Source organism: Leptopilina heterotoma, unplaced genomic scaffold (genome assembly GCF_015476425.1).
Source record: "Leptopilina heterotoma isolate Lh14 unplaced genomic scaffold, ASM1547642v1 Lhet_47, whole genome shotgun sequence".
NCBI classification, from domain to species: domain Eukaryota; kingdom Metazoa; phylum Arthropoda; class Insecta; order Hymenoptera; family Figitidae; genus Leptopilina; species Leptopilina heterotoma.
Window position 1 is genome coordinate 196662 of NW_025111098.1, and position 288358 is coordinate 485019.

The 288358-nt window shown below is 26.7% G+C and overlaps 16 protein-coding genes across 27 annotated transcripts; 9 read left to right on the forward strand and 7 right to left on the reverse strand.

Annotated features, from left to right (window-relative positions):
- Window positions 1–254: 254 nt before the first annotated feature.
- On the forward strand, window positions 255–15249 carry LOC122507517 (arrestin domain-containing protein 3-like). The gene is made up of 7 exons (XM_043620268.1): window positions 255–1076; window positions 5355–5477; window positions 5563–5789; window positions 5870–6049; window positions 9642–9839; window positions 9931–10045; window positions 14023–15249. The coding sequence occupies exons 1-7, from the start codon at window positions 965–967 to the stop codon at window positions 14184–14186; spliced, it is 1119 nt and encodes a 372-aa protein (XP_043476203.1). The 5' UTR covers window positions 255–964; the 3' UTR covers window positions 14187–15249.
- Window positions 15250–24927: 9678 nt separating this feature from the next.
- On the reverse strand, window positions 24928–31744 carry LOC122507519 (histone chaperone ASF1A). Its single transcript, XM_043620270.1, has 3 exons — window positions 31426–31744; window positions 31180–31295; window positions 24928–25701 (listed from the first exon to the last, which is right to left on the reverse strand). The coding sequence occupies exons 1-3, from the start codon at window positions 31532–31534 to the stop codon at window positions 25327–25329; spliced, it is 600 nt and encodes a 199-aa protein (XP_043476205.1). The 5' UTR covers window positions 31535–31744; the 3' UTR covers window positions 24928–25326.
- Window positions 31745–32272: 528 nt separating this feature from the next.
- On the forward strand, window positions 32273–49457 carry LOC122507520 (zinc finger protein 570-like). Of its 4 annotated transcripts, none has more exons than XM_043620271.1 (8): window positions 32273–32426; window positions 36409–36970; window positions 37048–37250; window positions 37379–37567; window positions 37644–37877; window positions 40913–41175; window positions 44741–45134; window positions 48710–49457. In XM_043620271.1, the coding sequence occupies exons 2-8, from the start codon at window positions 36481–36483 to the stop codon at window positions 48983–48985; spliced, it is 2049 nt and encodes a 682-aa protein (XP_043476206.1). In that variant the 5' UTR covers window positions 32273–32426; window positions 36409–36480; the 3' UTR covers window positions 48986–49457. The 4 variants fall into 4 exon arrangements, with proteins under 4 accessions (XP_043476206.1, XP_043476209.1, XP_043476207.1 ...); XM_043620274.1 differs by having other exon boundaries at window positions 44741–45071; XM_043620272.1 differs by lacking the exon at window positions 32273–32426 and adding an exon at window positions 32494–32514.
- Window positions 49458–52721: 3264 nt separating this feature from the next.
- LOC122507522 (U6 snRNA-associated Sm-like protein LSm8) lies at window positions 52722–57630 on the forward strand. Its single transcript, XM_043620280.1, has 6 exons — window positions 52722–52756; window positions 52838–52933; window positions 53023–53540; window positions 53618–53658; window positions 53880–54007; window positions 57224–57630. The coding sequence occupies exons 3-6, from the start codon at window positions 53510–53512 to the stop codon at window positions 57312–57314; spliced, it is 291 nt and encodes a 96-aa protein (XP_043476215.1). The 5' UTR covers window positions 52722–52756; window positions 52838–52933; window positions 53023–53509; the 3' UTR covers window positions 57315–57630.
- On the reverse strand, window positions 57551–75515 carry LOC122507521 (protein suppressor of sable). Of its 4 annotated transcripts, none has more exons than XM_043620277.1 (9): window positions 75058–75514; window positions 74201–74390; window positions 68598–69039; window positions 64993–65206; window positions 64518–64882; window positions 62134–62329; window positions 61665–62038; window positions 61356–61584; window positions 57551–60938 (listed from the first exon to the last, which is right to left on the reverse strand). In XM_043620277.1, the coding sequence occupies exons 2-9, from the start codon at window positions 74242–74244 to the stop codon at window positions 58879–58881; spliced, it is 3924 nt and encodes a 1307-aa protein (XP_043476212.1). In that variant the 5' UTR covers window positions 74245–74390; window positions 75058–75514; the 3' UTR covers window positions 57551–58878. The 4 variants fall into 4 exon arrangements, with proteins under 4 accessions (XP_043476212.1, XP_043476213.1, XP_043476214.1 ...); XM_043620278.1 differs by having other exon boundaries at window positions 74201–74412; XM_043620279.1 differs by having other exon boundaries at window positions 57551–60935; window positions 74201–75515.
- A 17467-nt stretch (window positions 75516–92982) lies between these two features.
- Window positions 92983–93885, forward strand: LOC122507473. Its single transcript, XM_043620202.1, has 3 exons — window positions 92983–93098; window positions 93199–93315; window positions 93391–93885. The coding sequence occupies exons 1-3, from the start codon at window positions 93018–93020 to the stop codon at window positions 93883–93885; spliced, it is 693 nt and encodes a 230-aa protein (XP_043476137.1). The 5' UTR covers window positions 92983–93017.
- Window positions 93342–112010, reverse strand: LOC122507472 (DNA repair and recombination protein RAD54-like). 3 transcript variants are annotated; one of them, XR_006302120.1, is made up of 12 exons: window positions 111775–112010; window positions 108906–109112; window positions 108625–108815; window positions 108352–108554; window positions 104283–104725; window positions 103947–104208; window positions 103580–103742; window positions 101119–101524; window positions 100869–101032; window positions 97924–98122; window positions 97253–97302; window positions 93342–93966 (listed from the first exon to the last, which is right to left on the reverse strand). XR_006302120.1 is itself a non-coding variant. In XM_043620201.1 (11 exons), the coding sequence occupies exons 1-10, from the start codon at window positions 111775–111777 to the stop codon at window positions 97927–97929; spliced, it is 2238 nt and encodes a 745-aa protein (XP_043476136.1). In that variant the 5' UTR covers window positions 111778–112010; the 3' UTR covers window positions 93342–93966; window positions 97924–97926. The 3 variants fall into 3 exon arrangements, 2 of the variants coding, with proteins under 2 accessions (XP_043476136.1, XP_043476135.1); XM_043620201.1 differs by lacking the exon at window positions 97253–97302; XM_043620200.1 differs by lacking the exons at window positions 93342–93966; window positions 97253–97302 and having other exon boundaries at window positions 97440–98122.
- A 668-nt stretch (window positions 112011–112678) lies between these two features.
- LOC122507475 (protein Tube) lies at window positions 112679–126129 on the forward strand. 3 transcript variants are annotated; one of them, XM_043620205.1, is made up of 8 exons: window positions 112686–112895; window positions 113027–113573; window positions 116722–116891; window positions 116980–117050; window positions 117267–117509; window positions 121785–122069; window positions 122438–122689; window positions 125483–126129. In XM_043620205.1, exons 2-8 carry the CDS (start codon window positions 113395–113397, stop codon window positions 125648–125650), a joined length of 1368 nt encoding a protein of 455 aa, XP_043476140.1. In that variant the 5' UTR covers window positions 112686–112895; window positions 113027–113394; the 3' UTR covers window positions 125651–126129. The 3 variants fall into 3 exon arrangements, with proteins under 3 accessions (XP_043476141.1, XP_043476140.1, XP_043476142.1); XM_043620207.1 differs by having other exon boundaries at window positions 112688–112895; window positions 113416–113573; XM_043620206.1 differs by lacking the exon at window positions 116980–117050 and having other exon boundaries at window positions 112679–112895; window positions 117232–117509.
- Window positions 126130–126587: 458 nt separating this feature from the next.
- On the reverse strand, window positions 126588–143897 carry LOC122507474 (rabenosyn-5). The gene is made up of 7 exons (XM_043620204.1): window positions 143328–143897; window positions 143117–143242; window positions 141532–141672; window positions 137968–138129; window positions 137523–137877; window positions 133999–134386; window positions 126588–126825 (listed from the first exon to the last, which is right to left on the reverse strand). The coding sequence occupies exons 1-7, from the start codon at window positions 143461–143463 to the stop codon at window positions 126595–126597; spliced, it is 1539 nt and encodes a 512-aa protein (XP_043476139.1). The 5' UTR covers window positions 143464–143897; the 3' UTR covers window positions 126588–126594.
- A 225-nt stretch (window positions 143898–144122) lies between these two features.
- On the forward strand, window positions 144123–164833 carry LOC122507476 (mediator of RNA polymerase II transcription subunit 28-like). The gene is made up of 4 exons (XM_043620208.1): window positions 144123–144431; window positions 147440–147782; window positions 147861–148030; window positions 163954–164833. Exons 1-4 carry the CDS (start codon window positions 144372–144374, stop codon window positions 164155–164157), a joined length of 777 nt encoding a protein of 258 aa, XP_043476143.1. The 5' UTR covers window positions 144123–144371; the 3' UTR covers window positions 164158–164833.
- Window positions 164834–167373: 2540 nt separating this feature from the next.
- Window positions 167374–199631, reverse strand: LOC122507478 (cytosol aminopeptidase-like). The gene is made up of 8 exons (XM_043620210.1): window positions 199505–199631; window positions 198699–198820; window positions 186376–186536; window positions 182170–182344; window positions 181737–182055; window positions 178407–178675; window positions 177922–178100; window positions 167374–168467 (listed from the first exon to the last, which is right to left on the reverse strand). Exons 1-8 carry the CDS (start codon window positions 199592–199594, stop codon window positions 168241–168243), a joined length of 1542 nt encoding a protein of 513 aa, XP_043476145.1. The 5' UTR covers window positions 199595–199631; the 3' UTR covers window positions 167374–168240.
- On the reverse strand, window positions 190454–192975 carry LOC122507477 (E3 ubiquitin-protein ligase COP1-like). Its single transcript, XM_043620209.1, has one exon. It carries the CDS (start codon window positions 192802–192804, stop codon window positions 190903–190905), a length of 1902 nt encoding a protein of 633 aa, XP_043476144.1. The 5' UTR covers window positions 192805–192975; the 3' UTR covers window positions 190454–190902.
- Window positions 199632–200194: 563 nt separating the features above from the next.
- On the forward strand, window positions 200195–205567 carry LOC122507479 (U1 small nuclear ribonucleoprotein A). Its single transcript, XM_043620211.1, has 3 exons — window positions 200195–200375; window positions 200766–201011; window positions 204994–205567. The coding sequence occupies exons 2-3, from the start codon at window positions 200775–200777 to the stop codon at window positions 205453–205455; spliced, it is 699 nt and encodes a 232-aa protein (XP_043476146.1). The 5' UTR covers window positions 200195–200375; window positions 200766–200774; the 3' UTR covers window positions 205456–205567.
- A 2861-nt stretch (window positions 205568–208428) lies between these two features.
- On the forward strand, window positions 208429–219446 carry LOC122507470 (serine/threonine-protein kinase Nek5-like). The gene is made up of 6 exons (XM_043620194.1): window positions 208429–208632; window positions 208703–208793; window positions 208876–209043; window positions 216045–216205; window positions 216453–216597; window positions 218989–219446. Exons 1-6 carry the CDS (start codon window positions 208580–208582, stop codon window positions 219271–219273), a joined length of 903 nt encoding a protein of 300 aa, XP_043476129.1. The 5' UTR covers window positions 208429–208579; the 3' UTR covers window positions 219274–219446.
- A 3743-nt stretch (window positions 219447–223189) lies between these two features.
- Window positions 223190–231689, forward strand: LOC122507404 (MAM and LDL-receptor class A domain-containing protein 1-like). Of its 2 annotated transcripts, XR_006302118.1 has the most exons (12): window positions 223190–223530; window positions 223619–223853; window positions 226031–226228; window positions 227239–227608; window positions 227709–227885; window positions 228222–228648; window positions 228792–229145; window positions 229389–229610; window positions 229710–230098; window positions 230353–230518; window positions 230603–231446; window positions 231549–231689. XR_006302118.1 is itself a non-coding variant. In XM_043620088.1 (11 exons), the coding sequence occupies exons 1-11, from the start codon at window positions 223356–223358 to the stop codon at window positions 230641–230643; spliced, it is 2754 nt and encodes a 917-aa protein (XP_043476023.1). In that variant the 5' UTR covers window positions 223190–223355; the 3' UTR covers window positions 230644–231517. The 2 variants fall into 2 exon arrangements, 1 of the variants encoding a protein (XP_043476023.1); XM_043620088.1 differs by lacking the exon at window positions 231549–231689 and having other exon boundaries at window positions 230603–231517.
- Window positions 231690–243225: 11536 nt separating this feature from the next.
- On the reverse strand, window positions 243226–243645 carry LOC122507493 (secreted RxLR effector protein 161-like). The gene has a single exon (XM_043620242.1). It carries the CDS (start codon window positions 243643–243645, stop codon window positions 243226–243228), a length of 420 nt encoding a protein of 139 aa, XP_043476177.1.
- Between the last annotated feature and the right edge of the window lie 44713 nt (window positions 243646–288358).

Here is a 288358-nt window from a genome sequence, read left to right on the forward strand (position 1 = left end):
TTTTAGAAAAACTTTATTATTTTAAAAAAATTCTTCAAAAGAATTTAATTGGGATTTTTAAAAAGTTTTAAAAAAATTGTTCATATGAGAATTTAATTATTTTCCTAAATAATAAAATTCTTCGAAGAAATTCAATTGTTCTCAAATTTTTTGATAAATACTTTGCAACAATTCGATGATTTTAAATATATTTTAATTTTAAAATTTAAAATATTAAAAATGTTAGAAAACAAAGAAGCAAACAATAACTAATTTCAAACTGCGAACAAATTATCGAAATACAACGAATATTATTAGTATAGATTAGGAAATAGGGATAAATTTACTTGTCGGATAATTGAATAAAAAAAATGATGGTCAATTATTATGGATATAATACATTTGTAGAGTGTGTGGTAGGCATAGATGTAAATAATATTGGATTTTATTCTTGAACCATCGGGAGATGGGAGATGGGAGATGGGAGAGGAGGCGCAGAATCAGGGAACTCTGTTTAATCTCGGGGGTGGGATTCCACCCCAACCCAATCTCTCTCGACGCGTGTGAATTGGACGTAACTGTTCCACATACGTCATACCGTCACGCTCCAGTATTGATATCATCCTGGTATGGATAAAAGTACTATTTTAATCCCAATCTTCCTCCAAAGCCTAGTGACAAATCCAAGACGACATGAACTCAACGAATTGAAACAAATTTAAAACCAACATGGCCCAAAATAGAGGACGAACCGAAACAATTCTTCAGAGGAGGATCTCGCACTGAATATGAACTTGTTAATTTTCACGACTAAACAATTCATTGTCAGGGGAATTGAGTGGATCTTTCTCTTAGTGCATCTGACATGAGATAAGATCGAATTAACGTGCCACACACATAACTATATAACTATCAACGTTGGTATTTTTATAAAAGATTATTTACTCCAAAGGGATTGTTACTCTAAAGTTTGCAATTTTCTATCATGGATAATATTAACGAATTCGACATTAGACTGGAGAAGGAATTTTATTACGCTGGCGAAACGATTCGTGGTCACGTTATTCTACACACGACTGAAAACTTCAAGCTGAGATGTGAGTATTATTATTGTTTGGGTCAATTTCTCACTGAACTGGGCCACCTAAAATCAACTTTTTAAATTTCCATTATGTCAATACAAAATTTGTTACAGCCGGGTCGTGGTACAAAAACATTCCCGAAATGCGTTTTTAAAAAATTTTTAATTTTTAATTAGTTATAAACAATTAAATGCTAAAGTACCTTTTTAGAAAATTCACTATTGCTTCGTTGTTTTTCAATAGAATTGATAGAATTTAATAACATTTGGTAGAGATGTACAAAAAAAATTGCCTCTATTAATAACAACAAGAGTTTTCAAAATTCACGATTATTTATGCAAAATAAATTGTTAATTAATTAAACAATTCAAGTTTTAAGTCACTTCTGGACTAGTTACGAAAAAAATTCAAAAACTACAAAAATTTATGATTTCTACATTTAAATTTCAAAAAGAAAAATTTTTGCACCTTTAAAATTTGAGCAAATGACATAATTTTAAAGAGCAACGTGCAAGCGCTCCACAGTGGAGAAAAAATTTACTTTTTCGTTTTGAATCATTCTACAGGTCACAATTTTTTACCTAAACGATTTTTTTTCTAAATTTTTCAAGCCCGATTTTTGAATTTTTGTTTTTAAACATTTTTGTAATTACAATAAGTATTAAAAAAAAATCATAAAATCGTAAAAAAAATATTTTTTTAGCTTCATTAATTAAGAAAATTAATCAAAACACCCTATTAAAATAATGCTTGAGTGTTCTTTTGTTGTATGAAAAAAAGTATAACAATTTGTTAAATAGTTTAAACAATTAATTGTTGTTATTTTTTACATAAATTGTACTTAGAACTAGAAATTTCTAGTCTTTTCTGAATTATTGTGCAATTTTTCAGGTGTACAGCATCTACTGATGATAAAAAATAATTTATTTATTAAATTGTTTAAACAATTAATTGTTGTTTTTTCATAAACTGTACTTAAGGCTAAGAATTTCTAGTCTTTTCTCAATTATTGTACAATTTTTCAGGTGTACAGCATCTACTGATGATAAAAAATAATTTATTTATTAAATTGTTTAAACAATTAATTGTTGTTTTTTCATAAACTGTACTTAGGGCCAGAAAAATATCTACTAATGATAAAAAATAAAAAATAAATTAATTCAATAATGTTTAAACAATTGAGGAGCAAGTTTTCAAAAGCTGATAAATCCATTTTTCAAAAAAATCGAAATAAACCATAAATTTAATAATTTAAGGACCTTACAAATCGATATGTCTTTGTTAACTTTACGAAAAAAAAATTTATTATCAACAAATTTTCAATTTAAAACTTTTTGTCATAACCAAGATGACTTATAATTTGTATGTTTTTTATTAGAAAAAATTACTAAAACCAAAATCATTGAATTGAGAAAAATTTTTGAAAATAATTGACTTTTATTACTTTTGGAAATAATTGAATTCTTGTGATGAATACTATTATTTATGAAAGTGAGTGAATTTTGCAAGGAATTTTGCTATTTATTTATACAGATAATTGAAATGTTGACAACAATTTTTTTAAAATTTTTTGAAAATAATTGAATTTCTGCAAAGAATTTTATTAATTTTGAAAGTAATTAAATTCTTGTGATGAATATTATTATTTATGAAAATAATTGAAGTTTACAATGAATTTTATTAAAACTCCTGAATATATTTAAATTTCGGCGAAGAATATAGCTTCATTAATTAAAAAAATTAATCAAAAATGATAAAAAATTGAAAATTATTTATTTAAAAATTGTTTAAACAATTAATTGTTATTATTTTTGTCATAAACTGTACTTAGGGCTAGAAATTTATAGTTTTTTCTTTATTGGGCACTTTTTTTGTAACTAAAACATTCAAGTAGAAAAGAAAAACTAAAAATTAATTATTTAAACATTCTTTAAACAATTGATTTTGTTAATTTTTCAATTTACTGTACTTAAAACTATAATTTCTTAATTTTTTTCAATTTTTGCATATGAAATAAATAAATAAATATCAATTATTCTTTAAATGAATATAATTATTTTTAATAAAATATAAACAAATTTCAATTATTTTAAAAATTTTCAATTATTTGTTTATAAAAGTTCAATTATTTTGAAACAATAGAATTGAAAAATTCCAAGAATCTTATTTTTCAGAATTTTCAAAAAAAACTTTGCGAAAATTCAATTTTATTAAAAAATTATTTTGAAATTATTTTGAAACAATAGAATTGAAAAATTTCAAAAACTCTTATTTTTCAGAATTTTCGAAAAAAATTTGCGAAAATTCAATTTTTTTAAAAAATTTTAAGTGACTGTCCGTAATTTGATTGAAAAAGGTTAGTAAAGTCCGTAAATAGTTAATAGTTAATAGTTAATAGTTAGTCCGTAAATTGTACGATATAATTTGGATAATTTTAGAAAAATTTCAAATGCGATATTGTAGAAATTCAATTACTTTCAAAAGTAATAAAAATCTAGTTGCAAAAATTCAATTATGTTAAAATTTTTTTAAAAATTCAATGATTTTTAATAGGTATTTACCATTCTAATAAAATTTTCCAAAAGAATTCAATTAATTTAATAAAATTCTACACAAACCTTTAATTATTTTCAAAAAATAATAAAAATTTCACAGGAATTTCATTATTTACAAATTTTTTTTTATAAATTTCTTCGCAATCATTCAATTATTTTCATAAATAATAAAATTTTTATTGGGAATTCAATTATTGAATTCTATAGTAGAATTTTCTTATAAAAATTGATTTAAAAATGGATTTCAGTTAAAATTTTAGATTATAATAATTGAATATTAAAAAAGCATTAGAACGTAAATTTTTAGAAATAATTGAATTTTGAAAAGGTTTCAAATTAAAATCTTTGAAAATTTGAATTTTTCCTACTTTTAACTGACAAATTTGTAGAATTAATTTTTTTGAAGAAGTTTAATTTATTAAATTTTTTTTAATTATTTCAAGTTTTTATTTTCTATAAAATTAAATAATTGAAATTTCGTAAAATTGAATATTGTAATGAAATGGATTTGAAAATTGTCAATGAACATTTTCGAAAATTATTAAAAATAATCGATTTTAAGAAGAATTTTAGTTAAAAATTCTTGAAAATAATAATTAAATTGATAACACAGGACCACAAATTTTTTTTTAAAGAAAGTATTGACCGGACTATGTTTTTTATATGTTTTTTGGGTCGTTGAATTCGAATCCGAACACAGTTTTCCGCCATCACGTCAAGTTTCTTCACAAATTAATAAAATTGAAAAAAACTTACTGTAAACGAAGATTTAAATAGAAATAAGCAAAAGATTCTATTAAAACAACAACTTTAAAACACTGAAAAAATATTATATAATGTTAAACAATCAAAGAAACTCGTAAATATTTAAAATTTAAGATGGCGGATCAAATATGGTGTCGATTTTTTTAAAATTCACCCAATTCGCCTGAAACTTGTTACTCGGGGGTTTTTGGCGTCGCTAAACACGAATTTCACCTTAGTTTTCAAAAATTCAAAATGGCGGATCCAATATGGATGACCAATTTTTAAAAAAATTATTGAATAATTCGTTAGCCATATTGGATCCGCCATTTTGAAGAAACTTGATGTGATGGCGCAAAACTGAGTTCGGTTTCGAATTAAGCGACACAAAAAACATATAAAAAACATGGTCCGGTCAATACTTTCTTTAAAAAAAATTTTGTGGTCCTGTGTAATGATTTTATCACTCGGTCATCTTTAATATATTATAAAACATGAAGAAATCGATTATCTTCATCAATGTATTCATGTTTTATATTTATGAAAAATTTAATTTATAGTTTTAAGTAAAATGTTCTTTTATTTGACTTGGACTGATGGTTACATTTTTGTCAGCATTTGGTACGTAATTTTTCATTTTTGTTCCGTAAAGTCCGTATTTTTTTACCATTTTCACTGGTTCGAGCCCTGGAAGTCACTTAAAACTTGAATTGTTTAATTAATTAGCAATTTATTTTGCATAAATAATCGTGATTTTTTTAAATTGAGATTGTTGTCATTAATAGAGGCAATATTTTTGTACATCTCTACTAAATATTATTAAATTTGATAAAAAAAACAACGAAGCAATAGTGAATTTTCTAAAATAGTACAAAATTATGTTTAAAATTTTCTTTTTAATTTTTTAAATTATGTAATTTAAAAAGTTTATTTTGGTGGCCCAGTGCAGAAATTTTGTCTCTTGTGCTATTGCAATCTTTCGATTTGGTTTCAGCTGTGAGAATATCGCTGCGGGGACAAGCGCACGCCGAGTGGAAAATTATGGTCAGCGGTGATCGAAGGAACGTTAAAGATGATCAATATTTTGTAGACGAGAGAATTATAGTTTGGGGACATGGTAAATATTTACAGAGATAGTTATTGTGGTTGGTTGAGTTGGTTGAGTTGGTTGAGTTCTAAATGGAATCTAACAATTTTTGCAGACAGTTCCGAAGGACCGATTCCGATTCTTCCGAGGGGGAAGCATCAGTTTCCGTTCACGTTCAATTTACCCGAAAGTGCTTTGCCGTGCAGTTTTGAATCGCGCACTGGCTACATTCGTTACTACATTAAGGCCACGGTCGACAGGCCGTACGCGAGTCCTCCACAAGGTCTTAAATACTTTACTCTCATCGGGCCTCATATCGACTGCATGGATGAACAGTATCTGGTAAGTTCCTTATTCTCTTCTGCTCAATTCAAATCCAAAAGTCCAAAACAAGAAAAGAATTGAAACTATCTCGATTGCAGAAACCGATGATTGGCTCTGAAGTCCACACATCCTGCTGCTTCTGCTGCAGGAGAAATCCGGTCGAATTGAGTGCACAACTGGAGAGAAGTGCTTACGTTTGCGGGGAAAGTATCAAACTTCGGGCAGCGCTCGACAACAGAGGGTTGGAGCAGGCTTGGCTCAATGTCAAATTAACACAGGTAAATAAAAGTCAAATAGTTTTTGATAATCGTTAATTGTTTAATGGCAATTTGCTTTACTTTATCTTTCATAGCAAGACTTCTTCTTGTCTCTGAATTTTTTTAGTTTAATGATAATAATTAATGAATATAAGACTCTTTTGTGATCCAATTATTATATTAGTGTAGAAATTTTGTGGTTTGTAGGATCAAATTTAAAATGAAAAAAACTAAATTTTAAAATTTTTTTAGACGTTTCGATCCTCGTTTGGATCCTAATAATTAGTATTGATATAATACACTCAATATTTTAATGATTAAAATTAATTTTGAAAATAATATTGAATTGTAAATCAAACTTGTAAAATGCAAAGATCTTTTATCAGGATTGCCACAGGTCAGGGAAAAGTTAGGGATTTTTTTATTAAAAGTACTGAAAAAAATTCAATTTTTAGAATTCACAAAAAAATTCTGAATTTTTGTGTCTTTTTTCCTTGCTTCATAAACTAGAAAATTACCACGAATTCTAATCCAAAAACCTTTAATTTTGTCTATTTCTGACAATAATTTCTCCTTAAATAACTTAATTCCATAGGAGAACTGCCATAAATTTATTACTTATAAATCATCATCATTTAATAAAGTATTTTTTTGAAAAATTTTAATTTCAATTCTGTTGAAAAATTTAAACGCAATTTATTCTTTGAAAAAATTCAACTATCTTAATAAATATTTAAATTCTTTCCAAAAATTCAATTATTTTCAAAAATTTAAAAAAAAAATCTCGTCAACATTTCAATTATTATTTTTATAAATAGCAAAGTTGTTTGGCGAAATTCAATTATATTCAGGAATTTTAAAAAAAATCCATTGCAAAATTCAATTATTTTCATAAATAATAATATTCATCTCAAGAATTCAATAATATTTTCAAAATTAATAAAGTTCTTCGCTAAAATTCAATTATTTTCAAAAAATCTCAAAAAAAATTGTCAACATTTCAATTATTTTTATAAATAAAAGGCAAAATTCTTCGACAAATTTTAACTATTTTCGGGAATTTTAATAAAATTCCTTGCAAAATTCAATTATTTTCACAAATAATAGTATTCAGCACAAGAATTTAATTATTTTCAAAAGTAATAAAATTCCATTATTTTCAAAAACTTTTTTTAATTCAATGATTTTCAATACCCTACTATTTTAATAAAATTTCCTAAAAGAATTCAATTATTAAACCAAAATTTTGATAAAATTCTACACCCACATTCAATTATTTTCCAAAAAAGTAAAAAATTTCACATGAATTCAATTATTTAAAATATAATTTACATAAATTTTTTAAAAAAAGTCAATTGTTTGAAACTTTTTTTTATAAAATTCTTCGTAATAATTCAATTATTTTTATAAATAATAAAACTCATTTGCAGAACTTCAATTATTTTCAATACAGTTTTAATCAAATGACACGAAAAATATAGTTATTCTTAAAAAATTTTATTCAAATTCGTCGAAAGAATTCAATTATTTAAAAATTTGTTAAAAAAATTCATTATGTGAATTCAATTTTAAGAAACATTCAAATATTAAATAAATTATTTACTTTTGTAATTAAATAAATAAATTCTCGTAGAATTTTCTAATAAAAATTAATTTAAAAATTAATTTTAGTTAAAGTTTAAGATAATAATTGAATTTGGGAGAAGTTACTAATAATTGCAATTTTTAGCTAAATAATTGAATTTTTTAAAAAGTTTATTATAAAAATCTTCGCAAGAATTCAATTATTAAAAAAAATGGTATCCGGACAAGAAGTCCAAAACAAAAAGTCCAAATCAAAAAAATTCAAAAATAAATGAAATCCAAAAAATTAAAAAAAAAAATAGTTTCACTTTGGACTTATTTTTTGGATTTTTTATAAATAAAAAAATATAAAAATCTAATTGGTTGCCTTGAATGAAATTGTCCTTTTTTTGAGTTGCTCATTTCGATGACTGTGAATTGAAAGTAGGTAAACTTAACATTTTAAATTTCTAAAAAAAATTAAATTAATGGAGTAGTTTAATTGGAATTGTACACAAAAAAATAATTGAATTTTTACAAAGAATTTTATCAAAATTGTTGAAAATAATTTTATTTCTTGGAATAATTGTTTTAAAAATTTTATAGAATAATTGAAATTTATGAAAATAATTGAATTTTTGTGAAGAATTTTTTTATTTGTGAAAATAATTGAATTTTTGTGTAGAATGTTATTATTTATGTGAATAATTAAAATCCTCCGACTTTGGACATTTTTATTTTGGATTTTTTGTACTTTGGACTTTTTTTCTTGGATTTTTCGGTTTGGATTTTAAGAATTTTATTTTTTGTCCTGTAATCAAAGAAAATATATCTAATAAAGCTCTTCTTGAAAATTCAATTATTTTTATAAATAATAAAATTCTTTGCAGGAATTCAATTATTTTTCAAAATTTTAATAAAATTGGTTGAAAAATTTCAATTATTTTCATAAATATCTAATATAACGTATTGCAGGATTTCAATTATTTTCTTATACATTTTAAATAAATTTCTAGAAAAATGGAACGATTTTTAAAAATTATATTAAAATTCTCCGAAAGAATTCAATTACTTTAAAAAATTTGTTCTTTATAAGAGTTCAATTTTAAGAAATGTTTCATTATTCAATAAATTATTTATTGTTGTATTTAAATAATTTAATTCTCGTAGAACTTTCTATAATGAGAATTGATTTAAAATTGAATTTCAGTTAAAATTGGATAATATGTAATTGAATGTTAGAAGCGTTATAGTACTTTGGAAATAATTAAATTTCAAACGATTCTTAATTTGAAATCTTTGAAAATTTGAATTGTTGAAAATAAGTAGATATTTAAGGAGGTTCTCTTTAATGTTACTCTTGAAAAAATTGATTTTCGTTAATTTTTTTTTCAAATTTTGAGAAAACATTTTCTCACAATTTGAAGAAAATTTAACAAAAATCGATTTTTTTAAGAGTAATAGCTCCGGAGAATCTTCTTAAATATTTATTCTAAAAAATTCTTTTCTTTTTGAATGTAATTTAATTTGAATATTATGAAAAAATTTAATCGTTAAATTTAATTTTTTGATAGCTACTTTTTCACTACTTTTTTGAGTCTTAAAGCAACTTTTTGATACTTTTTTAAAATTAATTATCGAGTACGAAGTCTCTTTTGTTACGTTTAGTTTTATTTTTGTATCTCAGAGATTTTCAGTTTTTCCTCTTTTTTCCTTGTTTATTTTGCATAATTATCTTTATATCTAGTTTATTATTGCTATTATTTTGACCGTACTATTTTATTTTTTAGTTATTTTAGTTTTAGTTTCTTGTCATCAAACTTATTGTTAGTCCAATGGAGGGCTAACTTTCTAGGAACTTAATCTCATTAACCTGAATAAATTAGTACAGGCGTTTCAACGTGGAATTATTGAGAGTCGACTGTAATTTATGTCGTCAAAAAGAAAGAAAAAATGATAGAATGAAGTTGAAGATGATTTTAGTTAATGCAAAAAGTCCTGATGCAAATAATGAATTGTAGAATGTAAATGGGAAAAATGTTTTTTCCAGTACGTGGAATTCTTCATCGACCGGGGCGTACTGGGGGCGAATAAAGAGTTGCAGAAAGTTGTTTTGGAGCACAAAGGGGAGCCAGTTTTGCCAGGAACAGCCGTCAAGTGGGACTCGGCTAAAACAATGGTTCTTCCTGTCTGTCCGCCCACGCTGGTAGGTGTTTGTCGGCTGATACAAATATACTACGTGCTGAAGGTACGAACCAACACACATCATATTACAATCAATGAATTTCCGATTTTCCGCGACACAATTAACGATTTGTGATTTGTGATTTGTGAATCAGGTCAGCGTGCAGTTGGAAAAATCCGGCGAAGATATGCAAATGCACTTTCCCATTACAGTCGCCACTGTCCCCTTCAGGATACCCAATATCACCAAGCAACCGCAAATTAAATATGGTTCGTATTCTCCACTCACCTCAAGCATGCCAAAACTATTAGTTTCATCCACTCTGCAAACTAGATTCAAACAATTTCTCAATTATTTCCATAATTTCAAATATCTCATTTTTTTTACTTTTTTTCATTTTTATCATCTATTTCGTCACTTATTTTGTCAGGTTTTCAAATATTTTTTAACCAAAGTTTAGCTTCTACAAAATATTTCATTCATTTTATTTTAATGACTTCAGGGTTGCCGCAGGTCAGAGAAATCAGGGAATTTCATCAAAAGTGCTGAAAAAATATTTTACAATTCAGGGTGGTCACAAGTTTTGGTTTATCAATTTACTGACATTAAAACTACTTTCCCTGACAACATTCTTTTTTCAGAAAAATATGAATGTTTACGGAAAATGAGTAAAATTTATGAATTTTAATAATTTCTAAAAATTACAATTATAACCTTTTCTGAATTCAATTATCTTCTACAATTTTCAACTAAACTAAACTAAACTAATCTCTGAATCAATTAATTTATATTTTAGAATTCAATTATATTTAAATACAAAAACTCAATTTTTTATAATAATTGTAACTCTCAATAGTTTTTTCTTAAGTTATTAAGATATAATATTTTCAAAAAATTATAAAGAAATTCTTACAATATTAATTTTTTAAAAATATTTTTAAATAATTTTTGAAAGATAATAGTTTTTCAATTTTGAAAAATTTCCAAACAATCAAAATTTGGTAAAATCTTTTAAAAGTAATTGAATTTTTGAAAAATATAAATAAAAATTATCAAATTTTTGAAAAATTTTAATTATTCGACTACGATTTCTCGAAAATTTTAATAAGTCCAAAAAGTAAATTTTCATAAATTTTTATTTACATTGTTTGAAGATTTAAAAAAAAACTAATTAATTTCTTGATGAATTTTAAATAAAAATTTTGAACATGATTGTTTTCTCCAGAATGTTAAAAATAATTCTAAAATGTTATTATTTTTTTCTGTATTATTTTCAACTAAATTTTACAAAATTTCAACTATTCAAAAATACTTTTATTATAGATATATTTGAAAAATTTAATTATGTTAAAAAATGATTCAGAAACAATTTTTGAAAGATTTGTTTATAGTTATTTTTCGCTTTAAAAAAATCAAAGTAAGTTGCACTTTTTTATTAAAAATTGTTGTATTTTGTTGTAATTTTTGGAAGAAAAGTCGAAAAAGTCGCAGTTTTTGAAAATAAGTCGAAAAAAGTCTCAATTTTCTTAATTTCCCTGACAAAAAATTTGTTTCCTCACATTTCTCTGACTTTACTGACTTTATGACATGTGACCACTCTGGCAGCGTACAAAAGAAAAATTCTGTACTTTTGTGTTCAGCAAAAACAAAAATTTCAAATTTACATTTTTTGAAAATTTGAATGTTGAATAATTTTAATTAAAAATTAGTTGAATTTATTATTTAATATAAATATATTTAATCGAAAAATTTCTGAATAACAGGTTTCACACTCATCTACTAAAACCAACAATTTACCACTTTTTTACGATTTACTACTATTTGGATAACTTTTTTTCAAATTGTGTCACTAAAAGCTACTTTTTTCTTTTTTTTAGAATTTGCACTACTTTAAATCAGTTAATAATTGAAATAAACAAATTATTCTCAAACATTTTGAAAAATTCTTTGAAACGTTTGAATTATTTTCCAAAATTTAAAGAAAAGTTTTCATAAGAATTCAATTATTTTCCCAAATAATGAAAATCTTCGCTAAAATTCAATTAATTTCAATGTATACTATTTTAACAAAATTTCCAAAGGAATTCAATAATTTCAAAGAATTTTAATAAAATTCTTTGCAAACATTCAATTATTTTCAAGAATCATAAAATTTTTACAGAAGTTGAGTTATTTCAAAAACAATTTTTATTTAATTTTTCCCAAAAAAATTAAATTTTAAAAGAATTTTTATTAAATTTTTCTCGGGAATTTAATTATTTTTGAAAATTTTCAAGCAACTCTTCGCAGAAATTCAATTATTTTCAAAAATTTTAATAAAATTCTATAACTATAAGAATTGAATTTTATTTTCAATAAAATTTAAACTAAATTCGTGGAAAAAAATGAATGAAATTTCAATTATTCAAATACTTAATAAAATTCTTCGGTGGAAGTCAATTAGGTATTTTCATAAATTTCAATAAAAATTTTTATAAGAATTCAATTTTAAAAATTTAGTTCATAATTAATTTTTAAAGGAATTTATGAATTTTTAGAAATATAAAATTAAATTTGAAAATATTTTTAAATTGTAATCTTTGGAAATTTTTATTGAAATACTAGAACTCCCATAAATTATACATAAAAGAGTAAATTATATTTCGAATTATTTGGAAATTTTGTTGAAATAAATTTATTGTTCATTTAAAAAATAATTTTTTTCTACATTTAAAAATTATTTTTAAATATTATCGTATTTTTGAAGAATTTACAATTCAAATTTCAAAAATTATTGAATTTTTTTAAAAATTCAGAATTGAAGTTATTAGCAGTATAAGAAAAAACATAAATATTTTTGATGAAAATTAGAAAGAAAAATGCAGTATCAAACTTTTGTGATTTTTCTGAATCATCTAAAACGAGTTGTTTTAAGCGTCAAATTTAATTTTTCTATAGCTACTTTTTGTAATTGAATTTCAGCGAAGAATTTTATTATGAATTTTTATCAATTTTTTCCACAAACTTAATTAAAATTTTATTGAAAATAATTCAATTCCTATATAGAATTTTATTAAAGTTTTTGAAAATAATTGAATTTTTGCGAAAGAGTTGCATTAAAATTTTCAAAAATAATTAAATTCCCGAGAACAATTTAATAAAAATTCTTTTAAAATTTGATTTTTTTTTTTGAAAAATTAATGGAAAATTGTTTTTTTAAATAATTCAACTTCTGCCAAAATTTTATTATTTTTGAAAATAATTGAATTTTTGCAATGAATTTTATTAAAATTCTGTTAGATAATTGTATTCTTTTGGGGAATTTTGTTAAAATAGACATTGAAATAATTAAATTTTAAAAAAAGAAAGAAAAATTAAAAAGAAAAAGAATTCTATTAAAATTTTTGACAATAATTGAATGTCTGTGTGGTATTTTGTTAAATTTTTTTGAAAAAAATTGAATTCCTAAAAATAATTTTTTTATTTCTGAAAATAATTGAATTCTTGCGAACGATTTTATTACAATTCTTTAAATAATTGAATTTCCAAGAATGCCTCAAAATAATTGAATTGAATTATTTATGTAAATAATTGAATTCTTGCGAAGAATTTTATTAAAATCTAGAAGAATAATTGAATTATTTTTAAAAAGTTTAGTTAAAATTGTATTAAAAATAATTGATTTCTTTCGAATATTTTTATTAAAATATTTGAAAATAATTGAATTCCTGGGAAAAATTCTAACATTCTTGTAAATAATTGAATTCTTCCAAAGAATTTCAAAAAAAACATTTTCTCAATTAAGTAATTGATATTTGAAATTAATTGGATTTCAGCGAAGATTTTCATTATTTGGGACGGAAAATAATTCAATTCTTACGAAAACTCTCTCCAAATAGCAGCAAATCGTGAAAAAATTAGTAAATAGTAGATTTTAGTACTTGAGTGTGAAACTTGCAATAAAAATTTCATAGTTCACACTAGAAAAATATAAATAACTTGCATTTTGCACTAAGAAATAGCATTTCATTAAATTACAGTGAAAAAGTCGACTACTCAGAAATTTTTGTCATAAAAATATTTCACATAATTTTTTTTTGACAATAATTTACAAAAAAAATATTTGCGACCAAAAAATATTGTTTTTAACAAAAAAGAAATTTGTTTTCTTCCATTCGTTAATTATAAATGTTGGGAACTTGACCTTCGTAAAAATAATAAAGTGAAAAATGTTGAAGTTAATAATATTTTTATTATTTAAATCTAGAAATAGCAGCAGAGCACGTGGAGGGTGGTTGTTACGTCGGCCCGGAGTTTCTTCTGGGACAAGTGTACGATGGCTCCGACCACTTGACCCAGCCGTCGCTGATCCTTTACAGGCCAGTTTACGTTTGCATTTCGCCCGAAACCCGAAGGTCTTTGAATCGCTAGCAATTGGCAGAAGAGACAAAAAACGACAAACTAAATTTCCAGGGTAAATCGCGTGAGAGATTTAAACGAAAGTAGACACACGAAATTTTCACAGACAATATATACAAATGTTATCATAATATAGTCGCGTACAAAAGAACCAATTATATTTCATAAAGACACAGCCGTTTCGAACTCGAGTTACATGAGGTAGATCAAGATTGTATTTTAAGACACCAAACTGTTGCCATCACAAAAAAAGGTGGCGGATTATTTATCATCTTTTCAAGGGGATTTTAAATAAAAACTGTACATTTACTAAATGGAATATTAGACGAAAAGATTGATAGGCAAATATATATATGACTCGTTGAATTATTGCTGATAATCCGAAAATATTTGTTCATGTTGCCAAATCGGTACAAGAGTACCGACCGTTTTTAGAATGTTTTACATTTTTCATACAAATACGTTTTTACAAATTAAATACCTACAATCTTCATTACTTTACTTCAATTTAATCGTCAAGTTGCATTTGAAATTTTAATTTTCACTTTTAATATTAAATACCTACAATTTAAAATTAAAGTTTTTAAATATTTAATGTTTTATAAACGAAACATTGTTTTGGAAAAGTGTATTTCTGAGACATTGAAAATGTACGAAAGAATATTGGGAAAGGTGAAGAAAACGAAAGTAATATAAAGTTTGTTATCACGGTGAGCTTGGATTCAATTCGACAAAAAATTCTTGCACTTCGAATTTTTTTCTGACATTGCTTCAGTGATGCCGATGCCAGCAATGATTTTAAGGCTAAAAATGAAAATAATTAGTCGAGGAATTTCTAAAACTGAAACTTTCAATTTTTTTTAAAGATATTTCAAATCTTTCTATTTTACTTAAAACTATAAATTAAATTTTTTCATAACTATAAAACATGAAGAAATGGATCACTCCGGGTCTTCGCCTCGAAGTGATCGACTTCCTCATGTTTTATAATAATTAAAGATGGAAAATTAATAAAATTAATTATTTTATATTATAAGAATATTCTACTTCTTAAAAATTATTTTCATCATTTCAATTCAATTATTATTTTCAAGAATTGCAACTAAAATTCTTTTTTAAATCAATTAATTTTCAAAGAAGTTCTCTGACAATTTTCAAATCCATTCTTTTACAATATTCAATTTTACGAATTTGAATTATTCGTAAATTCTCCAATTAAATATATATCTATGTTAGAAAAAAAAACAACAAATAATTTAAAAATAAAATTCAATTAATCTTTTTTCAAAAAAATTATTTTAAAAATTTAATTATTTCTAAAAATTCACGCTATGCTTTTAATATTTAATTATTATCTAAAATGAAATTTATTTCTAACTGAAATTCATTTTTAAATCTATTTTTATTAGAAAATTTTTACGAGAATTGAATTATTTAAATACAATAATAAAGAAATGATGCAATAATTGAATGTTTCTTAAAATTGAAGTCTGATAAAGAATTTTATCAAAACTTTTTTAATACCAATAGCATTTTTTGAGGAATTTAATTAAAATTTTTTTCAAAATAATTGAAATTCTGCGATGAGTTTATTATTATTATAAAAACAGATAATATTCCTAAAAAGAATTTTTAAAAAAATTTAAAAAAAAATAAAAATAAAAAAAATAAAATAAAAATAAATAAAAAAAAATAAAAAAAATAAAATAAATAAATAAATAAATAAAATTAAAATAATTCAAATCCATTTGTTTATATTTCAATTTTACGAAATTTTAATAATGCAAAAATTCTTCAATTAATATTACAAATTAAAAACTTCAAATAATTTCAAAAAAACTCATTTAAACTATTTCAAAAAAAATTAATTTTACTTAAAGGTGTAAAAATTCAAAACTTTTAAGGATTTTAATTTGAAACCTTTTCAAAATTCAATTATTTCTAAAAATCCATCCTTTTAATAGTCAATTTTAATTTAATATTCAATTATTATAATCTAAAATTTTAACTGAAATTCATTTTTAAATTAATTTTTATTAGAATATTCTACGAGAATTCAATTATTTAAATATAAAAGTAAATTATTTATTTTATAATTGAATTCTTTTGACGAATTTTAATAAAAAATTTTGAGAATAATTACATTTTTCGAGAAATTCAATTAAAATTGAATTAAAAATAATTGAAATTCTGCATGAGTTTTGATTATGAAAATAATTGAATCCCTGTAAAAATTGGATTATTTATGAAAATAATCGAATTCTTTTGGAAAATTTTATAAAAATAGTAGGTAGTTATTGAAAATAAATGAATTGAGGTATTTTTTTTTAAATAATTGAATTTCAGAGAAAAATTTAATTTCTTTTGAAAATAATTGAAATTTTTGACGAGGATATTTAAAATATTTTGAACATCTTTGAATTTCTATATGAAGAATTTTATTACTTAATGCAAATAATTGATTTTATGCAATTATTTTTAACTTTTCTAAAATTTACAATTTTTTTCAATTATTTAAATATAAAAATAAATAATTTATTAAATAATTGAATTATTTTGACGAATTTTAATAACATTTTTAGGAATAATTGAATTTTTCGAAAAATTCGATTAAAATTGTATTATTAATTTCTGCAATAATTTGTAACTTCGCCAAAACTAAAATTTTTCTATAAATCCATTGTTTTTAATAATTTTATGAAAAAGTTTTTTGAGAATTTTCAAATCCATTTGTTTTGTTAACTGAAATTCATTTTTTAAAACAATTTTTATTAGAAAATTCTACTAGAATTCAATTAATTAAAAACAAAAACAAATAGTTTATTAAATAATTTAATGTTTCTTAAAATTCAATTCTCATAAAGAATTTTATCAACAGAATTTTTAAATAATTGAATTCTATTGAGGAATTTTAATAAAATTTTTAAGAATAATACATTTTTCGATGAATTTGATTAAAATTTTATGAAAAATAATTGAAATCCTAAAAAGAATTTTATTATTTAAGAAAATAATTGAATTCCTAAAAAGAATTTTATTTTTTATGAAAATAATTGAATTATTGCGAAAAAATTTATAAAAAGTTTGTAAATAATTGAATTCCTGTGAAATTTTTATTATTTTATAAAAATAATTGAATGTTTGAGTAGAATTTTATTAAATTTTTTTGAAATCATTGAATTGTTTTGGAAAATTTTATTAAAATAGTTGATATTGAAAATCATTGAATTGAGGGAAATTTTTAAAAATAATTAAAATTTTGCCAAGAATTTTATTAAAATTTTTGAAAATAATTGAAATTCAGAGATGAATTTTATTATTTCTAAAGATAATAATTGAAATTTTGACGAGAATTTAAAAAAATTTTTGAACAAAATTAAATGTCTGTGAAGAATTTTATTACTTTTAAAAACTTTTTTAACGGCGTTTTAGACGTTTTTTTGAGAATTTTTTTGAAAGGAAAAAAATTATTTAATTAAAAATAAAACATTACTGAGACAACCAGAAAAAAATTGGTCGTGCAAGAATTTTTGGGTCGAACTTAGTGCAAGCTCCCCGTGATTACATAGAATTACGAAAATCGAAATATGTACATATGTATATGTATAAGAATATTGTTCTGTTTCACCATCATCAACTTATTGTTTTCACACGAAATCCATTTCTTAATGTTAGAGCAACGAAATGTTAATTATCAATAAATGATAATCTATATCAAATTGAGAAGAACCTAAAAACTATATGAAAAATGGTAATTAGAATATTGAGAAAGAGTGATGATGACTCTCTTGTACTCGCAGCAATGGCCTTATTTCAACTGTTTTATTCATTGCATTCTAGCATTCTAGTCTCTCGTTTCTTGCTAGAGTATATTTTAATTACCAAACAAGTGATTTTTCAAACGAATATTCATAAGATTAAAAGCACAAGTAGAATAGAAGAGATGGACGAATCCTTCATAATTTTCTATAGAATTAAATAAACATTGCATAAAGATAATTTTAAAAGAGAAAGAATAATTAAAAAGAAAATTAAACTAAAATATTGTTAATAATAATAAATGGAGTAAGTGCACGTAGTACAGTGTAAACTGTCAATTCATCGTGTTTAAATTCAAATATTAACAATTTTATGCTTAATCGAAAATTATAAAGTTGTACAATTTTGTGGATGATTATTTTTTTTTAATTTCTACTTTTCTCAAGTATGTTCTGCTGCGTTAATTCCTATTAATTTTTCTTTTAAATTTATTTGGGAAATATTTCAATTTTAACTACCTTTTCTAAAACAATATAACAGGCTTTGCACTCATCTACTAGAACCTATTATTTACCAGTTTTTTTACGTTATATGCTACTAATTGGGTACTTTTTTTAGATTTTATCCACTAAAAGCTGCTACTATTTCTGTTTTTTTTTTATAATTTCCACTACTTTAAATTCGCTAATACTAGATATCAAAAAACTATTCTTAAAAATTATAATCAAATTCTTTAAAACGATTCAATTATTTTCAAAAAATATTCCAAATTCAATTATTTTCAATATCTAGTATTCTTATAAAAATTTCGCAACAGAATTCACTTATTAAAAAAAAAATTATAAAATTCATCCAAAATTCAATTATTTCCATAAATAATAAAATTTCCACCAAATTTTTATACAAATCTTCACAATATTTCAATTACTTTCACTGATAATAATTTTTTCATGCAAATTCAATTTTTTAAAAAAAATTTTGATAAAATTCTAAGCAAGAATTCAATTATTTTCATAAATAATAAAACTCATCAAAGAATTTCAATTATTTTTAATACTATTTTAAATTAATTAATCGAAAAATTCAATTATTTTCACAAATAAAGGTTTACACAAGAATTCAATTATTTGAAATGAAAGTTTCGTAACATTTATTATATTTTGAAGAAATTAATTATTTTAAACAATGTATATAAAATTCATATAAAGAAATCAATTATTTTCAAAAATAAAAAATTTTTTTGCAGAAATTCAATTCTTTTTAAATATTTTAATAAAATTTTTCGCATTAATTCAATTATTATTTTTGAACACTTTAATAAAATTCTTTGCAACTATTCAATTATTTTCATACATAATAAAATTCATCGCAGGATTTAAATTATTTTTAATAAAATTTTATAGGAATTGCTCAAAATATGTAATTATTCGAAAAAAATTTTAATTTCAATTCCTCGAAAAAATCAATCATTTAAAAAAATGTTTTTTTTTAAATTCTTTGAAAGAATTCAACTATTTAAAAAAATAGTAGAATTTTTCACAGGAATTCAAGAATTTTCAAATATTTTAATACAATTTTTCGAAAGAAAACAATTATTTTAAATACAATTTTAATTAAATTTTGTTGAAATAATGCAATTATTCTTTTCGATTTTAATAAAATTTTTCCCTAGAATTCAATTATTTACATTAATAATTCTTCAAAAGAATTCAATTATTAAAGATAAATAACAAAATTACTCTCGAAAATTCAATTATTTTGAGGCATTTTAATAAAATTCTTTGCAAAATTTAATTGTTCTTAGAAATAACAATATTCATCGCAAGAATTCAATTATTTTGAATAGTAATAAATTTCTTCTTGGAAATTCAATTATTTTCAAAAATTAGAATTAGAATTCAATTATTTTTTAAAAAAATGTCATAAATTACCACACAGACATTCAATTATTGTCAAAAATTTTAGTAGAATTCTTTGTAAAATTTAATTATTCTTAAAAACTGTTCGCAATTCAATGATTTTCAATATCTACTATTTTCATAAAATTTCCAAACAGAATTTAATTATTTACATAAATAATTCTTCGGAAGAATTCAATTATGTCGATAAATAAAAAAATTATTCCTGAAAATTAAATTATTTTGAGGCATTTTACTAAAATTCTTTGCAAAATTCAATTATTTTCATAAATAACAATATTAATCACAAGAATTGAATTGTTTTTAAGAGTAATAAAATTCTTCTTGGTAATTAGATAAAAAATTACTTAATTAATTTTATAATCGTTTTTAGGAATTCAATTACTTTCATAAATAATAAAATGCTTTTTAGGAATTCAATTATTTTCAAAAAAATTTAATAAAATACCACACAGCTATTCAATTATTGTCAAAAATTTTAATAGAATACTTTGTAAAATTTAATTACTTTTAAAAACTTTTCGCAATTCAATGATTTTCAATATCTTCTATTTTTTTAAAATTTCCAAACAGAATTCAATTATTTAAACAATTTTTTGTAAAAATCTTTGTAAGAATTCAATTCTTTTCATGAATAATAAAAATTTCTCAGGAATTAAATTTTTTTAATTAGAATTTGCATAAAATTAGTTGAAAGAAATGAATTTTATAAAATTGTTGGCATGAATTAAATTATTTTTATAAATATTTAAATTTTTTGATAAGTATTAAAATTCGTAGCAGGAATTGAATTTATTAGCAGAATAGTAAATATTTTGATGAAAATTAGGAAAAAGTGAGGAAAATAAAATATAGAATTGAATCTTTGTCAGTTTTGTGAAGTGTCTAAAAGAGATTTTTGGGTCGTCATGATTAATTTTTCGACAGTTACTTTTTCACTACTTTTTTTGCTTGAAAGCTACTTTTTTTAAATGAATTATCGAGTGCAAAGTCTGTTATTGTTCGGAAAATCATAAAAAAAAATCGTTATTAAGTTATTAAATGGGAAACTTGAGGAAATAATTATATCAAAAATTTACCATAAAAACATTTCAAAAGCATTTCTACTAAGTACTTTTGGCTTTTGATGAAAAATATTAAAATATAATTGAAAAGTTTATTTTCATTTTCTTTTTTTCATAATTTTCATAGTTCCTGATTATTAATAGAAATATTTATTTTTCTAAATCAAAAAAGGTATAATATTTTCATTGTGCATATAAAAATAATCTTATTTATTAATTTTTCTTAAATTATTTTCAATATTTAAGAAAAAATGCTATTGAATTATTAATTTATGCTAAAAAATTATTAATAATAAAAATTAATAAAAAATTGTTTAATAAAAATCACCGATTTTCTGAAGAGAAAAATTGTGATTATGACGTTAATTTAAAAAGTGTTGTGAATTTGTAAATTATTCCCAAATTCCATAATCTGATAAATGCGAAAAGTAGAATTGGAAGAATAATCATACACGTTCCCAGAGGAATCCCACTTTAATTTGTTGACTTGTGAATTTTGAAGATTTTTACGTACATATAGAATAATGTTTTCTATTGTTACCGTGCACTGCATGTTACTGTGGTAAAATTCTTAACCGTTCGCATTTCGTAGAATTTTCGAAGTGAATTGTACGAAATGCGGCGGCCACTTTGAGAATGAAAAAATCTATTTGTAGATAGTGTTGACTTATAAATAAATACATATATATATATAAAGAAATATTATTATTTGAGAATAACTATAAGTGTGAAACACAAAGACCTATGAGTTTTGAAAGAAAAATATTTGAAAATTTGTATGAAGCGAAACAAGGGCCTTTGTGTTTAAAGAATTTAAAGAATTCCATGGTTGCCGTATGAAACAAAGAAGTGAAATGCATAATTATTTAAAGTTTCTTGCCAAGCACGGAGTTCTGAAATAATGTCTGAATTGAATAAACACATATGATTGATTCATGATAGTTAATACGCAGAAAATTCAATCGTTAAAAATCGCTGTTGCTAATCACATGCCTTTCGTTACCTTTATAAAATTGTAAATTATTCGTGTACAATAAATGTTTATATATAAATTATTCAAGCAGCTTTCAACTTTCTTCAACACTTTTTACTTCATTTAATTACAATTTACACTAAAAAAAAAATTTATTAAATAATCGATTACTTTTCCAATGAGGTTTTGTATCTAAATACTTGAATCGAGTATTTTTTTTATTAAAACCAAATAAATTGTATTTGAAGCAATAATTTCAGTATGTATTTGCAAAAAATACTATTTTACAAGTCTCGAACCAGTGAAAGTATTTAAAAATTCGGACTTTATAGAATAAAAATTAAATTAAATTGAATAATTGAATGTTTCTTAAAATTTAATTCTCATAAAAAACTTTATCAACAAATTTTTAAATAATTCAATTCTTTTGACCAATCTTCTATATTAATAATCGTTGTATTAATTGCTTTAATTGCTTTCTTGTTTCGTAAATTTTTTAATAATTTTTCTTTTTAAATATTTTTAATTTTAAAATTAATGTATTGAAAACCATCGAAGAATTTCTTTGAAATTTTTTTTAAATAATGTAATGTCTTTAAAAATTTTTTAAATAATTAAATTTTATGAACAATTTCTGTCAAGTTTTTAAAATAATCGCGTTTGTTAATCATTTAAATTAAACATTTAATTATTGAATTTTATTAAAATTTTAGAAAGTAATAATTGAATTATTTTGAAACATTTTATAAGAAATGAAGAAAAAATTGAATTCTTTCATTAAATTTTTTTGAAAATAATGAAATTTTTGCAAAAAATTTTACTATTTACAAATATAATTGAATTCTTTCGAAGAATTTATTAAAATTTTAGAAAATAATTGAATTCTTTTGAAACATTTTAAAGAAAAAAATTGAATTCTTTCGCGAAATTTTTTTTTTTTTTAATAATTTAATTTTTGCAAAAAATTTTACCATTTAAAAAAATAATTGAATTGTTTGGAAGGATTATATTAAAATTTTAGAAAATAATTGAATTCGTTTGAAATATTTTATATCGAATTAAGAAAAAAATTGTATTCTTTCGTAAATTTTTTAAAAAAATAAATGAATTCTTTTGAAAAATTTTAATAACGAATTAAGAAAAAAATGCAATTCTTTCGAGAAATTTTTCTGGAAATAATTGAATTTTTGTAAAAAATTTTACTATTTATAAAAAATATTTTAAATTCTCACGAAGAATGTTATTATGTATTTATGAAAATAATTGAATTCTTACGAAGAATTTGACTAAATTTTTTGAAATTAATAGACAAGAATAACTATTTAGTAAATTAGTTAATAATTGAAATTTTTTTAAATTTAAAATCTGAAATTATGTATTTTAAAATTCATATTTGAAAATAAAAATTTTTTTAATTTGCATAATAATAATAAAAAATCGAATATCAATTTCTGCGCGCTGGCGAGCGTAACATTTGCTAGTTTTTAAATAAACTTTTTAAGGATAATTAAGAATAATTTAAGAATAATTTTTGGAGAAATTCGATTAAATTTGTATAAAAAATAAATGAAATTCTGCAATGAGATAATTATTATTAATGAAAATAATAGAATTCATAAAAAGAATTTTATTATTTATGAAAATAATTGAATTATTGCGAAGAAATTCATAAAAAAAATTTGCAAATAATTGAAATTATTTTGAATTTTTTCGAAAATCTTTATTAAAATTAAATTTTTTTTTAAATAATTGAATCCTTTCGAGAAATTTTATTAAAGTTGTATTGAAAATAATTGAATTTCTACGAAGACTTTTACTATTTATGAAAATATTTGAATTCTTTTCAAGAATTTTATTAGAGTTTTCGAAAATAATTAAATTCTTTTGCAGAATTACTTTAAATTTTTTGAAAATAATGTAATTTTTTTAATAATGTTAATTGGAAATTTTTAAAAATATTTTGAATTCTTTCAAAAAACTTTATTGAAATTAAAATTCTCTTTAAATAATTGAATCCTTTCGAGAATTGTATTGAAAATAATTGATTTTCTGAGAAGAATTTTTTTATATGAAAAAAAAAATTGAATTCTTGCGAAGAATTTTATTTATATGGAAAAAAATAATGGAATTACTGCGAAGAATTTTATTATTTTTATAAAAACTAGCATTACTATACGCGCGTGAAATTTTCATTGCCATTGTTACTTTAAAAGATTTTCTTTTTGAAATTATTCTTTATTTCTTAAACAATATAAGTTTTTTTAACAGTTTTTCTTTAAATTTAATAAAAAATTAAGAATTATTTGAACAACTCGTGTAGAAATCGTCAAGATATTTGTAACAATAACTTGAATGTGAGATATTTTTGATTAAATAATTGCTCTTTAGATAGAGTACTACGAGAATTGAATTATTTAAAAAAATATAAAATTTATTTTTAATAAAATTTTACAAAATCTCCAATTGTTTCAATTTTTTAAAAATTATTTTCGGGAATTCAAGTACCTATCTTCAAAAAATTTTAATTACTACCTACTTTTCAAAAACTTAATTTTTCTCAGAATTTTCGAATTAAATCTTTCAAATTTCAATAATTTTTGTAAAATAAATAATTATTTAAATACTTCTTGTTATTTATTTGCTTAAAATTTAGAAATTTTCAAATTTAAAATTCTGAGAAAATAACAAAAAGATTTTTATGTTTCAAAAAACTAAAATATAATCCTTTCTCTATGAGGAAGTAATTTCTCCGAAGATTGCAAAAAGTAAAAATATTTTTCTTTAACATAACTAAAAATTTTTCTAACTTAAAAAAAATGACAATTTTTTAATTGCCTGATGTTAGGTGTTTTAGAGGATTTTATTAATTTAAGGGGATAAAAAAGGGGATTAACTACAGTTAATCCCACAGTGTGCAGCGAATTTCAAATCTCCACTAATAGAATCCTCAGGTTCTGTAAAAATTGAGAAGAAGAAATTAAATTATTCTTGAATAAAAAAACGATGCTGGCAGGAAGTAGAATAAATGAGACAATCTCTTTTATCTAAATAGAAAACATATGTAATTATCGCGTTTTAGTAACTCTATATGTTTATGTACATGTTGGAACAATATTTTGACTTATTCTAAAAAGATTCATTGAATAAAATAATAATACGATTCGAAGCACAACATTCAATGAATAAATTTGTTGTTTTGAAATTAACTAAATTCAGTGTCAAAAAAAGAGAAAAAGAAAAAAAGAAAAAAAATGACTTTTTAACAGATGTCGCAATCGACGAACAATTTTATACACATGTAATTAAATAACTTGATGACTTAAAAATGAGTTTGCTAATCGATCCCTTCGTTAAGGTGAATGTGAATACTGTCCCCACTGGAAATGAAACGTAACTCACATTTGCTGGCGGAAATCAGCGGAAATATTATCAGGGATTCACATAACTTCCATACTGTTCTGCGTGTTCTCCGTAAAACTCAGAGAAGTCGAAGGCATGTCCTCGGTGGTCTCTTCGACGGTGGTCTGGGCGTCCATCGCGTCCGCATCGGCGCTCGCGCTGGGACTTGTGCTGTCGTCCCAGTTGATTTTGAATCTCGTCACGCGGGGCTTGTCGCCGAGAATGTTCCTCTGCACCTTGTCGAACTGGGGTTGCGGGGGCGGGTTCTCCCTGAGCTCGACGTCGGTGTACTCGTTGTTGATGAAGTAGCCCACGCGCACGAACTCGTGGCCTCGGTACGAACACGTGAGGAGGACGACTGTCACACCCAGGGCATCATTTACGGGAATCCGATTCACATTTGGAGGCTCCGCCTGCAAGACAATCATTTTTAGCTCAAACATATTACAAATATTTTTTATTACTACTACTTTTTTACGTTATGCTGCTATTTGGATACTTCTTTTAGATTTCAGCCACTAAAAGCTACTATTTCTGTTTTTTTCGAGAATTTCCACTACTTTAAATTCGCTAATACTGAAAATCAATAAATCATCCAAAATTCAATTATTTACATAAATAATTTCAGGGTTGCCACGCTTTTCCTCATTTCAAATTCACTGACTTTTCCAGGTTTTCCAGGTTAAAAAACGTAATTTTTCCAGGTTTTTAAAACTACATTTATATTTTACAAAATTTAATTTTTAATTTTAATTTAATTTTTAATTTTATTCTTAATTTTACCAAACTCCCTGATTTCCAGACAAAACGACTTTTTTCCTGTTCTATTACATTTATTTACGAATTCCTTTAATTGTAAAATTACTCAAAAACATCAATAACTTCGTTTTTAAATGAATATTTAATCATTATTATTTTTTTACAGAAATTAAAATTTTCAAAAATTTTAAATATAAGAATATTATTATAAAACAAGAAGATATCGCTTTCTTTATGTTTTATAATAATTAAAACTTGATACTATCATTATTTTATATTATAAAAATATTGTTACTGTAATTTCTTCAAAATTATTTTCATTTCAATTCAATTCTTCATTTCTAGAATTTTAAACTAAAATTCTTTTTTAAAACAATTTTGTTTAATAATTTTTGAAAAAGTTCTTCTTTGAGAATTTTTAAATCCATTTGTTTACAATTCAATTTTACCTAAACTTTCGATTATTCTGACATTTTTCAAAAAAATAAATTAGAAATTAAAAACTTTAAATAATTATAAAAAAATTCCGCATTACCTAAACTTTTTGAGAAAAATTAATTCTAAATTTCCTTAAAAATCTTGTCCAGAATTTAATTATTTTTATAAATAATAAAATTATTCGCAGGAATCCAATTATTCTCAAAAAATTTGAATAAAATTCTTCCCAAGAATTCAATTATTTTCAAAATTGATAAAATTCTACACAAGAATTCAATTCATTTCAAAAATGATAAAATTCTTCGTAAATATTCAATTATTTTCAATATTAATTTTTACGTAATTTTAATTAAACTTTTTTAAAAAATAAATTCAGAATTGTTAATTAAAAGTATGAAAAGTTCAAATTCTCTAAAAGATTTTAATTTGAAACATTTTCAAAATTCAATTATTTCTAAAAATTTACGCTATATTGCTTTCAATATTCAATAATAATCTAAAATTTTAACTGAAATTCATTTTTAAATCAATATTTACTAGTAAAATCCACGAGAATTCAATTATTTAAATACAAAAACATTTTATTAAATAATTGAATGTTTCTTAAAATTGAATTTTTATAAAGACTTTTATCAACAAATTTTTAAATAATTGAATTCTCTTGATAAATTTTAATAAAATTTTTAAAAATAAGTTTATTTTTCGGAAATTTGATTAAAATTTTATTTAAAATAATTGAATTTCTCCAAAGAGAAAAGAGTTTTTGAAACTTTTTTTTTTATAAGAGTTTTTGAAAATAATTGAAATTTTGCCAAGAATTTTATTAAAGTTTTTGAAAATATTTGAATTTCGGAGAAAAATTTTTGTAAATTGTTGAACACAATTAAATTTCTGCGAAGAATCATATTACTTTTGAAAATAATTGAATTCTTGAGACGAATTTTATTAAAATGTCTTTTTAAATAATTGAATTTCTTTGATGAATTTTAATAAAATTTTTAAGAATAATTTTATTTTTCTAGGAATTTCATTGAAATTGTATTAAAAATAATTGAATGTTTGAGATGAGCTTTATTATATTTATAAAAATAATGAAATGTTTGCATAGAATTTAAGATTTTTTTTTAAATAATTGAATTTTTTGAAAAATTTTATTAAAGTAGTAGATTTATTAAAAATCATTGAATTGTGAAAAGTTTTGAAAGTAATTGGAATTTTGCGATGAATTTTATTAAAATTGTTGGAAATAATTGAATTTCTAAGAAGAATTTTACTAATTTGGAAAATAATTGAATTTCTGCAATCATTTGTAATTGCTTCAAAATTCAATTTCTTTTAGTGTTTTTTAATAAAATTTTTCTATAAATCCATTATTTTTAATAATCAATTAAATATATATATTAAAAATGACAATTTGCAACGTCCAAGAAAACAATGAAAATCTTAAAAAAACAAATTTTTATTGTCATTTTTGTGTTCCCTGATATTGAAAACATAGAAATATATTGTTGCAGTAGGTTAAAATTAAATATACTCTTTAAAAATCTAGAAAAAGTTGGAACGCCATTTCGCTGTTTTCGCCACTTTTGGCCAGGGACGTGGAACGCCAATTGGAACGCCACGCCACCGAAATGGTTAAAAAATTTAACTAATTTCAGAAGAATTGCAATAATTAAAATTTCTCAAAAATTTACGTTCTTTAAGACGATTTCTAGTTAAATTCATTAAAAATTGAAATTTTACAAAATTTCAAATTAAAATCTTTTGAAATTCATATGTACCTACTTATGAAAATTGTAAACGCAACTTTTTTAAAATTTAATTAATTTTGAAATATTTATGTAAAATTAGATTTCAAGAATAAACTTTAGAAAATAACAATTTTCCAGGATATCGATCAAAATTCCCTGACAAAAAAAATTTTCCTGACATTTCCCTGACTTTACTGACAAAATATTTTTTTCCCTGACATTTCCCTGACTTTACTGACTTTACTGACATGTGGCCACCATGACTCATCGACGAAATTTAATTATTTTTTTAATACTGTACATAAATATATCTTCGAAAGAATTCAATTATGTCGATAAATAACAAAATTATTCGCGAAAATTCGATTATTTTGAGGAATTTTAATAAAATTCTTTGAAAAATTCAATTATTTTCAAAAATAACAATATTCATCACAAGAATTCAATTATTTTCATAAATAATAAAATTCTTTGGAAGAATTCAATTATTTACAAGACTTTTAGAATTTTTTACAGGAATTCAATTATCTTCAAATATTTTAATAAAATTAATATATTAATAATAATAATAATAATAATAATAATAATAATAATAATAATAATAATAATAATAATAATAATAATAATAATAATAATAATAATAATAATAATAATAATAATTAATATATTAATCACTCGGTTTTCAACACATAATTAATTTTAATAAAATTGTTCGAAAGGAATCAATTCTTTTAAATATAATTTTAATTAAATTGTTTTGAAATAATTCAATTATTCTTTTAGATTTTAATAAAAATTTTCCCGAGAATTCAATTATTTACATAAATAATTTTTCAAAAGAATTCAATTATTAAAGATAAATAACAAAATTATTCCCGAAAATTCAATTATTTTAAGGCAATAAAATTCTTTGCAAATATTATTTTCATAAATAATAAAATGCTTTTTAGAAATTCAATTATTTTTAAAAAAAAATGTAATAAAATACTACACAGACATTCAATTATTGTCCATAATTTTAATAGAATTCTTTGTAGAATTTAACAGAATTTAATTTCGAGTCGACATGAAACTAAATTTATTTGGTTAATTAAATTTCGGGTCGACACGAAACTAAACTCAGTTTCTTAATTTAGTATTGTGGCAACTCAGAAACTAAAAGGAAACTAAACTTTCGTAACGGTCTGAGATAAATGTATTTTTATTTAAGTCAAATAAATTATATTTGGTTCAAATAAAAGTTTTCTGTAATATTTTCGATAAAGTTCTACTAAGAATTGTCAAATTTATTTGTTTACAATAATTCAATTTGACGAAATTTTGATTATTCGGAAATTCTTCAATTAAATGTACATATTAGAAAATAAGAACATGAAATAATTTTTAAAAATTTCGATAAAGCTTTTTTAAAAAAATTAGTTCTATACTATTTTTAATTAAAAGTATGAAAAATTCCGATTTTCAAAGATTTTAATTTGAAATCTTTACAAAATTCAATTATTTCTAAAAATTGCAATTATTAGTAACTTCTACAAAATTCAATTATTATCTGAAACTTTAACTAAAATTAATTTTTAAATCAATTTTTATTAGAAAATTCTACTAGAATTCAATTATTTAAATACAAAAATAAACAATTTATAGAATAACCGAATGTTTCTTAAAATTGAATTCTCATCAGGAATTTTAACAAATTTTTAAATAACTGAATTTTTCGACGACTTTTAATAAAATTTTTAAGAATAATTACATTTTTCAAGGAATTTGATTAAAATTTTCTTAAAAATAATTGAAATTCTGCAAAGAGTCTTTTTTATCATTTTTTAAAAAAGTTTCAAACAATTTACTTTTTTCGAAAAAATTTATGCAAATTCTATTTTAAATAATTGAATTCCTGTGAAATTTTCATTTTTAAAAAAAAAATAATTGAATGTTTGTATAAAATTCTATAAAAATTTTTGCTTAATATTTGAATTCTTTTGAAAAATCTTATTAAAATATAGAATATAGAAAATCATTGAATTAAGACAAATTTTTTAAAAGAATTTAAATTTTGACATGAATTTTAATTAAATTTTTGAAAATAATTGAATTCTTGTGATGAATATTGTTATTTATGAAAATAATTGAATTTTGCAATTAATTTTATAAAAAATCCTCAATATAATTTAATTTTGACGAAAAATTCTGCTATTTATAAAAATAATTAAAATGTTGACGAGAATTTAAAAAAAATTTTTGTTATGAATATTGTTATTTATGTAAATAATTGCACTTTTGAAATGAATTCTATCAAAATTCATGAAAATAATTAAATTTTGTGGAAAAATTTTACTATTCATTTATAAAGATAATTGAAATGTTGACATTTATTTAAGATTTTATGAAAATAATTGAATTTCTAGAAAGAATTTTGATATTTATTAAGATAGTTGAAGTTTTTCAAAGAATTGCGTCGAAACTTTTAAAATTGAAATTAAAATTATTCAAAAAAATACTTCATTGAATGATTTATAAGTAACAACTTTATGGCAAGTCTCCAATGGAATTAAGTTATTCGAAATAAATTAGTATGACAGAAATAGAAAAATTGAAGGTTTTTTTTTTAAATTCGTGGTAATTTCATAGTTTATGAGTCAAATAAAAAGACAAAGATATTCCAAATTTTCTTATAAATTCTAAACATTTAATTTTTTTCAGTACTTTTATTAAAAATCCCTTAATTTTTCAGAACAATTCTACTTTTTCCCTGACCTGTAGCAACCCTGTTATAATAAAGGGGAAAAGGGCTTAATTTTTAAAAATAGAAGAAAAATCGAAGTGAAGAATGAATAAAAAAATAAACCCCGTTTAACAGTCGAGAATCGCCAGGAAAATGTGTCATCAGCGCAAAATTCTCCGACTGCGACAGGAGAAAGAATAAATACCCCCATGAATACTCACTTGAAAGACAAACATGTGCCTTCCTTCAGGAATGGGACCTACGTAAATGGTGTCAAGTACTTGGTCGAATTCCTCCGACTCTGCACTGCCGACATAAATCATCTTCCATTCTAGATCTGAAAATGACGTACTTGTGAAAAATGCACGCAGACCAGATACAAATATAACCTCAAAATAGCGAAAAAAAGAAATTAATTCAAAACTCAATTTTTCATTGCTGTCACATTTCGCTTGTCACAAAATTACCTTCTTTGAGTTCCTCAATGCATTCAAAAGTAACTTCAAATTGAAAGGGATTTAAAAACGGTGACGGATTATCTAAAACAGCTACATTCGCCAACTGAACTTTAGCCATGATTTATTTTCTTGCGATTAAAATAAATATACTTTGGAATTTCAAATTTTTCTGTTCAACAGAGACTTTCTCTGTTGAAATTTTACACTAAAATAATTGTACGACCGCCGATAGTTTCTATTTTTTGCAAGTATTTACAAAGAATAAATTTACAGATAAACAATTAATTCGCGGGAGAATACTGATGGTTTGGCGGCAAATGAACTAAAAATACAAGTTTCCGGTTTTCTGACATTTGTTTTCATGAGAAAAGCTGAAGATGGCAGAATCGGAAGTTGCAGATGGCGTTGTTCAAAATTGAAATTAATTCATATAATTCAATAATCCATGAGAACTTTTATTTTAATTATTACTTTTATAATTTGAAATATGGAAAAACCGGAAGAAATTAAATTATATAAATTGTCAATTTACCCGTTAAGTCTACTTTCAACTGGTTGGAACATTAAATACGTGAACATTTATTGATTAACGAATTAAGATGTTACATAACCTCACTTTTTGGTCTTTTCGTTCACATCCGGAAAATTTGACTTTAGACCCTCTAAAAACTGCTGTTTATGTAAATCTTCGTATTACATGCAAAGAAAATAGTATTTTAATCAATTCAATGTTACTGAATTGTTAAAATATGCGACAACCATGAGAAAAAGCGAAGAGTTTTAAAATTTCCCGCGTAAAGAAACCGGAAGTTACATATGTCCCTCACATACACATATGTGTAAATTTCGTGTGGGTGAAACTAATGTGGCGTCAGTCGGTGAGGAAACACAGTGAAGAGAAAGAAGAACGCCTGATTTATATCGACCGAGTAAAAATCATTTGTTGGTCGCTGTGGCTTCTCCTTTTTCCCTATTTTCCACTAAATACACGACTCGAAAAGCAACAAAAGGTTCGTCAAGTGTTTACAATCAAAATATACACTCGATAATTATTATTTTTGCCTTGTTAATTTCCTCAAGTGAGAAAAGTGCGCGAAGGTGAAATATCTCAATTCGTAGCCATTTTGACGATCCGTTGATAAATACTCGTTATTTGCATACCGACTGTTGTATCGAAATTGAATATAAAAATATTTTTATATTGTTTTCTCGCGTACTGAGAAAAATTTGAGTTTAAATTTTTGATAGTTTTCTGCGTTTTCTGATTTTTTCGATTTTTTTATTTTTTATTTAATTGGGTAGGATTTTTATTTAAGGGGAATATTGATATTTTCTTTTGGTTTATAATAGAATTTTGTGGAGAGAGCTTGTCTCATTTTAAAGGGAATTCTGTATCTTGTCTCTATTGTTTTTACATTCATTCACTTTATCAATAATAAAAGTACAGTAAATGTCAATTGTTTAGAATTTTGCCTCTACTTGGAACAATTGTGATATTTTTGTAGTCATTGTTGCATGTTTTGACTATAGTGATGAATTGTACCTCTAGCTGTGTTGGACTGATTGATTCAGTCTGAATATTGAGATTGAAATTTTTCGGTTCATCAATTTTTTTTCCTTTAGTTTCTAACGATTTAACGAAATTATACAGTTTATACTTTAAACGACTATTCAAGACTTTCTGAAATATGGAATTAATTACTTTAGATTATTTTCCGGCTTTTTCGTGTTCTTGTGTAAATGCACATATGATCAGGCCTGCATATGATGCAGTAATAATTTTAGTGTGTGAAAGTTCTTTGGTTTGTCAAAGTTTTTAAAAGCAATTTTGTTCTTTTCTTACTAGTGCATTTGACGTTTCATGTGGAAATTTACAATAAAAAGAAAATATTTTTTAGAAAGTATTGTTGGATTGAAAATTAAAAAACAGATTCCAACATTTAGCATATGGGTGATTCTCCACGAAGTGGTAACTTTTGACTATATATATACAGTAACTATTTTTTTAAAAAATTAATTTTTTTGAAAATTTCCTACGTAGATCTTTTTAATTAATCTTGAAAATAATTATTTTTTAGATAAATAAACTTAAATGTTGTATTTTATATAAATAATTTTTTAATTTTTAATCTACAGGTTAAATAATAAGTTTAAAAAAGTCAAGTTTTGTCTATTAATAAAATAAATTAATTAATTCAAAATTTTTACAAATTTCACTTTTAAATGAATTTAATTAGAAATTTTAAAGAAGTTAGATTTATGAAATATTTTAATAATTCAAATTCTTCTGAAATTAGTTAAAATTTTTAATATATATTTAATTAATTATTAAAAATAATGGATTTATAGAAGAATTTTATTTAAAAACGTTTTAAAAAATTGAGTTTTGAAGAAGTTACAAATAATTGCAGAAATTAAATTATTCTCAAAAGTAATAAAATTCATCGCAGAAATTCAATTATGTTCAAAAATTTGTAAATATTCTCGTGAAAATTTCAATTATTTTCAAAAGAAATAAAATTCTTTTCAAAAAATTCAATTATTTTTGAAAATTTTAACAAAATTCTTGTCAAAATTTCAATTATTTTCAAAAATTTTTCTCAACTCAATGATTATCATAACCTACCATTTTAATAAAATTTTCCAAAAGAATTAAATTATTTTAAAAAATTTTAATAAAATTCTACGCAAATATTTAATTATTTTCATAAAAAATAAAAATTTTACAGGAATTCTATTGTTATTTACAAATTTTTTTTTAGAAATTTCTTCGCAATACTTCAATTATTTTCATAAAAAATACAATTTTTTACAAGGATTCAATGATTTTCATAAATAAAACTCATCCCAGAATTTCAATTATTTTTAATACAATTTTAATCGAATTTCTCGAAAAATTCGTCGAAATAATAGAATTATTCAATAAATTATTTATTTTTGTATTTAAATAATTGAATTTTCGTAGAATTTTCTAATAAAAATTAATTTAATACTTAATTTGAATTAAAATTTTAGATATAATAATTGAATATTAAAAGCATTATAGCGTAATTTTTAAAAAGAATTGAATTTTGAAAAGGTTTCAAATATAAATCTTTGAAATTTAAAATTTTTCACACTCTTAACTAACAATTCTGTAGAATTAATTTTTTTGAAAAAGTTTAATTGAATTTTTTTGAAAATTATTTCATGTTTTTATTTTCTAATTATATATTTAATTGAAGAATTTTCGCATTATTAAAATTTTGTAAAATTGAATTATAAACAAATGGATTTGAATTATTTTTAAAAGTAATAAAATTTTTCGCAGAAACAAAATTCAAAAATTTAAAAAAATGCTCTTTAAAATTTCAATTGTCTTTATAAATAATAAAATTCTTCTCCAAAATTTAGTTATTTTTAAAAATTTTAATAAAATTCTTATAAAATTTCAATTATTTACAAATTTTTTATAAATTTCTTAGCCAAAATTCAATTATTTTTATAAATAATACAACTTTTTACAAGTATTCAATTTAATATTTTGATAAAAAATAAAATTCTTTTTAGGAACTCAATTTTTTTATCAATAATAAAACTCATCGCTGAATTTTAAATATTTTTTTAACAAATTTTCACAAATTCTTAAAAATATTTTATTGTTATTAAAAATTTAACTAAAATTTGTAAGAAGAATTATTATTTAAATGTAATTATTACTTAAAAATTTGTTGATGAAATTCTTTATGGAATTCAATTTTATGAAACATTGAATTATGCAATAAATTATAATTTATTATATTAAATTTAAATTATTGAATTCTTTTAGTACCTATTTTCTAATAAAAATTCATTCAAAAATGAATTTCAGTTAAAAGTTTAGATAATAATTAAATATTGAACGTTTTATAGCCAGAATTTTTAGAAACAATTAAATATCATAAGATTTTTTAATTTAATATAATAATAATATAATAATATATAATAATAATATATAATAAATATATATAAATATAATATATATATATATATATATATATATATATATATAATATTTAATATTTTTTTAATTTTTTTTTTTTAAGATTTTTTTAAATTGAAATCTTTGAAAATTTGAATTGTTGTAAAACTGTAGTAATATTAAAATTTAATTATTTTGAAGTAAAATGATTCTAGTTTTGAATAATTTTATTTAAAAATTTAAAAAAAAAAGAATGATTTAATATTGGAAGAATTACAGTTGTAATTTTTAGAAATAGTTAAATTTCAAAAAGGCTTTACATTGAAATCATTTGAAATACTTTAATTCTCATGGAAAAATAAATAGACGTATTTAAATATCTATTTAAAAAATTATTCTATTTTTGAATGTAATTTAATTTTGAAATTATGGAAAAATTGAGTCGTCAAATTTAATATTTCGGTAGCTTCTTTTTTTACTACTTTTTTCAGTCTTAAAGACACTCTTTTGCTACTTTTTTAAAATTAATTATCGAGTACGAAGTCTGAGACGTCAAGAAAAGTGCATTTTTAAGCCTTTTCCAATTAAACTATAATTTATTTTGTTTAAAAAAATTATTTTTTATTAATTATGATATTACTAAAAGCATAGTGAAGATTAATTGTGCAAAAAATTGAAGCAGATTTGAGAATAATTTTGAGAGTTATTAAATAGGGAACAGTGGGGAACCAAGTTTAAGTCCAGAACGTTGACCAACGAAAAAAAATTGTTCACTAAGTAAATTAATTAAAAATGACGCAGCAATATTGACACAAAAATATTTAGAAAAAAAAGATTGATGTTTATATTTTCATAATAATTATTTTGCAAATTAAATTTACAATTAAATATTAAATTAAAAATAATACTTGAATGCATTAAATAAATTTTTTTCGTTGATAAACGTTGTGGACTTCAACTTCGTGTGGGAAAGCAAAAGTGACCACTGAGGGAAGAATCACCCATAAGTTTCAGCAAAATCATGAGTAGGAAATTGTCTAATTTTGTTGCAGGTTTTTTTCATTGGTAAATAATGTACCAAAATAAAATTTAGAAAATATAAGTGTTTTTAATAAAAGCAAAAAATGATGGCGGGCAATGCGGAAATAAATGGCAAGACGATGACAGAAATATTGGAGGAAGTTGTCGAGGGCGAGGAAGTGATATTCGAATCTGAAGATGTTGGAAATGGCGAGGATGGCGAAGTCGAGGAAATTGTGGAAATAATCGAAGAAATTGTTGAGGAAGTAGAGGAGGATGAAGTGGACGAGGAAGCAATTGAGTCACATCAGAAACAAATTTATTGCCAACAAGAGGAAGAGGCAGAGAATTTGGAGGAGGAATATTTAGAAGAATTTGAAGATGTGCAGAAAAGAAGAGGGACTCGAGAAGAATGTTCTGAAAAAGAGAGAGTTGACGAGTACATAAAGGACAATTTTATCGAGAACGGCCAAGCCGTTTCGATGAGACGCGTCAAGAATCGAGTTGGCAATGGTTTATCGAAAGGAGAATTTGGAAATATCGTCGCCTATCACGTTGAAGAGGATTGGGAAGACGAGGAATTGGAACAAGGAAGTAAGTAATGATTGAAAATCATCTCTGAAAAATACTAAATTTCGTGTCAATTTATTAACTTAACAAATATTTTGCAGATAATCACATCGACGCTGATAATTCCCGGACCGAAGTAGAATACGATCATCATACTTTAAGTAACGCTGACAGCGAAAGTCAGGACGAGATTGTAAAAAATGCAGAAAATAATTTAGTTTATACTGTTCTTAATCCAAAGAAATCCTCGACTGTCGTGAGGCCGAACCATAATCCCAAGTATCAGGAATCGGATTTTATAAAGGTATTCTTTTTTGCTTCTAAAACTAAATTTCAAACTGTAAAGAATGAAAAAGTTAACGAATAATCAATAGCAAATGTAAGTAAATGTAAATGTAATGTTAACGTTAATAAATGTAATTTTCTAATTAGATGGAGAGAATGGAAGATGAGCCAATCTGCTATGAAGGCGGAGATTTGGACGCCTTGTACGTGAACAATGAGACAATCGTAGAAACTCCAAATCAACAGCAATACGAATTCGCAGACGTCTCCATGGAGAACGCACAAGACTGGGAGCCGGAGCAATCTGCTGAGCCGGCCCAGGAAGACAGTAACCAGGTAAATTCTAGAAAAATAGAACCAAATTGATTACACTGTTTTTATTTTGCATTTTCACAATGTTTTCATTTTACAGGATCAAATATTTCTCCACGAAGACGAGGACGGGCAGCTTTACTTTAAAGATGACACTGGCACTTTGCAGCCCGTTTATTTAACCGAGGATGGAAACTATGCCATCGCCGGAACTGGAAACGAGGAGCCTGAGGTTCAAGAACCACAACAGGAAATAATGGAAGAAGATAAGCAAGACGAAGAAACGAATTACATTCCTCAAATGGATTTCTCTCGACAAGTGACTAGCAAAAAGGTATGAGGTTTTTAAACGTTAGAAAAGAATTTCATATTTTCATAAATATCTCGAGTTCCATAAGACAGGCTTCGTACTCATCTATTAAATCCTACTATTTATTACTTTTTTTACGTTATGCTACTAATTTGGGTTCTTTTTTAGATTTCAGCCACTAAAAGCTACTATTTCTGTTTTTTGAGAATTTCTTCTACTTCAAATTTGATAAATAATACTTGAAATCAAAAAAATAATTTTAAAAATTATAATAATTATAATAATAGCATTTTCAAAATAATCAATTGTTTAACAAAATTTTTATACAATTCTTAAGAATAATTCAACTACTTTCATTAATAATAACATTTTTTATGGAAATACAACTATTTAAAAAAATTTTTGATAAGAATTTAATTATTTAAAATAAAATTTTCATAATACTTATTATATTTCGAAACAAATTAATCATTTAAAACAATGTTTATAAAATTCTTATCAAGAATTCAATTATTTTTAAAAATAAAATTTCTCACAGAAATTCAATTCTTTTTAAACATTTTAATAAAATTTTTCTCAAGAATTCAATTATTTTCAAAAATTTTTTAAAAGTTGTTCGAAAGAAATAAATTATTTTAAATAAAATTTTGATTAATTTTTTTTTAATAAGTCAATTATTCTTTTCGATTTTAATAAAATTCTTTCCAAGAATTCATATATTTACATAAATAATTCTTCCAGGGTTGCCACAAGTCAGGGAAAAGTCAGGGATTTTTATTAAAGTAACTGGAAAAAATTGAATTTTGGAGAAATTAAAAATGATTGCAGAAATTCAATTATTTTCAAAAGTACTAAAATTCTTCGCAGAAATTCAATTATGTTCAAAAATTAAAAAAAAATTCTCATAAAAATTCAATTATCTTTAAAAATAATAAAATTCTTCTCCAAATTTCAATTACATATTTTCAAAAATTTTAATAAAATTCTTTGCAAAATTTCAATTATTTTCAAAAAATTTTTCTCAATTCAATGATTTTCAATATCTACAGTTTTAATAAAATTTTTCAAAAGAATTCAATTATTTAAAAAAAAAATGTTGATAAAATTCTAAGCAAACTTCGCAATAATTCAATTATTTTCATAAATAATAACATTTTTTACAAAAATTCAATTATTTTCATGAATAATAAAATTCATCACAAAATTTCAATTATTTTTAATACAATTTTAATTGAATTCTTCGAAAAATTTAATTATTGTTGAAAATTTTATTAAAATTTCTCGAAAATATTCAAATTTGTTGATGAAATTCTTTATGATAATTTAGTTTCATTTTTCGAAGAATTTACTTAAAATTGTATTAAAAATAATTGAAACCCTGTGAAGAATTTTATTAATTTATAAAAGTAATTGAATTCTTGCAATGAATTTTTTCAATTTTTTTTTTAATAAATTGAAATAATGTAAATAATCTTATTATTTATGAAAATAATTGAAATTCCTGCATCGAATTTTATTACATTTTTTAAAATAATTGAATTCTTTTGAGAACTTTTATTAAAAAAGTAGTTTGTGAAAATATTTGAATTTCAGCGAAGAATTTCATTATATTCGTGAAATGTAATTAAATTCTTAGAAAAAAATTAAGAGAATAATTCCATTTTGTAGGAATTTACTTTGAATTGTATTATAAATAATTGAAAATCCTCAGAAAAATGTTATAATTTATGAAAATAATGGAATTCTTACAACGAATTTTATCCATTTTTTTAAATAATTGAATTCATGTGAAAAATTTTATTACTTGTAAAAATAATTGAATTTATGCAACGAATTTTATTACATTTTATTCAATTAATTATAATATTCTTTTGAAAACTTGTATTAAAAATGTAAATTTTGAAAATTTTTGAATTTCAGCGAAGAATTTCATTCTTTGTAAAATGTACCTAATTTAATTTTTGCAAAAAATTTTGAAGATAATTTTATTTTTCGAGAAATTTATTTAAAATTGTATTAAAAATAATTGAAACCATGTGAAAAATTTTATTATTTATGGAAAATAATTGAATTCTTGCAACGAATTTTATTATAATTTTTGTAAATAATTTAATTTTTTTTGAAAAATTTTATGGAAATTAAAATTTTTATAAAACATGAAGATATCAATCACTCTGAGTCGAAGACCCGGAGTAATTTATATCTTCATATTTTATAATATAATATTCTTATAAGTTGCTTAATTTTAAAAATGTTTGAATTTGAATATTTTGAAGAATTTTAATTCCTATGGAAAAATAATAATGAAATACTTATTTAAAAATTTAGTTATTGATGTTTGCGAATAATTTTACAATTTAAGAAATTCGTAAGTAAATGTAATAGAATGATTTTTTGAGTATCTAATAATTTTTAGAGTGAATCAGAATATTCTTTATGGTCAGGGATAAAGTGAAAATTAATTTATCGATAGCTACTTTTTTTAGTTTGAAAACTACTTTTTGATACTTTGTTAAAATTAAATATTGAGTGCGAAGTCTGATAAGAGCTAAAGGGATAAATTTTTTTTTTAAATTGTAGATCTCATTTCTACTAAAACCTACTATTTACTACTTTGTTACGATTTCCTACTATTTGGATACTACTTTAAATAAGCTAATAATAATTGAAATAAAAAAATTATTCTCAAAAGTTTTTTTAAATTCTTTAAAATGATTGAACTATTTTTAAAAATGATAAGAAAATTTAAGTTTTCGTAAGATTTCAATTATTTTCCCAAATAAGGAAAATTTTCACTGAAATTCAATTTATTTCAATGTCTGTTATTTAAACAAAATTTCACAGAATAATTCAATTATTTAAAAGAATTTTAATAAAATTCTTTGCAAATATTTAATTATTTTCATAAATATAATAAAAATTTCAAAGGAATTTTATTGTTTAAAAAAACAATTTTTATTGAATTTAAAAAAAATGAATTATTTAAAAGAATTTTAATAAAATTCTTCTTGAGAATTTAGTTATTTTTGAAAATTTTAATGTTATTCTATGTATTTCAGACCTCGATAGTGACAGCTTCCAATATTCAACAAGAAATGGACAATGAAGATAGTACTGTGACGATTTCTCTAATAATTTCGGAAGATGAGCATGGCCAGAAGCGAACTCAGGTCATTATTCCAACTGCAGAGAACACAAAGTGCGAGATATGCAATAAGAACTTTAAGACGTCTTTACAATTACTTAAACATAATAGGTTGAAACACGCACGCGAGGAAGACATCACAACAAGAAATTTCCCTTGTGATTTATGTCCAAAAAGGTAAAACTCAAATTACATTTTTATTCGATTTTCACTTCTGAGGGGAAAAGGCATAACTGCATTTATTTTATTTTATTTATTCAAAAATAATTGAATATTGAAAAGCCATTTCACGTGAAACGATCAAGTAAAAGTTTTAGTTTTCTGGGATTGACTTAGAACGACTCTCAAGTTTGAACGACTCGCGTGAATAATGAAAAATATTTATTTTAAAAGATTATTAAACTTTTGAAAAATTTTAGTCAAGAATTCTTAGAAATAATTGGTTTCACTTTCCTGTGGAAAGACAAATAACAATAAATATTTAAATATCAATTTAACAAAAATACTGAACTTTCGAGAAAAATTTAATTTAGAAATTTTGAAACAGTTCGGTTTTTGAAACATTTTAATTTAAATTTTTCTGAGGTAATTGAATCATCAAAAATAATTAATTGAAAAGTTTTGAAACTTTTTTCGTCAAAAGAACCCGCAGAAAATACATAAATTTTTAGGTCCCAGTCGATTTTCCTATAAGTTTTGGAACTTAATAGTTTTCTTCAGACTGAATACAAACTTAAAATTCAAAATTTATAAAAAAATCGAGGGGATCAAAAACTAATGTATTTCCGAAATTAAATTATTTTCAAAAATTTAAATAAAATTCATGTCAAAATTTCAATTATTATTAAAAATTTCCCTAAATTCAATGATTTTCAATATCTACTATTTTAATAAAATTTTCCAAAAGAATTCAATTATTTAAATTTTAAACAAATTCTACGCAAACATTTAATTATCATAAATAATAAATATTTCACAGAAATTCAATTATTTACAAATTTTATATAAATTCAAAAATTTCAACGCAATTCTTAAAAAGAATTCAATTTCTTGATAAATATCAAAATTCTTCCAAGAAATTTAATCATTTTCATAAATAACAATATTCATCATAAAGAATTCAATTATTTCCAAAAGTAATAAAATTCTTTGTAAAAATTCAATTATTTTAAATGACAAAAAAGATCTCGTCAAGATTTCAATGATCTTTATAAACAGCAAAATTCTTCGAAGAAAATCAATTATTTTTTAAAATTCTTATCGAAATTTCAATTGATTTTAAAAGTTTTTCTTTATTCAAAGATTTTCAAAAACTACTATTTTAAGAAAACTTTCCTGAAGAATTCAATTATTTAAAAAAAAAATGTTAATAAAATTCAACGCAAACATTCAATTATTTTCATAAATAATTAAAATTTCACAGGAATTCAATTATTTTAAATAGAATTATTTTTAGACAATTTTAATCGAATTCCTCGCCTCGAAAAATGTAATTATTCTTAGAGTCAGGGAAATGTCAGGAAAAATTTTTTTGTCAGGACAATTAAAGAAATTAGGACGGTCATGCAATACATTTTTTGCTCTAAACAAACAAATTTTTGTCAGGGAAATTCGTTGTTATGTCAGTAAAATGTCAGGGAAATTGATAAAGTCAATCTTGCGGCCACCCTGAAATTGGATTTGAAAATTGTCAAAAAGAACTTTTTCAAAAATGATTAAAAATAATTGATTTAATGAAGAATTTTAGTTAAAAATTGCAGAATATAATAATTGAATTGAAATGATAAAAATAATTTTGAAGAAGTTACTCTAACAATATTCTTATAATTTAAAATAATTATTTTATCACTCGGTCATCTTTAGAATGACAAACAAAAAAACCTTTGTTTGTGCCTCATAAACCATGAAAATTATCACGAATTCTAATAATAAAACCTTCAATTTTTTATATTTTTGACTATAATTTCTTCTACTTTCAAATAACTTCATTCTTGAATAACTTGAATTTCTTCTCCAAAATTTAATTACTTTCAAAAATTTTAATAAAATTCTTGGCGAAATTTCAATTATTTTCATAAATATAATAAAAATTTCACTGAAATTAAATTTTTATAAATTTTTTTGCAAGAATTCAATTATTTTGATAATTAATAAAATCTTTTTAGAAATTTAATTATTTTCATAAATAAAAAAACTCTTTGCAGAACTAATTAAAAACAATAAAAAAGATTGAATTTTAGAAAAGTTGTAAGAATTGCAGAAATTCAATTATTTTCAAAAGTAATAAAATTTTTCGAAGAAATTCAGTTATGTTCAAAAATTTTTTTAAAAATCCTCGTCATAATTTCAATTATCTTTATAAATGATAAAATTCTTCTCCAAAATTCAATTATTTTCAAAAACTTTTATAAAATTCTTGGCAAAATATTAATTATTTTCAAAAATTTTCCTCAATTTAATGATTTTTAAAATTTTAGATAATAATAATTGAATTTTGAAATGGTTTCAAATTAAAATCTTTGCAAATCTGAATTTTTAATACTTATTTAATTATTAAAAAGAATGAATTTATAAAAGAATTTTAGTTAAAAACACTTAAAAAACTGAATTTTGAAAAAGTTACAAATGTTTGCAGAAATTCAATTATGTTTAAAACTTTTTTAAAATTCTTTTCAAAAGTTTAATTATCTTTATTAATAATATAATTCATCTCCCAAATTCAATTATTTTTAAAAATTTTAATAAAATTCTTGGCAAAATTTTACAGAGATTCAATTACTTTTATAAATAATTATATAAAAATTTCTACAGCGATTTAATTATTTTCATAAATAATAAAATTCTTTTTAGGAATTTCAATTATTTTTATAAATACTAAACTCACCGCTCAGAGTTTCAATTATTTTTTACAATTTTAATCAAATTCCTCGAAAAATGTAATAATTCTTAAAAATTTTATTAAAATTTGTCAAATCAATTCAATTGTTCAAAAATTTGTTATTAAAGTTCTTTATGAGAATTAAATTTCAAGAACCATTTAGTTATTCAATAAATTATTTTTGTATCTAAATAATTAAATTGTAAAATTTTCTAATAGAAATTCATTTAAAAATGAATTTTTGTTAAAATTTTAGATTACAAGCATTATAGCATGAATTTTTAGAAATAATCGAAATTTGAAAAGGATTTAAATTAAAATCTTTGATAATCTGAATTTTTCGTTCTTATAACTAAAAATTCTGTAGAATTAATTTTCCTGAAAAGGTTTAATTGAATTTATTTTTGAAATTATTTGTATGAAATTTCGTAAAATTGAATATTGTAAACAAATGGATTTTAAAATTTGCAAATAACGTTTTCCAAAATGATTAAAAATAATTGACTATAAGAATTTTAGTTAAAAATTGTAGAAAATAATAATTGAATTGAAATGTTGAAAATAATTATGAATAAGTTAGTCACAAAATTCTTATAAGAAAATTAAAAAATTTAAAAAATTATATTATTATTTTATCACTCGGTCATCTTTAATTATTAAAAAACATGAAGATATCGATTGCTCCGAGTCGAAGACTCGGAGTGATCGGTATCTTCATGTTTTTTTTAATAATATTTTTATGGAAAAATAATGATGATTAAATGTTTATTTAAAAAAGAAGTTATTGATGTTTTCGAATAATTTTACAATTAAAATAATTCGCATTAGAAAATTTTTTGAGTATCTAATAATTTTTTTCTGCAGGTATCCGGACCAGAATTCGCTGGCGCGTCATCGCAAGACGCACACGGGAGATCGTCCCTTCCAATGCCTCGAGTGTCACAAGTGTTTCCCAAGTGCGCCGACTCTCCGCCGGCACTTGAGCCTCCACAATCCCAATTCAAAGCCACTTCCTTGTATTTACTGCGGACGCCGATTCCTGGAGCAAGCCAACCTCGATAAACACGAATTGTCCCACCGTGCAGCGGAACAGCGACACCACGCCTGCGACGTCTGTCACAAGACATTCGTCAGCTCAGTAGACTTGAGTATTCACTTGAAAACTCACGATCCGGATAGGAAATTCGATTGCGAGGTGTGTGGTCGTGAATTTAATCGTGTTAACAATTTGCAACGTCATATGATGGTGCATCAACAAGTACGTTAAAATTACTCTTTTTTAAAAAGACAAATTTGTTCTTTGTTTTCAAGTATTTTAGTTTTCAATAGTTTTCAATTTAGTGGCGATTTTTTTCACTTCTTATTCACAAAATGATGAGTTTCAGTCTCAAAATTGAGGGTCTAAAAAGCATAACCGATTTCGCGCTCCAACTGTGCGGATATCACGATTTTCGCACACGAAATTTAGACTTTACACTTCACAGGGAAATTACAGGAAATTTTTTTCTCGATTGGGAATTTTGAAATTTTTTATTAAAAAATCCAATGTCCAATGTCAAAATTTCGTAATTCAAAAGAAAAAGACAAATTAAATTTTAAATTCGTTTTGGTGGAAAGATTGAAAGTTGCATTTGAATCAAAATTACAATTTTCTGTCAATAAGAAACATTTGTTATATTTATTTATTTATTTATAAACGGGACAATAGTAAATGACTTAAATAATTTATTATTGACAAATAATTGTAATTTTTCTTCGAATATAACTTTAAATTGTTAAAAATGCAGAAAATTAAACTTCTTACGCTTCTACAAGAAGAAATTAAAAATTTAATTTGACGTTTTCTTTTAAAATACGAAATTATTACATTGGACTAACTTTTGTTCCGATTATTTGTCAGATTCTTCCTTAAAATACATATTCAGGGTTGCCACAGGTAAGAGAAAAAAGAGAAAAAGTCAGGGAATTTCATCAAAAGTATTGGAAAATTATTTAATTTTTAGAAGTCATGAGAAAATTCTGAACTTTGTTGTTCAACACAAGAGTCTTTTAAGAAAAAGAAAACATTCAATTTAATTTTAAATTCTTTTCAATTTAGACAATAATTGAACTTTACAGATGTGAAATTGAATTTATTTTAAATTATATTGGGAGTAATTTAATTGAAAAATTCAAAAAATAATTTAATTTTTTAAAAGTTGCGCTTTTAATTTTTGTAAATAATATATGAATTACTAGGAAAACAAGCTATTTAATTTATTATAATTATGTAAATTGCAAAACTTTTTATTTTAAATAATCATCTTTAATTTTTGAATAATTTCAGATACAAAATTTTTTAATAAAATTCTGGTGAAGAATTTTATTAAAATTTTAAAAAACCCTAATTCAATTCTTTTGAACAATTTTTATGCATTTTTTTTAAATAGTGGAGTTTTTTTTAATAATTTTAAATTGAAAATTTTGTAAGTTATTGAATTTTATGAACAATTTCTTTCAAGTTTTTCAAAATAATCGTGTTTCTTAATAATTGAATTGTTTTGAAGGATTTATTAAAATTTTAGAAAAGAATTGATTACATTCGTAAAATTTCATTAGAATGGTTTTGTTTCTTCAAAAAATTTTATTATTTAAAAAAATAATTGAATTTTTCCGAAGAATTTTATAAGCATTTTTTTTAAATAATTCAATTTGTAAAAACAATTTTATTATATTTATGAAAATAATTGAAGTTTTTAGAAATATTTTTTCGAAATTTTTGAAAATATGTAATTGAATTCTTTCGAAAAACTTTATTAAAAATAAATTTTAAAAATTGAAGTCTTTCATAAAATTTTATTAAAATTATATTCAAAATAATTGAATTTTTCCAAACAATTTTACTTTTTATAAAAATAATTGCATTTTTTCGTGAAATTTCATTAAAATTTTGTTGTTTTTTCAAAGAATTATATTATTTATAAAAATAATTGATTTTTTCAGAAGAATTTTATTGTTTATGAAAATAATATAATAAACTGAATATTACGTTCCGCGCGTAACATTGGTTAATTGGTTATATATTTAAATATATATGTAATTGAATTTTTTTTTAAATATTCGAGATTTCATGAAATTGTCTTGAAAACAAGTGGATTTTGAAAATATTTTAGTTTTACGTGGAATCTTTTTTGAAATAATTGAATTTTTAAACAACTTTCTCAAAAAATATTAAAAATAATAGAATTAGAGAAGAATTTTAGTTAAAATTTCTAGAAAATAATTGAATTGAAATCTTTGAAAATAATTTTGGTAAGTTACAGTATAGGTAGCAGTTTCTAAGCTAATACTATTTTAAATTAATTAATCAAAAAATTCGTTTATTTTCACAAATAAAGTTTTCCACAAGAATTCAATTATTTAAAATAAAATTTTCATAATATTTTTTATATTTCGAAAAAATAATTATTTAAAACAATGTTTATCAATAATTAAATTAATCGCAGGATTTCAATTATTTTTAACAGAATTTTACAGGAATTGCTCAAAAAATGTAATTATTCTTAAAAATTTAATTTCAATTCCTCGAAGAAATCAATTATTTAAACAAATGTTGTTTTAAAAATCTTTGGAAGAATTTCATTATTTACAAAAATATTAGAAGTTTTCACAGGATTTTAATTATTTTCAAATATTTTAATAACATTTTTCGAAAGAAAACAATTATTCTAAATACAATTTTGATTAAATTTTTCTGAAATAATTCAATTATTCTTTTAGATTTTAATAAAATTCTTCCCAAAAATTCAATTATTTATATAAATAATTCTTCGAAAGAATTCAATTATTAAAGATAAATAACAAAATTATTCCCGAAAATTCATTTATTTTGAGGCATTTTAATAAAATTCTTTGTAAAATTCAATTATTTTCATAAATAACAATTTTCATCACAAGAAAGAAATTATTAAAAAAAATTCTAATAAAATCGTTATCAAGAATTTCAAATATTTTCATAAATAATAAAATGCTTTTTAGGAATTCAATTATTTTCAAGGAATGTAATAAATTATCACACAGACATTCAATTATTGTCAAAAATTTTAATAGAATTCTTTGTAAAATTTAATTACTTTTAAAAACTTTTCGCAATTCAATGATTTTTAATATCTACTATTTTTATAAAATTTTCAAACAGAATTCAATTATTTAAATAAATTTTTGTAAAAATCTTCGTGAGAATTCAATTCTTTTCATAAGTAATAGAAATTTCTCAGGAATTCAATTATGTAAATTTAAATTTGCATAAAATTAGTCGGAAGAAATTAATTATTTAAAAATTTTTATAAAATTCTTGGCAAGAATGTAATTATTTTTATAAATAAATTTTAATAAATAAATTTATTTAAATTCTTTGATGAATAATAAAATTCGTTGCAGAAATTGAATTTATTAGCAGGATAAGATAAAAGTAAACATTTTTTATGAAAATTAGGAAAATAAAATATAGAATGTAATTTTCGGGCAGTTTTGTGAAGTTTCTAAAACCAGTTTTTTTGGTCGTCAAGATTTTTTTAGTTCAAAAGCTTCTTTTTGCTTCTTTTTTAAAATTAATTTAAATTATCGAGTGCGAAGTCTGAAATTAGTAAATAATAAAAGATTTTCGAGCGCAGCGTCGGTTATGCTTTCCAGGCACCCAATTAACAGATTGAAAATCACTAATTTTCGTTTCTAGTCGTAATGTCTGATTTTAAATTTTAATTTTAAACATACTTGACTTGTTCCTTGCGATTATTTTCTTGTGTTCGTGCCGCAAAGATGTAACTCTACAGCGACTGATTCTTTGATTTTCAGCAAGGAGAAAGCGAGGAGGTTTTGGCCTGCGAGGTTTGCGGCATCACTTACAAATTCATGAGCTCTCTAACAAGACACATGGTGACAACGCACATGAATCCCGAGAAGCTGCGCCAGCAGGCGGAGGAGCAGAGGAAGAAGCGCGAGAACAATTACAAGCGGTATTTGGAGAACCGACGATTGTACGAAACACAGCGAGCTGGCGGCTACATTTCGAAGCGCAGCTACTACAGCTCGAGATCGGGAGACGACCAGGATGAGCACGATCAAGTTTGATTGCAAACTCGGAAGAGAAATCTGATGGTTTACTCTAGTCCTTCGCGCATGGAGATGCATCGGTACAAATGACATTCTATTTGCTGAGAATGCCGGGCGAGTAAGAGTAAGGAATTAAGGATGCATTTAAGTCGATAAGTTTCGGTAGGTTTTAGAATTGTATCTTGACTTTCATGCCAATGATAACGAGTTGAGGGAAGGAGCCATTTTTCAAATAATTGTATAGTGTGTCAATTCGAATTCAATGTAAAGCCTTCAGTGAATGTGTAAATTATCATCAGCGACTGTCAGAAAAATCATGAAACAATTTTTCTTTCTTTATATACCTTCTTTTTTTGCTTTGCCGACTTTTACTTCGGCAATTTCAATATTGCTTTACATTATATTGATATTAAAGTGTATCTCTGTTCACTAGATATAATAATATAATTTAATAAAGTACAAATGATTATTCATTTTGCAATTCCCACTAGTTTCGTATTTTCAATTGTATGTATTTTTGGTTCCCAATTTCACTTCTTTTTACAATCATCATTATTTCCGTTGTCAAATTGCTTATAATTCTATTATATATTCATCAAATGCATTTGTCTGCAAAAATATTTTCAGACTCGAGTAAATTTTAAATAATAATAGACAGCTATTCAATTATTTTCAAAAATTTTAATAAAAATTCTTCGCAAAAATTCAATTATGTTCAAAAATTAAAAAAAAAAAGTCTCATCGTTTAAAAATACTAAAATTCAATTATTTTCATAAATAAAAAAACTCATTGCAGAATTAATTAAAAACACTAAAAAAATTGAATTTTAGAAAAGTTACAAATAATTGCAGAAATTCAATTATTTTCAAAAATAATAAAAATTCTTCGCAGAAATTCAGTTATGTTCAAAATTTTTTTTTAAATTCTCGTCAAAATTCCAATTATCTTTATAAATTTAATAAAATTCTTCTCCAAAATTCAGTTATTTGAAAAAAAATTTTAATAAAATTCTACGCAAACATTTAATTATTTTCATAAATAATAAATCTCATCGCAGAATTTCAATTACTTTTAATACAATTTTAATCGATTTTCTCGAAAAATGTTATTATTCTTAAAAAGTTTATTCAAATTCGTCAAAAAAATTCAATATTGTTTAAAAATTTGTTGATAAAATTCTTTATTAGAATTCAATTTTACGAAACATTCAATTGTTTAATAATATTAAATATTATTTAATAATATTTTTTTTTGTATCTAAATAATTGCATTCTCGTAGAATTTTGTATTTAAAATTTTAATATAAATTTTAATATGAATTTTAGATAATAATTGAATATTAAAAGCCTGCATTTTTAGAAATAATTGAATTTTGAAAAGTTTTCAAATTAAAATCTTTAAAAATCTGTATTTTTGGTATTTTTAACTAAAAAATTCTGTAGAATTAATTTTTTTGAAAAACTTTAATTGAATTTTGTTTTTGAGAACTTGAAGTTTTGACAAAAATAATTGTAACAATAAAAAAAAATCCATGTTATTGATAAAAACAAAATTAATATTGAACTTAATTTCATTATAAACATTTCAAAACGGAATTTAAAAAAAAACATATTATAAGCATTTAAAAAAAAAACCAATGTAAATTTTTATCTAAACAATAATACAACTGTTTAAAAGAAAAAAACAATAGTATCCTAAAGGTAAAAATTGGAAGAAATTTTTTATCAACGTCAATTTGAGTTTTTCAACTTTTTCGAAAGAAGTTTAGCAATAAATATAAATTAATTTAATTGAATTTTAAAGTAGAAAGAATTTATTATAGATGAAATCTTGTACTCTTTTACCATTGTGTGTTGGACTTTTCGTCGTGGTGGTTAAAGGTCAGCAATGTTTACAAGATGGTGAACGGGTAAGTTATTAATTTATTTATAATTTTCCATAATTAATTTTTTAAAAACTAATATTCGTTACTGTACCTATATTAGATATAATTAATATTACTATTAATAGATTGATTATTAAATATTAATTTAAATTATTATATATTAATTAATATTATTAATTATTAGGTATTAATAATATACTATATATTTAATTAATGAATAATAACTATTAATTAATATTATTATTTACTATCAAAAATTTATGATCTGGGGGGATCGAACCACTGAACCAAACTACCACTCGCTAATTCACGTGCCTTAACGACTACGGCTATTGTCAATTATAAATTTTAATAAATAGTCTTACGTATTAATTAATATTTATTAAATATTATTTATTGTTATTAACTATTAATTAATATTATGTAGTGAACAACTATTTTACAACTCTTTTATGAACGTCTTGAGTGGAATATTTACTCAGATTTTCGGTTTTCCCTACTTTCATTTTTTTGGGTTTTTCCAGGAGTAATAAAACATCTGTTTTCTTACTCCTGGCAATTACGGACGACAAATGACCTGCGATCCCCCACCTTCGCACTTATTGGTAAGCTACCTTGCAGGTAAATCTGAAAACCTTGTAAAGGATCAAAAATGATCAGTTCCTTCATGTACTTGAAAGAATAAACCCACATAGCACAATAGTATGAGGTAAGGTTATGTTGAGTACTAATCGTAAGGCACATAAGGTTACACAATATTGCTGCGGTAGACCTGAGGTGAACTAAAAACTTCCGCCATGGAGGTAAGGTTACATGTTAGGGTGTGGTGAGTATATATGATAAGGCCATGGTAACCTTACACGTTAAGGTTAAGGTAACCTTACACGTTAAGGTTGATGTAACCTTACACGTTAAGGTTGAGGTAACGTTACATGTTAAGGTTGAGGTAAGGTTACATGTCAAGGTTGAGGTAAGGTAATTATTAAGTTGTAAGGTTGAGGTAAGGTTAAGGTAAGGTTGTGATAAATTTACCAGTTATGGAAAATATTGAAAAAATAATTAATAAATAAATATTCAATTAAAAAGTTAGTTTGTTGCTCCTCTCTATTTTGGAAACCTGACATGAAGCAGAAAATTTTGAAAACAAATTTGGGGGGACTGGGATTTGAACCCGGGATCGACGCGCATAAACCTATCATTCTAACTAACTGAGCTAAGTAGAGAACTGGTAGAAGGAAAATTAATATTGCCTTTAAGGAGTTAATCATCTTCTTGGTTCACCTTAAAGGCATCATTAATTTTCCTTCTGCCAGTTCTCTACTTAGCTCAGTTAGTTAGAATGATAGGTTTATGCGCGTCGATCCCGGGTTCGAATCCCATTCCCCCCAAATTTGTTTTCAAAATTTTCTGCTTCATGTCAGGTTTCCAAAATAGAGAAGAGCAACAAACTAACTTTTTAATTGAATATTTATTTATTAATTATTTTTTCAATATTTTCCATAACTGGTAAATTTATCACAACCTTACCTTAACCTTACCTCAACCTTACAACTTAATAATTACCTTACCTCAACCTTGACATGTAACCTTACCTCAACCTTAACATGTAACGTTACCTCAACCTTAACGTGTAAGGTTACCTTAACCTTAACGTGTAAGGTTACCATGGCCTTATCATATATACTCACCACACCCTAACATGTAACCTTACCTCCATGGCGGAAGTTTTTAGTTCACCTCAGGTCTACCGCAGCAATATTGTGTAACCTTATGTGCCTTACGATTAGTACTCAACATAACCTTACCTCATACTATGGTGCTATGTGGGAAGACTTTAGCCTGACACCTTAATATTTGTCTACTTTATTTTACGCTTTGCCCTCCTACAATTAACTAAATATAAGTTAATATTCACTTTTTAAAAATAATTTTTGTTGTAATGAATATTAAAAAATTAATAATTAAAATTGTTTTTTACTTTTAGTGTCATCTAGATCGTCAGTGCTGTGGGACTCTCAAATGTAGTACAAACGAGAATTGTGTGGAAGTAGGATCAAATTGTGGACAACATGGTCAAGTAGTACGATAAATAATTAACCTCATTATTATATGAAACGATAATTAATTAAAATTCCACTGAATATAAATTTTTTTTTCTAATCCCTATAGTGTCAGAGGCGGGAAGAATGTTGTCGAAATTTCCGCTGTAATACAGACATTGGAAAATGTGTCTCATCAAACTAATCGTTTCGAAATTGGTAAAAGTTACAGATTTTAATAAATTGATTAAAGAAATTAATTAATAATGTCTTTTCGATCAAATGCCTATTCGCTTAAATGTCTATTCGATAAAATGTCTGTTCGAGCGAATGCCGTTTGACCCAGTGACTAATTGATCAAAATTGTCTTTGGAAAAGAATTCACACATGTGCCTCATATTTTTCTTCTGCTAAATTGTAAAGTGTTATTAAAAGCATAAAATATTTTGAATTTTCGCGGCAAAACGACAAGTTGCCCTCTATGAGTAGGCAAATGAACTAAGAGTTTTTGTTTTCGCGGCTTACATCTACATAACCTACAAATACAAAATAATAACCTCCACAAAACGTTTAATACGTTTAATAATTTCTTAATATATTATTTATTAAGAATTATAATGGCCAGTAGCTTAGAGAGCTTTGTGAATCGTATCCTTTTAAAAAATTTACCATATTTTTAAGAATTAATTTATATCACACGTATTTTTCCTATATTATTTTTTTAGATACCGTTTCTATCATCACCTATGATGGTCGTAATTTTATCGTAAGTAAACATTTATATTATATATAAAAAAAATGCTTAAAAATGCAATATATAAATTTTCGTACACTTTAAATTTAATGAAATATTGTTAAATTAATTTAAAGGTATGACTAAAAATTGCAGAATTAATTTTTGTAAACAAAAGTCGCATGTTCGCTTTTATACGTGTTTGCTGTCAGTTTCGTTAGGAAAAAATAAAAATTTCAATTAAAATATTCCAGGGCACATTAAAAGGATTCGATCAGACGATTAATTTAATTTTGGACGAATCACACGAAAGAGTTTACAGCACAACGCGAGGTGTTGATCAGGTTGTTTTAGGTCTACACATAATTAGAGGCGATAATGTGTAAGTAATTCTTTTCAATTTCAACAGGATGATGACTTAAATGTCATTTAATATACAGTTGCAATTTTTCAAACATTACTTAAAATATATCAAGTCATCAAAATTATTAATTCGTATTTGTGTTTAATTCAATTTTTAACAGAATTGAAAAGAAGAGTAAAAATTTAGTCAAATTCACAACGTCTATAATCAACGATCTAGAAGAAAAAGTATATTTTTCGAAGCAAATTTTTATAAACTTTTGTATAAAAACATTTTTAAAAAGTTTCTCTTCTTTAAAAAGTAGAACATTCCCAGAAAAAAATTTTTTGTTTACGAAAAATAAAAATCTATATTTACAATCGATGTTTTCGGGTAATTAACCTTTAAAGTGCTAAGTGTTGAAAAATCACGCTCAGTGCTAACCCCGGTCTGTCAGACCGCTATTCTCTTCTGACAGTTTTTTAGTCATTTATCATTTTTAAAAGACAACTATTATAAATATTTTTTACTTTTTAACAAAAAAAGTCATTTCTGTATTATGCATTTATTTATTTTATAAATGCAGTCTATGAGAACTGTCAGTAGAACTAGCTGCGCGTCAAGTTGCGCAGACGTCACTCATGGGAATGTACTGGAATATACTTTCACTTAAAGCTAACCCCGGTCTCACAGACCGCTATACTTCAAATATTTATTTATATTACAAAATTTAACGAATAAAAATTTTTGAAAAAGTTGTCTCCTAACAGATTTTCATAAAATATGAAGCTACTAAAAAGTTCAAGTTCTTATTATACTTTGAAAAAAAGTTTCAAGCAAAGAAAATTTTAATAGCGGTCTGTCAGACCGGCATAGCACTTTAAAGGTTAATCTGTTCGTTTGAAGTTAGTTGTTTGCTTTTATGTTTTCTAACTTTTTAAATAATTGTTCTTTTTAAATATTTTCAATTTTAAAATGAATGCACTGGAAATCATTGAATTCTTACAAAGACTTTTATCAAAAAATTTGAGAATAATTAAATTCCTTCGAAGAATTTTATTATTTATGAAAATAATGGAAATCTTGCTAAAGATTTTATTAAAATTTTTGAAATTACTGATTAAATTCTTTTGAAAAATTTCTTACAATGTTTTTTACAATAATTGAGTTTTTTTTGAATATTTTAATTAATTTATTTATTTATTCAAAATGTTAACGGGTTAAAAAATGTTAATTGGAAATTTTGTGTAATTGAATTTTGTGAACAATTTCTTTAAAGTTTTTAAAATAATCGTGTTTCTTAATAATTGAAATTAAACATTTAATTATTGAATTTTATTAAAATTTTTAGAAAATAATTAAATTCTTAGAATTTTATTACAATTTTCTAAAATAATTTAATTCATTCAAGAAATTTTATTAAAATATATAGAAAATAATTAAATTCTTTCGAAGAATTATTGACGGTTTTGACAATAATTGGATTCTTTCAAAAAATTTCTTTAATTTATTGAACATATTCGATTTTGTTAATAATTGTAATTAATAATATTACTACCTATTAAAATTTTATTAAAATTATTGATGGAAAATTAAACTCCTTTAAACAATTTTATTAGAGTTTTTGTAAATCATTAAATTCTTTTGAAGAATTTCTGTAAGTTTTTTTTTTAAATATTGTAGTTTTTTGAATAATTTTAATTGGAAATTTTGAAAATAATTTAATTAAACCAAGAATTTTTTCCAACTTTTTAAAATAATTGTGTCTGTTAATAATTATAATTAAATATTTGATTTTTGAAGTCTATTAATATTCTATTAAAAATAATTTAATTCTTGCGGTGAATTTTACTATATATATATAAAAATAATTTAATTGTTTCGAAAAATTTATTAAAATTTTAGAAAATAGATCATTTGATTCTTTAGAAAAATTTTATTAAAAATTTTAAAAAATTGAATTCTTTCGAAGGATTTTCAAAAATTTTAGAAAATTATTGAATTCTTTTGAAAAATTTTATAATGAATTAATTCAGAAAAAAATTGAATTCTTTCGTGAAATTTTATTAAAAATAAATGAATTTTTGCAAAGATTTTTCTATTTAAAAAAATAATATTATCAATTTTTGATAACATTTAGAGAACAATTTATTTAAATCGGAGTTGCCACAAGTCAGGGAAATCAAAAAAAAAAAAATTTTTTAGAGAACTTTATCAAAAAAGCAGGAAAAATATTAAATTTCTAGAATCATTTAAAAAAAATTTGTTTTTTGGTCTCTAAAAAATATTTTTGAAAAACTTAAAAACCTTGTATTCATTTTTCCGAGAAATTTTAATTCACTTTTTCAAAGATATGTACTTAAATTAAAAAAAAATAATTATCAAATTAATAGGAATTTTGTGAAATTAAATTGAAAGAATTATTTTTAATATTTTGAAATTTGAAATTCGAAATTTATAATCAATTCGCTAAACACTCTGAAAGTTTAAAATAATTTTATTTAAAGTTCTGTAAAAATTTGCTTTCAGAAAAATTTTTATTCAATTTTTCAAAAATTTGTACATTAAATTTAAAAGGCAATAACCAAATTAATAGAAAATTTTTGAAATTGAATTAAAAATAATTAATTTTATTAAAGAATTTCATTAAAGATTCTGATTTAAAAAATGTATAATTTTCAAAAATTAGTAAATTTAATAATTGAATTTTACAAATAGTCTTAAGGTCATGTTATTCAGTGGTCACGTGCTCCATATACTTTACTATGGGAACACGTGACCACTGAATAACATGACCTTAAAGGGTTCAATTTGCAACTAAAATAATTTAATTTATGAATGAATTACAATTAAAATTGTTAGTACATTAATAAATAATTTTAAAAACTAAGATTTTTAGTTTTAATAAAAAATTCAAATGTCGAAGAGTTTGAAAAATTAGCTTTGTAAAATATTCCCAGTATATTTTTTTTAAAGATTATTAAATTTTGTTAAATAATAAAAATTTTCAAGAATTCTGTTAAAAATAATTGAAATTCCAAGAATTCTATTAAAAATAATTAAAATAATTGAAAATTAATTAAATAAAAAAGTTAAAATTATTACTGAAGTTTGTGATTTTTGATAGAAACACTTTTCATTGTTAAAGGATCACGAAAAAGGTTAAAATTTTCTCTGTAAATCAGGGCAATAAGAAAATAAATAAATTAAAAATCATTATCTCCTATAAAAAGTAATTGAATTGAATTTTTACAGTGCAATAGTAGGCGAATTGGACGAGGAAATGGATGCTAGACTAGATCTTGCAACGATACGTGCAGAGCCTTTATCTGCAGTAACGCATTAGAATTCAATTTCAAATGGATCGACTCATCCTCTGTTAAATATCGAATAATTTATTTCAAAAAGAGAAATCACAAACATTCATTTTCACTGCATGAGCAAATGAAATTCTTCGAAACTCCATGAAAATCGAATCTAGCAGAAGATGACTCAATACAAATTTATAGTTTTTATTCCACGGTACCTGCTTCATTGCAAGGATCTAATTTTAAATTTAAGCAAAAAATAAAGGAAACCATATTTCTTTAACTACAATCAGGTAAATTATTTATTTACTTTTTAAGTCCGATTAAATTGCACAAAAAAAATTTGTGAATAAACTTTGGAATGTTTTCGAATTCCCTTGAAATTTACAATTATTACACTAAATAATTTATTTTCATATATAGAAAGTAAAATAAAATAAAACCAAAATATCTTAAATGTAATTTGTAAACATAATATGAATAATAAATAAGTTTCGAGTTTTTACAAGCGTAAAAAAAATTATTGAAACGAACGACGAATCCTAAGAACAACTTTTTTTTCCTTCGGGACTATTGATCTATCACAGAGGTAGTCGAAGTAACAATATCTCAAGTCCATAATTTTTTTTCTCTTCTATATTTATCAAATCAGACTTTATAAGTAGACAAATATATTTTGCATTATTTAACGTATGTACATCTTATAAATTAAACGCAATTTATGTATTTATTGTATGTACACGGAAGACGTAAAAAAATAAAGTCGAAGCGAATTTAGAAAATTTCGATTTACTAATTATGCTAATTATGCACTTCTTGATCCGGAGGAATCGTCATTTTTATCCTTCAAATATTTTTCTTTTCCTATCGTCTCCTAAATGTACATTTTTATATACATTCTATAACGTAATTATAATAATAATAATAATATAATAATTGCAACTATATGACAACAATTTTCATCATGAAAAATGATCTAAATTTAAGAAAGTATTGACTTATTTATTTCTCGAGACTGTCGCAACAATTAACACAGCAACTCGAGAAAAATTAGGGCTGAGTTTTTTATTTAAAACAGAAAATCGAATTTCACAATTATTCACTTCATTATAAGAAATCACAGCTAAAACTCTCTAGAGGAAAATAAAAAAAACTTTAAATATCCTTCATCAAAATAATTCACAATTGAATAAAAAGTGAATCGTAAAAATTCAATTTCAAAATTGAAATTTCTTCAATTTTCAAAAAATTCAAACTTTCCCCCTTCAATTTCAAAATTGAAATTTATTCAATTTTCAAAAAATCTAAACTTTTCCCGAAAAAAACAGCGCCCTTTCGCACTCGATTCGCCTCCTTTTGTGTTCGAAGAATTAATAATAAATTATTTAATTAATTAATTCGCTTACTTTAGTGTTCGAAGAATTATTATATAATTAATTTATTTATTATTAATTCCTTTTTCTTTTCTATTAAATATATTATGCAAAATAATAACTGAGTCGTTAGAATAACAAATCCAGAAAATATTTTCGTCTCCTGCGAAATAACAGTAAAAATAATTGCGAACACTACGGAACATTGTTCGTATAAAAGATCTAAACCCTACGATGGTGATCGATTCATTGAAGGCCCATTTTTATTTCGATTTCTTCTCCGCACTCGTCCGCCCCTTCTGTTTTGATTCTGATTCGAATTGTTCCAATCGCCGCCATTGCCAAAGTTCGGTCCATCCGAATTCGGTCCAAAGTTGCGCGGATCACCCGGTCCGGGACCGAAGTTATTGAAATTCCCATTCGAGTAGCCGCCTCCGTTATCAAAGTTGTTCGGACCATTGTCGTTTCCATAGCCCACTAAGGGCCCCGGGCCCAAAAGGCCAACGCCGTTGTTCCGTTGCGCATTGAAACGCGGATCGAAGTTCATTTGATTCTGTCCCATGTTGGGACCCATATTCTGACCCATGTTTGGCCCCATATTCGGACCCATGTTCTGCCCCATGTTGGGACCCATATTCGGTCCCATGTTCTGACCCATATTCGGCCCCATGTTTTGATTCATATTCGGTCCCATATTCTGACCCATGTTTGGACCCATATTCGGCCCCATGTTTGGGCCCATATTCGGTCCCATATTCGGCCCCATGTTTTGATTCATATTCGGTCCCATGTTGGGACCCATATTCGGCCCCATGTTTGGACCCATATTCGGTCCCATGTTTTGATTCATATTCGGTCCCATGTTTGGTCCCATATTAGGACCCATATTCGGTCCCATGTTCGAGTTCATGTTGTGGCCCATCATGGGCATGTTGGAGCCCATCGGACCGCCCATCATGGGCCCCATCATCGCGTTGGGCATCATCATGGGCATGGGCTGCATGTACTGGCCCATGTTCATGTTCATTTCCGGAAGGCCCTGGTGATGCGAAGGGAGGGAAGCATTCATTCCTTGGGAAGTCTGTGATTCGAGAGCCTTGCGCCTGGGGTCCATGCGGACCGGAGGCGGTGACTTTGGAGTGTCGAATTTTATTGGCGGTGGCGACATTGGCGAGTCGGCAATGTCGCTCAGTGAAATGCGGAAGATCTTTTTGAGGCGAGGGTCGATTTTCACGAGGGGATCGTTCTTGCTGAGCTTGAGGCCCGTGTAGTCGGGTCGGGGGATGTCGATCACGTGGACCTTGTAGACGATGGGCGGGTGCGAGCCGATGCTGCCGTCGATCTCGGTGCAAGGCACGTGCGCGGGGACGGGCTTGAAGGGCAGAGTGAGCATTTGGCGCAGGTCGATGTCGGACTTGACGGAGGAGCTGCTGAAGGTGCCGCCGACGAGGCGCAGGTCCGTGTCGCCGAAGTCGGAGAAGCACTGCCGGAGGTCCATGTCCTTGCGGCGGTGGTCCTGGTCGGGGCGGGTGCGGAGGTCCGTGTCCATCGGGGAGTCCATGGCGGTGATGCCCGAACTGTAGATGCTGGTCTCGAGCCGGTGGGAGCGCGGGTCCTTCATCTCGTGCTTGCCGGGCGGCGCGGCCTTGGGCTCCTCGCGGCGCTGCCTGGGATCCCTGGGATCTCTCGGGTCGCGGGCCATGCGCGGATCTCTGGAGGGCGCGGAAGGTTGCGAGATTGGCGACGACGCGGGACTGAAGGACGCGCCCTCGTTCTGGTTCTTCGAGTCCTGCTCTTTGGCGCCCGTCGGCTCCTCGCTCTTGACTTTGACCTCGGCGCTCTCCGCACTGACCGTCGCCGGCGGGCTGGCGTTGCTCTTCGCCTTCAGGGAAGACAATAGTTTCGATACTTCGGCGCTGATGTCGATTTTACTCAAGTCGCCGAGTTTATCGACAAAAGGCGCCGGCTGAGGTATGCTCGGAACTGGAGGACTCTTCTCTTCGACTTTCGGTGGTTCTTCCATTTCCTGGTCCTCGTCGTTGTTGACGTCGATCGTCAAGCTGCCAGCCTCGTCCTTGTCGTCATCGTCGTCGGAGTACCAGTCGTCTTGGCGGGCAGCGTCTTCTTCGTCTTCGTTCTCGAGATTTTTAAAGCTGTCCTGAGCCTCGCGCTGCTGCTGCTGTATCCTTTTGAACAATTCTTGAGCCTTCTTTGGAAGATTCGGCGGCATCTCCTGCGTTTGCGCTTTTGGCGAACTGGGCTTTTCACTCTCCACTTGTTCCGGAACTTCTGGAAGAAGAAAGAATTGTTAAATTTTCAAACTTCGTCATTTCAAACGACTCGAATTAGGTCCGTAAAGGTCCGTAAATTTGCTTCAAGTCCGTAAAAGTCAGTTTTTTTTTAAAAACGGCCATAAAGTCCGTAATTTGTTTGAAAAAGTCAGGCAAGTTCATAAATTGTACAATATAGTTTAGAGAATTTCTAAGACGTTACAAAAGATTGAGATATTCAATTATTTTCAAAAGTAATAAAATTCTTGATAGAAATTTAATTATGTTCAACAAAAATTAAAAATTTCTCGTCAGAATCGCAACTATCTTTATAAATAATAAAAATTCTTCTCCAAAATTCAAATATTATCAAAAATTTAAATAAAATTCTTGTCAAATTGGTCCGTAATTTTATAAATAAAAAAATTTCGCTCACCTTCGGTTTGCTTCAAGTCCTTTTCCTTCTCGTGCTCCTCTTCCTCCATTGGCATTTCTATGACCAAATTGGATTCCTCCTCCTCGCTGTCCTCGTCCACTTTGGACTGAGTAATATTCGCTATCTCGTCTGCTATACTCACTACACGAGGTTTCGACGGCGCCGTGAGCATTTGCCGCAAATCCACGTCTTTTGGAGTTTCCGAAACTGTAGAATTTCTCCCCTTTGACTGTAAAATTATTCAATTATTCAAATGTAAATAACACCCTATAGAAAATCAACGAAAAAAGAAAAAAAGAGAGAAATTACCTGTGCTCGAATTTCATCTTCTTCCACATCTTTCGTGAAATCTTCCTTGGAATTCAATTTGCTTGCGGCGTCATTTTCACTTATTTCACTGTAAAAGTCCATTGAAATTGGATTTTCAATTTGCGGACGTTGATCTTGAACGGCTAAATCTAAAGCGGCATTGGGAAATTGCATTCCGAGTTGACTGACGGACTGCATAAGCATTATTTGTTCGTAAGGGACGCGATCCTCGTCGGAACCCCATCGAGTCTTCTTCCCCGACGACTTTCTCTCTTTCGATGCTGTCGTCGTCGTCGTCGTCGTTGTCGCGGTCGTTGTGGCTGTCGACAACTTTTGCTGCCCACTCGTAGGTTCTTCTTTCGTACACGAATTTTCTAATTACAAAAATTATCCACGTTAAAAATATTGTCAATTAAACTTTGAATATTAAAGAAACACGTGGGGTTTGAATGCTGGAAATGAAACTCACCTTCTTCTTTTTCATCACGATTCGCAATATTCAATTCGAAGAGACTGGGGATTTTTTGACTTCCCTCCTGACCCTGGGCCAAATTCTTCTCCGTGTTGTTGATCATGGTCAAAGCACCATCCCTGCTCAGTCTTGGGAAGTTGCCTAGAATTTCTTTCGGCGCAGTCTCCAAATGTTTGAGTAGAATGTTCTTGACCTGGAGAAGAAAAATATGGATTTGGGTAAATTTATTTGTAATTAGGGGAAAATAAAAGCAGACTTCGCACTCATCTTACTAAAACCTACTATTTACTATTTTTTTTACGTTATGCTCCTTTTTCGCTCCTTTTTTTACATTTCAGCCACTAAAAGTTACTATTTCTGTTTTTTTCGAGAATTTCCACTACTTTAAGTTCGCCAATACTAGAAATCAAAAAACTATTCTAAAAAATTATAATCAAATTCTTTAAAATGATTCAATTATTTTCAAAAAATATTCGAAATTAAATTATTTTCAATATCTAGTATTGTCATCAATTTTCGCAAAAAAATTCAATTATTTAAAAAAGAATTGATAAAATTCATCCAAAATTCAATTATTTTCATAAATAATAAATTTTCCACAGGAATTCAATTAATTTAGAATATAATTTTCAAAAAAATAAATTATTTAACAAAATTTTCTTACAATTCTTGACAATAATTCAATTACTTTCACTAATAATAACATTTTACATGGAAATTCAATTTTTTAAAAAAAATTATTGATAAAACTCTAAGCAAGAATTCAATTATTTTCATAAATAATAAAATTCATAGAAGAATTTGAATTATTTTTAATACTATTTTAAATTAATTAATCGAAAAATTATTTTATTAAATTATTATTATTATTTTATTAAACAATAAAATTCTTCTTAAGAATTTAATTATTTTCACAAATAAATAAAATTCGTCTCAGAAATTCAATTATTTTTGAACAAAAAATCATTGTAAACAAATTGGGATGCCTTTATTTCCATGTTACTTACGATATTTTTTATTCATAATGCACAAAAGTGTCATTCACTTGTTCGACTTATGTGAAAATGGCGGCCGTTTTCTCCCTTGGGGAAAAATAACGCATGGGATCAGCGGTTATGTTTGCACATGGGAGAAAATGGACGCCATTTTCATATGGTCGAACAAATGAGTGACTTTACTCCCTGTCGTCAGCTATCTAAAAGCGTCATTTTTGTGCATGTGGGATAAAAAAATATTTTTTTAAATTTCTTTGAAAGAATTCAATAATTTACAAAAATATTAGAATTTTTTACAGGAATTCAATTATTTTTAAATATTTTAATAAAATTGTTCGAAAAAAATCAATTATTTTAAATACAATTTTAATTAAAACTTTATTTTGAAATAATTGAATTATTCTTTTAGCTTTTAATAAAATTATTCCCAACAATTCAATTATTTACATAAATAATTCTTCGAAAGAATTCAATTATGTCGATAAATAACAAAATTGTTCTCGAAAATTCAATTATTTTTGGGCATTTTAATAAAATTCTTTGCAATATTCAATTATTTTCCTAAATAACAATATTCATCACAAGAATTCAATTATTTTTGAAAGTAATAAACTTCTACTTGGAAATTCAATTATTTTTAAAAATTCTTATAAAATCTTTCGCAAGAATTCAATTATTTTCATAAATAATAAAATGCTTTTTAGGAATTTAATTATTTTCAAAAAAATGTAATAAAATGCCACACAGACATTCAATTATTGTCAAAAATTTGAATAGAATTCTTTGTAAAATTTAATTATTTTTAAAAACTTTTCGCAATTCAATGATTTTCAATATCTACTATTTTCATAAAATTTCCAAACAGAATTCCATTATTTAAAAAAAATTTTGTAAAAATCTTCGTAAGAATTCAATTCTTTTCATGAATAATAAAAATTGCTCAGGAATAAAATTTTTTAAATTAGAATTTGCATAAAATTAGTCGAAAGAAATGAATTTTTAAAAAGTTTTTATTAAATTCTTATCATGAATTAAATTATTTTTATAAATATTTAAATTCTTCCCTGAATAATAAAATTCGTTGTACTAATTGTATTTATTAGCAGGATAAGAAAGAAGTAAATATTTTTGTTGAAAATTAGGAAAAAGTCAGGAAAATAAAATATAGAATGGAATTTTTGTCAGTTTTGTGAAGTGCGTCTAAAATGAGTTTTTCGGTCGTCAAGTTTAATTTTTCGACAGCTACTTTTTTACTACATTTTTTAGTTTGAAAGCTATGTACTTTTTGCTACTTTTTAAAAATTAATTATCGAGTGCGAAGTCTGTGGCTGGTAAAAAAAGGGATCATTAAGAATGAAAAAGAAAAGATAAATTTGTTGAAATTACCTGCTCGTTGAGAGGCTGATGAGAGAACTTGCAGTTCTCCCCTTGGCCGCACTTTAACCCTGTATGAAAGAATTTGCATGGAAAGTCATGATGCATATAAAGACATTTATCCCTTTTAGCACAACAATCCATGAGATAAAATTTACACAACTCCATCTTCCGCGGGGGCAGCGCATTGTGCGAGTACGGACAGTCATCTCCCCGGTGGCACTTTCCCTGCATGTAGTAGCTGCAAATCGAGTCGGGATCTTGATTGTGGTCGTTGTTCTGGTTCTGGTTCCTCCGGCCGTTGCGCTCGTTGCGGTTCTGGCTTCGCCCTTTGCTCTTGCCTCCGCCGCCGCGCTCGTTCTTCCCGCCTCTTCGACCTGAATCCAAAGAAATGCCAAACTTTAACGAAATTTCGCTAAATTCTCCAAAACTAACGCTAATTTGTCAAGGGAATTCATTTTAAAAGCACAATCTCAAGAGAAATTACCTCGGGAATTACGCTTATTGTCGTTGTCTCGGTGACGATTCGAACTCGATCGGTCGTCGTAGTCCGAACTGCTGTCATAATTGTCATGATCGTTGTTCCTCCTCAAGGGCGAGGAATTCTCGTGGGATCCTTTCCGAACGGGAGAAGCTCCCCGGACGAAAAGCATCTCATCATCGTCCTCGTTTCCATTCTCTTCGTCGCTGACCTTTCTCCTCTGAAACAGATAATAAAATCAGATTTCCGTTCGACTTTAAGGCGCAAAATTAGTCACTTTAGTAAATTAAAACTATAAAAAAATGTCGAAAACAAGGTTGCCAGAAAAATGTAATTATGTTTTTCCCTGATTTCCAGACAAAATTTTGACTTTTTCTCTGACCTTGAAGAATATTTTGATTCACTCTAAAAATTATTAGATACTCAAAAAAATGTTCTATTACATTTATTTACAAATTTCTTAAAAAGTAAAATTATTCGAAAACACCAATAACTTCATTTTTAAATAAATATTTAATCATTATTATTTTTTAAAAGAATTAACATTTTCAATTATTTCAAATTCAAACTTTTATGAAATCAAAGAACTTATAAGAATATTATTATAAAACATGAAGATATCGATCACTCCGAGTCTTCGACTTGGAGCAATCGGTATCTTCATGTTTTATAATAATTAAAGATGACCGAGTGATAAAATAATTATATAATTTTTTAATTTTATAATTTTCTTATAAGAATGTTGTGACTATAACTTATTCATAATTATTTTCAACATTTCAATTCAATTATTATTTTCTACAATTTTTAACTAAAATTCTTATAGTCAATTATTTTTAATCATTTTGGGAAACGTTATTTGCAAATTTTAAAATCCATTTGTTTACAATATTCAATTTTACGAAATTTTGATTATACGAAAATTCTTCAATTAAATTTATAATCGAAAATAAAACATACAAATAATTTCAAAAATAAATTCAATTAAACCTTTTCAGGAAAATTAATTCTACAGAATTTTTAGTTACAAGAACGAAAAATTCAGATTATCAAAGATTTTAATTTAAATCCTTTTCAAATTTCGATTATTTCTAAAAATTCATGCTATAATGCTTTTAATCTAAAATTTTAACAAAAATTAATTTTTAAATGAATTTTTATTAGAAAATTTTACGACAATTCAATTATTTAAATACAAAAATAATTTATTGAATAATTCTCATAAAGAATTTTAATAACAAATTTTTGAACTATTGAATTGATTTGACAAATTTTAATAAAATTTTTAAGAATTATTACATTTTTCGAGGAATTTGATTAAAATTGTAAAAAATAATTGAAACTCTGAGCGGTGAATTTTAGTATTTATAAAAATAATTGAAATTTCTAAAAAGAATTTTATTATTTATGAAAATAATTAAATCACAGTAAAAATTTTATATAATTATTTATAAAAGTAATTGAATCTCTGTAAAATTTTGCCAAGAATTTTATTAAAATTTTTAAAAATAATTGAATTTGGGAGATGAATTATATTATTAATAAAGATAATTAAACTTTTGAAAAGAATTTTAAAAAAGTTTTAAACATAATTGAATTTCTGCAAACATTTGTAACTTTTTCAAAATTCAGTTTTTTAAGTGTTTTTAACTAAAATTCTTTTATAAATTCATTCTTTTTAATAATTAAATAAGTATTAAAAATTCAGATTTGCAAAGATTTTAATTTGAAACCTTTTCAAAATTCAATTATTATTATCTAAAATTTTAAAAATCATTAAATTGAGGAAAATTTTTGAAAATAATTAATATTTTGCCAAGAATTTTATAAAAGTTTTTGAAAATAATTGAATTTTGGAGAAGAATTTTATCATTTATAAAGATAATTGAAATTTTGACAAGGATTTTAAAAAAATTTTTGAACATACATAATTGAATTTCTGCAGAAAATTTTATTAGTTTTGAAAATAATTGAATTTCTGCAATCATTTGTATTTTCTCTAAAATTCAATTATTTTAGTATTTTTAACTAAAATTCTTTCATAAATCCATTATTTTTAATAATTAATTAAAAATATATTAAGAAATGTAACTAATTTTTTTGAAGAATTTAAATTATTAAAATTTTTTTAAATTCTGAGTTCTTTAAAATTTTTTAATTAAATTCATTGAAAATTGAAGTTTTCTAAAATTTCAATTTAAAAGCTTTTGAAATTTTCAATTTTGAAATATTTAAGTAAAATTATTCATTAAATAATTTAATATTTTTTCTAATAATTTAATAATAATTGAGTTATTTGAAAATAAATTATTGTCATAAGTAGAAAAAATTGAAGGTTTTCTATTAAAAATCGTGTCAATTTTATAGTGTATCAGGCAAATTAAAAAGTCCAAAATTTAGAATTTTCTTATGAATTCTAAAAATTCAATTTTTTTCAGTACTTTTAATAAAAATTTCTGACTCTCTCCTAATTTCCCTGATTTGTGCCAACTTTGTATTTTTTTTTAAAGAATTTTAATTGAAACTTTTGAACATGACTGTTTTCTTCAAAGTGTTAAAAATTTTGAAAATAATTGAATTTTAAAAAATTATAATGAACAAATTTTATAAATTACTTTTTTCAAAAATATTTGTAATATAATTTTTAAAATACTTTTTTCCCTTAATTTCTATTCTTGCAGATTTTTCACTAAAATTTTAAGAATTTTATTTTTGCAAAATTTTCAATTAACCCTTAAACCGCACCCTGGGTGTGCGACACCCATATTCTAGCTTTTTACTCTAATATTTCGGTTAAGTTCGTAAAAATTGAACATGTGTCGTTATTGGACGATACATTTTGTACTTAACTTTATGTTCCGTGAGGGACATTAGTCTTCCAAGTGTCTTTGTGTATTTGATAACTTTATGAAGTTGTCGGCGAAAAATTTCTGCTTGTTTGACACCCAGTTTTTGGTTTAAGGTAATTTCAGTAGTTTTAAAAAACAATTTTTTAATTATTAAAATTAAATAAATCATTATATATATTATATATAATATATATATAATATATATTAGATGTAATGAGCTATACAAGATAATTTTTCCGAAAGATAATATCCTATTCCAGCTTGGAGAACACACTTAAAAGTCCCCGGGTGTCGCACACCCAGTGTGCGGTTTAAGGATGGATTCGGCAGTGTGCGGTTTAAGGGTTAAAATTCTTCAAAAGTTGATTTTTAAAAATTTTAATAAAATACTTGAAAAAAATCAATTATTTTCAATTAAATTCTACAAAATTCCAATTATTCAAAATCAGTTTAATTGTATATTTCGAAAATTTAATTCGAAAAATTATTCAAAAATATTCAAAAATAATTTATGAAAGATTTGTCTGTAGTTAATTTTGACACTATAAAAATCGAAATAAGTTGTTGCGATTTATACTAGAAATGTAGTATTTAGTTTCAATATTTAGAAGAAAAGTCGAGAGTCGCAAGTTTTGAAAATAAGTCAAAAAAATTGCACTTTTTGAAAATAGTGGTAAAAAGTGGAAAAATTCATAATATCCGAGGCCTGTAAAAACTTGTCCCAGAAATATTATTCAATTATTCTAAAGAAAAAAAACCCACTTTCTGTTCCTTCGCTCGCTCCTCCTCCTTATCGTCTCTCGTCCGTTTTCTGCTTTTACTCCTGCTACTTCTGCTCGATTTGGAATTGCTCTCTTGGTGTTTGGGTTTGTCCTTATCTAGAGCCGCCTTGATGGCTTTCTCGACATCTCCAGCCCAATCTTCCGTTGGGCCTTTACTGGACTTGCTCGACCTATCGTTACTCCCCGACCTTTGGGAAGATTGCTTCTTGCTCTTGCTACTTTTGCTATCGTAACTTTTCGACGAGGAGCTTTTTGAGGAGGAATCCTCCTTGCTTTTTGAGGATTTTGAAGACACCACCGGTTCGGATTTTGGTGTTGGTGTCGGCGTTGGTGCTGGAGCTGGAAGCGGCACAACTTCTTCGTCATCTTCGTCCGAAGGAATCTCACCGTCTTCCAAGTCATCATTATCATTGTCCGGAGTTCTAAAAATCATCAATTTTCATCTTAGAAAATAATTTTTATTTCTTTCGATTGATTTTTGTGAATAAACGATAAATTGAATAATAATAATTATTATTATCATAGTATTAAATTATAAATTAATAAATTATTATTATAATAATAATTTTCTGAAATTGTGTGGTACTTGGCTTTTCTTCGACTGATTATTCTAATTTATGCTAATATTCCACTAATTGCGTGAGAAAAAAACAAAATATCTATTTTTACTTTTCTTTCTATTGTTTTTGACCCTTTTGGCAAAAAAAAATAAAAAATCGCCTACTTTAAAACTATTATTTTTAATAATATTTGACAATAAATGTTGTCAAGAGTTTTAAAACTCACACTGCTTTGTGTTTGTTGGTTATCATATTTTGGTTGCGGTTATCATACAAATTGAAAATGTTAGTGGAAAAAAGTGTACGAATTACTACTGGTAATAAGATAAAATTTATCAAGTGGCTCGCAGAATTCGCTTGATAATGTAAAACTGCCTTGAAAATAAGAAGCTAATATTTTCAGCCGAGAACAAAAGTTATTCCTTTTCTTTTCTATAAATACCTAGACTACATTTTTCATTGGAACGAGACTGTCACGGCTATAGGAGAATCTTAATCCATTTCATCATTATTCTTTTGTTTCGCCTGTCACACCCAAAGGGGATTATTAGTGCGACTATTAATAAAAAATTAAATCAATATTAGTGTTCGTCTTTCGAAAAAGCGTAAATAGGATTATAATACAATAAAACTTAAAAAGTAGGATTTACTAAACTATTAGATTGAAACTGAATAAATATTTTCAATCTCTTTCAAAAAATTTTGTGTCGAAATATTTAACAATCGATTTTACAATCTTTATGTGGAAAAAAAGTTTCAACTCGTTTTGGTGATTCTCTTTTTTTCTCTTTTCCCTTTTTTTATCAACTTAAATTAATAAAATCCCCTAAATACCTAAAATCATAAATTTTCTCTCCTTTTTCCCTTTTAAAAAAAAATTTTTAAATTGTCTTTTTTTGTAAATTAGAAAATATTTTAGTTTTTTTTGAAGAAAAAAATTTTCACTTTTCGAAAAATTCGGAAAAATTTTAGTTTTTTGAAACTTAAAAATCTTTTTATATTATTTCTCAGAGGTTTTAAACTTAGAAAAATTTCCATAAAAAGTAACAAAGAGAAAATAACTTTTTTCTTCTGAGAAAAATCAAAATTGATTGAAATTTTTTGACAAATTGTATTAATTTCAGAATAAATTTTACTAAATTAAAAGTATATTGAACTAATTTTCAATAAAATTTACTACAAATATTTACTATAAAATTTAATATAATTTGAAAATAATAAATTTTGCTATTGAAAATTCTTAGTTTTAGTGTAAAAATTTCACTATTTTCAAAGGCAATTTTTTTTTCATAAAAATTAGAAATATTTATTTAAAAAATAGTAAAATTTTTACTCTAAAACTAAGAAGTTTCAATAGCAAAATGCAAAGTTTAAAAGTTAATTTTTTTAATAAAAATTATTCAAAATTTCCTCGAACATTACAATTAGCTATTAAAAATTCTTGTTTTCAGAGTAAATTTTACTATTTATAAAGTAAATATTTGTAATTTTTATAAACAAAAGAATTGTCTCTGAAAATAGTGAAAGTTATTCCAGAAATGCAAATTTTTATTTCAAGTCTCAAGTATAATTCATTAATCTTTTTCTAAACTTTACTTCGTATATATATAGTTAAATACACATAATTTTTACTTGTAATTGGAAAATTTTTTTATTTTTGAACTGAATCCCATTTTTGGAAAATAAAATTCCCTTTTTTTACCTAATATTACATGAAAAAATTACTGTGATCCCTGCATTTCATTCTTTTTAATAAATAAATAATATTTCAATCGACTAAGTCAGGGTGGTCACAAGTTTCAGTTTATCAATTCTCTGACAATTTACTGACATTAAAATTATTTTCTCTGCCAAAATTCATTTTACAAGAAAGCAGGAAAAAATTTTAAGGAAAATATTTTCAAAAAAATTATAATAAAGAAATTCTTAGATACAATTAATTTTTAAAAATATTTTTAACTAACTTTTGAATAATTGAATTTTTGAAAAATATAAATAAAAAAAATCAAATTTTTGAAGAATTTGAATTACAAATATAATTATGATTTCTCCGAAATTTTTATAAATTTTTATTTTGTTTGTTGTTGATAATTGAATCTTGAAAAATTGTGATAAAACAATTCTAAGAATTAGAATCAAAATAGAATTGAATTCTATTTTAGAATTTTGTCAAAATACACAATTCTAAGAATTAGTTTTTAAAAATATTATTTTAATGTAATTTTTCGAAAATAATTGAAGAATTTTTGTATAATTTAAAAAAGACTAATTAATTTTTTCAAGAATTTTAATTAAAAATTTTAAACATGATTTTTTCTCCAAAATAATTCTAAAATGTTATAATTGAAAATACTGAAAATATTGAATTTTAAAAAATTAGAAGCTAATTTTGATTAATTTTCATTTTTAAATTTACATTTTAAGATTTTTCATTAACATTTTTGATAATTCAATTACATATTTCCAAAATTTTCAATTAAATTTCTCCAAAAGTTGAATTTCAATTGTATAATAAAATTTATGAAAAAATCAATTATTTTCAATTAAATTTTACAAAATTTCAATTATTCAAACATATTTAAATTATAATTATATTTAAAAAATTTAATTATCTTAAAAAAATTATACAAAAATAATTTTTGAAAGATTTGTCTTTAGTTATAAATAGTTATGTATAAAATCAAAATAAGTAGCATTTTATAGTAAAAATGTTATTTTGTTACAATATTTAGAAGAAAAGTTGAAAAAAGCCTCAATTTTCTTAATATTTCTCTGCCAAAAAATTTTTTTCCTGTCATTTCCCTGACTTTACTGACATGTGGCCACCTTGTAAGTGCATTGAAAAATATTTCGACAATAGACAAGTAGTCGGTTATTTGAATCAAATAATTTTTCTTCAGTGTATAAAAAACATTATTTCAATCGACCATAAATAAATAAATCGAAGTAATAAAAACAAAAAATAAATCGTATTGAAAATATTCGAATAAATCAAAGAAATCAAATTTAATTGATTTAAATAAAAATTATTTGACTCAAATAAATATTTTTTCGATAATAGACATGTAATCGGTTATTTGAAAGAAATAATTTTTAAATAAACAATATTCCATTCGATTAAGCTCTAATGTTTATTTATGTATTTTTTCCATTACTTTTTATTTTTGAAAACTTAATATTAAGAAATATTGCAATAATTCACTTTGCTGACGAGCGAAATTTTTTCGAAAAAAGATTGCGATTGATAAAGTTTTTTTTAAATTGAAACAGCTGTAATGCTTCATTCTTTAGATGTAATAGAGGGATTCACATTTACTACCTTTTTAAAATAAGTTGACCTTATCCTCCTATACAAATTTACTTCCCACTTGGATCGATAAATGAACCAAATTAAAAATCAACTATTTTTTTTACAACTTTTTACAACAAAAGCGAATAATCAGAATTTATATTTTTTTCAAAGTTGTTTTCGTTTAAATCCCTTTTTTTCGATTGACTTCAAATTTTTTTAAAAATTTTGCTCGTGTTATTAAATATTTATTTTTTTTACTAAAATAATAAAATAGAAAGAAAATAGAAAATTTAGAGAAATGAAAAAAATTTAGAGAATTAAATTGACAAAGAGAAGAGAGAGAGAGTAAATAGAATTTTAGTAAACAAGGAGATGGAATGTTATAACTTGTCTAGTTGTTAGTAAAATATAAGCAGATACTTTGTTCATTACGCAAGATTTATTTTCGTTACTTTCAATGCACCAAAATAGAATTTTTTTCAATGAGTGCTTAATTATTGGTTAGCACTAAAATAAAGCACTTATTTATTAAAAGTCAAACTGTGAAGAAAAATTTTAAGCTCTTGAGAATAATGTATAATAATTTTTCAAGTAAAAAAAAGTTTTCCTCTTTTTTTGGAATTTAGAAGGAAAATTTAATTTCCTACGTCTCTGGTTGTGAAATATTGAATTATTGAAATGACCCACTTAAAACTAAACAGTTTTGAATGAAATAAGTCAACAACCTGTTTAAAGAGACATCGTAGTATTGAGTGCGACGCGACTGAGCAAATACGTTATAGCTGGAGGTCTGAAGGACGTTTCTCAAAACGTACTTGCAACATTCGACCTCTTTGTTTTTGGGCAGAACCCAAAACAAGCCTATATACAGTCAGCGTCATTCTCAATCGCACTAACAATAATAATAATAATAATAATAATCAATTTTTAAAAAATGCAAAAAAATCCTAATTTACTCTTATTATTTACAGAGCTTGTCCTCCGGAAAAAATTAATGAAAATTCTCTTACCGTTTATCAGGAACATTAGCATAAACATCATAATCATTATCATATCCTCATCGAGATAAAAAGCCTTGTTATTGCCAAAGCAACCACACATTTCAGAGAATGAATTTCTTGAATGGATTTTCAATCGGCATCATTATAGAATATAGAGTTGCCCTGACTGTTGTCAGTCTGTGTTAGTGTTCATGAAAACGTGTACATCTGAATAAATTTACACAGATGAACACGTTTTTTTTCGTGTGTATTCTTATCGCTCCCCCAACACCCCTAAGAATTCTCTACTTAAAAAAAATCAATATCTCCTTTACCCTCCTGACAATGAAAAAAAAGAACCAAATATGTCGCGCAACGAGAATTGCGTAACAAATTGCGTCTCCCTCCCCACCTCTTCCATTTAACTCCTCAACCAATACCAATTTATCGATCTGACGATATGTCAGATTTTAGAACAAAAATAATAAAAAAGAAAACTAGAATAAAAAATCCTAGACAAAGGCCGATTGAAAAAGGACTCAGGGACTGTTTCCCTTCCGATCGGTCTTTGCGAGTCTGTCAAGAAATGATGATTTTAGATTAAAAATAAGAAATTAAAAAAAAATCGATTTTTTGGAGAAGAAGGCGAGACCGGGGCATTAGAGGAGCACGAACATAATTTTTAAACACGGAGCTGTATAAAAGTCCGAGTTTCTTTTTTTCATTTTGATGAATAAAAAATGAGGCAAACCTTTGGATTAGAGTCTCGGCCGCGAAAACACTCTCTAGAGCCATTGTTTCCCGATCGGAGATCGATCGAGTTTTACCATGTGCCACTATACGAACTGTTTGATGATCATTCGATCGATTGGAGCAACACTCGACAGCTTTTTCTTATTTTTGAAATCATCTGACTCTGACATGAAAAATGCTCTATAGCTCTACACAAAAAACGCGTCAATTCTAATAAAAATTATTACATTTAATTATTTTGAATTATTTATTCGACGGTAATGCGAGCTATTTCTTTCTCTCTCTCTCTCTTTTTTTACAACATTAAAAGTTGCCTCTGGCTCTTTTTCCCAAAAAAAAAAAAAATGAAAAATGGAAAGCAAAATACACTAAATGTACGGAAAATTGTTCCACTTGTCTTTCTGCTGGTCAATTTAGGAAAATGGCGCAGCCTTTTTCTCAACGACGCGTCATGCGAGCTGACGTGTCAAATACCGAATACATCCGGTTTATCTTTGCAATAAATGTATCTGTGTAAATCAATGCGAGTATGTAAAAGAAAGAGCGTTAGTCTGTAGGATTGTCGACAGTCTTACGAAGAAAATGGCGTCTATTTTAAGCTATGTATTTGTGTTCGTGTGTGTGTGAAGGTAAGGTTAGTACATGCAGTGTGTATGTGTATGTGTGACGCCCACGAAACAAAACTTGTTCGTGTGCGTATGTGTGTTTATGCGTCAGCTTTCAAATTCCACAAGAAAAAATATCTTCAGAGCTGCAAAACTTGAATTTTTTCCCCGGACTTTTAAAAAAGAGAGAGAGTCTAGCAAAAAAAATGGCTCGCTATTGATCCGTCGTTAACTCGTGAAATAAACGCACGTTTTTGGCTTTTATCAAAAAAAGTTAATAGCGAGCTTGCCGCGGAGTGTCTCGTGTGTCGTAAATTTTGTAGGTGGTAAAATCAGTGCTTTTGCGTTGTTGTTTTTTTCGGTGATCAGATTGATACATGGGCGATCAATGCCACAGGTAGAGCGATGAGTACGATCGGCAGGTAGAGCGGATTTACAATGTCAGCAGTAATTATAAAAATTGTTGAATGAATTAGCGGAACTTGAAAGTTAACTAAACATGGCCACATCTGGAACTATTCTGAGCAAACGGTCGAACAACGCGAGGAGAGTTCTCTCCAGGTCACAAGGGATAGAAGGGAACACGCTCGATTTCGACCAATTGAGAGGCGAGATTTCGGCACGTGATGACCCCCACTTTCAATTTTCAACCCCTTCCCCAAGATCCTTTGGCATCCGGAGCTTTGATCCCTCTTCTAACCTCTCCCGTTGTACTGCCAGTGTGAGCATTGCGAGTGCCACACCCCTCCCCCCCCTCAAACAAGATGAAATGAGCGCTTTCTGAATTCCTGTAAAATCGCAGAACCACTCAAACCTAACGCTCATTGGTTAATGTGCGAATGTAGCGTGCGTGGAAAAAACATTGGGCTAGAAAAGAAACAACTTTGCCTTTGTCTTTATTTTCTGATCGTTAAACTTGCTTGTCATTAGTAGGTCACTGATTCACAATCATTATATATGTATTATTTACTTATTTTACCCCATTTTTTATTTACATCTGTAAAATATGTCCAGACTTCGCACTCGATTATTAATTTTAAAAAAGTAGCTTCCAAAACTAAAAAAAGTAACTAAAATAAAGTAACTAAAAAAACTCGTTTTAGACACTTCACAAAATTGCGACCAAAATTCCATTTTATATTTTATTTTCTTCACTGTTTCTTAATTTACATAAGAAATATTGACTTCTTTCTTATCCTGCTAATAAATTCAATTCCTGCAAAGAATTTTATTATTCATAAAAGAATTTAAATATTATTTATAAAAATAATAATCCAATTCTTGCCAAGAATTTTATTCAAGTAATTGAATTCCTGAGAAATTTTTATTATTCATGAAAAAAATTGAATTCTTACAAAGATTTTTACAAAATTTTTTTAAATAATTGAATTCTGTTTGGAAATTTTATGAAAATAGTAGATATTGAAAATCAATAAATTGCGAGAAGTTTTTAAAAATAAATAAATTTTATAGAGTTGTATTAAAATTTTTGACAATAATTGAATGTCTGTGTGGTATTTTATTAAATTTTTTTGAAAATAATTGAATTTCTAAAAAGCATTTTATTTTTTATGAAACTAATTGAAATTTGAAAATTCAATTTGAAATTCAAGTAATTTTTAATTACTTGAATTTCCAAGAAGAAATTTATTAAAATCTAAAAATATAATTATGGAGTATTTCAAAAAAAAAATTCAATTAAAATTGTATTTAAAATAATTGATTTCTTTAAAACAATTTTATTAAAATATTTGAAAATAATTGAATTCTTATGAAGAATTTTAAAAAACATTTTTTTCAAATAATTTATTTTTTCGAAGAATTTAAATCAAATTTTTAAGAATACATAATTACATTTTTGAGTATTCTTATAAAATATTGTATTAAAAATAATTGAATTCATACGATGAATTTTATTATTTATGAAATTCTTGTGGAAAACTTTATTTGTAAAAATAATTGAATTTTTCGATTAATTATTTGAAAATAGTATTGAAAATAATTGAAATTCTTCGATGAATTTTATTATTTATTAAAAAAATCGAATTTTGAATGAATTTTATCAATTTATTTTATTAGGAATTTTTTAAAAGAATTGAATTTTCAAGAAGAAAATTGCTTTTAAAAATAATTGAATTCTTGAGATAAATATTGTTATTTATGAAAACAATTGAATCTTGTAAAGAATTTTATTAAAATACCTCAAAATAATAAATTGAATTTTTGTGAATATTTTTGTTATTTATCGACATAACTGAATTCTTTCGAAGAATTTTATTAAAATATTTGAAAATAATTAAATTCTTCCAAAGAATTTTTAAAAAACATAATTTTTAAAAGATTACTTATTTTGAGGAATTGAAATAAAATTTTGAAAAATAGATACATTTTTGGAGCATTTTCTGTTGTGTCAAAAATAATTAAAATTCTGCGATGAATTTTATTATCTACGAAAATAATTGAATAGTCGCTAAGAATTTTATTAAAATTTTCAAAAAGAAGAAATGAATTCCTGAGTAGAATATTTTATTATTTATGTAAATAGTTGAATTATTGCGAAAAATTTTATTAAATTGTTTTAAAAAGAATTGAATTTCTGTGGAAAATTTAGTTACTTTAGAATATAATTAAATTCTTTATAAGAATTTTATAAACATTGTTTTAAATAATTAATTTTTTTGAAAAATAATATAAATATTATGAAAATTTTATTTTAAATAATTGAATTCTTGTGGAAAACTTTATTTGTGAAAATAATTGAATTTTTCGATGAATTAATTTAAAATAGTATTAAAAATAATTGAAATTCTCCTATGAGTTTTAATATTTATTAAAAAAATTGAATTCTTGATTAGAATTTTATCAGAATTTTTTTTTTTAAATTGAATTTTCATGAAAAATGTTATTATATTAGTGAAAGTAATTGAATTATTGTGAAGAATTATTGTTTAAAAATTTTGTTAAATAATTGATTTTTTCAAAATTTTTTTGAAAATGCTATTTTAAATTAATTGAATTTCTGTGGATATTTTATTATTTATGAAAATAATTTACTTCTGAATGGATTTTTTCATTTTTTTTAAATAATTGAATTCTTTTGCGAAATTTCATGAAAATACTATTGAATTTCGAATATTTTTTGAAAATAATAATTTAATAATATTGGATTGTTTTAAAGAATTTGATTTCAAATTTTTGAGAATAGTTTTTTGATTTCTATTAGCGAATTTAAAGTAGTGGAAATTTTCAAAAAAGAAAAACAGAAATAGCATAACGTAAAAGAAGTATAGTAAATAGTAGGTTTTATAGTAGATGAGTGCAAATTAAGCCTGTATGTCTTCTTTTACTCAGAAAATTCCTAAATGGGATAGAATATTTAACAATATTTAAATTAATTTTACATTTTTCAAAAACTTAATTTTTATTTTAATATATATACCAATTTACTGTATTGCGTTTATTTACACATTATATATTTATAGTAGTTTTCAGGTCATTTCTCATCGTTTCATTTCTAAAAATAATGTTCATAAATAAAAAAAAAAGGTTTTTAGATACACATCAGTTAAAATGCAATAAAATTAAATAAAAGTATTCATAAAATTCGTTATTCTTCAAAATTATCAAGAGCGATTGGTTTTACATATTAACTTGTTGAGGAGGCGCACTTTCAATTCCCCTCTCTTACCTATATACACACTACACGCGCTTATGGAATCCGGAAGTTGAATAACCGGAGATAATTTTTGTTAATGAAAACAAAATTTTCTTCTCTTTCAAATAAATTATATTATTTATAGGCACAGAAAAAAAGTAATTTTTGTCGAATAATTTAATTATTTACTTAGTTAATTTAATTAACTTTTTCTCTCACATAGATATAATTGCTACTGCGATTTCATTAAAATTTAATTATTTTCTAGAATTTGTAAGTAAAATTTTTCTGTAAATCAATCATTTTTAATAATTTTTAAAAAGTTTTAATGTATTCAATATTATTAATAAACATCTAAAAATTGAAATTTTACGAAATTTCGATTATTAGAAAATTTTTCACAATTAAATATTATATTCAAAAACTCGAATAATTTAAAAAAAATATAATTTAAATTTTTCAAAATCCCTTGAAAATTCAATTATTTTAAAAAATTTTTGCACTTCCAATATTAAAATATTTTTTAAAAATTTCAATTAATCTTCTCTAAATCAATTATTTTTCATAATTTTCAGAAAGTTGTCGAAGAATATTTAATTATTTAAATATACAAACTCAGTTTTTCTAATAAAAATTTCAAACGTTGTGCAATAAGAGCTAAAGGAAAGTCGAAAAAGTCATATTTTATGAAAATCTAAGTCTCGAACTGAATTTAGAAATGAAAAATAGTATCAAAACTCAAACAAATGTTAAATTTTTACATAAAATTTTCGCGAATTAACTACTTCAAAAAATTTTAATCAGATACAATTTTTCAAAAACTTAATTTCATTCAGAATTTAAAGATTAAACTATTCAAAGATTTAATAATTTTTTTAAAATTAATATTTAAATACTTTTGTTATTTATTTTTCAGCATGAATTAAAATTTCAAAAACCGCTGCCAAGTTGTACATTTTTATAATTTTGGTGTTCATTTCATGAACACTTTGCTTCCTCGCATAGAAATAATAATAATTGAAATATAAGAATTAATTTTTATAAAAGAGTTAAAATCATTAAATATTGGTCTAAAAAATATGTTTTTATATATTCGATAAGATGGTTGTAATAATTTAACAATTACACATAAGTTAATAAACAAAAATGTTGAAAAAAATGATATTTTCCACAATTTTTGATTTTTCAAATGCCAATAATTTGATAATTTCTGACCGAATCAGATTCAAAAATAAATCAATCGAAGCGTTTTTTAATACTCTACAAGTTGGTAATGATACTTTTAAAGTTACTTTTATATTTTTCAACAAAATCAACAAAATCTCTGGCTAATACAGACGAAAAATGTTCAATGAAGGCTCAAAAGATGCACCTGAAAAAACTCTACAAAAGTAAAGAAAAACATTTATAGTTGTCCTAACATCTTTTTTAAGTTATGGCCAAAAAACGTTTTTTTACAAAATGAAAAATGTAAAAAAAATATAGTTAAACTTTATGAATCGGGCTGAAAATACTCTAATTTTATGTCCCCCGGGGGGACCTACAATTTAAAAAAAAATTGAAGCCTTTAGCTCTTTCTCGTTCTGAGATATTGAGGCAAATGTAATGTTAATATACACACACACATCGGGACATTTTTTTAAAATCCGTTTTTTGGACTTCTGAGATAAAATTACATCAAATTTTTTTTTATTTATTTATAACATTAATACGGGCAATGCCCATTCGTGCATAAAGTACTAAAAGATTAGGTATAATGAAAAAAAGTTTATAAATATGTCAAAAAATCACAATCCAAAATTTTGCTAATACAATCCTTCCTCTATGAGGAAGCAGTAACTTCAATGTATAAAACCTTTTGAAACTTAATTATTTCTATAAAAATTATAACTGCTGTTCTTCCAAAATTAAATTATTTTTTCTAATTTTTAAATAAAATTATTCAAAACCTTAATAATTTTGTAGAAAAATAATCTATATTATATAAATAGTTGTTGCATTCTGCGGATGTATTATATTCATAGTTTGAAATTAGTTCTTTTTGTTTGCTTTTTTGTTTCCTAATTTTTTCATTAAATATTCCATTTTAAATGTTTTACATGTAATTAAAAATTTCTAATTCTTTTCAATTCCTCACTTCTTACTGGGACACTACAACGCAGTTCTTAGCAGAATCCCCTTATGAGATTTTCATAGTTTTGAAAATTTAAAGGAACAATGCAGAGAAACTTTTTATTTTAATTAATAAAATTTCTCTTATCAAATTTCCTCCAAGAGTTTTATAATTAGGTATTCATAAGTACCACACATTAAAGAAGAACTTTTATAGATTTTTACATTCTCATCAAAAATGAGAAAGTCTTGGATTTGTGCGATTTTGAGCAATGTCTAATTTTGCTAAATCTTTACGTTTCATGACCCCCTGACTCCAAAAAAATGGTTTTTAGAAAAGTGTCTGTCCGTCTGTCTGTCTGTCTGTCTGTCTGTAGAAAAATTTGTCGCCACGATAACTCGAATAAATTTTTATGAATCGTCTTGCAATTTGGCACACTTTTTTAGTCCAGAAAAATGAAGCCTGAGTTCGTTGGGCAGCCCATTTCGTCAAAAAACAACAAAAATACAAAATTTTGAAATTTTCAAAATTTTGTATTTTTTACAATTTTCAAAAAAATATTTTTTTTAAATTTTTTCCTTAAATTTGGTGCAAAAACAAACAACTTTTCCCTTAAACACTTTTCAGTACAACAAAAAACAAAAAAGTTATGAATTTTTTAATTTTTTAAAAATTTGCTATTTATTGCTTTTTTTGGACTTTTTGTCAGCCTTCTCTTCAGTAGGAAATTTGTCATATTGGGGCCGTGTTAATAAAAATTAGTTCACATTATGCCAATACACCTTTCTTAACATTAGAATCGACAATTGCATCTTTTACACAATTTAAAAAAAATTTTTTCCAAAAAAGTGCAAAAAATTGAGATTTATAGTGAGTGAAGCATTAGCCGAAACATGAGAAAACATTAAAAACATATCGAAACCTTCCTTTTTTTCTTTTAGATGCCAAAATTAGGTAAAAATACAAAATTAGGAACAAAAAAGAACTCAAAAGTTTCAAAAATTCTGCCTTTTTTTGATTTTTTTCATAAAATTTGTTTTTACATTCTCATCAAAAATGAGAAAGTCTTGGATTTGTGCGATTTTGAGCAATGTCTAATTTTGCTAAATCTTTACGTTTCATGACCCCCTGACTCCAAAAAAATGGTTTTTAGAAAAGTGTCTGTCCGTCTGTCTGTCTGTCTGTCTGTCTGTCTGTAGAAAAATTTGTCGCCACGATAACTCGAATAAATTTTTATGAATCGTCTTGCAATTTGGCACACTTTTTTAGTCCATAAAAATGAAGCCTGAGTTCGTTGGGCAGCCCATTTCGTCAAAAAACAACAAAAATACAAAATTTTGAAATTTTCAAAATTTTGTATTTTTTACAATTTTCAAAAAAATATTTTTTTTAAATTTTTTCCTTAAATTTGGTGCAAAAACAAACAACTTTTCCCTTAAACACTTTTCAGTACAACAAAAAACAAAAAAGTTATGAATTTTTTAATTTTTTTTTTTTTAAGTTCTTGGGCCAGGTATATTTTTTAAGTTTTTGGGCCAGATTTAGCCAAACGGTTTATCTAGAACTAAAAAATTTTATTTTGATATCAAAATATTTTTTTTTGTTTCTCAACATTGTTTAGAAATATTGCTTTACATATTACTCAGAAATTTTTTTTTAAAGCTATTAAAAATTTAATTTTTTAGTATTTCTAAATTAAACAAATTTTTTTTTGAGTTCTGGTTAACCGATATAAAATTCGAAATATGATTTTTTCATTTTTAATTGCACTATTTGAATATATTTTTTGTTTTTAATCATTTTTACATTATTATCACATGAGAAAGTATTAGTTTTGGTCGAAAATTGACTTTCGCTAATTTCTTAAAATCTCGACGTTTTGGGGTCCCCTGAGTCTGTTAAACATGGTCTAGAAAAAGTGTATGTCTGTCTTCGTGTCTGTCTGTAGACACAATGGTGTCCCTACGATAACTCTTGAAAAACTTATTGCATCAACTTGCAACTTTGCATGCACAAAGTTACTGTTAAAATACAGATCGAGTTCGTTAGCCAGCCATTTTCGTCGAAAACTACACAAACTACAGTAGTTTCAAAATTTTGAAAATTCAATTTTTTCAAATTTCAATATTTTTAATTTTATATTACTTTCGATTAGAAAAATACAAACAACTTTTCTCTACAACATTTTTTCATAGAAACTTAATTTTTTTTAAATTTTTGGGTCAGGCGAGGTCAACTGGGTTAAAAAAATTTTATTGGTTTTCTAAAATGTTATAACTAAAATATATTCATAAAAGATATAACATTTTAGAAAATCAATGAAATTTTTTTAATACAGTTGTGCTGGTGTGACCCCTTTTTACATTTCAATTTTTGGTCCTATCTTGTTGGAAATGGTTTTTTACATTCTCATCACATGAGAAAGTAATATACCAGAGTAACTTTTCTAGGAGATAAACACTTAATTAAAACAAAAATGTCTGAGTAAATAAACAAAGAGTGAAAAGTTAGTCATTACGCTCCGGTCTACACTATACAAAAAATTTGATACTAATTCTTCAAAAATATTTTAGCTGCTTCTGCAAATCATGTTTTTACTAAGAGAGTTAGTATAATTAAAAATAATTTTACAATTTTAATCATCAAGACCAAAATATACATTTAAATTCACTTAATATCGCAATCATCAGCAAACTAAAACATGTGATGAGAATGTAATCCTTAAAGTCGTAGTAACTTTAAGAAAAAAAAACTGTTTTATGAAACATATAATAGGAAAGAAGAACATTAATAATGCACAACAATTGCAAACCCCGGCGAGCGAAGCGAGCCATTTGCGCGCGAAGCGCGCAACAACACACGGAGCGCGAAGCGCGACGTGCGAAATAATCGCCGGAGCGCGAAGCGCGACGATCAATAATCGCGCGCCCCGAGGCGCGCTGAAACTTGCGAGCGAAGCGAGCCCCTGCGCGAAGCGCGGATGAGAATGTGTCCGCGCTTGCGCGGACAGATTTTTTTGAGCAGTTTTTAATAAATATTAGTTTTAATAACCATGGTAACAATTTTATAAACATTTATCCTTTACTTTTCCAATTTCCTCCTATGATTATAAGTATATTCATAAGTACCACACCAAATAAGAAAGTTTATAGAATTTTTGGAGTAGTTTTTCATAAATATTAGTTTTAATAACCATAGCGACAATTTCATAAACATTGACAATCGTAAATAGTTTTTTTAAGCTTTTTCACTTCAAATGGTTTATTGGAGTACTTCTCAAGAACCCTTGTACGTTATAAACCTCCATCAAAAGAAGGAAGTCATTTCAGTAGTAGGTCAAAGGCAAACTCTTTCCTTAAATAAATAAAAGAATTAGTAATTTTAGTTTAATATTTTTTCGTAATTGTCATTCGATTTCTATCGACTAAAAGTGGTGGTTGTGCATTGTTCAACAATGAATTTTAAAGACATATTTTTTGTCAGCTTAATTTTGTGGAAAGAAATTCTGGTAGTGTCTTCTGCAAGTAGTTACTATGATGGATTGATAAAGTATCTCAAAAACGATTCCAGATTGCGTCAGATAGTGTACCTTCTTGACGATGAATTAGTTCATTCGGACCCATTGATGGATTCTCTCATGTCAGCCGTGAATTCGCATTTTCCATCGTTGACGGTCAACTACAGTGATATAAATTCTAATCTTACTAAACAACGTTTACAGACACTATTGCGACCTAAAATTACTGGACTGTTCGTTTTGCAGTGGACAAAGATTACAAGATTCCATAAATTCAAGGAATTTTTTACTGATGGAAATGATTTATTAAAGGGGCCATCAAAACCAAAATGTGTAATAGTGCCGTCTTATCCTATATTTCATACAAATATCAGCAAAATTTTGCCATTTTTGAGATATAACAATTTCATGGACTTTAGTATTTTGCTGAATATGAATGAACAGACTCTAAAAATTGAACAAAACCATAACAAATTAATTCTTATTGTTGAAAAGGCTTTACGTTTCCCAGATAAGTTTGATATGTCAGAATTATATATCCCAGAGATTGATTCTGCAGAATTATCACCAAAAAGTCAGTGGTTTTCAAAGGATATTTTATCTACTAATAATTCAGTTGTGTTCGAATACTTTATAGCTATAAATTTTTTACGAATTTTGACACGAGAAATTTATTTTGAACCGGAAACACTACCTCTTGTACTGCTGAATTCTCAAATGGTTTTTAATGTATTTGATCACATATGGGCAAAAGTGGAACATTTCCAAAAAGAAAAAAAATATATGTATCCTAATGAGAGCATTTATTTTCCAATAATTTTTCAGTGTGTGGATGAGGGTTTCATTAATATACTAGTTCCAGCAATGTACCATGTTAAAGCTGTTATTCCACAAATGTCAAAAAATTCAAAGGAAATTATTGTTTCAACAGAGTTTTGGTACATGATCATTGTAACAGTTTGTACGATTTCTGTCATCCGATTAGTAGCATTTTTGATGAAATTCAACAATAGTACATGGCAGACTTTAAACATCAGCCAAATTATAATGGGAATGCCTACGAATCACGAACCTCGGAATTTAGCACAAAGAACAGTTTTCGGATCATTGATTATTACATGCATTGTCTTTACTGGTTATTTTTACTCGATAATCCTCGACATCAGTTTTCGACCATCTCCTGAAATTTCAACTCTCACAGATCTTGTCAATTCGAATTTAATACCACTTATGACTTCAAGTGTAAGGTCTATCTTAAAAATAGAAGAACATTATCTCGCTGACAATGGAAAGATAAATAATATTGGAAGACAATTAGCAGTAAAAGGACTTACATTGGAAAGTATAAAAGAAGATAGGAGATTTGCAGAAGATAGAATATTAGAAGGAGATTGTTTACTAAAGTATATTGATCACCGGAACATTTCCTGTGTTATAAGAAATGCTCCACATCATGTTAAAAATTACACGGCTAAAAACGGCAGAACAAATGTTAAAATATTGGAAGAAACTGTTTTGTATAATTACTATCCATTTCTCACAGAGTCTTTTACACCATATCTTGATGATTTCATCAAAAGAATTTTAAACGTTTTGGAATTTGGATTATCGAGAGAGTTTTACAGAACTAATGTCAATTTACGGCAAACAAATAATTCGGAATTACAAATGATTTCGAAGGAGCAAATATTTATTGCCTTGTTTTATGTAGGAACAATTGGATATTCCTTGGCTATCGTGGCTTTTATACTTGAAGTAATTACAGCAAAGATAAGAAGCAAATTTTTGCATAAGCCAAAATTTCGATTTGTAAATTAACCCGATGCACTGGTGTTGTATAAAATTATAAATATAGTATGACTTCGCCTTGTATTGATAAATTGAGTTAGGAAGAGTTAATAACAGAGGGAAAAACTGTTCTAATCGTCACTCCTACATATAAGGCAATTTTTGATTTTGTTTATACTTCAAATCATATTATAGATTCGAATAGTAAATATTAGATCATTTTTGTACGCCACACTTTTCTTTATGGCACGTGGAGGAGATATTCTAATCATCAAATCTCAATAAATTTTAGTAATAAATAAGATGTAATTTTTTTGAATGTTGATTTCGAGTTTGGATTTAAAACCAGTCCGATATCAAAGTTTTCAATTCTTAATAATCTTTCTATAATTGTGTACAAATTCTTTTCTGTTCTCCATAAAATGGAGAACAATAAGTTTTAGGTAATTCTTATTATATAAAATCGGTTAAAAGGCAAGAAAAAGACACTCTTATGTTATGTTCCTTGGATATTAGAGGAAGTATGAAAAGTACCAGATTGAAGAAAGATACAATTATAGTAATGTTACTTGAGTAGAGAGAGAGAGTACGAAGGCGTTCAGTTTTTTCTGAAGCTTTAGATTTAACAAAGATACAATTGTAGTAATGTTCTTTGATTAAAGAGAGTTTGAAGAGTGTTAAATTTTTACTATATATTTTTGTAAAGGACTATGCTATTTTTTGATAACAGAAAGACAAAATTGTACTACGAAACGAAAAGAGGGAATAAAGAGAAAGATAAAATGGATTTGGGTCCTTGCTTATATTATAAAAGAGAATCTCGACATTAAAGAGTTGTGAAATTGAGTGTGATTTAAATAAATATTGCACATAATAAATTAATAAAAAAAAAAATAATAATAAATTTAAAAAAAATAATAGTTTCTGGATCATTTTTAATATAACCCCTGTCTTGTTTAAGCCAAATAAAAGCTGTTCTCTAAAGCTATACTAAGTATGATTTTAGAAACATGTATTTCTAAATTATTCCAAAGAAAAAAGAATAAAAGATTTACAGGGTGTCTACTGGTCCTTGAAGTCCTGGAATTCCTGAAATGTCCTTAAATGTCCTGGATTTTGTACTTTTGTTCTTGAATTTTCCATATTTTACTTTTCAATATTCAATAATTTAAAAATTTTACTCAAATTTGAAAAAATAATTTTTTGATCCATCAAAAAATAATTTCAATTTGTCATTTGATTAAAGAAACTGGTATCTACAATATTGATTTTTAACTCTTTTTATAATAAAATAAATATTTTTGTTCAAGTAGGTTAATTTAAATTATGTTAATCGTAATATGAAATAATATTACACAGGGTTGCCATAAAATTTTATTTTTGTTTTTCCCTGACTTTTCCCTGATTTCCAGACAAAATTTTCACTTTTTCCCTGACCCTGAAGAACATTAATACTTCTTTTTTAAATAAATATTCAATCATTATAATTTTTCTATAGAAATTAAGATTCTCAAATTCAATTACTTATGAGAATACTATAATAAAACATTTCAAATGAGAAAATAATAAAATCATTATTTCATTTCATAAGAATATTGTAACTAAAAATTCAAATTTTTAAAGATTTTAATTTTAACTCTTTTCAAAATTCAATTATTTCTAAAAATCCATGCTATAATGTTTTTAATATTTAATTATAATTTAAAATTTTAAGTGAAATTCATTTTTTAATCAATTTTTATTAGAATATTTCCCGAGAAATTCAATTATTTAAATACAAAAATAAATAATTTATTCAGTAATTGCATGTTTTTTAAAATTGAATTTTTATGGAGAATTTTATCAAAATTTTTAATAACAATTGAATTCTTTCGGCGAATTTAAAAAAAAATTGTAAGAATAAATGCAATTTTCTATCGTTTTATTTAAAATTTTATAAAAATAATTGAAATTCTGCGATAAGTTTTGTTATTTATGAAAATAATTGAATTCTTGCAACGAATTTTATTTAAAATTTTTTAAAGAATTGAATTCCTGTGAATAATGTTATTTGTAAAAATAATTGAATTCCACAGAAAAATATTATTATTTATGAAAATAATTAATTTCTTGTGAAGAATTTTATTCAACTTTTTTTAAATAATTGAATTTTTCAGAATTTTTAAAAACTTTTTAAAAATAATTAAATTCTATCTAGAAATTTCAATAAAAAAATTGAAAATAATATTGTAATCTGACTGTGAAAATGTTTATTTTTAAAAAAATGGAATTCTTGGGAAGAATTTTATTAAAATTTCTTAAATAATTGAATTGCTTAGAAGAATTTTATTTTTTACGAAAATAATTGAATTGTTTCGAAGAGTTTTACAAACATTTTTGACAATAATTGTATTTCTAGAAAAAATGTTGTATTTTATGACCGATTTTATTATAATTTTCAAATATATAAAATATTTTATCAAAATTTTTAAAAATAATTGAATTCTCAAGAAAGAAAATAATTGATTTCTAGCGAAGAATTTTATTCAAATTCTTTTAAATAATTGAATTCCCATAAAAAATGTATTATTTGTGAAAATAATTGAATTCTTAAGAAGAAATGTATTGAAAACAATTGAATTGTATAGGAAAATTTTATTAAAATTGCAATTAAATGAACTAAATCTTGCAAAGAATTTTGTCAACATTTTCTTAAATAATAGAATTATTAAAAGAATTTTATTTAAATTTTTCGAAATAATTGAATTTCTCAGACTATTTTTTTTATTTTCTTTATATATTTGAATTGTTTCGAGAAACTTTATTAAAAAATTAAAAATAATTGAATTGATGTGAAGAAATTTATAAAAGAAATTGGTAAGTAATTGAATTCCTGTTAAATTTTTATTAAAATTTTGTTTAAATAATAGAATTCTTTTGGAAAATTTTATTAAAATAGTAGATATAAAAAAAATTGAAATAAGGAAAATTTTTAAAAATAATTTAAATTTTGACAAGAATATTATTAAATTTTTTGAAAATAATTGAATTTTGCAGAAGAGTTTTATTATTTATAAAGATAATTGAAATTTTGACGAAAATTTTTGAACAAAATTGAATTTATGCGAAATTATTTAAAAGTTATTTAAAAAGAAATTATTGTCAAAAATAGAAAAAATTGAAGGGTTTGTATTAGAATATTCTTGGCATAGTTTATAAGGCAAACAAAAAAGACACCAAAATTCAGAATTTTCCTATAAATTCTAAAACCCTGATTTAGATGGAATATTTCCAATGTTTCAATGAAATATCCCAGGAATGTGTATGGAATATTCCGTGCTATTGGGAATTATTTACGATAATATAGTTGGATTCTGTAAATCATGTTTTTATCCAATAAACTTTTACTACATAATGCTATATTTACTCGTCGCGATAGTTATTGATGAACGAGAAAATAATAATTACATATTTTATGAGCCTATAGAATTTCAGCAAGAACTTTATACGTTAAAGTTATTATTGAATCGTAAACTTTCAAAAATTCATAAGTTTTCATGTATCGATTAAAAACAGCTTCCGGGTACCTACACGACTTATCCCTTGCGCACATGCGTTTGCGTCTTATGTCTTATTCAAATAATTTTGCAACAAATCAATTGTAGAAATCTTTTTTTTTCATTTCATTTATTAATTTTTAAATGAAAAAAAAGATTTCTTTTCTTTAATAAAAACAATCGAAAATGCAACTTTCAAATGAATACATAATTGAAAATATTGTAATTACTTTTAAAATTTGAATGCAACGTTTGTCTTTGGTAAAGAATAATTTTATTGCTGCGGCTACTGAAAAGGTATTCAAATGCGTCACTGTATGTAGTAATTAACAATTCACTGAGAAAATTAAACCATTAAGTCAGAGGTCTAGATAACGAAAAACTTACAAACAGTAGGAATTAAGCAAGAGTAAAGTAAAAAAATTAGAGAATTTTATATAGGAATAATGTAGATTTTGAAAGTAAAAATAAATTGCAATCGATAAGTTGAAATCGGAGATCACAGTATCTGTTTTCCTTTAAATAGGTGAAAAGGTGAATTATTTTCTAAAAATAGATGACAAGATGATGATAAGGAAAATTGTAAAAAATAAAATAATTTGAAATTTCCCCTGTAAATTGAATTATTATCAATCGTTTAAAACTCAAATCAATTAAATTTAGGTAAATTAAAATTAAAATTAATTGATCAATATTAGACTGATATTTCTTTTATAAAAACTTTTCATCAATAAAATTAGGCATAAATAAAAATTCGTTTATAATAGAAAATTTAGATTTTTTGAAATAAGAAATAACTTGTGATTCTTATTTCTGAATGTTCAAATAAGTGTATTCATTTTTTTTTCAAAATAAATTTTCGTTATTATTATTATTATCATAACTATAGATAAAATAACGCGTGCTAAAGCGCACGTGTAGTTTACACTTTTCTTGTCAATAAATATTTAATAATAATAGGTATGTCGATTAACTTTTCAAATTTTCTTTTTTGATATTCAGGTTGTTTGGATTAACATACTATATTTCGAAAAAAATAATGATTTAAAACAATGTTTATTAAATTCTTATAGAGAATTCAATTATTTTCAAAAATAACAAAATTTTTCACAGAAATTCAATTCTTTTTAAACATTTTAATAAAATTTTTCGCAATAATTCAATTATTTTCATAAATAATAAAATTCTTCTCAGGAATTCAGTTATTTTTGAAAATTTAAATAAAATTCTTAGCAACTATTCAATTATTTTCATAGATAATAAAATTCATCGCAGGATTTCAATTTTTCTTAATACAATTTTACAGGAATTGATCAAAAAGTATAATTACTCTTAAAAATTTTATTTCAATTCCTCGAAAAAATTAATCATTTAAAATTCTTTGGATGAATTCAACTATTTTAAATACAATTTTTAAAAAAATTTTTGATATAATTCAATTATTCTTTTAGATTTTAATAAAATTCTTCCTAAGAATTCAATTTTTAACATAAATAATTTTTCGAAAGAATTCAATTATTATTAAAGATAAATAACAAAATTATTCCGGAAAATTAAATTATTTTGAGTCATTTTAATAAAATTTTTTGATAAAATTCTGAGTAATACTTCAATTTTTTTGTCATAAATAATAAAACTGATCGAAGAATTTCAATTATTGTTAATACTATTTTAAATTAATTAATCGAAAAATTCAATTATTTTCACAAATAAAGTATTCCTCAAGAATTCAAATATTTAATATAAACTTTTCATAATATTTATTATATTTCGAAAAATTTAATTATTTAAAACAATGTTTATAAAATTCTTAAAAAAAAAAAATTTTCACAGAAAATTAATTCTTTTTAAACAATTTAATAAAATTTTTTGCAATAATTCAATTATTTTCATAAATAATAAAAATCTTCTCAGGAATTCAATTATTTTGAAGCATTTTAATAAAATTCTTGACAACTATTCAAATATTTTTATAAATAATAAAATTCACCGCAGGATTTCAATTAATTTAGAATAGAATTTGCAAACAAATTTCGACAAAATCAATTATTTAACAAAATTTTCATACAATTCTTCACAATAATTTAATTACTTTCACTAATAATAACTATTTTCATGTAAATTTAATTTTTTTAAAAAAATGTTAAAAAACTTATAAACAAAGAATTCAATTATTTTCACAAATAATAAAATTATTCTAAGGAATTCAATTATTTTTAAAAATTTTAATCAAATACTCAACAACTATTCAATTATTTTCATTATTAATAAAATTCTTCTCAAGAATTTAATTATTTTTAAGACAATGTTACAGGAAGTGGTCAAAAAATTTAATTATTCTTAAAAATTTGATTTCAATTCCTCAATTTTGAGGCATTTTAATAAAATTCTTTGCAAAACTCAATTATTTTCATAAATAACAATATTCATGACAAGAATTCAATTATTTTTAAAAGTAATAAATTTCTTCTTGGAAATTAAATTATTTAAAAAAATTCTAATAAAATAGTTCGCAAGAATTCAATTATTTTCATAAATAATAAAATTCTTTACAGAATTTCAATTATTTTAAACACAATTGAATAAAATGCCACACAAACATTGAATATTATTCTCAAAAATTTGAATAGAATTCTTTGTAAAATTTAATTATTATTCAATATTAAATGATTTTCAATATCTACTATTTTCATAAAACTTTTAATCAGAGTTCAATTGTTTAAAAATTTTTTTGTAAAAATCTTCGTAAGAATTCAATTCTTTTCATGAATAATAAAAATTTCTCAAGAATTCAATTATTGAAATTAGAATTTGCATAAAATTAGTCGAAGGAAATGAATTATTTAAAGTTTTTTATAAAATTCTTCGCAGGAATTAAATTATTTTTATAAATTAAGGCAAATTAAACGAAAACATTAATTATTAACGAAAACATAATTAATTATTTTTATAAATATATTTAAATTCCTTCGTGAATAATAAAATTCGTTGCAGGAATTTAATTTATTAGCAGGATAAGAAAGAAGTAAATATTTTTTATGTAAATTAGGAAAAAGTCATTAAAATAAAAAATATGGAATGGGATTTTTGTCAGTTTTGTGAATGTATTGAATAAAATTTATAAAAATAAATTGAAATAAAAAGTATGATAAAAGCTTTAAACATTCTCATTTGATTTTGGTTTCATTGCAACAACAATCGAGTTATCAACTGCAAAGATCACTTCGTCTGAAAAAGTTTCAGTTCAAGCGCGCGAATTGTTTCACGTTATTGTGTTCTTCTAAATTCCTTTTCTAAATTTTATTAAAAAATGTAACGTTTATTATTTATAAAGACTCATTTCTTCTTTATTAGTAAACGGTCAATTTTACGTATTCCACATTTAAAAAAAATACAATAACTAAATTTCTAAACCAATTTCCGAATAAACTGTAACTAAAACATACAAAAACTGGAATTAAAAATGAAAAGTCAGCGTAAAATATTAAAAATAAAAATTCTTCTTTGTATTTTAATAATCAGCTTGTAAGTATTATTTTTCTTTGTGGATATTAATGATGACTTTCAATTAATTTTTTTTTAATGTAGAAGAGTTATAGAAATGGGAAAATTAAGTTTCAACAAAAAATGGAATTTTGCAGTCAAAAATAAAAATGCTGCTAACTCAAGATTGGATTTTTTGGTAAAGAAATTTATACAAGTAGTTTATTTTATTTTATTTTCTAATTTTTTTCTGGTAAACCTATTAAATAATTAGTTAAATAATAGAAACTAAATTAAAGAGAAAGAAGAACGAGACTACGAATTATGGAATGAATCGCAATTCTAAATCAACTCTTCGTAAGAAAGTCTGCAACGTTCCGTTTATAATTCAACTTCAAAAGTGGAAGCAGCCAAAGGTAGAGAGTATTTTTTAAATAATATAATATTTAGTAAATAATATATTTTTGCAGAACATTGAATTTTCTTTTTAGGTCTTACAAGGGGCAGAAGATTTCAATGAAAAGAGTGACGAGTTTGTTGAAATTCCAGAAGATAGTAAAAATACCATAAATAATGCGACAAATGGCAATTCTGAAAAGAAAAAATCCAGACTATCTGTCGATTTTGCCAAAATGTTTCTGGTAATTGGAAGTTTAGAAGAGCCAATTAAAGAAAATATAAACTCTACGTTATTTTCACAAGATGACAAAGAAACATTTTCAAACAACGGAACAAAATTCAAAAGTATTTCAACAAATTTAAACTTTCAATTAGAGAAAAATGATTTTGCTGATAATAAAAATAAATTGACGTACGTAAATCACATTAATGTTAATATTATGAATGATACAAGTCGAATGAACAATAGTGTGCAAATTCTTGCCTTGAATGAAACGACGGGGGAAAAAGTCCTTAATCCACATCTTGGTAAAGAAAAATCATATTTTTTGTACAAAACAACTCGAAGGGATGTCAAAGTCGATTGAATTTTTCCATGGAAGCTTTTATCGAACAGTTGGCTAGTCTTTGACACCCCCTAAAACAAGTTCATCCAAAGGAATGCAGACCTTAAAAAGAAAAATCATTTTCAATTAATATTTAGAAAATTTTTATTTTATTATTATTAGATAGTAATTTCTGGAGAACAAGTGTCAATTTTCAAGAAAACAATTTAAAACCCATAAAATTTATTTGTTTATGAGCAGGAACTGTTATGAAATTAAAATAAGATTCAAAAATATTTTTGTTTTGTTTCGGATTATGTTGCCGGAATGAAGTCAACTGTTTTTAATTTTTATTTGGATATTTAAACATAACACGGCTGTCACAGGTCAGGGAAATCAGGAAAAAGTCGGGGATTTTTATTAAAAGTACTGGAAAAAATTTAATTTTCAGAATTCATAAGAAAATTCTCAATTTTTGTATCTTTTTTGTTTGCCTCGTAAACTATAAAAATTACCACGAATTCTAATACAATCTTCAATTTTTTCTATTTCTGACAATAGTTTCTTAACTTAATTCTTGAAGAATTGTCATAAAATTATTACCTAGAAATTATTTAATGAATAATTTTACATAAACATTTCAAAATTCAATTTTAAAAGAATTGCGTTTAAAATTTTCGTAAATAGATAAACTTAAAAAGGTTTCAATTTCAGAATTTTAGAAAATTTCGATTTTGAATTAATTTAATTAAAAATTTTAAAGAACTTAATGATTTTTGAAAAAGTTTAATAATTCAAATTCTTCTGAAAAAATAGTTAAATTTTTTAATATATATTTAATTAGTTATTAAAAATAATGGATTCATAGATCAATTTTAGTTAAAAACACTAAAAAAATTGAATTTCGGAGAAATTACAAATGATTGGAGAAATTCAATTGTTTTCAAATTTAATAAAATTTTTCGCAGAAATTTAATTATATTAAAAAATTTAAAAAAATTCTCGTCAAAATTCCAATTATCTTTATACCTAAATAATAAAATTCTTTACTAAATTTCAATTATTATAAAAAATTTTACTAAAATTCATATCAAAATTTCAATTCCTTTCAAAAATTTTCCTCAATTCATTGATTTTCAATATCTACTATTTTTAAAAAAATTTTCAATTTTCAATTATATAAAAAAAATTCAATAAAATTTTATGCAAACATTTAATTATTTTTATAAATAATAAAATTTTCACAGAAATTAAATTAATTTAAAATAACATTTTCTAAAAAATTTCGAAAAAATCAATTATTTAACTAAATTTTTATACAATTCTTCACAATAATTTAATTACTTTCACTGATAATAATATTTTTCATGGAAATTCAATTTTTTAAAAAAAATTTTCATAAAATTCTAAGCAAGAATTCAATTATTTTCATAAAAAATAACTCATCGAGGAATTTAAATTATTTTTAATAGGTACTATTTTCAATCAATTATTTATCGAAAAATTCAATTACTTTCATAAATGAAGTTTTACACAAGAATTTAATTATTTAAAATAAATTTTTCATAATATTTATTATATTTCGAAAAAATTAATTATTTAAAACAATGTTTATAAAATTATTATGAAGAATTAATTTATTTTCATAAATAATAAAATTTTTCGCAATAATTCAATTATTTTCATAAATAATAAAATTTTTCGCAATAATTCAATTATTTTTATAAATAATAAAATTCTTCTCAAAAATTAAATTATTTTTGATTAAATTCAATTATTTTCGACAATTTTGATGAAATTTAAAAAAAAAATTATTATCAATTATTATCAAAAATTCAGATAAAATTCTTTGAAACAATACTAATTATTTTTATGAATTGTAAAATCCTCCGCAAGAATTCAATTATTTTCATAAATAATTAAAATCTTCTTTTAGGAATTAAATTATTTTCAAAAAATATTTCTTCTAAAAAATTCAATTATTTTTGAAAATTTTAATAAAATTGTTTAAAAGAATTCAATTGTTTTCATGAATAATAAAATTCTTCTTAGGAATTCAATTATTTTCAAAAAATAAAAAAAATTCTTCTCAAAAATTCAATTATTTTTGAAAATTTTAATAAAATTTTTCAAAAGAATTTAATTATTTTCAAATAAAATAAAAGTAATCGCAGAATTTCAATTATTTTTAATACAATTTGTAATACAATTTTTAATGAATTCTTCGAAAAATACAATTTTTCTTGAAAATTTTATAAAAATTCTTCGAAAGAGTTGAATTAATTTAAAAATTTGTTGATAAAATTCTTTATAAGAATTAAAAATTTAAAAACATTCAATTATTCAATAAATTATTTATTTTTGTATTTAAATAAGTGAATTCTCGTAGAATTTTCTAATAAAAATTGATTCAAAAATTATAGCATGAATTTTTAGAAATAATTGAATTTTGAAAAGGTTTCAAATTAAAATATTTGAAAATTTGAAAAAATTATAATAACGATTAAATATTTATTTAAAAATGAAGTTATTGATATTTTAAAAAATGATCATTTTTACAAAATTCTATTGAAGAGTAATTCCACGTGAACTGATCCAATTAAAAAAATTAGATGTTAAGGGACATTGTTAATTTTCATTTTTAATGGAAAGCTGAGATTTTTCCCAATAAATTATAATTTATTGGGAAAAATAATAATATAATAATAAATAAAAATAAAATAATAATAAAATTAAAATAATAATAAAAATACATTTAATTATGTGTCTAAATTTAAAAAATTGGACAACAATGGGTTTTCAAAAAATAAACAAAAAGTGTTTGAAAATTTTGGTTTTTTTTTGTTGAAAACCCACTGTTGACCATTTTTTAAAATTTACATAATTTACTGAAGAAAACTTCAGATTTCCAATGAAAATGATAAAAAATTAGAAAAAGGGGTAACTTTTTGTAAAAATTGAAAAATAAGGTTTATTTTTGAAAAAAGCGGGGCTAAATAATTTTTTTTCGAAAAAGGAGTTTTGTATTGAAAAGTACACAAAAAACGCTTTAAAATTCACAATAAAAAATTGAAATCTGTCAAGTTTTATTGAAATGATACGGAATCGAAATCAATAATTTCGCTTAAAACTTAAACGATATAACTGCGAACCCTATAATTTACACAATTAATTTTGAATAAAGTTAATATTTTAGTATTTTATTGCTTTTATCTAAAACAACAATTTACCAGAGTTTTAAGTAATTCCTGGAAAATAAAATTTTTTACGTGATCGTTTCAAGTGGAACCACCCAGAAGAGATATGAAAGAAATTGCATAACAAAAAAATGTTTTGGTTATAAATTTTCTTCTTGAAAATCGATATATTTAATTTTCTAGAAAATACTATTAATAATTAAATTATTTACATGTTAATTAATTATTTTTCTACCGTTCTGCGTTCTCTTGGATGAATCACCTTAAAAAGAAATTTCAACATTACGGAAAAATAAATTTAATTTAATTAAATTAATATTAATTAATTAATTGAAATTAATAATACTATTAAATTTGATAAATTTTAATAATTAATGCAGTAAATGAATAAACAAACAATTTCAGAATTTTCGAAAAATGTAAATAATATTTTCGAAGAAAAGTAGATTTACAATTATCGATTATGGCAGTTAACAATTTAAATGATTGTAATTATTATTGTTAATTTTTTCGAAAGTGAGAAATTTCTGTATTTCTTGATTGAATCAAGTCAGTATAAATTGAAACAAAATGGACTTTAAATTTGTTTCTTTTTTATATATACATATATGTATCTACATAAACTTAAGAATTTTCACGAGTAATATGTATATATATAAATCTAACAAATATCGATATATTTTTTACTAATTATAATTTATTAAATTAAATAAACGTAACTGACGAATAAACACTTTTTTTGTAGGGAAAAAATTTGAATCTTTTTCATCGAACAAAAACATAAACATACCTCATTGTATTTTTTTGTTTGTCAATAAATAGCATTTAGAAAAAATATATTTCAATCTTTCGCATGTATATAGAAGCAGAAAAAGGAACATACCAGTCACGTAGTGACTTGTTCATGAGAACGATGATGAAAGACAAAAGAAATGCCACTGGACCAACACTGTCGAAGAGGTATGTCTGGCAAATGTTTCGGAGTGTGGGAATGCCTCCAATCCGATAGATCGGATGTGCAGTCAGAATTTTCTGGAGGTCCTTTTACTTCCACTCCGTTCACACATCTCTTGCATTTAAATCTGAAATTAGTAAATTCAAATTATTCAATTTCTTCATTCGAAAATAATTCTATTTTTTCAATTTACTGAAAAACAATTATTCAAAAAATTAAATACTTTTTATGATTTTAAATTTCCGATTACTATTTTATTAGCCATTTAGCAATATCATTAAATTGTTAAAGACATTTGATTTTCATTTTAGAATTTTTTTTTTACTTTTTAAATAATCAGGGTTGCCACAAAAATTTAATTTTGATTTTCCCTGACTTTTCCCTGATTACTATAGGAGACAAAATTTTGACTATTTCCATGACCCAAAAGAATTTTCTGATTCACTCTAAAAATTATTAAATACTCAAAAACATTTTCTATTATATTCATTCACACGGAGAGAAAATATATATTAAATTTTGTAAAAATATTTTACAATTTGGGGAAAAAGTGCAACAAACCGAAATTTTGACATAGAAAATACTAAACAGTGAAAGGAATAATATGAAATTTAGTAAAGTTATATTAAAATTCTTGATATTTGATATAATTATACCAAGTTTCACATGAGTTTTTTTAAAGTTTAGTATTTTTTATATCAAAATTTCGCTTTGTTGCATTATTCGAAAACAAAAATAACTTCATTTTCAAATAAAAATTTAATCCTTATTATTTCTCCATGGCAATTAAGATTTTCAAAACTTTCAAATTCAAACCTTTTGAAAGTCAATAACTTATAATAATTAAAGATAATTTCAATTCAATCATTATCTTCTTCTACTTTAAATAAATTATTTTTAATCATTTTATTTTTTTAAAGTTCTACTTTGAGAATTTTTAAATCCATTTGCTTACAATTCAATTTCACGTGAAATTTCAATTATTCGGAAATTCTTCAATTAAATGTACATCAGAAAATAAAAACTTGAAATAATTTTTAAAAATTTTGATTAAGATTTTCGAAAAAAATTAGTTCCATAGAATTTTCAATTAAAAGAATGAAAAATTCGGATTATCAAAGATTTTAATTTGAAATCTTTACTAAATTGAATTATTTCTAACAATTGCCATTATTAGTAACTTTTCCAAAATTCAAATATTATCTATAACTTTAATTGAAATTAATTTTTAAAGAAATTTCGATTACAAAATTCTACGAGAATTCAATTATTTAAATATAAACGTAAATAATTTATTGAATAATTGAATGTTTCTCAAAATTGAATTCTCATTAAGAAATTTGGCAACAAATTTTAAAATAATTCAATTTTTTCGGCGAATATGACTGCCTCCGAATACATTTATTATTTATGAAAATAATTAAATCTCCGAAAGAAATTATAAAATTTATGAAAATAATCGAAAATTTACCATGAATTTTATTAAATTTTTTGAAAATAATTAAATTCTTGTGATGAAAATTATTGAATTTTTCAATAAATTTTAGTAAAATTCGTGAAAATAATTAAATTTTGTAGAAGAATTTTGCTGTTAATTTACGAAAATAATTGAAATATTGAGGACAATATTTTTTAGATTTTTTGAAAATAATTCAATTTCTGCGAAGAATATTATTAATTTTGAAAATAATTGAATTCTTCTGATAAATATTGTTATTTATGAAAATAATTGAATTTTGCAATTCATTTTAATAAAATTCCTGAATATAATTGAATTTTGGCGAAGAATTTTGCTATTTATAAAGATAATTGAAACATTGACAAGAATTTTTTTTTTAAATTTCTGAAAATAATTGATGTTCTGATAGTTGAATTTTTTCAATGAATTGCGTTAAAACTTTTAAAATTTAAACTAATTTCAGCAGAATTGAAATAAAAATTTTTCATTAAAAAATATTTCATTGAATGAATAAAAATACTCTTATTTTTTTGCTAAAAGCAAATAAAATTATGAAAAAATGACACTCCTTTTTATTATAGTGTAAAAAGTATTAAGCGTAGAAAAGAAAAAGAATAAAAATTTTCTCTACTTTTTTCCCTTAAAACTAGTAAAATTATGAAAAAAGTGACACCTAGTAGAAGAGATTACGTCAACTTTTCTGTTAGATATACATATATGAAAAAATATTGATTTTACATACTTTTCTAATTATTCAATTTTCTCGAAGCTAATTAACATTTTTTAACGTTCTTGGACTCATTTCAATCACTATTTAATAAAGAATTCAATTTACTTACCAGGTTCTTTATTCTTACCAGGTGCAAGCCGGGAAAGTCAAATCATAAAATTTCGGAAAATTAAGAAATACTTTTGCAACAAAAAAATAATTTTTAAAAATTAAATAAATTAGAAAGAAAATTATTTACGAAAATATCGATAAATAAATTAAATTCTATATTAAATAATTATAAAAATGAGTCCATGAAAGTTGAAAAATGTTAATTTTTTAGCTTCTAAGAAATTGAATAATTAAGACAAGCACGCAAATTAATACTTTTTTTCTATATCTAACAGAAAAATTGACGTAATCTCTGTCATTTTTTTCACAACTTTACCAGCTTTTAGAAAAATAGAGATATGTACATAAATTATTAATAACAATTGTAAACGCAATTCTTCTAAAATTCAAAAAAGTTTGTTTATAAATTATGGAACCTTCAGGGAAAAATAAAATAAAATTTTTGCAGTAACTCTGAAATTGTAATATTGAAATAAATTAAATTAGGATAATTTAAATTTTAGATTACTAGAAAATTAATTTTTTCATTCAACTCTAAGTCCGTAGATAAAATAAAAAAAAATGTCCACTTACTTGGAATGAGTATCAGAAATAGTATTTTCCTCTAATCTGAAAAGATCTCTTAAATCGCTAAGAGTAAAGTGTCGAGCTACGTCTTCGTCCTGATCGACGACAGTCGAACTCAAAGCCTTCTTGTGAGCCTGTCGCTGGAAAATCTTCTCTTCAATCGTACCAGTCTAAAAAAGACAAATAATAAAATAAACCACTTTTTTCTTGAATGACTTTGGTCTTAGATAAATGTAAAAAAATTGTAAAATCTCACGCAAAGAAAGCGATAAACGAAACAGGGCTTTTTCTGTCCGTCTCTCCAAACGCGAGCCATGGCTTGATCGTCGTTCGCCGGATTCCAGTCTGGATCGAACATGACAAGACGATTTGCGCCAATTAAATTCAAACCACAACCGCCGGCTTTTGAACTCAGCATGAAGATGAAGTCCGAACTGTTGGGATCGTTGAAGGATTCTACAATCTTCGCTCTCTTCTTTATTGTCATTGAACCGTCCAATCTCACATAGCGATAACTTCGTTTGTGGGACAGTTTTTCGAAAAGATCCAACGTCTGGGTGTAGTTGGAGACGAGGACAATTTTATCGGTGGTTGTTGATTTAATTGAAGCCAAGAGACAGTCGAGCACCATCAGCTTTCCAGATAATTCGGGCTGCACTTCTCTGAAAGACAATGTGGATTTTCCATTATTTACTTGCTTAAATTATTAATTATTAATAAATAAATAATAAATCAATCAATTATTAAGGCGGGGTTATTTCCCTCATTACTGATAAATTCGCTCACAGACTTATCTGCTTCTTTTTAACCATGAAATGAAGTTCGAAACTTTTATTAAAAAGTAAAAATTTTAAATTAGTAAAAATTTAATTTAATTCTAGTTAAAAGCTAATTTGAAGAAAATAAATCAATAAGCGAATTAACCCACAAAGAGCGAAATAGCACCGATTTCCAATATTCAGTAATGCTTGAAAAAATAATTTAAGAACTTCTAAAGAACCAAATTAACTTTTTCCAGGTCTTCTTTTGAAGAAGTAGTAGTCAGGCTTCGCAATCATCTACTAAAACCTACTATTTACTACTTCTTTCACGTTATGCTATTATTTGGGTACTTTTTTTCGATTTCTGACACTAAAAGCTACTATTTCTATTTTTTTTTTTTTTTTTTTTTTGAGAATTCCCACTACTTTAAATTCGCTAACACTAGAAATCAAAAAACTATTCTCAAAAATTATAACCAAATTCTTTAAAACGATTCAATTGTTTTCAAAAAATATTCCAAATTCAATTATTTTCAAAATCTAGTATTTTCGTCAAATTTCGCAAAAGAATTCAATTATTTAAAAAAATATTGATAAAATTCATCCAAAATTCAATTAATTTAATTAAATTAAATTAATTTTCAAAAAACTTACGAAAAAATCAATTATTTAACCAAAATTTTTATACAATTCTATACAATTCAATTGCTTTAACTAATAATAACATTTTCACGGAAATTGAATTTTTAAAAAAATTTTGTATAAAATTCTAAGCAAGAATTCAATTATTTATTATTTAATTATTATTTAATTATATTAATTTATTATTTAATTTAAAAAATTAATTATTTAATTTGTTAATAAAATTCTTTTTAAGAATTCAATTATTTTCAAAAACAGCAAAATTTTTCACTGAAAATCAATTTTATTAAAACATTTTAATAAAATTTTTAGCAAAAAATTCAATTATTTTCATATATATAATAAAAATCTTCTCAGGAATTCAATTATTTTTGAAAATTTTAATAAAATTTTAAACAATTATTAAATTATTTTCATAAATATAATCAAATTCATAGCAGGATTTCAATTATTTTTAATACAATTTTACAGGAATTGCTAAAAAAATGTAATTATTCTTAAAAATTTGATTTCAATTCCTCTAAAAAATCAATTATTTAGTAGTGTCTTTTAAAAATTTTTTGGAAGAATTCAATTATTCTTTTAGACTTTAATAAAATTCTTCCCAAGAATTCAATCATTTACATAAATAACTCTTCAAAATATTTCAATTATTTCGATAAATAACAAAATTATTCCCAGAAATTAAATTATTTTGAGGCATTTTAATAAAATTCTTTGCAAAATTCAATTATTTTCATTAATAACAATAATTATCAGAAGAATTCAATTAATTTTAAAAGTAATAGATTTCTTCTTGGAAATTCAATTATTTACAAAAATTTTAATAAAATCGTTCACAAGAATTCAATTATTTTCATAAATAATAAAATTCAATTATTTTCATAAATAATAAAATTCAATTATTTTCAGAAATTTTAATAGAATTCTTCGTAAAATTTAATTATTAAAAAAAAATTGTTTGTAAAAATCTTAGTAAGAATGGAATAATAAAAATTATGAATAATAATTTTCATGAATAATAAAAATTTCTCAGGAAAATTCAATTATTTATTTAATTAGAATTTGCATAAGACTAGTCGAAAGAAATCAATTATTTAAAATTTTTTATACAATTCTTGTCAAGAAATAAATTATTTTTATAAATATTTAAATTCTTTCATGAATAATAAAATTCATGGCATAAATTCAATTTATTAGCAAGATAAGAAAGATGTAAATATTTTGTTGTTAAATTAAAGATAATTTTAGGATAATTTCAAGGACATACCTTTCTAAAAATATTAATTTTTAGTGAAGAATAAATAATCTTACTTTGTACTGTAATTTGCCGGCAGTAATTTTGAAGCTCCTTCAAATCCTTCCGAGTTCTCTTTAATTTTCTCATAAACTAAATCGGGATGATTGCACAACTTTTTTAAGAGTGTTATTGCAGACAAAGCAGTAATGCTTTTTCCATTTTTGACGTTTTCTTTTTCTGAAAAAATCCAACATTAAATGTAAATATATTTATGTATATTTGCTTTATATTTATGTAAATCTTAAAGGGTCTTAATTGTAACCCGTTTATGTCATGAATAAATGAATAAATAAATAAATAAATAAACATTAAATTAGAGAATGGTAACAACAACTGTTCAGATTACCGCAATTGTTTGTTAACAATAAGCATAGAAATTACCTTGCATTGATCTCTTAATACTATCACTTTTGATAAAGTTCTTGTAAAGCTGATTCTGTAAAGCGCTCATTTTTATACAAACAACCAATTCATGTTTCAAAGGTAAATATTTGGAAAGCAGAGCACTAGTTCTTCTGATAAGACACTTATTGACAACTGCCACCAACTCTGCCAATCTCTCCTGAGCCAATGCCCGCTCTTTATCACTTGCCATTGCATCCTGACCGCGAAGAATTGGATTTTCGAATTTTTTTCTAAATTCCTGAAAAGAATTCAATTTTTACTCATCTCTCGTTTAGTGCGAGTCGATTTTTTCCATGACAGAATTTTGTTTACCTGCGCAGATCCAAGTAATCCTTGATTTACGAACTGAATGAGGGAGAAATACTCGAGAAGATCATTCTGAATTGGGGTTCCACTAAGAAGTACTCTTCGCTTTGCCTTTATACCCATCAGAGCTTGATACGTTTGGTTCTCGCAATTTTTGAGACGATGACCTTCGTCGCAAAGGACGAGGCCGACTTCGTCTTCATGTAGCACGTGAGCGTGCATACGAAATGTTTCGTAACTAATAATGAGAATTGGATTTGCGCATCTTCGTCCGTATGTCTTCATGAAACCTCTGAGCTTTGCGTCTATGTCGTTCTTACTGCCCCCGTCGATCGCGAGGGGTTTCACTCTGTTGTTCAGCCATTTGAAGATTTCGTTGTACCAGTTTTTCACAAGAGAACTTGGAGATACTATTATTGCTTTTTCGATTAAGGGTTTTGCTTCGGGGCCTGAAAAAGAGAAAATCATACAATTTTTTCTAAAAAAGAGTTAAGCGAAAATAGTTCAAAGCTGGTTACTCGATAAACTTAAACAGGGCTCGAACCAGTGAAAATAATTAAAAATACGGATTTTACGGACTAAAAATTAAAAATTACGGAACACTTACTGAAAAAAATAAAACCAACCCAAGTCAAATAAGAGAACATTTTTTACTTAAAAATATAAATTAAATTTCTTCATTTCTATAAAACAAGAAAATATCGATCGATAATAATAATATCGATAAGACTCGTTTTATGATAAAAAACTAAAGATGACCGAGTGATCAAATCATTATTGGATATCACAAGAATATTGTTACAATTTTTAATTAAAATTCTTTTTTAAATCAATTATATTTAAAAAGTTTTGAAAAAGTTCTCTGAAAATTTTCAAGTCCGTTTGTTTACTGTTCAATTTTAAAAAAACTCGATTATTCGGAAATTCTTCATTAAATATATATTAGAAAATAAAAACTACCAATAATTTCAAGAAAAAATACAATTAAACTTTTAAAAAAATAAATTCTGCGGTATTGTTAGTTAAAAGTATGAAAAATTAAGATTTTTAGAGATTTTAATATGAAACCTTTTAAAAATTCAATTATTTTTAAAAAATTCACACTATGACGCTTCTAATATTCAATTATTATCTAAAATTTAAAATTAAATTCATTTTTAAATCAATTTTTATTACAAAATTTTATGACAATTTAATTATTTAAATGTAAAAGTAAATAATTTATTGAATAAAATTGAATTCTCAGAAAGATTTTTATTTTATAAACAAAGTTTTAAATAATTGAATTCTTTTGACGAATTTCAATAAAATTTTTAAGAATAATTACATTTTTCGAGGAATTTGATTAAAATTGTATTAAAAATAATTGAAATCCTGCAATAAATTTTATTATTTATGAATTGAATTCTTGGGAAGAATTTTATTAAAAAATTTAAAAATAATTGAATTCCTGTGAAAAATTGTAAATAATTGAGTTCTTTCAAAGAATTTTAAAATAACATTTTTTTTAATATTTCTTTTTTAGAGGAATTGAAATAAAAAATTTAAGAATAATTAAATTTTTTGAACAATTCCTGTAACATTGTATTAGAAATAATTGATTTTCTGTGATGAATTTTATTATTTGAATTGAACTGAATTCATCACAAGAATTTTATTATTTATGAAAATAATTGAATTGTTGCGGAAAATGTTATTGAAATTTTTTAAAAAGAATTAAATTTATGTCAAAAATTTTGTTATTTTAGAAAATAATTAAATTCTTCAGAAGAATTTTATAAACATTGTTTTAAATAATTAATTATTTTGAAATATACTAAATACAGTAGAACCTCGATTATCCGAGGTAATGTGGGGAAGAGGTACCTCGGATAATCGAAAACTCGGATAACACGGAACCAATGAAAATTTAAAAATTTTAAATTATTTTTCATGTGTTTAAAGTGTTAGAATAATATTAAATGACAAAAATGGACGAAATTTTAAATGCAATGATCACAAATAGTGGTTTTGTAAAATTTATTTTCCAAATTTAGTCGCTCGATCCGTTTTATCCGAGTTATTCCGCATTATCCGAGCATGTTTAGTGCCTCGGATAATCTGGAATCTCGGATAATCGAGGCTCGGATAACCGAGGTTCTACTGTATTATGAAAATTTTCTTTTAACTAATTGAATTCTCTTGGAAAACTTTATTTTTGAAAATAATTGAATTTTTCGATTAAATAATTTAAAATAGTATTAAAAATAAATAAAATTCTTAGATGATTTTCAATTTCTATGAAAACAATTAAATTCTTGCTTTGAATTTTATCAAAAATTTTTTTAAAATATTGAATTTTCTGAAATGTTAACTAAAATTTTATTTTTAAATAAATTTTTGTTAAAAAATTCTAAGAGAATTAAATTATTTAAATACAAAAACAAATAATTCATTGAATAATTAAATTCTCATAAAAAATTTTAAAAACAAAATTTTTAAATAATTGAACTCTTTTGACGAATTTTAATAAAATTTTTAAGAATAATTACATTTTTCGAGAAATTCGATTAAAATTGTATAAAAAATAATTGAAATTCTAAAATGAGTTTTATTATTTATAAAAATAATAGAAAAATTTAAAAAAATTGTATTATTTATGAAAATAATTTAATTATTGCAAGGAAATTTATAAAAAAAATTTGTAAATAATTGGATTTCTGTAAAATTTTTATTATTTACAAAAATAATTAAATGTTTGTGTAGAATTTTATTAAACTTCTTTTTTAATTGTCTTCTTTTAAAAAATTTTATTAATATAGTAAATATTGAAAATCATTGAATTGAAGAAAATTTTCGAAAATAATTGAAATTTTTCCAAGAATTTTATTAAAATTTTCGAAAATAATTGTATTTTTGTAATCATTTGTAACTTCACCAAAATTAAATTCTTTTTTGTCTTTTTAACTAAAATTCTGCTATAAATCCATTTTTTTCAATAATTAAATAAGTAGGTATTAAAAAGTTATCTGATTTCAAAAGAATTAAAATTAAAATTTTTCAAAAAAATAATTGAATGTTTTTTTTAAATTGAATTCGCATAAAAAATTTTCTCAACAAATTTTTATTTTTATTATTTATGAAAACAATTGAATCTCTGTAAAAATTTGTATTATTTATGAAAATAATGTAATTATTGCGAAGAAAATAAAAAATTTATAAATACATAATTGAATTCCAGTAACATGTTTATTATTTACAATAATAATTAAATGTTTGCGTAGAATTTTATTAAATTTTTTTTTAATAATTGTCTTCTGTTGAATAATGTTATTAAAATAGTAAATATTGAAAATCATTGAATTGAAGAAAATTTTCGAAAATAATTGAAATTTTTCCAAGAATTTTATTAAAATTTTCGAAAATAATTGAAATTTTGCGAATAATTTTATTAATTTTAAAAATAATTGAATTTCTCCAATCATTTGTAATGTGTTAAAAATTCTCCAAATTATATTGTACAATTTACGAACTTTTTCGTTCTTTTTCTTTTTTTACGGACTTCAAGCAAATTTACGGACCTTGGCGGAATTTACGGACCTAGTTTGAGCCCTGCGTTCAAAAAACCTGAAATTAATATATCAGGCATTTTATCTGAAAACGATCCCCCTTGAAAATAATTACCAATGTAAGGCTCTTTTCAGAGAATTATTTCTCCTATTTAATAAAACCAAATTATATTTGCTATTAGCAGTTTTCCAAAAAAATTTCTTCATAGTTGCCTCAGAAATTTGATTTTGTTTTTCCCTGATTTCTAGACAGAATTTTGACTCTTTCCCTGTCCCTAAAGAATATTCTGATTCTCTCTAAAAATTATTCAAGAAATTGCGTGTCTAATTTATTTATATTACAAATATAAAAAAAAATCTTAAATCAAAATCAGATTGTAGGTACACTAGAATATTATACACTAATTCCAGGTTTTTTTTAAATTATCAAGCAGCCAACTTTAGACATTTTTGGCTGAACTGACCCCTAAATTTTATTATCAATAAAGATAATTAGAGACTAAGGAAAAATGTAATATTCCAATTACCCTGTTTCAAAAGAGTCCACAAAAGTGTTATACACTGTAACGTTTTACCGAGACCCATTTCATCGGCCATTATGCATCCGTAAGCATCCTCTATACGAACTCCAGTGACACATTCGTACATAAACTTGACGCCTTCCCTCTGATGTGGCCGCAGAATGTTGCACAGCAAAGGATCCACCACTACATGTACCAATTGCTTATTTCTGAAAATAATTTCTCCTTTGAATATGATACTTTTTTTTACAATATTAAAAAGAGAAAAAGAAAACTTACGCATCGAGTTTTATTTTATCGTGTTCGGATATTTCAGGTGGAACATAAACGACCAAAGCATTCGCCTCATCAGGATCGTGTAGAGCTCTTCTAGGACCTGATAATCGAAAACCCAGAGAACGACCCGAGAGTTCATAGCCGGGAATTGGAATTTTAAATGGTTTACTTAAAAGTTTCCGAACTCTGAGTTCCTTTAAATTATTGGAGAAATGACAAAATATTAATTAACGAATTCGACAGATTTGGTATTTGATTTGTCAAAAAAAAAACAATCGTCTTACATGTTCGGATATAACTTCTTGTGTAGCGTGGAGATCTTGATCAGAAAGAAGTAGCGGCTTGAGTTCTTTAATAACAACTTCCTTTGTTTTTCTGCTACGTTTCTCCTTCTGTACTATGATTGTCGCAGGTTTCACGAAAGGCAGCTCATTACAATTGTCCGAAACGAGTGGACGCTTGCCCCTCTGACTCGGGGCGAAGTGTCTTATCTTTAAATTACATTTTACATTTTAATTAAAGTAATTATTCTATTAAGAAAATTTTAAAATCCTTTTCAAAATACAGAATTTAAAATTTCATCTCAATATTGATATTTTAAGTTTTTGTATTATAAATGTGTATTTAAATTTCATTTTGCTTCCTCGTGGAGGAAATTTTGTAGTCGTTTGATTTATTAATTTTTTAAAAATGGTTTAAACAAATTTTTCTCTATACAGGAATGTTTATCATAGGTATATAAATATCTCAAAATAGACACAAAGATTTCTAAAAATCATCAGAAAAATTTTTTTTTGAATTTATTTTGAATTAAATTTTTAAAGATGGATATTAAATTTAACATTAATAAAATATTATTCTTTGCATCAAGATGAATCGATTGATCTATATATAAAATGTAAATTAAGTTAGAATTTAGAGAATTAATCACAATTATTAAAGCAGAAAAATTCGCATTTTTATCAAAAATTTAATTCTTTCAGACTTCGCACTCAATAAAATTTTTAAAAAAAGCAAAAAGTAGTTTTTTTAAACTAAAAAAATAGTAAAAAAAAATAGCTTTCGCAAAATTAAACTTAACGGCCAAAAAAATTGGTTTAAGACACTTTACAAAACTGACAAAAATTCCATTCTATATTTTATTTTCCTGATTTTTTACTAATTTTTTAAAAATAACGAATTTTATTATTTACGAAAGAATTTAAATATTTAGAAAAATAATTTAATACTTAAAAAGAATTTTATTTAAATAATTGATTTCTTTCGACTAATTTTATGCAAATGAAATTTTTATTATTCATGAAAAATAATTGAATTCCTACGAAGATTTTTGCAAAAAATATTTTTTAATTAATTGAATTCTGTTTGAAAATTTTATGAAAATAGTAAATAATGAAAATCATTGAATTGCGAAAAGTTTTTGAAAATAGTTAAATTTTACAAAGAATTACATTAAAATTTTTGACGTAATTGAATTTTTTCGAAGAATTATTTTTGTCAATAATTGAATTCTCGGGAAGAATTTTATTTAAATCTAAAAAAATAATTGAATAATTTCAAAAAAATTTAAGTACAACTGTATTTAAAATAATTGATTTCTTTCGAACAATTTTATTAAAATATTAATTTGAGAATAATTGAATTCCTGTGAAAAATTTTAATATTTTTGTAAATAATTGATTTTTTCCGAGGAATTGAAATCAAATTTTTAACAATAATTACATTTTTTAAGCAAGTCCTGTAAAATTGTATTAAAAATAATTGAAATCCTGCGATGATTTTTATCATTTATGAAAATAATTGAAAAAGTTGCTAAGAATTATATTAAAATTTTCAAAAATAATTGAATTCCTGAAAAGAATTTTATTATTTATAAAAATAATTGAATTATTGCGAAAACTTTTATTAAAATGTTTTAAAAAGAATTGAATTTCTGAGAAAAATTTTGGTATTTTTGAAAATAATTGAATTCTTTATAAGAATTTTATAAACATTGTTTTAAATAATTAATTTTTTCGAAAGATAATAAATATCATGAAAATTATATTTTAAATAATTGAATTTTTGTGGAAAACTATTTGTAAAAATAATTGAATTTTTCGATAATTGAAATTGTGCAAAAAAATTTATTTAAATTTTTAAAGATAATTGAAATTTTGGTGAAAAATTTCGCTACTTATTTATAAAGATAATTGAATTCTTGACGAGATATTCGTTAAAATTTTGATAAATAATTGAATTTCTTCGAAGAATTTGATTACTTTTTAAAATAAGTTAATTCTTGTAATGAACATTGTTATTTATAAAAATAATTGAATTTTTCAATAAAGTTTACTAAAATGCCTCAAAATAATAAAATTTTCGGGAATAATTTTATTAAAATATTTGATAATAATTGAATTCCTGTAAAAAATTCTAATATTTTTGTAAATAATTGAATTCTTTCAAAGAATATGAAAAAAACATTTTTTTAAATCATTGATTTTTTCGAAGAATTGGAATCAAATTTTTAAAAATAATTAAATTTTTTGAGTAACTCCTGTAAAATTGTATGAAATTTATTAAAAATAATTAAAATCCTACGATGAATTTTAATATTTATGAAAATAATCTATTGTTTTCCCATTTTCGAACTTTACATAATTTATTGGAAAAAATTACCTTTTTGCCAAGAAAAATGATTTTAAAAAAATGAAAAAGGGTACTTATTGTTTGTGAACATTGAAAAATAAAATTGATTTTTAAAAAAGAAGGAGTCAGTAAATGTTTTTAAAAATAATGTTTTAGTATTGAAAAGTACAGAAAAATATACAAAATTAATTATAGAAAAATTGAAATTCTTTAATTTTTGTAGAAATTATATTAATTCAAATATGAATTAATTAGATTAGTTTTTGATTAGATTAGTTCACGTGAAATTGTTCATTTAATAATTAATAATAAATTACATTTTTCGAAGTTTTAGTCACACATTTTTTAATATTCATAAATGAAATAGTTTTTTATTAAAGAAGATCGTATGTCATCAGAGTTAGAGAAAAAATTACTTTGTATTATATTAAATTTTCTGTTTACTATAATTAACACCACTTTTCAAAGATTAAAAATATTCAATTTTTGTTTCAATTGTAAAATAATACGAATAATACAAACCATTTTGAATTTTGAGGTTAGTAGACAAACGAAAAAGATTCCTCCATTAATTCATTGAATATCACTTCAATTTGAAGAATAAAAATATTTCCCACTCTAGGTAGTCATAATTTCATACATAAATATCATATAAACTTAAGGAAAGTGCAATTATTAGATACAAAAATAACTAACAACACAAGAACGAACACACTTTTTGTTTTGCACTGTTTTGTTTGTAATAAAAGTCGGTTGAGTGCCGTGAAGTTGGCTCCAAGTATAACGGAGCTTCTACAATGGGTGAAAAAAAGACCTCAATGCGTGTTACGTGCCAGCCTTGATGTTATGACTTCCGTAAGAGCCAGAAACAATTGTAAATAGTTGAAAAATTTTCACCATGGCAGCGTTTTGTAACTAGGCCATGAGTGTGAGAGAGATGGAGATGTCTCCATTTCTTTTGCACTTATGGCCTAGTTACAAAACGCAACGCAAAACGTTGCTATGGGACACCAGCTATTTGCTTGACCAAAACATCGTGAGAGTATAAATTGATTATCTTATTAATTAGTTAAACTAAAAATTAATGCTGAGGCTGGAGTCCCATGGCAGCGTTTTGCATTGCGTTTTGTAACTAGGCCATGAGTGCAAATACAGCCAGCCAACATATATCTCCATCTCTCTCAGGCTGGAGTCCCATGGTAGCGTTTTGCGTTGCGTTTTGTAACTAGGCAATGAGTGCAAATAGAGCAAACCTATATCTGTATCTCTCTCACACTCATGGCCTAGTTACAAAACGCAACGCAAAACGCTACCATGGGACTCCACCCTCACACTCAAGGCCTAGTTACAAAACGCAACGCAAAACGCTGCCATGGGACTCCACCCTGACATTCGAGTTCATTAAAAAAAGAAAATTGTTGTAGAAGGGGCTTTATGTTCCTACTATTTGTGACGTCACAGCATCGACAGGTGTGCAACAGTGCAACAAGTATTTGTATGCTTGTGTCAATGCTTGTTGTGTTGTCAAGCAACATAGTGTAAAACGTGTAAAATAATAAACATAAATTATATTACAACATATATTTATGTCATTTTTAAAAAATATATAGAATTGATGTGATTTCTAATAATAAGTGTTTTCAGTAAGTAAACTTTAATTATTTAAAAACATTCATTTGGGTTTTCTTTCAAGAAAAGCTGCATAACCTAAAAATTTTGATTTTTCCATTTTTTTATTAAATTTCCTAATTAAAGCTTTTTTTTTACTTTCCAGCTGCAATAATTACATTTCTAATGAGACTAACTTGTAACTAACAAGTTTAAATACTATTTTTAAAGAGAATAAATTGAAAAAAAATTAATTTTCTTTTTCCGGATATAGATAGCAGTATTTATAATTAATAAATGCAACGAAAAAGTAAAAATACATAATTTTTAAATCGTTTTTTAAAGTGACAAATATTACTGAGAGAGTAATATAATAGTAAAAGAAAATTTTATTCTAGATTACACGGGCAAATTGTAATTTAATAAAAAATAGTTTATAGCGTGAATAGATATTAAACACGTGGTTGCATTGTAATTAGGGTTATTTTTTGCTAAACTTTATTACGAGTGAATTAGTAGGAAATATCTTGCAAAATGCTTACGAACGGTTGTCAGACAGTAAACTTGGACACTGAGATTCGGAAACTGCAGCCGCTTCATTTTGATAAACTAGCGTGGCTCCTAAATATCTCTGATGGCGATTGGAAAAAATTCATGTTTATCATACCTTCGGACAATTCTGGTCAAAATAAATTTGGCATTGATCATCTAAAGTGAGTGTATTTTAACTATTGCTATACAATATTCGTTAAAATTGTCAGTAAAATTTGATTTGAGATTTCTTCATTTTATTTCTACAAAAAATGATTTATTTTCTCAAATATATTAACTTAAATTTTATTCTCCACAAGAAAATAAAACCTATTAAAATTACGCAAAAAATGAGCCCTGAAAAAATGAATTAACTTAATTATTAAGTAAGATATTAAAAAATGGTTCAATTTGCAATGTTTTGTAAAAGTACAATTTGCACTTGATAATGTATTTTAAAAAAGTAGCTTTCAAACTAAAAACAGTAGTCATCGAAAAATTAAACTTAACGACCAAAAAAATTCGTTTTAGACACTTCACAAAATTGACGAAAATTCCATTTTATATTTTATTTTCCTCACTTTTTCCTAATTTTCATCAAAAATATTTACTTTTTTTTTATCCTGCTAATAAATTCAACTCCTGCAACGAATTTTATTATTCATCAAAGAATTTAAATATATTTAGTAAAATAATTTAATTCTTGACAAGAATTTTATAAAATTATTTAAATAATTAATTTCTTTCGACTAATTTTATGCTAATTATAATTTAAATAATTGAATTCCTGAGAAATTGTTATTATTCATGAAAAGAATTGAATTCTTACGAAGACTTTTACAAACAAATTTTTTAATTGAATTCTGCATGGAAATTTTATGAAAATAGTAGATATTGAAAATTATTGAATAAATTGCGAAAAGTTTTTAAAATAATTAAATTTTACGAAGGATTCTATACAAATTCTTGAAAATAATAATTGAATGACTGTGTGGTATTTTATTAAATTTTTTGAAAATCTTTGAATTCCTAAAAAGCATTTTATTACTTATTTATGAAAATAATTAAATTCTTCCGAACAATTTCATTAGAATTTTTTTAAATAATTAAAGTTCCAAGAAGAAATTTATTTCTTTTAAAAATACTTGAATTCTCGTAATAATTGTTATTTATGAAAATAAATGAATTTTGCAAAGAATTTTATTAAAATGCCTCAAAATAATTGAATTTTTGGGAATAAATTTATGTAAATTAATACTTGTATTTAAAATAATTGATTTCTTTCGAACAAGTTTATTAGAATATTTTGAAATAATTGAATTCCTGTGAAAAATTCTAATATTCTTGTGAATAATTGAATTCTTCCAAATAGTTTAAAAGGAAACATTGATTTTACATAATTGATTATTTCGAGGAATTGAAATCAAATTTTTAAGAATAATTACGCATAAATAAAGTATTAAAAAAAATTTTAATCCTGCAATCAGTTTTATTATTTATGCAAATAAATGAATAGTTGCTAAGAATTATATTAAAATTTTCAAAAATAATTGAATTCCTGAGAAGCATTTTATTATTTATGAAAATAATTGAATTATTGCAAAAAATTTTATTAAAATGTTTAAAAAGAATTGAATTTCTGTGAAAAATTTTGTTCCTTTTGAAAATAATTTATATTCTTTATAAGAATTTTATAAGCATTGTTTTAAATCATTATTTCTTTTGAAATATAATAAATATTATGAAAATTTTATTTTAAGTAATTGAATTCTTGTGAAAATAATTGAAAATAGCATTAAAAATAATTGAATTGTTGCTTGAAATTTTATTTTATTGAACAATTTTATTAAAATATTTGATAATAATTGAATTTCATTGAAAAATTGTAATATTTTTGTAAATAATTAAATTCTTTTAAAAAAAATCTAAAAAAACATTTTTTTAAATAATTGATTTTTTTGAAGAATGGAAATTAAAGTTTTAAGAAAAATTACATTTTTGAGCAATTTCTTTAAAATTGTTTTAAAAATAATTGAAATCCTGCAATGAATTTTATTATTTATCAAAATCATTGAATAGTTGCGAAGATTTTTATTATAATGTTTAAAATTAATTGAATTCCTGAGAAGAATTTTATTATTCATGAGAATAATTGAATCATTGCAAAAAATTTATTAAAATGTTTAAAAAGAATTAAATTTCTGTGAAAAATTTTGTTACTTTTGAAAATAATTGAATTCTTTATAAGAATTTTAGAAACGTTGTTTTAAATAATTAATTTTTTTCTAAATATACCTAATAAATATTATGAAAATTTTATTTTAAGTAATTGTATTCTTGAGGAAAACTTTATTTGTAAAAATTATTGAATTTTTCGTTTAATTAATTTAAAATAGTAATTAATTAAAATTTTTCGATGAATTTTATTATTTATGAAAATATTTTAATTCTTGCTTAGAATTTTATGAAATTTTTGTTTTAAAAATTGAATTTCCTTGAAAAATGTTATTATTAGTGAAAGTAATTGAATTATTGTGAAGAATTGTATGAAAGTTTTGTAAAATAATTGACTTTTTCGAAATTTTTTTGAAAATTATATTATTAATCGAATTTCTGTGTAAATTTTATTATTTATGAAAATAATTGAATTTTGGATGAATTTTATCAATTTTTTTCTTAAATAATTGAATTCTTTTGCAAAATTTCATAAAAATACTATAGAAATTGAAAAAATTTGAATTTCGAATATTTTTTGAAAATAATTGAATCGGTATCACTTTTAGAAAAATAACTCAAGTATAATCAAGTTTCAATTAACGACAGTATCTATACTTTATTTTTAATAACTACGTAAAAAATGTTAGAAATTTTAATGTAATTTTAATCTCATAATGGAGTAGTTGTTATAATTCATTTTAGATAACCTTGGTTATCGTGAAGTAAATATTTTGAATTTTTAAAATATAAAAGTAATAAAAAACCATTTTATATTGAATACTTTAATAAACCGATAATTTATGAACAGAAAAATTTAGTATTGTGGAAGAAGGATCTAATTCGTCATTTAGATCCGTTTTCCAGTTTAAAAAATAATTTGTCAATTATTTTTTTAAATAAAGAAAATATTAAAGAAACATTTCATAGAGCAGTTTTTTTTCGCCTTTAGAAACAATTTTTTTTCTAAAATAACTTAGTTTCACTTTGTTTTCTAAAAATATATTGTCTTGTGCAGTTTAATAAAATAAGCGGTGAACTGACAATTTTGACAGTAAAAAAAATTTTCCCTCATTATAAAATAGTTTTTTAATTCTGAATTTATTATTTTTGAAGCCTCATTGAACAAGCATCTCGACAACAGAAGAGAGGATGTGCGGCGATATTTCTCGAGGAATGGAGCACGATGGGCAGAAAGAGGCCGACTTTGAAAATGCTATTAGAACTTCTTAAGAAAGCACAATTATTTAGAGCAGCGGATTATGTATCAATGAATATTTTAAATAGTTAGTAATCAATTTTTTCTCTTATTCTTAAAATTTTAATTTTATGAGTTTTTCTATATCTTTCTTTCGTATCGTTTTCTTAAAATAGTGGGGCGAACAGAAAGGCCTAATGAAGGACCAGCTGCACCAATTGACTTTTCATTTTCGGATCTAGAAAGTGTAAAAAAAAAATTGTTCATTTAATTTTTCTTTTAACCACAATTGTCTTTATTTTAACAAATTTCTTCTTCAATTTTAATTCTAATCAAATTCTGATAATGCTGAAACTTTTCTTTTTTTTCTAAATTTTTCAATGTTTATTAATGAAATATTAATTTACTAATTTGCAATTATTTTTCAGATATTTTAAATATAAAAAAGAATGTTGACTTACAGGAAAGTGACATAACGGAAAAGTCGTCAATCTTAGGGGATGTGCATGAAGAGAGGAGTGTTTCAAATGAAGGCCAAAATGTCCCAGTGCCAGAAGAAGAAAGGAAAATTGATGCTCCAATTCCTGCCTTCCTGTCGAATATGACTTTTAGTAATGTTGAAGAAGACTCAGCAAAAATTGTCGAAATTCCAAACAGAGTAGCAACTCTCTCTGACGCACCTCCGGCTGTTGACAAATCACAAAAGGTATCGACATTTTTTATCTTTGTTAATTTAACATTTGGAAATTTTGAATATTTTAGAAACTAAATGACAAGTGCCATAACCAGGGTGTCCAGCTACCTTGAAAACCTTGAAAACCTTGAAAAGTACTTGAATTTTTTTTTGCTCCTTGAAAACCTTGAAAAGTACTTGAATTTTATGACAATACCTTGAAAAATTAAAATTTATAAAAGTGAGATTTATTTCCTTGATGTTTTAAGTTGAATTCTCGTCAATATTTCCATTATCTTTATAAATATAAAAATTCTTCGCCGAAATTCAATTATATTCAGGTACTTTAATAAAATTTATTGCAAAATACAATTATTTTTATAAATAACAATATTCATCACGAGAATTCAATTATTTTAAAAATTAATTAAATTCTTCTCAGAAATTCAATTATTATTTTAAAAAAATCAAAATGAAAATTTTGGTCAACATTTCAATTATCTTTATAAATAAATAACAATAATCTTCTATAAAGTTCATTTATTTTGTGGAATTTTAATAAAATTCATTGCAAAATTCAATAATTTTAATATAAAAAATAGAATTCATCACAAGAATTCAAATACTTTTAAAAATTTTAATAAAAATCATGGCAAATTTTCAAATTATTTAAAAAAATTTTTTTTTCTTCGATGGTTTTCAATATTCTTTTATTTTAATAAAATTTCACGAAAGAATTTAATTATTAAACAAAAGTTTTTAAAAAATTCTTCACAAACTTTCAATTATTTAAAAAAAAATTTTTTACATTCATTCAATTATTTAAAATAGAATTTGCATAAATTTTTTCGCAAAAATCAATTGTTTCAAAATTTTGCATTAAATTCTTCGAAGTAATTCAATTATTTTCAAAAATTTTAATAATATTCATTTAATAAAATTCGTTTTAAAATTTGGCATTAAATTCTTCGCAGTAATTCAATTATTTTCAAAAGTAATAAAATTTAATTATTTTCAAAAATTTTAATAAACCTCATTGCAAAATTTCAATTAGTTTCAAAAATTTTTCTTAATTTAATAATTTGTGTATGAATTATTTTTAATCGAAATTTCCAAAAGAATTCAATTATTTAAAACCAATTTTGATTGATGTTTCTTAAATCTATGTTCTTTATATTTCTAATATTTTATCAATAAATTGTATTTAAAGTTGTTTATGAATAACTAATTAACTATTGTATGTATGTAGAAATTATAAAATTGTTTATAAATACTCTCTAAATTTTAATTAGTGAAAATATTTACTAATTTGAATTAGTTACTGACTTCTTGCTTTTTAATTAGTAAATTTCACTAAAAAATTAGTATAAATGATTATTTATTAGTAAAATTTACTTATTCAAAAAAAAAGTCAGTCATTAAATCAAATTAGTATTTAAACTTAGAGAGTAAGTAAAAATTTACTTGAAATAAAGTTATTGAAGAAAACTTATAAAGAGAACTTACTCTATTACACTCGATTATAAATAAAAATATTTTGAAAATTAGTACCCTAAAAATGGACCTTGAAAAAAATTATTTTGCACCTTGAAAACCTTGAAAAGTCCTTGAATTTTTTTTTAAAGAATCGCTGGACACCCTGATAACGAAAAAGGTCACAAGCGCCAATTTTTCAAAATTGAGGTTCAAAAAAAGAATCAAGTAAATTAATTCTCACATTTTTTTAAAGGCAGGCTTCGCACTCATCTACTAAAATCTACTATTTACTACTTTTTTTACGTTATGAATATTCGAAATTTAATAATTTTCAATATCTAGTATTTTCATAAAATTTCGCAAAAGGGTTCAATTATTTTTAAAAAAATTGACAAAATTCATCCAAAATTCAATTATTTTCATAAATAAATTTCCTCAGGAATTCAATTAATTTTGTGCAACACCTGTAAGGAAAGTAATACTTTGCATGCCTGTAAAGTAGGCGCAAAACAGTACTTTGCTGCACTAGTGCGGCAAAGAGCTTACTTTGCTGCACTAGTGCGGCAAAGTGGTTATTTTGCTGCACTAGTGCGGCAAAGTTCTTAAACTTTTGGGTTTTTTTGGTGATATACATAGGTATTTGTTTTCTATTTGTAGAAGACCGGTTTTTACAGTAATATACGCGTAAAAAACCATGAATATTACGTGCGGTAACATACGTACCAAACCCTGCTAAACAGTACGTATGTTGGCGTCAACTAGCGTTTCCAAACAGCTTTTTTATCAAAACCAAAAGGTGTTGCACAAAGTACTGTGTGCAACACGTACGAAAGAAGATTTTCCAACTTCGTGCAAATTGCCGCCCTCGCTTCGCTCGGGACAGCAAACTTTGCACTCGTCGGAAAACAGCTTCTTTCTGTACTTGTTGCACAATATACTATAGAATAGCATTTTCAACAAACTAGCGGAAAAATAAATTATTTAACAAAATTTTTATACAATTCTTCACAATAATTCAATTTCTTTCACTAATAATAATATTTTTCATGGAAATTCAATTTTTTAAAAAATTTTTTTGATAAAATTCACAGCAAGAATTTAATTATTTTCATATAATTAATAAAACTCTTCGAAGAATTTCAATTATTTTTAATACTATTTTAAATTATTTAATCGAAAAATTCAATTATTTAAAACAATGTTTTTAAAAATCTTATAAAGAATTCAATTATTTTAAAAAATATTTAACAAAATTTTTCACAGAGATTCAATTATTTTTAAACATTTTAATAAAATTTTTTGCCATAAGTCAATTTTTTTATGAATAACAAAATTCTTCTCAGGAAGCCAATTATTTTTGAAAATTTTAATAAAAATCTTAGCAATTATTCAATGATTTTGATGAATAATCATCGTAGGATTTCAATCTTTTTAAATAAAATTTTACAGGAATTGCTCAAAAATGTAATTTTTCTTAAAAATTTAATTTCCATTCCTAAAAAAAAATCAATTATTTACAAAAATATTAAAATTTTTCAAAGATATTCAATTATTATCAAATATTTTCATAAAATTGTTCGATAAAATAAAATTTCAAGTAACAATTCAATTATTTTCATAAATAATAAAACTCATCAAAGAATTTCAATTATTTTTAATATTATTTTCAATTAATTAATTCTTTTCTAGAATTCAATTATTTTTGCATAAGTAATACTATTTTTTGGAGGAATTTTTAATTTAATTTTGGAGGAAAAATTTTAATAAAATTTCTCGAAATAATTAAATTACATATCTTCGTAAATTAAATAATAAAATTCTTCATGAGAATTCAATTATTTTCATAAATAAAACAATTTTTCGCAGGAATTCAATTACAATTTTCAATACAATTTTAATAAAACTACTGAAAAGAATTTAATTTATTTCGATTTCAATTCCTCGAAAAAATCAGTTACATATTTAAAAGAAAGTTTTTTTTTAAATTCTTTAGAAGAATTTAATTATTAACAAAATTCTTTGCAAAATTTAATTTTTTTATAAATAACAATATTCATCGCAGGAATTCAATTATTTTTTAAATTAATAAATTTCTTCTTGTAAATTCAATTTTTTAAAATAATTCTAATAAATTCTTCGTAAGAATTTAATTCTTTTCATGAATCATAAAAATTTCTCAGGAACTGAATTATTTAAATTAGAATTTGCATAAAATTAGTCGAAAGAAATGAATTATGTAAATAAAATTCTTATCAAGAATTAAATTATTTTTATAAATATTTAAATTCTTTGATGAATAATAAAATTCGTTTGTAGGATTTTAATTTATTATCAGGATGAGAAAGAAGTAAATATTTTTAATGAAAATTAGGAAAGAGTCAGGAAAATAAAATATAGAATGGAATTATTTCTAAAAAATGCTTCTTTAACATTTGTAATTATTTTTTAAAATTTTAACTAAAATTCCACTTTAAATCATAAAATGATTAATTATTTTAAAAATTGGCAACTATTCGTCTTTATTGTGTTTTTGAGAGTTAAATTTCCTTGCAATTCACTTATTTTCTTATTTACAAATTAACTATCAAACTTTAAAAATAGGATAAAGCATAATATCTTAAAATGGATTTCAAAAAAAAAAAAAAAAAAAAATGGATTTTAAAAATGGATTTTTTGCCTATTTTAATAATCAGCAAAATTTTTAAAAATGCTTTTTCGTCTTCTGCTAAATCATGAAATTGGTGCTTGATTGTTTTATTTGTCATGTCATATTTCAAATTAAAAGTAAATAATTTTACTATATAATGAAACTCGTATCATTTCAATTTAAAGGTTCATCAAGTGGGAAATGGAGAAGCCTATAAAATCCCTGCCTTTCTGGCGAATGCAAGCTTTAGTAATTTGAGTGAAGCTGCTGAGAGTACACAGTCCGGAATAGTCAACGAAGCAAGTAATAAAGATTCCAGTGATTGTGAAATTAAAGGGACAATACCTCGCTTTCTCTGCGAGTCGTCTTCATTAATATCGCCACCATCCGCATCGCAAGACGAAATTGCTTTCATCAGTTCTGGAAATTTTTCACAAAACACATTGAAAGATGCACCTGCTCAAGGCAACGTATGTTATTACAATTATTGATAACTATTTTAATATAATGACAATTGCAATTGATTTTCATTTAAGAACTTTCATCCAAAAGAATGCAGTCTTTAAAAAAAAATCATTTGACATTCAAAAATTTAAAGTTTATATTTGAAAATAAAAAATTTTGTAAAATAATAAATTGAATATTATTTTTCGTGCACTAGCGCTAATGTCATTTGCTAGCTCATTATATAAAAATTAATTGAAGAAGTAATTATATTTGAAAAGTGCTTTACATTGGTTTACGAGAGGGTTCACCAATTGATTGATAATTTTTTAAGGTCTGCATTTTCTTGGAAAAATCACTAATTACCTTATTGACTAATCTTATTTTCAAATAGTACAGAGATGTGGGAAATGAATTACCATCTTCGAAGGAAAATCAAGAAGCTTCTCAACTTCCAATCCTTCTTAATAAAGTGAGCCTTAGTGATTTCAGTGGAGTTGTAGAATATGGAAAATTGAATACTGAAAAGAGCTCAACAAGAATTAGATTTAGTTCACAATTTGTCAAAGAAACGATTCCTAAAATTCCTCATCAAGAAATTGTTCAATCGAAGACATCACACGTTTCACATCAAGAGCCACAAGAAGTAACTATATTCATTTTGCTTAACAAATTGGGGGTCGTTCATAAATCATGTAGTTTTTTAAGGATTTATAAATATCTATCTATAATACACACTTTTTTCTTTATAAAATATAATAATAATCGAGATATTCCGTCCTAACTTAGAAATTCTGAAAAAGTGAGGCTTTTTAAAAAATCGTAATTAAAATTTTTTGAAAATAGTAATCAGGGTTGCCACAGGTCAGGGAAATCAGGGAAAAGTTAGGGATTTTTAGTAAAAGTACTGGAAAAAGTTTAATTTTTAAAATTCATGAGAAAACTCTGAATTTTGATGCTTTTTTTTTTTGTTTAACTCGTAAACTATGAAATTACCACGAATTTCAATACAAAACCTTCAATTTTTTCTATTTATGGCAATAATTTCTTTTTCAAATATTCTTTAAGAACTATCATAAAATTATTACTTAAAAATTATTTAATGAATCATTTTTACAATTTTCATAAATACTAGATTGATACAAGAATTTTTGTTAAAAACACTAAAAAAAACTTGTATTTTGGAAAAGTTACAAATAATTCCAGAAATTCAATCATTTTCAAAATTTTTAATAAATTTCTTTGAAATAATTCAATTATTTTCATAAGTAATAAAATTCTTCTCTGAAATTCAATTATTTTAGAAAAATTTTTATAAAATTCTTGGGAAAATTTGAATTATTTTCATAAATAATAAAATTCATTGCAGGATTTTAATTATTTTTGATACAATATTTTAATCAAATTCCTCGAAAAATATAATTATTCTTAAAAATTTTATTCAAATTTGTCAAAAGAATTCAATTGTTTAAAAATTTGTTGATAAAATTCTTTATGAGAATTTAATTTTAACAAACATTCAATTATTCAATAAATTATTTATTTTTTAATTTAAATAATTGTATTTTTCTATAATTTTCTACTAGAAATTGATTTAAAAATGAATTACCGAAAAATCGATTTATTATTTATGAAAATAATTGAATTATTGCAACGAATTTTATAACATTTTTTTCAAATAACTAAATTTTTGAGAAATTTTACTACTTGTAAAAATAATTGAATTCTTGCGAAGGATTTTATTAGGATTTTTGTAAATAATGTATTTTTTTTTTAATTTTATGATAATTTAAATTATTACAAAACATGAAGAAGGCTATCACTCCGAGTCTTCGACTCGGAGTGATCGCCTTCTTCAAGTTTTGTAATAATATTCTTATTAGTTGTTGAATTTCAAAAAGGTTTGAATTTGAATGTTATGAAGAATTTAAATTCCTACTGAAAAATAATAATGATTAAATATTTATTTAAAAAAGAAGTTATTGATGTTTTTGAATAATTTTACAATTAAAGAAATTTGTAAATAAATGTAATAAAGCATTTTTTTTTTTTGAGTAACTAATAATTTTTATAGTGAATCAGAATATTCTTTAGGGTCAGTGAAAAAGTGAAAATTTGGTCTGGAAATCAGGGAAAATTAAAATTAAATATTTGTGACAACCCTTTAGTTCAACTCCCGAAAATAATTTTTAAAAATTGAGAAAATAGGAAAATTTCTCAAATGTCATTAAAATACATTTTTTATTTCAAAGAATTTAATTTCCTTACTTTCAAAAATTATTTTAAAAAAAAACTTAAAACTTTGAAAAATAATTGAAATAATTGAAATAATTGAAAATTTGAATTTTTCATACTTTTAACTGACAAATTTGTAGAATTAATTTTTTTGAAGTTTTTAACTGAATTTTTTTTTTAATTATTTGAAGTTTTTATTTTCCAATTTAATTGAAGAATTACCGAATATTCTAAATTTCGTAAAATTGAATTATAAACAAGTGGGATTTGAAAATTTTCAAAGTACTTTTTCAAAAATTATTAAAAATAATTGATTTAAAGAAGAATTTTAGTTAAAAATATTCTGGAAAATAATAATTGAATTGAAATGATGAAAATAATTTTGAAAAAGTTGAAGTAATAATATTCTTATAATATAAAATAATAATTTCAAAAAGGTTTGAATTTTGCAATTTTTGAAAATCTTAATTTTTTATAGAAAAATAATAATAAAATTAAATATTTATTTAGAAAAGACTTAATTGATTCTTTTCGAATAATTTTACAATTAAAAATATTTTTCGAGTAACATTTTTTCCTTTATTTTCTAAAAATTCATAAATTTTCATTTTCATTTTCAATGAAAATTTGTAATTGATAAATAGAATTTATAAACATTTTTTTCTTTATTTTTAAAAAAAACTTTGAAAATAATGAGTTTGTGAACAATATTGTTATTGAGAAACAAAAATTATGTATAAAATGGGTATATTTTCGATTTTTTAATCATAATTTTTTAATAATTAACAATTTTCTATAAATCTAAAGGAAAAAAATTTACATTATTTAGATCAGTCAAACGAAATTTTTTTTTGAAAAAAGCATATAATAGACAAAATGGGTATAGTTCACAAATGATGTCACGTTTTTTGGGGAAGGGGGGGGGGGGGGGTCTAAAATCTCGAAAAATTGCGTGACATCATTTGTGATCGCTCCCTTATTTGTTAATCATAACTTTTTGTAAATTTTCTAATTTCAAATATTATTTTTATTATAAATCATAAAAAAGTACTTGCATATTTTTGATTTGTCAAACAATATTTTTTAAAGAAAAAAAAAGGGAAAAACAAAAACTAACTTAAAAATGTGGATAATCAGAAAAAATGAAAGAATGAATACGAAGATTATTATAGTTAATTAAAATGTATATTATTTTAATTTTCAGAGTAATAAGATAAAGGAAAACATTCATTCGTTGCCATTTCACAATGAACGAGTTTCTAAACTTCCTGCTTGTCTGAACAACATGAACTTCAGTAATTTCAGTATTATCTCCGAGGGCGATCAATTATCCTTCACGAATGGATTAAATTCCGATTCAGTTGACGTGTGAGCAGTCAAATCTGTACGATATTTATGAAAAACTACCTCTTATTCTCTTTGAATTCTGAATTGATTTCAAAAGTCGTGATTTTGAATCTCGAATTAACTTGATTAAGAAAAAAATATCAATTTTTGATCTTGACGATTACTTCCTAAAATGTGATATTAAATAATGTACGAGTACCGGACGGAATTCTTGTCAAATTATAAAGCTAAGAAGTTTTCTTAAAAGAAAATTCCACGCTCCTTAAGAATTTCGGGTTTCTTGAAACGTGTTCAATGGAGGTTTATATTTGATTACTCTTTAAATTTTAAACTTAAAAAATTTCTGTACTTCATACATTGTCGACGTGCAGAAAATATTTCGTTTTATGAAAAATGTAAGTATTATTTAAATGTACAGATGGCATTATAAAGTTTAAGTTCAATTGCAAATTTAATCGTATTTGTAAAATTAAGTTTTTCAAGTAAAAAAACAAGTACAAACAATATTCTTGTCGACACTGGAAATTAATATAATTTTTACAATTTAATATTGTAGACTTTACTTTCATAAATATGTTAAGAGTACTTTCCAAATGGATTTATTACTGAATCACATTTCGTTTAAATACTTATACAGGAAGAGTGATTAACTAGTCAGTCGATGTCGATATAATTAATTGAGGAAGCAAACTTTACTTTTAACAAATTGTCGTTTTAATGAAAAAAGTAATTCGAAAAAAATTCAAAAATAGAGTTATACGCAGTCTGACTACTAGTGAATCAATCATTTTGTATAATATATATATTATAAATACTATTTTATAACTATAAATGTATATACAGTATAAAACTGATCGTAGAATTTGATAAAAATTTCTATTAAACTTTGTATGTTTAAATACTTTTACAATTATGTAGTAAATAATAATCAGTAAGATTACGATAAAAATAGTGAATAAAAGTGAATGACTAGGTATCGCTGCTGGTTTTTTGTTGCATGTCGTAGTAAGCGCTCTGAAGTTCCTTCAAATTACTTTCTAAGGTTGCGACTTCATCGTACTTGCAGTCGTCTCTAGCTTGCTTTATGTAGGCTTTCAAATTGCTCATTTGCTCTATTATTGGATCCATATTCGCCTTATTCGACGAAATCACTATCGCAGCGCCTGAGGGTCCCCAGCCTTGTGACTTGTCCAAAATCAACTGAAACAATTAAGATTTACAATTATTTTTTCTATCAAGTCATCATGTTTATAACATTTTCGATATGTATTTGTTCAAACCCAAAATTAACTAATACTCTTAGAAACTTCTTCCACCTAAATTTTGGAGGAATCTAAAATTAAATGACTTTTTCAATTTTACTCTGCTCTTTTCTATTTAAAATTGAATTAAAGGAAAACATTTGTTAACATTATTATTTTAGAACTATTAATTCAATTATTTAATTAAAAAAGTAATAAATTTCTTCGCAAAAATTCAATTATGTTGAAAAATTTTAAAAGATTTTCGTCAAAAATTTCAATTATCTTTATAAATAATAAAATTCTTCCCTAAAATTCAATTATTTTCAAAAATTGCAGTAAAATTCTTTACACGAAATTTCAATTATTTTCAAAAATTTTCCTCAATTCAAAGTTTTTCAATATCTACTATTTTAATAAAGTATTCAAAGAAAATTCAATTATTTAAAAATAATATTGATAAAATTCTAAGCAAACATTAAATTATTCTCATAAATAATAAAAATTAAACAGGAATTCAACTATTTACAAATTATTTCATAAATTTCTTCGCAATAATTCCATTATTTTCAAAAATAATACAATTTATTACAGAGATTAAATTATTTTTGTAAATAATAAAACTCATCGTCGAAAAGATTCATTTATTTAAAAAATTGTTAATAAAATTCTTAATGAGAATTAAATTTTCAGAGACATTCATTTCTTCAATAAATTATTTATTTTTGTATTTAAATAATTTAATTCTTGTAGAATTTTCTAATAAAAATTGATTTAGAAATGAATTTCAGTTAAGTATTTAGATAATAATTAAATATTAAAATCATTGTAGCGTAGATATTTAGAAATACGTAATTAAATTTTGTGAAGGTGTCAAATTAAAAATTTTTGAAAATCTGCATTTTTCATACTTTCAACTCACAATTCTGTAAAATTAATTTTTTTTCAAAAAGTTTAATTGATTTCGAAGTTTTTTTAAAAAATCTTTGAAAATAATTACATTTTTCGAAGAATTTACTTAAAATTGTATACAAAAAAATTTTAATCCTGTGAAGAATTTTATTAATTATGAAAGTATTTGAATAGTTGCAAAAAAATTTTAAAATTAATTTGTCAAAAGAATTCATTAAAAATATTGTACTAAAAGTAATTGAAAGGTAGGGAGTTAAAAGTTCTAAAAAGAAGTTCCAGTATCAAAAGTTTTAAAAAGTTATTTTTTAAAAGGCCATTTTTTCCAAAGTACCTATTTGTTCCAAAAAATAAAACAATTAATTAAACAAAAAAAATGGAAACAAATACTCTTTTAATTTCACTTTTATAATTCAGTTTTTATAAAAAAAATATTTTTACGTCAAATTCAAAGTATGTAAATAAATAATATTTCGTGATAAATAAAATGCCTCAAGTAATAAAAAAAGGAAGGACTGTTTATTTAGAAATTGATGGATTTTTATATATTTAAATTATTGTAAGTTGTTGAACTTTATAAATGTTTAAATTTGAAATTTTTTGAAAATCTTAATTTCTAGGGAATAATACCAATGGTTAAATATTTATTTAAAAAATAATTTGTTGATATTTTCGAATATGTAATTTTACAATTGAAAAAATTCGTAAATAAATCTAATAATTTTTAGAGTAAATCAAAATATTCTTTACGGTCAGGGAAAAAGTCAAAATTTTGTTTGTCACTAAGGGAAAAGTGAGGGAAAAAGAAGATTAATTTTTTGTGCCAACCCTGATCGAGTTACTGTTACTTTGTTTAAAAAGTTAGCGTTATCAGTACTTTTTTGCAAAAGGTATTTCTTATTGTCCCTTTTTGACAGTAACAGCGTTCCTTTTGACTTTACTGTAAAAAAGTAACGTCGTTACTGAAAAAAAGTTCCATCGTTCTTTTTTCGAAATTCTTATAAAACAGTTGTGATAAAGGCTTGTCAATAAAAGTAAAAACGAAATTGTATTACCTGACAAATAATTTTTTCAGCTTTCTTTATGTGCTTAATTTATTGAAAATTAGCAACTTAAAACAACAATTCTGCAATGAATACAATAGTCGCAATAGTAAATCCAATACCAAGTATTGTGAATGGCTTGATAGTAAATGAGTTCTCATTTTTAAAGGACTGAGAAACATTTGTGATATTTTTTAAATTAACTCGTTTGTATTTGTCCTGCCACTTGTGGATTAGACCAGTTTGCAAAAGTCTATTTAAATGACGTTCTAATTCAAAAACAAAGGGAGAATTATCTTCCAGATAAAAATGTACTATCGAATGGTCTACAAGATCGTCTTCTAAAATCTTGAAAGTTGAAATTCCATTTTCTTTCAAATCCATTAGAATCAATTGTCGAGCTGATGCTTTGTGTATAGAACAAGTAACTGCTTTATTCTTGAAAAGGTCATTTAAACAATCTTCAACCACCGTATAATTAGTTGTTCTTTTCATCAACGGGAGAGTGGTATTTAATCCCACTATGTCCAATGCATAGATAAAATCAGTTACACTGAAGGACCATTTCTTGTCTGCATCCTTTGCCTTAATTACATCTTTGTAGTCCGAGAATAATTCGACTGTTGTCAAAATAGAATGTAAACTTGATGAAAATACCAAAAACCCGAAGCAAAGCGTTATTAGAGCAATTCTATCCCTGAGTTTTTCTACATCCAGAGGCACTGACATTCCCAGTAACAATTCCCAAAGATGCAGCAACTTCCAAAAGTGTCTATTAAACTTTAAGAAACGAAAAAGTGTCCAAAGAAGAACTACAAAGACACAAATGAAAACAGCTAAGTAGATGGATTTTGTAAATAAATACTGAGTGATTTTTTGTTTAGGTACTAATAGTATGTACAATTGAGGAGACACTGATAAAGCCACATTAAATGATTCTTTAGCTTGTCCTTTTGCGTGATAGGTTTTTAAAAGAATATTACAGGTTCTGTTCCTTAAATAAGTTTCCATTGCATTATAGCAATTTGTCGCGTTTGACGAATCGCATTCCGTTGGATGTATTTTTACAAGACTAAAGTTCATTACGTTTGAAATAGATTTCAGTAATTCAACATTCACTGCTTTTTTATCATCAGGGTTTTCATCAAAGCCCTTCATTTCATATCCGTTTAAATTCTTCAGTTTGTTCGGGAATAGAACGTGCCCCTTGTTATAATTCATTTTCGTATAAACTCCGGTGAAATTATTAAAGTAGTGAATTACAACATTCCTTCGGGGAATATTTAATTTCCCTCTTGACGAATTACTCTCAAGTTCGACATCGAGAATTGTCAATTGTAAGATGTTTCTGGACCATGCAGATCGGAGTAAATCTTCACGACTGCTGCTACTTTCGTTTAAGGAGATTATCATCAGGCATCTTGGAAATGTCAAAGGACCTGTTACTTGCTGCATAAAATCGAAAAACTCTTCAATTATTTCCTCAGAGTTTTCTAGAACAACTACAAAAAGGGTACTTTCATGAAAACTTCGAGAAGTAATTGCAGCTTTAAGCTCCATTGGATCTTGCTGAATGAAGTTTATTATTCTACTTGGCGTAATTTTAATTGCAGCCTGAAAGATTTCGTTTCCTGTATCCAAATTTTCTGTTTGCTCGTCGTGCATTATTATCGTTTGATACGCCTCGAATTCATGTTCCCTTATCTGTTTAAAGATGTCTCCAAATGGTAAGGATTTCACAACAGGGATTAGTAGTAATCCTTGAAGTGAAAGGATAATTGTTGCCAATTTCGACTTGTACGTAGCCATTTTAACTTTACCGAATCTTACTGATCACTTCAGAGTGAAAAACCGAAGGCGACTGACTTTTTAGTGTTTGTTTTTGGTAGCAAATTTGGTTGGTTTCTATGTCATTTCAGATTGATTATGCTAATGTACTTTCTGTCCACAATTTATTTCATAGGTATTAAATAGATTGTTTTTTAACAATGTAATCCAATATTTTGAAGCAATTGAAAATTAAATTAAGTAATTTTATACATTGAATATTTACGCGTATAAAATTTGACAACAGATCAATAACAAATTTCAGTAATGGAATTTATTCTAATAAATTACCTTCTATTGAGATGCTTGATTATCCTAGAAAAATTAAGACTGTCTACTATTTTCGTTCAACAAAATTCCCGGCTTTGTACTAATTTTTCACGGTTTTTTTTCATCAAATTTAAATTTATTTGATTTCGAACATAAATAAATCTACAAATAGCTTCTAAAATTTTATTAGAGTATTTATGAGTAATTAAATTCTTTTGACAAGTTTCTTTAAATTTTTTGAAAATAATATTTTTTTAAAAATAATTTTAATTAAAAATTTGGAAAATAATTGAATTAAACAGAGAATTTTTTCAACTTTTTAAAATAATTTTTAAAATGTATTAAATACTAATTGAATTGAATTTCTGCAAAGAATTTTACTATTTATAAAAGGGTCAGAATTCGTGAAATTTTCACAGAAAACAAAAAGTATTTTTTTTAAATCGAAATGTTGAAAAAACATTTCTATTTGACCTTAAGAATGTGTCCACCAAAAAACAGAAAAAAAATTATTTCTTATAAAAGTTATTGCAAAATTAATTTTTTAGCAACTCTTTAAACAAAATTTTATTTCTCCTAAATGAATGAACCGATTTAAATGAACCAAGCGGGAATATCAAGGGGATAAAATATACTTTCGTTTAGAATTAGAAGATTTTTAAAAAGTTTATTTTTTAATAATTATTTAAAAAAATTTTTATAAACAATTAATTTTTTTTAATGTTCTACGCCTTTTAAAAATTTGAAAAAAATATTAACGTACACTTAAAACTATAAAAAATCCAAATCCGTTGAGAAAATTTTGGAGCGACAATTATTTTAATTGTTATAAACAAATTATATTGAACGGAGATGCAATTTTGATGATTTTCAGAATTAAAACATTATTTTTAACTACGAAATGAACAAAACACTGTCAAATTAACATTTTTATTCAATTATATAACCATAAAAATTGATAAAAATGTTCAAAAACTAAGTTCAGCGTTGATGCACAACACCGCGCCAATATAATTTGTTTATAACTTTTAAAATAATTGTCGCTCCAAAATTTTCTCAACGGATTTGGATTTCTTATAGTTTTAAGTGTATGTTAATATATTTTTCAAATTTTTAAAAGGCGTAAAACATTAAAAAAAATTAATTGTTTATAAAAATTTTTTTAAATAATTATTAAAAAATAAACTTTTTAAAAAAGTTTTAATTCTAAACGAAAGTATATTTTATCCCCTTGATATTCCCGCTTGGTTCATTTAAATCGGTTCATTCATTTAGGAGAAATAAAATTTTGTTTAAAGAGTTGCTAAAAATTTAATTTTTCAATAACTTTTATAAAAATATTTTTTTTTTCTGTTTTTTGGTGGACACATTCTTAAGGTCAAATAGAAATGTTTTTTTAACATTTCGATTTAAAAAAAATACTTTTTGTTTTCTGTGAAAATTTCACGAATTCTGACCCAAAAGTAATTGAATCTTTCCAAAGAATGTTATTACATATTTAACAAAATAATTAAATGTTTGCATAGAATTTCATTAAAATTTTTTGAAAGCAATTGAATTGTGGAGAACAACTTGATTATTTATAAAGATAATTGAAATTTTGAGGAGAATTAAAAAAAAATTTTAAACATTTCTGCAAAGAATTGAATTGAAAATAATTGAATTGTTTTTTTTAGAATTTTATGGAAATTTATGAAAATAATTGAATTCTTGTGAAGAATTTTTTTTAAAACTAATATTTAAAAGAATTTAGTAAATCTGAAGAATTTTGCTATTTATGGAAATAATTGAATTCTTGAGAAGAATTTTTTTACAGTTTCTAGTAATAATTGAATTCTTTCGACGAATTTTCATAAAATTCAATTATCTTGAAACAATAGAATTGAAAAATTTCAAAAATCTTATTTTTCAGAATTTATAACAAAACTTGGCGAAAATTCAATTTTATTAAAAAATTTGAAGTGTCCCGTGTCGAAAAAGCCCCCATGAAGCCCACACGACGTGAGGGCCCCCGGCGGGGGCCGACGAGGGCTGATCCATGTGGGCAAATCCATGAGGGCCACGCCGAGGGCCCGCATGGATTGCCCACATCATTGACTTGCAAAAATTTCTAAGTCCAAACCTCAAATAATTTTTTATTACTTCAAAATTAATGTTTAGAATGATTATAAACAATGAAAAACACATATTTCACATAAAATTATTTACATTTTTTGGAAAATATTGAACTCACATGGGGGCAAATCCATGAGGGCCCACACGAGGGGCCCTCATGGATCGCCCACATCATTGACTAGCAAAAATTTCTAAGTCCAAACAACGAATATTTTTTTACAACAAAAAATTAATGTTTAGAATGATTATAAAAAATGAAAAACACGTTTTTAACAAATATTTAATGGTACTTTTAAAAAAATATAAAACTCACATGAGGGCAAATCCTTGAGGGCCCACGCGAGGGGCCCGCATGGATCGCCCACATCATTGACTTGCAAAAATTTCTAAGTCCTAACAAAAAATATTTTTTTACATAACAAAAATTAATGATTATAATGATTTTAAACAATGAAAAACATGTTTTTTGGTATGGTGTATTAGTGTCAATAATGTTTTATTGAATCATCAAAAGCAAGTCAGCAAGTCACCTACAATAAATAAATAATTTCCAAGTAGGTCCCTAGCACAGTAAAATACTTTGAAAATTCGATTTGTTAAAAAGTTTTTAATGAAATTCTTTAACAAATTTAATTATTTCCAGATGAATTTCACAAAATTTCTATTAATTCGATAATTTTTTTAAAATTTATTTACATACTATATTTTAATCAGTGACTGATTTTTTACTATCAAATTAATTAGTTTTAACTAATTAAAATTTAGAGAACAGTATAAAATATAAATATCTATAAAAATTGAAATAAAAACCGATTTTTTGAAAACAAATTAAAATAATAAAAGTTTCTTTAATTTGGTGAAAAAATTTCCGGTTTTTTTTCCGGGATTTCCCGGTTAGTATTAGACACCTTGGTATTGTCATTTTGATGGCAAGTAAAGAAAGGATAATTGAGAAAAGAATACCAAACCTGATTCGACTTGGGAGAATCCGCTGGCGAATTCCAATTATCCTTTTGTAAGTCCTTCCGCTTCTGCCTCTGTTCCTTTTCAATTTCCAACTGCAACTCGTACGCAATTCTAGAGTCAATTCTCTGCTGCCTCTTTTCCTTGAGTTCCGCGTACTCCTCTTCGGAAGGTAAGCCCGGCATGCCGACCAATTGGTCCTTGACGAAAATCACAGTGGACGTTCGAACCATTTCACGAAGTCTCCGCTCTTGCTGTTGCTGTGCGTCTTTCTCGTCAGTCAAACCCATAACCAACATCTTCTTACTAATCAAGTCTATATTCTCTCCAATTTTCGCAATTTTCATTCGTAAAACTTGTGCATCGCGTAATTCGTACGTTGTTTCGCCCTCACTGAAAACAACATTCTCTGATGCAATAACAATTCTATTAAAATTAAATAAATAACACAAGCCTACAAAATTTTAGTTCTGTCTGTTAAAAGAAAGAAAAACAATTAATTTGTAAATTTAAGAAATTATTTTATGTGTTTTTGTTGAAAATTGTGTTAATCTTTTATTATTATTATCAAGCATTTATGGCTTCACATGCAAATTTAACTAAATCAGGGTTGCCACAAAAATTTAATTTTGTTTTTTCCTGACTTTTCCCTGATTTTCAGACAAAAATTTGGACGTTTCCCCTGACCCTAAAGAATATTCTGATTCACTCTAAAAATTATTAGATATTCAAAAAATCTTGTATTACATTTATTTACGAATTTCTTCAAAAGTAAAATTATTCGAAAACATCAATAACTTCTTTTTTAAATAAATATTTAATCATCATTAAGATGTTCAACATTTTTAAATTCAAACCTTTTCAAATTGAATAACTCATAAGAATATTTATTAGAAAACATGAAGATATTAATCACTTTGAGTCTTCGACTAGGAGCAATCGATATCTTCATGTTTTATAATAATTATTAAAGATGACCGACACTCCGACTGACAAAATCATTTGTTAATTATTACAAAAATATTGTTATTGTAATTTCTTCAAAATTATTTCTATCATTTCAATTCAATTAACATTTTCTAGAATTTTTAACAAAAATTCTAGTTCAAATCAATAACAACAATTATATTATTCAATTCAACTTTTTCAAAAAAATTAATACTACAACATTTTTAGTTAAAAGTACGAAAAATAATAATTTAATTAAATTCTACGAGAAATCAATTATTTTAATACAAAAATAAATAATATTGAATGCTTTTTAAAATTTAATTTTTACGAACCTAATTGTATTAACAACTTTTGAAAATATTTAATTTCTTTTAAGGAATTTAAAATTAAAATTTTAATGAAATTTATTATATTAAAGAATTTTATAACAATTTTTGAAAATAAATGTAAATTTTTTGAAGAATTTTATTAAATTTTTTAAAAATAATTGAATTTCTGAGAAGAATTTAAATAATAATTTTTGAAAACAATTTAATTCATGAGAAAAATCTTATTAAAATTTTTGAAAATAATTTACTTCTTGGGAAGAATTTTTTTAAAAAAATTTTGACAATAATTTAATTCTTGAGAAGAATTTCCCTATCTATTTATAAAGATAATTTAATTCTTGACGAGAATTTTTTTAAAATTTTGAAAATAATTTAATTTCTGCAAAGTATTTTATTACTTTTCAAAAGAATAATTGAATTCTTGTGATGAATTTTGATATTTATCAAAATAATTGAATTTTGGAAAAGAATTTTATTAAAATTCCTTAGAGTAATTTATTTTATAGGGAGAATTAGGAAAATAATTGAATTTTAGCAATGGAAGTTTATTCAATTTTTTTTTAAATAATTGAATTTCTAAGAGGAATTATAATAAAATTTTTAAAACTAATTGAATTTCTGAGAAGATTTTTATAATTTGGAATAATAATTGAATTCTTAAGAATATTTTGATAAAGACTTTTTAAATAATTGAATTCCTTTAAAAATTTTATTATTTATGAAAATAATTGAATTTTTAAAACGAATTTTATTAAAACTTTTCAACATAATTGAATTCCTTTAAAAATTAAATTATTTATGAAAGTAATTGAATTCTTGCATTGAATTTTATCAAAATTTTTAAAAATAATTGAATTTCTGAGAATTTTATTAAATTTTTTTAAAATAATTGAATTTCTGAGATTTAAAAAAAAAATTGAAAATAATTTAATTTCTCCAAAGTATTTAATTACTTTTCAAAAGAATTGAATTCTTCTGATGAATTTTGATATTTATCAAAATAATTGAATTTCGGAAAAGAATTTTATTAAAATTCCTTAGAATAATTGATTTTATGGGAAGAATTTATGCGATCTTGTTGTTTATCAAGCTTATTGAATTCTTTTGCAAAATTACTTGAAAATGTTTGAAAATAATTGATTTTCTGCGACGAATTAAATATTATTTATGAAAATATTTGAATTATTGCAACGAATTTTATTGTTTTATTTGAATAATTGAATGTTTCTTAAAATTGAATTCTTTCCTCAAGTTTTAATAAAATTTTTAATAATATTTGCATTTTTCAATGAATTTATTTAAAATTGTATTAAAACTATTTGAAATTCTGCGATGAAAATAATTGAATTCGTAAATGAAAATAATTGAATCTTTTCGTAGAATTGTATCAAAAAGTTTTTTCTATAATTAAATCTGTTGATAAATTTTATGAAAATAGTAAATATTGAAAATTATTGAATTGCAAAAAACTTTTGAAAGTAATATTGAACTTTTGCAAAGATTATGATTAATTTTTCAAAATAATTGAATCTTTAGCGAAAAATTTTGCTATTTGTAAAGATAATTGAATTCTTGACGAGATATTCGTGAAAATTTTTAAAAATAATTGAATTTCTTCGAAGAATTTCATTACTTTTGAAAATAATTGAATTTTGTAAAGATTTTATTAAAATTCCTAAAAATTATTGAATTTCTGTGAAGAATTTTGTTATTTATCAAGATAATTGCATTAAAACTTTTGTAATATTTAAATAATATTAAAAAATTCATTCTTGTCAGAAATAGAAAAAATTTTTGAAGGTTTTGTATTAGAATTAGTGAAAGTTTCATAGTTTTCGAAGCTTAATTTGGTGTGAATTCATTATTAAAAGATAAAAGAAAAAAATAGGGGAAAATTTAGGGGAAATTTTCAAAATAGGGTACGTTTAGGGGCCAAAATTAAAAAGGGGACTTTTAGGGAAATAGGGGACAAACTGTGAAGCCTGTTCAAATGAAGACTCTTCAAATTTTATTATTAATTCAACTAACTTTGAAGTTAAAATATTGAAAATTAAAAAATTGGCACTATTTTGAAAGAAATCTTTAATCTTTTGCTTACTTTTTTTGTTAAAAAAAAAGATATCATTTTTTTCCTTCTTAGTTTAGTTCACTTAATAATAAATTTAATAACAAACATTTTGCAGGCCTGTCGAATTATTCTAAATGAAGCAAAAATGAATCTAGACTTGTATTGAAAATCAAAGAAGTACCTCAACGACTGCCACATTTTATTGTACATTTCCAGATGACGCTTCGCTTCGTTCATGTAGGTTCGCATCTTCTCATAGAGAGGATAAATAATGGGCTTATCGAACTGTCTGGCTTTGAGCTTTTCCCGGGCATCGAGAAGATTAATGCAGTGTTCGCACAGCCGAAAATTGTGCTCGTTGCCGGACGAATCGCTGATTAGAGACAAAACATTGTTCAAGCTCGAGCTGGAGGGCGATCGCACTAGTTTCGTCAAACCCAGGCTCGTCTGCACGAAACGTCCGCTTATTGACTTGTCCGGAGACACGGGAGACAGAGCCGAGTCGTCTTGGATTGAAGCTGGACTCGTCATTCTCCCTGCAAAGTTAAAAATTCGAGAATTATTCATTTGTCATTTAAAATGTTTTCATTTGTGAGAAAAAAAAATTTGTAAGAAAAATCACATACGAGCTTCAATTATTGAAAGAAACGCAGTGCAGTCGTGGCACATTATAGCACCACACAATCGACAGTGATGTTTTCTTCTCGCCATGTGGAAACTTCGAGCACAAGTTGGACACAATTTCACATCCTTCTCATCAATCCACGGAACAATGGCGCGTTCGTGAGCTGGAAAATATACAAATTCAATTCTACATTCTTTTTAGCTTTTAAAAATTTTACAATTGCAGGCCTGGGATCGACTTTAAGGAACAAAAAAAGTCGCTTTAGTCGATTAAAAATAGAAAAAAAGTCGAAAAAGTCGTTTATTTATTTTAGTGTTGTCACAAATATTTTATTTTCCATTTCCCTGATTCTTCACTGATTTCTAAATTCAATTAATCAAAACTTGTATAATTTTACTAAATAAAATATTTAAATACTTCTTATTTCTTTTTTCACCAGCAAATAAAATTTCAAAAATTTCAAATTCTGAAATTTAATAATTTCTAAAAATTAAAACTATAACCCTTACAAAAATTCAATTATTTTCTACAATTTTTAACTAAACTTCATTTCTATATCAATTATCTATATTACTTTTTAATATTTTTCCGAAAGTTCTTCAAGAATTGAATTATTTAAATACAAAAATTTAATTTTTATATTAATTAAAACCGTTCACTTTTCTTTTTAAAGATATTAAGGTAGAATATATATTCAAAAAATTTTAATAAATAAATTCGTAAAATTAACTTTTTAAAAATATTTCTAAATAATTTTTGAAAGACGTAATAATTGAATTTTGCAAAGAGTTTTATTAAAATTATAGATGAATTAGAATTTTAATAAAATTCCAGAAAAAATTGAATTTTGCAAAAAGTTTTATTAAAATTCATAAAAATTATTGAATTTTTCAATAAAATTTTTTAAAAATCCTGAAAATTGAATTTAGACACAAATTTTTATTCAAAATTCCTGAAAATAATTGAATTTTGCAATAAATTTTTTAAAAATTCCTCAAAATTGGATTTAGAGAAAAATTTTATTAAAATTCATTAAAATAATTAAATTTTGCAACAAATTTTAATAAAATTCCTAAAAATTGAATTTAGACAAAAATTTAATAAAAATTTCTGAAAATAATTGAATTTTGCAATAAATTTTTTTAAAATTCCTAAAATATGGAATTTAGACATAAATTTTATTAAAATTCATGATAATAATTGAATTTTGCAACGAATTTTAATAAAATTCCCTAAAAAATAATTAAATTTTGCAAAAAAAAATTAATAAAGCAAATAAAGAATTGAGTTTTTAAAAAATATTAAAAACATAATCAAATTTTCGATGAATTTTAATGATAAAAATAATTTCTCAAAAATTCTAAAATAGTAAATTTAAAAAAATTTTAAATTACTTTTTCAGAGAATTACTTTTTTCAAAACTATTTTAATATTTTCATTTTTTATCGAATTTACAGTTGAAAATTATTCATTAAAATTTTTAAAAATTCAATTATTTCCAAAATTTTCAATAAAAATTCTATAATAGTTAATTTTTAAAAATTATAATAAAATACTTAAAAAAAGGATTTATTTTCAATTAATTTTACTAAATTTCAATGATTCAAAATCTTTTTAATTGTATATTTCAAAAATTTTATTAGAAAAAATTTTCAAAAATAATTTTTGAAAGACTTATTTACAGCTATTTTTTATACTGCGCGTAAAAATCGAAAAAGTTGCAGCATTTTATACTAAAAATATGATATTTTGTCGCAAAATTTGGAAGAAAAGTCGAAAAAGTCGTAATTTTTTAATATAAGTCGATAAAAGTCGCATTATTAGAAAATAGTCGAAAAAATCATAATATCCGAGGCCTGCAATTGGAGAAATAAAAGGAAATTCAAATAATAAACGAAGAAAACAAACAATTTCAAATTTGCAAAATTGTTCAAATTAAAGAAAATTAAATTTATTTAAACATAAATTCTGTGAAAGAAAGGTATATTTAAACATAATCATGGTCGTATAAATTTTTAAGAAATTAATTGTTATTCAAAAAACAGTTGCTCCAAAAAAAAACATGAATTTGAAGCCAAAAGTAAAATAAATCGTCGCATTATTTTTTTTAGAATTTTCTAAAGCAGTTATGCGATTCGGTTTTTTAATATTTTCTAAATTCATTTAATTTCATTGATTTAATTAGTTTGATTTTTATCAGGAACGATTAAAAAAGTAAAGTAAAATTGAAAAACACTCTGGTTTTATTTCGGACCAATGTATCGGAAACAAAAATTAAAACTAGGTTTACTTTTATTTGAGATATCAAAATCAAAAGTAAATTTCAGAAATTCAATTATTTTCAAAAGTAATAAAATACTTCGCAAAAATTCAATTATGTTCAAAAATTTTTTTAAATTCTCGTCAAAATTTTAATTATATCTTTAGAAATAATTAAATTCTTCTCCAAAATTCAATTATTCTCAAAAATTTTAATAAAATTCTTGGCAAAATAATCTTAAAAATTTTATTCAAATTCGTCAAATTGTAAATAAATGAATTTGAAAATTTTCAAAGAAGTTTGTCAAAAATTATTAAAAATAATGCATTTTTAGAAGAATTTTAGTTAAAAACACGAAAAAAAAATTTAATTTTAGAATAGTTACAAATTATTGTAGAAATTCAATTATTTTCAAGAGTAATAATATTCTTCGCAAAAATTAAATATTGTTCAAAAATAATAAAATTCTTTTTATAAAAATTCAATTATTTTCATAAATAATAAAGCTTATCGCAGAATTTCATTTATATTTAATACAATTTTAATCGAATACCTCGCTAAAATGTAGTAATTTTTCTTAAAATTGTTATTAAAATTCGTCGAAAGAATTCAGTTATTTAAAAATTTGTTGATAAAATTCTTTATGGAAATTGAATTTTAAAAAATATTGTAAACAAATGGATTTGAAAATTGTCAAAGAACTTTTTCGAAAATTATTAAAAATAATCGATTTAAAGGAGAATTTTAATTAAAAATGCTTGAATCATCTTTAATTATTATTTCGTTAAAACATGGTCATGAAAAAAATAGAAATTTTGAAAATTTGTTTCCAAAAAAAATGACTTGAAAAAAGAAAAAAATTAAAAACTAATACATTATTATTATTATTATTATCATTCTTAATCAGAAATAAAATTTGAAATGCTTTTTATTTCAATAAAAGAAATTGAAAGTAAAGTGGAATAGACTTTAATTTCCATATCATATCAGAAATTAAATATAAATCGACTTTTCTTTTAATCAGTAGAAGTGAAAGTAATATAGTACTTGACTTTTATTTCGATTTCAAGTTAATTTCGTTTCGATACTGAATTGGAAATAAAATACATCCCTAATTTTGTTTTGCTTTCAAATATCAAACCAAAAGTAAAATTCGACTTTGGTAAACGTCCTTGGTTTTCATAAAACTTTGAAGATATTTCCTAATTTATTCTCAAAATTGCTGTTATCTCGAATATGATAAAAATATCAGTTACGCCTTTCCTCCACAGAATTTTATACAGCAAAATATAATGAATTTCAAACCTCTTCTATCATTCGGATCGGAGGGTAAATTGTTCAACAATTTATCCAATCTTATAAGCAATTTATTGGTTTCGGACGAATATCTTTCCAATCTTATGTTCCTTATTTCTTTGAAATATTGCGTGTGGTCAGTAATTAAACCTGAAACAAAGATATTTTTGTCAAGTGATTTCTTTATGTAATAATAGCTAAGAAAGGGAATTTTATTTTCCAATAAGGGTAGCTTTTGCTACTTTGTTACTGTAACCTCTTCAAAAATTATTTTCATCATTACGATTATTCATTTCTAGAATTTTCAACTAAAATTCTTTATTAAGTAAATTTTTTTTAAATAATTTTTGAAAAAATTCTTTGTGAATTTTCAAATTCTCTTGTTTACAATTTAATTTTACGAAATTTCGATTATTCTGACATTCTTCAATTAAATATATTATATTAGAAATTAAAAACATCAAATAATTTTAAAAAATTCCATTACACTTATTGGGAAAAATTAATTCTATTGAATTCTTAATTAAAAGTATGAAAAGTTCAAATCTTAAAGATTTTAATTTGAAATTCATTTTTAAATCAGTATTTATTATAGAAAATTCTACAATTCAATTATTTAACTATAAAAATAAATATTTTATTAAACAATTGAATGTTTTTTAAAATTGAATTTTTTTTGGTAAATTTTAATAAAATTTTTAAGAATAATAACTTTTTTCGAGGAATTCCATTAAAATTGTATTAAAAATAATTGAAATTCAGCATTGAGTTTTATTATTTATGAAAATAATTTGTAAATAATTGAATTTCTGTGAAATTTTCATTATTTATGAAAATAATTAAATGTTTGCGTAGAATTTTATTAAATTTTTTTTAACTAATTGAATTCTTTTAGGAATTTTTATTAAAGTTGTAGATATTAAAAATCATTGAATTGAGGAAAGTTTTTGAAAATAATTAAAATTTTGCCAAGAATTTTATTAAAATTTTCTGAAAATTATTGAATTTTTGAGAAGAATTTTACTACTTTTGAAAATAATTAAATTTCTGTAATCATTTTGTAATTGCTTCAAAATTCAATTTGTTTTAGTGTTTTTAACTAAAATTCTTTTATAAATCCATTATTTTTAATAAAACTAAGTAAATATATATTAAAATTAAATTTAACTAATTTCAGTAGAATTTTAACTTAAAAAATTTTTTTAAATCTAAGTTTTTTTATATTTTTAATAAAATTCATTTAAAATTGAAATTTTACAAAATTTTAAATCAAACTCTTTTGAAGTTCATCTACATATGAAAATTGTAAAAGCAATTCTTTTAAAATTGAATTAATTTTGAATTATGTAAGTGAAATTAGATTTCAAGAATAAACACTTTAGAAAATAACAATTTTCCAGGATCAAAATTCGATCGAAAAGTTTAAAAGTAAAAGTTAGTTTATATTTGTTACCCTTTTAAAAAAAATTTATAAATTTGTAAGACTCTGAGAAATAATATAAAAAGATTTTGAATATATTTAAGACACTAAAAAAATAATTGAATGTTAAATTGTGTAGATATTATAATTATAAAATTGAAATATTTTTCACACCAATATCTTGTTCTCCCCAATCAATTTCTTGTTTACATTTTTGATTATTTGTAAAAACTGGACCAGTATATGTTTCCGATAATTCGTTTTGTTTCAAGATCTTCTTCTTAGCTTTGCCGAAAAGATCTGAAATCAAAATGTTAATATACTGAAAAATCTGTATATAACTAGAAAAATTGCAATGAACAATTATTTGTTATTAAAAAAGTACCTTTCAGAGATTTTAAAATTTCAGTATCTTCGTTGTGGAATTCTTCAAAGTGTTTTGTCAATTGCTCCGGAGTATTTAGATCTGTCATACAAATTGGACATAAAAAGCCCTCTAATACTTCCTGAGAACTTGCCATTTTTCAAATTAATCAATTTAGTTAATTAATATTAAAAAATCAATCAACCAACTAACCAAAAAGTTTGGAAAATTTTTAGGTTAGAATTGGAGTTTTCTTTTTATTAAAATGTTATTCCTTCAAATCACCATAATTTAAAGTAATTCTTTTTAATTCTTATTTCTTATTAAACGAGTCATTTTATTGTTAAGCACAATGTTGCAAATTCTTTTTCTTTATTGTGACAATGACAATTAAATGCAATTTGACACTTGTCTGCTTACTCCTGACGAAATGGCGCCGAATTTTAAATTAAACTATACAATTTCTTCTTGTTTTTTATTTTTATTTTATCTACACTATCTACATTTAAACTATAAATATTAGAATAACAATTAACAATGATAAAGAAAAATTTGTTAATCAAACTAGTTTTTATCTTCCCTTATAATATACAAAATATAGTCATCAGTAACGTTCGAAAATATTTCGGAGCCCCTAAACTAATCGTTTTTAAATAAAATTAAAACATATAATTTATAAACAATTTCAACATTATTTTGATTCTCTCTTTCTTGAAAATACAGCTTGTGAAATAAAATACTTTTACAAATAATTACTTGAATCAATAAAGAAAAAAATTAGTTGCGGGGTGCCAAGATTTGTTTCCCAGCACTGATTTTCGTCTTCAGTAAAACCAAAATGGCGATTCACGCCAAATTATTGATACACTGGGTTTCTTATAAATGATTTATCATGTAATATTTTTAAGTAAATTTTGAAAAATTGTGTCAAATGAGTGCGTGGCAAAGTTTAGTTAACCAAAGATTACTAGAAATCCTTATTTTTGTAAAATATATAGATTTATATTTATAAAGATTTATATTTAGTGAAAAGAATATTTATGTACAAGCGCACTGACGAACAGGATGGCTACCTCTGCGAATGGGAACGGCAACTTGGTTGACGAATTCGAAGAAGCATTTCAAGTATGAAATTAATAAACGCACAATTAATTTTTTAGCATTATAATTTTAATTCATATTTAATTATAATTACCTGTAGAACAAATTTGAGGTTATGACAACCGCCTATAATATTATATCGATGTAAAAAAGGGTTATTGAATTTTGCAGTTTTAATAGGTATAAATAGTGAAATTATGTTTATGCACTTAAATAAATTACAAAGAAAAAATAGAGTAACTTATACTATTTACAAAATCAGAGATCGCAGACTATCACCTACTTAATATTTAAATAGATGGATTTTATTAAGAATAAATTTTTATTAAACGGAAATAATTTTAACGGAGTGGCTATTCGGCCAGTTAAGGGCATTTGAACCATGATGACGTCACAGATTTAAAACTAATGCTTTGCACAAACTGTGACGTCATCAAGGTTCAAATCCCCTTAACTGTCAAAATAAGGTGGTTTAAATATTCCGCCAGTGAACTGGCAGAATAAGTTGGTTTTCTTATTTGGCCAGTGTATCTAAAAAAAATACAATTAATATCTAAATCTGGCTAAATAAAAAAGGGACTCTATTTGGCCAGTCAAAATAAACAGTTTTTAATATTTCAATATACGGACAAGCTAACGTTTAGATAAATTTTAAAAAGTTTTAAAAAAACAACTAAATATGAATATGAAGTAGAGACAATTTAACAAAAAGGGTGCAAAAGGTGAAAAAGTATTATTAATATTTAATATTAATTTTTTATTATTATTGCTTATATTTATTATAATAGAGAAATGTCAGGAAAACAAAATTTTTTCAGTAAAGTCAAGGAAATGACAGAAAAAAATTTTTTGTCAAGGAAATTAAGAAAATTGAGACTTTTTTCGATTTATTCTCAAAAATTGCGACTTTTCGACTTTTCTTCCTAATATTGCAACAAAATACCACATCTTTTAGTATAAAATGCAGAAATATTCTATTATAATGCCTCTAAGTTATTCAATTTTGAAAGATTTCAAAATTTAATTATTTGACATGTTTTTCGTCCAACGAAAAAAAGACGTTGCACATCACCCCACAACACCGTACCTTAATAACTTAAGAAAAAAACTTGGACAATTGCAATTATTATAAAAAATTTACTTTTTGTTTCTAAATAATTGAATTCTAATAGAACTTGCGGAAAATTATTTAAATAATTGATGTAGAGATGAAGTTTGGTAGTAAATTATCGAAAATAATTGAATTCAGGAAGGGTTATAATTGTTATTTTTAGAAATTATTAAAATTCATAAATTATAAAAAAACTTCGTGAGACACAAATTTCAGGAAGTGTGTACAGAATAAAAACAAATTGAAGTTTTAGATAAGTTGAATTGTAAAAGATTTTAATTAAAAATTCTGAATAAGTTAGTTTTTTTAAACATTTTTATTCACATTTTTTTCAAATGTTACATTAAAATTAATTTGTTCATAAAAAATAAACATATAAATATTTTTAAACTAAACTTGGTGACTGTTTGTCTTTCTATTAAAACTTTATTTTTATAAAGTTTATTATAGAAATTTTCAAACCTTGGAAAATTCGTGTCCAACTTCACAAATTTTCATCCTAGTACAAAAGTTGAATTTTTATTATATTTTACGCATGAAAATGGAAAAAGATTCATTTATTTAATACAAATTGAAATTTATTTTAATCTAAAAATGCTTTGTTTTGATGCAAATAAATGTTGTATTTGGGTGATTCTCCTGAAAGGGACCCTTTTTTGTTTGAATTTTCAAAAAATCAAATTATTCTTATTTTTTACTTTTTTTGCTCATAAATAAGTTTAAAAGATGTTTAAAGATAAAAATATAAGTTGCACAAAATTAATTTTTAGAAATAAGTCCTCCAGGAACATTTTATCATCATGTGTTCTAGAGTTCTAACTTTTAAATTAATTATTTTGTAAAAAAAACTCGGTAGAAATTTTTTTTTAAAATAATAAATTGTTATAATTTAATTTATTAGACTTTTTACTTGTATATTTTATTTTTATTAAATAAATAATTTAATTTGAGGGTTAAATATTTCAAAACAATGATTAAAAAATTAAAAACAAAAGAAAACGCCCATCAAATATAAAAAAAGGCTTCGAAGATGAATTGATAATTTAATGGAAAAATTCTCGTTTTTTCTAATTTTAAAAAAATTACAATTTTTTAAACAATATTTTTTGTTTTAATCATCAAATATTTTTACATAGATTACACATTATGTTTAAAACGTTAAAAAATATAATGTTATTGTATAGAAAACGAGGCTTCGGAGATGAATTGAATTTTTACTCTCATTGATTTAATTTCAATAACTTTTTTTTATCTTATTTTAAACAAATTTAAGTAAAAAATAATGAGACGGACGTGACGTAGCAGTAGTCGCGCGCAAGAAGAGAACAGATGATCATTGAGCTGGAAAATAATTGTAAACAAGCGAATCATTGTTTATTTAAATTATAAGTGATTGAAAAACTCTAGCAACTTTTTTTCTTCGGAATATAAAAGTGTGAAAAACAAGGAATTTTTTGGTTCGTAAGTCATTTAATTTTGAATTCCGGCTCAAAAGTTAATATTATTTATTTAAATAACTTTTTTAATTAACAAAATAAAAAAATGTTAATAACATTTTTGAAGCATCTCGTCTTTATGAATTTTTAGCAAAAAAGTAAACTCAATTATCTTGGACCGTTTAAAAGATATGGACATTTAAACAATTTTGAGCAATTGTTGTAACTTTTAAATATTTTAAATATTTTAAATATTTGTAAGTTTGCGTTAAAAGTAAATTTTTGTTAATTCCTTCGTTTATGTTGTAATGCCGCTTATTTTACAATGTGCACATTAACATATTGAATTGTAAATTAAATGAAATTTTAAATACAACAAAAAAACTTTAGTTTTTGATTTAGTAAATGTTTTTTTCATTTGCTCATTTCATTAATAGAAGCTGAAGCTTGTACTAATTTTACTAATTTATTTTGTTTATTTACAGCAATGTTTACACATGCTAACCAAGGACGAAGGGCTGGGGAACAATTGCGCCTGTGGCTTGTCGATGGATAAAGATGAGGCAAAAGGCGAAGTGGAACAAGTTACCTTACGATTCATAGATTTGGCCCGGCAAGTGGAAGCTTTCTTTTTACAAAGAAGGTTTCTTCTCTCTGCCCTAAAACCCGAACTCATTATAAAAGAAGACATCGCTGATCTTCGAATGGAACTTGTGAGAAAAGAAGAATTAATAAAGAGACATTACGACAAAATCGCAGTTTGGCAAAATCTTCTTGCCGATTTGCAAGGCTGGGCAAAATCTCCAGTTCAAGGTCCAGCTCCAAATGGTAATTTCAACATTTCATTAAATTTCAACATTTTCTAAATTAAGAATGTGAATTAAACTGTCTTTTATAACTTTGAAGGAATCGCCAATGGGAGTTCTAGTGTTCAAGGTCAACCGGGAGGAAATGGCAGTGGAGCATCGTCCATGCAACAGCAGCAACAATTACTCCAACATCAACAACAGTTGCAACAACAGCAATTACAGCAGCTTCAGCAGCATCAAATGCAGCAGCAACAACTTCATCAACAGGTATTTAAGTAACAACGTTAAAAAAGCATTCAGGCACGAAAGTAGAAGCAAAGATGATAAGTGCATAAAATACTTGATCAACCGCATGTTGCGAGGTGACGGTTCTACCAAACGATTTGACACTAAATCATATTTATAAATCTCACGAAGGCAATCTCGATACATTGTTTATTAAGACCCAAAGAACATGAATTTTGCCAGTAGAACAAGTTTCAACTTGACTAACGTCACTCAACACTAGATTATTTGCCCTTATTAACTAAGGAAGATACTTCTCAAAAAATGAATATTTATAATTCCAGAAAACTTTGAAAATTTAAAAATTAAATAAATGCATTTTCTTCTCTTTTGGAACATGAGGTGTCTGGCGATTAGGGAAAATGTGCATGAAGAATAGGACGAAATTATTTTTCTCTAATGCAAATTAATTCAAAAAATGTACAACAAGCAACTTTTAGATTTTATTTAAGAGTAAGGAAAGTTAATAAGTTGCAGTGAAGAAAATTCTATACTCTCTGATGAAGCTGTACTTGATAAAGAAAAGTTGCTTTTCTCATTTTTAAAAATCTTAATTATATTTTGTTTTCTACTTAATTATTTATTTTCCCATCTTTTTTAATCATTAATTTTTATAGTCTGAAGTTTTATTACATACAGCATTAATATTTTATGGAAAAAAACTCAAGTTCCATCTATTTTTGATTAACTTCAATTTTTTGAATTTTTATTTGTTGAAAGTTATAGAATGTTTTATTCAAAGAAATATTTACATACATCGAGTATTCGGTAATTGATTCAAATAAAAAGTTATTTCTTTTAAGTAAATGTTTTATTGATATCCAGGAAACTAATTAGTGGAATAAAATAAATCTTGCAGTGAAAATAATTAAATTACGAAAAGATAATTTATTCCTTTTAAGGAGATGTGACTGCCAAGTTTTGTGATATCAGATAAAAATATCTTCCGTAAGTTTTCTCGCGAAATCTTGATACGAGAATGCAAGTTCCTTGGAATTTTTTATTCTTTTAATGTTCGGATGAAATATTAAAATTTCCGCACGTCATAGGCATTTGTTATTAAAATTTAAGTCTACGCTCTCTAAATTAAAATTAACTTTGATTGATTGAAGAGCATCGATTTTTTTATTAAGTAACTTTGTGTATGTGATTAATTCATTAAAATGATAGAGAAATGTGTCACACTACGCTTTTAATTTCAACTGAATTTCATAAATGGAAAGCTTGAACCAACTTTAAATTAAATAAACTAAAATAATTCGCCAAGCCGTTTTTTAAAAAAAATTAATTTTTCAATATCTGAATCATGAACTCTGAATATGGAAAATTTGAAGAGAAACATTACAGTACTGTCGCGCTAATCCGACAATGATCATCTTAGGTGGGAGGGCGCGAAGGAAAATCTTCAATAAATTAAAGTAATTTAATTTATTGTGATTATGCACATCACACACACGCTTACATTTCCTATAAACACGTTGAACGCGTTATATAGTTTATGTAATATTTAAAAATAATATAAAACATTTTGTAAATAAATAAACTTTTTATAGAAAACAAACTAAGATTTATTATCTTAGTATCTCTATATCTAGATTTAATAATATCTAATATTATTAAAAATATATATACTTTTATCTCAATTTTTACAGTTGTTCACAGCCGATTTCTTAACAGAAATCTTTCCTTGCTTTAGTGGCAGCGAGTTTTCGATTATGTTACTAAGTGATTTTCTTTTTGTAACTGTTTTTAAACATGCTTTGGATGGGTCACCCATACAAGCACTAACCGCGCTCAAATGATGCTTAACCTCCGTGATAGCAAGTCACGGGATTCCGCCAACCGAGCTATACCATCGGTCATTAAACTTGCTAGTATTTATCGACTTTTGAATCTTACTGATCTGTTTTTATTTAGTAAGAAAATTTTAGTGAGTGTAAATTGTAAATATTTCAATTGTTGTTTATATAATTTATATAAATGTGTATTTCTGAAATAAGCAAACTGAATTAAAGAATGATTATAACTAGATATGTAGATGTCTAAATGTCTGAGTACAGATTACTTGTACTCATCGTGGCACATAATTGGGTTTTATGTATAAGACCTGTGGGATCTTCCACACTTTATAATTCGATTAGTTATATCGCTATCAGAAAACTTTAAAGATTGGAGTTATAAGTTCATACTTCTTTTGAGCAATCCTGCTCTATCTATGTTTTTATTACTTTATGGCTTTTATTTAACCCGGGTTACCTTCATCATCTAAATCTGTATCATCACCTAATAATGAGTCATCCATAACTACATTTCATACCATCAACGGTAGTGGAACCTCTGGGATTATTAGAAGCAAGATTTCTACCAGAGACAAAGAAATCTTCATGAACTACTGATAAGTTTTATTGTCCCTGAGAGATCCACGAACAGTAAAGATATTATCATCAATATCCTCAATATTTGGCTTATTAGCTGTTTTAGTTCAGGTCATCAAATCGAGAATGTTCAATCCTTGTGTTTCTAGTGTTTGACGTATCTGAGCATAACTTTTAGCAATATCATCCATGCTCTGTTTCGTCATAATGCAATGGGCACTTGCATCACCTTTGTAATCATTCAAAGACTTTTCTTTGATTCTAAAACTGGCTATGTAGTTGCATATGTAAGCTAGGTTCGGATAGTCTGCAATAACTTGTGGTAACTTTATCAAGGTAACTACGCTTGGCAAATGTAGCTCTTCTAAAGGTACTCCATATTCTATTAGTACATCGATGTCAAAGTATTTCATTTTCATTACTTCAGCTCTATTTATAGTTGCAAATGTGATATTTGAAGTAGCTGCCTGATCTACCATTCAACTCATAGCTGGCATGTCATACCTATTCGCCAATGACATGAGAGAGAATAACAGGCTGTAAAAGCTTTCATCTCCAGGGATTGATCTTGGGACTAATCCCGCGTATACAGTTAACCATTCATCATTAATGATAGTATGCAGGGAGAAATCACTTCTTGTTTCTTCAAAACGTTGTAATCTAGTGCTCACCCATTTTTCTGAATCATATAATCGGCCAATATTGCTAGCATTAAATTCACTCTAGACACCAGATAGACTATTTTTTTGTATGTCTAATTATAAAACACTGGAGTTCAGCTTATCCTTATCCAAATCAACTCATAGGGTGGCCGCAAGTCAGAGTGGTAGTTCAATAGACCATGATCTATAAGTAGACGAATTACGATTCTAACTCTGATCGTATCGAGTATCAGAGAGATCACTTTCTCCTCCATTGTTGAGTACTAGCCCCAACAGAGACTTCCCTTGCCTAACCCTAATTCCTGCACGGGAAAAAATTATGCGCAAGCGCTGCGCTACACACGGAGCAGCAGTCATCTATAGACTGTGTGCTGCTGCGACTCAGGCTTGTGGGTAGGAGCTGCCCATGCTCTGGATACCGCGTGTCTATTCCAGCATGTTTACACTGATCCGGCACAGCGCTTGCGTATTACATGGGTAGCATGAGTCCCGGACTCAGTCACCAGCTACGCAAATACTATAGACAGGAGTCGCTTGAAATTTTGTGCTGCGCGTGACCGCCAGTAGGCAGCGCTTGCACAAAATTTTTTCCCGTGTGCCTAACATGATTCATCTTCCTTTCGACCTCATCATTTTATGGCTCCTTTAATCAACTACGGTATTATTGCTTCTGTTGGTTCTGGACCTATCAGTCTGTGTCGGATCGCGTTTTTGTGAAGACGTCAGCTCTTTCATTTTCCTTAATCCCCGAGTGATTCGGTATTCCCAAACAATATTATTGTGTTCAATTTATTACGTGCCTCTAGCACATCATCATCAACCATGATTAATGTCTATACTTTTCGGTTGTCATATTTGATCTGCCATTTTGAATTTGTAAAAACCGACATCGGATTTATAATTAGCGATCCATAAAACCCACGTGTATATTGAAATTGAAGTGAAAATTTTCTGTATGTTTACATAACAAAAGCTGTAACCTAAGCAATCTTTAGTTTGATTTACTAGGTTTTTTTCAAGTTATCCAAATACAGAGTTAATGATTTAAGAATTAAAAATTTTTTTTGCATCCGAGTATTGAGTATAGAAAAATAGTACACAGAGAGAAAAATCAGGTAACACTACCCAGAGTCGCACGTTAAAATTACTTGACCGACTGACCTAACATTCATATTATAGTGAAGCTTACGGGTTAACTACTCTGCTACTTGAGAATATTATAGACGTAATTCTAGAGACGCTGTCATGAGGGGGAAATCCTTCGATTCCCAAAATGTGTTTATTAGACGAGAGTCGATTTTTGCCTAAGAGCTGAGAACCACTAGCAAACTGTCTCCCCATATTTTCCTCTGTCCATAATGTAAGCATCGAAAGAAATTATTCGTTTCAAAATTAGTTTTAACGCGATATTAAGACAGATAATTTTGAAATTTTTTTATTATATTTTTATTATTAATGGCAAGATTCATAACATTGTTTTATTTTCAACTGAACAAAATTTAACTTTTTTAAGTAATTTAAGTACAATTTTTGTTAACGGAACATTTTTTAGTTGCCCAAAAATGTTTAAACAACTTTTTATTGTTCATGGACATCATGAAAACATTTATATTCCTCTAGTTTTTTCCCTCCTAGACAAAATGACAACATCATATCAAAAAGCGTTTGATATTTTGATATCTGAATGTTCCAAACTTAAATTACGATTTTCACCAACTACTGTGTTTGTAGATTTCGAGAGATCTGGATAGAGTGCGAAAGAAAATGTAGTAATTAGAAATTTTCTACTATTAATTAGTTATTTTTAATATAAAATTCGTAAAGACGGTAATCAATTTACTTAATAAAAGAATCGATACTATTGTGTTAATGACTAATTCGGATTTAGAGAGCTTCCTCAAGTATTTAGCGAGACAACCTGCGGAAAGTAGGTGAAATCACATTACCCAACAGAACCATGTCTTTATTAGGTCATTTTCATTAAAGCCCGTGGATAAATATTAAAAAGACTAGAAACTGTGTGGATTCAAAAATTTTAACAAACTACACATCCATATGGTGTGTTGTATTTATGCTTTTTTATAGTTTCTATAAAAAACAAGTTATAAATTAATTTAAATACATCACAGCTAAATATAATTGTTTTCATTTAAGAATTGAATTCTGAAAATTGTTATTACAAAAAATTATAAAGATATTTAGCAGAAAATTTCAAGTGCACGCCATTAAATCGTGCAATTTTTGTATTTCACATTATCACGTATAGTAATCATGTTTTGTATTACAATCGATTACAACGGAGATTTATTTGCTGCAGCAAGTATAATTTCAATAATAATTTGTACTTAAGCGCATGTGAGAATCCAAGAGTGAGTGCATATCGTGAAGACTTTTATAATTTAACCTTTATTACAATAACAATTAAATTTCTTTGAATCAAGATTAGTGCCTTATCGTGGAAAAAAGAAATTGTGTTACTATTGAAAACTAAATAAGTGCACTTATTTTTATTCTGGCAATCTTGGATTGTGAAGGAAAAAATTGCACCACATAAGTTGATGGAGAGATTGCTCTTTTTTTTATTGATAAATGAAGAGGTGAAGCTAATTAGAATTTAGGTTCATTCGAAAATATAGTGCCAAAATAAATCTCGAAACGTGTACAAATGCTTAGCCAAAAGAATTTAATTAAAAAGAAAGGATAAAAAGTTAAAGAAAAAAAGTATCAGACAATAAAGAACTTGATGCGAATCTTGAGCAACGATATAAATGATCTGATAATACTCGCATTTTATTTTAATAAGGTCGAATTTTTTTATGGGTTCGTTGGTGTTATACATTTTTATATCTTTGTTTTTTTGTTATCAACAACGAAGCCTGGATTTTCAAGCACACAAAATTGCTTCCTTGAGATTACTGTTATGTCGCTTTGCTTATTTTTTTATCCAAATAAAGAGATTACACACTTTTTCCTGTACCCTTGCTACTTCTTTTTCATCTTCTAAAAGCCAATTTTTTATTAATTTTTGTCTTTTTTCATCTTGTCGCTTTCTTTTGTTTTTTTAGAACACATTTACATGCTTTAATGCCTGAAAATCCAGGCTCTCATTATTTATTATCTTTTATACTATCTTCTGTATTTGCAGAGTTATTTGTTCGAAATGTTATCCCTTATGTGCGTACGTTCACGTGAAGAGGGCCCATTTCTGCACTATTAGATCAATCTTTAAGTGGGCCTTAGTTTTTCAAACATTTGGGACTTTTTTCCTCTGTGAGGATGAAAAACCGTTGATATGGTTTCAAAGACATGCTTAAAATCTGGTTTTGGAAACAATAGTACATTGTGTTGCACACGATATTTTTTCCAATTGCACGATAAATAAGACGCTAAAATATTGTACCTATGGATAAGTGATGAATATTAAAGAAAATGAAAGTATTTTATTAACTTTAAAGATTAACGGATGAGATTATGACAAAGAAAATGTGAATTTAGCTGTAAATTGAAGTGTTGTCAAGTATCTGTTATTGTACACTTGTCGATATTTTTGCAAATGTAATTGAATAATGCTTCAACGTATAAATTCAAATTCAGGGTTGCCACGCTACCTGGAAATGTCAGGGAATTTTATTAACCTTGAAAAAATCTGGAAAAGTAGGGGAATTTTGATCAAAATCCTGGAAAATTGTTGTTTTCTAAAATTGTGTTCATTTTTGAAATTCAATTTTACTTAAATATTTCATAATTAATTCAATTTTAAAAAAATTGCGTTTACAATTTTCATAAGTAGATGAACTTCAAAAGATTTTGATTTGAAATTTTGTAAAATTTCAATTTTAAATGAATTTAATTAGAAATTTTAAAAAACCTAGATTTTTAAAAAAATTCTTCTGAAATTAGTTAAATTTTTTAATATATATTTAATTGATTATTAAAAATAAATGGATTTATAGAAGAATTTTAGTTAAAAACGCTAGAAAAAAATTGAATTTTAAAGCAATTACGAATAATTGCAGAAATTATATTATTTTCAAAAGTATAGTAAAATTCTTCACAGGAATTCAATTATTTACAAATTACTTTCATAAATTATTATTCAATTATTATCATAAATAATAACATTTTTTACAGGGATTCAACTATTTTCATAAATACATAATAAAACTCATATAGCAGACTTTCAATTATTTTTAATACAATTTTAATGGAATTCCTTTAATTATTCATAAAAATTTTATTAAAATTTATCAAAGAAATTCAATTATTAAGTATTATTTTCAATACATTTTTAATAATATTTTTCGAAAGAATCCAATTATTTTCAAAAATTTTAATGAAATTCTTCGTAACAATTCAATTTTTTTTCAAAATAATTTCAATAAAATCCTTCGTAGAAATTTAATTAATTTCAAAAATTTGTCAAAATTCAATTATTTTCAATGACGTCTACTATTTCAATAAAATTTCACAAAAGAATTCAATTATAAAAAGAAATTTTAATAACATTCATCTCAAGAATTCAATTATTTTCAAAAAGTTAATATAATTCCTCGCAAAAATACAATTATGTTCAAAAATTTACAAAAATTCTAGTCAAAATTTCAATTATCTTTATAAATAATATAATTCTTCTCTAAAATTCAATTATTTATAAAAATTTTAATAAAATTCTTTAAAAAATCCAATTATTTAGATAAATAACAAAATTCTTCAAAAGTATTCAATTATTTTTATAAATAGTGAAAATCTTTGCAAAAATTCAAATATTTTTAAAACAATTTTAATAAAATTTCATGGAAGAATTTAATTTTGTTTTTTAATTTTTAATAACATTTTTCGAAAGAATCTAATTATTTTCTAAAACTTTAATAAATCATTCGAAATAATTTAATTATTTTTTTATGTAGTAAAATTAATCGTAAGAATTAAATTATTTTTCATAAATAATAAAATTCTTCTCAGGAATTCAATTATTAACAAATTCGATTGTATTTTCAATAAATTAAAGAAAGTTTTCGAAATGATTCAATTATTTTCTTAAAATTTTAATAAAATTCAAGAATTAAATGTTTAATTTCAATTATTAAGAAACACGATTATTTTAAACTTTAAAGAAATTGTTCATATAAAATTCAATTACTATGGAAAATTTTAATAAAATTCTTCCCAAAAATTCAATTAGTTTCATAAATATTAAAATTCTTCGAAGAAATTCAATTCTTATCAAATTTTTTGATAAAATTCTGTGCAAGAATTTAATGATTTGCAAACTTTTTACAAATTTTTTCGCAATAATTCAATTATTTTTATGAATAATATAAAATTTTTACAGGGATTCAATTATTTTCGTAAAATAATAAAATTCTTTTTAGGAATTCAATTATTTTCATAAATAATAAAATTTTCACAAAAATTTAATTATTTTCAAACACAATTTTTATAAAATTTATTTTTTGAAAAAAATCAATTATTTAAAATGATTTTTATAAAATTTTTCACTAGAATTCAATTACCTATTTAAAAAAATTTAATAAATTTCTGCGTAAACAGACAATTATTTTCATAAAATAATAAAAATTTCACAAGGAAATCAATTATTTACAAATTTTTTTATAAATTTCTTCGTAATAATTTCATTATTTTTCATAAATAATAAAATTTTTACAATGATTCAATTATTTTTATAAATAATAAAACTTATTGCAGAATTTCAATTATTATAATGTTAATAATTATAATTAATATTTAATTAATTATTTTCAAAAATTTTATTGCATTTTGTCGAAAGAAATCAATTATTTAAATATTTCTGTTAAAATTCTTTATGAGAATTTAGTTTCGAAAAATATTAATTTATTAAATAAATTATTTATTTTTGTATTTAAATAATTGAATTCTCGTTGAATTTTCTAATAAATATTGATTTAAAAATGAATGGCAGTTAAAATTTTAGATTAAAATTGAATAGTGAAAGCATTATACCTAACTTGAATTTTTAGAAATAATTGAATTTTCAAAAGGTTGAAAATTAAAATCTTTGAAAATTTCAAATTTTCCTACTTTTTAACTAAGAATTCTTTAGAATTAATTTTTTTCATAAAGTTGAATAGATTTTTTTTAATTATTTGAAATTTTTAATGTATTTAATTGAAGAATGTCAGAATAGTCGAAATTTCGTAAAATTAAATTGTAAACAAAAGAATGTAAAAATTCACAAAGAACTTTTTCAAAAATTATTTTAAAAAATTGACTTGAAGAAGAATTTTAGTTGAAAATTCTAGAAATGAATAATCGTAATGATGAAAATAATTTTTAATGAAGTTACAGTAACAAAGTAGTAAGTTTTAATTGTTATAAAACATGAAGAAAGCGATCGGTATCTTCATGTTTTATAATATATTATATTCTTTTATGTTATTGAATTTCAAATTTTTGAAAATCTTAATTTCTATGAAAAAAAATAATAATGATTAAATATTTATGTAAAAATGAAGTTATTGATGTTTTCGAATAATTTTCGTTTTAAAAACCAGAAAAAATTCCGTTTTTTAACCTGGATAAGTCTGGGAATTTGAAAAGAGCAGAAGCGTGGCAACCCTGTAAATTAAATTAAAAATTACAATGACAATAAATGTCATTAAATAATTAAAAAATAAATATCCATACCAATTAATTAAGAATATTTAAACTTTTAATTGCAATGGATGGAAAATGGTTTTTGTGTCTGCGTTATCGTGCACTTTGGATAAAATAGTACATTGTGCTTTGTCAAAAAGGGCCATTTTCACGTGGACGCACACATTATTAATTATACATATTTATATATATGAAATTCGATTATAAAACGACATATGTATTTTGCATGTCGAACGTATGCATGTACATTTGCATTTGCATAAGGAAATTTATTGGTCGAAAGTTATTTAATTGAAAGAACCTTTCAACGAATTGAAAGGAAAGTTGTAGAGTAATGAAAAGGTATTAATTAACTTTGACTGAATGAAAGATTCATTTTGCAAATGTCTGTTGATAATTATTCGAAAGTATAAGTAGGTGTCCCTTTTGTCATCCAGAGAGTTTAATGATAAAATGAAGCTTGTATTCAATGGAAATACTAATTATTTGTGGATAAAAGCTTAAAATTTCTACTTAAGTTGTCATTATGGTGCGAGTAGATAACTGTAGAATAAAACTCTGTTCACGGTGAACCATTGTGGCTTTCTTTCATTTACATCGCCTACCTCACATCCATTCCTCATTCCTGTAGCTTTGTAATTCACCAAAGGGTATTGCTATTCATCTATTCGACCAGAGTTTATGCATGCTTGTATAATTCTCTTTCAATTTTTGGTTATGGGCAATAATGTTTTCCTAATGGGAGTTGTTGGTGTATTCCTTCGAATATCTTTTTATTTATTCATAATGTACTTTCGTTTTCATTAATTTTTCATTCATTCACTTGCTGTTATTTTTGTTTTGTATGTAATTACCTATTTATACCTATTTATACTATTCGAAGGTTTTCTAAAACATTAGTATTTTTTATGTAGACAAAATGGTTCAAGAGTTCATGCTTTAGGTATAAATAGAAAGTATTTATTTTAACAATGATTTATTGATTCTTGGTGTCATCAGAAAGAAATTATTATTTTATTTTAAAGAGATAAAAGAATTAATGATTCATTAATTTATTATTAAATATTGTTGCTTGTGGAATTTGAAAAGTAATACATTTTTTTAATGAAAATACGCACAACTTCTTTAAATAAAAAGAAGGGTGTTTAGAGTATTTCACGATTAATTCTTCTTCTCCTGTCATGTCGCTTGTTCTAATGGGTTGTGGGCCTTATAATCGACACAAATCGACAAATAAGGGTAAGCTGAATTTTAGTTTTATCCAAAATTTGTTTCATTTGATTGATTGTGTGGTAATTAATTCTAATTAATAATAAAAAACACGAGTCGACATTTTGGTAGGTTTACGTTTCATTCAACTGTACGTGATTCACCATAAGAAAACATGTCGCAAGAATCAACAATTCCTTTTAATTCAAAAGAAATCTTTTTATAAAATAGAACCAAGTGACTTAAAGATTCAAAATTGAAACCCTTTTCTTGAAATATGAAACATGGTCATTAATTAACCAATAACTGCTAGTTTCGATTCAGTAGCTAAAAATCCAACTGTATTTGCAGAAGTTGCTTTTGATACCTAAATACAGCTCGATTTGATTACTTTTCATTAATTCTTCTCATCATGGAATCCTGAAGTAAAAAAATACATTTCTGGAACAACTATTCTTACTGAATATTAAATTTGAAAGAAGTTAACATTAACAATTCTTACTGAAGTTGCGAAATTGCATCGTCTCTTAAATACTAAAAACAATAAGAAGCAAGTAAAATTGTCACAGATATTAAATTATGAAGAATGCTGTGTTTTTAGCTATAAAAGAGTCAATGTACCAACGCAATCAGTTGATGATATTAAATTGTTTGGGATGTGGCAATGTTCATGGGCAACACCAGTAAAAAAAAGCTGACTGCTGATCCGATTTCATACAAATTCAATTTTAATTCAATGTGTACTTTATCTTCCTGAAAATTGTGTTGTTCAATGTGGACTTTGACGACAAACAAGAAGACAGCAATATTCCAGCAAGAGATTAGAGAAAGTGTAAATACTATTTATATAAAGGATTAAATTCTAGCTTGCGTTGGAGTACTGGGTAAACTAACTAAATTTACAATAATCAGCTGAATCAATTGATTTGAGTTAACGGTACATAAACTTGAATGAAATCGTAATAATTATGAACATCTGATGAAATAATTCTTACCTTCTATTCTCTGCGTTTGTATTTTTTTAATTTGATAATTAGGTTACGTAAAACTAAAGGAATTTAAAGAAAATATATGTTTAAACGTCGTAGGCTAAATCCGCCGTTTAGCTAAATGTCTAATAAAGAAAATAATTGTCATAGTGGTAAAGTCGCTTACACTAGCAAAAACCTCTAAACACAATAGATTTACGAACATAATACATGAGATAGAAAAAGATAGGGATATACATGTATCCTTTTCTATCTCATGCATCACGTTGGCGGATTTATTGTGCTTAGGGCCAAACAATTCAAATGCGAGTCTTCTTTAAAGGAGCTTTTACAATTGGCGCTAATGTCTATGCAAGTACTAGTCCACAATAGACAAATTTATCTTGAGCAATGCACAGCCTCTGTAGGGATTTACATTGTTTTTCTATTGTAAGCTCTGCAGAGGGTATGCATTGCTCAAGATATTATATTGGTCTATTGTGGACTCAAAGACATCGTTGCACATGAGTGCAGTCGAATCTCCCATAAGTTAATTTTGGTGGGGGTTAAAAAAGGAGAATCAGAGAGAATCCACAATAGGAATCGACATTCAGAAGTGTGGATCCTTCCTCAAGTCTATTGGGTGCTGGTTGTTTGTTGCCTAAGGATTTAGCTAAACGGTAGATTATTCTTAAATTGGTTAAGGACATCACAGTGGGTAATTTTGTATCAAAGTCTTAGAACTTTGAATAGAAACGACAAACATGGATAAATCTTTTTTGAGAATATAAGAAAAGAGTGGTGAGGCTTATGAACTATTTTCGGCACTCGCCCCGAGTTAATGATGATTGGTTTGGGACGCATGATTATTCCCCAAATGTCATTTTTCCGAAATGTCATTTTACCGAACTGCACTTTTGCGAATAGTCATTTTTGCGAAAAGTCATTTTTACGAATTGTCATTTTTGCAAATTGTCATTTTTGCGAAAAGCTATTTTTGCGAATTGTCATTTTTGCGAAAAATACAATAGTGAATTTATAGACCTACAAGTTTTCTATTGTATTTTTCGCAAAAATGACTTTTCGGAAATTTGACAATTTGTAAAAATGGCGATTCGCAAAAATGACAATTCGAAAAAATAACAATTCGTAAAAATAACTTTTCGCAAAAATGACTATTCGCAAAAATGACAATTCGTAAAAATAACGATTCGCAAAAGTGACAATTCGCAAAAATTACATTTATCAAAAATGACAATTCGCAAAAATGTCAATTCGCAAAAATGGCAATTCGTAAAAATTGCGATTCGCAAAAATGACTTTTCGGAAAATTGACAATTCGTAAAAATGGCGATTCGCAAAAATGACAATTCGCAAAAATAGCTTTTCGAAAAAATGACAATTCGCAAAAGTGACATTTCGCAAAATTGGCTTTACGCAAAAATGACTATTCGCAAAAGTGTAGTTCGGTAAAATGACATTTCGGAAAAATGACATTTGGGGAATAATCATGCGCCCCGATTGGTTTAACCAACAGAATGTCATTAACAATTCATTTAAAGTTATTTGGCTCGGTGGTTTTTGACTTCGTTGACTATAAATTCGACATCAGTTTTTCAAAATTCAAAATGACGGATTCAATATGGCGAAAGTCAAAAGTAAATATTGGATTGGCTTGACTGATGACTTCTAAATATGTTTTTGAAGATATAAAATGTTTTGTTTGCATTAGGCTTCGCACTCATCTACTAAAACCTATTATTTACTACTTTTTTTACGTTATGCTACTATTTGGATATTTTTTAGATTTCAGCCACTAAAAGCTACTATTTCTGTTTTTTTTTAGAATTTCCATTACTTTAAATTTGTTAATACTAGAAACCAAAAAACTATTCTCAAAAATTATAATCAAATTCTTTAAAACGATTCAATTATTTTCAAAAAATATTCAAAATTCAATTGAGGGCTCGGATCGAAGAACCGACGCTTCAGAACATTGCGAAGCGTCGGTTCTTCGATCCGAGCCCTCAATTATTTTCAATATCTACTATTTTCATGAAATTTCGCAAAAGAATTCAATAATTTTTAAAAAATTAATAAAATTCATCCAAAATTCAATTATTCTTATAAATAATAAAATTTCCCACAGGAATTTAATTAATTTAGAATAACCTTTTTTAAATAAATTTCGAAAAAATCAATTATTTAACAAAATTTTTATACAATTCTTCACAATTCAATTACTTTCACAAAAAATAAAATTTCTCATGAAAATTGAATTTAAAAAAAAAATTTTGATAAAATTCTAAATAAGAATTCAATTATTTACATAAATAATTCTTCGAAAAAATCAATTATGTCGAGAAATAGCGAAATTATTCATGAAAATTTAATTATTTTGAGGCATTTTAATCAAATTTGTTGCAAACTTCAATTGTCTTCATAAATAAGAATATTCATCATAACAATTTAATTATTTTTAAAAATAATAAATTTCATCTTAGAAATTCAATTATTTAAAAAATATTCCAATAAAATCGTTCGAAAGAATTCAATTATTTTCAAAAAACTTTAATAAAATACCAAACAGACAGTCAATTATTGTCAAAAAATTTTAATAGAATTCTTTGTAAAATCTAATTATTTTTAAAAACTTTTCGCAATTCAATGATTTTCAATATCTACTGTTTTCATAAAATTTCCAAACAGAATTCAATTATTTAAAAAAATTTTGTAAAGTTCTTCGTAACGATTCAATTACTTTCATGAATCATAAAAATTTCTCAGGAATTCAATTATTTAAATTAGAATTTGCTTAAAATTAGTCAAAGAAATTAATTGTTTAAATATTTTTATAAAATTCTTCGCAAGAATTAAATTATTTTTATAAATATTTAAATTTTTTCGCGAATAATAAAATTCGTTGCAGGAATTGAATTTATTAGCAGGATAAGAAAGAAGTAAATATTTTTGATGAAAATTAGAAAAAATTTAGGAAAATAAACAATAGAATGGAATTTTTGTCAGTTTTGTGAAGTGATTAAAACGAGTTTTTTTGGTCGTCAATTTTAATTTTTCGATGGCTACTTTTTTACTACTTTTTTTAGTTTGAAAGCTACTTTTTTGAAATTAATTATCGAGTGCGAAGTCTGATTTGCTTCTTTAAATTTTAATTGCATTCTGTAGATCCAATCTATTCTCTCGAAAAAGATTCATTTTTGATCCATTTATGTCGTTTCTATTCAGAGTTATCGGCCAACAAAAACGTCAGTGGTTTAAATGACGTTAATTTGGTAAACAATCATTTCCGAAAAGTTTTTACAAAATCTGTCCACGAACCATCGACACGTATTTTCTTAATTTTTTCAGGGATGAAAAAATCTTTTCGATTTAGCTAAGATAATTTTCCTAGATCCGGCAAGGGTCCTGGTGGCAAGTGGACTAACTAAAAAATGCCAAGAGTAAGAAATATAATGTTTGTACCTCTGTCCTTTTCTCGCTAATGGCATTTTTTAGTTAGTCCACTTGCCACCAGGATCTTTACCGGATCTAGGTGAATTATCTTAGGATTTAGGTAATTTAGAAGATATGTGTCCATTGTTAGACGGCAGATTTTGTTACTTCTGGTACTGAAAAAAAATATTCTTGTTTTAAGAGAATTCCTCTTATTTCAATGCAAATTTTCCTCTTGTATATGGCTCAAAAAACGTCCTCTTATTTTAAGAGGATTATTCTCCACTTAAGAGTAATTCCTCTTAAAACTAGAGGAATAGTCTCCAGTGAAGAGTAATATTCTTAATTCAAGAATAAAATGTAAGAGGACTTTAGAAGAGGAATTGTCGACTCTCAAAACAAGAATATTTTTTTTTCGGTGTGGAGAGAAAAACTTGTTCGGAAATGATTGTTTACCTTTTCACAACAGGGCCGTTTTTGTCGGGCGACAACTTTATGCCGCACATAACCTATAAATTTAAGAGACCACCGAACACTTAAATTATTATTTTTGATGTAATTTTTCGGAAGTTAGATATGAGAACTTGTATTTAAATTTCTAGGTGCAACAGGGACCCGGAGCACCGCCTCCGCCAGGTATGCAGGGAGTCGGCGTCCCCGTCGGTCAGCAGGGCATGTTCATGGGCCAGGCCGGCCGAGCTGCAGGCTTCCCAGTCGGAGGTGTCGGAAGCGGTTCCCTGCCGAGTCATTTAGCGTTCCTCGAGAAAACGACGAGCAATATAGGGATGCCGGAAAGGCGGAGTTGACGCGGAAGGGGGAGGGGGCGAGGCCGAGGTCGTGGAAGAGGTCGGGGGAGAGGTAGAGGCGCCGGTGGAAATCTGCCGCCTCCACCACCCCTTCTCGACCCTTCCGATCCTTCATCTTATGTCGCTGCTGCGACCTCTGTTGCAGCGCCCCTTCCCTCACAGCAGCAACAACCACCACCTTGCTCTTAATCTTTTCTCTTTCCATCGTAGGAGACAAACTCTCTCTCCTCTGTCTTCCCGAAAAAATAATCATTCCTCTTCACAAAAAAATAACCGTCCCTCTTTCCAAAAAAATAACCATTCCTCTTTCCAAAAAAATATCCGTCCCTCTTCCCAAAAAAATAACCATCCCTCTTTCCAAAAAAATAACCATCCCTCTTTCCAAAAAAATAACCGTCCCTCCTCTCTAGCTAAACAGTACAAAATTCCAATCAAAAATTGCATCTCCCAAAACACGAAAAAGACTGAAAGTGCCTTACTCCCTAAAATAAGAATGACAAGCAACAAAAAAGCACCGACCAACCTTAGAGAACCTTAGCAGGGTGTCTACTAATCGGGAAAACCGGGAAATAGCCGGGAATTTTTTCACCAAATTGAAAAAAAAAATTATTATTTTAATTTCTTTTTAAAACATCGCTTTTTATTTAAATTTTCATAGATATTTATACTGTTCTCTAAATTTGAATTAGTTAAAAATATAGTATAGTAAGTAAATAAATTAAAAAAAAAATTATCGAATTAATAAAAATTTTGTGAAATTCAACTGAAATTAATTAAATTTGTTAAAGAATTTCATTAAAAACTTTTTAACAAATCGAATTTTCAAAGTATTTTAATTTAATAATTGATAAATAATTATTGAATTTTATAAAGAGTCACATTAATGTTTTTTTGTGCGAAAATTATTAATAAAAATTTTTATTCGTTAATTTAAAAAAAATACACAATTAAATTGAATTTTCGCAAAGTTTTTTTTGAAAATTCTGAAAAATTAAGATTTTTGAAAGTTTTCAATTCTGTTGTTTCAAGATTATAAGAAAAATAAAAATTCAAAAAGAAAATAAAAAATATGAAATAATAGAATAAAAAATATGAAAAAATTATGAGAAATTTGATTTGAAATTAGTTGGAAAAAAAACAAATTAAAACTTGGAAATTTTTTTTTGTATTTTTTTCCAACTATTTTCAAATAATCTATTTTCTTATAATTTTTTCATATTTTTTAATTCCTTTTTGAATTTTTATTTTTCATGAAAATTCGTAAATTTTAAAATTCATCCGTAATTTGTAGAAAATATGTTTTTGTATTGATAAAAAAAATTGCCGAACTATTTTTGAAGCATTTTTTATTTTTGAAAAAACAGTTTTTATAATGAAAATGCTAAAAAATTTCTATTATTTAATTTTTTACATGAAAATTCATTTGTTTATTTTTCCAACTAATTTCAAATCAATTTTTTAAAATAAAAAAGATGAAAAAATTATGCCATTTAAAAATAGTTGAAAACAAAAAAATTAAAACTTTTGGAAATTTTTTTGTTAATTTTTTAGTTTCAAATCAATTTTTTCATGTTTTATTTTTAAAAAGATAGGATTTGAAATTAGTTAGAAAAATAAACAAATGAATTTCCATATAAAAAAATTGAATAAAAATAGAAATTTTTTAGCATTTTCATCATAAAAACTTTTTTTCCCAAAAAATGCTTCAAAAATAGAAAAAATCATTTTTTTCATGAAGCAAAATTTTGTTTGATAAAATTACGCATGAATTTTAAAATCTACGAACTTTTAATAAAAATAATAATTCTGAAAAATAAGATTTTAAAAATTTTTCAATTCTGTTGTTTCAAGATCATTGAATTTTTATAAATAAATAATTGAAAATTTTCGAAATAGTTGAAATTTCTTTACATTCTATTAAAAATAATTAAAATTTCTTCGCAATATATTCAATTATTTTCATAAATTGTAAAAGTCATTGCAGAATTTTAATTATTTTTGATACAATAAAATTTTAATCAAATTCCTCGAAAAATGTAATTATTTTTAAAAATTTTATTAAAATTCGTCGAAAAAATTAAATTATTTCTAAAAACTGTAAAAAAAATTCTTCTCAAGAATTCAATTATTTACATAAATAGTAAAATTCTTCACAATTACTAAATTCTTTTCAATATTATTTTTAAAAAATATTCTTTACAAGAATTCAAGTATTTTTATAAATTTCTATAAAATTCTAAAAAAAACAATTCAATTGTTTCGAATTCAATTCTTTGCAGAAATTCAATTATGTTTAAAAATTTTTTTTAAATTCTCCTCTAAATTTTAATTATCTTTATAAATAAATAAATTGTTCTCCACAATTCAATTATTTTCAAAACTTTCAATAAAATTCTTGGTAGAATTTCAATTTTTTTAAATACAATTTTCATCAAATTTCTCGAAAAATGCAATTATTCTTAAAAATTTTATTGAAATTTGTCAAGAGAATTCAATTTATAAATAGAAAAATTCTTTGCAGAAATTCAATTAGTATTAATATATTTAAAAAAATATTTTAAAAAATTGAAAAAATTCTTTGTTTAATTCAATTATTTCGTAAATTTTTAATTAAAATTATTTTTAAAAAAATATAATTTTCAAAAAATTTAAAGAAACTTGTCAAAAGAATTTAATTACTCATAAAAACTTTAATAATATTTTGGAAGCCATTTGAAGATTTATTTATGTTCGAAATCAAATAAATTTAAATTTGATGAGAAAAAAAACCGGGAAAAATTAGTACAAAGCCGGGAATTTTGTTGAACGAAAATAGTAGACACCCTGCTTAGAGAACCTTAGAGTAATCTTATTTAGTTGTAATTTTCATTTTAGTCTCCATTGCTTTTTTGGTACTTTCAGGCCTTTTTACTTGCCTCGTCAGCGCACTTGATTGTCTTCTCGATGGAAATGAAAGAGCAAGCGTGGTTTATCCGGGCAGTCCGGAAAGCTTCTTCGATTTTACAGCAGCAATTACTCTGTATATACCTATAAGTCTACAACATGTAAATTACTCCCACTTGCGAAGTACTTTTAAGTTTTAGTTTAAGTTTAAAATTAGCCGATTGTCCGTTTCTTTTTAAGCAACGAGAATTCTATTACTTAATCAATAACTTACTCTATTTATCGTATTCTTTAGCTTGATGATAATTTTATCTCGAATAAAGTGACCACTTATTATAAAGAATAATAATGTAACTGATAATTTATTACACAAAAGATACAATTGATGATGATGAGTCTTTATAAACATTATTATTACTCATCTGCTACATAATTTTTAGTTGGATTTCTTTATGTATAAAAACTCCCAAAACTATATACGTTTATTACAAAGATAATTTAATTTTAATTTAACTTATTCATTTCTCAGTTCCAATCCTCTAAACGACAACAAATTTTAAAAAAAGAGAATTTTTAAATTAAATTTAGACTAATTTTGGCTATTACAGCTAACTTCTTAAAACTGTCCATTCGAAAAATTTAATAGATATCAAATTTTGACAGTAAATTTATTCAATGAGCTAATTCATTCTTCTTCGGGACGAGAACGTGTTAACTAGTTTCAGTTTTTCGGAGTTACGGAATTATCAGGTCACTTCTTTTTGTAATTGTTAACATTTTTAACTATATCAAAAAAATTGTTTAATTCTTCCATAAAATCATTTTTATCCTTTCATAGTTTAGGCCAAAAAAACCAAATTGCTTCTTTTTTTAAAAAAAATTTTCAGGACATTTTTTAAATTTGTCATCATATTTATTATTTTAATTATTTATTAAAATTATATTTGAAGGAAATTCAATAAAATCAGTCAAAAAATATTTTGAAAAGACGTGACCTGACAATTCGAGATGGTTAAAAGTATTGTTCATTTTTAAATTATAAATTAAAACTGTAAATTATGTAAGTTATAAAGTCGGTAACGTTTCTTTCCCTTGCAGTCGCAAGTGGAGCACAAGAAGGAAAGAATCTCTGCACAGTTAGTAGATATCAGTTGCAAGATAGAAAGAGTGTAAAAGTTGCGTGGCTGAAGTTTGGTCCTATTAGGAGACTTGTTGCAAGAAGGTAATCAGAGTGCGGGTAGGACGTCCGGACATGCCGCTGGGAATGTAAGGATGACCGGAGTCACTGGCGCTCATCACTCCGGCAATGTCCAAATGCATCCAGGGCATTTTACTATCTACAAATTCCCTCAGAAATGCAGCAGCGCTGCAAGAACCAGCTTTGGTGGACTTACTTATATTATTTAAATCTGCTGTTTTCTCGGCCTCTGAAATAAGACAGATATAAATATTTTGAGTAATTTATTAATGAAAACATTTAATTCCGATAAATTAGTTTAAATACTTTTTAGTTATTTAGTCACAAAATTTAAAATTTTTTAAAACAACAATTTCAAATCTTCCAAAATTTAATTATTTCTAAAAATTACAACAGTAATTCTTCTAAACTTCAATTATTTTCTTTTAGAATTTTTAACTAATTTGAGAATTTGATTATTAAAAAAATAGAAAATTTCATTTAAAATACGTCTAAAATTAAATGTGACGCGCTCCGAAGAAAGGTAGAAGCAAAATAATTTTAAGGTTATGTTTGCATTCTTTTTACTTTAAATAAAGGTTTTTGTTTAATTCTAATTGTGTAAACCTAAAATTAGTGTTTACTAATTATTTGAGATATAATGAAGACTTAAACATCAGAAGTTTATATTGAGAATTAAAATTGGTTGGTTTTTGTTACTGCGAAACCAACCAATTTCAAATTAAAACCTTTTGAAATTAATTTATAAAATTTTAATTTTGAATGAATTTAATTCGAAATTTTAAAGTACTTAGATATTTGGAAAATTTTAATAATTTAAATTCTTCTGAATTTAGTTCAATCTTTTTAATGGGACGCATGATTATTCCCCAAATGTCATTTTACCGAACTGCACTTTTGCGAATACTCATTTTTGCGAAAAGCCAATTCTGCGAAATGTCACTTTTGCGAATTGTCATTTTTGCGAAAAGCTATTTTTGCGAATGACCATTTTTACGAATTGTCAATTTTCCGAAAAGTCATTTTGCGAATCGCCATTTTTACGATTTGTCAATTTTTCGAAAAGTCATTTTTGCGAATTGTCATTTTTACGAAAAGACATTTATGTGAAATGTCATTTTTGCGAAAAACCATTTTTGCAAAAAGTCATTTTTACGAATTGCCATTTTTCCGAATTGTCATTTTTGCGAATCGCCATTTTTATGAATTGTCAATTTTCCGAAAAGTCATTTTTGCGAATCGCCATTTTTACGAATTGTCAATTTTTCGAAAAGTCATTTTTGCAAATTGTCATTTTTGCGAAAATTCCTATAGTAAACTTGTATGCATATATAGATTGACTATAGGAATTTTCGCAAAAATGACTTTTCGGAAATTTAACAATTCGTAAAAATGTCGATTCGCAAAAATGACTTTTCGGAAAATTGACAATTCGTAAAAATGGCGATTCGCAAAAGTGACAATTCGTAAAAACGTTGATTAGCAAAACTGACATTTCGGAACAATAACTATTCGTAAAAATGACAATTCGTAAAAATGATATTTCGCAAAAGTGACATTTCGTTAAAACAACAGTTCGGATAAATGCAATTTAGTGATATTTCGGTGACAATTCAAATGACATTTGGGGAATAATCATGCGCCTCCTATCTCTCTCCTTTTGTCCCCCTACCGCGTCGCGACCGAAGTTTTACTCTCTATAGTCACTCTCTCTGGAGTCTCCAGTGTAATAATAATGATTAAATATTTATTTAAATAAGAATTTGTTGATGTTTTCGAATAATTTTACAATTAAGAAAAATTCATAAATAAATGTAATAGAACAGTTTCTTAATATCTAATAAATAATTTTTAGAGTGAACCAGAATATTCTTTAGGGTCAGGGAAAAAGACAAAATTTTGTTTGGAAATCGGGGAATATGAAAATTAATTTTTTGTGGCAACCCCTGATCAAGTTAGCGTTACTTTGTTAAAAAAGTTAGCGTTCCTTTTTGACAGTAACAGCGTTACATTTTGACTTCATTGTAAAACAGTAACGTCGTTCTTTTTTCAAAGTTCTTTTAAAATAGTTGTGATAAAGGCTTGTTAGTGAAAGAAAAAACGAAATTGTATTACCTGACAAATAATTTCTTCTGCTTTCTTTAAGTGCTTAATTTATCAAAAATTAGCAACTTAAAACGACAATTCTGCAATGAACACAATAATTGCAATAGTAAATCCAATACCAAGTATTATGAATTGATTAATAGTAAGTGAATCCTCATTTTCTAAGAACTGAGAAACATTTGTGATGTTTTTTAAGTCAACTGTACGGTATTCCACTTGCCACTTGTAGGTTAGACCAGTTTGCCAAAGTCTATTCATATGACGTTCTAATTCAAAAACAAGGGGGGAATTATCTTCAAAACAAAGATTATATGTTACAGACATTACAGCACCGTCATCTAATGTCTTGATAGTTGAAATTCCTTCTTCTTTCAAATCCATTAGAATCAATTGTCGAGCTGATATTTTGTCTACAAGACAAATAACTGCTTTATTCTTGAAAAGGTCATTTAAACAATCTTCAATCACCGTATAATTAGTTGTTCTTTTCATCAGGTGCATATAGTGGTATTTAATCCCCTTATGTCAAATGCAAACGGAAAATCCATGCCGTCTACGACCCATGTCTTGCCGTTACCCTTCATCTCAAATATATGTTCGTAGTCCGTGGATAATTCGACTGTTGTCAAAATTGAATGTAAACTTGAAGACAATACCAAAAACCCGAAGCAAAGCGTTATTAGAGCAATTCTATCCCTGAGTTTTTCAACATCCAGAGGAACTGACATTCCCAGTAACAATTCCCAAAGATGCAGCAACTTCCAAAAGCGCCTATTAAACTTTAAAAAACGAAAAAGTGTCCATAGGAGAACTATAAAGACGCAACAGCAAACAGCCAAATAAATGGATTTTGTAAATAAAGACTTAGTGATCTTCTGTTTAGGTACTAAAAATGAGTTCGGTGGATATATTATTATTAAAGCCAGATTATATGATTTTTCATCTGTGTTATCTGACTGATCGTTGATTGAAACAAAATTACAGGTTCTATTCTTTAAACAATTTTTCATTACATCTTTATAACAATTCGACGGATTGTCTAAAGAATAGCATTCCGTTGGATATATTCCTACAAGACTAAAGTTCATTACGTTTGAAATAGTTTTCATCATTTCACTATTCACGTTACTTGAATACAAAGATGTGTATTCAAAGACCTTCATCTCTGCATAAAATCGAAAAACTCTTCAATTATTTCCTCAGAGTTTTCTAGAACAACTACAAAAAGGGTACTTTCATGAAAACTTCGCGAAGTAATTGCAGCTTTAAGCTCCATTGGATCTTGCTGAATGAAGTTTATTATTCTACTTGGCGTAATTTTAATTGCAGCCTGAAAGATTTCGTTTCCTGTATCCAGATTTTCTGTTTGCTCGTCGTGCATTATTATCGTTTGATACGCCTCGAATTCATGTTCCCTTATCTGTTTAAAGATGTCTCCAAATGGTAAGGATTTCACAACACGGATTAGTAGTAATCCTTGAAGTAAAATGATAATTTTTGCCAATTTCGACTTGTACATGGCCATTTTGCCTTTACCGAATCTTAGTGATCACTTCAGAGTGAAAAACCGAAGGTGACTGATTTTTTAGTTATTTGTTTTTGGTAGAAAACTTGGTTGGTTTCTATGTCATTACAGATTCATTATGCTAATGTAATTTCTGTCCACAATTTAGTTTATAGATATTGAATAGATTGTTTTTTTTAACAATCTATTCCATTATTTTGAAGCAATTGAAAATAAAATTAAGTAAAATTATATATTGAATATTTATAATATTTTACTACAGACCAATAACATATTTAAGTAATTGAATTTTTTCTAATAAATTTTCTTCTATTGGGGTTCTTGATTATCCCAGAAAAATTACTTTACAAAATTATCTAATTTTCGAAATTTGTTATTTCGAATTAAAAAAGCCTTAATTTTTTCTACTTCTAACAATAATTTCTTTTTAAGTAACTAAATTTTTGAAGAACTATCATAAAATTATTGCTTAAAAATTAGGGGAGAGTGGGGCAAACCGGCCATACTCTTGTGACTAAACGAATCAACCGATTTCATTTTTCGATGACTTGTTTGAAAGATCATTTAATTGCGCAACTTTTTCCCAGAGGCACCTATACTTTATACCTATACCTATACTTTTTAGTTGCTGTGTTAACTTTAAAAAAATTTGCAAACGGACCGGTTTGCCCCACCCCCTGGGGTAAACCGGCCACCCCATGGGGCAAACCGGTCAGTTGGGTTTTTTATCTACAATATTGCATTTGTATAATCTACAATAACAACAAACATAAAGAATCATGTGAACAATTAACTATAATAATCGTCGTATTCATTCTGTCCAGTCTGTCCACACCTGAAGTTAGTCATGGTTATTTTTTTTTATTCGTTTTGATAGAAAATAGAAATAAAATATAAAATAACAATTTTTTAAGAAAATTTATGCTTTTGTTTTTTATATGTTTTGATAGATAATATTACATTTCTTTATTTTGTTTTTATTTTTTTAATTTAATAATATTATTTTTATTTCTCAAATAATTCAAAAATATTTTTATTAATCTAAAAAAATTATTAATATTATTATATTATTTATTATTTCCTTTGATTCTAAAAAATTAGCAGTTTGTAACAAACATTTTAGAAAATTAACAAATGTAAATCCTGTAAAATGTTTTCTTTTTTTTAATATGAAAAACTTTATTATACTTAACAAAATTTTGACTTCTTCCTTGACTCTAAAGAATATTCTGATTCTCTCTAAAAATGATTAGATACTCCAAAAAATGTTCCATTACATTTTTTACGAATTTCTTTAAACATCAATAACTTCTTTTCTAAATAAATTTTAATCATTACTATTTTCCCACAGGAATAAATTATTTTTAATAATTTTTGAAAAAAGTTCTTCGAGAATTTTAAAATCCATTTGTTTACGAAATTTAAATTATTCAGAAATTCTTCAACTAAATACGAATTAAAAAATAAATACTTCAAATAATTTCAGAAAAAAATTTAATTAAACTTTTTTAAAATAATTAATTCTACAGAATTGTTAGCTATAAGTATGAAAAATACAAATTTCTAAAGAATTTGATTTGGAACCATTTTAAAATTTATTTATTTCTTAAAATTCATGCTATAATGCTTTTAATATTCAATTATTATGTAGAACTTTAACTGAAATTCATTTTGAAATACATTTTTATTAGAGAATTCAATAATTTAAATACAAGAATAAATAATTTATTGAATAATTAAAATTTCTTAAAATTTAAGTCTGATAAAGAATTTTATCAAAACATTTTTAAATTCATTTTTTGAAGGCACAAATATGAAATTTTATGCAAAGTTAGCAAAGCAGTGATATATTTTGTAACTTTCAATTTTTAACGAAATTTTTTAAAAATTTTAAATTATTTTTTGTGATTAAGTAGTTAAGTGATTAAGTACTAGTTTTTATTGTTAATAGGCATTATTATTAATTATCTACTAATACTAGGAGAAACTACACGGGCGTTTTTTTAGCTGTCACCTGTAATAATTTCAAAAGATAACATTTTTGTAATTTTTCATAAAATTTTTCGAAGATTTTTTTATTGAAATTTTGTAAAGATAATCGAACTTCTTTTGAGTAATGATAATAATAATAATAATAAATTAAATACTTTGTTTGGCAGGCGTGATATTTACTACTTATTTATATTATTTATAAAAAAATTTTAAATACAAATTTCATAAAATTCAATTATTTTTTTAATTTTTAAATAAAAAATTATTCCAAAATAATTATTAAAAAATAATTTTTTCTCGATAGTTTTTCAAAAATTAAATTATTTAAGAAAATTAATTTTAAATCTGTAAAGACTAATTATTGTTAAAAACAGGAAGAGTTTGAAATATATAAAATCTTTTCAATGCTCAAGAATAACATTCAGAATTTTCTTATGAATTCTTGAAATTGAATATTATTCCAGCACTTTTGACAAAATTTTCTGACTTTTTCCTGATTTCCCTGAATAAATTTAGAAAAATAGTGATTTTGTGTAGAATTCTTCTGAATAATTGAATTTTTGAATGTTAATGATATGAAAATAATAATAATTAATTTTGACTAGAAAACTATTAGAAACAAAATAACAAAAAAATAATTAATTGTAATTAAATGTAATTTATTTTTGATAATTAATAAGTCAAAAATAATGTAATGAACATATTTTTCATTATCGTCTCATTGGCATTCACGCTTTCATTAATTTTCATGTGACATGTAATGTAAAAATTACATTATTGTTATATATATATATATGTTAGGCTCAAAGACCGAAAACGCTCATTGAGCGAAAATATAGTCCACAACGCGTTGTGGCTCCTTCAAATTGTCCACAACGCGAAATTCGTGTTGTGGCATGGCAAAAAGTGCTCAAAACGCGTTGTGGTAATTTGAAAAGGGCCACAACGCGAAATTCGCTTTGTGGCTGCTACAATATTCGGCCACAACGCATTGTGGTAATTAAGAAATGCCACAATGCGTTCTGGAATCTTTTATATTTGCCATTACGCGTTTTGGTAATTTAGAAATGATAAGAAATAAATAACTGTAGTATTTTTTAAGCAAATAACATATAATTTTATTTACAAATAATTTAAACTATAAATACCCGAAATTAACTTTAAACATAATCATTTGTATTTTATTATTTTGTACTTTGATCTATATTTTTTCATTGTTTTATTTTTACTTGCTTAATTTATATAAAAATAATAAATAACGTACCGTGCTATTCTTTATCAATTCACTTAATTTCTCAAAAAATATTGCCTCTTTATTATCCATTATGAGTTATTAATATTATTGTTAAAATCCTGCACAGCTTTTTAAATTATATAAATGTCACAATATAAATATTACACAAAGACTACAAAAATTTTTAATTAAATCTACTTTAGCAATTACCGATGTGGAAATTTTACTACTGTAACTATTCATTGAATAAAGAAAATTTCAAAGGTATTATAATCGTAGAGGCTAATGACATACTTATAATAGAAAATTGATTAATTAAGTATCAAATAATAAGACAGGTAATTAGTATACACCTTGTTTGCAAGCAACAAAATGTGTTATGATTTTTCTAAATTACCAAAACGCGTAATGGCAAATATAAAAGAATCCAGAACGCATTGTGGCATTTCTTAATTACCACAATGCGTTATATTGTATATTGAAATATTGAAGGGTCTAATGCTCATTGGAAGATAATTATTTTTCATTGAAAGTATATATTTTAATGAAAAAAACATTCTAATTAATAATAATTTTTTTTAAACTCTGATACAATGAAAATATCCTATGGCCGGTTTGCCCCACTGAAAACGGACCGGTTTGCCCCACAGGCTCATTTTGGGAATAAATGTTTGTCAAAAAGAAACGCTTTGCAAATTCATCAAAGTTTTTGGTGGTAAATATTCCTGAGGTGTGTACCTTCAAAACCCAAGACCTAATATTTGGAAATATTACACGATTTCCTCAAAAATTCCTTAAGAAAAAATTCGTAAAAGCGTAGAAAAAAACTAAAAAAAAACTTTTGCTCCCTTCGTCGCACAAACGCAAGCTAAAACTGTCAGATTGAAAAAATAAGGTATACTAAACATGGTTGTTTTAAATTTGTAAGCAACACTTTTTCCAATTTCGCCATTTTGGAAATATTGGGAGGGGTCCGGTTTACCCACCAGGCCGGTTTGCCCCACTCTCCCCTATTTAATGAATAATTTTACTTAAATGTTACTACATTAATTGGATTTTAAAAGAGTTGTATTTACAATTTCTATAAACAGATGCACTTCTTAATTTGAAATTAATTTTTAATATTGCAATTTTAAATGAATTTAATTAAAAATTTTCAAAAACCTAGATTTTTAAAAAAATTCTTCTAAAATTAGCTGAATTTTTTAATAGGGGAGAGTGGGGCAAACCGGACCCCTCCCAATATTTCCAAAATGACGAAATTGGAAAAAGTGTTGTTTACAAATTTAAAACAACCATGTTTAGTATACCTTATTTTTTCAATCTGACAGTTTTAGCTTGCGTTTGTGTGACGAAGGGAGCAAAAGTTTTTTTTTTAGCTTTTTTCTACACTTTTACGAATTTTTCCTTAAGGAAATTCTGAGGAAATCGAGTAATTTTTCCAAATATTAGGTCTTGGGTTTTGACACCATAAGATATTTCCATTGAATTAAAGTTTGATAAAAATTATTTTTAAATAAAATGTTTCTTTCATTAAAATATTTACTTACAATGAAAAATAATTGTCTTCCAATAAGAATTGAACCCTTTAATATTGTTTCTCTGATAATAACAAACATTTTTATTTTTTTATTAAAAAAAATATTTATTTAATTAAAATTCAATCCCGTATTATTATTTTCATTACTACAACCATTGTTTACATGATTCTTTATGTTTTTTATAATTGCAGATTATGTAAATGCAATATTATAAATAAAAAACCAAACGGTCCGGTTTACCCCAGGGGGTGGGGCAAACCGGACCGTTTGCAAAATTTTTTAAAGTTAACACAGCAACTAAACAATAAAAGATAAAGTATAGGTGCCTCTGGGAAAAAGTTGCGCAATTAAATGATCTTTCAAACAAGCCATCGAATAATGAAATCGGTTGATTCGTTTAGTCACAAGAGTCAAAAAACCGTTTTAGTTAAAAACACTAAGACAAATTAAATTTTGAAGCAATTACAAATAATTGGAGAAATTCAATTATTTACAAATTATTTTCATAAATTATTATTCAATTATTATCATAAATAATAACATTTTTTACAGGGATTCAATTATTTTCATAAATACATAATAAAACTCATATAGCAGACTTTCAATTATTTTTAATACAATTTCAATGGAATTCCTTTAATTATTCATAAAAATTTTATTAAAATTTATCAATGAAATTCAATTATTTTCAATGTCTACTCTATTTCAATAAAATTTCACAAAAGAATTCAATTATTTAAAAAGAAATTTTTTATAAAATTCTTCTCAAGAATTCAATTATATATTTTCAAAAGTAATATATGTTAAAAAATTTACAAAAAATCTCGTCAAAATTTCAATTATCTTTCTAAATAATAAAATTCTTCTCTGAAATTTAATTAATTTTAAAAATTTTAATAAAATTCTTGAAAAAAATCCAATTCTTTAGAGAAATAAAATTCTTTAAATAGGTAGGGGAGACTGGGGCGAAAGGTTAAACTGTGAAAACAGTTAAAATTCATTATCTTTCGAACGGAAATAGTTAGAGCATTGCAATTTTAATTATAGAAGGGTGTTATCACCCTAAATAAATGCCCGGAGTTATGTGACATTCTGCTAATTTTTGTGGTGTCCATATTTAATTTTTTTTCACCCTACTTTTGAAAATTTTTTCGTAAAAGAAAATATCAACTTTTAAGTATATTTTTTGCATTTATTCTCACCGCGATTTTTTTACTTCATTATTTGGGTCCCTTGAAGAGATACCTAAAGGTATTTGCTTTAATTTAATGTACGTTGTACTTACTCGCTACTTTATCAGTGAAAAATTTCCAGAGCGGTAATCTCCATGCTCTGTCCCCACTAAGAGTTCCAGAATTTTTGATTGCTTCAAATAATTCGGTATTATTTGAAAATACTCCAGTGGCTGCCGATCCCAATGCTATTTGCACAGCGCCAGTCAAAGTTGCAACATCCACAATGAATCTAAGCAGAAAATCAATTCATTAGTTATTACTCTCAAAATTTTAAGGCTTGAAATAAAATTTTTTTCAATTTTACTTTGTAAATTAATTTCAATTAATATTATATTGATTAATTAAACATTAATTGAATTAATTAATATTATATTGATTAATTAAACATTATTTGAATTAATTAATATTATATTGATTAATTAAATAATAATTGAATTAATTAATATTATATTAATTGAAATTTGGATTAATCTTGTGTATTTTTTCAAATGTGCAAAGAAAGCGAAATAATATTTTTGTAAAAAATGGCAATTACTTGGGATTGAGTTCATGAGCGTAACACAGAGCGTCAGCGAGAATAAGTCGACCCTCAGCGTCCGTGTTATCGACAATAATCGTTTTTCCATTCATGGCAACAACTAAATCTCCAGGCTTGGTAGCGTGACCCGATGGCAAGTTTTCCGTTAAGGGAATCAAACCGAGGATGTTCTTTTCGAGCTTTAATTCGGCTGCAGCTTTTATGGCAGCAACGACACAAGCTGCACCTGCCATGTCCGCTCTCATTTCTGACATTGACGCGCTAGACTGAAAAAAATCACAATATTACAAATTTTAACTGCTCAACCATTTTCATATTTTTTAAAATTATGTATATTTGTATCCAGATACTTGAAGCAAGTTTAAAAATCGAGATTCTAAAATATAAATAGTGAATAAATGTTTTTTTAAGAATTACGGGGCTCGAACCAGTGAAAGTATTTAAATTTAAAAATACGGAATTTACGGACCAAAAATTAAAAATTACGGACCAATTATTACTGACAAAAATATAAGCAGTCCGAGTTAAATAAGAGAACATTTTACTTAAAACTATAAATTAAATTTTTCCATAACTATAAAACATGAAGATATCGATTTCTTCATGTTTTATAATAATTAAAGATGACCGAGTGATAAAATCATTATTTTATATTATAAGAATATTGTTAAACTTTTTTAAACAATTATTTTAAATAATTTTCGAAAAAGTTCTTTGACAATTTTCAAATTTATTTGTTTACAACTTTACTTTTCAATTTTACCGAAAATTTCGATTATTCGTAAATTCTTCAATTAAATATATATTAAAAAATAACAACTTCAAAAAATTCAATTAAACCTTTCAAAAAAAATTAATTTCACAGAATTGTTAGATAAAATTTAAATTTTCGAAGATTTTAATTTAAAACCTTTTCAGAATTCAATTATTTCTAAAAATTCATGCTCTTATATTCAATTATTAATATTCAAATATTATCTACAAAATTTTAACTGAGATTTATTTTTAAAACAATTTTTATAAGAAAATTCACCGAGAATTCAATTATTTAAATACAAAATTTTAACTGAAATTCATTTTTAAATCAATTTTTATTAGAAAATTCAACAAGAATTTAATTATTTAAATACAAAAATTAATAACTTATTGGATAATTGAATGTTTCTTTAAATTAAATTCTCATAAAGAATTTTATAAACAAATTTTGAAATATTTATTTATTTAAATTTAAATAATTGAATTCTTTTGAAGAATTGCAATAAAATTTTTGAGAATAGTTAATTGAATATTAATTATAATTATTTTATTAAAATGCCTCAAAATAATTGGATTTTCGGAAATAATTTTGTTATTTATCGAATTGAAATTTTGCAATGAGTTCTATTATTTAAAAAAATAATTGAATCATTGTAAAAAATTTTATTATTTATAAAAATAATGAAATTATTGCGTAGAAATTTATGAAAAATTTGTAAATAATTGTGAAATTTTTATTGTTTTAGAAAAATAATTAAATGTTTGCGGAGAATTTTATTAAGATTTTTTTAAATAATTGAATTCTAGCGAAAAATTTTATAAAATTCATTTTAAAATAATTGATTTTTTTCAAAAAATTTTATGAAAACTGTGTTTGAAAATTTAATTAAATTTTTGTGAAAATTTTATTATTTATGAAAATAATTAAATTCCTAAAAAGAATTTTATTATTTTACGAAAATAATTGAATCCCTGTAAAAATTTTATATTATTCATAAAAATAGTTGAATTGTTGCAAAAAATTTTTTTAAAAAAAATTTGCAAATCATTGAATTCTTGCACAGAATTTTATCAAAAAATAAATTTGATGATAATTGAATTTCTTCGAAGAATTTTATTATTTATGAAAATAATTGGATTTTTGGGATGAATTTTATTACAATTTTTCAGAATCATAATTAAATTATTTTGAATAATTTCTTTGAATTTCTTTAAAATAATAAAGTTTCTTTAATTATAATTTTAATTGAAAATTTTGAAAGTAATTGAATTTTATATGAATAATTTCTTTCAAGTTTTTACAATAATCGTGTTTCTTAATAATTGAACCTAAACATTTCATTCTTCAATTTTATTAAAATTTTTAGAAAATAATTGAACTCTTTCGAAAACTTTCTTTAATTTATTGAAAATACAATCGAATTTGTTGATAATTGTATTGAAAATAATTGAATTCCTGAGAAGAATTTTATTATTTATGAAAAATAATTTAATTCTTACGATGAATTTTACTACTTAAAAAAATAATTAAATTGCTTCGAAGAATTTATTAAAATTTTAGAAAATAATTGGATTCTTTCGAAAAATATTATTAAAATTTTTTTAAAAAATTGAATTCTTTCATGAAATTTTTTTAAAAGTTGTATAAAAAATATTCGAATATTTGCAAAGAATTTTACTAGATAGATAGATAGATTTATTTCATTGTATACCCTATACAGAGTTTTTACAATTTATGTTTTAACACTAAATACAAATATTATATGTTTACATCTCGCCTCTGATTTTCTTTTCTACTATTTTAAAAAATTCACACAACTCTTCAACCACACTCGTTCCGACCAATGTCTCGATTAATAAATCTTTTGCAAAGAATTTTACTATTAAATTTATAAAAATAATTGAATGCCTTTGAAGAATTTTGTTATTTCTCTAAATTGAATTTTTTCAAGAATTTTATTAAAATTTTTAAAAATAATTGAATCTCAGAGAAGAATTTTATTAGGTATTTATAAAAATAATTGATACTTTGATGAGAATTTCTAAAAATTTTCGAACAGAATTGAAATTTCTTTGAAGAATTTTATTACTTTTGAAAATAATTGAAATTTTGTAATTATTTGTAACTTCTCAAAAATTCTCCAAATTATATCGTTAAATTTACGAACTTTTCTTGCTTTTTCAATCAAATTAAAATTACGAACTTTACGGAACTTTTTGTTTTAAAAACTGACTTTTACGGACTTTAAACAAATTTACGGACCTAGTTCGAGCCCTGTTTAATTATAAATATTTGTTATAAATAATTGTTATAAACAAATACTAAGTACATGGAATATTACAATAATTTTGTTCATTTTGACCGAAACATGCTTCTTGGGAATTTTTATGGTTACTAATTAGAAAGTTAAAATCAAAGTGTTAAAAATCAAAATGGCGGATCCAATATGGCAGACTAAATACAGCAATAAGTAGGGGAAAGTCGAATTTTTTGAAAATAATGGAAAAAGGTGAAAAATTAATACAATCCGAGGCTTAAATAATAAAAATTATTGAAATAATAATTGATACCTTGAGGGAAATTCCACCAGAATCGAAGGTAACGCCTTTACCAACGAAAGCAATTGGGGGATCGGAACCTCCTTTATAGGAGATTTCAAGGAACTTCGGCTCCTCACAACTTCCTCGAGCCACACTTAGGAACGAGCCCATTTTTTTATTTTCTGCCCATGCTTTGTCGTGAACCTGAACTGAAACTCCAACGCTCTTAAGAACTTTCGTCACTTCCTCCGAAAATATCGTAGGAGTCATTAAATTGGCAGGTGTATCGGAAAGTTTTCTCGCCCAATTTTGAGCTTCCGCCTTTATCTGGCCTATTTTCCATTCTTTCCTTTAATGAACAAAGAGAGAACTTATCAAAAAGTGATAATGCATTTTCTGGACTAGTCAAAAGTGATTATCAGTTTTTTTATTGTTTTTCTAATCAGCACCAGTGTGTACTTACTCCTCTTCGTTTCCGTAGAGAGAAACTTTTGGCAGTGTTTTCCTCTTGTCCTTGGCCTTGTATTCCTGGAAAGTCCAGGTAGAAATTATTGAACCTTCCGCAGCAGCTTCCGCATCTCCTAAAGTTTCTACACTAATGTCCTGAATTTCCACGGCCTCTAACGCTCGGCATCCAGCTAAACATAATTAAACACTACTTTCTATATTAGAAGAACAACAATTATTTAAGGATTAATAGTTAGATTAAGGGGAGTTTTATATTAACATACAGACTTCGCACTCGATAATTAATTTTAAAAAAGTAGCAAAAAGTAGCTTTCAAACTAAAAAAACAAGTTAAAAAGTTGCTATCGAAAAATTAAAATCGACGACCAAAAAACTTGTTATAGACACTTCACAAAACTGACAAAACAGGGTTGTCACAAATATTTAATTTTAACTTTTCCTGACTTTTCCCTGATTTCCAGTCCAAATTTTCACTTTTTCCCTGACCCTAAAGAATATTCTGATTTACTTTAAAAATTATTAGTTACTCAAAAAAAGTGCTTTATTACATTTATTTACAAATTTCTTTAATTGTAAAATTATTCAAAAACATCAATAACTTCTTTTTTAAATAAATATTTATTCATTATTATTTTTCAGTAGGAATTCAAATTCTTCATAACATTCAAATTCAAACCTTTCTGAAATTCAACAACTAATAAGAATATTATTACAAAACATGAAGAAGGCGATCACTCAGAGTTGAAGACTCGGAATGATCGCCTTCTTCATGTTTTGTAATAATTTAAATCACCATAAAATTTTTCAAAAAAAAAAAATTATTTACAAAAATCCTAATAAAATCCTTTGCAAGAATTCAATTATTTTTAAAAGTAGTAAAATTTCTCAAAAAATTCAGTTATTTAAAAAAAATGTTATAAAATTCGTTGCAATAATTCAATTATTTTCATAAATAATAAATCGATTTTTCGGTAATTCATTTTTAAATCAATTACTTTTGAAAATAATTTAATTCTTCCAACGAATTTTATTCAAGTTTATAAAAATAATTGAATTTCCGTGAAGAATTCTATTATTTATAAAAATAATTGAATTCTTGAAAAGAACTTATTGTTAAATTTTTTTAAATAATTGAATTCTTGGGACGAATTTTATAAAAATCTTTTTAAATAATTGATATTTGTCGAAAAATTTTATGAAATTTTGTATTTTAAATATAATTGAATTCCTGTGAAAGTTTTATTACTTAAGAAAATAATTGAATTGTTTCGAAGAAATTTATTAAAAATTTTGAAAATGATTGAATTTCTGGAATCATTTGTAACTTTTCCAAAATACAATTTCCCTGACCAATTTTACTTTCCCTGACTTTTCCCTGAATTCCTTGACTTCCCTGACCTGTGGCAACCCTGCAAAAAATCCATTCCATACTTTTTATTTTCCTGACTTTTTCCTAATTTTCATCAAAAATATTTACTTTTTTCTTATCCTGCTAATAAATTGAATTCGTGCAACGAATTTTATTCTTCAACAAAGAATTTAAGTATTTATAAAAATTTCTAAATAATTGATTTCTTTCGACTAATTTTATGCAAATTTTAATTTAAATAATTGAATTCCTGAAAAATTTTGATTATTCATGAAAAGAATTGAATTCTTACGATGATTTTTACAACAAATTTTTTAAATAATTGTAATCTGTTTGGAAATTTTATGAAAATAGTATAGGTACATTACAAATTATTGATTTGCTAAAAGTTTTTAAAAATAATTAAATTTTACCATCAATATATTAAAATTTTTGACAATAATTGAATGTCTCTTTGTTATTATATTAAATTTTATTGAAAATAATTGAACTCCTAAAAAGCATTTTATTATAATTATGAAAATAATTGAATACTTGGGAACAATTGTATTAGAATTTTTTAAAATAATTGAATTACCAAGAAGAAATTTATTACTTGTTAAAATAATTGAATTTTTGTGGTGAATTTTGTTATTTATGAAAACAATTGAATTTTCGGGAATAATTTTGTTATTTATCGAAATAATTGAATTCTTTCGAAATATATTATTTATGTAAATAATTGAATTCTTTCGAAATATTATTTATGTAAATAATTGAATTCTTGGAAAGAATTTTATTAAAATCTAAAAGAATGATTGAATTATTTCATTTCAAAAAAATTTTAAAAAGAATTTTAAAAAAAACTTTTTTTTAAATAATTGATTTTTTCGAGGAATTAAAATTAAAATTTTAAGAATCATTACATTTTTTGAGCAATTCCTGTAAAATTGTATTGAAATCCTGCGAAATGAATTTGATTATTTATAAAAATAATTGAATTCGTTAAATTTAAAAATTGAATTTTGATTAATTGAATTCTTGTTAAAATTGTATTATTTATAAAAATAAATGAATAATATTTGCAAAGAGTTTTACCAAAATTTTTTTTCAAAGAATTGAATTCTTTTGGGAAATTTTTCTAAAACAGTAGATAATGAAAATAATCGAATTTCAAAGGAGAAATTTAAAAATAATTAAATTTATAGCAAATAATTAAATTCTTTGCTGAAATTCAATTATTTTAGAAAATTTTTCGCAAGAATTCAATTATTTTTACAAATAATTGAGAACTTGCGAAAATTTTCGAAAATCTCATTAAAATATTGTGAAGAAATTAAAAAAAAATTGTTTAAATATAATTCAATTACTGTAAAAAAGATTTTATTGTTTTTGGAAATAATTTAATTCTTGTCGAGAATTTTGTAATAATTCTTCTAAATAATCGAATTTTTGGTAAATTTGGTAAAAATGGCAATTCAATTCTTCTTAAAATTGTGTTATTATGAAAATAATTGAATTTTTGTAAAGAGTTTTATTGAAATCTTTTTTAAATAATTAATAGCGGTGTGCAAAAAGCTCGAAACCCGAAGCTCGAGCGGGTATTTTCGAGCTTTTCATTTTTCGAGCCGAGCCGAGCCGAGCCTATTCAGTTCGAGCTCGAGCCGAGCTCGGGCCGAGCCGAGCTTTATAAAAAGCTCGAATAATTTCGAGTACTCGAATTTTTCGGGTACCCGAAACTTTCGGGTACTCGAAATTTTCGAGTACTCGATTTGATTCGAGCCCTTGAGAAAATCCAAAATTTTCTACATTAATTTTTAATTAAATTTTTTTTTTCAAAAAAAAAATTTTTTTAATTTAAAAGCTCGAATTCACTCGAGTACTCGAAAATTTCGGTTACCCGAATTCATTCGAGTACCCGAAATATTCGAGTACTCGAGTGAATTCGGGTACCCGAATGTTTCGGGTACTCGAAAATTTCGGGTACCCGATACATCGAGCCCGGCTCGGGCTCGGCTCGGCTCGACTCGAAAAAATTGCGGCCCGGCTCGGCTCGGCTTTTCGAGCTTTTTGCACACCTCTAATAATTAAATTCTTTTGGAAAATCCTTCTAAAATAGTAGATATTGAAAATAATTGAATTTCAGCAAAGAATATCATTATTTTTAAAAATAATTGAATTCTTGCGAACAATTTTATTGAAATATTTGAAAATAATTGAATTATTGCGAAAAATGTTATTAAAGTATTTAAAAAGAATTGAATTTCTGTGAAAAATTCTTTTTAGAAAATTGAATTTCCATGGAAAATGTTACTATTAGTGAAAATAATTGAATTATTGTGAAGAATTGTAAAAAAATTTTGTTAAATAATTGATTTTTTCGAAATGTTTAGATATTGAAAACAATTGAATTTGGAATATTTTTTGAAAATAATTGAATCGTTTTAAAGAATTTGATTATAATTTTTGAGAATAGTTTTTTGATTTCTAGTATAGTAGCGAATTTAATTTTAAAGTAGTGGGAAATTTCAAAAAAAAAAAAACAGAAATAGTAACTTTTAGAAATATTATACCTTTTTTGAAGCTAATTTTCATTTTGATTTTTTATTAAAATCGTTGAGAATTCAATTATTTTGAAAATTTGCAAATTAAAATTTTTCAAAATTTAATGTTGAAAATTTGTAATGAAATACTTAAAAAAATCAATTATTTGCATTTCGTGTGACAAATGAAGATAAAAAAATTTGCAGTACTTTAACCCCTTAAAAAGTAGAAAATTTTCATGTAGGTAATTATAAATGTTCAGCGAGCATTATATTTTAGTGGAAAAAATATTTTGAAAAATAAGATCACCAGCAGCAGCCACGCGAATATTCTCCTTTCCTTCGTGAATTTCCTCAAGATCATTAATGCCAGCGTTATGTTTCCCGAGACCAACAACAGCAACAGCCGTGAAAGAGTCGTCAAGGCCCCAAAAAACTCTTGTTTGTGCTTTCCTTAATTGTGGGCCAGCTCTAGAAAGAAATTTTTCGATTTTACTTATCTGGGTGTAAAATAATAAATCAAAGAACCTCAAATTATTTAAATTTATTTATTAAAAATCAAATTTTTATCTGAACCAAATTAAATAATTTAGTCGGCTCTAAGTTAAATCTATCTTTTTCTGAGTGTATCTTTATTATTTAAAATGCAATTATTGGATATTAAGAGGAAGTTTCGGATACATTTTCAATTGTATTAATTAACTTAGAAAATTTTTTTTTATTATAGCAAATTTTTGTAATGAATTCAATGATCATAAAAAAATTACTAAAAACAATTTTTTGACTATAAAAAAAGTATTTTTTAAAAAGTTTTATAAAAAGCTGAAGAAAAAAATTTGTCTCGTCTGAAATCATTCAGAAAAAAGAATTTTAAGTCTATTATGCTGATGTCTAAAATCTAAATGAAATTAGGATTAGAATTACATAAAAAAACATTTTGTTAACACTGAATCACGAATTTATTATTTATGCATACAATGAAGTCTAATGCTTCTGGACATTGAACAAATACATTATTTGCGCATTTAAAATACAATCTAAAAATATACTATTTTTTAAATTTAAGTTAGAATTTATTTTCTTTTTTGAATTTTGCTATAAATTCTTGTAGATTTATCTCTTTCTCTCTCTTTCTTTTTTTCTCTTTCGTTTCAAGAAACATTTTCCGTGAATGTGTCAAATACCTACATGTATTTATTAATTTTTTTTTAAAATTAACATTCGCAGAAATGAAGAAAGAATTTCCATGAATAATTGGAACGTATTTACAAATAAGTTTTTCAGATTACAACTGTTGTTGAAATTCTGAAAAGCTCAACGATGAAATTTTTCTTTTTTCAAGAATTCACTTTTATAAGTCTATACTTACATTGAAATTATTTTTATTTTTATTACAGAGACCACACTTTGAAATTTATATTTACATTTTGATGTTGGCTTTTTAGGTTCTATCTCTCCTCGGTTAAAATAATTATCATTTCATCCAACAACTTAATATCATTACAGTTCAGTCTGAGATTTCTTAAAAAAATAAATAAAAGAAATACAACAATGCAACAGAAGAAACGAATCATTCATTAATTATCTAACTATCTTTAAAGTTAAGCAACACTTTTCTGCGATGATAATCAATGTTTGAATTTTCATTTCTTATTCTAGATATTGTACTTTAAGAATTTACCGATACTACCGCAGAAAGAGAGTAAAAACTATATTAATTTGTATTTTAAGTCTCTTGCACAAGTCATAAAGCGACATCATCATCATCAGCAATAAATTCTCGGCATTTATTGAAGGATTTTGTGTTTCGTGACTTATAAGATTCGATTAAAGTAATTATATTGGAAAAATTAATCTTAACATTTTTTGTCGTTGTTTATCACATTGTGGCCTGCATTTCGTTCGCAGGCTTCGCACTGGATAATTCACTTTCAAAAAGTATCAAAAAGTATCTTAAAGACCGAAAAAAGTAGTGAAAAGTAGCGAAAAATTAAATTTTACGACTTAAAATACTTCTTTTAGTCAATTCACAAAAATTTGATTCAATATTTCCTTGACTTTATCCTGAATACCATCAAAATATCATCAAAATTATTCCCTTTTTTATTAACTTATTCTTTAAAATAAAAGGTTTAAGTATTTCAATTAAATTTAACAAAATTTTCAATAGGTTGAAAATTTAATTTAATCTTTTTAAATTATTTGCGGAAATTTAACTATTTTCAAAAAATTTTAATTACAATTTTTCAAAAAAATAAGTTTTTTTTCATAAATTCTAAATTAAATTATACAAAATTCGAAACAATTTTTTTAAAATAAATATTTAAATACTTATTTATTTTTCCACCAGGGAATAATATTTTAAATCATTTCCATGTAAAAACTTTGTAATTTTAAATTTAACTATTTCTAAAAATTACAACTGTAATTCTTCCAAAAATTCAATAATTTTTTTTTGAATTTTTAAATAAAATTATTCAAAACTTTTATGAAAATAATTTAACACTTGCAATGAATTTTATTAACATTTTTTTAAATAATAGAATTCCTGTAAAGAATTTTATCATTTGTAAAATTATTGAATACTTGCAAAGAATTTTATTAAAATTTCGTTAAATAATAGAATTTTTTTGAAAAATTTTTAAAATAATTGAATTTTTACGATAAATTTAAAATTGCATTAAAAATATATAAATTCTTATAAACAAATTTTATTTAAATCACTAAAATAATAGAATTCTATACGCAACATTTTTCTAAATAATTGAAGTTTTGATTGAATTTTATAAAAATTGTATTTTAAATAATTGAAATTATGAAATTAATTCAATTGTTGCCTAGAATTTTTCTAAAAGTCTTTTAAATAATTAAATTTTTACTTAAATTTTATAAAAATTATATTTTAAACAATTAAATTCCTGGTAAAATTGTATTATTTATGAAAATTATTGAATGTTTGCCAAGAGTTTTATTGAATTTTTTTTTTAATAATTGAATTTTTGGTAAAATTTTATAAAAATTGTATTTTAAATAATTGAATTCCTTTTAAAATTGTGTAATTTATGAAAATAATTGAACGTTTGCAAAAAGATTAATCAAATTTGTTTCTAAATAATTAAATTACTGTGAAAAATATTTATTTCTTGTGGAAATAATTGAATTCTTGTCAAAAATTTTATAAAAAAGTTTCTAAATAATTGAATTTTTCTTAAATTTTACAAAAGTTGTAATTAAAATAAATGAATTTCTTTTAAAATTGTGTTAATTATGAAAGTATTTGAATGTTTATAAAGAGTTTTATCAAAATTTTTTTTAATTAATTGAATTCCTTTAGAAAAATTTTCTAAAATAGTAAATTAGAAATAATTGAATTTCAGCGAAGAATTTCATTATTTGTAAAAATAATTGAACTCTTGAGAAAAATTTTCTGAAAATAATTGAATTTTTGCGAAGAATTTTCATAAATTTTTTTAAATAATTGAATTACTATGAAAAAATGTATTTTTTGTGGAAATACTTGAATTCTTGCAAGAATTTTATAATAATTTTTTCAAATAATTAAAATTTTTACTTCAATTTTATAAAAATTGTATTTGAAATAATTGAATTCCTGTCGAAAATGTGTTATTTATGAAAATAATTTTCATTATTTGTAAAAATATTTGAATTCTTGCAAAAAATTTTCGAAAATAATTGAATCATTACGAAGAATTTAAAACAAAAACTTTTACATAATTGAATTACTGTAAAAAATTTCTTTTATTTGTGAAAATAATTGTATTCGTAAAGAAAAATTAAATTTTAATTTTTCTAAATAATTGTAATTTTTTGATAAATTTTTATAAAAATTATATTTCAAATAATTGAATGCTTGCAAAGAATTTCATTATTTGTAAAAAAAATTGAATTCTTGAGAAAAATGTTCTTAAAATTTAAGTAAGTAATTGAATTATTGCGAAGAATTATAATTTTTTTTGAAACAATTGAATTACTGTGAAAAAAAATTATTTTTTGTGGAAACAATTTAATTTTTTTGTTAAATTTTATAAAATTCGTATTTTGAATAATTGAATTCTTGTTAAAATTGTGTTATTATGAAAATAATTGAATGTTTGCAAAGAACTTCATTATTTGTAATAGTGATTGAATTCTTGCGAAAAATTTTCGAAAATAATTGAATTATTACGAAGAATTTTATTAAAAATTTTTTAAATAATTAAATTTCTATGAAAAAATTCTGAAAATAATTGGATTCTTGACTATAATTTTATAAAAAATTTAAATTATTGAATTTTTTGTAAATATTATAAGAATTGTATTTCAAATAATTAAAATCGAAATTTTTTAAAAATAATTGAATTTTTTTTTCGAAATTCTAAAATAGCAGATATGAAAATGAATTTCGAAATTTTTTTGAAAAGAATTGAATTGTTTGAAAGAATCTTATATCAATATCTTTAATTGTTGATAAGAATTTTATGAAAATATTTTTTTTATTTCAGCTATTAGCGATTTTAAAGTAGTGGAAATTTTGAGAGAAAGAAAAAAGTAGTTGTCAGTGTCAGAAATTTAAAAAAAATTGTCTAAATAGTAGCTAATCGTAAAGAAAAAGTAATAAATAGTTAATAGTAGGTTTTAGTAGTTGAGTGCGAAGCCTGCTTTCGTTAAATGAGGCTTTAAATTTTTAATAATTAAGGCCTTACTAATTGGCTTCAAATTCATTGCGTCTTTAAAGCACAAAGTTCCAGTACAAGCGTACTTTGTAAGAAACGAAAAGAAGAACTTGGAAATAATGCCTAAAAATTCTCTAAATCGTTTCCCATTTCCATCTTCTCTTTTAGACAAGTTCCAAAATTTTAATCAATCCCTGCGAATTGGCAGCGACAATGACATTGGAATTCTGTCGCCAGCAAACTGCCGAGACGAATTCATTGAGATCCTCCTCCCTCCTCTCCTGGAATTCCAAGAGACTTCTCGCCGGTCCGAATTTGTAGGACAAAAGCTGCTTGGACAGTCTTTTGTAGTAGACGTAGACGGCATTGTTCTCCGAACCGCTGACAATGTAGTCCCCATCGGTCGCGAGGCCGACAAAGTTCTTCTCGTTCACGTGTCCGACGAACGATCGCAGATAATGGGGATTGTTGATGTTCCACATCTTTAGCTGGGAGTCGGTGCTCGCCGACACGATTTCCTCCTTGTTCAGGAACTTGACGTAGGAAACAGCCTTTCGATGTCCCTTGAAAACGCAGAGCGCCTCCTTCATGTTCCTCAAGTCGTAGTAGTGCACACAATGATCCGCGGAGCCGAACGCCAAATGGTGCGAACTCTGTGGGTTGAACTTGACGCAACAGACGTTGGCCTTAGCGTCCAGGGAGGCGAACGAGTAGTCCATGTTCAGGGACCAGAGCTTGACCCGCGCGTCGTCCGAGCCAGAGGCGATCAGCCGACTGTCCATGTTGTTGAAGTCCACGGACCAGCAGCGCTTCTCGTGCTCGTGGAAGACCTTCGTCTTCTGTCCCGCCTCCGTGTCCCAAACGGCCACGATCCCCTCGTAGTCGGACGAGACTAATTTGTTCTTGTGGTACGAGTTCCAGGAGATGCACGAAATCTTCGAGTCCGAGACCATCTGAACACAGGGGTAGTGGATGTCGACAGTGTCGCGGATCACGGCCCCATAGTCGAAGATCTTTATCCGTTTCGTCACGCCCGCAATCGCGAAGAATTCGTTGTCCTTATCGAACTCGATACTCGAGACAATGGTCGGATTGTTAAAGATCTCCCAGGAGTAATTCAGAGTCGCCAAAGGTCTTAGGGAATTGTACCTCGAGAACTTTACCAAATTCTCCCTAAATATGTCGAGTCCAGAACTCGTCTGCGACAGAGGATCTTGACTCTGAGTCCTTGGGTTGAACAAATGCTCCTTGGCCCTAGTGTCAAAGTAGCATTGCACAAAGTCGTCAAAATGCGCATGCATCCTCTTCCTCCGGATCGCTAGGGACGAACTAAGCGTCTCGCCATCGCTCTTCACCATATTCGAATCAATATTATTTATCATATTAATCATCTCCTTCCTGATATCGGATATTTGCTCCGAGTCATTCGCACCAGAAGCCTTCAAACTCTCCACCCGCGGACAGTTCATCTGCACGTCTCTGAGAATACTCTCGACAATTTCCATGTCCTTTTTGATGAGCGTAATCTCGTTGTGCAACTGTCGATCCCGCTCCTCCTTCTGCTGAAGAACATTCTGCAGGAACTCGTGCAGAAGCTTATTCTGCGCGGCGCACGACTCCGCCTCTAGCAACTGCTTCCTTTGTATAAGCACCTCGAGCATTACGTTCACATCCGGAAGGGTTAGATTCGCACTCTCCGTGGCGACAAAGTCCCGAAGACCATCATTCGGAGGGGCGATCTCAATACCTTTCTTTCCTTCCGAGAAATTCAGTTCCGCGACTCCCTTGATACGAGTCTTGTATTTGGAGACCAATTCATTGAGAAGAAAATTCGGGAATATGTCCTGCTGACCTAGAATATCACTGCACTTCGGACACCTGCCGTTAACCTCAAGCGACTTGGTAATACACCTATAGCAAAAAGTATGTCCGCAGCGCGTAATATGCGCCTCGTCTATCAACTCAAAACAAATAGGACACAGGAAATCGTTGTTCTTGTCCTCAATTGTACCGCCAATTCCATGGAGAACGCTTCCTCCACTACTTCCAGCCTCTCCAGTTGCCATTTTTCGAATATTTTCTATTTTCCTGTCTTAGTTTCACAATGTTTCACAATGTTTCACAATGTTTCACGATTTTCGACAAGGGTTCGATTTTCGAAAATATATTCGTCGTTCATTTGCCAGCAAATAGAATTTTCTTTTTCAATATTTTCTCCGCTTAAGCATGTCTTTTAGTCCCTCCTGAAACAATCAAAATAATGCCAAGTGAGCTTCAAGACTCTCGGAAATGTTTATTATTATTATTATTATTATCAATATTCAAATATGAAAAGAAATAAAAAATGTTAAAAATTAAAAAAGTTTTTAACATCTTTTCACTATGAAAAGAAAATTTTTGTAAAAAAAAAATAATAGAGAATATTATTGAGAGAAAAATTAAAAAGATGATGTAGAAAAACTTATGGAACGATAAGATTTAAGAAAAAGCTCAGGCAGCATTATGACAATTGTTTCAGGCTGAAAATGTGATCGGATTTAATTCGAAAAAAAGAAAATATAAATGTGTGAGGGGATAAGTTTTGCCGGTGCTAAAAAAGCGTCAAGTCGGATGATTACATTGTTCGATGCTGTATTTGACCTTTAAATAATAATTCTAGTCATTTTCGATAGATTTTTTCACGAATTTGCAATAAAGAATTTTCAGCATGTCAAGTTCTTGAGAAAATTAATGTTGAAAAAAATATGTTTTTGACCATCTTTCATTATGAATTATTGGAAATTAAGAATTAGAATTAGAAAACACTACAATAAGATAATTAAAAATTAGCTCTTCATTTGCATTCTATTTTGTCATTTTTCTAATGTTTAGCATCGTGCATATCCAGCAAGGATTAAGAAAAAAATTCGCTGGGTTATTACTAACTTTATTTCTGCTTTTTGGGACAAAAATGTGGTTACTAACATATTTAACTTCAATAAATTAATATGAAATGTTTTTTTCACATCAAATTTAAATTTATTTGATTTCGAACAAAAATAAATCTACAAATGGCTTCAAAAATTTTTATTAGAGTTTTTATGAATAATTAAATTGTTTTGACAAGCTTCTTTCAATTTTTTGAAAATGTTTTTTTTAATAACGTTAGAATTTAATAATCGTTTTTTAAAATAATTTTAATTGAAAATTGAGAAAAAATTGAATTAAACAAAGAATTTTTCCAATTTTTAAAAATAATTTTGTCTGTTTATAGTTATAATTGAGACTTTGATTATTCAATTATATTAAAAATAATTGAATTTCTGCAAAGAATTTTACAATTCGTAAAAGTAAATGAAACCTTCCTAGGAATGTTATAATTATAAAAATTGAAGAGTAGTTCAATAATTATAATTATTGAATAGTAATATAATTTTAAGAAGCCAAAAATTGATTTAAAACGGGGCGCATGATTATTCCCCAAATGTCATTTTTCCGAAATGTCATTTTACCGAACTGCACTTTTGCGAATACTCATTTTTGCGAAAAGCCAATTTTGCGAAATGACACTTTTGCGAATTGTCATTTTTTCGAAAAGCTATTTTTGCGAATTGTCATTTTTGCGAATCGCCATTTTTACGAATTGTCAATTTTCCGAAAAGTTATTTTTACGAATCGCCACTTTTACGAATTGTAATTTTTTCGAAAAGTCATTTTTGCGAATTGTCATTTTTGAGAAATGTCATTTTTGCGAATCACCATTTTTACGAATTGCCATTTTTGCGAAAAATCATTTTTGCGAATTGTCATTTTTGAGAAATGTCATTTTTGCGAATTGTCACTTTTGCGAATCGCCATTTTTACAAATTGTCATTTTTGCGAATAGTCATTTTTGCGAAAAGTTATTTTTACGAATTGTTATTTTTGCGAATTGTCATTTTTGCAAATCGCCATTTTTACGAATTGTCAATTTTCCGAAAAGTCATTTTTGCGAATCGACATTTTTACGAATTGTCAAATTTCCGAAAAGTCATTTTTGCGAATTGTCATTTTTGCGAAAAATACAATAGAAAACTTGTAGGTCTATAAATTCACTGTTGTATTTTTCGCAAAAATGACAATTCACAAAAGTGACAATTCACAAAAATGTCAATTCTTTAAAATGACAATTCGTAAAAATGGCTATTCGTAAAAATGGCGATTCGCAAAAGTGACAATTCGCAAAAATGACATTTCACAAAAATGTCTTTTCGTAAAAATGACAATTCGCAAAAATGAGTTTTCGAAAAATTGACAAATCGTAAAAATGACGATACGCAAAAATGACTTTTCAGAAAATTGACAATTCGTAAAAATGTCCATGCCCAAAAATGACAATTCGCAAAAATAGCTTTTCGAAAAAATGACAATTCGCAAAAGTGTCATTTCGCAAAATTGGCTTTTCGCAAAAATGAGTATTCGCAAAAGTGCAGTTCGGTAAAATGACATTTCGGAAAAATGACATTTGGGGAATAATCATGCGTCCCATTTAAAACTTTAAGACAGGGTGTCTAACAAGGATTAAGAAAAAAATTCTCTGACTATTCCATGACTTTTTCCCTGACATTTTACTAATTCTATTTTTTCTTTCTTGGGACAAAAATATGGTAACTGACATATTTAACAATAAATTAATATCTAATGTTAGAAAGAAACGATAATAAAAATCTTCTAAGTTTTGTTAAATTAAAAATTTTTAGAAATTTCCCTGACTTTCAATGAAATTTTCTGCCATTCCCTGACTTTTCCCTGACCAAAAAAATTCCCTGCCTTTTGCTGACTTCCCTGTCCGTTAGACACCCTGTTAAGAGGGACTTTATATTTTTAAAATAAATTTATAATTATACGGTCACTATAACTTCCATTGATTATTTTCGAAAAATTTAAATAAAATTCTTTATAGGAATTCAATTATCTTTAATTGAATGTAAAGAAATTTCAATTATTTGTTTATAAAAATTCAATTATCTTAAAAACAATAGAATTGAAAAATTTCAAAAATTTTATTTTTCAGAATTTTCAAAATAAAAACTTTGCGAAAATTCAATTTTATAAAAAAATTTTAAGTCTTGTGCTATGTTGTGTATGCAATATGTTGTGCAATTTGCAATTCGAAACTTCGATTTGGCCGATTCGAATTTTTTTTGTCGAGTCGATTAATGTTCGGTTAAAAAAAATGATCTATAAAATGTTATAAAAAAATGATTTTTATTTTTTTTGAAAAAAACATTGTTTTTAGGTTGAAAATACTAAAAACCTTGTTATTAAATATTTTTATATGAAAATTCACTTGTTTATTTTTCAAACTAATTTTAAATTATAATTTTATCATATAATTATTCTGCTCTTTTTACTTTTTATTTTAAAAAATTATGATTTGAAATTATTTAGAAAAATAAACAAGTAAATTTCAGTATAAAAAAATTGAATAACAATGGTACTTTTTTTAGCATTTTCAACCTAAAAACAATATTTAGGGAAAAAAATGCTTTAAAAATAATAAAAATCATTCTTTTCATTCGGTAATTTTTTTGTGAATACAAAAACATATTTTCTACAAAATTACGGATGGATTTTAAAATCTATTAATTTTTAAGAAAAATAAAAATTCAAGAAAAGTCAGAATATTTTCTAACCATTGCTTTCCTCTCTAAAAATTACTATAAAAATAATTTTATTGAAGATTTAAATCATTTTCCTGATATAGTTAAAAATGTAGTCGAAGTCTCCCCTTAAATAAATAAGTATAACCTGGAAATTTAATAAAAAGTTTTTAAATTTTATTCAAATTCTATCTGAAGGAAATCTGGAAATATTATTGTCCATTTTCATTTTTTAACACTAATTTTCTCAAAAAATATGACATGCTTGGGCATTTTCTTTGCAGATTCGTAATCAGCGTGACAAAATCTATCGAAAGTGATCAAAATTATTGACGGGGCAGAAAAAAAATTCATTTTTGTCGGACAGTATTATAATTATTATGGGAATTACATTCCAGAGCGCTAAAGTGGGAAATAAATTACAGAGTGTTGCCAAGTTGTGCTTTCTCAAACTATTTAAGGAATGTTTTTATTGAGAAAAATAAATTGTTGATAGAAAACAGACAAAAAACAGATTTGTAGAATCATTGTCTGAAAAATAATTGTAGCATTTCAATTATCAATTTAAGAATGAAGTGGAAAATTACAGTTTGATTATAAATAAAATTTTATTTTTCTTTCACCATTAAACGTTTTGTTCGATCAAAGTTTAGAATCTTATCTTAGTACCAAGATAACCAAATAATTTACAAAAAAAATTGTAAATTGTCAGTCATCAGATATTAAGGTGCTCGCAAGATTGTTTCATCATGATGACGAATAATTAAATTAATTTATTGTTGAATCTCAAAATTTAGTAGCCTAATTAATAACAAAATTTATCATTAAATTTTCAGGCCTCGGATCGAATTTAAGGCGCAAAAAAGTTCAATAATTTTTTACAATTTTTAACTAAACTTCATTTCTAAATCAATCATTTTTCATAATTCTCCGAAAGTTCTTCAAGAATTCGATTATTTCAATACAAAAATTCAATTTTTTATAATAATTGTAACTGTACTTTTTTTTAAAGTTAAAATTTTCAGAAGATTATAATAAAAACATTCGTAAAATTAATTTTTTTTAAATGTTTTAAAATAATTTTTGAAAGATAATAGTTTTTCAATTATATACAATTTAATTAATTTTCAAAATTATTTTAATTTAATTTTTAGAAGCTTTTCATTAATCTTTATTTTTAAATTTCCACTTGAAGACTTTTCATTAAAATTTTTGAAAATTCAATTATTTTCAAAATTTGCAATTAAAATTATTCATAAGTTGATTTTCAAAAATTACAATAAAATACTTGAAATTATCAATTATTTTCAATTAAATGTTACAAAATTTCAATTCTTCAAAAATTTTGTTATTTTAGGTATATTTTTGAGAATTTAATTCTTTACAAACTTTGCAATTAAAATTTTTCATAAATTTTCATTTTCGTTAAATTTTTTTGAGAATTTAATTATTTTCAAACTGTAATTAACATTTTTCAAAAAATTTTCATTTTTAAATTTTTACTTGAAGACTTTTCATTAAATTTTTTTGAGAATTCAATTATTTTCAAACTGTAATTAAAATTCTTCAAAAGTTGATTTTCAAAAATTGTAATAAAATACTTGAAAATAAATCCATTATTTTCAATTAAATGGTACAAAACTTCAATTCTTTAACAATTTTTTAATTAAAGGTATATTTTTGTGAATTCAATTCTATTCAAACTTTGCAATTAAAATTCTTCAAAAGTTGATTTTTAAAAATTGTTATAAAATACTTGAGAAAAATCAATTATTTTCAGGTAAAATTTACAAAATTTCAATTCTCCAAAAAATTTGTTAATTATAGGTATAATTTTGAGAATTTAATTGTTTTTAAACTTTGCAATTAAAATTCTTCAAAAGTTGATTTTCAAAAATTGTAATAAAATACTTGAAAAATATCAATTTTTATTTTCAAATAAATTTTATAAAATTTCAATTTTTCAAAAAATTTTTATTTAAAGGTATATTAAAATAAATAAGTTAATTAATTTAAAAATTAATATTAATTAATTTATGAACTTTTATTACACTGTTGTATGTAAAAAAAAATTCTTTGTAAAAATGTATATTTACTGAAACAGTTTTGTTTTTTAATCTCAAAGTAAATACCCGCGAATGAGATAAATATGAGAAATAAAAGAAAATATTTTGTATTAAAATTATTTGACAAGTAATGACTTTAATAACATACTAATCAATTGTTTCCAAAGGTATCTAATTATATTTACAAACAAACAGACTTTTGCAGATATAAAATTGAGCAAGCAACATATTTAATTGAAGGCTAATGTATTAAGTAGAAAGTGAAAGACTTACAACTGTATTTGTTTGAGTAGCTTTCCATCACAAATTTCATTGTATTTACTTGCTGCAGGTGTCAGGTTAATCTTCTCATCCTCTTTTTTTTCTGTCTCATAAACTCCGAGCACTAACCCTTTCTGTTCAAAAAAACCAAGACAATTTTAGATTTTTTTAAATAAAAAATAATTTTAATTTTTCTTTATATTTTATTAACTAAAAGTTATCGCAAATGATTATCTAACGCTGCAAAGTCAAATCTCTATTTTCAAGAATGCAAAATTCAACAAGTTAACGATTTTATTAAAAGTGACCCAGTATTTCAAAGATAACAGAACATTTACACATATATGCATATCAACATATTCAATATTTCAACGTCGAAACTCGAAAATTTAGTTGTTTTCTATCTTCGAAACGGTTTTAGTTTTATTTTGTTTTTGTCTTTTATCAAAAATATTGAAAATTATATTTTAATTTCTAATATATTAATAAAAAAAATTAAGGGAAAAATGGGTAAAATTTTGAAAATTAAACGTATAAAAAGCATTTCATCAACCTAGGGTTAATTATATTGTAAAATCTATTGAGACCAGATGTTACTCGGCATATTGTTATTGTGTGTAAACTATTTATCATCGCGGCAATATCATACACGTTACACACATTTATATGTGTTTGAAACTTAAGAGCACCCTAATCTTTAGAAAACTAGCCTGCTGTTACAAATGAACCGCGCAAAAAATGATAAAAGAAAAATATCCCGAGGATATTATTTTATGACGTTAAAGAGTGATGAATGATTATTGCAAAGCAAAAATTACCTTCATGGCTGAGCAGCTTGAGAAAAAACGTATCAGCGAATTTCCGTAATGCAATTCCTTTCCCCTAATAAGATACAATGCCAGTGCCATAATGAAACGAAAGAGTAGAGAGTGAGAGAGAGCTTTTCTGTAGTTTCTCCATTGGCGTAGAAATTGCGAATTTTCCCAAACATTTCCAAATTTCCTCGGGGGAAATTGTAAATACCAACTCTAATTGGTTGGAGTACAGCGGGATTTTTGAAAGTTTCAATTGAAAAATACAAATTTTCTCCTTTTGAAAATAATTCCACATTCTAAGTTTATTTACTTTTTTAAAAATAATCGTGTTTCTCTTCAAAATATTCAAAAATAATTTCACTTTTGTTTATAAAATTATAGAAGATAAAGAAGAAAAATGAAAAGTTGTTTCATGGACAAATAATTACGATCTCCACCAATCAGAAAAGAGTATTTTTCTAGTGTTATAGAATAAAAATATCCCTAAGTAGACAATATTTTCTATTCGTAACTTCGCAACGCAACCCTGTAGAAATATATCAATAAAAAATATTGATTCTGCCTCTTAAAAATTAATATTTAATAGACAATATTTTATTTTTCAATAATATTAGAAAATAATCAGGAATTTAACGTTTTCCATCCAGGAGAACTGCGATTCGACGTCACTGTATTTTGCAACTATTGGTAAACCTGTTGGTAGACCTGCTTGTCGGCAATCGTGGATGCATCGTTGATTCTAACCTAAAAAATAACGCCGACTTGAATTTTATAATAAGTTTATTCTGTTTATGGTATAATTTTTAATGTTATTAAAACACTAATTAAAGAAATTTAATAATATCGAGGAAATTATAAGAACTTCTTAACAAAGGTAACGGATAATTTTATTTCATAATTGCCTCAATTTAAAATTACTATTTGCTTACGCACCTGATTTTATTTGTTTATTATACTGTAAAAATGATTTTGTTTACACTTTTTACATACAAATCGGATAAATTAATAAAAAATTAAGATTTTTCTCATTTTTAATTTGTCTATTTCTTCCTTTTTCTTTATTGGAAACGAAATAGAATGTTTATTAATCAAATTGTTTTGTTTGTTTATTTATAGTTAAGACAAACTATATTTGAAACATACATATTTAAATTTAAGGGAAATAATTGACGAATAATTATTATGTTTTTATTTTAGTCCATGTAAAAGTAATGAATAAATACTGATTTCTTTAACTAAATAGAGGTTATGTATTTGATTACAGAAGATCACAATGGATATTAGGCCGAATAACACAATTTATATCAATAATCTAAATGAGAAGATTAAGAAGGAGGAATTAAAAAAGTCTTTATATGCAATATTTAGTCAATTTGGACAAATTTTGGATATTGTAGCACTTAAAACTTTAAAAATGCGAGGTCAGGCTTTTGTTATATTCAAGGAAATTGCTAGTTCAACAAATGCTTTAAGATCTATGCAAGGTTTTCCGTTTTATGACAAACCAATGGTAAGAAAACACTATTATTTCATTTTACTTTCTCAAAATTAAGCTGTTCAATACATAATTTTTGAAATTGAACATTTTTGAAATTTTAGATTTAAATAAACTATTTTTGTTATCGATTTTAATAACAGGCTTCGCACTCATCTAATAAAACCTACTGTTTACTTCTTTTTTTTTTTACTATTTACTACTATTTGAATACTTTTTTTTAGATTTCAAGCAATAAAAGCTACTATTTCTGTTTTCTTTTGAGAATGTCCACTACTTTAAATTCGCTAATACTAGAAATCAAAAAACTATTCTCAAAAATTATAATCAAATTCTTTAAAACGATTCAATAATTCTCATAAATAATAAAACTCATCGAAGAATTTCAATTATTTTTAATACTATTTTAAATTAATTAATTAAAACATTCAATTATTTTCACAAATAAAGTTTTCTACAAGAATACAATTATTTAATTAATAAAATTTTCATATTTATTACATTTCGAAAAAATTAATTATGTAGAATAGGTAAAATTTTTCGCAACAATTCAGTTATTTTCATAAATAATAAAATTATTCTCAGAATAATTATTTTTAAAAATTTTAATAAAATTCTTAGCAACAATTCAATTATTTTCGTAAATAATAAAATCCATCGCAGGATTTCAACTATTTTTAATACAATTTAACAGGAATTGCTCAAATTGATTTCAATTTCTCAAAAAAATCAATTATTTAAAAAAAGTTTTTTTTAAATTCTTGAAAGAATTCAATTATTTATAAAAAATATAAAATTTTTCACAGGAATTCAATTATATTTTAAAATATTTGAATAAAATTGTTCGAAAGAAATTATTTTAAATACAATTTTAATTAAATTTTTTTCAAATAATTCAATTATTCTTTATGATTTCAATAAAATTTTTCCCAAGAATTCAGTTATTTACATGAATAATTGTTCGACAGAATTCAATTGTGTCGATAAATAACAAAGTTATTCTTAAAAATTCAATAATTTTAAGGCATTTTAATAAAATTTTTTGCAAAATTAAATTGTATTCATAAATAACAATATTCATCACAAGATTGAAAATTATTTTTCTTTTTATAATTATTTATAAAAAATAATTAATATTATATTATTTATAATTTATTTATAATTATTTATTTAATTATTTAAATAAATTATTTATTATTTATTTTATCAATTATTTTTAAAAACAATAAATTTCTTTATGGAAATTCAATTATTTAAAAAAATTCTAATAAAATCGTTCGCAAGAATTCAATTATTTTCATAAATAATAAAACTCATGGAAAAAATTAATTATTTAAAACAATGTTTATAAAATTCTTATGAAGAATTTGAGAATTCAATTATTTTCAAAAATATTAACATATTTTACAGAAATTCAACTCTTTTTAAACATTTTAATAACATTTTTTGCAATAATTCAATTACTTTTATAAATACTAAAATTCTTCTAATGAATTCAGTTCTTTTTTGAAATTTTAATAAAATTCTTAGCAACTATTCAATTATTTTCATAAATAATAAAATTCATTGCAGGATTTCAATTATTTTTACTACAATTTTACAGGAATTGCTCAAAAAATGTAATTATTCTTAAAAATTTAATTTCAATTCCTCAAAAAAATCAATTATTTAAAAAAATGTTTTTTTAAATCGTCGGAAGAATTCAATTATTTACATAAATAATTCTTCGAAACAATTCAATTATGTCGATAAATAAGAAAATTATTCTCGAAAATTCAATTATTTTGAGGCATTTAATAAAATTCTTTGCAAAATTCAATTTTTTTCAAATTTAATAAAATACCACACAGACATTCAATTATGGTCAAAAATTTTAATAAAATTTAATTATGTATTTTTAAAAACTGTTCGCAATTTAATGATTTTTAATATTTAATATTTTTATAAAATTTCCAAACTGAATTCAATTATTTAAAAAATTTGGTGTAAAAACTTTTGTAAGAATTCAATTCTATTCATGAATAATAAAATATTCTTCTCAGGAATTCAATTATTTTTGTTAAATTTTAATAAAATTCATCGTAATATTTCAATTACTTTTAATACAATTTTACAGGAATTGCTAAAAAAAAATATAATTATTCTTAAAAATTTGATTTCAATTCCTCGAAAAAAGCAATTATTTACAAAAATATTAAAATTTCTCACAGGAATTCAATTATTTTCAAATATTTTAATAAAATTCTCCCCAAGAATTCAATTCTTTTAAATATAATTTTAATTCAATTTTTTTGAAATAATTTAATTATTCTTTTAGATTTTAATAAAATTCTTTTCAAGAATTCAATTATTTACATAAATAATTTTCGAAAGAATTCAATTATTAAAGATAAATAATAAAATTATTTCCAAAAATTCAATTATTTTGAGGTATTTTCATAAAATTCTTTGCAAGATTCAATTATTTTCATAAATTATATTCATAACAAGAATTCAATTATTTTTAAAAGTAATAAATTTCTTCTCGGAAATTCAATTATTTTAAAATTGTTCTCAAGAATTCAATTATTTTCATAAATAATAAAATGCTTTTTAGGAAGTCAATTATTTTCAAAAAAATTTAATAAAATACCTCACAGGCGACATTCAATTATTGGCAAAAATTTTAATAGAATTCTTTGTAAAATTTAATTATTTTAAAAAACTTTTCGCAATTTAATGTCTTTCAACATCTATACTATTTTCATAAAATTTCCAAACTGAATTTAATTCTTTAAAACAATTTTTGTAAAAAATCTTCAAAAAAATTCAATTCTTTTTACGTGAATAATAAAAATTTCTCAGGAATTCAATTATTTAATTTAGAATTTGCATAAAATTAGTCGAAAGAAATTAATTATTTAAAGAAAATTCTTGGCAAGAATTAAATTATTTTTATAACAGCTTCTATTTAAATTCTTTGATGAATAATAAAATTCGTTGCAGGAATTCAATTTATTAGCAGGATAAGAAGGAAGTAAATATTTGTGATGAAAGTTAGGAAAAAGTCAGGATAATAAAACTACTTTTTGCTACTTTTTTAAAATGAATTATTGAGTGTGAAGTCTAATAATTTTTTACGTCACAATATTAATTTTTCAAATTGTGTTAATTTCTATATTTAAAAAAAATTCATTGGTACGGTATCATTGTACCCTTTTTTTTCCTTCTTCTTTTTATCCCCGTATATTTATAAAATCTCCCAAAACATTTAAAGTTATGCATATTCCTCTCTTTTCCCTTGTTTTAAAGAAAAATTTACAAAAATTGTCTAAATTTAAATTTGATAAGTTAGAAGAATTTTTCGTTATGTTAAAGAAAAAAGTTTCTACTTTTTGCAAAATTTTAGAAAAATTTGTATTTTATTTTTATTTAGTAAAATTTTTTAATACTCTTCTTGTAATATGTTACAAGGTTCAAAAGGGAGCGTTCACAAATGATGTCACGTTTTTTGGGGAAGGGGGACGGTCTTTACTAAACGTGACACAATGTATTTTTTACATGTGAAATTGCATTTAATTGCGTAACAAGGGGGGGGGGGTGAAAATTTCAAAAAATTGCGTGACATTATTTGTGAACGAAGGAATTTTTCCGAATTGGGCAAAAGTTTACGGTTTAGTTTGATTATTTTTTTAATTATTAACTTTTACAAACTGGTACTTTTTACCAATAAGCTTCTAATCCACCAAAATATAGAAAGAACAGAGTTAACAGTAATTGGAATTATTGGAAAAAGAGGTCAAGTCCCGAGGCCGTTCCGCTTCAGCAAGTCACAAATGTAAATTCTCCTATTCTGATGTTAATTTTTTTACAATTTTTGAAAATTCTTGTTGACGCTTCTTTTAAATTTAGTTTCGTTTCCTCTGGTGAAAAATAAAAGAATTCTTAACAAATAATCTGTTGGCAATTAATACATTGTTATTTATTATTATTAATGAATTGATAATTAATTTTGCAGAGGATACAATATGCAAAGCAAGATAGTGACATGATTGCAAAAATGAAGGGCACATTTGCTGAAAGACCAAAAAAACCGAAACGTATTTTGCCAGCGGCGGAAGAAGAGGCGAAACGAGCGAAGAAACGCGCCAAGGATCAAGCGAAGCAATCACATCAAGTTGGTTTCAACGCTGGTGGCGTTCCTCAACATATTGGCTTGTCAAACGCTGCAGTTCCCGAGCAACCACCAAATCAAATTCTCTTCCTTACGAACTTACCGGACGAGACAAGCGAAATGATGTTGTCCATGTTGTTCAACCAATTTCCTGGCTTCAAAGAAGTGCGATTGGTTCCCAATCGACACGACATCGCCTTCGTTGAATTCGAAAATGAAGTACAATCCGGAGCCGCGAAAGATGCGCTTCAAGGTTTCAAAATTACACCTTCCCACGCAATGAAGATTTCCTTTGCCAAAAAATAAATTTCACAAGTTCCCATGTTAAAAAGATTACCTCTTCTTGATTTTCACTCTTTTCTTGTCTCAAAACAAAAATTTCTTTAATTAAGTCAATTATTATGTATATACTGAAAATCAAATTTTTGATTCTGGTATTATACTAAAATTTTATTTGAAATGGAAATTTATTGCAATTATTATAAAATACTTATATTAATAATTAATTATTAATATGAATTTATAATTAATTAATATTAATATTTATTATTAATGCGTTAAAAAATTATACATTTTTTTAAAAAATCGTACACTTTTGTGTATTTTTTTACGAGAATATAAAATACCAGAATTGCTAATTTTCCATCTCTACTGAAAATATCAGAATTTTTACTGTACAATTTTCTAATTTCAAAAAACATTAGGTATTACAGTATGTATTTATAATTTTCGATAGTGAATAAGATCGAAAGAAATGTTGGATGCCTTTTAAAATAATAAGAATTCCGGATATCTCAATTTTTTATGATTAAGAGTAAGTTATAATTTTCTACACTTCAACATAATAAACATTAATAAAAGAAATCAAAAATATTCATTTTTCCTGTTAAATGAATAAGTTTTCCTTCTGAAAATGTTAATTAAAGTCTCAGGTTTTTTTTTCATTTCGAACTATTTTATATCAATAATTTTAATGTTTTAATTTTTAATTCTTTCTTTCTTGAATCGAATATACATTATTTATTAACAATACACGGAAGGATATAAATTATTTTAAATGTAATGTAAAAGCGTTTTGAAATTTAACTATTTCTAAAAATTTATACTATAACGCATTTAATATTCAATTATAATATAAAATTTTTAGAGAAATTAATTTTTTAACCAATTTTTATTGGAAAGTTCTATAAGAATTTAATTATTTAAATACGAAAATAAATAATTGATTATATCTTAAAATTGAATACTCATAAAAAATTTAATTCAAACTTTTGAAAATAATTGCATCCTTGCATCTAATTTTATTAATTTTTTTTTTTAAATAATTGAATTGTTTTGAAGCATTTTATGATTATACAACAGAATAATTCAATTATTTAAAAAAAATTTAATAAAATTAGATTAAAAATAATTGAATTCTTTGTGGTGAATTTTATTATTTATGAAAATAATTGATTCCTTGCATCAAATTTTATTAAATTATTGTAAATAATTTAATTTTTTGTATCATTTTATGAAAATTTTAAAGAATAATTCAATTATTTCAAAGAATTCATTTTAAATTTTATTAAAAATAATTGAATTTTTGTGATGAATTTTATTATTTATGGAAAAAAATGAATAGTTGCAACGAATTTTATTAAATTATTGTTAATAATTTAATTTATTGAATCATTTCATAAAAATTTAAAAGAATAATTGAATTATTTCGAATAATTCAATTAAAATTGAAAATAAAAATTAAATTAAATTATTTAAAGTAATTGAATCCTTGCCATAAATTTTATTATTTATGAAAATAATTGATTCCTTGCATCTAAATTTACTAAATAATTAAAAATAATTTAATTTTTTGGATCATTTTATAAACATTTTAAAAAATAATTTAATCATTTCGAATAATTAAATTAAAATTGTATTAAAAATAATTCAATTATTTCGAATAATTTAATTAAAATTAAATTGAAAATAATTGAATTCTTGCAATGAATTTTATTATCTATGCAAGTAATTTATATCTTAAAAACAAATTTTATAAAAATTTTAAAAAATAATGAATTTTTTTCAAAGAATTTTATTACAATATTGTAAATAATTGATTTTTTTTAGAAAAATAATCTTGAAAATTGGTTTTAAAAGTAATTGAATCCCTGTAAAGAATTATTTATTATTTATGAAAGTAATTCAATCCTTGCATCTAATTTTATTAAATTATCGTAAATAATTTAATTTTTGGAATCATTTTATAAAAATTTAAAAGAATAATTCAATTATTTCGAGGAATTTAATGAAATTGTAGGTATTAAAAATAATTAAATTCTTGCCATGAATTTTATTATTTATAAAAATAATTTAATTCTTGCATCAAATTTTATTAAATTTTTTTTAAATAATTGAATTGTTTTGAAGCATTTTATAAATATTAAAAAGAATTATTCAATTATTTTGAATAATTTAATTAAATTACATTAAAAATAATTTAATTCTTGCGATGAATTTTATTATTTTTAAAAATAATTGAATCCTTGCATCAAATTTTATTTTATTATTGTAAATAATTGAATTTTTTGTATTATTTTATAGAAATGTAAAAGAATAATTCAAGTAAAATTGTATTAAAAATAATTTAATTCTTGCCATGAATTTTGTTATTTATGAAAATAATTTAATTCTTATAAACAAATGTTATCAAAATTTTAGAAAATTATTTTTTTTAAAGAATTTTAATAAATTATTTTAAATAATTGATTTTTTTAAAAAATATTTTTTCAAATTGGACTTAAAAAATTCAAATCCTGTGGAAATTTTTTTATTTATAATATTAGTTAAATTTTTAATTTGAATTTTATTAATTTTTTTCTCACAATAATATTGAATTCTTTTGTGAAATTTGATTAATATAGTTGACATTGAAAACATTTGAATTTCAGCGAAGAATTTAATTATTGTTGAAAATAATTCAATTATTGCGAAAGATTTTCCTTAATTTTTTTAAAATAATTTAATTGTTTCAAAGAATTTTATAAAAATTGTTTTGAATTATATTTCTATGAAAAATTTTATTAAAATTTTTAAGAATATTTCTTTTATTTCAACTATTAGTAGATTTAATGTAATGCAGAATTTAAAACCTTGGTTTATTTAGACAGAGTTTCAATAATGTGCTTAAAAAATTTTTTTTTTTTATTTTGGAAAAGTTAAAGGTTTTGGTTTACATTTGGAAAATTATTTATTTTTCGCTTAGAACTATGATTTCAGGGAATTTAGTTTATTGGTGTTTCAATCCGAAGGACAATAAACATTAATGGCTGACCTAGAAAAAGTAAACAATTGTTACCAGAAATGAGTCTTTCCGTTCGTTGTTTTGTTCCCTGTTTGATTTTAATTTTTAATTTTATGACAACTATCAGAGATAGCAAATTTTTAAAAAATGAATTCAGACGATTATAATTTTGAAACTGTATTAGGGAACGGAACATTTGGGTGAGTTGGAAATTACAGTTAAGAAAAATATTTTTACGAAAGAGAAATTTTAAGTTTATTTTCTTCGCAGAATGGTGCACTTGGTACGGAGGAAAAGTGATTGGAAGCCTTTTGTTATTAAAGAGCAAAAATTAAGTGCAACAAACTTTTTGAGTTTTAAGGTATATTTTTTTATTGGTTCATTTTTGTGAAGAAAGTATTTTTTTCTTTTTGTTTTAATAATTAGAAATTTTTTTCAACAAGATGGCTTTGATTGAAGTTGATTCCATTCGGAAATTGAGACATCCGAATATTGTTTCCTATCGTGGAGCTTGGTTAGAGGGTAAACGAAGTTTTATTTTAATGGAATTTGCAAGACATGGGACTTTAAAGGATTTGCTCGAGAAACGACAAAGGCCTTTAAAAGAAGAGGTAAATTAATTAAAATTATTTTTAACTTAGTTTCAAAAAAATATATATAATTATATTTTTTGATACCTACTTCATTTTTACAAATAGGAAATAATTTCACTTTTTTAACAAATCAAACAGACTTCGCACTGCTATATTACAATAATCTATTATGAATTTACTACTTTTTTACTATTTGGTATATTTTGATACTTTTTTAGATTTGTAACACAAAAAAGCTACCTTTTTCTTTTTTTGACACTATTTTAAACCCACTAATATTTCACGGAGAAAAATATAAAATAACTTTTACTACTTTTATAGTAAAACATTTCTGGTCACTTCTGCTACTTTCGAAGTAAATTTTACTAATTTTTACAAATATGTTTTTTGAACGTAGTAAAATTTACTTCAAACGTAACAGAATTTGCTCCGAAAGTAGCAAAAGTTACCAGAAATGTTTTTACTATAAAAGTAGTAAACTATTTATTTTTGAATTAAAAAATTACAATTTTAGAAAATAATTTTGACTATGAGAACCGTTATAGTAGAATTATTTGAAATAATTAAATTTCAATGTTGTTAAATTGAAATCTTTGAAAATTTTAATTCCTGTTAAAATTATAATAATATTCAAGTATTTATTTTTAAAAATTATTAATTTACTAGAAAATTTTACACGCAAAACACGGTATTCAATTTATTTAATTTTTAATCATTCACATTACTTTTCTCTTTTCTGGTCGCATTTTGACATAAATAAAAATAAAAGTCATTACTGTCTATCTCACTCAATAATAAACATAACAAAAGTAAACATCAAAATGTTAAATAAATAAAATAATTTTTCCTTTCATTTTTTGTTTATATCGAAGCGTGGGTTATGCACTACTCAATAAAATATGAAATTAATAATTATGTTAAAAAATATAAGAATATAACAATAAGAAGTATGAATTTCTCAAATTATTTTAGACCCATGCAAAACAAATGAAAAAGTATTACATTTACATTTTCATTATTTTTCAACAAATTATTGTTTGGCTTAAACAAGACAGGGTTAAAAATGATTCAAAACTTATTAATTTATTCCATGTTCAATATTTATTTAAAACACTCAAATTTCACAACTCTTTAACATTGAGATTCTTTTTTATAATATAAGCAAGGACCAATATCCATTTAATCTTTCTCTTTATTCCCGCTTTTCGTTTGATAGTACAATTGTCTTTCTGTTATCAAAAAATAGCATATAGTCCTTTACAAGCATATAAAGAAAAATTTAACACTCTTCAAATTCTTTAATCAAAGAACATTAGGTACTACAATCATATATCTTTGTTAAATCTAAAACTTTAGAAAAACTCAAGGAACATTACTATAATTGTATCTTTCTTCAATCTGGTACTTTTCATAATTTCTCTATCCAAGGAACATAACATAAGAGTGTCTTTGTCTTGTTGTTCTCCATTTTGTTGAGAACAAAACAGAATTTGTACACAATTATAGAAGTATTAAAAGATTATTAAGAATTGAAAACAGTAATATCGGACTGACTTTAAATCCCAACTCGAAATCAATATTAACCCATTAATGCCCATGGGCACAGGAACGCAGATATCAAAAAAATAACAATTGGGATCCTGGCATGGGGTATAATAATAATTTTTGACGTTAAAAATTTTGTTTAAAAAAATTTGTTTAAACAATTTGTTATAAACAAATTAAGAAAAATTGATTTTCATAAAAAACTGATAGCGCCATTCGATTCTACGCGAAAAACTACTACGAGAACATATGTTACATAATTTTTTAAAAAAGATCTATTGTTATAAAAATTAAAATTTTTTTAATTTGTTCATAACAAAAAAAAATTTTTTAAACAAAATTTTTAATGTCAAAAATTATTTTTATACCCCATGCCAGGATCCAAATAGTTACTTTTTTATACCTGCGTTTCTGTGCCCATGGGCATTAATGGGTTAAAATAAATTATATCTTATTTGTTACTAAAATTTATTGAGATGTAATGATTACAATATCTCCTCCACGTGACATATACGGAAAAGTACGGTGTACATAAATTATCTAATATTTACTATTCGAATCTATAATATGATTTGAAGTAAAGAAAATCAAACGCTTACACTGCCTTATAAGTAGAAGTGACTAGAATAGTTTTTCTCTCTTTTATAAAATCTTCCTAAGCCAATTTATCAATACAAGGCGAAGTCATACTGTATTTAACTTCATTCAACACCAGTACATCGGGTTAAATTACAAATCGAAATTTTGGTTTGTGCAAAAATTTGCTTCTTATCTTTGCTGTAATTACTTCAAGTATAAAAGCCATGATAGCCAGCGAATATCCAATTGTTCCTACATAAAACAAGGCAATAAATATTTGCTCCTTCGAAATCATTTGTAATTCCGAATTATTTGTTTGCCGTAAATTGACATTGCTTCTGTAAATCTCTCTCGATAATCCAAATTCCAAAACATTTAAGATTCTTTTGATAAAATCATCAAGATATGGTGTAAAAGACTCTGTGGCAAATGGATAGTAATAATACAAAACAGTTTCTTCCAATATTTTAACATTTGTTCTTCCGTTTTTAGCCATGTAATTTTTAACATGATGTGGAGCATTTTTTATAACACAGGAAATGTTCCGGTGATCAATATACTTTAGCAAACAATCTCCTTCTAATATTTTACCTTCTTCAAATCTCCTATCTTCTTTTATACTTTCCAATGTAAGTCCTTTTTCTGCTAATTGTCTACCAATACTTCCTATTTTTCCATTGTTAGCGATTGCATCTGTTGTTGCTAAGTTATAACGTACTTCAAAAGACAAAACTGGTGTTAAATTCGAATTGACAAGATCTGTGAGAGTCGAAATTTCAGGAGATGGTCGAAAACTGATGTCGAGGATTATCGAGTAAAAATAGCCAGTAAAGACAATGCATGTAATAATCAATGATCCGAAAACTGTTCTTTCTGCTAAATTTCGAGGTTCGTGATTCGCAGACATTCCCATTATAATTTGGCTGATGTTTAAAGTTTGCCATGTACTGTTGTTGAATTTTATCAAAAATGCTACTAATCGTATAATAGAAATTGTACAAACTGTTACAATGATCATGTACCAAAATTCTGTTGAGACACTAATTTCTTTTGAATGTTTTGACATTTGTGGAATAACAGCATTGACAGGGTGCATTGTATGAAGTAGTATATTAATCAAACCCACATCCACTCTCCGAGAAAATGTATAAAAATTTATATTCTCATTAGGATACATATATTCTTTTTCTTTTTGGAAATGTTCCATTTTTGCCCATATGTGATCAAATACACTAAAAACCATTTGAGAATTTAGCAGTACAAAAGATAGTGTTTTCGGTTCAAAATAAATTTCTCGTGAAAAAATTCGTAAAAAATTTATAGCCATAAAATATTCGTACACAAATGAATTATTAGTAGATAAAATATGCTTTGAAAACCACTGACTTTTTGATGATAATTCTGCAGAATCAAACTCTGGGAAATAGAAATCTAAATATTCGTACCTATTTGGGCTTCGTAAAGCCTTTACAACAATAAGAATTAATTTTTTATGGTTTTGTTCAATTTTTAGAGTCCGTTCATTCATATTTATCAAAACACTAAAGTCCATGAAATTGTAATCTTTAACAAATGACAAAATTCCGCTGATATTTATATGAAATATAGGATAAGACGGCACTATTAAACATTTTGGTCGTGTTGGCCCCTTTAATAAATCATTTCGGTCAGTAAAAAATTCCTCAAATTTATCGAATGGTGTGTTCTTTGTCCACTGCAAAACGAATAGTCCAGTAATTTTAGGTCGCAATAGTGTCTGTAAACGTTGTTTAGCAAGATTAGAATTTATATCACTGTACTTGACCGTAAACGATGGAAAATGCGAATTCACTGCTGACATGAGAGAATCCATCAATGGGTCCGAATGGACTAATTCATCGTCAAGAAGGAACACTATCTGACGCAATCTGGAGTCGTTTTTCAGATACTTTATCAGTCCGTCATAGTAATTACTTGCAGAAGACATTACCAAAATTTCTTTCCATAAAATTAAGCTGACAAAAAATATGTCTTTAAATTTCATGGTTGTACAATGCACAACCACCACTTTTAGTCGATAGAAATCGAATGACAATTACGAAAAAAAATTAAACTAAAATTATTAATTCTTTTATTTATTTAAGGAAAGAGTTTGCCTTTGACCTACTACTGAAATGATTTCCTTCTTTTGATGGAGGTTTATAACGTACAAGGGTTCTTGATAAGTACTCCAATAAACCATTTGAAGTGAAAAAGCTTAAAAAACTATTTACGATTGGCAATGTTTATGAAATTGTCGCTATGGTTATTAAAACTAATATTTATGAAAAACTACTCCAAAAATTCTATAAACTTTCTTATTTGGTGTGGTACTTATGAATACTTATAATCATAGAAGAAAATTGGAAAAGTAAAGGATAAATGTTTATAAAATTGTTACCATGGTTATTAAAACTAATATTTATTAAAAACTGCTCAAAAAAATCTATAAAAGTTCTTCTTTAATGTGTGGTACTTATGAATACCTAATTATTAACCTCTTGGAGGAAATTTGATAAGAGAAATTTTATTAATTAAAATAAAAAGTTTCTCTGCATTGTTCCTTTAAATTTTCAAAACTATGAAAACCTCATAGTGGGATTCTGCTAAGATTAGCGTTGTAGTGTCCCAGTAAGAAGTGAGGAATTGAAAAGAATTAGAAATTTTTAATTAAATGTAAAACATTTAAAATGGAAAATTTAATGAAAAAATTAGGAAACGAAAAATCAAATAAAAGGAATTAATTTGAAACTACGAACATAATACATCCAGAATGCAACAATTATTTATATAATATAGATTATTTTTCTACAAAATTTTTAAGGTTTTGAATAATTTTATTTAAAAATTAGAAAAATAATTTAATTTTGGAAGAACAGCAGTTGTACATAATTTTTATAGAAATAATTAAGTTTCAAAAGGTTTTATACATTGAAGTTATTTGAAACTTTAATTCATGCTGAAGAATAAATAATAAAAGTATTTAAATATTAATTTTACAAAATTATTAAAACTTTAGTTTAAGAGGACTTTCTGGTTTAGAATTTCAAAAAAATCGATTTTTTTTTTTGCTTAAAAATGTTCCTTAGTATCATAGAATTACTGTCCCAAAACGATTTTTAAAAAATATGTACAAAAACAAAAGTTATAACAATATTTATGACGGTATGTATTTCAACAACAATCTACAGTTATCTTATTTACATATTTGGTGTTCCTCTTTTATTGATATTAGCTTGAAACATGTTACTCGAGGGTTTTTGGGGTCGCTGATTACGAATTTGATGTCAGTTTTTGAAAATACAAAATGGCGGATCCAATATGGCGGACGAAAAAATAAAAATTCAACCGGATTTGCTTAAAACTTGTTACTCGGAGGTTTTTGGGGTCGCTGATTACGAATTTGATGTCAGTTTTTGAAAATACAAAATGGCGGATCTAATATGGCGGACAAAGATTAAGAAATTAATTAAATTTAGTTGAAAATGGTTACTTGTGGCCTTTTGAGATTGCTAGTTATGAATATAGGCACAAAACATTAACGTTCTAGGAACGTTTTAAATACATATACACTGAAAAAAAATGCTATAGAATCTAAAGATATGCTATTGCGGGCTGCCAAAAGCAGATATTGTTGAATGAATAACATATGTTCAAAATCTTAAAGCATTGCGTTTGAATCAAATACTTCATTATCAATTTTGAAAGTAATACTGTCCGCCATATTGGATCCGCCATTTTGTATTTTCAAAAACTAACATCAAATTCGTAATCAGCGACCCCAAAAACCCCCGAGTAGCAAGTTTTAAGCAAATCCGGTTGAATTTTTATTTTTTCGTCCGCCATATTGGATCCGCCATTTTGGATTTTCCAAAACGGACATCAAATTCGTAATCAGCGACCCCAAAAACAGCGGGATACGAAGTTCTGTTGTAATAAAAAGTTGTTTGATATTCATGACTCAATGAATTATGTTATGAAAACTTTAAACGCGTTTTTCTCGAAAACTCATTTTTCAAACTAGTACAGAGCTTTTCTCGAAATCTACCGAACCGATTTTGAAATCCCAAAAATTTTTCGATTCTTTATTTAAAAAACTGGTGCCTAAACCTCTAAAAACTCATATTTCTACCGCCTGTGTTTTTATATGGAGGTAAATTGACCCAAAAACACGGCGTTTTTGCGAGTTTTTGAGAAAAATGTACATATAAAATAAAAAAACCTTTAAAAAAAATCGTTTTTGAGGTTTAGGCACAAGAATAAATCCTTATGAAGAGATTCCCGTTTGGAACTTGAATTTATGTATTACAGGTTGCCCGGAATCTAACGTACCAAAAAAAGGTATCTTTTGGATGACGCCACCTACAGCTATGAAATTGAACTAAATACACTCAAACATATTTTTTAAATTTTCTCTACTCAATGTGCTACAATGTCCAAAAATAGTTTTTACAATTTCTTTAATACTGTTCTTACAATAAAAGTTTTAAAACCTTCCTTTTTTGTCAATTCTAAACCAGAAAGTCCCCTTAATCTTTAAATTCGGAATGAAATTAAGTTTTTGAAAAATTTTGGAATTAGTTAATTTACAAAAATATTTATTTAAAGATTGATAAACAATTGTAAATTTTGTCAAATTTCATAGAAATAAAATTTATATTTTAAAAAATTTCATGTTTTAATTTTTGAAAATAACTTTTTAAATATAATCATTTAGTTGTAAAATTTAATTTCTCGATACTTTCTTTTAGTCTTGAAGCTACTTTTTTCTTTAGTGCGAAGTCTGCATAATGGAAAACTAAAATACATTTTGGTTATACTCAAAATCTTATATTAAAAGAAATGAAAAATTTTTGCAATTTACTGATTTATTTTAGGATGCTGTTTATTTATTCACTCAGGTCGTTTTAGGAGTGAACCATATTCATTCGAAAAATATTTTACACAGAGACTTGAAACCAGAAAATATTATGCTCACTGGACGAAATGCGGATGTCGTGAAAATTGTTGACTTTGGACTTTCAAAAAACAATCAAGAGTACATTTTCTTATTTTTATTTCTCCTTATTTGTCAAAAAATACATTTATTATTGCATTCTTATTATAAATATCATGTTTGGAAACTGCAGTTGATTGCAATTAAAATCATTTCAATGTTAAAACTCGTGATTTAAAGAAAAATTGGAGATGGACTTAAGTTATTGAAACAAATTTTTCTTTTAATTTTAAATGTTTATGTAAAATTAAATTTTTAAAGAAACTTTTGTTATTATATTTAATTTTAGAAGTATCTTGAGTCACGCGGGAACATATTTTTACATGGCACCGGAAATGTTACAAGGCCAGGCTTATGATTTAAAATGCGATATTTGGAGTATGGGTGTCGTTTTATATGAAATGGTCACAAAAACACTTCCTTTTCCTGCTACGGTAACAATTCTTTCTACATTCTACCTTAAACTAACTATAAATTTAAAAAAGTTCTTTCCACCACATAATTATATTTAAAACAATAATTTAAAAGTAAAATATAGATTCACAGTAAAACGTGAGGTGTTAAAATAAGACCAGAATGGATTAAAATAATCTGCAACACTTTAATCCCTCTAGGATTAAATTAACACCAGAAAGGATTAAAATAATCCATTTTTGTGTTATTTTATACAATTAATAAAATTATACTTCAAATCAAACACCACAGTCAAGGCTTTGTAAAAATTCAACGAATTTAGCCTCACAAGGGACAATAGTAAGTTAGTTACTAACTAACTTACAAACTTACTAACTCACAAATTAACTAACCTACTAACAAAGTTAGTTATACTAATTAACCTACTAACTAACTTAGTTAGTTACTAATTAACTTAATAACTACCTAAGTTACTAATTAACTTCCTAACTGACTTAGTTACTAACTTAATAACTAAGTTATTTACTAATTAAGGGACCATTCAAGTATTACGTAAGCATTTAAGGGGGAGGGGGCGTCTAGCTATTGCTTACTTTCATTAGAAAAAATGGCGCTAATGCATATAAAAAATCTTACGAGGGGGAAGAGGGGGTCTAAAAACCTCAAAAATATGCTTACGTAATACTTGAATGGCCCCTAACCTACTAACTAATTCAGTTACTAATTAACTTAATAACCAACTTAGTTACAAATTTATTCACTTAATTACTAACTTAGTAACATAATTACTAACTTAGTTAGTTACTAATTAACCTACTAACTAACTTAGTTACTACAAACCTACTAATTAACTTAATAACATGGTACCTAAGTAAGTTAGTTACTAAGTAACCGACCAACTAAGTTAGTTACTAATTAACCTACTAACTTAGGGGGTCATTCACATATTACGTGATAGATATTTTAGGCATTTTAGATACTTTTTCTATAGTTTAGTATAGAAAATTTGTTAAAGCGTGATACTTTGCTTACCCCCCTCCCTCCCCTAAATGTATCACGTAATATGTGAATGGTCCCTAGTTACAAACTTATTAACTTAATTACTAACTTAGAAACATTGATCATAACTAAATTAGTTACTAATTAACCTACTAACTAACTTAGTTAATAATTAACCTATTAATTTAGTTACTACTTAACCTACTAACTAACTTAGTAACATGGTTCCTAAATAAGTTAGTTACTAAGAAACCTACTAACTAAGTATGTTACTAACTAACCTACTAATTAACTTAGTTACTAACTAACCTACTAAATAAGTTAGTTACAAACTTATTAACTTAATTACTAACTTAGTAACATGGTTCCCAACTAAGTCAGTTACTTATTAACCTACTTAATAACTTAGTCACAAACTTATTAACTTCATTACTAACTTAGTAACATTGTTCCATACTAAGATATTTACTAATTAATCTACTAATTAACTTAATAACTACCTTAGTTACTAAGTAACCTACTAACTAACTTAGTTACTATTAAGTAACCTACTAACTAACATAGTCACTAATTAACTAACTAAGTTAGTTACAAACTTATTAACTTAATTACTAACTTAGTAACATTGTTCCATACTAAGATATTTACTAATTAATCTACTAATTAACTTAATAACTACCTTAGATATTAAGTAACCTACTAACTAACTTAGTTACTAATTAGCTTACTAACTAACAAAGTTAGTTACTAATCAACTAACTAACTTACTAATTAACTTACTAACTGATGAACTAACTTAATTATTAAGTTACTAACTTAGTAACATACTTACTAATTGATTTACCAACTAACTAACTTAGTAATTACTAAGTTAGTTAGTAAGTTATTTAGTAACTATATTACTAAGTTAGTATGTTAATTAGTAAATATGTTACTAAGTTAGTAACTTAGTAATTAAGTTAGTTCGTTAGTTAGTAAGTTAATTAGTAAGTTAGTTAGTTGATTAGTAACTAACTTTGTTAGTTAGCGAGCTAATTAAGTAACTAAGTTAGTTAGTAGGTTAATTAGTAACGAAGTATAGGTTAATAAGGTTAATAATAATAATATTAAATAGGTTAATAAGTTTGTAACTAAATTAGTAGGTTAATTAGTAACTAAGTCAGTAAGTTAGTAACTAAGTCAGTTAGGAAGTTAAATAGTAACTAAGGTAGTTATTAAGTTAGTTAGTAATCCGTTGACTTGGTTTTGATTTAAAGTAAAATTTCATTCATAGTAAAAAATAACACCAAATTCGATTTTTAAAATTTTTTTTTGTGTTAATTTGATCTGCAACGCTTTTTAATACCTCACGATTTACTGTGTTTTTTTAATTTTTTTTCTTTTATAATTCGCTATTGTAAATTATTTTTCAGACTCATTCGGAATTGATGAAAATGGTGATTTTTGAAAAGCCAAAGTCCTTGACAAAAGGCTTGAGTGGAAATTTAATCAGCACTATTTCCAAAATGTTAAGAAAAACTGCAATTTCACGACCATCAACGGAACTACTGATCTCATCACCGTGTTTGAACAAAATCGTCGTGAAACTCTATCTTAACGTTGGTCGCACCCATCCGGTCTCAAAGGAGGAGCTTGCTCCGCAAGTATTTCTCAACTTTTTAAAACCTCAATCTGCCTCTGTCCCGAAAACAGTTTAACATCTTTTTAATTTAATTACAAGACTCAAAAAGGGTCTTGAAGTCGAGATTTAACATTTTTATCTATTTTAATATTTTATCAATTCTTTTTTATTGTTCCAAGAACTAAAAACTGTTTTTTTATTTTCTAAAGACTTACTATATTTGTTTGTTTTGCACTATAAAATATTTATTTGATTCGAATAGCCGATTACTTGTGTATTATCAAATAAATATTTACTTGAATCAAATTATTTTTATTTCAATCAATTAAATGGTATTTGCTTCTAATAATGAATTTATTGATTCAAATACAATTTTTTTGATTCAAGTCAAAATTATTTGATTTAAGTAAATATTTATTTGATAATAGACAAGTAATCGGTTATTTGATTTAAAAATTTTTTGTTTTAGATTGTAATATTATTGTAAAGTATCGTTTGTTTAATGTTTTATTTTTTAATGAGAAATTTTAAAAATAGGTACAGAAATTCATATTTAAAAATAAATTTTATTATATATAAAAGAAGGAAGAAAAAATAGAAATCAAAAATTAAAAAGAAAAAAATATTTATGCACTATTAGATTTTTTTAATTTACATTTAATCTTAATTTTTATTATTGTTTGGTATATATTTTGTATTACAGAGTCCATATTATTTTTATTCTGTCTTTTTATATTGATGTGACCTAATTTATGAGACTATTATTAAAACTTTTTTTTATGTATTATGACACCTTTATTAAAAAATTAATAGCATGGACTCTTTTATATATTGTCGAAAAAGGGGAAAAAAGTGGAAATTCTAAGTCACGCAAGGGAAAAGAATAAATTTAGTTCAACTATTGTTAAAACGCATATTACACTCGGAAAAATCGAAGAATGATTATATGCGTATATATGCTTCCCTGACACAACGAGTGTCCGTTGCGATGGTTCGGAGAAAACAAAGGTTTTAAAATCGTACAATGATATCGGCTCTAAGGGACCGATAAACATCGCATACCACGATTTCGAATCATAGAATTTGTTTTTATATGTCGGGTGAATAAAAATTCATTTAATGGAGTCAATTTTCATTTATTCATTAAATATATACCTATATACTCTTTCTCCATTATGTATTTTGTGAAAGTTTTTATATTTTCTCTCTTTTATTAATTTTTTTAATTAATATGTTTTCTATGTATCCTTATAGAATTTTATTTTTAATTTCTCTTTTGCTTTATTGGAAATTTAAAAAACCCTGTTAGTGTAATGTAAAAAATTAAGTTTTTAGAATTTTGATAAAGATTTCAATTTGAAATTTTATAAAATTTCAATTTTCAATGAATTTAATTTCAAATTTTAAAGAACTTTGATTTTTGAAGAATTGCAGGAATTCAATTTTTTTCAAAAGCAATAAAATTCTTCGCTAAAATTAAATTAAGTTCAAAATTTTTTTAAAATTCTCGTCAAAATTTCAATTATATAAATAAATATTATAAATAGTAAAATTCTTTTCCGAAATTCAAATATTTTCAAAGGTAATAAAATTCATCGCAAAAACTCAATTATGTTAAAAAATTTTTAAAAAATTCACGTCAAAATTTTAATTATCTTTATAAATAATAAAATTCTACTCCGAAATGCAATTATTTTCAAAAACTGTAATAAAATTTTTGGTAAAATTTTAAATATTTCCCATCCACAGTTTAATGATTTTTAATATCCACTATTTTAATAAAATTTTCCGAAAAAAATCAATTATTTAAAAAAAATGTTAACAAAATTTTACGCAAACATTTACTTATTTTCATAAATAATAAAAATTTAACAGAAATTCAATTACTTACAAATTTTTTATAAATTTCTTCGCAATAATTCAATTATTTTCATAAATAATACAATTTTTTACAAGAATTCAATTATTTTCATAAATGATCAAATTCTTTATGAGATTTTAGTTTTAAGAAACATTTCATTATTCAATAAATTATTTATTTTTGGATTTAAATAATTGAATTCTGGTAGAATTTTCTAATAAAAATTGAATTAAAATTGAATTTCAGTTGAAATTTTAGATACCTAATAATTGAATATTAAAAGCATTATAGCATGAATTTTTTAAAATATATGAATTTTGTCAAGGTTTCAAATTAAAATCTTTGAAAATTTGAATATTTTCATACTTTTAACTGACAATTTTGTAGAATTAGTTTTTTTGAAAAAGTTAAATAGAATTTTTTTTATTTTATTTTTATATTTAAAATTATATTTCATAATTGTACACAAATGGATTTGAATTTCAAAATTAATAATTGAATTCTTTCGAAGAATTTTAATAAAATTTTAAAAAATAATTACATTTTTCGAAGAATTTACTTAAAATTGTATTAAAAATAATTGAAAATCACTGAAGAATTTTATTACGTTTAGGAGAACAATTGAATTCTTGCAATGAATTTTTCTTACATTTTTTTAAATAATTGAAATCCTGTGACAAATTTTATTATTTAAAAAAATAATTGCAACGAATTTTATTAATTTTTTTAAATAATTTAAATCCTGTAAAGAATTGTGTTATTTATGAAAATAATTGAATTCTTGCAACGAATTATATTACATTATTTAAAATAATTGAATTCTTGCATCGAATTTTCTTTTAAATAATTGGATTCTTTTGAGAAATTTTATTAAAATAGTAGATTTTGAATGTATTTTCATTTCAGGGAAGAATTTCATTTCTACTTGTGAAATGTAATTGAATTCTTAAAAAAATTTTTTGAAAATAACTACATTTTTCGAGGAATTTATTTAAAATTGTATTTTAAAAATAATTGAAATCCTATAAAAAATTCTATTATTTATGAAAATAATTGAATTCTTATAACGAATTTTGTTACATTTTTTCAATAATTGAATTCATATGAAAATTGTTATTACTTGTAAAAATAATTGAATTCTTGCAAAGGATTTTATTAAAATTTTTGTAAATAATTTAATTTTTGTTTAAAAAATTTTATGAAAATTTTCTAATAAAAATTGATTTAGAAATGAATTTTAATTACAATTTTAGATAATAATTGAATATTAAAAGCACAATAGCATGAATTTATAGAAATAATTGAATTTTGAAATAGTTTCAAATTAAAACCTTTGAAGATTGGAATTTTGCATATTTTTAACTATCAAATGTGTAGAATTAATTTTTTTGAAAAAGTTTACTTGAATTTTTAAAAAAATTATTTTAGTTTTTTATTTTTTAATCCTACGTATATTAAAATGAAGAATTGTCTAATAATCTAAATTTCGTAAAATTGAATTGTAAGCAAATGGATTTGAAAATTCTAAATAAACTTTTTCAAAAAATTTTAAAAGTAATTGATGTAAAGAAGAATTTTTGTTAAAAATTCTAGAAAATAATAATTGAATTGAAATGACTTTTTCGATTTTTATTTTATTAGCTTTTTAATATAAAATAATAAATTGTAAGAGAAAAATGTTTATACTAATACTGCAAGTGTTTTTATATTATTTTTACAAATTTTTATATATAGTTTTATTTAAATTTTATAAATGTTCTCCTTCACTCGATACCACCCGATGAACGGTTATCGAACTTCAACGCTCCGAGGACGAGGAGCGTGACGACCGGAAGTAAAGACCGGAACAACAGAGGACCCATTTCGTTTGGTCTTATTCAACGTGTTCTAACTCTGACAATCATTCAGTTCACACTTTGAAAGCGTTGTGGTCGTGTTAAACTATTTATCGATTGAATTATTTCTCTTGCTTTTTTTTCAAGTCCGAAGTTTTCAAGCTAAAAAAAAACCAAAATAATTAAACAAAAACCAAATGTGTTAATATTTACTAAAGTGACCGGTTTAAAAAAAGTTTAAAAACGTAAAAAAAGTTTAAAAAAATATTACTATTTCCTAAAAAAATAATGTGGATTTCAAATTTTTACATATTTTTTCTCTTCATCATCAAGTGAAAAGTGTATACAATGTTGAGGATTTTGTTTTTATAATAATAATAATTAAATAAGAATTGTTCGCAATAAAATATGCAGATTTTGAAATAGTATAAAAAGAGTTTTTCGAATTTTTGGATTTCGATAATGCAAAACTCAGAATGTATTCGTCTTTTATTCTTGTTTTTTGTTACGAATGCCGGAGCCTTGACATGGTATCCAAAATCTTCACAACCAATGTTCGGAGAACAAATAGATTTGGTTGGAGCTGACAATGTATCGCTTTCATCAAATCAAACTGAATCAGTACCTATATTAATTGGTAATTTTAAGAATTGTTATTAAATATTAAAATTTCGAATTTTTTTTTGATTTGTTGACCATGAGGTTAAAATCCCTTTTTTACGTAGATGGCTTAATAGATTCCCAGAATCCAAATGATTCTGGTGTTCAAGCTATTTCTCCAGAAGCTCGAAGTGACCCTGGAGATCGTGACCGAGAACCATTTGATGAAGTGGAGAATATTGAACCCAGACAGTGGTCAGACATTTTTCCAACGAGTGCAACAACAGCAAGAGGGCTGTTTCCTCCGAGAAGAGCCACCAGTCCGACGACTCTAGCTCAAAGGAATCCTTCCTCTCAGGGGTAATGTTACTCACAAGATGGGAATGAGAAATATTATTTTAATTCAATAGGATAATTAGTGGAAGGGGGGGATTGAAGCCCTTTAAGGAGAATCATTTTTAAAAAAATAACTTATCCTCATATAATAGTATACTATTTTGGTTATTTTTTACTCCTTTCGTTATTTATCTTTAATTATGTTAAATTAGAAACTTAAAACGTGGGGTAATGGGAGTCTTCACTTGCAATTCAAATAAATTTATTTAATTTCTATTTTTTAAAAATATTTTTTGTTTTATAATTTACTTGGTTGGTTTAACAGCTATTTGAGAGATAGACCTTTAACCGTACGAGTTAGTGATTCTTACTCTAAAGTATTTCTAGTTCTTTCTGGAGTGCCTCCGGGCTCTTTAAACTTGGACCACTCTTGTATTTACTCTATATTAATGGCATTGTTTCAGTGTTCAAGTATTGTTCGTTTTTGCTTTTTGCTGACGATCTTAAATTATTTTTGCCTATACATCCTCTTAATGACTGTCCTAATTTGCAAACAGATTTAGTAAATTTAAATAAATGATGCTCTACTTTTAAAATTTAATTGAATATATCTAAGTGTACGACTATTTCTTTTACAAGAAAAACTAAGAGTATTAACTTTAATTATAATATCAATAATCTTGAACTTGTAAGGGTGGAACAAATGCGGGACCTTGGTATCACTCTGAATAAAAACATTTCATTTTAATTGAATTTGTGTTTGTAACATGGTCTCCATACTACAGTACTTATATATATTGAGATTAGAGCGTGTTCAGAACCGTTTTTTACGTTTTGCAACCAAACAATTATTTAAACATTCCATTTGATTATTATTTACATGATTACGATAATATATACGAGAAATACTTAAAATACCAAAAATTGTAACCCGATTTTTATATAACGATCTCATTTTCTTATTCAAAATATTCAATGGATTGATGAGATGTCCATCAGTCTCGGAACGCATTAATTTTTCTGCACCTATAATAAAATAATTTATAATATATTTATAATATAATTTCAGAAACTATTTGCCTCTTAGTACATCAATTAACAGAACCAATTATTGTTACTATTCTACTTATAATAGACTTGCTAGAGTTGCTAACCCATATAGTGATAAGCTGGATTTCTTTGGAGTTTCTTTATCTTCTTTTAAAACAAATTTGAAACATTTATTATTTGATGTTGATGCCAATATGGCTCACAGTATTTTACGTTTATGTACCTTAATTACAATGCACTATACAAAGGGCATCTAGCCCGTTTATATTGTCAATAAATAAATAAGTTAAAAATTATTTCCTACTTATCTTTTTGAATCTTCAAAAAAACAAGAAAAGTCATAACGACGTAACAAAATTTCTCCTGCCTGACTAAAATTTCCTAAAAATTTATTAAAGATTTAGGTTGCAAACTTCGAAGAATTCATTGCAAAGTTTAGTAAACATTAAAGGTGAAAGAAGCTATCAATTTTCCGAATCAATTTTTACAAATAAATTAAATATCTTAAATAAATCTCTATAAAAATCTATTGAATTAGGATATTTAAATCTTTTACACAATTTTTACTAAACTTTGCAAGTAAATATTTCGAAGTTTGCAAGTAAATCTTCAATAAATTTTTAGAAAAGTTTCGGTGCTGTGTGGGTTTCTAAAATCCTTAAGGCATCTTTTTAATGTTTCTCTACCAGGAACATCTTTCGATAAACATATTAATTTAAAATTAAAACTGCTTTATTTCGTTAGAGTACCCAAGAGAAAAAGCTACGAAGTTTTATTTCGATGTGCAAATAATCTTGTTAAATACCCAGCACCTACTTATAATATTAATAACTTAATAAAAAATCATTAATTTATCCTAAATCATTCATAAATTAACTCTCCAACTATTCATTTATTCTTCTCGTAACTTTTTTTACAATATTTTACTTTTTTTAAAGAATTTTATACTTTACTTTAAATTAAAAAATTTTGAATAGAAATCCCGTGGTAAATGCACTACCACCGAGAGCGTCAGTTGATGATGTATTTTGTGATTTTGGTCATATATTGACTCTCCAACTATTCATTTATTCTTCTCATAACTTTTTCTTACAATATTTTACTTATTTAAGAATTTTATACTTTACTTTAAATTAAAAAATTTTGAATAGAAATCCTGAGATTACTGCACCTCCGCCGACAGCGTCAGTTGATGAAGTATTTTGTGATTTTGGTCCTCTCCCCGTGCAGTCGCTCTGTGAGTGGCAAGATGGACATGGAGCCTTGCGATGGACTACAGGCACTGGCCTAAGTACCAATTGGTTAGGTGGTCCACCTATCGATTCTACTGCAGGAACCATGGAAGGAGGGTGAGACTTTTAATAAATTAATTTACGAAATTATACAGCATGCACGGAAAGAAATATTGTGTTTCAACATGAATGAAATATTTAAGAAGACAGTTTTCAAAGCATGACAAATCCATTTCCATTTTTTCTAATTTTGAGAGATTGAATCAAATGACGTTTCTTATATATACAATTATTTTTAAGATAGTAAATTTTGTAATAATTTATTTCTATAACAATGTTTTTATATTTGAGACGTTTTGTTTTTACTTACAAACTTTATCATAATTAAATGCTGTCGACGAATTTGGTTTAGTAATGTGACTAGACTTATGGGTCGAACATTTCGAAACGATCACTAATTAATTTGTGATGCAAATAATGTTTGTAATTTTAATAAATTTAATTTTTAATAGATATACAACATTACTAGATTGCAGCTAGTAGATTATATTTGTCAAATACTCAAATCTATTAATAACAACATTGCCAGGTTTATTACTTTGTTTTGTCTCTTTCTATTTCTAAAAATAAAAGATTTTTTAAACGGCTTTCTCTAATTATTTTTTCGCAAATAATGTTTTACAATTTTCAACTTGCAGAAGCTTCTATCGCGAAGCTACTGTCGCTGGAAAAGTGACATAGATTCTTAAAGCTTTTATTACTTCTAAAAATTCTCATTCCATAAAGCCGTATTCAATCAAGAAAGTATTAAAAGTATCTATAACTTTTGATTTTTCATTAATCCTAACCTTTTTCAAAAGTGTAATTGCAGTAATGAGTTGCTAGGAAAATTATTTTGTAAATTCTGTTTAATATCGTGATTGTAATTTATTAGCCACGTCAATGTAGATTTTTTGTACGTTAGTAAAGCCAGGGTACTTTACTTGGGTAGTACATAATGTCTACGTTGAAATATAGGTAATATAGTAATAATGCGTACTAAAGATACTTTTAAATTTGTCCACATATTTAAAATCTGTTGATTAAAATCATTTAACACATTGTTAATTTGATTGGAATTTTGTTAGATATGCCTTTCTGGAAACATCACATGTTCCACCTAAGGATACAAAGTCAAGAAGTCACGGTGGTCTTTTGCACAGTCCTCAGCTGGGAAGCACAGGAGTCTCTGGAACTTGCTTCATGTTTAAGTATGCAATAAATGGCTTAAGTTCTGCTGGTCTTAGAGTACTTTTACATATGGGAGTAGACGAATATTCAATAAAAAAAGAAAGGGCTGATGAAATTCCAATTGAAAATGTTACGGCTACTGCAACATCTACTTCAAGTAAACCTTTTGACAGTGGCAATGAGAGAGTTCTCTGGCATGCACAGTATAATATTCTCGGAGTTTGGCAGCAGGCTCATATTCTTTACACTTATCCGGAATTACATTCGGTATTACAAATACTTTTTCTAACTAAATTTGAAAATATATAAATCTTCAATGTCTGTGTTCTTTTTATTTTTATAATTTTATTTTCATGGTTTTGTTTAGATCGTAATTGAAGGTGTACCTGTAGATTCTGCTGATCCTTCTAGGCTTTATCGTGGCTATATAGCGATAGATGATATCGACCTTCAAATAGGCCCTACATGTGCTGGCTTTTGTAACTTTGCAGGTGGTATCTGTGATTGGACCAATGATGCTGAAGATGATTTTGATTGGACAATTGTAAGTTGTTTAAAGTGGTGTACTCGTTCTATTAAAAATTCCTACGTAAATAAACATATGGGATTTCATTCAAGATCCATTGTGATTTTTTATATGGGTTCTTACAGATGACTGTATGAAAAAATCTATTTGTAAGAACAGTTCTGGAATCCTATCCAAAATTTTGTATGCAGACCTTTACAGGTTCATGAAATATAACGATCGCATGAGAGATTTTATGCTCATCTTAAATAGGATCCCATATTCGTTTTAATAATTATGTGAATTTTCCACGGTGTACTGTTGGAAGAAAAAGATTTTAAAATTAATTATTTTAAAAAATAACATTTCTTAAAGAGCAGAGGAAGCAATGATCCTACCACAGGACCAGCGATGGACAGTTCCAGCGATCGAGCAACAGCTGGTGGCTATGCTTATATTGACTCTAGATATCCTCGAAGACCTGGAGACACAGCACGACTAATGAGTATCACTTTCCCCGGCACAGGGCCAGAATCTCCAATGTGTATGCATTTTTGGTTTCATATGTTCGGTTCAGGAATTGGAAACCTAAAAATTCATCTTCGCCATTTGCGGAGTTTGGATGCAGAAGTGCAAGAGATTTGGGCACTCAGTGGAAATGCTGGTAATGCGTGGTTTAAATCAGAAGTCACCATTAGTTCGCTGGATGATTATCAACTCATCTTTGAGGCTTCTGTGGGAAACACAGGAATGGGAGACATTGCGATAGATGAAATCAGTTTAACTTCTGGCGTTTGTCCAAGTGAGAAACTTTTATATTCTCTTCTTTTCTTTTACTTTGCTTCGTCGAATTATTTTTAACTTCTTCATCTCGCCTTTTTAAATGTTTTTGTAATTTTGTGACTGAAATACTTAATTCATATTATTACTTTCTTGTATTGCTAGCAATGCCACAAGTTGCAGCTCCTCTTGCAAGAGACTGTACTTTCGAAATTGATGAATGCGAGTGGGTAAACTCTAGAGATCCAGACCGTGTCGAGTGGGAAAGAATATCAACTTCAACTCTGAGTTCTAGAAATCAAAGAAAACCTTATAGCAATGGACATACAGTTAGTCGTCGAAATGAGTATTTTTTGGGTTTGCAACGTTCCAGAGGAGGAGGAGGAGGAGGTAGAAATACTGGTGGAGGAACTGCTCAATTAATGAGTCGAGAGTTTAAAGGCTCTGATGATCCTCTTTGCATCACCTTCTGGTATTTTATGTTTGAATCTTTCATCGACTCAACTGGACCTAGTTTAGGTAAAACATTGAAATTAAAAACTCGAAAATTCTTAGAAATGTTTTTCAATTCATGTACATGTTTATGAATCAAAATAAAGTTCCACGAGTTCTTGTATGTGAACTTTTGCATGTTACTGCAGTTGTCTCAAAAAATGGAAGTTGTTTATTTATAACACGTGTTGTAATAATGGAAACTCTCTCCAATTCGAATTTTTAATCGGGTATTAATGTTTTGACGATTAAGTATTATGTATTTTTTAGGCGTTCTTCGTGTTTTGGTTCAAACTCTCGGGGAGAGTTCCTCAGATGCAAATCCTGTATGGCAGCTTTATAATAATCAAGGACCAACTTGGAGTTTTGCCCAGACAAGTATCAATGAAAGAAAGGATTTTAATATAATTTTTGAAGGTACATGGGGACCCAATAGAGCAAGTGGAAGCATTGCTATTGACGATGTCGCTTTTTACACTGGAAATTGCACTGGTAATTAATTAAATTTTTTTTAGACTTTTAAGAAAGTTATAATTTTGTAGAAACAATTTTTAATAAAGTAGTACAAACTTTTATTAAAATTTTTTTCAGTAAGACCAATGAGTGCAACTGTTAAGCCTGAGGATTGCAGTTTTGAGAAAGGTTTATGTGGTTGGGAAAATAAAACGGCAGCTGTAAATGATCGAACTGTGACTTGGCAGAGAGCCTTCTTAACTCATAGGCCAGCACAATTATTAGACAAAACTTTTGGTGCAACAGGAGATTTTGTTTTCTTTGATATTTTTACTACAAATCAAAAATCTGCTACAGTTCAACTTTTATCACCGGTGATTAATACATCGCCTGATGAAACAGCATTATGTTTTACATTTTGGTTTGCCGCATTTGGAGTTGAAGAATCAACGTCTTTGAGAATTATTAAAGTTTCAATTGAAGGAGATAAGATCAGTGACGATGAAGAGAGTGAAGACAAGGAATTGGTAGGCACATATTCTCGGCAATTTAAATTCAAAACCACATTTGGTGACAATGAATGACTCATGAAAATAAATTTTTTCTAATTATATTCTTTATTACTATAATCTTGTTTATAAGGATTTCAGATAGGGTCCAAGATAGGGTAAAAATGTCATTCGTTTAACTAGAGTATTATTTTTTTACACGAAAATTAATTTAAGTATAAAGAAATGTTTTGAGGACAGTGAAAATAAGATGCATGAATTATTCCTTCTAGCTTTGGCACTTGACAGCGAAAGGATTTAACAACATCAGACCGTCTTGGGTAGCAGCCCAATTTGCGATAGAGGCGCGGGCTCCTTATCGACTTATTTTGGAAGGAACAGCTAGTAACGGAGGCTTTGCCATTGACGACATTAAATTCCAACCAGAATCTTGCATGAGTATGGATATATTTTATTTTATGAATTACAAATTATTAATAATGCAGATTGTAATTGTAATACTAACGCTTTTTCATTTTTTAGCACGACCAGCAAAAGCTCAACCAGTAGCTATCGAAACCTAAATATGGATAACTAAATTTAATTTAACTGATTTATTAAATAACAAGTGAAAAGACTTTGTGTGATATTTAAGTTAGGGCAATTAAATAGTTTGTCTACAAATTAATCTACAAATTTATTATTAATAGATAGTAAATATATACAATTATACAGAATATGTAAATTTAAAAAATAATTCAAATTTAACAATAACGCAATTTTTTGGTATAAGTTTTTATACATATTTAGTAACAATTAATTTAATAGAAACATCGAATTAAAATTTTTTAGTATATAATTGAACTATGTTTTATTCTCCTTTCAAATAGAACAATACTTTGCAGAGCATTATTAAGATGTTAACTTAAGAAACTTACAAGAGTTGCATAACTAAAGGGGCCATATGTATGACCATTATTACAGTGTAAGAATGCATAAGGGGTTCTATTCAAGATTCCTTATAATTTCTTATGTGGGTACTTATACATACACTCTATACTTATACATACATTGTATATATATTCCATGTAAGTGTATCTTCAGTTAAACTTATGTGAAAGTTCAGAAAATATCCTACGCCTCTGGGCGTAGAATTCTGCGGAGAGTACACAGAAAAAATTTTGGGCGACCTACTATTTCAATTGGATAGAAATTTGACGACTGTCATACTATCTAAAGGTAGCACGCTCGCGATTGAACTGTTCTATAGAATATTCCATGACATTTAAAATCTAAATAGTTAATAGTAAGATCTACGCATTTACAAAATTTAAAAAAAATTGACCGAAATGCGGTTTGTCAACAAAAATATAATACGTAGATAAAAGTAATGTAATAAATCAGGAGAGTGTTACATTTTTCTTAAATTTGATGTTAATAATGTTAATAAATAAAAAAAATAGAATAAATAAAAAAAATGCATTTTTAGAATTTCCCGAACGATTGTGACACCCGAGATTCGAACACTCGATCATATAGTGCACTACAGGGCTCAACCGTTCTGGGAGGCACCTAGACGCGCTCGACCAAGGGAGACTATTGATGGTTTCTCATAAAATATCCCTTGTAACAAACACGTGAAATAGATACGTTTATTATTTTGCAAAGTCATTAAACAATTTTTCAAATGTTTAATATTTAATACAAAGAATAATAATAACGAATATTAAGAATTTTTTACAATGTAAATATTTTAAATTTGTTAATTGAGTTGATTAAAAAAGAATTTTTAAATATAGGTAATACAAAAATAACAAGTTGTTCATTTCATGACCATTTAGCTTCCTCAACATATAAAATATAAATTCGTGACGTAATTCACTTACAAAATTTTAGCAAACTCCATCTAAACATATGTATAAAATTAAATTATGAAAAAATACAAAATTTGAATTTTTTGTGATAAAGAAAAAAACCGCTGCCAAGTTGTACATTTTTATAATTTTGGTGTTCATTTCATGAACACTTTGCTTCCTCATAGAAATAATAATAATTGAAATATAAGAATTACTTTTTATAAAAGGGTTAAAAATCATTAAATCTTGGTCCAAAAAATGTGTTTTTATATATTCTATAAGATGGTAATAATAGTTTAATAATTACACATAAGTTAATAAACAAGAATGTTGAAAAAATGATATTTTCCACAATTCTTGATTTTTCAAATACCAATAATTTCTGCCTGAATCAGGTTCAAAAATAGGTCAATCGAAGCGTTTTTTAATGCTCTTCAAGTTGGTAATAATTTTTTAAAGTTACTTTTACATAATTTAAAAAATTTTTTATAAAAGACTTATTTTTCAAAATTTTAGATTTTTAAAAGTTTAATATCTTTGGTTAATATGGACGAAAAATGTTCAATTGGGGCTCAAAAGATGCGTCTGAAAAAACTCTACAAAACTAAATACAAAACAAAACTAAACTTCTGCATTTTTCAACAAAATTTTCAAAAAAGTCTTATTTTCTAAAATTTTTGATTTTTTAAAGTTTAATATTTCCGGTTAATATGAACGAAAAATATTCAATTAGGGCTCAAAAGATGCGTGTGAAAAAACTCTACAAAACTAAAGAAAAACATTTATAAGTGTCCAAACATTTTTTTAAGTTACGTCCAAAAAACGTTTTTTTACAAAATGAAAAATGCAAAAAAAAAATAGTTAAACCTCATGAATCGGGCCGAAAATACTCTCATTTTATGTCCCCCGAGAAGACCTACAATTTAAAAAAAATTGAGGCCTTTAGCTCTTTCTCGTTCTAAGATATTGAGGCAAATGTAATGTTAGTACACACACACACACATCGGGACAAATTTTTAAAATCCGTTTTTTGGACTTCGGTGTTCAAAATACGTCGAATTTTTTTTTATTTATTTAAAACATTTATACGGCGAGTTCCTGTGCATATATAAAGTACTAAAGTATTAGGCATAATAAAAAAAAATTTATAAATATGTCAAAAAATGACAATCCAAAATTTTGCTAATACAAAGCTTCCTTTATGAGGAAGCAATATCTATTAATTTTATAAAGTTTGATAAAAAATATACTTTGTATATATCAATCGATTCGTTTTCTTGTCAGGAATGTAATTTTGAAAATAATTAATGAAAATATTAACAAATAAAAAAATTATTTCCAAAAATACAAAAATTTTTTTTTTGAATTTTAAAAAAATTGTATAAAAAATTTTTTTAGACATTTTTAAAAATCCTTGTGTCAGATTTTAGGTATTAATGACTGCAATAAACCTGCAAAATTTCAGGACAATCCATCAAAATTTGTTTGAGATAATTTGTACACAATTTTTGTGACATACACACACACATACATGTGGACATTTGCTCAGAATTGAATATACATATGTTATAGATGAAAATGAGTCCATATAACCTTCTTTTGAAAAATTGAAAATCGTCACGAGTGCAAAGCTTCCTCATGAGGAAGCAATAATTATATGAAATTTAATTTTTATATTTCAGAATATATTAACTTTTACTTTTTAATTGGAAATTGAATAAATCTAAATATTAGCCAGGTTAATATACTACTAAACATAAATTCCAATTTTTTACAAAAAGAAATTAATAACAATGTTAATACAGTACAATTTTTTTAATGAACTAGGATAAACCAGAGAGTAGTCGGCCACTAAAGCAAATCTTCTTAAGGCACTTTTCCTATGTGACGGTTTGAAAAAATCGATTTTTCTTTTTTTGCATGTTTCGAAAGTACAATATCTTAGAAATATCGTGTAAAAGTTTTAGACAGATATTTGAAAAACTAACAAAGTTACAGCGCGTAGAATTAAACAGTGCATGGGCGCGAGCTACAGCTACTAAAACTTTAAACGCGTTTTTCTCAAAACCACTTTTTTCTAACTGGTGACAAGGATTACTCAAAATCTATTAAACAGATCGGTCTGGAATTTAGAAGCATTATTCTACACATGAGTGTCTATCGTGTGAACCTCGGTCATGATTTTACATAAACATTTTCCTATTTTTTTAAACAATTACTTACGAAAAAACAAGCGATTTTTGATATTTTTTTAACAGTCCGCCATTTTGTTATTTATTAAGATAAATTGTTTATTGAGGTTCACGCGATAACAGTAAGCCTACTGAGTAAAACTACGTTTGATTTTTTTAGTTCAGACAGTACTGAAGAAAGTTATCGTTGCGACCGTTCACCCGATCATTTTCAAAGGAGTCAGCTTTGACTCATAAAAATAATTATTAAATGATTTAAAAAATCACTTAAAAATTTTTTTGTATATTTTTAGACACCAATTATAACATGTAAAATAAATTATAGAATTATATTTCATTTTCTGTAAAAAAAATTCCTGAAAAAAGCCTGAAATTTCGTCCGTCATATAGGAAAAGTGCCTTAATGAATACTGTTTAAAAATTGCAATTAAAATTTGTTTAAAATGTCGTCCACATGTAATTTATATTAGTAACATTATTAATTAGTTTTATTCAATTATTTTAATTTGTATGATAACGAAAAATTAGTTTTTTCTTAATTTTACGCTCTTGTTTCTTTTGACTTAAAAAAAATTTTAAAAACTTTTAATCAAATTATGGCCAGGTCACATTGTATATAGAAATAGTGCAAAGTAATATAAATTGGTCAAAATGACTAAATTGTTAATAAAAACAATTTGTAGAAAAGAAATAACTTGAATACCGGTTTAAAACTTCTTTACTTTGTAAATAAGTCAGACAGATCCCCCACAGCACCGAAACTTACCTAAAAATTTATTAAATATTTACTTGCAATATTCGGCATATTTAACTGAAAAGTTTAGTGAAAACTGTGTAAAGATTTAAATGTCCCGATTAAATTAATGTTCAGAAAAGGTTCGCGCTAAACATTTATTTAATCGGGACATTTAAATAATTACACAACTTTCAATAAACATTGCAATTACATATTCCGAACATTGCAAGTAAATATTTAATAAATTTTTAGGAAAGTTTCGGTACTGTGGGGGATTATATTTGCACAATGCTGGCACAATAGTCATTGGACCAATTGCCTGGCACATAGTCAGCATATAAGCCTGACCGTGGTCCGGAAATCATCGGTCCACCAATGTGCTAGGCACGAGTGGTCTTCGGACCAATTGTCTGGTGCACTGCCAACACATTAGCCTGACCGTGGTCCGCAGATGATCGGTCCACTAACTACAGTTGAACGAGTCACATCTCTTTCATATTCGTTGATTGAAGAAATCTTATAAGTGAATAAAGTCGTTATAGTAAAATTATATTTTTCTCGATCATTGAACACATAAGGTTGCGGGAACCTTTCCATTATTTATTTGTTGTACAAAGTGTGCAATTACAAGTTGAATAATCGCACATTGGTGACCACTTGACGAGCACATGTTGTGTATCGAAATATAATCTAGATTTTCTTGAAAATTCTAAATGCAATCCGCGAAAGTCTATACAACATTCTAAGAGAGAAAAGTTTTTTACATCTGAGAAAACCTTTATTTCTCATGTTCGACAAAAATTTAATTCACATAATTGTCTTCAAAATTCACATGAGAGACTCATACAACGACGCCATATTGCCAAGACCGGCATCGACAAATTTTAATTGGAAACACCGACTCCGAGGATTCCTGAGGAAGGCGGATAGCTACCTGTGAAGTTTTGTCCTTTGTGTCAGCGATTGATGAGCAGATAGTTGCTGTGACGACAGGTGCGGAATTTCGACTCTATGTCCGGCAATTTGTCAGTTTTGAATGACCTTTATTATTTTGATAGACTTCGCGAATTTTTATTTACTTAATGACTTTAGGTTTGAAACACACCCTGACTTTTGTTAAAACGAAATAGATTTATTATTTTTAAGAAAGCGAATTACAGGTCTTTACATTTTGGCTCCTTGAGCAACACTGACTCTTCTACAATTTTCTTATCGGAAGTCCTCCCCTTTTCTCTTCCCCTACCATTTACTTCTTACTACTTGAACTAAATGCTCACACCACAATTTAAATATAAAATAGCCAACAGATCGACCATCCGACTAATAAATGGTCCTCCATTTCCCCTCCCTTTTTTTCTTTTTAAACAAAATTTTTAATTGAAAACCACGAAAATCACAACTTATATATTGATTAATAATAACATTTCACTTCATTTCACATGAATTGTCTTTCAATTCACTTTTTCATTTTGTTCTTGAAATCTTCTCGATCGTCGTCTTGGTTCATCCTTTTTATCAGGAATCTTGGTGTCAATCGTCTTCTCGTTATGTTTATATTCCTTCTTTTCAGACCCACCTTCCTCTTTAGATTCATTTTCAGTGTCGAAATCCTCATCCGACTCCTTCAGGTCCGGTCGCCATGGTTTCAACTGTGACGCGTGAGCCGTTGCTGCGTAAGTCCTACCTGATGTTGAATGCTTTAACGGTGTTCGACGGTCTCTGAAATTTCTAGATTACATTCGACAAACCGCTATCACCCAACAAATACGGCACTGCCTGGTTTAAATGACGTGAAATTGGTAAACAATCATTTTCGAACGAGTTTTTCTCTGCACACAAGCACTTTTTGCAAAATCTGAATCCGAACCATTGACACAAATCTTCTTAATTACCTAAATCCAAAATATTTTTTTCATCCTTGAAGAAACGCGGTTGCAAAATGGGAAAGGCCAGAGTAATGTAATGCGAATCATTTTGACAACTGAGCCTTTACGCTCCCTGCATGCTTCTGCCCTCTAATGGCAAATGGTTGGAACAAACGTCTTGCCGCCTGTCATTACATTACTTTTGTTGCTTTTGCATTTACCATTCTGCAACCGCGTTTCTGCATGGATTAAAAAAATATTTTGGATTTAGGTAATTAAGAAGATTTGTGTCATTGGTTCGGATTCAGATTTTGCAAAAAGTGCTTGTGTGCAGAGAAAAACTCGTTCGAAAATGATTGTTTACCAATTTCACGTCATTTAAACCAGGCAGTACCGTTTTTGTAGGGCGAAAAGTGTAGGTCGCTCATAACCTACAAATTTCAGAGACCATCGAACGCTCTTAAAGTTGAGTCTCCAATAAAACAAGGTGCGCATCGATGTTCATAGCTATACGTATACTAAAGTATGCTGTGGTATATTTACAGCTATGAACATCGATGCGCACCTTCTCTCACATTAGAAACTCAACTTTAGTTGCACGATTCTATAAGTATCATGTCCCAAAGCTTCATTAATAACCATCGGAACTCTATACTTCGGTTGTAGCTTGGTACTTGATCCAGTACTTTCGATCGGTCTTTTTACAAACACGATATCTCCAGATAGATATTCTTCGTAATTACAACGCTTACATATTCTTTCATTTTTTGTTGTTTCACAAGAATATTCTCTCGATCTTCGTCTTGGATTTGCGAAAGTGTCGTCAATGGATCTGTGACGACCTCAGCTGCCAAATTGGGGCGCATGATTATTCCTCAAATTTGAATTTCCTAATGTTCTAAACATAAAAACATCATTTCGCATAATTTTCAGTTTCCGAAATTTTATTCAGTATAATTTTTAATTTATCGACTTATTCTTTATCCTATTATTTAAATAGTCGAATTGTTTTTTCATATAATTTTTAATATGTCGAAAATTTTTTTGACATGAGTCATTCCATTATATTTCGACTAAAGTCGTTGCCGACTAATTTTAAAAAATTGTAATATTTTGCAGGAATGATTTTAAAGATATTAGGATCACCGAACAAAAAGAATTTTTTAAATATTTTTTATATTTATTGTAAAATAAGCATCTAAAGTATATGAAGTCGTAAAAACTGACACTTTTTCATCTAATAGAAAATATTAAAGAAAACACATAATTTACTATAAAAACGTAAAAAAATTATTAGAATTTATTAAGAATGAATTATTTTATTATTATAAATTGATAGAAACAATTATTAATAAGAAATATTAAATAAAAAATAATTTTAAAGTTTACATGGAAAATAACCTATTTTTGCAAATTTCATTCACTAAATATGAGAAAGAGAAATCATTAAATTGGATAAAACCTTATGAAATATAAAGTACCTGTGATTAACTTTTAGTTTTTCTTATCACTTTCTTCCTGTTTTCTTCACAAATATTAAAAAATAAGCAATTAAAACTGGCACTTTGCTTATTTTCACGATTTTAAAATGCAAATAACTTCTGCCCAGAAAAATGAAAAATTACGAAAATTGGGCAATAATTATTTGATCACTAGATACACTTACTGGAAAAAGATTTTCTTTGGTCCCGAAGCTATTTCTCGAATTAATTAACTTTAAACTTTTTACTATTTTTATCAGGTTAATACATGTGTTTTTTAAAGGACGAAGTTAGCTCTTCTTGTTTAATCGTTTTGAACCAACTTCAGTTTTAAAGAAATCACATGTATTAACCTGATAAAAATAGTAAAAAGTTTAAAGTTAATTAATTCGAGAAATAGCTTCGGGACCAAAGAAAATCTTTTTCCAGTAAGTGTATCTAGTGATCAAATAATTATTGCCCAATTTTCGTAATTTTTCATTTTTCTGGGCAGAAGTTATTTGCATTTTAAAATCGTGAAAATAAGCAAAGTGCCAGTTTTAATTGCTTATTTTTTAATATTTGTGAAGAAAACAGGAAGAAAGTGATAAGAAAAACTAAAAGTTAATCACAGGTACTTTATATTTCATAAGGTTTTATCCAATTTAATGATTTCTCTTTCTCATATTTAGTGAATGAAATTTGCAAAAATAGGTTATTTTCCATGTAAACTTTAAAATTATTTTTTATTTAATATTTCTTATTAATAATTGTTTCTATCAATTTATAATAATAAAATAATTCATTCTTAATAAATTCTAATAATTTTTTTACGTTTTTATAGTAAATTATGTGTTTTCTTTAATATTTTCTATTAGATGAAAAAGTGTCAGTTTTTACGACTTCATATACTTTAGATGCTTATTTTACAATAAATATAAAAAATATTTAAAAAATTCTTTTTGTTCGGTGATCCTAATATCTTTAAAATCATTCCTGCAAAATATTACAATTTTTTAAAATTAGTCGGCAACGACTTTAGTCGAAATATAATGGAATGACTCACATACATTTTGTTTTTCCGACATTAATTGGACATGTTGTATATTGGAACTTTTTCATATTGGAACTTTTGGATTGGAACTTCTGGTTTGAAACTTTTGTCCTACAATCCGTGAAATGGTTTATTGAGCAGTTTAAAAATAAACATCCGTCTTGGGGCAAAATTATCACAATAATGGCTGATAAGGATATTACAGAGCTCGAAGTTATCAAAACTTCCTTGCCAAATTCAAAGTTATTAATTTGCGTTTTTCACACGCAAGAGTTTTAATCAAAAGTTAACAACCGAAAAATTGGGAATTACGAGCGAACAAAGAGACACCGCAAAATTTATCATCCGCAAAATGATAAATTCTGATAATGAAGATGAGTATATGTCATATTACGAAAGATTAAAAGCATAAACGCCAATTTCTGTTCAAAATTATTTCGATAAAAATTGACATAGCATTAGGCAAGAATGGTCATGTGGGAATTTTCTTCAAATGTCTTTCTTAAATACTACCAATAACCGTTTCGAGAATTTAAATGGAAAAATTAAAACTGTCGTTAAAGAATTTTCGACCATGCAAGAATTTCTTGTAAATTTTTTTATTTTGTTGCAACTAGAAATACTGAGCACGATGTCAAGGCTGCTTATTCTTATTTGATCCGAGGAAGAAAGCAACATTTGGCGATGTTCGACGTACCGGGAATCCACAGCCATCGTCAGAAAACAAACGAAAAGATCAGCACATTTACGTAAAAAGAAAAAGTTTTCGTTAGCAAATGGACGAATATTGTCGTAAAGAAAAAATGATACAACTTGATCTCGATCTTCAAAGTTATTTCAAGCAGTACGTACGAGATTTTTCGACGATGGAAAATTTTTCGTAGACAAATCCAAAAGATTACGAGCGCATCGTTCGATACAAGTTGCGATACGAAGAAAAAACATTGCACGATTGCAAAAATCCTTTTTCAATATATCGAATCAACTTGGCAAGAGACTCTTGAAGATCGTCACAATGAAGGAGCCGTATACGACGCTTTCGTGCAGCACTTGCTGTAAGTTGCACTTTAAGTCGGTTCTACAATGGGCACGTCAGACGTGGACGTCTGACGTGCCCATTGTAGAACCGACTTTAAATCAAAGTTTCCCAATCGTTTTACTCGTTGCGATGTTTGTCGACTCACGTGAGAACATGAAATCAATGTTGGACTTAATATCCTCAACATTGGTCTCATCGATGAGGAACTCATCCAGAAGGATCCACCATTCAACGAAGCAATCTTCTTCTATCGAAAGTAAGTTTTTCTTTGATAAAAATCAATTTCATTCAAATATACATAATAATAATTTGCTATTCCGTGAACAGAAAGTGTCGTCTTTTGTTTTCCTATAGTAATTAATGTTTTGATAGAAATTTTGGATATGAGTATTCCCATATGTGTGATAACCACTTGATGCAAAGAAATTCTTTTACAAATAAAAGAAAAATGATCAAGACATTCTCTATTATTTGCTAGTTTTCTAATAAACATAGATTTAAAAATTAATTTCAGGTGAATTGAAAAAAAAATAAATTTGAAAATTCTTTTAAAAAAATATATCAACAATTATTAATAATAATTAACTTATAAAAGAATTTCAGTTTATTGTTTAGTTTTAAGAATAATATTTCTTTTTCACAGAAATGAAGCAAACAACAACGGTGTCAGCCCGGGAGGAAGTGGAAGCTTGAAGCAGGTTCTACATGGGATACCCGACACGTAAAACGGGCCCCCTCTCCAATACCAACTTCTCCTCCGTGAGTAGGGGAAAGCATTTGGTAGATGGAGTAGAAGGGGCACGTCGTGTCGTGTCGGGCATCCCATGTAGAACCTGCTTCATGACCTTTGCACCCTACTCGGCGGCATGCTCTACTCGACTCAAAAATTCCTCCCGGGCCTGCAATTACTTGACATATACCACGACGTTGGGGAATTTGGTAGGCTTTTCAAAGTGACGCTTCGGTTACAGTGGAAAAACATCTCGTCTCATCGACAATTGAAGTTCCAAATATACACGCTTTTCTCGATTTGCCTCAACTTGTCGACGAAGCAACAATTAAAGCTATCCTGGCGTCCATGTTTACTCGAAATTGCGCTAAAGAAATGTGTGTCTCTCCTATCCGCGAACCCGAATCCGCTGTAACCATCGACGCTATCAAGACACCATCAGATCACAAATTGGAACAGTTATACAAAGAGTACGAGCCACAACTGTCGAATTACACAAAATGTTTTATCGAGGAAGACGATCCTGTCGACACAACCCCCCAAATCACGGTGCCGCAAGAAAACCATACCACCACCGTGGAATCTCGTCCGTATCTACATACCCGAACGTTCGATTCCGTCATATCTTATGTCATTCAACGAATAAACATCTTCTCGAAACGTAGAGCAAGAATGGACATAATTTCGAACATCTATTTATTGCTCTGAAAATAAAACAATTTTGAGTGCAACGAGATTAAGCTTTGTTATTTGTACAATAAGTAGATGACAAAAATTATATACAAAAAATTATATTGCACATTACAATATAATAATTAATCATTATTAAATATGAAAGACATTGTTAAAATTAATGTTTATTTTTGGATAATATATCAATTGTGATTAATAATTGAAACTGTTGGATTATTTAGGTTTAAAAGAACTTCCCCCAAGGAGCACGTAAGTTTATCTTGACATCACTGTAATATTACATTGGAGATTCGTTATATTACACTGTAATATTACAGTGATCTTACTGGGATATCAAAATGTCCGCCTGGAGGTAATATTACGTTGTTACATCAAGAGATATTACCTGGTAATATTAAGGTAATATTACACTGTAATATTAACGTAATGTTAAGGTAATATTCAGATAAAATTAGAATAATTTTATAATTTAGAAAAAAACATTTCACAAAGTTGGACTCGAACCCAGAACCATGTCCATAGTAATCATGAGTCTTACCACTGAGCCAAACTTACTTGTAGTGTATTAAGATTCTCGACGGTATATAATCTTTGTAAGTTTTTTAAAGTTCTTCATATTTTATCAAAAATCTTAATACACTACAAGTAAGTTTGGCTCAGTGGTAAGACTCTTGATTACTGTGCGCAAGGTTCAGGGTTCAAGTCCAGCTTTGTGAAATGTTTTTTTCTAAATTATAAAATTATTCTAATTTTATCTGAATATTACCTTAACATTACGTTAATATTACCTTAATATTACCAGGTAATATTCTCTTGATATAACAACGTAATATTACCTCCAGGCGGACATTTTGATATCCCAGTAAGATCACTGTAATATTACAGTGTAATATAACGAATCTCCAATGTAATATTACAGTGATGTCAAGATAAGCTTACGTGCTCCTTGGGCCCACACGATTAACTTTTATTTAACAAAAAGTTTATTGTAAAAGTTCACGTAATAGTAGATGTGACAAAGGTTCGGAAACAGTAAAGAAATCAAAATACATATAATAACGTGATACGAAAAACGGCTAAGATCTCTCGGAATACAAGTTACTCTTCGGAGAGCTCAGTTTGTACTACCTATGGAAAGATTTGTCATAAAACTAATTGTACCCTTCAGGTACATATTTTCCAGTTAGGGTATAAGAGTAGAAGGTGTTTATCTTAGTTTAGTAAAACAGATTATTTAAAAATCTAAATACAAAATTCAACGCTCCCACTAATTTAGATTTATACCCGTTACATTCATTTTGTTTCGAAGGTAAATAAATTGTTCTTTTGGCAAAGTCTTTGTTAAAATATCTGCTATTTGCTCTGATGATTGAACATACTCGATAATAATTTCGCGTTTATCAACAATTTCGCGAACAAAATGGTAGCGTACATCTATATCTTTTGTTCTGCTGTGAAACTCTGGATTATTCGCTAATTTTATTGCCGATTGATTATGCACAAATATTAAAACACTTTTACAATCAATATTTAGTTCACTTTTAAAGTTCACTTAACATTCGTCGCAACCATACAGCATCTTTAGTTCCCTGTGCAAGTGCAATATATTCAGCTTCTGTAGTAGAAAGTGAAACAACACTTTGACGTTGACTACACCAACTTATTGGTGCATTATTTAGTAAGAATACAAATCCTCTTCTCGAACGACGAGTATCAGAACAACCTGCATAATCTGCATCAGTAAAACCTACCAGCGTGTTTTTACTCCCACTTGCTTTGTACTCTAAGCCAAAATGTAATGTGCCGCGTAAGTATTTTAAAATTCTTTTAACCGCATTCCAGTGTGCCATCGAAAAATCATTTAAAAATTGACTCAGACTATTAACAATGCATTCTATATCAGGACGAGTTACTCTTGCCGCAAATAAAAGTGAGCCAATAGCTTGACGTAAAAGAAACATTGATATTTTCTTTGATTATCTCAGTTGCATTCACAACACTCAAATCAAATCCGGGTATAGCTGGTACATTTACTACATTCGCGTTTTCCATTTCGAATTTACATAACATCCTTTTGATATAGTATCCCACATAGCACAATAGTATGAGGTAAGGTTATGTTGAGTACTAATCGTAAGGCACATAAGGTTACACAATATTGCTGCGGTAGACCTGAGGTGAACTTAAAACTTCCGCCATGGAGGTAAGGTTACATTTTAGGGTGTGGCGAGTATATATGATAAGGCCATGGTAACCTTACACGTTAAGGTTAAGGTAACCTTACACGTTAAGGTTGATGTAACCTTACACGTTAAGGTTGAGGTAACGTTACATGTTAAGGTTGAGGTAAGGTTACATGTCAAGGTTGAGGTAAGGTAATTATTAAGTTGTAAGGTTGAGGTAAGGTTAAGGTAGGGTTGTGATAAATTTACCAGTTATGGAAAATATTGAAAAAATAATTAATAAATAAATATTCAATTAAAAAGTTAGTTTGTTGCTCTTCTCTATTTTGGAAACCTGACATGAAGCAGAAAATTTTGAAAACAAATTTGGGGGGACTGGGATTTGAACCCGGGATCGACGCGCATAAACCTATCATTCTAACTAACTGGGCTAAGTAGAGAACTGGTAGAAGGAAAATTAATATTGCCTTTAAGGAGTTAATCATCTTCTTGGTTCACCTTAAAGGCAACATTAATTTTCCTTCTGCCAGTTCTCTACTTAGCTCAGTTAGTTAGAATGATAGGTTTATGCGCGTCGATCCCGGGTTCGATTCCCAGTCCCCCCAAATTTGTTTTCAAAATTTTCTGCTTCATGTCAGGTTTCCAAAATAGAGAAGAGCAACAAACTAACTTTTTAATTGAATATTTATTTATTAATTATTTTTTCAATATTTTCCATAACTGGTAAATTTATCACAACCTTACCTTAACCTTACCTCAACCTTACAACTTAATAATTACCTTACCTCAACCTTTACGTGTAACGTTACCTCAACCTTAACGTGTAAGGTTACCTCAACCTTAACGTGTAAGGTTATCTCAACCTTAACGTGTAAGGTTACCATAGCCTTATCATATATACTTACCACACTCTAACATGTAACCTTACCTCCATGGCGGAAGTTTTTAGTTCACCTCAGGTCTACCGCAGCAATATTGTGTAACCTTATGTGCCTTACGATTAGTACTAAACATAACCTTACCTCATACTATTGTGCTATGTGGGATGATTGTTTTATTTTAATGCATTTGTTTACTCGATCACGTTGGATTTCAAAACCTACAAATTGATCAGCTTTCTATATTAAAATTTTAAATCCCTCTTATAAAACTCTTAACATTTCATTTATGGACCCCAATGATTTTAACACTATTAATCCATCATCAAAATACAATACAAGGTAAATTAGATCATCATTCATTCATGCAACAAATATACATTTATCGCTTTCAATGTTCCAAAGGTTAAATTGACTTAAAAAACTCACAAATTTTTCGTTCCAACAGCGTGGAGATTGCTTGAGACTATTCAAACTTTTTACTAACTTACAAACATGATTCAGTTTTTCTACACTCTCAAACCCTTTTGGTTGTTCCATAAATATTTCTTCTTTGAGCTCACCATTAAGGAAAGCTGTTTTTATATCAAATCTTGCCATTTCAAGATCTTCACTAGCACAAATCGTCGGTTGGGTGCAGAAAGGTGCCAATTCAGATTAGTCGTGAAAAACGTGCCGATTCAAAAAATATTTGAAAAACCTGCCATTTGAACTGAGATTTGGAAAACATGCCAACTCAGAATGGACGTTTTTTTTTTTAAAATTTATGTTGTTAGTACGGAAAAATTTGAAAAAGGTTAGAAACTTTTACAAAAATGATTTTTTGTAAAAGGTTAATTTGTAATTTAATGAAAATATATAAGGGAATAATAATAAATAAATGATTATATAATAAATATAATAAAATAAAAAATAAACTTAATATTAATTAAATATTATATATATAACTACATACATTTTTATTTTTCTATATGAGTTTTATAATTATTATTATTTTTATTTTTAAAAAATACTAGAATATCATACATATACATTTTTATGAGTAAAACAATAATTATTAAATAATGCTAAGAAATAACTTTTTATTAGTTTTTTATAAATTTTTGCATATAATAAATAATTTTGTAACATCAACACATTTTATAGAATTAGTATCACAGTGACACAAAAGTGACAGCAATATTTTATCGATTTCAATATTTAATTTATGATATTATTGTAAAATTGATAGTATTTTTCAGGTATGAGACCACTATTAAGTAGTGAGTTTAAATCATTTTTTTTCGCATTTTCTAACGGCAATTTCGAGGTATAACAAATTTGTAACTGCTTCTTTTCATCAAAGGAAGTTAATAATTCTGTTGAATCATCATTGTAATTATATTTTACGGCAATCTTTTTGTTTGGAAACACTCGAATTTCGCTCAGCTGAGAAATTCTAATTTTCTTCCAAAAATGTTTATCTGATAATTCAGAAAAATCTAAGAATTCGTCTCTCGAAACTTGATACACCGAATATTTTGGATCTTCTACTTTCGCTTTTTCCATAATATCACACCATTCATCTTGTGTGTAAACTGAAAGATTTCTAGCAACGTTTTCAATTGCAGAGTGCATTGAGTCTCCACTAGTTTGGGTGTGTCCTTTTACCAAATATCTAATAAAGTATTATTGGAAAATTAGAAATTAAATACTAATATGATAAAAATTATTTTTGAAATGGTAAGAATTTTAATAAAAAATAAATATATTTTCCATATTTAGTAAATTTATTTTATAATTTGGAAAAATAGACTTAAATTGAGAATTTAGTTTGACGATTTAAAAGAAAGAAATGTTAGTATTGACACTTGTGTTTAAATAACTGTTTATTTAGTTTAATTGAATTATTATTATACTTTCCTTTTTAAAAAGATATTTCTGGAATTTTATTTTTTTAAAAATATTTTTTAAAAAACAAACAATTAATAAGAAAAAAATTTAGGAAATGTAATTTCTAATGTACCTATGCGTTATAGTCACTCCAAATTCTTTAGCTGCTTTCTGGTACATAGAATATAAATACTGATTGCGATTTTGACCGGTACAATTATCGCTAAAAAATCTGAAATCTTTGATTCCTTTATTACATTTCTCTTTTATAAACATCCATAAGCAGCTACTTATTTCATTAGCTCCTCTTTTTCCAGTAGTCTCGTTCCAGACGTGACATTTCCCTTCTCTTGAGGCCAAATCGAAAATCGTGAAATTATATACAACAAGCTTTCTTTTATAAAACATAACTGATATTTCTGACTTTGGAGTGCTCAAAACTTTCTGCAAGTCAAAAGATGCACACAAAACTGTTGGGTCATTTTCTACTAGTTTTTTATCCTCAGCCATTAATAATCTAGCTTTTATTTTATTTTCTATGTGCTCATCTTGGGGGACCTTAAATTGTGGAAGCTGTTTCTCTTCTTGTGTCAAAAATCCAAACGATGCACATTGATCACATTGATCCTTTTTAGGTTGGTGAAAAAATATATTATACTCATTATTAAAGATGAAACGATATCGATATTCCGAAGCGATATTGGTTTCATTATTTTTGTCCATAAATTCCTTATAAAGAGAATACATTTTATTAATATTCAAAGTTTCATCTAAGTATTCTCTACTTGATTCAGATCTGCAAAAGTGTGATTCGACTCTTTCAAATGATTCAATGTGATCACGAACTGACTTCTTTGTATCTTCTGTTATTCTTTTGGGTTTACTATCATGCTTGCCTCGCATATCGACGTTTATCATATTTCCTGTTAATGAAACAGATTTTTTCTTTCGAATTGTTTCTAATACAGCTTTTGAAATGCCTATTGAGAAATAAGAAATTTGTAAACTATTTTAAAATTTAATTATAAATCCACACTAACAAATTATTTTATATAATTTTTATAATTTCACAGATATCAGGCCTCGGATGATGCGACTTTATTAGGCTTTTTTTTAAAAATTGCGACTTTTTCGACTTTTCTTTCAAATTTTACGACAAAATACCATATTATTAGCAAAAAATGTAACTTATTTCGATTTTTATAGTGTGAAAACATAACCAAAAACAAATCTTTGAAAATTTATTTTTAAATAATTTTTCTAATTAAATTATTTAAATATACATTTAAAAAGATTTTGAATAATTGAAATTTTGTAAAATTTAATTGAAAATACATCATTTTTTCAAGTATTTTATTACAATTTTTAAGAATTAACTTTTAAAAAATTTTAATAGAAAATTTTAGAAATAATTGAATTCTCAAAAATTTTAATAAAATTAAAAATTAATTAAAATTAGGTACTAAAAATAATATTAAAAAGTTTTGAAGAAAGTAATTGTCTGAATTATTTCGTTCTAATTTTTCAAAATTTAATTATTTTTTAATATTTTTAATATAATTTATAAAAAAATAAAAATAAAAAAAATTATTATTATTATTATTTTATTTTTTTATTTTTTTAATTATTATTTTTTTTCGATATTCAATATTTCATAAAAAACTAATTCTTAGAATTGTTTAATAATAATAGAATTTTTGAGATACCTATTATTTATAATTAAAATTCTTCAAAAGTTTGATTATTTTTAAAATATTTTTTTAAATAACTAAATTATTCTGAAAAGATTTTATCAAATTTCCATTTTTGGACATTTTTCAATTGTATGTAATTAAAAAACTATTGTCTTTCAAAAATGATTTAGAAATATTTTCAAAATGTTAATTTTACGAATTTCTTTATTAAAATTGAAATTTTTTAAATTTTATTTTCTGTGAAAAAAGAAGTAAGAAATATTTAAATATTTATTTAGCAAAATTATTCCAGTTTTAATTAATTGAATTTAGAAATCAGTGAATAATCGGGAAAATAAAGAAAATAAAAAATAAAATTTTTGTGACAACAATGAATTAATAATAAACGACTTTTTTCTATTTTTAATCGACTAAAGCAACTTTTTTGCTGGTTAAAGTCGATCTGAGGCCTGAAATATTATAAAAATACAATTTTAAAAATTTACCAAATGTATTTAAAAACATCGCCCGGCAAACTTTTACTTTCCCTGTAGGTAATTCAAGAAAGAAATGTCTCATGGTAGACTCGGTTGTAGTTTCCTCTGGATTTCGATTTTCGTCAATTAGTTTATCTAGGTTATCCCATTGACGGGTATGATCACCTGATTTCCAATACTCTTCAAATAAATTTATGCGATCTTGACAAGTTACTTTATTTTGACACTTAAAACGACAGTTTGTACAAGTTGGCCCCATTGTTTTTGGTTTAGTAGTAAGGTTATTAATTTCAAATTCACATTGGAGACCAAGATTTCGAGCTTTTTTGGACGAATTTCGTTTCCAATTTTCCGAGTTTATTTTCCTTTTTCGCGTCCGTTTAATATTGTCATTTTCATCATTTTCACAATGAGCTATATTAGAGAAATATTTCTATTTGTTAAGCGTTTTTAAGTAAATTTTGAATTAATATAAATTATTAATTATGTATTAATTTTTTTAAGCCTATAATTATAATACTTACTATCCATTTTAATCAATATATTTCACAATTAATAATCATAAAACTTGGTTATGTTTTCTTAATTTTACGATCATTTGCTTTTTTGTTTAAACTGAATTTAGTCAAATAAAATTTGTTAACATAACCATTTTTAACGGATACTTTAAAAAACAGATTTAAATAATAAAATTGTTTCTTAATTATTATAAATTGTAAATATTGGTATAAATAATCTCTCTTTTAATTATCTGTTAGTTAATAATTTACTAAATAAAAAAATAAATTGTTTAATATAATTTTGCGGAATAATTATTATTTTATTCATATTAAATTAAAATAATTTAATAAGTATTAAAAATTAAATAATTTACAAATTAATTCAACAAATTGGTAAAAATATTCCTTTTCCAAACAAAAATAACAACCACACAAAAAGCAACCTCATTTTTGAAAAATTTGTAACGAAGGTATATTGCAATGCTTAAGCAATTGCCATAGTCGTTGCGCTAGCCATTGGAGAGAGCGAGAAACGTCGGCGCACGCAGAGTCGTGTCTCTCTCTCCCCTTCCATACTCGCTCGTCTCTCTAGCTCACGAGAGACCAAGGTACCTCGCTGCACGATCGTAGATCGTCAGTTCGTCTACCGCTATGGCTCGAGGTGCTCTTCTTGCCTAACAGGTACGAACTCATGGGCATTGTACTCAGGAGAGGTGCTCTTCTGTGAGTAGTATGCCGTCAAGAGAAATGTTCGTTCTACCCAGGTGCTCTTAGGTCGAACGAACTTTCTTTACCCAGGTGTATGGCGACTAACCAGGGGTGCTCTCGTGGAAGGTTGCTAGACATTTTCTAGTTTTAATGTTTTTGCTTTCCACCCCCGGTGTCCAGAGGCGCTCTTCTGTCCACCCGTGGTGACGACACGGACACAAATTCTTATCCCGGGTGCTCTCAGGAGTAGAAATTGTGTTCCTAGAGTCAACTTAATTAATCAAATTTAAATTCACGTATTTTATTGTTCTGGCAAGAATTTCGGTAGCTTGCCGAAATTTTAAATTAACCCCTAGAAGCACAAAGGTTAATTTTCTAGTGCGCCCAGGAAATCGTCGGTTACATAAAATACGGGAACTTATTCTAGAACGGTTTCGCGAATAATTTGTAAATGCCACGGAAGGCAAGTGAGGGTTAAATATTAACACCGGGTTTTCTTTTATTATTTTTGCAGACTCTCAGGAGAAAATGGCATCATGGTCAACAGCATCTAAGCGAGACTCTAGGGCTATCTTTTTTTTTACTTAAATTTACTATTGTTAATAATTTTATATTCATTTATTTTTATTATTGTTAATTAAATTCTAACTGCTCTCTACGAACATTTTAGTTTATATTTTATATTAAATTTCATTCAATTCTTAATTCTTTTTAGTTTCCAAGTATTAACTTATTAGTATTATTTTATTATATTATTTACTTTGTTATTAAATATTATTTTGTTACAATATACTTACTTTCGAAGGTTTAAATTTGGCCTAGTTAATGACTATACCTCTCCAAATTTGGTCCTAATAATTTCCCTACTAGTAAAATATTGTTTTGATATAAAGATGGCGCTTTCCGCCTAAATCGTTTATAAATAAAATAATAAGGTACCCGGACTCCATCCGGCGAGCGAATTCCGTAGCAAATAAAAATTAGATCATTACATGGCGCCCGAACAGGGACTAAAGTTAGTATTTTTTGTTTTTTGTTTTAGCACTAGGGTCTCGCTTACGTTTGTTTTTTTTTAGTGGTTTCTTTGTGTGGTGTGGTAATTGAAGGAAAATTTGAAAACAAAAATGGAATCTTTCTGTTTTTAAAGGGTTGAAACCCCAATTTTTAATCGCGTCTGGCGTTCCAAAAAAAAATTTTTTTTTTTTTATGTCGTTGTAAAAATATATATTCGCGAGAGTGGGGGAAGAATTCAGGTTTAAATATGGCGTTATACAGTCGGATCGGTCATAACGATTTTATTGCTCTTACCATACGGTCATACATAATAAAATTCGTAATTTTCTTTGTGCTGCTTTCGTTGCGTTCGTTGTTTTTCTTCGTTGCTCGTTGTTGCTTCGTGGTTTTAACATGGGAAAACATCTTCAGGACTACGAGATCTTCAGAATCATCGAGAGAATTAATCGTCGGTTTTCTCCATCAGAGCTATGGGAGGCTCTTCAGGAGGTATCGAAGATGGTGAAAAGACATCGAATCTCCAATATACAATTACGTCGAGTTTTTCCGGAAATGTTGCTGGAGAGTGAAATAAGGAAGTTTGAAGTTCGGTTAAGGAATTTGGATTTGGATACCGCTTTTGACTGGAAGGAGAGTTTCTTTTGGACGCAGCTGTCATATGAGGAGACCAAAGGACCAAGTAGGGCTCTGTATAGTGTGCCTAGGGTAGATCTGGGACAGTACAATAATCGTACTGCATGTTGGCGTTGTGGTCAGGATGGACATCGGAGGACATCGTGTAGAAACATGCCAATTAAATTCTGCTCCAGATGTGGTCGACATGGAATCTTCACTAGAGATTGCTGCAATAAAAACTGAGGTCAGAAATTATCCAAATTTTTCTTTCCTAAGCATTTAATTTTTCCTTACCTTTTATTTTTTTTTTCTTTCCGTGAAAATTTTATTTTCTTTTCCTGGTTCTCCTAGAGGAAAAATTCTCCTTCGTAAAATTAACCTTAACCTTACTTTAGTACATTAGTTCTCCTTCTCTTCGGATTTTTCTTTCCCTTTCTTCTTCCTTTGATTATCCCTTCTGCTGCAGTTCTTCCCACTCCCCTCAGTTGGTGTCTTCGAGGTCCGGAAGAGGGCTCTTCTAGTATATATATCCACATCAGCTGCTCCTAAGCTCAGAAATACACTAGACTTTGTTACGTGAAGTGCAGTATCAAGAGCAAGTTTCTAAAATGGGTGTAAAATGGATTTACGACATGAGCAAAGCGGATCTGATGTTGGAGCTGGACGAATACCAGATAGATTCTGAAGGAACGTTGGCTCAATTGAGGCAGCGGATGGTAGCTTTTGTTAGAGCTAATCCTGAGATTTTCAACAAACCACCGGATCCAGAGGACTATAAGGAGGAAGACGATAGGTCAAGAGATCTTTTGGCTCTAGAAGATCCACAAACTTCGGGACATCAACAGCAACAACAACTTCAACAACAACAACAGCAACAACAACAACAGTTTGCGGCTCCTTCAACTTCGAGTCATCCAGTGAATTTTGTACCTTTGGGTGCATTATCACCTACTGCGGGAGTTAGTGACACTTACGTGTTAGATTCAATGAGGAAGTGGAGTTGTAATTTTGATGGTCATGATCCTTATGCGTTTTTGGAGAGAGTAGAAGAACTCCAAGCTGCATATGGGTTCTCGGACCAACAACTTCTCCGAGGGTTCCCGGAACTTTTACGTGGAGATGCTCTCCTATGGTACAGAAATGAGATTTCCAGTACTCATTCGTTGGCTCAACTAACAGCATCATTAAGGAGGTTCTATTTATCTCCAGGAGAGCTTAGAAATTTGGAGTCTCAGATTTCTAACAAAATTCAGGGTAAAGATGACTCAATCAGGAGTTATGCAAATTCTCTTGGAACCTTGATGCGAAGACATGGAGGATATAGCAACGATCGTCAACTAGATACTTTATATTGGAACATGCAGCCATTGTATAGACTGCATATAAGAAGAACAGAAATTGATAGTGTCAGTTCTTTGATCCAACGTGTAGAAGAGGTGGCAGAGATAGTTAGAACGATGAAGACGGAAGATATACAGGAAAAATCACCTACTAATCAACTAGCAGAAGTGTGTAAACCCTTCGATCCGAAAACTCACTGTTGGAGATGCGGTAAACCGGGTCATCGGCGTAATGTTTGTCGCAGTAGACCAAAGAAGTTTTGTTCCTATTGTGGTGAGGAAGATATTTTTACGCGTGACTGTAAGTGCCATCCGTCGGGAAACGCCAAGAAGGTCGAGCAAAAGGAGTAAGCTCGGCCTTACTAATCCCCGACTCCAGAATTTTCGTGAAATGCAATTGTGAGGATGTCGCTTTCTTCGCTCTAGTCGACACAGGAGCCGTCTCATCATTTATTAACCCCGAGACAGCAAATCGTCTAGCTAAGTTGGGTGGAGTATCGTGTTTAGAGGACATCAAAATTGCTTTAGCCAACGGTTCACAATATAAAGTGAACACTAGTTTTCAAATGAAGATTCTGGTCGGAAGAACCTTGGTAAAACATAAATTCCTCGTTTTACCTGGTCTAATGCAGTCTATGTTAATTGGTATAGACTTGCTTAAAAAACTAAATTTTTCTTTATTAGTTAATAACCAAGACATCCAACTAGTTAAAAATGCTTTTCGTATAGAAATAGGTGAAGTAGGATCTCCTGGATTAAAATCAATGGATTTAGATCAAGAAAAATCTCTTGATCTTTTATTGGAAAAGGAAAAAGCCCTATTTTCGGAGATTAAAGGATGTACTCCGTTATTAAAACATGAAATTCGCCTAGAAGAAAATACGCCCATTAAACAACGTTACCAGCCTAGAAATCCAGTGACTCAGGAAATTATGCGTCAAGAAACTTTAGAAATGTTGAAGCAGAAGGTAATCAGGAAATCTAGGAGCCCCTGGAGTTCTCCAGTTGTCATGATTAAGCGAAAAAATGGAAAACTAAGATTTTGTATTGACTTCAGAAGGCTCAACAAAATTACTAAGAAGGATGCATATCCAGAAAAGGTGGACGCCATCTTGGAAATTAAACCCCCTACAAATATCAAAGAATTAAGGTCATTTATCGGAATGATTTCGTGGTATCGACGTTTTGTTAAAAATATTTCTCAATTAACTGCACCGCTGATTCATCTTTTGAAAAAGGATACTGTTTGGCATTGGAACGAGGATCAACAGGCAGCTTTCGACGAAATTAAACGAAAATTTACTGAAGCACCAGTTTTAGCATGTCCAGATTGGACTAAAACATTTTTTCTTCAAACGGATGCAAGTTTGTTAGGACTTGGAGCAGTTTTAACTCAAAATGAAGGAGAAGAAGAAGTAGTTATTGCATATGCTAGTAGAACTCTTAACCCAGCAGAGAAAAATTATTCAGCAACGGAACTGGAGTGTTTAGCCGTCAAATGGGGTGTGTGGAAAATGCGTCACTATCTTGAGGGTTATCATTTTATTGTGATTACCGATCATCAGGCCCTTAAATGGCTCAACAATATCGAAACACCTTCTGGGCGTTTGGCTCGCTGGATTATGGAGCTTTCTCAGTGGGATTTTGAAGTGCGTTATAAAAAAGGCATTGAAAATAGGTTGCCCGATTACTTATCTCGTGTGCCACTCCAAATCTCTGAAATAAATAAATTTCCTTCTTGTCCTTGGTATCAACGTCAATTTAAATTAACCCAGGAACAACCAGACCGAAACCCGGACTTCAGGATCGAAAAAGGAAAATTGTTTCACCATGTGCTTCATTCTCTAGACTATAAAGAAACTCCTTATAACGAACAATGGAAATTATGTATTCCGAAAGAAGAACGTGATGATATCCTTAAAAAAGTCTACGACGAACCAACAGCAGGTCATCTGGGAGTAGCAAAAACTCTCGCTCGCCTGGGAGAATTTTTCTTTTGGCCAGGTATGCTAAGAGACGGTACTGAGTACGTAAGAAACTGCGAAAATTGTCAAAAGAATAAAGGTTCTCAACAAGCTGCTCATAATAAATTACATTCTACAAATGTTGAAAATCCGTGGGAAATGTTATCCGTGGATTTCGTCGGACCTCTTCCGAGGACAACTTCCGGTAACACAATGTTATGTGTTATTTAAGATAGATTTACGAAGTGGGCAGAATTCAAACCTCTGAGAAAAGCGACTACTATTTTGTTAATTTCTACATTGAAGGAAATATTTTTTCGTTTTGGATGTCCAAGAATTATTGTATCGGATAATGGCAGACAATTCATTAGCAACGAGTTTAAGAATTTCTTGGAGGATTTTGGTATTACACACCGTCTGACACCACCTTATTCTCCTCAATGTAATCCAGTGGAACGAGTCAACAAGGTGATAAAGACGATGATCCAACAATTCATGGACGAGAAGAAATCGGACTGGGATCGCCATCTTCCGGAGCTGCAGTTCGCTTACAACACCGCGCGCCACTCAGCTACAGGTTATACGCCAGCCTACCTTACCACCGGCCGTGAATTCTTACCACCTGGTTTCCAAGATTCGCGTTTAAACTGCTTGGTGGCCAAAAGGCTAAATTGCCATTTTGCTAAACCACGCACAGCAAAACTGTTTTACCGACTGAGTGTTTCGAACCTAACCTCTTACTGTGTAAAATTTTAATTTAGCGAAATGGCAATTTAGTCTTTTGGCCACCAAGCAACTCCCTAGATACTACGAATACTAATATTCGTATTAAAAAAATTCAAAATGCTCTTGAATTAGTTCGTTTAAATCTTGCTCGTAATTTTCATTCTCAACAAAAAAAGTATAATTTGAGAAAAAGAGAATAGTGTCCAATCATCGGTGAAAAAGTATTAAAAAGAAATTTTCATCTTTCCAATAAAATGCAGAAAAAGAGCGCAAAATTATTGGAAAAATTTAGTGGTACATTTTTTATTAAAAAGAAAATTTCTCCTGTAATTTTTGATCTTAAAAACCTAGAAGGGAAAATTTTCAAACATGTGTATATTAAAGATATTAAGAAATTTGTAGACGAAAAGTCTATAGAATAACATCGCCTCTCGACTCGTTGTCTTCCCCGTCGTCCCCGTTCTCCCCGGAGATAAGATAAGGATTCCACTTAAATCTCAGCATTTTTCGTCGAAATATTCATTTAGTTCCGAGAAGCCTGTCGCTATGTCTCGTACAACCTCTAAACTGGCGGAAATGGAGATTAGGAAAAATATTAAGATTAATGCGTTCGATTTGAGCGAAATGAACCACGTGGACGAGGAGTTAGATTTCGCATTTCAATCTAATTTCCATAATGATTTGCCGGAAGTTTCAGAAATTGTGAAATCGGAACTTGAACTTAGTTTTCAGAAAGGGGTCACTAGGAAGTCGAATTTATTAAAATTAAAAGCACCTATTGTAAAACCACCCTGTGCCGAGTTATCGGGTAAAATAGTGTGTTTACCGAGTTCGTCCAATAAAGAAGATTTTGAGAAAATTTTAATTAAAATAGCAGAGAAAGAAGAAGAGAGAATGCGAGAAAAAGAAACGCAGAAAATTAAAAACATTTTGAGAGATTCTGTGTTTCCGATTGTCCAATTGAAACGTATTCCGTCACCTACGTTACCGGATATTATTCCCTCAACCGTCAAGGATCCAATTTCAAAAGTTAAACTTATCGCGAAAAACAAAATTGCTAAACAGATGGTGAAGTTGAAGACGAAGAAACCTGTAAAGAAACCGAAGATTACCATCATCGCTGCTAGTCCTAAAAAGGAAAACAAAACATTAGTTAATCATATTTTAACTCTTTGCCGTACATAAGTTTTCCCCACCTCAGAAACAAGCAGTTTGACAGTTGAATCACGTGGACAATATCAGGGCCGGATGTTAGTTTGATTTTGAGGTTATGTTTACATAAGGTATTTATGTTTGATAAAAGTCTTTAACAATCAAATTTACCATTTTTAAATTGTAATAAATTGCAAATATACATTTGCACTTTACACAAAAAATCGTATTTTTAGTGATCAATTAGTAGAATTTATTGTAAAATATAAATGGGTTCCAATTTTAAGAAGGTACGATCCTGCAAGTTTAGACACTTACATACTCACACATAACTAACTTATCAACACAAGCATAAACGCCTCTTCTCATTGGCTGTTCCCCCAAAAAGGACTCTAGACGACATTTCGTAACATATCAACGGCAAAGAGTTAAAATCGAGAGAGGTAGTTAAAAAAAGAAGTTCCTTACCTTTAATTATTAAAGAGGAAATACTTACCACGCCGGTCGTTTTAAAGAAGCCTAGTCTTGGAACGTTGTCGGAAGGTTGCCCGCAAACTTATGACGATCTTTTTGCAAGTTTGCAAGAAGTTATCGACATCACGGAGGATTTGCCGAATTTGGATTTAAATGTGCTTAACGCCATCGAGGTTATCGACGTTGAACAGCAGTTAGATACCGACCTTAATAATAATATCGCCAACTTCGAGGGTTCATCAGAGGATTTTCCAATTCCGCTGCCTACGTCGATGCAAGGTCGTCCATTTAGGGTTGCGCGTCTCCCTGGTGGTCCATGGGTGCAAGTACCCCTAGGTACGGATCGGTTTCGCATTCCTGTTCCGGGTGCTAAATGGGTTCTCCGGATAGTAAAGGAAACTGGTCTAATTAAGCATGCGAGATTGGTTCCGTAAGTTGCACATTTTTATTTTATTTCTTTTCGTACGCTCATTAAAATTCGCTTTGAAAGAAGGGGGGATGTAACGAAGGTATATTGCAATGCTTAAGCAATTGCCATAGTCGTTGCGCTAGCCATTGGAGAGAGCGAGAAACGTCGGCGCACGCAGAGTCGTGTCTCTCTCTCCCCTTCCATACTCGCTCGTCTCTCTAGCTCACGAGAGACCAAGGTACCTCGCTGCACGATCGTAGATCGTCAGTTCGTCTACCGCTATGGCTCGAGGTGCTCTTCTTGCCTAACAGGTACGAACTCATGGGCATTGTACTCAGGAGAGGTGCTCTTCTGTGAGTAGTATGCCGTCAAGAGAAATGTTCGTTCTACCCAGGTGCTCTTAGGTCGAACGAACTTTCTTTACCCAGGTGTATGGCGACTAACCAGGGGTGCTCTCGTGGAAGGTTGCTAGACATTTTCTAGTTTTAATGTTTTTGCTTTCCACCCCCGGTGTCCAGAGGCGCTCTTCTGTCCACCCGTGGTGACGACACGGACACAAATTCTTATCCCGGGTGCTCTCAGGAGTAGAAATTGTGTTCCTAGAGTCAACTTAATTAATCAAATTTAAATTCACGTATTTTATTGTTCTGGCAAGAATTTCGGTAGCTTGCCGAAATTTTAAATTAACCCCTAGAAGCACAAAGGTTAATTTTCTAGTGCGCCCAGGAAATCGTCGGTTACATAAAATACGGGAACTTATTCTAGAACGGTTTCGCGAATAATTTGTAAATGCCACGGAAGGCAAGTGAGGGTTAAATATTAACACCGGGTTTTCTTTTATTATTTTTGCAGACTCTCAGGAGAAAATGGCATCATGGTCAACAGCATCTAAGCGAGACTCTAGGGCTATCTTTTTAGGGTTCTGTACCCCGGTAGGAACCCTATTGGAACGGTTACAAAAATGACCATGTACCCCCCCTCTAGCACTCACAGTTTTACACCTAGAGAGCTAAAATTTCGTACACGTATGTATTTTCACGCGTAGATTACAGGAAAAATATAGCGAACGTGATTGGGATTGATCTTCATAGAGTTTTCGACGAAAAACATCAAATTTTGGCCATTTTTCGCAAAAAAAGGCATGTACCCCCCCCCCCTAGCGCTCACAGTTTTTTACCTAGAAAGTTAAAAATTGGTATGCATATGTATTTTCAAAAATGGATTAAAGGAAAAATATAGCGAACACATTTGGTATTGATCTTCATTCTGTTTTTATCGAAAAAGTCAAAAATTTTGAAAATTTCGAAAAAAATCCATGTACCCCCCCCTGGCGCCTACATTTTTTTACCTGGAGAGCTGAAAATTGGCATACTTATTCGTTTTTACGCAAAGATTACAGGAAAAATATAGCGGAAGTGATTAGAATTGATCTTCATGGTGTTTTCATCGAACATCTAAAGTCTCTTTTTGCAAGCACGAACATACTTTAACCCTTGCTGGTTCTCTCAATTCTTAATCTAGTGGACTGGCGTTTTACATTTTTATTTGTTTTTTCGTGCAGATTTCAACAAACATACAAAAAAAATTATTGGAATTCATCTTCATATTTTTTTTTGCGAAAAACTAAAAAATTTTTTCGTTTTTAAAAAAAAAGTGTGTACCCCCCCTTGGTTTTTACAATTCTTGGCCTATTGGACTGCAGTTTTGCTTATTTTATGTATTTTCGTGTGTATATTTCAGGAAAAATATAGCGAACATGATTGGATTTGATCTTAATATTTTTTTCATCGAAAAACTCAAAGTTTTTAAAAATTTCGTCAAAAAAGCGTTTATTTCACCCTAGCACTCACAGTTTTTTACCTAAAGAGCTGAAAATTGGTACACTTTTGTATTTTCACGTGTAGATTACAGGTAAAATATAGTGAAAATGATTAGAATTGATCTTCATTGCGTTTTGAGCGAAAACCTAAATTTTTTTTTTTCAATTTTTGATAATAATTATACCTATGCTAGTTCTCTCAATTCTTAGTCTAGTGGACTGGCGTTATACATTTTTATTTATTTTTTCGTGTAGATTTCAACAAACATACAGAAAAAATTATTGGAGTTCATCTTCATATTTTTTTGCGAAAAACTAAAAAAAATTTCCGTTTTAGAAAAAAAGTGTGTACCCCCCCTCCTTTGGTTTTCACAATTCTTGGCCTATTGGACTACAGTTTTGCTTATTTGATGTATTTTCAAGTGTAGATTTTAGGAAAAATACACCGAACATAATTGGATTTTATCTTCATATTTTTTTTAGCGAAAAACTTAAAATTTTTTTAAATTTCGTCAAAAAAACGTGTTTTTTACCCTAGCGCCCACAGTTTTTTATGTGAAGAGATGAAAATTAGTTATTTATTTATTTTCACCTGTAGATTACAGAAAAAATACAGCGAAAAATATTGGAGTTGATCTTTATATTTTTTCTAGCAAAAAAGTAGAAGTTTTAAACGAGGGTACGGAACCCTCGGTTTTAGTACGAGTTCTACTCGCACTTGTCCGGTTTTTTTTACTTAAATTTACTATTGTTAATAATTTTATATTCATTTATTTTTATTATTGTTAATTAAATTCTAACTGCTCTCTACGAACATTTTAGTTTATATTTTATATTAAATTTCATTCAATTCTTAATTCTCTTTAGTTTTCAAGTATTAACTTATTAGTATTATTTTATTATATTATTTACTTTGTTGAACCACGTGGACGAGGAGTTAGATTTCGCATTTCAATCTAATTTCCATAATGATTTGCCGGAAGTTTCAGAAATTGTGAAATCGGAACTTGAACTTAGTTTTCAGAAAGGGGTCACTAGGAAGTCGAATTTATTAAAATTAAAAGCACCTATTGTAAAACCACCCTGTGCCGAGTTATCGGGTAAAATAGTGTGTTTACCGAGTTCGTCCAATAAAGAAGATTTTGAGAAAATTTTAATTAAAATAGCAGAGAAAGAAGAAGAGAGAATGCGAGAAAAAGAAACGCAGAAAATTAAAAACATTTTGAGAGATTCTGTGTTTCCGATTGTCCAATTGAAACGTATTCCGTCACCTACGTTACCGGATATTATTCCCTCAACCGTCAAGGATCCAATTTCAAAAGTTAAACTTATCGCGAAAAACAAAATTGCTAAACAGATGGTGAAGTTGAAGACGAAGAAACCTGTAAAGAAACCGAAGATTACCATCATCGCTGCTAGTCCTAAAAAGGAAAACAAAACATTAGTTAATCATATTTTAACTCTTTGCCGTACATAAGTTTTCCCCACCTCAGAAACAAGCAGTTTGACAGTTGAATCACGTGGACAATATCAGGGCCGGATGTTAGTTTGATTTTGAGGTTATGTTTACATAAGGTATTTATGTTTGATAAAAGTCTTTAACAATCAAATTTACCATTTTTAAATTGTAATAAATTGCAAATATACATTTGCACTTTACACAAAAAATCGTATTTTTAGTGATCAATTAGTAGAATTTATTGTAAAATATAAATGGGTTCCAATTTTAAGAAGGTACGATCCTGCAAGTTTAGACACTTACATACTCACACATAACTAACTTATCAACACAAGCATAAACGCCTCTTCTCATTGGCTGTTCCCCCAAAAAGGACTCTAGACGACATTTCGTAACATATCAACGGCAAAGAGTTAAAATCGAGAGAGGTAGTTAAAAAAAGAAGTTCCTTACCTTTAATTATTAAAGAGGAAATACTTACCACGCCGGTCGTTTTAAAGAAGCCTAGTCTTGGAACGTTGTCGGAAGGTTGCCCGCAAACTTATGACGATCTTTTTGCAAGTTTGCAAGAAGTTATCGACATCACGGAGGATTTGCCGAATTTGGATTTAAATGTGCTTAACGCCATCGAGGTTATCGACGTTGAACAGCAGTTAGATACCGACCTTAATAATAATATCGCCAACTTCGAGGGTTCATCAGAGGATTTTCCAATTCCGCTGCCTACGTCGATGCAAGGTCGTCCATTTAGGGTTGCGCGTCTCCCTGGTGGTCCATGGGTGCAAGTACCCCTAGGTACGGATCGGTTTCGCATTCCTGTTCCGGGTGCTAAATGGGTTCTCCGGATAGTAAAGGAAACTGGTCTAATTAAGCATGCGAGATTGGTTCCGTAAGTTGCACATTTTTATTTTATTTCTTTTCGTACGCTCATTAAAATTCGCTTTGAAAGAAGGGGGGATGTAACGAAGGTATATTGCAATGCTTAAGCAATTGCCATAGTCGTTGCGCTAGCCATTGGAGAGAGCGAGAAACGTCGGCGCACGCAGAGTCGTGTCTCTCTCTCCCCTTCCATACTCGCTCGTCTCTCTAGCTCACGAGAGACCAAGGTACCTCGCTGCACGATCGTAGATCGTCAGTTCGTCTACCGCTATGGCTCGAGGTGCTCTTCTTGCCTAACAGGTACGAACTCATGGGCATTGTACTCAGGAGAGGTGCTCTTCTGTGAGTAGTATGCCGTCAAGAGAAATGTTCGTTCTACCCAGGTGCTCTTAGGTCGAACGAACTTTCTTTACCCAGGTGTATGGCGACTAACCAGGGGTGCTCTCGTGGAAGGTTGCTAGACATTTTCTAGTTTTAATGTTTTTGCTTTCCACCCCCGGTGTCCAGAGGCGCTCTTCTGTCCACCCGTGGTGACGACACGGACACAAATTCTTATCCCGGGTGCTCTCAGGAGTAGAAATTGTGTTCCTAGAGTCAACTTAATTAATCAAATTTAAATTCACGTATTTTATTGTTCTGGCAAGAATTTCGGTAGCTTGCCGAAATTTTAAATTAACCCCTAGAAGCACAAAGGTTAATTTTCTAGTGCGCCCAGGAAATCGTCGGTTACATAAAATACGGGAACTTATTCTAGAACGGTTTCGCGAATAATTTGTAAATGCCACGGAAGGCAAGTGAGGGTTAAATATTAACACCGGGTTTTCTTTTATTATTTTTGCAGACTCTCAGGAGAAAATGGCATCATGGTCAACAGCATCTAAGCGAGACTCTAGGGCTATCTTTTTAGGGTTCTGTACCCCGGTAGGAACCCTATTGGAACGGTTACAAAAATGACCATGTACCCCCCCTCTAGCACTCACAGTTTTACACCTAGAGAGCTAAAATTTCGTACACGTATGTATTTTCACGCGTAGATTACAGGAAAAATATAGCGAACGTGATTGGGATTGATCTTCATAGAGTTTTCGACGAAAAACATCAAATTTTGGCCATTTTTCGCAAAAAAAGGCATGTACCCCCCCCCCCCTAGCGCTCACAGTTTTTTACCTAGAAAGTTAAAAATTGGTATGCATATGTATTTTCAAAAATGGATTAAAGGAAAAATATAGCGAACACATTTGGTATTGATCTTCATTCTGTTTTTATCGAAAAAGTCAAAAATTTTGAAAATTTCGAAAAAAAATCCATGTACCCCCCCCTGGCGCCTACATTTTTTTACCTGGAGAGCTGAAAATTGGCATACTTATTCGTTTTTACGCATAGATTACAGGAAAAATATAGCGGAAGTGATTAGAATTGATCTTCATGGTGTTTTCATCGAACATCTAAAGTCTCTTTTTGCAAGCACGAACATACTTTAACCCTTGCTGGTTCTCTCAATTCTTAATCTAGTGGACTGGCGTTTTACATTTTTATTTGTTTTTTCGTGCAGATTTCAACAAACATACAAAAAAAATTATTGGAATTCATCTTCATATTTTTTTTTGCGAAAAACTAAAAAATTTTTTCGTTTTTAAAAAAAAAGTGTGTACCCCCCCTTGGTTTTTACAATTCTTGGCCTATTGGACTGCAGTTTTGCTTATTTTATGTATTTTCGTGTGTATATTTCAGGAAAAATATAGCGAACATGATTGGATTTGATCTTAATATTTTTTTCATCGAAAAACTCAAAGTTTTTAAAAATTTCGTCAAAAAAGCGTTTATTTCACCCTAGCACTCACAGTTTTTTACCTAAAGAGCTGAAAATTGGTACACTTTTGTATTTTCACGTGTAGATTACAGGTAAAATATAGTGAAAATGATTAGAATTGATCTTCATTGCGTTTTGAGCGAAAACCTAAATTTTTTTTTTCAATTTTTGATAATAATTATACCTATGCTAGTTCTCTCAATTCTTAGTCTAGTGGACTGGCGTTATACATTTTTATTTATTTTTTCGTGTAGATTTCAACAAACATACAGAAAAAATTATTGGAGTTCATCTTCATATTTTTTTGCGAAAAACTAAAAAAAATTTCCGTTTTAGAAAAAAAGTGTGTACCCCCCCTCCTTTGGTTTTCACAATTCTTGGCCTATTGGACTACAGTTTTGCTTATTTGATGTATTTTCAAGTGTAGATTTTAGGAAAAATACACCGAACATAATTGGATTTTATCTTCATATTTTTTTTAGCGAAAAACTTAAAATTTTTTTAAATTTCGTCAAAAAAAACGTGTTTTTTACCCTAGCGCCCACAGTTTTTTATGTGAAGAGATGAAAATTAGTTATTTATTTATTTTCACCTGTAGATTACAGAAAAAATACAGCGAAAAATATTGGAGTTGATCTTTATATTTTTTCTAGCAAAAAAGTAGAAGTTTTAAACGAGGGTACGGAACCCTCGGTTTTAGTACGAGTTCTACTCGCACTTGTCCGGTTTTTTTTACTTAAATTTACTATTGTTAATAATTTTATATTCATTTATTTTTATTATTGTTAATTAAATTCTAACTGCTCTCTACGAACATTTTAGTTTATATTTTATATTAAATTTCATTCAATTCTTAATTCTCTTTAGTTTTCAAGTATTAACTTATTAGTATTATTTTATTATATTATTTACTTTGTTATTAAATATTATTTTGTTACAATATACTTACTTTCGAAGGTTTAAATTTGGCCTAGTTAATGACTATACCTCTCCAAATTTGGTCCTAATAATTTCCCTACTAGTAAAATATTGTTTTGATATAAAGATGGCGCTTTCCGCCTAAATCGTTTATAAATAAAATAACACAGGTCAACAAAAAAAGACTTACTTTTTTTTAAGAGATAGCGGAATGGTTTCCTATGTATTTTTGGACGCTGAACACGATCCCGAATTCCAAAATTGCCCATCACGTCAGGATTTTGAGAAAAGTGGGGGTAAAGACCCCAAAAACGCTTTTTTGAGGATTTTCAACCTTTCTTTTTTCTTTAACCTGACGTGCTAGAGACTTCCACAAGGTCTTAAATTAAAGCTTGTAATGTGCACTACAAGACCAATATCCATAAAATAAAAAAAAATTAAAATTTTTTTCAAAAAATAGGGTTGAAGACACCAAAAATTTGTGTTTTTGGATTGCTTTAATAGACTTCTTGCAATCGCTTGGATTCGCTTGAAAATGGGTACTTAGGGTTTTTGGGGTCGCTGATTACGAATCCAATATTTGTTTGCAAAAATTTAAAACGGCGAAACCAAGATGGCAGATGTAAAAATTAAGAATTGCTTGGATTCGCTTGAAAATTGTTATTTCAGGGTTTTTGGGGTCGCTGATTACGAATCCGCCATTTTTAATTTTTGCAAACTAATATCGGATTCGTAATCAGTGACCCCAAAAACCCCAAGTAACCATTTTCATGCGAATCCAAGCAATTGCAAAAAGTCTATTAAAGCAATCCAAAAACACAAATTTTTGGTGTCTTCAATCCCATTTTTTGAAAAAAAATTTTATTTTTTTTTATTTTATGGATATTGGTCTTTTAGTGCACATTATAAGCTTTAATTTAAGACCTTGTGGAAGTCTCTAGCACGTCAGGTTAAAGAGAAAATAAATGTTGAAATTTCTCAAAAAAGCGTTTTTGGGGTCTTTACCCCCACTTTTCTCAAAATCCTGACGTGATGGGCAATTTTGGAAGTCGGGATCGTGTTCAGCGTCCAAAAATACATAGGAAACCATTCCGCTATCTCATAAAAAAAAAGTAAGTCTTTTTTTGTTGACCTGTGTAATAAGGTACCCGGACTCCATCCGGCGAGCGAATTCCGTAGCAAATAAAAATCAGATCATTACAAATTTATAACCTTTTTCAAATTTTTCCGTACTACCAACATAAAATAAAAAAAAAAAACGTCCATTCTGAGTTGGCATGTTTTCCAAATCTCAGTTCAAATGGCAGGTTTTTCACGACTAATCTGAATTGGCACCTTTCTGCACCCAACCGTCGAAATGGATAATATCACCCGCATTGATTCATACCGCACAACAGGTGAGAAAGTCTCAAAATAGTCTACACCTTCCCGTTGAGAAAATCCTTTTGCCACCAGTCGAGCTTTGTACCTTACAAATTCACCATTTACATCACTTTTAGTTAAAAAGAGACATTTGCACCCTATTGCTTTACGTCTGGCAAGTAGTTCTTGAAGTTCCTAGGTATTATTTTCACGAAGTGCGTCCATTTCCTCATTCATTGCCTTTTTCCACTCCTTAGATTTTTCTGATAATAGGGTTTCGTGAAATGAATCAGGTATAATTTCAGAAAAATAGTTTAATGGTATTTCATAGCGATATGGTTGAATTATCTGATTTCTGTCGCGTAAACGTTGTAGAATATTTCCATGATCTTCATTGTTTCTGATTTCAAGCTCTCTTGGATTTTCTTCTTCACTTTCAATTTGTTCATTTTCTCTGCGTCTTTCAGCGGGTTTCTCTGGAAGCCCAAAATCCAAATCTAAAGAACATGATTGATCATCATTGTTGGTTTTGAGACTTGCCTGATATAACTTTCGTCAAAATCTACATTGTTACTTATATAAATTTTGCGGCTTTCTTTGTTCCAGAGATGATAGTTTGCAGACTCTCCTTCGTAACCGACCACTATCATTTTTCTGCTTTTAGGATCAAATTTCGTTCTTTTCTGTTTTGGTACATTGAGGTAATTGATACAAAAATTTTCAAGTTTCCCACATCAGGTTTTTTCTTAAACCAAGCTTCATAAAAAAAAGAAAAAAAAACACAACACAACACGATTTAGCACATACGCGGCAGTAAAATCAAAATACATATAATAACGTGATACGAAAAACAGCTAAGATCTCTAGGAATACAAGTTACTCTTCGGAGAGCTCAGTTTGTACTACCTACGGAAAGGTTTGTCATAAAACTAATTGTACCCTTCAGGTACATATTTTCCAGTTAGGGTATAAGAGTAGGGATTGTTCATCTTAGTTTAGTAAAACAGATTATTTAAAAATCTCAATACAAAAATCAACAGAAACTTTTCATTATTTACTGTATTAAATATTCTCTTTCATTGAATATATGGGACATTCCACGTCAACACGGACAGAGCTCTAAACAAAAATTGCTTTGATGGATTTAAACGTTCTAGGGCTTAAAAGATTTCTACGTTCATGTACTTTAAGATGACGATGGGCGTTTTTTGCAAAATTCCATTTCCGATGCCAATAGAACTGTCAAAAGTCAAAAGGTCCAAAAATCTCAAAATACTTTTATGAATTAAAAGCAAAAAACGAGGTAAATTATTTTGTAACTCATTCTTTATAAGTTTTTAGGGTTCCCGAATATAAATCTAAAGTTTTTTTTTAAAATCCAAAATGGCGAATTCAATATGGCGGACAAAATTCAAATTTGATCAGATTCGATGAAAACTTGTTACTCGGTGGTTTTTAGGGTCGCTGATTACGAATCTGAAGTCACTTTTAAAAAATTCAAAATGGCGGATCCAATATGGCGGAAAAAATTTCAAATTTGATCCGATTCCCTTAAAACGTGTTACTCGGGGGCTTTTGGGGTTGCAGATTATGAATATGAAGTTACTTTGTGTTTGAGACTTCAAATTCATAATCAGATACGCTAAAAACCACCGAGTAACACTTTTTAATTAAATCTGATCAAATTAAAAAATTTGATCCGCCATTTTGAATTTCTACAAAGTAACTTCATATTCATAATCTGCGACCCCAAAAGCCCCCGAGTAACACGTTTTAAGGGATTCGGATCAAATTTGAAAATTTTTTCCGCCATTTTGAATTTTTAAAAAGTGACTTCAGATTCGTAATCAGCGACCCTAAAAACCCCCGAGTAACAAGTTTTAATAGAATCTGATCAAATTTGAATTTTGTCTGCCATATTGAATTCGCCATTTTGGATTTTTAAAAAAAAACTTTAGATTGATATTCGGGAACCCTAAAAACTGATAAAGAATGAGTTACAGAATAATTTACCTCCTTTTTTGCTTTTAATTCATAAAAGTATTTTGAGATTTTTGGACCTTTTGACTTTTGACAGTTCTATTGGCATCGGAAATGGAATTTTGTGAAAAACGCCCATCGGCATCTTAAAGTACATGAACGTAGAAATCTTTTAAGCCCTAGAACGTTTGAATCCATCAAAGCAATTTTTGTTTAGAGCTCTGTCCGTGTTGACGTGGAATGTCCCATATATTAAAAAAAGTTGTTTGTAAAAAAGAAATTTAAAATTGTAAACAAATTTTTTTGCAAGTAATAAGGCTGATTAGTATTATTATTGTTATTATTTTAATATGAACAAAATTTTGACCATTTGATTATTTTTTTCTTTTAATTTTCCATTCTTCAAATAGGAACGTTAATATATCACCGCAACGTCATACGTCATACTTCCTAGAGTTTTACTCTATTTTGTCAAATCAAATAGAAACGGCAACATCCCATCGCAACGGCCTTGCAACGAGATACCCAAGGTCAGTCCACGCATTGAAGACGGACCACGGAGGCTCGTAATATATTCGAAGGTCAGCCTTGCATCGAAATACAGTCGGGCCGCAGAACTGTACGGTACCCCAGAAATAACCCCTCCACTTGATTTCAAACTGTACGCTGACGAACTCATCCCCACTATTTAATTTTCAGGACTGTACACTTATATATTTAAGGAGCAAGTTTTCAAAAGTTGATAAATATATTTTTTTTTAAATCGAGATAAACATAAATTTAATAATTTAAATATCTCACAAATCATCATGTCCTTGCTAAATTTAAAAAAAAAATTATTAACAGCGAATTTTCAATTTAAAAACTTTTTGACATAACCAAATTGACTTTTAATTTTTATGTTTGTTATTAGAACAAATTACCAAAACCTTAAAGTTACTTTATTATGTGAAAGTTTTATTAAAAACAGAACGTATTAAATATAAAAACTTTGTTACAAATATTAAATATTACAAATTTTTTAGTTTGAAATTAACTGAGTGGTTATGTCAGGAAAGTCATTTATTTCGATTTCTCGAAATAATAAGAAAATAGGAATTTATCAAATTTTGAAAATTTGCTCCTCATTTATCGTCTGGGACTATAATATACATAATTTTAGATTTAAAATTAATTGAAATCATAAAAATATATATACTATTCTTAAAATTATAAATGTTAGAAAAATTAACAATTTTTAACCAAAACGTATTGCCTCATAGAATTAAAAGAAGTCCACTGATTTATCCAAATTATGAAAAAGAAAATAATTTGATTAAATCAGTAAAATTTTAAATTTTAAGGAAGAATTTGATAAACAATCGGAACAAAAGTTAGTCCAATGTCATAATTTAGTATTTTAAAAAAAGTCAAATTAAATTTTCAATTCCTTTTGGTAAAAGCGTAAGGAATTTAATTTTCTAAATTTTGAAAATTTTAAATATATATTTGAATAAAAATGATAATTTTGTCGTCAATAATGAATGATTTAAGTAACATAACCTAAAATTTAACAAATGTTTATTCTTATTGACAGAAAATTGTAATTTTTATTCAAATGAAACTTTTAATCGTTTTAAATATTCAAAATTAAATTCTTCGCCTTTCCAACAAGACGAATTTAAAATTTAATTAGTTTTTTTAAATTACGAAATTATGACATTGGAATAACTTTTTATTTGACTGTCCCTCAGATTCTTCCTTAAAAGGCAACATTTTCAAATATACGGCACTGAATTTAGTAGCGCCACCGTACACTGTGGAGCACTTAAAAACTAAAGCCAGCGTACAGTTTGGCGACAGCGTACAGTTTGAAAGCGTTCAGTTCGGAGGCCCGACTGTAACACCAAAATAGCTTAAAAAAAGAGTCTCATAAAACTGTTTTATTTCAACTCTTTTGTTCGGATAGCAATAGTGACGATGTAGAATTTGATCCACCTCACAACACCAAACAGCCTCATAACAAAGAGAATCTCTCCGAATCTACCGTCCTGGAACAAATCGACGGGTTTCTGGAATCTACACCTACTGTCAACGAAATAGCGACCGTCTGACAACAGTGTGATGAAGGCTTCTTTCGTTGAAAGAGAATCTTATTCTTTTCCTCCAACTATATTCCGAGAGTTTAATCTAGAAAACGTTTATCATCGGATCTTGGACTTCGACGCGATCAAATAACACAACTCGAGAGTAAGGAAGTAAGCCCTAATTATCGATTAGTGCAAACATACGGCAATCACAGTAAAGTGAAACCTGGAACTAGAAATAATTCATCTGCCAGTCAAAGGACAAATGATAAAAGCAGCAATATTAAATAGTCGATCAACCATCACAGTGATAAAATTATTCACTTTCCCCACAGTCAAAAAAGTTCATGAGAAAAATCGATGGTCGTTGGGTGCAGTTCAGGACTTATCGCAACAGAAGTATGAAGTTGCAGTGGAAAGATTTCATCTCCAGCAACAAAGAAAATCATCATTAGTTTTAATATCTATTTTTTTTATTTAAAAAAATCGTTTAACATTTCTTTTACTTTGATTTTAAATTAGTTGTTTCCTTCAAAATCTATTACATATTGTAGGAAATTTTCAAAATGTGCAGGTGGTTCCATGTGAATTTTCTCTTTTAAATTTCCATTTAGGTAAGCAGATGTAACGTCGAATTGTCTGATATGTAAATCGCATTGAGCTGCAAGTGATGAGAGAAATCGAATTGTACTAAAACGAGTAACTGAAGCAAAAGTTTTAGTAAAATGTACTCCGGGTTGTTAACTGAATCCCTGTGCAATTAGTCGAGCTTTCCTCCTCTCAATTTCTCCATCTGGGCTTAGTTTGTTTCGTAAAATCATTCTACTGCCGATGACTATTTCTTTGTCCGGGTGATTGGTCATGATCCAAGTTTTGTTTTTTATTATTGATTTCATTTCAGATGCAATAACATGACGCCATTTTTCGACGTCGCATCTTGACATCGCTACCTTAATAGGTACTTCAGATAAGAAAATGCTTTCAGTGTATCGGGCTGTTTTGTCTTGTGTTTGATCGTCCTGTTCAACTGGGGTCTTCATTGTGCTGCTTCGTAGTCCATCTCTGGTTCCTGTTCGAGCAATGTTTATCTCTTGTGACGGTTTGTTTTTACTTCCTGTAGGTCGTCCTCGTCTTCTTTTTGGCTCTATGTTTTCTATTTCTTCTTATTGTTTGATATTAATAGGTTCAGCTTGTTCTATTAGTTGATTGTCGAAACCACGAAAGTCTTTTTCGTCATCACTATTTTTAGGTATTATATGTTCAAAGTCGATAAAACGTTTTTCTTTCTTTTGAGTACTACAAATCGATGGTAAGTTTATTTTATTATTTTCTTTTAGTTTTTGATTTTCAATAAATTTTACATCTTGACTAATAATTGCTTTTGCTTTTTTAGGTGACCAAATTCGAAAAGCATTAGATTCTTTCGAATATCCTAAAAAGATTCCTTCTTCGCCTAGTTGTTCCAATTTTCCTCTACCACGATCTCTGTTCAAGTAGAACACACGGCTACCGAAGACTTTAAATTGAGAATAATCTGGTATCACTCCTTTCCACAGTTCGTAAGGAGTGTTTCCTTCCAGGCTTGATGTTGGCAGACGATTTCTGATGTAATAAGCTGTATTTACGGCTTCAGTCCAAAATGATTCCAAAAAATTTGCATCTATCAGGAGACATCTAGCTGTTTCTAGAAGAGTTCGATTTTTACGCTCCGCCGTCCCATTTTGTTCAGGATTATGTGGTACTGTTAATCTTCGTCCTATTCCTCGATTTTTCAAATATGAACTAAATTCGTTGCTCATATATTCGCGTCCATTGTCAGATTGTATTATTATCAAATTTTTCAATTTTACCCTTCCTAGAGTTTTACTCTACTTTGTCGAATCAAGTAGGATTGGCAGCATCCCACCAAAACGGTATTGCAGCGAAATACCCAAGGTCAGTCCATACATCGAAGAAGGTCCACGGAGAGTCGTTATATATCCAAAGGTCATCCACGCAGCGAACACGGGCCGCGGAAGCTCGTTGAGTTGAAAAGGTTGGGCCACGCGATGAAGGATTCTCCCGTTGAAAGAGAATCTTCTTTTTTTCATCCAACGATATTCCGCGAATTCAATCTAGGAAACGTTTATCATTTGGGAGCCAAAGAATTCGATGAAGCATACGCCGTCGAGTCAGACCTGTCAAATAATCATCTTTTTAACGCAACAATACATAAGGAAATCGAAGAATATCAGCCGAGTTATGTACAAGCTTCACCACCCCAAGAAATAATCAATATAGACCAAACGCTTAGATGGAAACTACGTTCTGTTTGCATTCCGTATCGACCAACTCTAAAAACGGATCTTGAACTTCGACGCGATCAAATAAAACAACTAGAAAGCATGGAAGTAAGCCCTGATTACCGATTAGTGCAAACATACAGCAATCACAGCGAAGTAAAACCTGGAACTATCAATAATTCATCTACCAGTCAGAGGACAAAGGATAAAAGCAGCAATATTACATAGTCGATCAACCATAACAGCGATATAAAAAATATTCACTTTCCCCACAGTTAAAAAAATTTATGAGAAAAATCGATAGTCGTTGAACAGCTTAAATCCCGACCAGAGAAGCTTGCTCTGATTGACAAAGCTGACACAGCCGATCTATATCGTACTGTCTTTAACATCACTTCCAAAGAGAGAGAAACACTCGATGAATTATCAACTGCCACCGTCGAACTAAATCTCAACAAGGCTATGATACGCGAGTTGGAAGAAATTATCGATTTGTATAATTTCGATTGCAGTACAGTAGGTCACGCTTATCGTCAGTGCCCTGAACTCTACAGCGGGAAATTTTTGTCAGAAATGCGCCAGCTCCGATTTTTCCACGAGCGACTGTCCGTTGCCACACAGTGCCAGAAAGAACAACACCGTCACCGAAGGCAAACGCTGTAAAATATTCTGGAGGTCACGCAACAAGCCAGATATCTGCTGCTACAAATGCACTAAGCGATTACGAGATGCTACTGTCGAAAAAAAACTCAACGACCATATCAAGACTGAGAAGACGAATATTTGTTCCCAAAAAGCAATAAATGAAGGTTAACAAAAGAGCCTTATCACTGTACTATCGTCAATAAAGATCAACTTGACTGCTTCGACGTCATAAAAGAAGACCATTTCGGTTTTCTCGATTCCAAAGGATGTCCACGATGCAGCTCAAGAAAAAAAAGTTGATTCATCGCTTCAGTTGGACTCAGACAACTGTGATGACGAATAGAGACATGATTGCTAAAAACTCTTAACTTAATAATTAAAGTATCATTTCCTGCAGAAACAAGCCTTCGTGGCCCATACTGAATGTGTTCTTTTGCCTAAAAGAACAGAAAATGAAGCATAAATTTTCTAAACCTTCACGCAAATCAATCGGCCCTTGTCAGGGCCAACAACTATTTTTACGTTTTAATTTTATGTTCTTTCTATATCACAATATTTATCCCAAAAAATCCGCAAGTTATTACTTATAAATAATTTAAGGAAGTATTTTTTTTAAATAATTTAGTTTCAGTTCTGTTAAAATTAGTTTCGGTTTTTTAAATTTTTACTCAATTCTTTGAAAGAATTTATGAATAAGAATGAAATTTCTTTTCAGAAATTGAACTGTTTTTAATTTTTTTAATTGTCATAATTTTAATTATCTTTATATATAAGTAATAAAGTTTTTTATAGAAATTCAATTATTTTTAAAAATTTAATTAAATCCCTATTTAATGATGAATAATTTCTAAAAAATAAAAGAGTATTGCTAATTAGGTAAAAAGTTATTCATCGTGAAAAATAATCAATGATCAAATCGCAAAAAAAGTAAAAGCAAATATCTAGCACGCGGACGATAAAGACAGACCAAGTTTCCCTCTACCTGTCCGTAAAACGACCACCCAAGTGGGTGACCCTCCCAGCGCGGGTATAAATAAGTGTCTCCCAACAGCAGCGGGCCATTACCTTTCTGGCGATCGACAAAGGTTTCTGGTGTCTTTCTGGTGTCTTACTCTACTTTGTCGTGTCGAATGGGAACAAAAACTTCACCACTGCAACGACCTTGCAGCGAGATATCCGAAGGTCAGTCCACGTATTCAACACGGGCCATGGAGGCTCTTTATATATCTGAAGGTCATCAACGCATCGAAATTATATCAAAATGGCCAAACAAGAGTCTCGTAAAACTCTTTGAACTCTTTCGTTCGGATAGCGATAGTGACGGTGTAAAATTTGATCCACCTCACAACTCCAAACAGCCGCATAACGTAGAGAATCTCTTTGAATCTACTATCCTCGAGCAAATCGACGGGTTTCTAAAATCTACACCTACTGTCGACGAAAATGGCGACCGTCTGACAACAAGAGCGATGAAGGATTCTCCCGTTGAAAAAGAATCTTCTTTTTTTCATCCAACGATATTCCGCGAATTCAATCTAGGAAACGTTTATCATTTGGGAGCCAAAGAATTCGATGAAGCATACGCTGTCGAGTCAGACCTGTCAAATAATCATCTTATTAACGCAACACCACATGTGGGAATCGAAGAATATCAGCCGAGTTATGTTCAAGCTTCACCACCCCAAGAAATAATCGATGTAGATGAAACACTTAGATGAAAACTACGTTCTGTGAGTATTCCTGATAGACCAACTCTAAAAACGGATTTTAAACTTCGAAGCGATCAAATAAAACAACTTGAAATCAAGGAAGTAAGTCCTAATTATCGATTAGTGCAAACATACGGCAATCACAGCGAAGTGAAACCTGGAACTAGTAATAATTCACCAACCAGTTAAAGGACAAAGGATAAAAGCAGCAATATTAAATAGTCGATCAACTCTAACAGCGATAAAAATATTTACTTTCCCCACAGTTTAAAAAAAATTTATGAAAAAATCGATGGTCGTTGGCTGCAGTTCAGGATTTATCGCAACGGAAGTATGAAGTTGTGGTGAAAAAATTTCATCTCCATCAACAAAGAAACTCATCATTAGTTTTTAATATTTATTTTTTTCATTTGTATTATTTTTTGACACAATGTTTTCTCGCAATTTTTTTTTTAAAGAAAACTCCAGTGAAAGTTTTCTTTCTTTACGAAAGATAGGTGTTAGAAATGTATGAAAATATGCGCGACAATAAAAGAAAAAAAGGGAAAAATAAAAAAAATAATCAACGGGCGCATCGAGGTCTTGCCGTTTGAAGGCAACCAGTCCAGACCTTGAGATATATAACGAGCCTCCGTGGCCCGAGTACGATGCGTGGATGACCTTCAGATATCTCGCTGCAAGGCCACTGCGGTGGTATAGTTGCTGTTTCTATTCGACTCGGCAAAGTAGAGTAAGACTCTAGAAAGAACTATTTGTTTATCGGCGTTTAGTAAAAAAGGGCAGCTTTTTTTATACCGTACGCCGGTTGATTTAAGACTGAACGCCGCCGCCGTTAAAATTCTATTCGGCACAGACTTCTAGCTAGAGGTCATTCAACAAGCCGGATATCTGCTGCTACGACTGCAGGAAGTGATTACAAGATGCCACTGTCGAAAAAGACTCAACAACCATATCGTGACTAAGAAGACGAACATTTTTCCTAAAAATCAATAAATGAAGGTTAACAAAAGAGCCTTATCACTGTACTTACGTCAATGAAGATCGAGTCGACTGCTTCGACGTCAAAAACAAGACTAGTCCAAAGGATTACTCGATTCCAAAGGATGTTCACAAAGCAGCTGAAGAAAAAAAGTTTATTCATCGCTTCAGTTGGACTCAGTCGACTGTGATGACGAATAGAGACATGATTGCTAAAAACTCTTAACATAATAATTAAAGTATCATTTCCTGCAGAAACAAGCCTTCGTGGACCATATTGAATGTGTTCTTTTGCCTAAATGAACAGAAAATGAAGCATAAATGTTCTAAACCTTCACGCAAAACAATCGGCCCTTTTCAGGCCTAACAACTGTTTTTACGTTTAAATTTTATGTTCATTCTATATCACAATTTTTATCCCAGAAATGCTGCAAGTTATTACTTATAAATAATTTAAGGAAGTATTTTTTTGAAATAATTTAAATTCAGTTCTGTTAAAATTAGTTTCGATTTTTTAAATTTTAACTCAATTCTTTGAAAGAATTTAGGAATAAGAATCAAACTTCTTTCCAGAAAGTCGACTATTTTTAATTTTTTTTAAAATTGTCATCTTTTCAATTATCTTTATAAATAGCAAAGTTCTTTACCAAAATTCAATTATATTGAAGATTTTTTATACAGTTTATTATAAAATTCAATTATTTTTATATGTAACAATATTTATCATCAGAATTCAATTATTTTTTAAAATATTTAATTAAATCCTTATTTAATAATGAATAATTTCCAAAAAATGAAAGTGAGTATCGTTAATTAGGTAAAAAGTTATTTATCGTCAAAAATAATCAATGATCAAAACGCAAAAAAAAGTAAAGCAAACGAGAATATCTAGAACGCGGACGATGAAAACAGACCGAGTTTCCCCCACCCGTCTGTGAATCGACCATCCAAGGGGGGATCACTCGCGGCGCGGGTATAAGCACGCGTCACCCAACAGCAGCGGGTCATTACTACTATCGACAAAGATTTTACCCTTTCTAGAGTCTTACTTTTTAGTATTACTTTTTTTTTCTTTCTTTGTCTAGTCGAATAGGCGTCATACTTCTTAGGAGTTTTACTCGTAAGTATTATTAAGTTTTACTCAATAATATAAATATTCGCGCGTTTTTGTCTCTAGGGTTTTACTCAAGTACAATAACGTAGTATATTGTGAGTTTTACCCATACTTATCGCGCTAAATTTCGATTTTTGTCGTGCCCCCTTTTTTTACGCGCATCTCGTCAGCATAATGAAAAGGAAACGAACACAACCAACGTTTAATGATTTTCTCCCGCCAATCATTGCAACTACAACATCAAATGCTCCTGCACCATCATCAACATCATCGTCGAAAATAATCAACAATCGAAACGCAAAGAGACGTTGCGCTGTAAACTAGAAGGCATCAAAGGATGGAGGAGGAAATTCAAGTGCACCGAATCGAAACAGAAAAATTAGTGAACCAAACAGAGAAGAAGACGAAGAAAAAGGATACGAAGGATCCCAACGACAAATCGAAAACGAAACAAACGTTCGACAACGAGAGGGCAAGAAAACGCGCAAAACAAAAATCACGGAAAGGATTCTCGAAGATGCGAAAATTATTTCTCGCATGAAAATTAAAGTGTCATTAATGGCCTTACATTTTTTATGTCATTCAACGAATAAAAATCTTCTCGAATCGTGGAGTAAGAATGGACCAAATTACGAACAACTCTTCATTGCTCTGAAAAGAAAAACTGTTTCTGTGCAACGAGATGAAGCTTTTGTACAATTGATAGACGAGTACAAGGAGAAACGTGGTGGAAATCGAGAATTGTACGACTGCGAATTCCGCTCCCCTATCATCAAAGAAGCTAGTCGTCAAATAGATCGAGAATTTAAAACGAATTTCAATACTCACTTCGAGAGCCGACTCACGCGATTGTTTCAGCATCTGTTGTCGATCGATAACAATCCACCATCAACGAGCAGGGAGGATGACAAACCTTCTCCAAACAACGATAATGAAAATGCGAAAAGAACAGCAGACGTGCTAATCGAAATGCAAGAAAACGAAGGAAACGAAAGAAGCACAAGGCGCAAATTCATGCAGAAAGAAGAGCTGCAGCCCAACAATTTCGACCTGCCATTCGTATGACGAATAAACAAATTAAAACAGCGAAAATTGAATAACGAATTGAGCGTCGAGCTAGAGACAATTCGCATCGAGATCTCGTTTTCATCAAATCGAAACATCGTAAACGTAAACATCGTCGAAAACATAAGAAGAAAGTGAATAAAAGCCTGGGCGCGAAAATGATGAGACAAATTAAGGCACAACAACAACAATCATCGTCGTCGTCATCAGATACGAATCGTGAATCAACGAAGAAAAAGAAGGCTGTGCAGCAAGTGGAACTCTTGCTTGACAAGAATCGTTGCGACATTCCTGCGTTTCAACAGTTTCTTCAAGCCGATGAAAATGTGAACTTTCAAGACATGAAGAAACATGTTAATGACAATGAAGATGAGAAACGTAACTCGAATTGGACCAAGTTTATTCCATTTATGCTTCGGGTACAACAATTTTTTCACAACGAAAATGTTCGTAATTTCGTGGTTGTACCCCAGGCAAACTTGGGAATTGCCCACGTGCTGTACACCAATACTGGTCTTGTAGATCTAAAAAAAGGCACCGAACACAATAAATACCAAAATTTGATGGATGAAATCAACAGTCGTCGAGGAATTTCATCGATGCAAAGAAAATTTTGAAAGAAAAATTTTTGTCTAAATAGTTTAAAAGTTATAAATTTATTAATTTAACATTGTCTCTTCTGGAAAATTCAAATACTCGGTTCTTATCAAACATAAAAATGATATTTCCAGAAGTCAACTTTTTTTGTCTCAAATATATATTGAAGTTCAATATCTCAGCTTCAAAAAATAATTAAACTTTTATATACTTACAGACTAAATAACAAAGAAAATAATTTAAAAAGTAGAAAAACAAAAGATTTTTGACATTTGCACGTAAAAACATGGCAACGTTGTAAAGTAAAATTATAGCTGGTAAAGAAGATAACTATTTATCCATTCATAGATACGCATCAGTTCAATATGTCTCTCTCACTCACTCCCACAACTATTTCCGTCATGACAGTGCTACCAACGTTTGAAAAACAAAGATATCAGTTTACAACGTTGTCACGTTTCTTAGCTCATTAAAACCATTTATAAATAAATAATTACATTAATAAAAAAATGTAATACCTCATTATGTGCTATAATTTTACAAATGAAATATTTTTCAAGTGTATGTGCACCACATTTACTAATTGATTCGAACTTATTTTTCAATGTTTTTCATTTTCTAAGGTTATATCTTAGTACAATCACTTCTAAAAGTTTTGTTTCGTACTGATAAAAAATGTTAATATCTTTTAAAAATCAATATTATTTTAATGTAATTAATTTAAACGTCATTAACTTTTTGTCATATTTTTGTCCCATTCCTCCTTAAGTTAAAAATTCTTTTAAAATAGAAAAAAAATTTATGTCCAAGTTGCAAAATTTTTACTTTTACATACAGTCAACTCTATTAATAGTGCCGCAAAATTGCACAGTGTTTACGACTTTTCTTGGAACTGTAGTACCCCCACTGTTTGTATATTTCTCTCTTAGGGGAAACTCGAAATTCAGAAGCCGTGCTAGAGTCGCTAAAGTGGGGATAGAGCTCGAGCGAGAAAGAGAAGAAGTGGCACTATTGATAGCGGCACTATTGGTAGAGTTAACTGTATTCATTATTCACGATAGTAATATTTCTTTTCAATTTATTGCGATAATTTTTTTTTCATTCAAAAATTTGTATTTTTTAATGTTTTAAAAACAATTGTATATCAGTGGCATTCCAGGAGTAATTTACTACTTTTCGGAGTACCCTCACCGATTTCTTTCAAACTTGGTAGTATTACATTTGTTGGTCTAAAGTTTCAGAAAATCAATTTTTTAAGTAAAATCAATTGTTTATTTAAAAGTTACAACAATTGCTCAAAATTGTTTAAATGCCCATATCTTTTAAACGGTTCAAGATAATTGAGTTTACTTTTTTGCTAAAAATTCATAAAGACGAGACGCTCAATAACTTATAATTAAAACAATGATTCGCTTGTTTACAATTATTTTGCAACTAAATGATCATCTGTTCTCACCTGCGCGCGACACTGCTACGTCACGTCCGTCTGTCTTCAGAATATATTTTTGACAAGCGTGGAAAAATTGAGGTTATGTTTAATCAAAACAACACATTTCAATCTTTTTAAAGTTTTTAGCAGTCATGGAAAAAAAAGTTAAATCAGGATATTGATATTCTGATATCCTAAGACTTTAAAAAGATTGAAATGTGTTGTTTTGATTAAACATAACCTCAATTTTTCCACGCTTGTCAAAAATATATTCTGAAGACAGACGGACGTGACGTAGCAGTGTCGCGCGCAGGTGAGAACAGATGATCATTTAGTTGCAAAATAATTGTAAACAAGCGAATCATTGTTTAAATTATAAGTTATTGAAAAACTCGAGCAACTGTTTTTCTTCGGAATATAAAAGTGTGAAAAAAAAGGAATTTTTTGGTTCGTAAGTCATTTAATTTTGAAATCCTGATCAAAAGTTAATATTATTTATTTAAATAACTTTTTTAATTAACAAAATAAGAAAAAAATGTTAATAACATTTTTGAAGCGTCTCGTCTTTATGAATTTTTAGCAAAAAAGTAAACTCAATTATCTTGAACCGTTTAAAAGATATGGGCATTTAAACAATTTTGAGCAATTGTTGTAACTTTTAAATAAACAATTGATTTTACTTAAAAAATTGATTTTCTGAAACTTTAGACCAACAAATGTAATACTACCAAGTTTGAAAGAAATCGGTGAGGGTACTCCGAAAAGTAGTAAATTACTCCTGGAATGCCACATCAACAAAACCCTTTATGTAACTGGTAAAGGTTTCTTGATTCAATAAGCACATGGAGCAAAAATCCTCTCTCAACTTTCGCTTTCATAATATCACGATTAAAAATAAACATCCTTATAAAAACTGTGAACTTTAATTATCGCAGCTTGACACCTTCATGTGTCGTGTTATATACTTACAATTAAGATTGCGATTCCGGTTAAATATAAATAATTCTATAAAGAATTACATGTCTTCTTGTTTTCCCTCCAGTTATCTTACATCACACCTGAAATCGACTATAACGTCACAAATGAAACAGCTTAATTCTAGTCGTTCCGGACTCGGTAAATGTAGAATCAGCATTATTGGTAGAATAATGGAAAGTTTTCACTTCCGGTAAAAATTGTGCAAAATGGAAAATTTATATTGGAGTAAGGGTGCGATCTCATGTGAGCATAATACGCCGACCGATGGCAGAAAATCACGAGTGCAAAAGAGATTGGTAGATATTGTTGTTCTTTTCACAATTTTGCACAAATTTTACAGAAGGTGTAAATGTCTCCGCCATAATTCTATAACTATTGTCGTAATCAACTCGATTTGCCTCAACTTGTCGACGAAGCAACAATTAAAGCTATCCTGGCGTCCATGTTTACTCGAAATTGCGCTGAAGAAATGTGTGTCTCTCCTATCCGCAAACCCAAAATGTGTGCATCTGTCCGCGAACCCGAAATGTGTTTTTCTCCCACCCACGAATCCGCTGTAACCATCGACGCTATCAAGACACCATCATATCACGAATTGGAACAGTTGTACGATGAGTACGAGCCACAACTGTCAAATTACACAAAATGCTTTATCGAGGAATACGATCCGGTCGACACGACCCCCCAAATCACGGAGCCGCAAGAAACCATACCACCACCATGGAATCTCGTCCGCATCTACATACCCGAACGTTCGATTCCGTCCCATCTTCTCCAAGAGCGACAAGCTTTAAGAATGTTAAGAAAAAATTAAAAGAAGAGGAGAGGAGAAAAAAACAAGCCGAAGCCAAGGATAAGAAGAAAAAGAAATCGTTAAACGCAGTGAATAACAATTCAGTGAATATATATACGTCATCCCAAAAAAATGTCAAACGTTTTTTAAGGAAAGCTGGTGACCAGCAATTAGTAGACGAGTACAAGGAGAAACGTATGAAGTTGTGGTGGAAATATTTCATCTCCAGCAACGAAGAAGATCATCATTAGTTTTGAATATCTATTTTTTTCTTATAAGATGGTAAGGTGTCAATTTAGCGGTGTGACGTATAATTTTAAACTATTTTAATTCTAGTTCAAAAGTTCTGCTTTACGTCAGGCAAAATCCGACGCTTTCAACCAAAAATAATAATATGAAATTTAATTTAATAAATTTCGCCGTCAGGCGCCAATTAATTTTTAAGCTCAATTAATAAACTACTCGACTCTTTAACAACCCGACAAACAACAACACCTCTGAGACGCTCTCAATCGTCAGAGGAAATTCTGCCTGAACAAGTTGGCAAGCAGAAATGCCAACGACGAGACACGACTGGCTCAACACTGGCTCGATACTGACTCACCCCAACGACGCTTCTCGATTTCTCTCTCACTGGCTTCTCGGCGGCTGTTTTCCTCAGGGATAACTAGGGAATAATCCAAAAGAAAAACAACTTCACTTCTCTTCACACTCTTTATTAATCCTTTTCTCGGCACGACACTCTAATTCCTTGACACACTCAAAATTCGACAAAAACTATAACACTTGACAAGTCTCTTAACACAATACTCTCTACACACCTCGCAGACCAACTTTTCTACATATCTCGTAGGTCACTATCTACACACGTCGTAGACCAACTACCCAAAATGTCGGCGAAAAACTCTTGACACCTGTTTCTCGCTTTTCCTACACGTGCTTGGCTTCTTCGACTTCTTCTTCTCTCTCGTTCCGCTGGCTCTCCTCTCTCTATCTCTTTCTAATAGACAGCGGCTCTGCCCTCTACCACTTTCTCTCCTACTAACTAGCCGCGCGACACACATTCACCACTGATAGTGGGTCACACGGCAGTTTCGACTTTCTAAATTACCATATCAATTAACGATCACGGTTCAGGGATAATTCCGACAGATGACATGACGATTCAGAATTTCGACAAAATAAAGAACGACAATTCACATCGTCACAATCCCCTCCCCATGACCGGTACTACTCCCAGTAGGACCGTCATTACCAATGACTAACTACTGTCCGATGTCAATGGCTGGCTCGCTTCACACGGCTCACGAAACTCGGCTCTCCTCTCTACTATACTCGGCTTACAAAACTCGGCTCTCCTCTCTACGGCCCTCGGCTCTCCTCTCTACGACACTCGGCTCTTCTCTCTACTATACTCGGCTCACGTAATTCGGCTCTCCTCTCTACTATACTCGGCTTACAAAACTCGGCTCTCCTCTTGTCAATTTTTCTGTCTACAATGCTTTCTCCCATCCCTAATCTCAAAAAAATTTTTTTTTTCTTAGGGTTGGGTCAGCTGTGATTCTCACAGCCTCTCCCCTCCCCTGGACTATAGGTACTAGGATCACATCCGTACCTTTAGTCCCACACTCGCCAGCATTGCCTTCATCTACACTTTGACAGAGTAAGCTCTCTTTACTCGGTCGGCTCTGGTACACTCTCACACAGTTCTCTTTCTCGGCACTTCTTCTCCCGCTGTCGTGGCCCAAGTGTACCTGGCATCTCTATGTCCTCCAGGCCCCGCTCTCCAAGATTCTCCGTATTTCTACACAATTCTGGCATCTCAGGAAGTTTACTCCTGGAGTTTTGCACACTAGGCATGACTCCACTTGGGCTTGCCTCAGGGGGCATTGTTTGGCATAATGTCCCTGTTGTTGACATTGAAAACAGATCCTCCTGGGACAATCTCTGGCCCGATGTCCTATAGACTGACACTGAAAACAAACTCCCATAAATTGCTTTGTTGCCGTTTGTGAACAATTTTGTTCTACATTTGGCAAACCAACTGGTTTGGCTCCTCCTGACACAATTCCTGCATACATGGCTGGGTATGCAATTTGCATAGGTCCTGGCAAGATTTGTGGTCGGGGTGAACTGACTACTTGGCTCTGCTCTACTGATTTTTGGGCTGCTGTCCTAAGTGTCATGGCGTCTACACATACACTTTCTGGCTTCTCCTTTCTGTTGTCCTCCTTCGTCTCTTTAATCTCCTGGGTAGAGTGGTCACTACCACTCGACTCTGACTCCTCCTCTGACGTCGCTGCTTCTGATCTCACCATTTTCTCGAATCTGGTTTTCCTCACGGCTGCTGCAGGAAAACGCATCTTCTCTTTAGGTGGAGGGGGGTATATCTCTCGTCTAGATCTTTGGCCTTTTCGAAGTTTCGTAGAATTTTCTCCATCTGACTGAGAGAATCGAAATATAAACGGTCCAACTGTCGTCTATATTCCGGCGTAAGTCCTTTGTAGGCGATTTTGACTTGTTGTTTCTTGTCAAGGGGGCGCTTCATGTGTCCTAAGATTAACCTGAAGCTGGTCAAGTATGGAGATATTTTCTCTCCTTTCCCTTGCGTCCTGGCCCTCAACTCGTCAATCACGTCATCGTCGTCTACCGTCACCAGATATTCATTCTTGAACGCCCTCTTGAATGATTTCCACGAATTAATTTCACGGCGCAATGACCTAAACCAACTGCTGGCAGTTTTCTGAAGGATGATTGGCAGCGCTTGCAATATTTCTTGATCAGAACAATCTGACCAAGCCTTACAGTCTTCCAGGCGCTCCAAGAATTCCTCGGCACTGTCGTCATCACCAAAGAATTTTAAGTCCCAGTCCTTCAGTGTTCTGATAACTTTGGACCTCCGACTGGACTTAATTTCTTTGTTTTTCCCCCCACTACTCTGGCATTGACTCAGATCACTCTCAGATTCTGACTCACTCGTAGAGTCATCTAAGATTGATCTCCGGCTCTCCCCCTGACCTCTCTTCGGTCTGTCGGCCCTCTTGTTCTCTCTTTGACACTCTCTACTCACTCTATCACTAACACTAACTCTATCCCCACTACTAACTCTCTCGCTATTACTACTTCCTTCACTGCTCTCGTACTCTTTTCCTATTTTCAGTCTGGCTTCTCTCTCCCCTTTTCTCTGGCCTTCTTCTCTAATCTTACCCAATTTCCTAACATGATCTCTTTTTCTTTCCCCTCTACTACACACAGTTCTTTCAGTCTCTTTTCTCACTGGCTCTCCTACCGGATCTCCATTTCGTGGCACTCTTTGTTGAGTTACACTGTCTTCATTCCCACTACTTCGGCTTGACTGGCTTCTAGGGGTGGGTGTGGGCCTCACTCTATCATTAGTATGATGTGAGTGTGAGGTCTCGGCTACTGGAGTTTTGGCATGTGGGGACACTATACGCGATTGTTGGTGGTGGGTCAATTGGTACCCATCCGCAATCTCGGCCCTACATTGGCTTTGCTGTAACTCCCACCCCCCTCCAGCATACTGGTGGTCTATTTTCTCGGCGCACTCCATGAGTCTTCTTATTTCTGGCGACAAACCCAAACGCGTGACTGAATCTCGAAGGCTCTGGACATTCGGAGCCATTGTGGCAGAGGTGATGGTGTGCGGCGATGTCATGACAGTGCTCGTTGTCATACTTAATTGAGCACTGGTAGTGGTGGGAGAAACTGTCGTCATACTGGCTGTTGACATGACTGGTGGTGGGGGTGTGTAATTTGGTGTGGACATAACGTTGGTCGGACTAGGTCTACTGTACGGTGTTCCAATTTCCGATTTACTTCCCCCACTCCCGAGAGTTCTCCTGTCACAAATACGCTCAAAAATCTGGCTCGCCCCACTGTCGGATTCCTCATTATCCGCCGATGAAAACTGGCCACCCCTTTGTCGCGTAACAAAACGAAACGGGCTAGATTCTGGCTCTGCGAAGGCTTCCAATAAAAAGATTTTATCGGAATTCCCAAGGTCATACCGGTCGCTAAATGGCACTTCAGTACCGTCAGTCAAGGCTAGTCTCATCTCGGCTCTTAACAATCTCTCTCTCAAAACTTGTGTCGAACCATTGATACACAATTGGTGTCGCAATAAGTTCGTCACTACTTGGCCAATTTGCATGACTCTAATTGTTTCCCATGCTCGGCTTACGCATGGTATTTCAATTAGTTCGCTCATGCGTCTATTGTAGTCCTGGATCTCGCTACTTGCCTTTGCCATTTCAAAATAATCAAAGAAAATTTCTAAGTTCGAATAATTTTAAATTTTCAGGGGGGTGCACAATTAGTATACACGGCCCTGTGCTATCTTGGAAGCAAGGACGTACCTACTCAAGAAAGGCCCCCTTTTAAAATTTTTCTTTTTCTGGCAGACTGGTGACTCGACTCTCCCTCTATCTCTTCTTCTCGTTCTCTCTATGTAGTCGCTATTACTACTACTGGGCCACTTTTCCTGGCGCGCGCAAGCTTTCTCTTGACTGCTGAAATTTTAAATATCCCGGCGCGTCGTTTCTCTCGACCGTCCGGCGCACTATTTGCAGTCACGTGACTAACTCGAATTTTATTTCCGGTCTAACATGTGCTCGGCATAAAATTTTTCAGAAAATTTTTGATTTTGCACAAGTTTGTTGGGAATTTTTCTCGGAATTTTCTCACGAAACTGGCTTTCGGCAAAACAAAAAAAAAACTTTTAATTGTTGAATTCAATTTTTATCACGGCAGGAAATTTTTACAGTCTCAAAGAAAATTAAATTTTTAAATAATTGGCAAAGGCACTCTACAATTTTATTTTACACAATTTTTGGTATTAATTTACTTATAATTTATCGATAAGTAAATTCTGGCATTGGCAAAATAAATCAATAAACAATCTGGCACTGGGAATTTTGAATTTTCTGTCAGCTGGTAACATACAATTTGTATGTCTGGCGTTAGCAACAAAAAATTTTTAAATTCTGGCAACATATACAATTTTCTGGCACTGTCAAGCAACAAAATTTGAATCTTCTGGCTATTGACAAAATGAACTTTGGCTCTGGCTAAATTAAAGATTCAAATTTCTGGCACACTTGCACTAAAATCTGGCTCACAATTAAATTTCAGTCGTGTCTCGGTTCGAGCCTGGCCCCACGTTGGGCGCCAAATTTTGTGACGTATAATTTTAAACTATTTTAATTCTAGTTCAAAAGTTCTGCTTTACGTCAGGCAAAATCCGACGCTTTCAACCAAAAATAATAATATGAAATTTAATTTAATAAATTTCGCCGTCAGGCGCCAATTAATTTTTAAGCTCAATTAATAAACTACTCGACTCTTTAACAACCCGACAAACAACAACACCTCTGAGACGCTCTCAATCGTCAGAGGAAATTCTGCCTGAACAAGTTGGCAAGCAGAAATGCCAACGACGAGACACGACTGGCTCAACACTGGCTCGATACTGACTCACCCCAACGACGCTTCTCGATTTCTCTCTTACTGGCTTCTCGGCGGCTGTTTTCCTCAGGGATAACTAGGGAATAATCCAAAAGAAAAACAACTTCACTTCTCTTCACACTCTTTATTAATCCTTTTCTCGGCACGACACTCTAATTCCTTGACACACTCAAAATTCGACAAAAACTATAACACTTGACAAGTCTCTTAACACAATACTCTCTACACACCTCGCAAACCAACTTTTCTACATATCTCGTAGGTCACTATCTACACACGTCGTAGACCAACTACCCAAAATGTCGGCGAAAAACTCTTGACACCTGTTTCTCGCTTTTCCTACACGTGCTTGGCTTCTTCGACTTCTTCTTCTCTCTCGTTCCGCTGGCTCTCCTCTCTCTATCTCTTTCTAATAGACAGCGGCTCTGCCCTCTACCACTTTCTCTCCTACTAACTAGCCGCGCGACACACATTCACCACTGATAGTGGGTCACACGGCAGTTTCGACTTTCTAAATTACCATATCAATTAACGATCACGGTTCAGGGATAATTCCGACAGATGACATGACGATTCAGAATTTCGACAAAATAAAGAACGACAATTCACATCGTCACAGCGGATATATATTTATTTTCTCTTATCATCGATAAGACAGAAATCAATATTTCAAAATTAATACTTCATTAATATTTGAAAATATATTTTATTTTGTGCATGGTTTCTGAAAAAAATGAATCGTCTCTCACCGCTGGGGTATGATCCCAGAACCTTCCTATTGCCGGTAGGATGCTCTACCAATTGAGCTACAGAGAGATCCGATATCATTAATTTCAGAAACCAAGCACACGACTTTTCAACGCATAGTACAAATTTTTATTGTAATATCATAAGATGGTAAATGGGTTTTTTCCGTGATAATAATTATTATAAGATGGTAAGGTGTCAATTTAGCGGATATATATTTATTTTCTCTTATCATCGATAAGACAGAAATCAATATTTCAAAATTAATACTTCATTAATATTTGAAAATATATTTTATTTTGTGCATGGTTTCTGAAAAAAATGAATCGTCTCTCACCGCTGGGGTATGATCCCAGCGATATGATCCAATTATTATCACGGAAAAAACCCATTTACCATCTTATGATATTACAATATCTATTTTTTTCATTTGTATTTTTTTTGACACAATATTTTACCGAACATTTATATTTTTTTATATATCTACACGCATATTTTAAAGATGTTATATTTTTCTTTTTGAAAGAAAACTCGAGTGAAAGTTTTTGTTCGATT

What these genes read in the sequence shown, in the direction of transcription:
- LOC122507478 (XM_043620210.1), bottom strand. Translation starts at nt 199,594, where the DNA reads ATGGCACTGGCATTGTATCTTATTAGGGGAAAGGAATTGCATTACGGA. An exon ending in CTCTACGGAAACGAAGAGGA is followed by an intron (nt 182,056 to 182,169) that starts GTAAGTACACAC and finishes TGTTCATTAAAG; the next exon opens with GAAAGAATGGAAAATAGGCC. An exon ending in GCTCATGAACTCAATCCCAA is followed by an intron (nt 178,101 to 178,406) that starts GTAATTGCCATT and finishes TTTTCTGCTTAG; the next exon opens with ATTCATTGTGGATGTTGCAA.
- LOC122507473 (XM_043620202.1), top strand. Translation starts at nt 93,018, where the DNA reads ATGGGAAAATTAAGTTTCAACAAAAAATGGAATTTTGCAGTCAAAAAT. An exon ending in ACTCAAGATTGGATTTTTTG is followed by an intron (nt 93,099 to 93,198) that starts GTAAAGAAATTT and finishes ACTAAATTAAAG; the next exon opens with AGAAAGAAGAACGAGACTAC. An exon ending in AAAAGTGGAAGCAGCCAAAG is followed by an intron (nt 93,316 to 93,390) that starts GTAGAGAGTATT and finishes TTTTCTTTTTAG; the next exon opens with GTCTTACAAGGGGCAGAAGA.
- LOC122507404 (XM_043620088.1), top strand. Translation starts at nt 223,356, where the DNA reads ATGCAAAACTCAGAATGTATTCGTCTTTTATTCTTGTTTTTTGTTACG. An exon ending in AACTTCTGGCGTTTGTCCAA is followed by an intron (nt 228,649 to 228,791) that starts GTGAGAAACTTT and finishes TTGTATTGCTAG; the next exon opens with CAATGCCACAAGTTGCAGCT. An exon ending in CTCAACTGGACCTAGTTTAG is followed by an intron (nt 229,146 to 229,388) that starts GTAAAACATTGA and finishes TGTATTTTTTAG; the next exon opens with GCGTTCTTCGTGTTTTGGTT.
- LOC122507479 (XM_043620211.1), top strand. Translation starts at nt 200,775, where the DNA reads ATGGATATTAGGCCGAATAACACAATTTATATCAATAATCTAAATGAG. An exon ending in CGTTTTATGACAAACCAATG is followed by an intron (nt 201,012 to 204,993) that starts GTAAGAAAACAC and finishes TTAATTTTGCAG; the next exon opens with AGGATACAATATGCAAAGCA.
- LOC122507493 (XM_043620242.1), bottom strand. Translation starts at nt 243,645, where the DNA reads ATGTTTCTTTTACGTCAAGCTATTGGCTCACTTTTATTTGCGGCAAGA.
- LOC122507522 (XM_043620280.1), top strand. Translation starts at nt 53,510, where the DNA reads ATGGCCAGTAGCTTAGAGAGCTTTGTGAATC. An exon ending in CTTAGAGAGCTTTGTGAATC is followed by an intron (nt 53,541 to 53,617) that starts GTATCCTTTTAA and finishes TTATTTTTTTAG; the next exon opens with ATACCGTTTCTATCATCACC. An exon ending in ATAATTAGAGGCGATAATGT is followed by an intron (nt 54,008 to 57,223) that starts GTAAGTAATTCT and finishes GAATTTTTACAG; the next exon opens with TGCAATAGTAGGCGAATTGG.
- LOC122507521 (XM_043620277.1), bottom strand. Translation starts at nt 74,244, where the DNA reads ATGGCTCTAGAGAGTGTTTTCGCGGCCGAGACTCTAATCCAAAG. An exon ending in TCGTGATGAAAAAGAAGAAG is followed by an intron (nt 62,039 to 62,133) that starts GTGAGTTTCATT and finishes TTTTGTAATTAG; the next exon opens with AAAATTCGTGTACGAAAGAA. An exon ending in AAGATGAAATTCGAGCACAG is followed by an intron (nt 61,585 to 61,664) that starts GTAATTTCTCTC and finishes ATAATTTTACAG; the next exon opens with TCAAAGGGGAGAAATTCTAC.
- LOC122507475 (XM_043620205.1), top strand. Translation starts at nt 113,395, where the DNA reads ATGCTTACGAACGGTTGTCAGACAGTAAACTTGGACACTGAGATTCGG. An exon ending in ATCAATGAATATTTTAAATA is followed by an intron (nt 116,892 to 116,979) that starts GTTAGTAATCAA and finishes TTCTTAAAATAG; the next exon opens with TGGGGCGAACAGAAAGGCCT. An exon ending in CTGTTGACAAATCACAAAAG is followed by an intron (nt 117,510 to 121,784) that starts GTATCGACATTT and finishes TTCAATTTAAAG; the next exon opens with GTTCATCAAGTGGGAAATGG.
- LOC122507519 (XM_043620270.1), bottom strand. Translation starts at nt 31,534, where the DNA reads ATGGCTAAAGTTCAGTTGGCGAATGTAGCTGTTTTAGATAATCCGTCA. An exon ending in CATTGAGGAACTCAAAGAAG is followed by an intron (nt 31,296 to 31,425) that starts GTAATTTTGTGA and finishes CGTCATTTTCAG; the next exon opens with ATCTAGAATGGAAGATGATT. An exon ending in GGCACATGTTTGTCTTTCAA is followed by an intron (nt 25,702 to 31,179) that starts GTGAGTATTCAT and finishes ATTGTCTTGCAG; the next exon opens with GCGGAGCCTCCAAATGTGAA.
- LOC122507472 (XM_043620201.1), bottom strand. An exon ending in AAGAAGTTATATCCGAACAT is followed by an intron (nt 108,816 to 108,905) that starts GTAAGACGATTG and finishes AATAATTTAAAG; the next exon opens with GAACTCAGAGTTCGGAAACT. An exon ending in GATAAAATAAAACTCGATGC is followed by an intron (nt 108,555 to 108,624) that starts GTAAGTTTTCTT and finishes AATTATTTTCAG; the next exon opens with AAATAAGCAATTGGTACATG.
- LOC122507476 (XM_043620208.1), top strand. Translation starts at nt 144,372, where the DNA reads ATGGCTACCTCTGCGAATGGGAACGGCAACTTGGTTGACGAATTCGAA. An exon ending in AATTCGAAGAAGCATTTCAA is followed by an intron (nt 144,432 to 147,439) that starts GTATGAAATTAA and finishes GTTTATTTACAG; the next exon opens with CAATGTTTACACATGCTAAC. An exon ending in AGCAACAACTTCATCAACAG is followed by an intron (nt 148,031 to 163,953) that starts GTATTTAAGTAA and finishes TTAAATTTCTAG; the next exon opens with GTGCAACAGGGACCCGGAGC.
- LOC122507477 (XM_043620209.1), bottom strand. Translation starts at nt 192,804, where the DNA reads ATGGCAACTGGAGAGGCTGGAAGTAGTGGAGGAAGCGTTCTCCATGGA.
- LOC122507517 (XM_043620268.1), top strand. Translation starts at nt 965, where the DNA reads ATGGATAATATTAACGAATTCGACATTAGACTGGAGAAGGAATTTTAT. An exon ending in AATTATAGTTTGGGGACATG is followed by an intron (nt 5,478 to 5,562) that starts GTAAATATTTAC and finishes CAATTTTTGCAG; the next exon opens with ACAGTTCCGAAGGACCGATT. An exon ending in TCAATGTCAAATTAACACAG is followed by an intron (nt 6,050 to 9,641) that starts GTAAATAAAAGT and finishes TGTTTTTTCCAG; the next exon opens with TACGTGGAATTCTTCATCGA.
- LOC122507474 (XM_043620204.1), bottom strand. Translation starts at nt 143,463, where the DNA reads ATGGCAAGTTCTCAGGAAGTATTAGAGGGCTTTTTATGTCCAATTTGT. An exon ending in TTGGGGAGAACAAGATATTG is followed by an intron (nt 141,673 to 143,116) that starts GTGTGAAAAATA and finishes TCTTTGTTTCAG; the next exon opens with GTTTAATTACTGACCACACG. An exon ending in ATTCTCCCAAGTCGAATCAG is followed by an intron (nt 126,826 to 133,998) that starts GTTTGGTATTCT and finishes TAATTGTTTCAG; the next exon opens with TTGATTTTGGACAAGTCACA.
- LOC122507470 (XM_043620194.1), top strand. Translation starts at nt 208,580, where the DNA reads ATGAATTCAGACGATTATAATTTTGAAACTGTATTAGGGAACGGAACA. An exon ending in CAAACTTTTTGAGTTTTAAG is followed by an intron (nt 208,794 to 208,875) that starts GTATATTTTTTT and finishes TTTTTCAACAAG; the next exon opens with ATGGCTTTGATTGAAGTTGA. An exon ending in CACTTCCTTTTCCTGCTACG is followed by an intron (nt 216,598 to 218,988) that starts GTAACAATTCTT and finishes ATTATTTTTCAG; the next exon opens with ACTCATTCGGAATTGATGAA.
- LOC122507520 (XM_043620271.1), top strand. Translation starts at nt 36,481, where the DNA reads ATGATGGCGGGCAATGCGGAAATAAATGGCAAGACGATGACAGAAATA. An exon ending in AGGAATCGGATTTTATAAAG is followed by an intron (nt 37,251 to 37,378) that starts GTATTCTTTTTT and finishes TTTTCTAATTAG; the next exon opens with ATGGAGAGAATGGAAGATGA. An exon ending in ATATGATGGTGCATCAACAA is followed by an intron (nt 45,135 to 48,709) that starts GTACGTTAAAAT and finishes TTTGATTTTCAG; the next exon opens with CAAGGAGAAAGCGAGGAGGT.